Source organism: Spermophilus citellus, assembly GCF_964194105.1.
Source record: "Spermophilus citellus genome assembly, chromosome: 13".
NCBI classification, from domain to species: domain Eukaryota; kingdom Metazoa; phylum Chordata; class Mammalia; order Rodentia; family Sciuridae; genus Spermophilus; species Spermophilus citellus.
In genome coordinates, this window is record NC_138193.1 from 9560835 (window position 1) to 9792943 (window position 232109).

General features: G+C 48.5%; 5 protein-coding genes across 22 annotated transcripts; 2 read left to right on the plus strand and 3 right to left on the minus strand.

The window, feature by feature from the left end:
* Nucleotides 1-27937: 27937 nt before the first annotated feature.
* NEURL3 (neuralized E3 ubiquitin protein ligase 3) lies at nt 27938-34939 on the minus strand. Its single transcript, XM_081265372.1, has 4 exons — nt 34845-34939; nt 29871-30356; nt 29665-29736; nt 27938-28443 (listed from the first exon to the last, which is right to left on the minus strand). Exons 1-4 carry the CDS (start codon nt 34870-34872, stop codon nt 28250-28252), a joined length of 780 nt encoding a protein of 259 aa, XP_081121498.1. The 5' UTR covers nt 34873-34939; the 3' UTR covers nt 27938-28249.
* A 25692-nt stretch (nt 34940-60631) lies between these two features.
* On the plus strand, nt 60632-74828 carry ARID5A (AT-rich interaction domain 5A). Of its 4 annotated transcripts, none has more exons than XM_081265340.1 (7): nt 60632-60762; nt 68183-68298; nt 69003-69123; nt 69378-69430; nt 69864-69961; nt 70258-70417; nt 70790-74828. In XM_081265340.1, the coding sequence occupies exons 1-7, from the start codon at nt 60759-60761 to the stop codon at nt 71990-71992; spliced, it is 1755 nt and encodes a 584-aa protein (XP_081121466.1). In that variant the 5' UTR covers nt 60632-60758; the 3' UTR covers nt 71993-74828. The 4 variants fall into 4 exon arrangements, with proteins under 4 accessions (XP_081121466.1, XP_081121468.1, XP_081121465.1 ...); XM_081265339.1 differs by having other exon boundaries at nt 60657-60762; nt 68180-68298; XM_081265342.1 differs by lacking the exons at nt 69003-69123; nt 69378-69430.
* Nucleotides 74829-93857: 19029 nt separating this feature from the next.
* KANSL3 (KAT8 regulatory NSL complex subunit 3) lies at nt 93858-133355 on the minus strand. 8 transcript variants are annotated; one of them, XM_081264148.1, is made up of 23 exons: nt 132546-133239; nt 132025-132289; nt 127934-128104; nt 115977-116067; nt 115665-115850; nt 110343-110474; nt 110015-110131; nt 109680-109781; nt 109509-109580; nt 108120-108194; nt 107838-107995; nt 105130-105193; nt 104562-104762; nt 104239-104395; nt 102748-102825; nt 101298-101489; nt 100859-100928; nt 100361-100488; nt 100124-100242; nt 99527-99749; nt 99118-99251; nt 98000-98109; nt 93858-95743 (listed from the first exon to the last, which is right to left on the minus strand). In XM_081264148.1, exons 2-23 carry the CDS (start codon nt 132237-132239, stop codon nt 95632-95634), a joined length of 2907 nt encoding a protein of 968 aa, XP_081120274.1. In that variant the 5' UTR covers nt 132240-132289; nt 132546-133239; the 3' UTR covers nt 93858-95631. The 8 variants fall into 8 exon arrangements, with proteins under 8 accessions (XP_081120274.1, XP_081120267.1, XP_081120272.1 ...); XM_081264141.1 differs by lacking the exons at nt 98000-98109; nt 132546-133239 and adding an exon at nt 133254-133355; XM_081264146.1 differs by lacking the exons at nt 98000-98109; nt 132546-133239 and adding an exon at nt 133254-133268 and having other exon boundaries at nt 132025-132167.
* A 4464-nt stretch (nt 133356-137819) lies between these two features.
* Nucleotides 137820-190369, plus strand: FER1L5 (fer-1 like family member 5; the record flags this gene model as incomplete). Its single annotated transcript, XM_081264562.1, has 51 exons — nt 137820-137904; nt 141169-141221; nt 141785-141876; nt 142393-142501; nt 144003-144057; nt 144529-144638; nt 145853-145981; nt 146676-146738; nt 147424-147474; nt 151161-151191; nt 152786-152901; nt 153052-153169; nt 153538-153590; nt 155793-155861; nt 158858-158901; nt 158998-159080; nt 159158-159249; nt 160180-160308; nt 162022-162199; nt 173944-174068; nt 174820-174920; nt 175459-175636; nt 175715-175870; nt 176878-177009; nt 178379-178542; nt 178780-178894; nt 179525-179627; nt 180093-180256; nt 180356-180540; nt 180619-180803; nt 180928-181005; nt 181814-181995; nt 182201-182362; nt 182611-182715; nt 183700-183846; nt 183926-184088; nt 184206-184237; nt 184792-184842; nt 184941-185045; nt 185260-185379; nt 185906-186067; nt 186335-186426; nt 186807-186977; nt 187178-187326; nt 187554-187693; nt 188795-188883; nt 189140-189235; nt 189378-189519; nt 189730-189829; nt 189905-190083; nt 190253-190369. 51 exons carry the CDS (start codon nt 137820-137822, stop codon nt 190364-190366), a joined length of 5847 nt encoding a protein of 1948 aa, XP_081120688.1. The 3' UTR covers nt 190367-190369.
* A 1830-nt stretch (nt 190370-192199) lies between these two features.
* Nucleotides 192200-217831, minus strand: LMAN2L (lectin, mannose binding 2 like). Of its 8 annotated transcripts, none has more exons than XM_081265179.1 (9): nt 217636-217831; nt 216719-216768; nt 213182-213299; nt 212292-212374; nt 199135-199167; nt 197873-198034; nt 197666-197780; nt 193969-194088; nt 192200-193646 (listed from the first exon to the last, which is right to left on the minus strand). In XM_081265179.1, exons 1-9 carry the CDS (start codon nt 217820-217822, stop codon nt 193504-193506), a joined length of 1011 nt encoding a protein of 336 aa, XP_081121305.1. In that variant the 5' UTR covers nt 217823-217831; the 3' UTR covers nt 192200-193503. The 8 variants fall into 8 exon arrangements, with proteins under 8 accessions (XP_081121305.1, XP_081121308.1, XP_081121307.1 ...); XM_081265177.1 differs by having other exon boundaries at nt 192218-193646; nt 216650-216768; XM_081265182.1 differs by lacking the exon at nt 212292-212374 and having other exon boundaries at nt 192212-193646; nt 217636-217706.
* Nucleotides 217832-232109: the final 14278 nt, after the last annotated feature.

Below are 232109 nucleotides of genomic sequence, written 5' to 3' on the forward strand. Positions count from 1 at the left end.
AGTTCATGCTTATGTTTCTCTTTGCAGGTTTAGTCATTTTTGTTTGAAACTTGGATATTATAGATAAAATGCAGTGTGTGAGTACCGTCAAGTTCTTCTGAAGGTGCTCGCATTTTCAGAAGAAGTAACTGAAAAGCAGTTACTTTGCCCAGGTTCAGCCCTCAAGCTTCGCATCCTTCACGCTAGGAGGATGCTGACCTCTGCTGACAGCCACCAACTGTGCTGTTACTCTAACACTCAACCCTGCAGATCTTCCCTCTGCCTGCCAAATTTGGAGGTTAGCCATGCCTGTGGTCAGAGATGGGGCTCATCTTCTAGGGATTCTCCCATCTCCAGCTGCTCTGCCTTGTGTGGACCCAGTGCTCCCAGCCCATCCAGCTTCAGCTTTTACAACAGGAGATGGATGTTTGGCAAAAGAACTCGGAGAGGAGCATCAGGCTCAGCTCCTGTGTGCATCGCTCTTCTCTGGGGAGTCTTCTCTCGCCAGGCCCCAGGGGTTTCCCTGGGTGCAGAGATGACCGGGCAGCTGGGGAAAGCAGCTTGTGCTCAGGGTTGTTTAGTAAAAAACAAAGGGAGAGGTTGAGAGGCTTGTGGGAAGCCGGTGGTGGCAGTTGGGCTCTGAAGGTTTTCCTGAGGAGCTGTTTTGTTTGGCGTGTGTGGTTCTAAAAATAAAGTTTGTTTCTTTTGACAAGTGGCTCCTGAATTGTGCCCAGCCAGACTGGCAGTCTTGTGCCTTCAGAGGGTCTCATACTGCCAGGCTCCCCCTCTACCCTCCTACTTCCTTCTCCTTCCCTCCCCTCTGATCTCTGGCGTCTTTAGCCACTAAGGCTGGTCTCTCCCACACCCGTTGCCATGGGTGCTGGGCAGTCCCTGGAGCCCGTGGGTGGAGAGCAGGTTACTCATCTCTTTAACTCTGATCTTCAGATCAAAAGAATTACAAGCCACTAATACTTAAGCAACCAGACCTGAGGCACCGTACCCACAGCTGGACCTGCTTGGGTTGATGACACTTTGGGCTCCATTTGATAATTGATGGGATGTGACTTTGGGGAGCCTTGAGGAAGAGGAAATGCATTTTACATTGAGAGTGCTGCGATCACAGAGCCAGCCTCCAAGATCACTGCCAGCTATTGCAGAGCCTCCAGCGTGTGCATTTTTTGTGGTCTGCCCCTATGCCGGGTTATGCTCCTGTGTCTCCAACAGTATTGAAGAGATGGTGGTGTGCAGCTTGCCAGCTGGGTGATAAAAGACACTGCAACTTCACACTGTAGCTCTTAGATTAGAGGAAGCCATTGCCACCCAACAATGGTTTGGAGAGGCCTGTGGGGGACAGAAAGAGGCTTCCCGCCAACAACCTGCCCCAACTTGCCATCCACATGAGGCAAGTGATGTAGGTCCTCCAGCCCATCCAGCCTCAGATGACGCAGGCCCAGTGGACATCGTACCTAGAGCCTCACGAGACACCTGAGCCAGAGCTGCCCAGCCGAGCCCCTGCAGAAGGCTGAAGCCAAGCCCTGCAGTGGGTTAGCCACAGCTGCCCTGCTGCCCTCTGGGATATAAAGTAGTGCTGTGCTATGGCTTTGTCTGGTATTTATCCAACCACCAGTATGGCCAGGCATTTTTTTTTTCCCCATATGTTAAATGGCCATTCGAATTGCTTTTCTGTGAATTTTGTGTTCATATTATTCATTTTAAAAATTGGGATGTCTTTTTTGCAAATTTGTGCATTCCTGATATAAGATAGACTGTATTTTAGAGAATGATCCTGCCATGGCTTGGTTACGTGTCCTTCAAAGGCCCATGGGTTAAAGGGCTTGGTTGCCAGCCTATGAAACTGTTGGAAGGTGGGGAACTCTTAAAAGGCAGTGCCTAGTAGGAAGAGGTGAGGTCACTGGGTTGTACTCTGGAAGGGCATATGGAGTCACCTGCGCCTTCTGGCTCCGCTTCTAGGAGGTAAGCAGCTTCCTCTGCCACACACTCCTGCCCTGATGGGCTGCCCACCACAGGCAATGGGGCCAACCAACCCTGAAACCTTCAAAATGGAGCCAACATTAGGTTGCTTATCACAGAGATTTTCTCACCATAATGCAAAGCTGGCTAACACAGGTCCTTTGTCCTTTATATAGCAGGTAGCATTTTCCCAGTGTTTCTTTATTAACTTTGCTTATTGGGGTTTTTTTTTTTTTGTTTGTTTGTTTGTTTGTTTGTTTTTTGTACCAGGTATTGAACCCAGGGTGTTTAACCACTAAGCCACATCCCCAGCCTATTTTTTTTTTCCTTTTTAAATTTGGAGACAGGGTCCCACTGAGTTGCCTTACGGCCTTGCTCGGTTGCTGAGGCTGGCTTTGAAAAACTAGCAATCCTCTTGCTGCAGCTTCCAGAGCCTCTGGAGTTACAGGTGTGCACCAGCCTGCCCAACTGAAGAGTATGATCTTATAACAAGGAGTCTCCACCAATCAGCAGTTGAGCTTCCAGCCAGTTACCAGCTGCAAACTTCCAAGACATGTTGGAATAAGTTATGTGTGACTCTGTCGCCAATCAGGCCATTTCTGCAGGTCACTTGCCTTTTCTTGGCTAGAAATATTCCCCCCTATGTTGTGAACTGAACTCTCTGAACTGCTCGTGGTCTTCAGCTCCCTGATTCATGAATCTTTTTTCTGCCCAATTAAACAATGTCTAAGGTTTTTCCTTTTTAACATTGGAACACCCCCTTTCTTAACAGATTCTCATATGATGGGATCTGTTTCTGAATTATTAGTGCCAGCCATCTGGTTATGTCTTTCTTCACAGATATTATATTGTATGGTTTAAAAATGTTCTTGAGGGAATCGGATTCCCCACTCCAGGTCTTTTCTATGCCTATCTCTTGATCATTTATTCACCATGTAAATATAGTCCTATGCAAGAATGCCACGTGCCTTCCATCTGCTCAAATTTTATGTGCTAAGGCTGGTTTTATAGTTGTCTCCTATGATCCCTTCCTTTTAAACAAATGTCCCCGTGTGCCACTTTTGTCCTTAAATCAGTTCAACGAATGTTTATTGGATACAAATAGAAAGATGGAGCCCAAAGCTCATCTCCACCAAGTCAGGAGCCTGAAGACCTTGTGGAAGGGACAGAAGCAGGCCCCGGGCTCTGGATGCGACAGGGTAGGGGAACAGGACTGTGGCTGGGGGACCTGCGCTGCGGGCTGCCGTCCCGCGTCCAGCCGGCAGGTGGCAGTGCGATGCAGGCTCGGGCGCAGGGAGCAGGTGGACCTGCTCCTACGGCGAGCGCAGGCGGGCAGTGGAGCCCGCACCGAGATGCTTGGCTCCGGCTGCGGAGCAGGGGCCACCGGGATCGCAGAGTAAGGGCGCCCAGGAGCCCGAGAGTGCCGCCTGGGCCCCACAGGCCCGCGCCCCTTACTCCCGCCGACAACTAGCGTCAGACCTTGGGGAGCGCAGGGAGAGGCAAACCGTGCACACAGAAAGTAACTAAAAAGGGGGTGCCAGGAAAAAGTGGGGCCCTTCCCTCCACCCCGCCCAGGCCAGCACCTCCTGTCGGCACAGGAGTAAACGACCTCTGTGACCTTTGCAGTCGTGCAGATGAAGGTTTGAATTCTTGCTTCTCTTGAGGGAGGTGGAGCATCAATTATTTCATACATAAAGCTGTGCAGGTCTCAAGGATCCATCCAGAGGGACAGGGATTTGAACAGGCAGTGACACTCTTGTCCTCGGCAGTGCTATTCACGATAGTCCAAATGTGGAAACAGCTCAAACGTCTAGACAGATGACAGGGGAAAGCCACCCTGCTATCTAGACAACGAAATTCCCACACGTGCTACAACCAGGGTGAACCCGAACAAGATGCAAAACGAAATCAGCCCGGACAAAGGGCGTGGGGGAAAAGGAGAGTAGGCAAGTGTATAGGGACAGAGTTTAATGATTAGAGCTTCAGTTTGGGATGATTAAAAAAAAAAAAAAAAAAAAGGGCTGGGGATATGGTTCAAGTGGTAGCGCGCTTGCCTGGCATGCGTGCAGCCCGGGTTCGATCCTCAGCACCACATACCAACAAAGATGTTGTGTCCGCCCAAAACTAAAAAATAAATATTAAAAAAAAATCTAAAAAAAAAAGTCCCAGAATTGCATAGTGGTGATGATTGTAGGACAATGACAGTATACCTAATGCCACTGAATTACACACCTGGAAATGGTCAAAATGGTAACTTTTATGTTGTATGTATTTTACCACAAAGAAAAGGTATTGCACCTCTGTGGTGGAGTGCTAGCCTAGCACATGTGAGGCACTGGCTTCGACCCTAGGCACCACAGAAAAATAAATTAATAAAAACAAAGGTGTTCTGTCCTTCTACAACTAAAAAAAAAAAAGAAACAAAACAAAAGGTAATGACCATTAAATAAAAATATTAACAATGAAAGTCATTCATATTTCCTTTTTCCATGCTGTAATGTCATTTAACAGCTTTTGCTCAGTGGGTCTCATCATTTCTTTCAAAATTGGGCATAAAAACCTTCAAGGAAGAAATGATTTGCCTGCTCCTGGAGAGTCTCAATAGATTTTATATTGGTTTGGCTAAATACATCAAAGTCAGTGATGTCATAGTCAATGGGTTAAACATTATCAACATAACAATCTTAGTTTAGATTGTAAAACACAAACACAATTTTCTTTCACACATTAACCAGCACCATTTCCTGTAATAAAACTACATTGAAAACATTCATATTACTGTCTTAGGTTAAGAGTTACATTTGATATGAGATTAATAAATATTTTCAGTGATTGACTTATCATTGTTATTCTACACAAGATAAGATCCTTCTCCTAGTGTATTTATACATTCATTCCCATTTCCCCAGCTCCCTTTTCCATCCCCTCCTCCCCACGAGCAACCACACCGGTGTGTTTAATGCATGTCTCCAGCCAATGTATTTTGGGAGCATGTATTTTTAATTTATGTAAATAATTAGCATTATATATTTGGCTCTTCTTTTTTTCTTTAGCTTTTTGTTTGTTTGTTTTGTATTGGGGATTGAACCCAGGGGTGCTTTATTACTGAGCCACATCTCCAGCCGCCCCCCCCTTTTTTTTTTTTTGAGACAGGGTCTTGCTAAGTTGCTCAGGGCCTCACTAAGTTGCTGAGGCTGGCCTTGAACTTGTGATCCTCCTGCCTTGGACTCCCAAGCCTCTGGATTACAGGCATGCTCCACCAAACCGGGAAGTAATCTGTTTTTAAGACCCATTCCTGTTGCTAGCATGCAGCAAGAAAGCAGAGAGAGAGGGGGCGGGGGGGGGGTCAGGGGAGAAGATAAATCCTTCTAAGGTGTGTCCCCAGGGACCTACTTCCTCCAGTTAGGTCCCATGTCTCAGTGGTCCGTCTATATCAAATCTATCAAATGGATTAATCCACTGATGAGGTCAGATCCCCCCTGACCCAGTCATTGCCTAAAAGCCCCACCTCTGAACCTTGCTGCATTGGGGAGCATACTTCCAACACATGAGCTTTCTGGGGTACAATCCAGATCAAAACCATAATAGGGTCCTGGATTAAACAGAAATCTTTAAATTTTATGAAACCAAGATTATTTTTCCTTGTAATTTCTGCTTCTGAAGTTTTGTGTAGGTCCCTCTCTATTAGTCAGTTTTGCATTATTACAACGAAATACCCGAGGCAGATGACTTAGGAAGAGGTTTTATTTAGCACACAGTTCTGGAGGTTCAAGGGCATGGCACCTGCAGTGGCTCCGTTCTTTTGAGGGTCCTGGATAGCAAGGGTGGGACACTGGTGGGTGCAGAGTCACACATCTCAACATAGGAAGTCAGAAAGCTGGGTGGGGACGAGTGCAGGCTTTGTAAGGACCTTCTTAGGGGACTGCCCTGGGGCCAAAGGAAAGCTCCAAGGGGCTCTGATTAGACCCCACTTCTCAAAGATTCTGTCAGTTCCCAGGTTGCCACCATACTGGGGACCAAGCTCCCAAAGCATGGCCTCTTGGGAGACAAGCCCATCCGAGCCACAGCACCCTTCATGTGCTCAAGCGAGTCCCCCACAAATTCCCTTGTCCTTGTTAGCTTTATAACTTTAAAAGGTCCTTACTCCACCTGGAATGCAGCTTCTATATGTGGTGTGAGAGAGGAATTCCGTCTTTTTTCCTACGGAGCCAACGTCTCATCACCAAATGCCACAGTCAGTTCTAAGAGCTCCTAGGAGCACTGTCTCTATATCTTGACGGGTGTTCTGTTTGACTTCTTGCTCCAACACCAACCTCTTGGTGGGTGTGCATCTCACAGGGTGTTTAGCTGTCAGTGGACCTGTGGTCTCTCGGATGAACTTCAGAGTTGCTGTTTTAGTTTCCTAGGCTGCTGTGAAAAGTACCACAAAGGTACCGGCTGAAGTCCACAGGAACGTGTTCGGTGTCGGCCGGGCTGTACTCCCTCCCAGGCTCTAAGGAAAGACTTCTTACCTCCTCCTAGCTCTCGTGGCTGGTGACAATTCCTAGTCTTCCTTGGTTTGTAACTGTGTCTCTCCCATCTCTGCCCCCATGTCCCCACTGACTCCTTCTCTGGGTGGCCTCATAGGGCCTCTTACAAGGACACCAGTTATGGGATCTTGTGCCTCCCAAACCCAACATGACCTCAACTGCTTACATCTGCAAAGACCCTATTTCCTAAAAAGGTCATTCTCTGAGGTTCTAGATGGACTTTTTTTTTTTTTTTTTTTTTTTTTTTTTTTGCATCAGGATGGGGGAAACTACACATTTAGTTTTATCAAGCTCTTAAAGGATCCAGCTGTATCTGGATCTGATGGCACACGCCTGTAATCCCAGCTATTTGGGAGGCTGAGGCAGAAGGATTGCAAGTTTGAGACCAGCCTCAGCAACTTAGTAAAATCCTGTCTAAAATAAAAAATAAAAGGGGGCTGGGGATGTGGCTCAAGCGGTAGCGCACTCGCCTGGCATGCGTGCGGCCTGGGTTCGATCCTCAGCACCACATACAAAGAGGTTGTGTCCGCCGAAAACTAAAAAATAAATATTAAAAAACTCTCTCTCTCTCTCTCTCTCTCTCTCTCTCTCTCTCTCTCTCTTAAAAAAAAAAGAATATGTCTTTCAATTTCTAGTTTAAAAAAAATAAAAAATAAAAGGATCAGGATGTAGCCCAGTGGTAGAGCACCCCTGGGTTCAATTCCCAGTACAAAAAAAAAAAAAGGCTGGGGATGTGGCTCAGTGGTAGAGCACCTGCTTAGCATGCACAAGGCCTGGGTTCCAGCCCCAGTATCAGGGAGAAAACATCAGCTGAAATTTGCATTGAATTTTATAGATTAATTTGTGAGAATTTTTGTTTCATGATTCTGGGGATGGAAAATGGGACCATGTACATACTAGACACCATACTACGAATGAGTTACAGCCCCAGCCAATTTTTGAAGGCTGATGTTTTATAATATTAAACTATCCCATTCAAGAGGGGCGTATGTTTCTTCTGATCATCCTTACTATATGTCTTAGTACTGGGATTAACCCAAGGTCCCTACCACTGAGATACATCTCCAGCACTTTTTATGTTTTTATTTTGAGACAAGGTCTGGCCTTGAACTTGCCATCCTCCTGCTCCATATGCCTTGTATTAAAGCTCTAAAGTGTTTTCCATACACTTCCCCTCCCCCTTCTCATGATTCTGGGATCCTGCCCGGGACCTTGTACACACTCTACCCCTGAGCTACACCCATACCCCAAATTTTGTATGTTATTGGTTAATTCTTTGATTCTTTATGGCTTTGTGACTATTAGTTATATTTGTAAAAATGACATCTTTTAGTTGACTATTGCCAACACAGGTTGACCTTGAATTCACCAGGTTTCATAATAGTTGCTAAAAAAAAATTTTGTGAATCATTCTAGACTTGGACTTGAACTTCTAGCCTCAGCTGTACCAACCTATGCAGCTATCATTGTGCCAATGCACAGCCTTGATGACTGTAGTTTTGTAATAAGTTTTGAAATCAGAAAGTGGGAGTTCCCCAGTTTAGTTCTTCCTTTTTTTTTTTTTTTTTTTTTTTTTAGTTGTTGTTGTTAAGTACTGGGGATTGAACTCAGGGGCACTTGACCACTGAGCCACATCCCCAGCCCTATTTTGTATTTTATTTAGAGACAGCGTCTCACTGAGCTGCTTAGTGCCTCACTTTTATTGAGGCTGGCTTTGAACTTGCAATCCTTCTTTCTCAGCCTCCGGAGCTGCTGGGATTACAGGCGTGTGCCACCACACCTGGCTTTTGTTCTCCCTTTAAAGACAGTTAGTGATGCCCTGTGTCCCCGGGATTTCTGTATGGATTTTAGAAATTAATTTTTATTTCTGCAAGGATAGCCAGCTGGGACGTTGATAGAAATCTGCTGAATCTGTAGATCATTTGAGAAGTATTGCCTTTGTAGCAATATAAAGTCTTCCAGTCCAAGAACACGGCATCTCTCTCCATTTATTGAGGTCTTTTTTTATTAAGTCTTTCAGTGATGTTTTGTGATTTTGAAGTGTATAATTTTTGCATTCTTGCTACATTTATTCCTATATATTTTATTTATTTTTATTGATTCTTTTTAGTTATATATAACATTAGGATAGATTTTGACAAATCACAAATGCATGGTTTATGCTCTAATTCAATCCCTAGTATTTCCCCCAATTCCCCCTGCTCCCCTAGGATGTATTTGTTTTTTTTTAAAAAATTAGTGTCTAGTGGATATACTTGATGTCGAGGTTTGCTGTGGTTTATTCCTGTATGCACATATGAAAATTCTATCAGATTCATTCCACTGGTCCTCCCTTATCCATTCCTCCTTCCTCTCCTTCAATCCTCTTCTTCTACGCTACTAATCTCTCCTCTATTTTTATAGAATTCCCTCCCCCAGCCATGCATGGTGGCGCACGCCTGTAATCCTAGCGGCTCCCGAGGCTGAGGCAGGAGAATCACCAGCCTCAGCAAAAGCAAGGCACTAAGCAACTCAGTGAGACCCTGTCTCTAAATAAAGTACAAAATAGGGCTGGGGATATGTGGTCATGTGCCCCTGAATTTAATCCCCTGTACCCACCCCCAAAAAAGGGAATTTCCCTCCCTTTTTCCCCCCCAGCCTGTTCCAAAAAAGTCAAAGGTCTTTATTTTATTTTTAAGTGGTGCTGAGGATCGGACACAGTGCCCCACATATGCTAGGTGAGCGCTCTATCACTGAGCCACAACCCCAGCCCCCCCAGAGGCTTTTTAATTCGATGCCATTCTGTTATTGATTCTTGGTTTTACTTCTTGCACTCTGAGAGTCTCTTCAGGGAAGTCACTTCCTGAGGTGACATGTTGGCCTATTGGGCATATATTTTCTTGTAGCAGTTGCAGGGTCTCTGGTCTAATTCCTAGGTCTTTGATCCACTTTGTGTTGACTTTTTGCACAGAGTGAGAGAAGTCAAATTTCATTTTGCTCTCTATGGACTTCCAGTCTTCCCAGCACCGTTTGTTGAAGAGTCTCTTTTCTCCAATGTGTGTCTTTGGCGCCTTTCGTCTAGTATCAGATCACTGTGTGTATGTGAGTTTGTCTCCATGTCATCTATTGTTTTCTTAATTTCATTTTCAGATAGTTCATTACTAATGTCTGTAAATAAATTTGATTTTTTGTATTTTTTTTTTTTTTGGTTGTTTTATTTTTGGGCAGTGCTGGAGGTTGAACCTGGAGGGCCTCACACGTGCTAGGCAAGTGCTCCACCACTGAGCCACAACTTCAGCCCTAAATTTGCAAAACCACGTTGTTTAATTAACACATTTGTTTTAAGAGATTTTTAAAAATATTTTTTTAGTTGTTGATAGAACTTTATTTTATTTATTTATATGTGGTGCTGAGAATTGAACCCAGTGCCTCACACGTGCCAGGCAAATGCGCTACTGCTGAACCACAACCCCAGCCCTTAAGAGATTTTTAAAAAATAAACTTCTTAGGATTTTCTGAGGAAAAAGACAGTTTTATTATTTCTTTCCAATAACATTGCCTCTTGTTTTTCTTTCTTTCTCTTTTTCCTTTCTTGCTTGTTTGGGTTCTTGCATGGGTTAGGACTCCCCCTAATGCAGACAATGTTGAATAGAAATGATCTCTCGGGCTATCATCATTAATTCTGAAGTTAGCTATAATTTTTTTTCGCAAAGATATCTCCTCTCAGATGGAAGTTTCTTTCTATTTCCAATTTTCTGGCAGTTTCTTTTTCATGAATACATATGGAAGTTTGTTAATTATATTTCTTTTTTTTTTTTAAAGAGAGAGTGAGAGAGAGAGAGAGAGAGAATTTTTAATATTTATTTTTTAGTTCTCGGCAGACACAACATCTTTGTTGGTATGTGGTGCTGAGGATCGAACCCGGGCCGCACGCATGCCAGGCGAGCGCGCTACCGCTTGAGCCACATCCCCAGCCCAATTATATTTCTTTCTATCTTTTATTTTATTTTATTTTTTGGTTTTAGATGAACACTTTATTTTATTTTTTTATGTGGTGCCAAGAATTGAACCTAGTGCCTCACACATGCTAGGCAAGTGCTCTACCACTGAGACACAACCCCAGCCCCACGTTAATTATATTTTTGTGCATTGCTTGAGTTGACCAGTACTGCTTTTTTGTGTGGGGGGGGGACTGGGAATTGAATCCAGAGTCAATCTACCTTTGACCTACTTCCCCAATCCATCATTTTTGGGGGGTGGGGGTGTGGGGGAGTTATCGGGAATTGAACTCAGAGGCAGTCAACAACTGAGCCACATCCCCAGCCCTATTTTGTATTTTATTTGGAGACAGGGTCTCACTGAGTTGCTTGGGGCCTCACTGTTGCTGAGGCTGGCTTTGAACTCTGGATCCTCCTGTCTCAGCCTCCAGAGCCTCTGGGATTACAGGCATGTGCTACCTTTTTTTTTTTTTTTTTTTTTGGTAGTGGGTATTGAACCCAGGGACACTTCACCACTGAGTCAACTCCCCAGCCCTTTTCACTCTTTTATTTTGAGACAGTCTTGCTGAGTTGCCCAGGCTGGCCTGGAACTTGTGATCCTTTTGCCTCAGCCTCCTGAGTCTCTGGGATTACAGGTGTGTGCCACCATGCCTGATACCATTACTGCTTATTAATGTGCTGATCTAGGTGGGCTCTGGAATCCTGTTTGATACGTAGGGAGATGGAAGTGGTGACCCAGGTTTGTTAACATAACTACTTAAACAGGGAGGGACGTCGAGGTCACATGGATAGAAAAGCAGATGTGGACACCTGGAGCCCAAGGTGTTAGAAGTACAGGAAGGAAACAGGTCCCCTAGGTGGCTGCACAGCTGAGCAGAGGGGATTTGATTGCCGTGAGGCTGGGATGAAGAGGTACAGGACACTCTGGGACAGGCTCTGGCATCTTACATGGGATGTGCATCTCTCACCCAAGCTTTAGGGATGGGCTCTTTCTAGAGCAATCTGGAAAAGCAACAAGTCCTACTGAAAAACCAGCATAGAATAAAAAGACAGGTTTCCTGAGGGAATTACACAGAAACTGCACGCCATACAGATGTGCGTTTTGTCATTTAGGATAGTGACATTCCCCACGGTGCTTCCTCCTAGTCTTTGTTAATCAGAACCTGGTTAAGCTCAGATATGGAAATTTCTAGAAATAAGGCCATCCAGCAAATAATGTTTTATTCAAAAAGAGCCCCTTAAATATCTGCAGTTCCAGAGTGAGCGAGCAGACCCAGGGGGCCTTAGGGAATGGCCGCTCTTCTTCTGGTCCTGACTTCCAATGCAGAGTGGGGTTAGATCAAGAAGGACCCAGTGAATGTGCCCAGGGAGCGCCCTGGGCCAGGTGACCAGCTTCTAGTCACTGGGCAGGAACCGGAGTCTCACTGGGAGCCAGCTGAGCTGGAGTCCAACCATGGCTCCTCCACTTCCTGGTGGCCTTAGGATGACACCAGAGTGCTGGAGAAAGGGGCTGGCATGCAGGAGGGACTGGGCTGCCATTTCTTCCCACCTGCTGTCTCCAAGCTCAAGAACAGGCACATGTGATCCCCAGCCACGGGCAGCTGCACCCCCTGCCCTCCTCACGCAGAGATTCCCAAAAGCAAACTCTCAGCCCGAGAGGACCAGGTCTCTGACATCGATCTAATGGTGGGATTCACCACTTGGTTCCACTCCCACCCAGAAACCCTGTGCCTTCCTTGGCCTGTACCAGCTGCTGTCACAGAACACAGAGCGTCCCTCTGTATGTAAAGCTGGGTCTCAAGAGTCGTGGTTTTGGGAGCTTCAGGAGATAGGGCCTTAGGTCACCTGGACATGCCAGGATGAAGGGGATGACGTGATCCTGCTTCTCAGTCTCTCTCTGCTTCCTGGCTCATGGGGTGAGCAGTTTGCTCTGTCACGTCCTCCCGCCATGATGTGACATCCTCACCAGAGGCCCAAAGCTATAGGCTGCCTGATCTTGAACTAGAAACCCTCCAGCACCATGAGACCAAATCAGCATCTCTCTGTCGCTGTCTCTGACTCTCTCTGGGCTGAGGATTAAACACAGGCCCTGTGCATGCCAGGCAGGCCTTCTACCACTGAGCTACACCCCCAGTGCAACCTTTCCTCTTTATAAGTTAATAACCTCAGGTATCTCTTTACAGTATCACAAAGCTGACCAATACAACAGCTTGTGTTGACATGAAGGAACTCAGAGGCAGAGAAAACCACGAGAAATACAGACACCAAGACAATAACAATTAAATATCAAGGGGGAAATGTGGCCTTCTACGCAGGAAAACAGAATCAATCAGTAAATGCAAAGAAGGGTGACTGAAAAAAGCTAACGATGTGGTAGGCAAAATACTCACTGTTCTATACACATTTGGCTCATAGTATCCACTGGGGGAGGCATTGCTATCATCCCATCTTCCAGATGATTTTAGTCAACTTTTTCACTGCTGTGACCAAAAGACCTGATGAGAATAATTTTAGAGGAGGAAAATTTATCTGGGGGTCATGGTTTCAGAGGTCTCAGTCCACAGATGGCCAGCACCATTGCTCTGGTCTGGAGGGGAGGTAGAACACCATGGCGGACCGTGTGGAGGAGGGGAGCAGCAGGGAGCACGGCGCCAGGAAGCAGAGCGCTCCCCTTACCATGGACAAAATATCTACCCCAAAGGCACGCCCCCAGTGCCCCACCTCCAGCCATGCCCCACCTGCCTGAAGGCTCTCCTAATCCAATCAATTCACCTCTAAAGTGTCCTCATCGTCTCACACGTGAGCTCTTGCAGGAACACCTCATATCCAAACTAGAACACAGATGAAATCCAGGCAAGGCAAAGTGATTGACCTCCATTTTCCTACCTGCAAAACGGGCACCGACACTCTATTGGAGCATTGGTGTGAGCATCAGTGCACAGAAACCCTCAGGGCAGCTGGGGGGGTTATTTAAAAGCCAAACATCTTTTGAAATGCACTTTTCCCAGTCACCTCGAGGCTTGTGAGATCTATGTGACACTCATTCACTGTGGACCACTCTGCTGTCATCCATTCTCCTGCTGAGGGTCTGGGGGAGGCGGGTCCGCCCAGGTGCAGATACCAAGACACCATTAGACATCATGCTTGACACTGACGGGAGGCGGGGGGCACCGCCAGGAAGGGTAAGGGGGAGAAATGAAGAAGGTGGGGGAGCCGTCGGATGTTGGGGAAGGGAGAGAGGAAGGGAGGAGGGTCTGATGAGAAGAGGCCAGGATCCCAGGACAGTTCTAAGGAACGTCTGGTCAGGTTGATGAGGGGTCCTCCAACCAAAGTCACCTTTCCAGCAGTCCCTCATCCCCAGGGAAAGGCCTGCCCGGGAACCCCCACATGAAAGGCTGGGAGCAGCCGTGAGAGCTGGCCCTGCCAAGAGCAAGATGGTGGGTGTGAAGGGGAGGCCGGGCTGTGGGCCAGCTGCACTCTCCACAGCAGAAGCCGGAGCAGGGTTAGGCCTGGGGGATGCTCCATGATCATCTCTGTTGCCTTTACCCTGAGGTGTGGTGGTGACTTGGGCACCCTGCTGGGGTGGCAGCACCCAATGCCCATGACGGAACTGGATTTCTGTGCTACATAAATTCACTGAGGAGAAAAATTCAGCCTCGGGCCTCCCAGGGCTCAGCCCCCATCTGTCCCCCTAAGGGGACACATGCTTCCCTCCCGCATGGGTGTGGGAAATCCTTCTCACACACGTCAGAAGGCTCATGCCTCCAGGTAACCAAGACCTGCTTTCCCCGGTTTAGCTGAGGTCCTGAGTCTTCAGTCTCCATCTGGGGAACCTCCAAGATAATTCTTGGTTCCCCCCTTTTAGGGAGCTCGGGGGTCTCCAGATAATCAATCTCTTGTCATCCCAGGACCACACCACTGTGAGGGGACAGGTGAGAAGCCATCATTTCTCCCACCTGCAGAATCCAGGAGGGCCACGGAGGTCAGGAGGGGTCCTGGAGAGGAAGATGGTCAGCCATGCAGGGAGACCGGGAGGGCCCTCCACTTGGGGTCGCCCTTCCATCTGAATTGGTTTTGTCTCCACGTTGTCCCCTTTTAGTTGGAAATTCTATGAGGGCTGGGGACCATCCATGTCCGTGTCAAACCATGGCTCAACCGGAGACAAAAGAGTCTCTTGGCTGGGATTCAGGGATTCCAGATTTAGTAGCAGCAGACCATGGACGGCTGTGGGTCCTTGGGCATGTCAGACACAGCTCGGGGCCTCAGTTTTCCAGGCTGTCAAATGGGAATGTGACAACCCCCCCCTTCTGTCCCCTTGCTTCATGCAGAGCTGAAAGGGACAGGCTGGTTGTATCAGAGGACCCCAGAGGCACCACCTTTGGCTCATGAGGGGATCCCCACTGCTCCCCTTCAAAAGGAGAGAGGTTGGGGAGCAGGGCAGCTGGAAGTGCGCACTGATCTGGCATCCAGGTCTGGGAGGTTGGCAGGGCCCAGCTCCCTCCCCTCTGCCACCAGGTTTAGGAATCATCCAGTTCTCTGTGGACTTCCTCCAAGTGGAATTGTCTAGACAGTTTCTGGGCACAGTCAGGGTCTCTCATGAAGTGCTGGTGGAGGGGGTAATCTCCCAGGCCCCACTGGACACAGTTTGGCCCTCTGTGTGAACCCACATGTGTGCATGGGTGTGTGTGATGAGGGGCAGGTAACATGGGGGGGCTGCTATTCCTCACACTGAGGTCTGGCCCCAGGTGGTCGCCAGGAAGGTCTCCAAGTCACCTGAGCAGGGAATTTCCCCGCCCCCCAGCCTCGCGGAAAGCCCCGGAGCAGGTCCCTGGACCCTGCCCAGCTGGCTTCCTGAGGCCTTCTTGGCGACAGTTTTCCTTTCCTTTTACCCTGCACGTGGTGACCTCGTGATAATGACGAGTCGCCAGTTCGCCCCGTTTCCACCTTACGTCACAGCGACCTAGAAACTAGGGATTCCAGGAAAGGGGCATTTGGCAGCCTGCCTGTCCCCTGTGTCTTCCAGGCGCAGCGCCGCGGCCGGGCTGGGGGACACCCCACAGAACCCGGTCCCAGGCCCTGAGTAGCTCTGGGCAGCCAGAGGCCAGATGGCGCAGCCAGCCCCTCCCGGTGACCAGCAGCCACCTCCCCCGCCCAGTCGGTCGCTCCCTGATGCTCACTGTCCCCCCAGCTGCCCTGCGCTCTGCGTCTTCACAGGTGCCCTGCCCCCCCACTGCCCTCCCCATCCAGCTGCCTTCCAAATAGGCCTGTGTCCTGTGAGGCCAGTCCCAATGTCACCTGCCCTCCTCGAGCTTTTCCAACTCCCAGGGTTAATATCACTTTCCTTTCCCCCAAGCCCACTAGCACGTCTTTATTCAGTGTTGTGAGGTTATTTTGATTTTGCTTTCTGTTTTGTTTTGATGATCTGATGCTGTTGACATATAATTCACATTCCTCCTCCTCCTCCTCCTCCTCCTCCTCCTCCTCCTCCTCCTCCTCCTCCTCCATTGAACCCAGCCCTTTTTATTTTTTGTTTATAGATAGGGTCTTGCCGAGTTGCTTACGGCCTCCTTAAGTGACTGAGGCTGGCTTTGAATTTGAGATCCTCTAGGGCATTATGTAAAATTGTGGATGTGTAACCGACAACGGTGATTCTGCAATCTGCATTTGGGGTAAAATTGGGAGTTCATAACCCACTTCAATCTAATGTATGAAATATGATATGTCAAGAGCTTTGTAATGTTGTGAACAACCAATAAAAAAAAAAAATGAATTTGAGATCCTCCTGCCTCAGTCTCCTGAGCCTCTGGGATTACAGGCATGTGCCTGGCTAATGTTCATCTTTTTGAAATGTGCTAATTTAGTGGGTTGGGTTTTTTTGTTTTGTTTTGTTTTTGGTACTGGGGATTGAAGTCAGGGGCACTGGACCCTGAGCCACATCCCCAGCCCTATTTTGTATTTTATTTGAAGACAGGGTCACACTGAGTTGCTTAACGCCTTGCTTTTGCTGAGGCTGGCTTTGAACTCGGGATCCTCCAGTCTCAGCCTCCCAGAGCCGCTGGGGATACAAGTGTGCGCCACCACACCCGGCTAGTTCAGTGGGTGTTAGTATTTCACAAAGTTGCATAACCTTCAGCACAGTCAAGGTTAGAATATTTTCCTCCTCCTAATATGAAACTCACACTCCTGGGGCTGGGGTTGTGGCTCAGAGGTATTGTGTCCATCTACACTAAAAAATATTATAAAAAAGAAAGAAAAAAGAAACCCATACTCCTTAGCTGTACTCTCCATTCCCCCCTCTTTCTAGCCCTGGCACCCACTAATCTACTTGCTGTCTCTGAATTTTCCTATTCTGGACATCTTATGTCAATGGAACCCTGCTGTGTGGCCTGTGTCACAGGCTTAGTCCTCTGGGCTCCCCCTGCTTGTGTGTATACTGCCCTTCATGCTTTTTAATGGCCCATAGTTTTCCACTTCTGTTGCCTGTTCACCAGCTCACAGACACTGGGGTTGTTTCTACTTTGGAGCTGTCACAGATAAGTCTCCCATGAACATTTGTGTACAGAATTTGTGTGGGTACATGGTTTCCTCTCTTGGGTATAATACAGATAAGAGTGGAATGGCTGGGTCATATGGTAACTCTAAGTTTTTGATGAATCAGCAGACCGTTTTCCAAAGCAAAAATTTTTTCCTTAACCAATATATAAATCCATTTTGATTACCAAAAAAAAAAAAAAATTAAACATTGTAGCACAATGCACATGTCCACTCCCCACTCCCTTTACCATTCCAGATGCCCAGCTATGCACTTCCCAATGTGCATGTGCACACACGCCGTTTTATGTATTGTGTGTACATGACATTTGGTACATATTACATCCTGTATGTTAGGAGCATAGTGACAACTCATTCCTAATAACTGTGGCACATTTGATGATTACCACTTACCTACTGAGGAGTATGGAGGGTTTGTTCCCAGACATTTTCCTGTCCCAAGGACAGCGGCTAGAACATTCTTAGGATACTCAGACTTTCCACCCTTCCTCTGTATTCCAGCAACCTCCCATAACCCAGGAGGGACTTCCTAGCCATAATGAGTTGGGCACAGTGCTATTCACTTATATCCCAGCTACTTGGGAAGCTGAGGCAGGAGGATTGCAAGTTGGAAGACAGCAGGGAAATTTACCAGGACCCTGTTGCAAAATAAAATAAAAAGGGCTGGGGAATGTGGCTCAGTGGTAGAGCACTTGTCTAGCATGCACAAGCCCTGGGTTCAGTCCTACAAACAAAACCACAATGAGATTATCACCTCAAACCTGTAAGGATGGCTATTATCAAAAAGTATTTGTGAGGATGTGGAAAAAAAGAGAAGACTTACACTCTGTGGGTGGATGGAATCTGATACAGCCATTATGAAAAGAGTACGGTGGTCTCTCAGAACATTAAAGAGGGCTGGGGATGTGGCTCAAGCGGTAGCGCGCTCGCCTGGCATGCATGTGGCCCGGGTTCGATCCTCAGCACCACATACAAAGATGTTGTGTCCTCCAAAAACTAAAAAATAAATATTAAAAATAATTCTCTCTCTCTTAAAAAAAAAAAAAAAAGAACATTAAAGCTATTAGATGATCCTGCAGTTCTGCACCTGGATGTATCTCCAAAGTAAAACCAGGTCTTGAAGAGACATCTGTACTCCTGTATTCATTGTAGCATTGTCACAATAGCCAAGACATGGAAACAACTCAAGTATTCATTGACAGATGAATGAGTAAAGAAAATGTAGTGGTGTTTGTGCACACAATGGAATATTATCGGACCTTTAAAAGAGGGGATTCCTGCCATTATCAGCCACAGGGATGAACCCGGAGGACATTATGCTAAGTGAAATAAACCAGATGCAAAAAGAAAAATATTGCAGGGTCTCACTTATACAGGGAATCTAAAAAAGTTGACATCATAGAAGTCCCTGAGTGACCAGTGGGGGGTGTCAGGGAGATGTTGGTCAAAGGGTACCAACTTTCAGTTACAAAATGAACAAGTTCTTAATTAATGCACAGCCTGGGGACTGTAGTTAGTTATGCAATGAGATGGATGTTAATTAGATTGATTGTGACTATCATTTCACAATATACTCATAGATTAAAGCATCACATTCTCCACCTTAAACATGTACGATTTTATATGTCAATTATAGTTAAAGCTGAAAACAAAATACACACATGTATTGTTTCCAAAAATCAGGAGAATAGGGCTGGGGATGTGGCTCAAGTGGTAGCGCATTCGCCTTGGGATGCGTGCGGCCCGGGTTTGATCCTCAGTACCACATACAAACAAAGATGTTGTGTCCGCCGAAAACTAAAAAATAAATATTAAAAAAATTCTCTCTCTCTTTAAAAAAAAAAAAGTCAGGAGAATAAATTTGATGATATGCTAGTAAAAAAAAACTTTCTGTATGACAAAAGAGAAAACAAAGAAGACTAAAACAGCAAGTTAACAGACAAGAAGTAGAGACTTTGAACATAGATAACAGGCAACGGAGTGGCACTGAATGTATACAGCACTGACACTTACAACCAACTCGAAATGCACAGATGGCTCCCAAGGAAAGTGGCCAAGGTCCAGGGCCCAGTAGACAGGTGACTAGGTGGTTGTGTTCACCAGAGCTGGGAAGATGCAGATTAAAGCAGCAGTGAGCTATCAAAGGAATGGAAACAGATCCAAGAGCAAGCTATGGTGACAGGGACCAGCCTTAGGTGCACTGAGGAATGAGCTTGGGGCTTTACTGCTGTTGGGCAGGACAGTTAATTATAATATACCAGGCTGGGGATGTGGCTCAAGCGGTAGCACGCTCGCCTGGCATGCGTGCGGCCTGGGTTCGATCCTCAGCACCACATACCAACAAAGATGTTGTGTCTGCCGAGAACTAAAAAATAAATATTAAAAAAAATTCTCTCTCTCTCTCTCTCTCTCTCTCTCTCTCTCTCTCTCTCACACTCTCTCCTCTCTCACTCTCTCTTTAAAAAAAAAAATTATAATATACCATGAACTTGAAAATCGCTGAAAGTAGATTTTGAATGTTCTCACCACACACACAACATGCAAGATAAATGTGGTATATGTCCATTAGCTTGGTTAAATCTCTTTTAATTCACCTGATACATATGTAATATAAATGGTGTACTCCATAAATATATTCAATAAATTTAAATTTAAAAAATTGTTTTAGTTATAGATGGACGCAATCCCTTTATTTTATTTGTTTATTTATATGTGGTGTCAGGGATCGAACCCAGTGCCTCATACATGCTAGGCAAGTGCTCTATCTCTGAGCCACAACCCCAACCCCTAAATTTAAAATTTTTAAAAACAAAAATAAAACCCTTAGGCAGCAATATCATATTAGATATATATATACACACTGGGACATTTTCATCTGCATTTCCATGTTTCCCAAGTTCTTATTTTCTGTTTTTTCTTTTTCTTTCACAATAAAGACATTTTTTTAAATATCTATTTAGTTAGTTAGTTAGTTAGTTAGTTAGTTTTTGGCGGACACAACATCTTTGTTGGTATGTGGTGCTGAGGATCGAACCCGGGCCGCACGCATGCCAGGCGAGCGCGCTACCGCTTGAGCCACATCCCCAGCCCTAAAGGACATTTCTTGAAACAAAGAAATTGATTGAGGGGCTGGGGTTGCAGTTCAGGGGTAGAGCACTTGTCTAGCGTGTGTGAGGCATGGGGCTCAATTCTCAGCACCGCATGTAAATACACTTTAAAAAATAAAGGTCCATTGACAACTAAAAAAATACTTAAAAAAAGAAATGGATTGAGCAAAAAATCGGAAGCATTATCTACTCAAACACAAGCTATTCATACCTTTTCTCCGTTGCCGTTCTCCAGAGGGGTGAAGCAATTTTGATTTTTGATTCTTTGCATATGACTTTTTCAATGTCTTTGGAATGAATGGTACAGGGTCTTTTCCTTGACCTCACTTTTCTGGATTTCCGCACAGTCCCCAACTTATGATGGTTCAACTTATGATTTCTTGACTTTACGATGGCATAGAAGTGATACTCTTTCCGCAGAAACCCCGCGCTGAATGGATCCTTCCTGAGCTAGTGGCACTCTGTGTGGTCCTCTCGAGCTGGGCAGCAGCAGTGAGCGGTTCAGCCCTGGACCACAGGAAGCAAGGATCTGCTCCGGTGTGCTGCAGGGCTGAGCAGGGATGTGTGGGAGGTTGGGTGTGCTCAATGCACCTGGAACTCACTGTGTTTCCTATTGTTGATGGGTTACCAGGAGGTGCCCATGTCCCAAGTTCAGGAGCATCTGTGCGCACCGGTGGGCCCTTTCACACTAGAATCACAAGACCTTTGGTTTGGGTAAGAACTTCCTCTTCTGGTCTCTCTCTCTCTCGTTCTCTCTCTCTCTCTCTCTCTCTCTCTCTCTCTCTCCCTCTCTCTTTTATTTTTGGGCATCAGGGAACCTCTGAGTCATGCCCCAGCCCTTTTTTATTTTTTATTTAGAGAAAGGGTCTTGCTGAGTGTCTTAGGACCTTACTAAGTTGCTGAGGCTGGCTTTGAACTTGCAATCCTCCTGCCTCAGCCTCCCAAGTCTCTAGGATTACAGGCGTGCCCCTCCATGCTCAGCCCTGTTTTATTTTTTTTCCCAAACAGTATCTCCTTGAATTTGGTGAGAATATTAAGAGCAATATTTTTCTTTTTTTTTTCCTTTCAATTTTCTATTCCTTTTTTTCTCAAAGTTACTCTTTCTTGTTTTTTGTTTGGGAAGTTTTCCTGAGATGACTGAAAATTCTTAGATGTATGTTCAAAGTTAAGGCTAGGATGCAAATAAGTCTTTCTGCTCCAAGCCCCAGGGGGCGCATGACAAGTGACCTCTGGGAAGACAGAGACGGTCAACTCATTGAAGAATGCCTGGATGTCAGTATTTTGAGAACTTTTCTCTACTGAGAAGTTCTAGAGAATTCTTTTTCAAATTTCTGCTTGGAAATTGCAATTGTGGCCAGACTTCTGAGTCCTGAAGAGGGTGAGGGAGAGATGACTGTGTCTCAGCATTCAGTTGATAAATGTTCACTTGACTCCTGGTTTCTGTAGGTGTCCACTGCCCTGAACTGTGCCTGGAATCTTCCAGACCAAAGACCTGGCTTAGCGTCCTGGAGAATACACTTCTCTAATCTTTCTTCATGTTCTCTTTCCTCCATTCTCCCTATTTTCTTCTGCAGTCCCTATTGGATGTCATCTATCCTTCTTATCCATATATTGGAATTCTTGGTAATTTTGCAGTGCATTCTGGTCAATTCAGGTCATTGATCCTTTTTTTGGGAGGCGCGGGGAGGTACAGGGGATTGAACTCAGGGGCACTCAACCACTGAGCCACATCCCCAGCCCTCTTTTGAACTTTATTTGGAGACAGGGTCTCACTGAGTTGCTTAGTGCTTCACTTTTGCTGAGGCTGGCTTTGAACTTGAGATCCTCCTGCCTCAGCCTCCCGAGCTGCGTGAGATTACAAGCCCAGCTCATTGATTTTTTTTTCAATTACATCTTTTCTACTATTTACTCCATTTGATGAGTTTCTTATTTCAATGATCACGTTTATAATTCCCAAGGTATCTAGAGTTTTCAGTTTGATACGCTTCTGCTTCTAACAGTACTTAAATCTGAAAGCCTTTGTCTGTCTTCCCTATTTAACACTCTCTCTCTCTCTTTCTTTCTTTCTTTTTTTTTCCCTGGTCATGAACATTGGGTCCCTTTTCTCCCATCACATCTGCTTTGCTCACACATTTGGCTCTTGGCTGTGAACTTAACCTTTGAATCTAAGATTCCTTGCTAGGCTCCAGGCATTCTTGCAAGATGGGATGGGATGTGCAGCCATGACTTGGCCTAAATAGAATGAGGAAGGGCTGGGATGTGCTGCTGGGCGTAGCTGAGCCAATAGTTAGCCTTCCAGACAAAGAGGCTTCCTGTTCTGAAAGGCAATCGATACTCTCTGGGCTTTGCCTTGCCTCACCGCTACAGATATCCACCCTCAGAGCTTCTGCCTAACAGCTCCCAGGTTTACTGTCTGGCCTGAGGTTAGAATTTCCGGCCGTCCATTCTGTGATACTTCAGCCTCCAGCTCCCAGCTCCCCAGTTCTGGTCTGAATCATCCCTAGAGCTGCTCCCGCCTTTTGCCGAAGTTCTCTTCTCTGATTTTGGCCGGTGGTTTCTACCTGCAATCTGATCCCATACATTTTCCATCTTTTATTATAGTGTTTGGTTCACCAGGTATTTTCTTTTACCTTGATTTTGTTTTTGGTATTTCTTCTCCTTCCCCCACCCCGCCCTCCCCCCCAGGGCTGAGGACTAAACTCAGGGCCTTGCCTGTGCTAGGCAAGTACTCTGTCACTTGTCACTGAGCTAAATCCCCAACCCCTATTCACCAGGTATTTTCTATAATTTACTTAAGTCATTCTGAGTGATTTATAGACTTTGAATAAAGAAAAATAAAGAGAGAACAAAGAGAAATAACTTGGTCTGCCATCTTGAACTACAACTCGAAAAGCTCTTTGTGGAGACTATTTTAACACTTGCTGTATTGTACTATGATTATTTATTACCCATCTCTACTCCCAAAGACACAAATAAAGTTGTGCTTGTACTAAGATGCCTTCTAGTGCCTGGTACTTCATTGTTTTTGGAATTAATTTGATGAGTGAATGAAGAAATGATTGCATCAGTGTGGTTATAATAAGGATTCTAATTCATGTCTCATTATTAATAAGGGCCTTGTTGGCTCTCTATTTTTCTATCTATAAAATTGGAAGAAAGATTAAAGATTGTTCCTCTCATTGTAGTCTGAAGATACCCCTGTAGCTATTTCATATACAGCAAGAGTACTAGCAGTGAATTCTCTGATTCTTTATCATAAATTTCTGAATTTCGGGCTGGGGATGTGGCTCAAGTGGTAGCGCGCTCACCTGGCATGCGTGCGGCCTGGGTTCAATCCTCAGCACCACATACAAACAAAGATGTTGTGTCTGCCAAAAACTAAAAAATAAATATTAAAAAAATTTTCTCTCTCTCTTTAAAAAATAAAAAATAAATAAATTTCTGAATTTCTTCTTCACTTTTGAAGGACAGTTTTTCTGGTTATAGGATTTTTTATTCTTTTCCTTCAATACTTCCAGTGTATCATCTGAAAAGCCAGCTTCTATTGAGGTTCCCTTGTATGTAATAAATTCTTGTTCTGTCTCTAGATCCTCTTTGTCTTTGATTTCCGACAATTGGACTGTAGTGTATCCCAGCATGGAACTCATCTGTCCTCTTAAGGTGAAGGTGGAGTGGGGCATGAGAATGAGGATAACTTGCAAGTTTATCCTACTTGCAGTTTGTTGAGGTTCTTGGATGTGTAGACTAATATCTTTCATTGAAATAAGAATCTTTGGACCTCTATAATTTTTTTTTCTTTTCCTTTGTAATAATTTGGATATTAGATGTCCCACCAAAAGTTCATATGTTGAAGGCTTGGTCTCCAATGCAGCAGTGTTCAGAGGTGGGACTTGTTTTGCGGTGGGGGGAGCGATTGAATCATAAGAGCATTAACCTCATGAATAGATTAACTCATGGATGGATTAATAGCTTAATGGACTATTGGGAGGCTGTGGGAATTTAGGGGGTAGAAACTTTTTGGAGAAATGTTATTGGGGATGTGTTCTTGAAGAAGATATTTTGTCCCTGGTGCCCTCCTCTCTATGCTAGCTGGCCACCACAAGATAAGCAGCCTCCTCTGCCACATGCTCCTGCTACCTTGATGTTCTGTCTCATGACAGACCCCAGAATGATGAAATCAAGTGACTGTGACTGAAACCTTTGAAACTTGTAAGCCAAAATGAACCTTTCATCCTTTAGAGTTGTTTATGAGTATTTTATCACAGCAGCTGAATGATGATTAACACACCTTTTATCTCCTTCTTCTCCTTCTGGGATTTTCCATGACTTGTATGCAGTGGACAATGGTATCTCACAAGTCTCTGAGGCTTTGTTCCTTTTCCTTTCTATTCTTCAGACCAGATAATCTCTATCACCATATCTTCTAGTTCATTAATCCTTTCTTCTGCCAGCTCAAATGTGCTGCTGAGTCCCTTTAGTGGATTTTTTTATTTCACATAATGTACTTTTCAACTTCAGAATTTCTATTTTTAAAAATATTTTCTATCTCTCTACTGATATTCTCTACTGATATTCTTACATCACTGACATACTTTTTAAAATTAAAAAAAAAAATTGAGTTTAGGTGAACATAATGCCTCTATTTTATTTGTTGATTTTTATGTGGTGCTGAGTATCAAACTCAGTGCCTCACACATGTTAGGCAAGCGCTCTACCACTGAGCCCCAACTCAGCCCCAGTTTTTAAAATTCTTTACACATGGGCTGGGGATGTGGCTCAAATAGCCTGGCATGCTCGGGGTGCTGGGTTTGATCCTCAGCACCACATAAAAATAGAATGAGGATGTCGTGTCCACTGAAAACTGAAAAATAAATATTGAAAAAATTCTCTCTCTCTCTCTCTCTCTCTCTCTCTCTTTAAAAAAAAAAAAATCTTTACACATGATTTCCTTTCATTTGTTAGTCTTGGGCATTGAACCCAGGAACTTTTACATGCTAAGCACAAACCCTACTTCTGAGCTACCAGCCTCCTTTAGTTTTTTGAGCCTATTTACAGTAGCTGAATTAAAGTCATTGTCTAGAAAATCCATCATCTTAGTTCAGTTTCTAGTGACTAATTGTGTGTGCAACTTTTCTGTTTCTTTATAGGTTTCATGCTTAAAAAAAAAAAAAACTGTCCTTATTTTTTTTTATTTTTTAGTTTTCGGTGGACACAACTTCTTTGTATGTGGTGCTGAGGATCGAACCCGGGCCGCACGCGTGCCAGCCTGGGGATGTGGCTCAAGCGGTAGCACGCTCGTCTGGCATGCGTGCAGCCCGGGTTTGATCCTCAGCACCACATACAAACAAAGATGTTGTGTCTGCCGATAACTAAAAACATAAATAAATATTAAAAAAAAATTTTTTAGTTGTATATGGACTCAATGCCTTTATTTGTTTTTATGTGGTGCTAGGATCGAACCCAGTGCCTCACACTTGGGAGGCAAGTGCTCTACCACTGAGCTACAACTCCAGCCCCACACGGTCCTTTTTTAATAATATAATTTAGCAGCCCCGAAAAATAAAAAATTCTCCCCTCCGAGGTTTGTTGTTGTTGTTGCTGCTGTTTGCTGAGTGACATTCCTGGGCTAATTCTGTAAAGTCTATATTTCCTGTAACATGCAGCCAATTGAAGTCTTTCTTCAGTTAGTTCAGTGGTTCACTTTAATGCTTGGACCAAGAATTCCTTGACCGCCTTGACCTAGCAAACTTCCACTGATTGTCAGGAGCTCTGTCTGTGGGTTGAGATGAACCCTCAGTCCCTTGGCGGTTTCCAACTCTGTCTTGGTTTCCACTTCCTGCCTATGCAAAGCCTCAAGATCAGCCAAAGACTGGGAACCTCCTAGGTCTTTCTGGAGAATATGCATAGCTTTTCAGAGCCCTAGGAATCTATTAGAGCTTCTCAAAGTTCTCCTTGGACATCTCATTTCCCTAATCTTCCTTTTAAATTTATGGCAACTCTGTTTGCCTCCACAGGCATCACCGTATTAGGCAGCGGTGACGTTAAGCAATTAAAGCTTATTAAAACTGACAAATGTCCCAGACATAGGAATTTTCCCATGCGGAGAGCCCCAACGGGGATTAGTAATGTCCTGGGGGTGGGGGCTTTTCCATGGAGAGAGCTCCGTGTTGGGTTTAATGATAACATACTGTAAATGACGTTTTACCAAGGAACTGTAAACAGGCCAGATGATGACAATATTGGTTTTTTTTTTTTTTCTTTTGGTACTGGGGATGGAACCCAAGGGCATTTTACCACTGAGCTAATCCCTGGCCATTTTTACTTTTTATTTTGAGATAAGATCTCACTAAGTTGCTTAGGGCTTTGATAGGTTGCTGAGGCTTGTCTTGAGCTTGTAATCCTCCTGCTTCAGCCCCCCAAATTGTGATTACAGGTGTGTGTCATGGAGCTCAACTAGGGACAATATTTAGGGGGATGGAGTTGTCCAAGGAATTCACACCCCAATATGTTCTTCCCAACCCTGGTGTGTGTGTGTGTGTGGGGGGGGGTTTCTTTCTTTTCTTTTTTCTTTGGATAATGGGGTTTGAATCCAGGATACTACCAGTGATCTAAATACTCAGGCCTTCACACACACACACACACACACACACACACACACACACACACGAGTCCTTAGGAATCCTCCCAGTTGGGGAGGTTTGGGGGGCCTTGGAAAAAGACAGTGGGAAGCCAGGATCCACCCCTGGACCCTGATGCCTGGCTTATTGTTCCCTAGGCCCTTCCCCTGGGGAGATGTCATATTTTGAGCACTTTGTAGCTAGAGGTTATATATTCATGATTCTCGCAACTTACCAGAACGAAAATTAACTTATTTCCACTCGACAGATAAACAGAAGCTCACAGAGGTCAAGTCACATGCTGAAAGTTAGAGCACTATGGGTGGCAGAGAGGGATCCTACTTCAGAATGTTGGGTATCACCCAACCCAACATCCTGGCCCTCGGGATGGTGAGGGGGCTGCAGAGACGTCTCTGATGGAGGTGTCCATCATGAAAACTTTTGAGCATCAGTGATAGAGCGCTTGCCTAGCACATGTGAGGCACTGGGTTCAATCCTCAGCACCATGTAAAAATAAATAAAATAAAGGTATGGTGTCCATCTGAAAAAAAAATAGCATAATAGGTTTGAACCCCCTATTTTATACACCCAGGAAATGTCCCTTTAAAGGCAGTCACAGAGCAGAGAACAATAGTAAAGTAATAGATGTGGCTTCCCCTGCCACTCCCACCTGCTGAGGCAGCTCCCAGGTTAACTCCTGCCTTGTCAGGGCCAGAGCTTCCGGGCCATGCACCAAAACCCAGCGTGGCTAGGTTAAGGTCTGGCTGGGACTTGAGGGCTCTGGGAGAATTGGACCATCTGCTGCACATGCTCAGCTTCATAGAGCCCCTGGGCCTGGGTACCCGGAGCCCAACCAGACCACTGCAAGTCTAGAGTGGTCTAGGGAGGGCAGGATGGCAGGATGGCAGGTTACCGAATGTCCTGCATCGTGACTAGAGCTTCACCCCCTCCCGCTGAGCACACACAAAAAAGGGGGACACAGTTATTATCAAAAAAATTCATACAAAACAAACTTTATTGTGGTATTTCAGAAATGTTGAGGAAATCATAACTACGGTGCACTTTCAAGTGCTGGGTTGTCTTTAGTCACACAATCTCATCACAACCTCACAAGCACCCTGAGAGACAACTACAGATCACTTTGTGGGGGACTTGAGGGAGAGGACCCAGTAAGTTCCACTGACATGACTCCCTGCTCCAGGTCTTCAACACGCTGGGGCCGCAGGACAGATAACAGCAGCCTTGGCTACAGAAAGGAGGAATCAACTACCCCCTCTGCACACAGCACCCCAAAAAGGAACATCCTGGTGTGGGCAGAGAGGTTTCTCTTTGCTACACTGGCCCGAGCCCAACTTTCCCTTGGGGAAAGAGTAGTACAGTGACCACCAGCTCCCTGCCTCCCTCTCTGTCCTGCCTGCTGCTGGCCAGGCCCCCTGACCCCAGGCCAGGATGAGGGCAGGGCTGCGCCTGCTCCCTCTGCAGAGATAGGTCCAACCTGCTACACCTGGGAGCCTGTCTCATGAGCCTTCCCCAGTCCTAGGTGACCACACTGTGGCTATTGCGTTGATCTGCCAGCGACACACAGGACACGTGGCGGTATCCCTGAAGATCCGCTGGGCACAGGAGCTGCAGAAGTGTGAGTGGCCACAGGGGTCAAGACAGGTGTCGGCAGCATGGTGGAAGCAGATGATGCACTCATTGTCCGGTGTGACTGGAAAGAAGAGAACACAGGCTGGGGGCACGTGGGGCAAGGGGTGGGCCACTTCTCATGATCTGATCCCAGGACAGAGAAGGGTGCTATCTTCTGAATATGACCTCACGTGACAACGCTCCTGATGTGATCAAGGGAAGAAGACGGACACACAGTCGTCCGCCCTTGGTCTAGGTTCTGTATCTCATGGTTACCTATGGTCTGAAAATATTAAATTTTTTTTCTGGAAAATTCCAGAAATAAAATTCATGAATTTTAAATGATTGCTATTACACTACCGAATCATCCTGTTTTATCACTCATTATTGTTAGGAATGTCTTACTATACTTAATTCACAAATTCAACTTCTTCATAGGCATGTATAGGAAAAGCCAAGTATATAGGGCTACCCACGGTTTCAGGATTCAGAGGACCATCATGCAACATGCCTCCTGGGGATAAATTGGGGACGTGGATTATGAAATTCCAATTTTGAAAAAAAAAGAAAACAAAGTCCAACACTTGTCCATCTGCGCCTGCATGCACACCTATGATAAAAATACTGGAAGAAATCCACCCAAGAAGTCCGGGTGGTTTTAAAAACTTTCTTCTTGGCCTGGTACTATGACTGTAATCCCAGTGGCTCAGGAGGCTGAGGCAGGAGGATTGCAAGTTCAAAGCCAGCCTCAGCAACTTAGAGAGGCCCTAAGCAACCTAGCGAAACCCTGTCACAAAATAAAAAGGAAAAAAGGTCTGGAGATGTGGCTTAGTGGTTAACTGCCCCTGGGGGATCAATCCCTGGTACCATTTAAAAAAAAAAAAAAATCTTGAGGCTGGGATTGTGGCTCAGCGGTAGAGCGCTAGCCTAGCATGGGAGGGACCCGGGTTCGATCCTCAGCACCACATAAAAATAAAGGCATTGTGTTGTGTCCATCTACACCTAATAAAATAAATATTTAAAAAAAAATCTTTATCCCTTAATCTTATTTCTATTTGGCAAAATCTTACAATGAATGTGGATTACTTTTCTACAGCAAAGGCATAGATAGCATTATGTGCTGGTGATGATGCTCTAACAAGAGCACTGTCACTTGTAAAGCCAGCCGTTGCTCTAGAACACAGAACTTTAAAGTCTCCATCCCCGGCTCTGGGGATGGAGAGACTTGACGCTGTCTGCGCCCCACATCTTCGGGCTTCCTCCCACTCCGCAGGGGCTGCTGGAGGTTGGGGAGTCTACTCACCTTCCTGCTCAGGCACAGCCTCCTCCCTGCGGACGGCCGGCATGGCGGTGGGACCCAGGCTGGCTGTGGGGTCTGAGACAGAGAGGGAGTCAGGACCAGGGGAACAGCGGGCGCTCCAGCCCACCTGTCCCTGCGGCAAAGCCTGCTGTCCCTCTCCCCTGCCCCACCCCTCCGCAGCCTGCACTCGGGTCCCCCCATTGTCTCACCCAGCAGCTGGATGGCTTTGGTGGTGCCGTACACGTCCATCACCGCCCAGAGCGGCGCGCCCAGGAGCAGGTCTTTCCGCAGAAGGAGCCGGCGGCCCGCGTTGACCTTGGCAAAGAGCCGGCCCCGGCGGTCCACCCAGAAGCAGACCACATTCCCGGGGAGCACGCTGCCTTCAGGCAGCACGGCGGCCCACGTCGGGCTCAGCTCCTCCAGGTCCGGGCACACAAAGGGCGGCAGGCTAGGCGCGGACACGTGCGCAGGGTCCAGTCGCGTGAAGCCCACCCGGAGGCCACCGCACCAGCCGCCCTCATGCTGCAGCACGCGCAGTGCCACCCGCTCTCCGGGGGGCACCGGCCGCTGGCTGAACACGATGCCATCGTAGAAGGTGGCGCGCCTGCACGCGGTGCTCGCCAGCGCGTCCAGATGCACCTGCGCGCCCTTGGTGTCCTCGTGGAAGCGCAGCGCCTCTCGGGGAGCCTCGGTGGCTGTGGGGCAGGGTGGGGACATGGAGCAAGTCAATGTGAACCGGCCCGGACCCACTGGCTCTTTGAGGGAACTCCCAGCACCCCAGGATCCCCAGCACTCTGGGCCACCTTCACATCCCCTGGAGGGTCTTGTCCACCTTGCCCAGCTGCCTTGACAGCAGCATCTTCCCTGAATAGACTGTTACCCCTCACCCCAGGGATCCACGGAGATCTGCTCAGAGCCTGGTGGGAGCCCACTCTGACTTCTGGATCTGATTTCCTCAGCAAACCTACTAAATGCTCCTTCTCCCCAAGGAGGACAAGAAAATGAAAGGCACCAATGCCGGTGCCAGCCTCTAAACCCCATCTGCCCAAAGGTACTGCCGTGTTCAGTGGGCACAGCAGGCCCACATATTTATGTTTATTATGTCCATTTATTCTCACTCCGGGGCCCAGCCCAGGAGTAGCTGGGCCCACATGCCAACGGGGGAATTCTCTGGCAGATGGCGGGTTCTTTTCTGTCTGCTTCTTTGACCTTGACATTTCCCCACAGGGAACCTGCTTTGCTGGTGGAGGCCCTGCCCCACCCTGGAAGGTGACTCCTCATCCTGGGAGTCAGGGGACTCTGCAGCTCCTGACCAGGTAGGGGTGCAGGCTGGAGAAGGAGGCCAGGATCATCTCTTGGGAATCCAGAGGCTGTCTTAACAAAGCCCATACTGGGCTTTGCAACCAGGGGACTTCCCAGAGGACGCCACTTGGCAGCCAGGAAGGGAAAGTTCCCTGTTGGCTGGTCCTTGTGGATCTGAAGCCTGGAGGAAGCTGGTGGAGCTTCCTGCCCCAGGACTGCACCTCCCACCCCTGGGCCCCTCCTCCTTCAGGGCTGCAAGGCTGTGGCCCTGCTGTTCCAGGGCTGGGCCTGGAAGCTGGCTACTGCTTTGCAGTTAAAAATAAAAAGAGCCAGGCTGGGGTTGTAGCTCAGCGGTAGAGCGCTTCCTAGCATATATAAGGCACTGGGTTTGATTCTCAGCACCACATGTAAACAAATAAAGTAAAAATTCATTGACAGCTAATAAAATATTAAAAAAAAAAAAAAAAAAAAGAGCCAGGCATGGTGGCGCACACCTGTAATCCCAGCAGCTCAGGAGGCTGAGGCAGGAGGATTGCAAGTTCAAAGCCAGCCTCAGCAATGGCGAGGTACTAAGCAACTCAGTGAGACCCCGTCTCTAAATAATACAAAATAGGGCTGGGGATGTGGCTCAGGGGTCGAGTTCCCCTGAGTTCAATCCCCAGTACCTACTAAAAATAAAAAGAGGTAAACTTATTCAGAACTTGAACCAGAACCCAGCCAAGGTCACGTCCCCCAATTGGGTCGCTTTCCCCTGGTCTGCCCTGACCCTGCACAAGCCAGCCTCATCCCAGCAGGGGCCAGGGAGGGGAGACTCCATCTGGTCAGGCACAAGGGACACCTTTGAGACCACAGTGATCCACTCTTGACCTACTGAAATATCCTTCCCCAAGGCATAGGGACAAGTGCCTTGTGACCTATGAACAGGCCTCCGCAGAGCCCTGGGTGTCCACACTTGCCCACCTCACGCGTGCCTCTGTCCCCAATGTCACCCTTTCCCATGATGACCTCATTCTCCCTTTCACCTGATAGGTGTGCCAGATCCCTTCTCCTCAAGCTTGTACCTAAGCAAGGGGGAGCCTCTGGGTCAGCACATCTGGACTAGAACCAGAACACAAGGCCCTGACATCAGCGAACCTGCCCTGCACCCACCCCTGAGATGCCAGCGCAGGCGGGGGCGTCATGTTTGCCCCCCGGATTCTGGTCCTGCCCTGTTGCTGAGCGAGGCTGCTCCCTGCTGCCTGGGGTTCAGTCTCCTTAGCTACAGACGGGAACCCTCACCGACAAGGCCTGGAGTCTCTGGTCACCTGCCCAGAGACCCTGAACATGAAGCATTCATTGCCTGGCTGGGCCGGGGGTCGGGGCAGGTAGGAGCTCCTGGTACCAGCTCAGACCAGAGAGGGCAGGCCACCCCCCACACACACTCAACTGGATCAGCACCTGCCCCTGGAGAGACCAGTCCTGTCACCATTGAGAGGCAGGAAAAACTGTTCCTGAGAGTCCCCACAGCCTCTGGGAACAAAACTGAAGGGCAAATAGGAGCTGCCCCAGCCTTGCCCAGTATCCACCCTGCAGGAAAGTGGTCCCCATCCCTGTTGGAACAGAAACTAGAGACTGGCTACACTCAGCTCCTGGGGCCTAAAGGGTGACCTACAGAGAAGAGCTCTTCCTGGCTTTAATTGGAGTTTCCATCCACTTTGTCCCCACCCCCAGTCCCATGCCCTAGACAGTTGGGACAGAGACTCAGGCCAGCCTGACCTCTGGCAGGACCTACTCTAGGGGCAGGGATGGGACAGAGGGAAGGTTTATTGCCCATCCACATCCTGGAGAGGAGCCAGGGCACTGACTGGCTGGGTCCAGGCCAGGGAGCAGGGGAAACTCCCTGGGAAGGTCCTCAGTGAGTACAGGAGTCCCTTGGCAGGACAGGGAGGCCTTGGGGACGCCAGGAGAAGCAGGCCTTGACCTGAATAGGAACTTGACAGTCTGCGGAGCTCCGCCCAGCTCAGGAGCCTTCCCAGCGAGTGACTGGGAGCTCGGTGTTCACCTAAGTTAGAGGGACTGAGGGGACACACTGGAGGTGTCCTCCCTAGGCGGACAGGACGTGTGAGCACCCTTCTCTCAGTGGCCCACTTGGGCTACTGTCCCTACTTCAGACAGGCAGCACCTTATCAACAGCCTCCTGAGCATGACACTGCAAGGTGCCACCACAACAGGACAACACAGAGCTCTTTGGGGCTTAGTCTCTCTGCACTTACTCTCCTGTACGGTTGTTTTGGTTGTTCACTGCACAAGGCCCAGGCTGAGTGTGGCTGAAGCCACCCTGGTCCATGCAGCCCAGCAAGGGCCTATAAGACACCATCCACAGGGTCCCCTTCCCTTCCTTTGCACAGGGCTCTGCCACCTGAACTTGGAGCTGGGTCACAGGGGCATGAAAAGGGTGGAAACCTACTTCCATTCTGCCTGGTTCCTCCCTCAGAGCCTTGCAAGAGTCACCCTGGTGACACAGGCAACCCAGTCATCCCATCCCCAGTGTGGGGAATGGAAGAGGTGGGCAGGGGCCAAAAGTGGCTCTCCAGGCAGGTCTGTCCTACTGGCTGGGCTGACACCGGTTCAGAGAACCCAGGTGCCCCAGCACCCTCACACCCAGAAGTGGCTGTTATTTGGGGCCCCATTTTCAGGCAGGATCCCGAGGCTTGGTGGAGCCGTGGGACTCACCCATGGCTGCCGTGGAGGGACAAGGGCTGCACGCTGGGCTGGACAGGGACCCACCCTGGCAGCAGGAAGTTCAGGAAGCACTAATCACATGCTTTGGAATGTCTCCACCCCTGGACAGGTAGAGTCAAATTGCAGAATCCCCGCAGCTAGGGTCTCAGAATTTAAGTGTCACAGGGTCAGTGCCTGCTCCACTAGGGCCTCCGGATCATCATCGTCTTCATTGCCAACCCTCAGCCATCAAGACTTTGAGGGTAGCAGGCGCCCACTCAGCTATCTGCAGCCTCTGCCTCTCCTCTCCCCACCCTGCAGGGGACACACTCAGAGATTGGGGAAGCTCAGTGACACCACATTCTGCCAGCCAGAAGCAGGGGATCCCAGGCCCAAGGCCCAGGTCCCAGCCACACTCAATAGGAGGCCGCCTCCTCTATAGCGCTGTCATTGTCCTGCCTGGAATGCAAACCAGATTGTCACAGCAGTGGTGGGTCTGGGAGCTGGTATGTGAGCCTTCTGTGCCCACCAGGGAGCCCTGAGCAGTGGCTTTAGCTCTTTGCCTAGGAGGGCACGTCCAGAGACACACAGTCCTGATTGTCTTTGAGGTTGAAGGACCTGGTTCTCCTTCTTCTACCCGCCAGAGGCCCTTCTACTAAGGAACACCTGTGGCCTCAGGTGAGGCTCCCAGAGGGACTTCCTGCCTGATCACTCTGTAGATTTGTGCCTTCTAGTAGTCCTGTGAAGCCAGTAGGATGGGTCGCATTGTCCCCTGCCTACAGATGAGGAAACCGAAGTTTAGGTTCCCCCAGACCTGCTGGAGCTGAAATTCTACCTGCTCAAGAGCCCTGGTTTTTGAGAATTCCCGGTTCTCTACAGGACCCCTAAACTCCCTCCTGTGGCCCACACGGGTCGCTATTCCCTCTGCCCACCAGGAACCGAGAAGCATCACTGTGGCCATCCTGGACCCAGATCACCCAGGTTCTGTTGGACTTCTGCAGAGACAGGAAACTCACCGTGGCACGGGGAGCCAAGTGGTGTCAGACGCCTCTCCTGAGCCACGAAGACACTGCCTGCACCTCCACCCCACAGACTCCCACTGCAGCAACGACACAGCCCTCTCCACTTCTCGCACCCCTGGCCCAGGAACCCAGCTCAGGGGATGCAGGAGGTATACTCACAGGCATTGGAGCAGAGGTGGGCTCCCATCAGCCTGGGGTCCTTGGGCACAGGTCCCTGGGTCTGGAGAGAGTTGTCTCGTGAAGACCAGTGGTCAGGTTTCCAAAGACTCAACAGGTTCCCTTTTTTATGAGCCAGAGATCATGTTACAGAGTTGATGATTAATTGGATTGGCTGTCAAGCATTACAATATCCTGGGGATTTCCTGGTAAGTTCTCCTGGCTTGCAGCAAACTTGCTGCAGCTAACCAACCTGAGAAAAGGAAACAGGAACTGGGGACGTGGTCTGGGTAGGGCTAGGGTAGCCTTCTGTCTGACTTCTGACCGATCTCAACCCGGCTGTGCATTAGAATTGCCCAAGTCATGTTAATAAGCACCTGAGTCCAGACTTGCCCACAGAGACGCTGGTTCCATTGATCAGGGTGGGACCTGGACAGAGGAATTTTAAAAAGGACCCCTGGTGCTGGGTGCGGTGGTGCAAGCCTGTAATCCCAGCGACTTGGGAGGCTGAGGCAGGAGGATCGCAAGTTCAAAGCCAGCCTCAGCAACTTAGTAAGGGCTAAGCAACTCAGCAAGACCCTGTCTCAAAATAAAAGATAAAAAGGGTTGGGGATGTGGCTCAGTGGTTAAGTGCCCCTAGGCCACTGCTTCAGGCCCTGACATACAGAAAGTGCTTAATGTTGCTGAAGTGGAATTCAATTGAATGAGTGGCATCTCAGAATGTGTGCAGTGGTGTCTGCCCTGGGTCTCCAGCACAGAGGAAGGGGCTCGGCAGACAGAAGGGGAGATGGGGAGGTGGTTCCCCCAGACCTGCTGGAGCTGAAATTCTACTCTGCAGAATTTGCCACCCAACGCAAATGGCCCGGCAGAGGTCACACCAAAGGCCTGCTGGCTCCTGACTTGTTAGCTCTGGCAAAGAAGTCAGAGCGATCTTCTGTCCCTTTGATGGCTCACAAGGAAACTGAGGCTCGTGGAGGAAGGAGCTTTCTCTTGCCCAGTGTTTTTTATGGGGCTAAGAATCTTCTGTGCATGTTGTTAAAAACAGATCACCTCAGGTCTGGGGCCTGTGGGGATTCTGTGTTCCTAACTTCAGGTGCCAAGGCCTGACTGTGGTGCAGGCCTGAAGTACCCTGGCCCTTCACTCCCAGACTGAGCCAGCCCCAAGACCCCAGATCAATGTCATCTTCAGTCCTTGTTCAGAACGCTTCATAGGATGAATAGCCCCTGGGCATGTCCCTGGGGGAACAGAGGATGCAGTAGGCTGGGGAAGTGACAGGGCAGGAGAGAGTGGAGAATTTGGAGACAGGTTCTGCTCCTGGTATTTTTTTTTTTAAAGAGTGAGTGAGAGAGAGAGAGAATTTTAATATTTATTTTATAGTTCTCGGCGGACACAGCATCTTTGTTGGTATGTGGTGCTGAGGATCGAACCCGGGCCGCACGCATGCCAGGCGAGCGCGCTACGGCTTGAGCCACATCCCCAGCCCCCTGCTCCTGGTATTACCTTGAGTGGCTCCCTTGCTCTCCCTGGGCCCTGGGGTTTCCAGGTATAAAACAGGAAGTCACAATAAGCTGGCCTGGGGGTCCCTTCCAGCCTAACAGGCAACAGGCTGTGGCTGTGGATTTGGAGAGAGGAAGTTGACGGCAGCCTGGCCCTGGTTACCTTGAAAGACACTGCCGCAAGCCTGGACCGCCTTTCTTAGGCCACACCCGCCAGGCTCCTGGTTTTTTGCCTGAGAAGCAGTTTTGCAGAGGCCAAGGGCAACTGGGAAGGAGTCAATGCCAATCACAGCGAGCCCGAGGTTGATAGTTCTTGGTGGTAACAGCTGGCCCCGTCCCCTGGTTTATAGTCCTGGCTGGCCCAGCTGAGGGAGCCAGGCTAGGGTAACCCCTAGTGCCCTCTGGCAACCTTGCCAGTCTCTGGGCGGGGCTGCTCCCTCCTCCCCCTCCCAGGCTCCACCTGTAGGCCCACTGCCTGGAGCACCCTGCCAATAAACCACATTCCCACAGAGAGATGTGTGCACCATCTTATCAGGGAAACCAGGACTGGGGATTCAGCCTGTCTGGAAAAATACTGGGGCCAGTTGTGGCCTGCAGGCTACCTGCAGCCCGCAGGGGGACTGGCTGGGTTTGCAGGACCTCGGTGCGGGTGGACATTCCAAGATAGTGAAGCCTCCTCAGGCCCAATGTCCAGGGGACAGGAGTGCCAGGTGAGCACTTGACTCACTCCCACGTGAACTTATTTAACAAACTGACAGGTTCAGTCCATGCCCCTCTAAAATATGGTGCCTCCGCCTTTGGGAAGACAGCAGAAGGGGGAAGGCAGGAGCGGCCTTGCCTTTCTGCCCTGAAGCAGATGGTCACAGACCCTCAGTGGCTTCCTTACCTTTGAAGACAGCAACAAGGAAAAGAATCTGGACAAACCGGCCTGGCTGAGCTCCCCCTGGCTTCTAACCACCAGTTCCTGTCCCTCCATCCAGCCACACTTCATCACGCTGGGCGTAAAAACACACAGATTTCCCTGTTTCTTCAGGCCTTCACTTCTGAGGGCCCTGGGTCCCATATTAAATAAGCCCTCTCTCTTATTAATCTGTCTTTTCTGAAATCTTGTCTGAATCTGTAATTGGGGTCTTAACCACCAGCCTACCAGCAGGTAAGCAAAGATCGAACTTCTCCCTTTAACATACTGTTGTCCTGAATCCATACTAGATCAACCTGGTACTCCTCTCGGAAACGCCTCAGGCCCTAATTATTGCAACCATTCCCATTTTACACACAGGGAAACTGAGGCACAAAGTGGTCAAGCAACTTGTTCCATGATCGGGAGGCAGGATTCGGTCCTTGCACTGTGGCTGAAGAGCTGGTGCCTTAACCGCCCATTAGTCCCTCTGGGGTTCCTCACTCAGGGAACTTGGCACCTGGTGAGTATTTTGTTGTTATTAGTTAACATTCTGGTGCTGGACTGTGCTGACGCATAGTAGAAGCCTTATAAGGTAGTTGCTGATTGGTTGCCTCAGTGTGTGTGTGTAAACCGCCCCGCGATGGAGACTGGACCCTTCCCTTTCCTTTAGTGCCACTGGCAAGGCAGAGCTGGCGTCTGGCAAGTCCTTGTAGCTGCTCTGAAGAGTGACCGGCCCTGGAAACAGGGGAGCCTTTGACGGAGATTGGAGCGACCCCTGCTGGCTGTATTCGGTACTGCCGGATGCCCGGAGGCCCCGTGAACCCTCAAAGCTGGGGTCGGGAGATGAGAGGGTCTGAGGCTTCTGAGGACTCAGCACCCCCTCCCTGCACCCTGCAGCTCCCCCCACCCTTTCTCTCCCCGGGGAAGTTTTGTCACCTCATTGGGACCTCAGTGATATCCAGCCCTCAATTTGCCCAGGGTCCTATCATTAAAAGTACTTTTGTGCTGGGTACCCTGGTGCACGCCTGTAATCTCAGCGACTCAAGAGGCTGAGGCAGGAGGATCGAGAATTCAAAGCCAGCCTCAGCAACTTAGCAAGACCTTGTCTCAAAATTTCAAAAAAATTTTTTAAAGGGCTGGAGATGTGGCTCAGTGGTTAAGCACCCCTGAGTGCAATTCCCCACTTCAATATACACACACATATAATGCATAGATATGAAAATTATATCTGTATCAAACACGCACAGGTCTTTTTTCCCTGTCATTGTTCCCGAAGCAATTCAGCCAAACAACCGTGTGCATTGCACTAGATAGCACAAGTAATCTAGAGGTGATTTCCAACTTACACAAATCGAAGATCCTTATGTAGAAGGGACTTTAGAGAAGTGGATTTTGGCATCCTGCAGGTTCTGGAACCAGTCCCCATGGACGCTGGGGCAAGACTCCACTGTTACCCAAGTCATCGGTGAACCTCAGGGCTGCGATGTTGATAAGATTCAAAGAGCCCCCCCCTGTGTGGGCGCATCCTACCCGGCTCAGGCAGAAGCCAGGAGGGGCTTCCCTTTGGGAGTTGGTGATGGGGAGGAGCACCAGGCCCTTGGGATGCCGGTCCCTCAGGTGGTCTTTACCTGATCACACAGGTGTGCATACACACAGAAAACCCACCCGACGGACCCTCAGGTGCCATGGCATCTACCTTGGCTAAATTCCCTCCCTGCCCTAGAATTCTCATTCTGAAGGTGGAGTCTCCCTGGGCTTGGCCAGCACTGCCACCTGGTGGAGAGAAAGGCACTGACTGTCCCCATACCTGAAGGGACACAGTGGGCCACAAAGGCGGCCGGACAGCCCACTCTGTGCCAGTTGAAAAACCAACCTCTAGGGGCTGGGGATGTGGCTCAAGCGGTAGCGCGCTCGCCTGGCATGCGTGCGGCTCGGGTTCGATCCTCAGCACCACATACAAACAAAGATGTTGTGTCTGCCGAAAACTAAAAAAAAAATAAATATTAAAATATTAAAAAAAAAGAAATTATAAAAAAAAAAAAAAAAAAAGAAAGAAAAACCAACCTCTACCTCAGAGCAAAGCCTGTCCAAGGAAGGGACATGACCTTTGTCCTGGAAAGACCCACAGAGCACTCCTAGGCACATTCCCACCCTGCTAAGTTGTTTATCTACAAATAACAGGAGAGATCTGCTGCGCCAGGTGTCCCCGACTCAGTCAGGCTAGGTGGGGACCCATAGCAACCCCCTAGCAGCCACCAATCAGCATGAGACAGGGAAATACCTGGGATGCCAGGTGACCTCCCAGTAGTTTATGGAGGTTGATACCATGTTGGGAAACCATGTAGTTCAGCACGTACACCCCTCTTGGCTTAAACCAATCAGTTCAAACGAATCCCCCTTTTGTACTGACCAATCACCCCTACCCAACTTGTTCCCGCCAATGAATGTGCTCATCATGTTTTAGAGTTGTTATTTGATTTTCCCGTGGTGTGTGATGATTTGCTAAGAGAGGCTATGATGTATGTGGGGGTCCCTGCCTTCTCCAAAGAGTGTATAAAACTGCTGCAAACCCTGGGCTCGGGGCCTCTCAGCGTCACCAGTTGCTGTGTGTGTGCGCGAAGGACTGAGCTAGCTCGCAATAAACACCTCTTTGCTGCTTACATCGATCTTGGGTCTCTGGTGGTCTTTTGGGGGTCCTGAATTCGAGCATAACACAGTGTCCCCGGACACTCAGTCTTGGTCACCCAGTCTTTTTTTTTTTTTTTTGTCTTTTAGCCACTCCATGCAGGCCATGTTGTACTTGCTACCAGAGAGGCAAACAGGCCTGGGACACTAGGGGAACTATGGCAGGTTATGTCCAGGGAATAGGCAAAGGTTTATGAAGGAACAGATATTTAAAATCAAGCCCTTACAGGAGGATCACAAAAATAAGTTGGAGGTAGGCAGTCCTCCAGGGTGGCAGTGACAGCTCTGTGGTCCAGCGTCCCAGACTCTCCTCTTATCTGTCCCACCATTCTACCACTGGCTTCCATACTCTGGTCACTTTGTGGCCCAGAAGGGCTGCTGGAGCTCTGGCTGGCACATCAGAGTTCCATGAAACAAAGCAGCAGCAAGGCCTCAAAGGGCATTCCTTCCACTAAGCAGCTGTCTGTCAAGCTGACTGACTGCAGGGCTGGGCACACTTTCCTTCACAGGTCACTGGCCTGAACTCTGTCACAGCCACAACTAGCTGCAAGCGGATCTGAAAACTAGTATTTATCCAGCTGAGGGACTTGCTGCTCCTCCCAGGCCCTCCAATCTATTCCTCCATCTCTAACACCCTCTCCTTTGGTATTCTAAGTTCTAAGGAGAGCCCTCTGATAGCTTATCTAAAAGGAAGATGCAGATGCTGGTCCCACAGGTCATGGCTCCTTCTGATGTGATACTGGGGCTCCAGGGACTTACCTGTGAAACTCCCGTCTTTTGTCCTAATGCACCCTGTCCTCTCCTAAAAGCTTTTGGGAGAAAGAACTTTTGAAACAATCAAGTTCATTATTTGTTCCTTTGAGTAAAACCATTTTCCTACCAACTTGAGTATTTTGCTTGAGCAGCAAGCATATGGCCTCACCTCTCCCTCCCGGGTGTTAGAGGTACCTGGCAACAAGACCAGCTAAAACAGGGGTCCTGTTACTAAGGAGGAAATGGTAAATGGATGCTGGATAGGCAGATGGCACTGACGAGTCCAGTGACAGAGTGAAGCACCGGTCCTTCCATTTGTGGGAGAGGAGACAGCAAGGCCCTAGATTGCAAAGGCCATGCTGAGGAAAGTCTAGGCTCTATTTTGTAGAAAACAGGAACTTGCTGAAGGTTTCTGAGCAGAAGCTGAGGACCAAGGGACCTGAAAGCCATCTGGTTTTAGGAAAGAGCCATTGGACATGTATTAGTGAGTTTTCTGTTACTGTAACAAATACCTGAGATAAATCAACTTAAGAAGAGGAAAGGCTTATTTTGATTCACCCTTTGGGAGCTTTCAGTACATGGCTGATTGGACCCGTTGCTTCGGGCCTGTGACTGTAGAGTACGTCATGACAGGAGCATGTGGGAGAAGAGGCCCAATCACCTCACAGTGCCCAGGTGCCAAAGAAGAGAGACCGGTGTTCCAAGGTCCCCTTCAAGGGCCTACTAACTCCAGTGACCTAAAATCTCCCCCCAGACCCCTCCCCCAACACACACACCTCTTAAAGCTTCTGCCACTTTTCAACAGTGGTGAGCTGGGGACCAGGCCTTTCCCACAGGGGTCTGTGGGGGACATTCAGGTATAAACTACAGCAAAACAGAGAGGTAATGTTAGGAGGTGATGAGGGAATGGGAGGGAAACAGTGAGAGGGTGAAGACTAAGCCCTGGGGACATGGGCCGTGACTCTGGTACCAGGGGAGGGACACAGGCCCGATATTACAATGCGCTCTGGGTGTTTGTGTTGGGACAGCTACAGGTCGTCAGATGGCTTGAAGTCACCTGGGAACCCAGATGGACGCTTAGCCCGGAGGACAGGGCTGGGGAGGCAGATGCTCAAGTGACCAGTCATATGGGGGTGGATGAGATCAGCCAGGCGGGGCCAGAGGACCCAGATGGACCCAGCAGAGCTACCAGGGAAGGGAGATAAAGGAGTATTATGGCCGGGTGGCTCGCTGTTGTCCTTTCTAAGCCTCGACTTACTCACCTGCGACTCGGGAGTAACGAAGCTGACCTTGAGGGCCGGCAAGAGGACTGAGATGCCCAGCACATTTCCTCTGGGACACTGAAAACTGGGCAGTCCAGCTCTTACCAGTGGGCGAGCAGCCGTCCCCTTACCAAAGGGGACATCGGTGTGTCCCACAGTCCTCCTGCTGAGGGGTGGGGCCCTGCAGCCCTGTGTGGGCTCATTCAGGAGTGAATCCTGAGCGCTATGCATGTCCAGGGTCCAGAGCAGCCAGGGCAGCCCCGGCTCCTCCAAACACTGGGACAGGGACATCAGCACCCCCAGCCGGGGGTCACGTAGGATGTGGCAGCCCTTCCCTGAAAGGCACAGCCAAGAAGGTCACAGGGTACCCAAAGTTCAGCTCGCATCCCACTGGACAATGCTTAGGCACGTGACCACAACCGGCCGCAGTGGCCTGGGAAAGGTGGGCCGTCCTGTAGCTTGCTGGAAACCCGGGTGTCCCAGTGTTAGGAGAGAAGGGATAGTGGAGGGACGCTCAGCCCAGGCGTGCAGGGAGGACATGGCTGCGAAGGGCGCGGGGACCAAGGAAGGCTGGCCCCCAAGGCCATGTGCGCATGGGGTTCAGGGCGAGGAGTGACCATTGCGTAGATCTCCTGAGGCCCTCCATCATGGCAGAATTAGGACTCCAAATGTCCCCTGCTGGAGCGGGTTTCAGCCCATTCTCTCCCCCTGGGAGCCTCTTCTGTGTCCACTGAGCTTTAAGAAGCTGGAGAAGGGCCTGGGGTTATGGCTCAGGGGTACAGCGCTTGCCTAGCACGCGTGAGGCACTGGGTTCGTTTCCCAGCACCACATAAAAACAAACAGACAAAATGAAGGTATCGTGTCCATCTGCAACTAGAACAAACAAACAAAAATTAAAAATGGAAAACTAGGAATGGAACCACCATTTGACCCAGCTATCCCACTCCTCAGTCTATATCCAAAGGAGTTAAAATCAGCATACTACAGGGACACAGCCACATCAATGTTTACAGCAGCACAATTCACAATAGCTAAACTGTGGAGCCAACCTAGATGCCCTTCAGTAGAAAGTGGACAAAGAAACTGTGGCATATAGACACAATGGAACATTACTCAGCAATAAAAGAGAATAAAATCATGGCATTTGCAGGTAAATGGATGGTGCTGGAGAAGATAATGCCAAGTGAAGTTAGCCAATCCCCAAAAAACAAATGCCAAGTGCTTTCTCTGATACAAGGAGGCTGACTCATAGTGGGGTAGGGAGGGGGAGCATGGGCGGAACAGACGAACTCTAGATAGGGCAGAGGGGTGGGAGGGGAGGGAGGGGGGCAGGGGGTTAGCAATGATGGTGGAATGTGGTGGACATCACTACCCCAAGTACATGCATGAAGACGCGAATGGTGTGACTATACTTTGTGTACAACCAGAGATATGAGAAATGGTGCTCTGTACGTGTGATGTGAGCTGTAATGCATTCTGCTGTATACAGAACAAATTGGAATAAAAAGTAAATTAATTAATTTAAAAAAGCAGCTGGAGAAGGGGGTTGGGGCATGACTCGGTGGTAGAGCACGCACGCGCCAGGCCCTGGCCTGGGTTCAGTCACCAGCGCTGCAAACAGAGGAGGAGCAGGAGAAGTGGAGAGCTGGGGTCTGAATCTCCCTTGGGGCTGGACGTAACTAGACTTTGCACATTTCATTCCTGCCACTCCCAAGTGGACAGAGTGGACACGTCTTTTCTCTGGGGAATTGAACCCAGGGTCGCTAACCACTGAGCATCACTTCCATTATTTGGAGATAGGGTTTCGCTAAGTTGCTTTGGGGCTCGCTAAATAGCTGAGGCTGACTTGGAACTCCTGATCCTCCTGCCTCAGCCTCCCGAGCCTCTGGGATTACAGGAGTATGTCCGTCTGTGTAACTGCCCGTCCCCTTGTTGATTCGTTCAGTCATTGAGCCCACAGGTGTGGACCGGTGGCTCACGGTGTCTCCCTCCTGTACTAGGAATCACAGCTTAGACTAGTGCCCTTGGCCGCTCGCTGCCCCCTCTGCTACCGCTGACTCCGGGACTTGAGAACTCTACAGATGGGGAAACTGAGGCTCTGGAAGACTGAGTGACTAGGACTGATTCCAGTGGGAGGTGGTTAGGTCACTAGAGGTGCTGCCAATGAAGGTATTAATTGTAGTTCTTGTGGGATCCTGATCAGTTCCTGAGGGAGTAGCTTATTGTAAAAAAATCAAGCCTGGTCCCTGAATCTCTCTAGCTTCCTGTCTCACCATGTAATCTCTCCCTCTTGCATGTACTCCCACCATGATGCTGTCTGCCATATTGTGGTGTAGCCAGAAGGCCCAGAGCAGGTGCTGGTGCTGTGCTCTGAAATCTCCAGAGCTGTGAACTAAATGAGCCTCTTTTCTTTATAAAGTATCCAGCCTTGGGTGTCTTGTTATAGCAACAGAAAACAGACTAAGACAGTGACTTTTACTGAAGGTTTAGGGCCATGCAGTGTGTGAGCATGGAGGGAGGGTTTACAGTGCAGCTTAACCCAGAGGACAGAGTTCAGTTGCATCTCAGCCAATCACTCTTTTCCAGGGTCTTACGATGTTCATGACACCAGAATTTCTCACTGTTCATGCGTTATGAGCCACGAACCTTCCTCCCTCCTCCCAGGTCCTTTATTCTTCCTCTTTGTCAGTGTCTGATCCAATCTCCTCACCCCCTCAGCCCTGCTTATGTCTCATGCAGAGCAGTCCAGCTCCCCAATATTATCTCCAGGCCTGACTTTGCATGCCCCCCAATCTCCCTGGGTGCCCTGCCACACATCAAGACCATACTTTCAGATTCAGGCAGCATCACGAGCTACACTGATCCAGATGCCACTTCCCCTGCAGATACTGAGAAGTTCAGAATGAAATAGAACTGAAAGGTGTGAAAACCACACTAGAATTTGGGAGAGGGAGGAGGAACACCAAGGCGTCTGGTGCACTGAGAAACCACAGAGCCCAGCCGGGTTTCAACCAGGTGAGCCAGTGAGGAATGGGAACTCGAAATGGGGGACAGGATTTAACACCTACCTACAAACAAGAGGCATGGCCTTCAGGAGAAGTGAAGCTGAGTCCCAGTATAAAGCTAGGACCCTGGAGGGCTCCTCCCTCCAGGAAGAATCTATTTACAAAACCAGGGAAGTGACTGTGAATCTTGCATCTTATCTGAGTTTAGGGCTTTGGGTGGGAGAAAAGTTTCTGGGAAAAAAAAATCAAACCTTAAAACCAAAACTATTTGGAGAGGATAGCATTCAAATTTATGATATCCATATGGCAACAAATCCCCAAACAGAAAATCTAACATAATAATATTGCCCCAGACACAAGGAGTCCTACAGAACAAAACAGCCCTCTAGAGGTGAGCTCAGAGGCAGTAGCTATGAAAATCACACGAAGAAACCATCTATCAGCCAGGCACAGTAGTGCACGCCTATAACCCCAGCAGCTTCGGGGGCAGAGACAGGAGGATCACAAATTCAAAGCCAGCCTCAGCAATTGAGCAAGTCCCTAAGCCGCTCAGTGAGACCCTGTCCAAAAATGAAAAAAAATATAAAATAAAATAAAAAGAGCTGGAGATGTGACTCAGTGGTTAAGCACCCCTGGTTCAATCTCCAGTGAAAAGGGACAGGTTTTTAAAGGAACCAAGGAAGTAAAACGTATTGTCATTGCATTTGTGATCATGACAGGCAAGCCAGCAGATTAGATATAGCTGAATTGAAAATATTTAGACTGGAGGGCAGATCTGCAGAAATTCATCAGGTTACAACAATCTGTCAAAGAGAATACTGAAAAAAAGAGTTAAGAGATAGATAATGTAATAAGATCCAACATATTATTACTGGTAGTTCCAAAAGAAAAACTCAAAATGAATGGGCAACATAGTAGTAAGAAACAATGGATGAAATATTTTTAAATTGTTTTTGGATGTTGATGGACCTTTCTTTTATTCATTTATTTATATGTGGTGCTGAGAATTGAACCCAGTGCCTCACACATGCTAAGCAAGCGCTCTATCACTGAGCCACAACCCCAGACCCGAAATTTTTTTTAGAATGAGAAATTGGCATGAATTTTCAGATTAAAGAGGCATATGGAGTCCTGGACAAGCTAAATAAAAATAACTCCATAAATGGACATTGAAGAACACCAAAAATAAATTTAAAAGCAACCAGTCTGTAATCCCAGTGTCTTGACAGACTAAAGCAGGAGGATTGCAAGTTCAAAGCCAGTCAGTCTCAGCCACTTAGCAAGGCCCTAAGCAACTTAGCGAGAACCTGTCTCTTTAAAAAGTATAAAAAAAAAAAAAAGGGGCTGGGGATGTGGTTCAGTGGTTAAGCACCCTGGATTCAACCTCCAGTATCACACCCCCCAAAATAAGAGAGAAAATACAGCTTATTTAAAAAGGAGTTTGTTAGGGACTGGGGCTGGGGCTCGGTGACAGAGCACTTGCCTAGCATGTTGAGGTACTGGGTTTGATCCTCAGCACTGCATAAAAAAATAATAATAATAATAAAATAAAACAAAGACATACTGTTCATCTACAACTACAAAAAAGATTTCAAAAAAAAAAAAAAAAAGAGGAGTTTGTCAGACAGTTTTCCATCACTGTAACAAATCCCTGAGATAATCAGTTTATTTTTATTTATTTTATTTTTTTTTTAGATAATCAGTTTACAAAGAGTAAGGTGTCTTTTGGCTCACCCTCTCCTAGGTTTCTGTCCAGGGTAATTGGCCCCGACCGAGGCTTCGGGGAAAGCTACACATCATGGTAGAGGATGTGGTGAGCAGACTCACTCACCATAGGGGTGGGAAGTGAAAAAGACGTCCACACTATGGCAGGACAATTATAAATTTCATTAACTATTATGTTTTATTAACTATAATGTTCCACAATAATAGAGGCCATAAAACAATAAACACAAATATCTCCAATATGCTAAAGGAAAGTAACCATCAAATTTGAATTCTAGATCCATGAACATTGTTATTCAAGAGTAAAGGGGGCCGTGCAGGGTGAGGTGGCCCACGCCTGTGATCCTAGCGGCTCAGGAGGCTGAGGCAGGAGGGTGGCAAGTTCAAAGCCAGCCTCAGCAACAGCGAGGCCCCAAGCAACTCAGTGAGATCCTGTCTCTAAATAAAACAGAGGGCTGGGGATGTGGCTCAGTGGTTTTGCTTGTCTTTGTTCCCTAAGCAATACAGCATTCCCTCAGCACTGCCATTGTATTGGGTATTGCAAGTCATTTAGAGATTATTTAAAGCAGATGGGAGAGGATATGCACAGGTTCTATGCAAATACGATGCCATTTTACATAAGGGATTTATGAGGGGTTTGGTACGTGGAACGAGTCCCCCATGGATATCAAGAGAGAACTCTGTTTCCACTTTACTGATAAGTAGGCCCAGAGAGGTATGTCATATGTTGTAGGCCCAGGGCCACACAGGAAGGGACAATGTTGGCAATTGCTCTGGCTGGGAACCAGGTGCCCTTTCACTGAGGAGGAGATGTTACCTCTGACTCATGGCCCAGCAGGCACCTGGCCTCGTCCCTGCAGGGCTAGTGCTGGCACGACCCAACCCGGGGCTCGAGCCAGGAGGCTGCAGGCCGCCCTCCTCTCTCCTCCCTCCACAGCCCGCGAAGTTTCACTGAAACTCAGTGAAAGGTCTCATGGGCTCCCCACCTCAGGGAAAGCCTCTCGATTCCTCATCCTGGGCAGTCCAGGGGCAACCAGAAAAGGCTTCCTGAGCAGGAGTGAGCACCTGTAGTCCAGCTACTCGGGAGACTCAGGCAGGAGGACCACTTGCATCCAGAAATTCAAGACCAGCAACACAGCAAGGCCCTCCATCAAGGGAAGGCAAGGGAAGGATCTGAAACGTACCAGGCCAAGACCCAGATTCCTCCCCAGCCCTCCCAAGCCCCGTGGCTGGGGACCCAGAGCCTTACAGCTTTCTCCCTGGACCAATGCTCTACCAGCCTTTCCTCTACCTGGGTGTCCCCTTCCCCTTTCATGGGAAGAGTGGATCCTGGGCTGTACAGAGGGCATGCAAGGGTGGGATGGGATGGGATGAAATATTAGGAAAGCAGAACCCAAGCCCTGCCCTTCTTTGGTGGACCCTGACCCCAAGGAGGCATGACAAACTCATATTTTTTTAAAAAAAAACAGTGCCTGGCTGGGTGAGGTGGCACACGCCTGTACTCTCAGAAGTTCAGGAGGCTGAGGCAGGAGGATTACAAATTCAAATCCAGCCTCAGCAACTTAGTGAGGCCCTAGGCAATTGAGCAAGACCCTTTCTCAAAATAAAAAATAAAAAGGGCTGGGGATGTGGCTCAATGATTAAGAGCCTGGGATCTATCCCTGGTACCAAAAAAGAAAAAAAAGAAAGAAAGAAAGAAAGAAAGAAAGAAAGAAAGAAAGAAAGAAAGAAAGAAAGAAAGAAAGAAAGAAAGAAAGAAAGAAAGAAAGAAAGAAAAGAATACCTGGACTCTACACCCAGGATCCTTGGTTCATCATGTGCAAGTGCACCAGCTTTTATAAGAAGCAACAAATCAAAAATATATATATATATATACAATCTTCTTTCAAGGACTTAATTGGGGCAGAAACTACAGGCTGATGCATATTCTGCCCAGTCTGCAGGTGGACTGAATGAGCATTGGTGTCCAAACTATAATCCCGAAACCCTGCAAAGAAACTCAGTGGAACCGGTTCTCCACTTCTAGGACTCGCTGGCGACAGAGATGACAGGTGAAAACAGCTCTGCTTTTGAAACTGGCACTGCCCACTGAGCTCAGCTCTCTTCCAGTTCCTCTCACAGCCTAGAGAGTTATCACTGTGCACATTTTACAGATAAGGAAACTGAGGTTATTGAGGTTAGGTAACCTGACCAAGGTCACATATTTAGAAAGTGGTGGAACTTTTCAAAATACTAAGTTGGAGAAATGCTCATCATTTGTAGAAAGGTTTTCAATAAGGAATAAGAACATAGGTTTCCAGTTAACCCTCAGTTACCCAGAAAAAGTGAATTCCCCAGAACATTCTGCATGACACACAGGCCTGCGTGTGTGCATGCACTTGATATTCTGATTAACCAGAGCTCTTGGTAAACAGGCCAGACCACAGGAAGAAAAAAATGTACAGAAATCAGTAATAGCATTCTCTGAATTCACTGTGTGCTTGGAGATCCCCAAGCAAAAGGTAGCAAACAAATATACTTTCGAAGCAACTGGCCAGGGACAGGGCATGCATTCACCAACACCAGGGGCACAAGCATCCACTGGGTTCCTTCCCCAACCTCTAGCTTTCATGGGGAGCTGACCCATGGCTCTCTCTGCTGCTGGCCATGCTGAAAAAAAAAAGCCAGCCCAAGACCATGCTCAGCCCTGGGCTGGCCTTCCTCCTCCTCTTAAACTTAGTGTCCCCCTGTGAAATCCGGGGACATCAGGCTGCAAAAGGGCTCTGAGGGAAATCTCAGAGGTTTAGTGGGTGATCCTAGGACTGCTGCCTCCGCCCACCACCACCCCGGGAGGTGGAGGGAGGAGTCTTGAACCTTGGGATCATTCCTGGGAAGCAGGGAGCAGCCCCTGAAGACCCTGGGGAGCCAGGAGCCTTTGGGCTCCCTCCACCAGGAGGCTGAAGGCTGAGGGTGGAGCTCACCACCAGGTATTTTCAGCCTCCCTGTTTCCCTTGGTTCCCTCCTTTTGCTGCGAAGCAAAGAGGAAGGGTGCTCTCCTGCGCAGAGTGAGCCCAGTTCATGGGGCATTGTGTGTACACACACACACACACACACACACACATGACAGCACGTGCCCTTCTGCCTGGGGCTCTAAGGGGAGCTGAGGGACCCTTGGGCACCAACCTTTGGGGCTAGGTCTAAGGCAGCCCTTGTCACCCTTCAGGCAGATCTGTGCCTGTGCACCAGGCTTTCCAGAAGGTACCATGACAAATTAGAACCACTTCTGCCCATGCCCTGCCTTGGAGCCCTCTTCAGTGTCTTAAAAGAGATGCTCCCTGTTGTCTCCTGAGAGCCCAAGGAGGTGTCCCTGGGGATGAACGGGTGCCTCCCCGCATGCACCTCCAGACCACGCATCATAATATTGAACATACTTTGGTAGCAGTATTAGGGCCGCTCCAAGCCCTCAAAGTTGCCCCCCACAGGCCGCCTCCTTGCACACCCCCTTTGATACTTCCCAACACTATAACAAGAACAGGTGGCTCTGGCCAAGTCTTCTGATAGGTCAGTGGCCATGTCCACCCAGCCCTGCCCACTCTACCCAGTCATCCCTTCATGTTGCCCTGGCACCCAGAATTGGGGATGTGGATGAGGTTGCAGACAGGGGTACTCCTTACATGCTCAGCTGACTCTACCTGGCCCTGACCTTGGCCATTTCCGGCGCTTGTCCTTGTGTGTGCCGTGCATCATCCTGGACTTGCGTCCAGCCCTAGGAGTCTGTGGGAGGGCAGCTGCGTGCTACTCGCCTGGGATCTCAGGACGGTCTGGCGACAGGGCCACAGTTTTGTGCTGAGGCAGCAGCTGGGCCCTGGCGGCAGTGCAGCAGGCCTGGGCCAGGTGCTCTGGGCGGCCAGGGAGCTGAGCCAGCAGCAACCTCCTGCCCACACCTGTCCTGAGGTGAAGATGAACGGAGGCCAGCATGTCCCCACGCCAGAGAGCTTCTGAGTCTGCAGAGCCCAGGCTACCTCCTCAAGACGGAAGGCAGCATGCAGCTGAGCCAGGGTCCAGAGGGACCAGGATCCACATAGGTGACCTTGAGATAGGATAAGCTGGTGACAGGACCCCCTGGCACTGCCTGACCTACTCCATTCTGGCAGTTCAGCCCTAAAAGATGATTTGTTGAAATAAATAAATAAAAGATAGATCCGTGTTTCTGTGCAGGTGAACATCGGCTCAGTAAACGCTGTTAATTGGGGCCTTGCCATGGCCACTAGGATGCTAGCCAGAGGGCAAGAGCCGCCAGCCAGCAGGCCTGGACATGCAGTTGGGGGGGTAGGGGGATGGGCAGGTGTCCTGAGCTGAACCTTGGGCGGCCCTTTTCAAGGTGGCTTCCAGCTGGTTTCTAAAAAGGGTGCCTGAAGTTGTAAGGATGGGTACAACCTCCAGCAGGGCCAGCCTGGACTTCTAGAAAGCTTCTGCCCAGAGCGTGTGTGGGCCTTCGCAAGGTGCTGAGAGGCTAGAAGCCTGTAGGATGGTCTGAGATAGGCCATGGTGCAGCAGGGCCCCCGGGACAGGTAGAGGGTGACCTCTGTGGAAGGGGTGTGAGGACCCTGGGCGCCTAGGGGAGGGCAGGAGTCCACCTCCCCTCCAGGTCTCTTCCGCCCTTGGCCCTTCCTGGCCCCTTTTCCGAATGGAAAGAGGAACTGTGTAGGAGACTGGGGCTTTCAGCGAGGCCCGAGGGGCCAGCAAGGCTCTGGCTCTGGAGCTCCCTGCCTGGCACTCGTCTGGGCCCCAGAGAAATATCGGTGGCCGTGGCTAACCGAATTGTTCTTTCGGTTTGAGCCAGCACCTCTTTTTGACTCAGATCCGGGTGAGCAAGGAAAGCTCTTTCTGGAACCCCTGACCTGGTCTTCTTGGGACAGGAGGAGCTGCAAGATCGAGGATCGGTGGGGACCAAGCACATGCTTGGCACCAAAATAGGAAAAGAAAAATGCTTGGAAAGAATTTGCTGTTTCCCAGCGACTGTGGACTCTTGCACTGTCCAAGTCAAAGCCTTGGGGGACCTCCTTGTTGTGTCTCCACTCACATCAGGGGTGGGCATGGGCATGGGGACCTTTTGGGGGTTTAGTGCCCTCCTCACCCCCAACAATCTCTGGGGCCCACCACCTCTGAGCCTCCCCAGGACTGTTTCAAATCCCTGGGGTCACGGGGCTGCACAGCTGTTTGCAGACTTTTTCTTGCAGCGGATCTGCAGTTCTGCTTATTGCTCCTCCAAGTGACTCACAAGGGGACGTGGGGATTTCTGAGCTGTTTCAAAACTTACCCAGAATATTAGGGTTTTCATACAGTCCTGGTTTAATTTTAAAAAAAAGAAAAAGAAAAGAGAGAAAGAAAGAGAAAAAGCCCCAAAGCCAACAACATGTGACACATAGGTGCAGAAGTGGGAGGGGGCCTTTCAGGACCCAATGGCCTCTGTGCTATGCTGGAGCTGGATTGGGGACCTAGGTTTCCCGCCCCCTCCCCCAGGCCTGGTAGACCTCTGCCTTGTCTGTGGCCCTGGGGCCCTGGTCTTGCATGAGTACTGGGAGAGTTTATGAGGGGCTCCTTCTGGGGGCAACAGGGCTAAGGCCGATAGAGGAAATAACTCACCTAGTGCATGACACTGGTCTAGGAGGTGTGAGGGCAGCTATTATGCTATCCCCATTTTATAGATGAGGACACTGAGCACGGGTAGCCAAACAGACTTGGGGCACTTGGTTCTCATTAGGAGAAGGATGCTTGTCATTTCCCTGCTCTGCCAAGGCAGATCCTACCCAGCCACAGGCAGGACTCAGACTCTCCAGAGGAAGGTTCCCTTTTGCAGAGCAAGCAGAACAAGGGTACCCTGAGCTCTTCAGGGAGCTGAGGTCCTAAGCAGAGCTCAAGGTCAAGATTCAGTTCACCCTCTTCTATCAGGGGTCAGCAGCAGCAGAGAGGGCTGCAAAGGGGCTCTGTCCTCAGCTGGCAGCCTAAGGCTAAAGGGATGGAGTGACCCGCCAGGCCTGCAGGTCACCAGCCTTGGGACTCCAGTGAAACTGGAGCATGTGGGAAGTCAAGACCCCGGTATCATAAATACCTTGTCCTTAGCAATCTGGAGGTACTGGCCATCAGGGAGGGCTGCATGGTCCCAGGTGGTGGAGTGGAGGCAGGGGGTGGGTGGCAGGAGCCTCTTCCTCCACCCCCCTTCTAGGAATCATCATGGAGCACCTCCTCTTCCTTCTGAATTCCTTATTTACCAACCCTGAGATCATCTGAAGCCCCTATGAGCTCTCAGACAGGTCCCCCTCAGAACCTCAGTCTCTTCTTCTGGAAGAATGTAGCCTGCATGCTGTGGCCCTAACTGATAGGAAGGGCTGTTGCTAGCTGGGGAGACGGCCTCAAGAGCTGCTGGCCTTTCACAATGTCATGGGACTGTCCACAGGAGCCTGGTGTTGTTACCGCTGTTTACTGGTGACGAGTCCTTGCTTCCCTGAATGCTGAAGTATAACACCAGCTAAGCAGGCCCAGGCGAGCGTAGAGTGGACAGTGGAAGGTTTTATTAAAGGACAGAAGAGAAGACTTCTCCCCAGAGGAAGAAGGGGACCCAAAAGGTAGAATCCGTGGATGGGAGAGATCTTCCCTCTTTTAGTCTTCCCACATTCCTATCCTTTGTTTTTCTCTCTCCTGCAGAGACAGAATGCAGGTGGGAAGGCCAAAAGGTGGGAGATGGGGGGGGGGGCTGGAGGAGTAATCTGGGCAGGAAGGGCCTGGAGAGATTTGATTTGCACCTCCCTGTTTGCTGGGAGCTGCTTCATTAGCAGTTCTTTAGGATGGGTTCCCCCGCCTTGGGGACATTAACATTTCAGTTCCCCCAGGTGCTGTTCTGGTTTCCTGGACTCCATTCTCAATAAGGTCTCCATTTTCTTTATTTTCTGGATATTAGACCGGATTCATACAACTACATTAACTACCTACCTTTGTCAGGGAGAGGTGTGCACCCAGCCACCCCCAGGCCCAGTGTTGTCCTCAGCCCAGGCCCAAAAACCCAGAGAAGCCCCTTCCTTGTAGCCCTCCACCTTCAGCTGTGACCAGTGCTACTCAGGACTGAAGCCAAGGTGAGGCGAGAAAGTAGTTCTAACAAAGCAGAGGCCCCTGGGCCAGCCCTGTGGGTGAAGATCCCAGAGCACAGGTGGGCACCTGGAGAGGAAGGAGTGGTGCCCGGACCTGGGGACAAAATCCTCAGAGGCTTGCAGGCTTGCCAGTGCGTTACAGTGAGGACGGAAGTGTTTGCTGTGAGGCTCTGTGCGAGCTGTGGGCTCCTCCGAGTGCAAGATGCATGCGCTCCCGCACATGCGTGTGAACGCAGGTTAATGCCCGTACTGCTGGGTGTGCAGCCTGTACCAGAGATTGTGCACTCCTGGTCGGCAGAGTGGGAAAGGAGGAGTGTCTGCAGTGCAGACAGGAGCACTTAGACCTCGGTTCACTAGGGGTTCCCCCAAAACACCCCATATCTGCAAGGCAGGCAGGTCCCACCTGTGGCAGTCGCCAGGTGTGTAGCTCCAAGGCAGTGAATGAAAGCAGAGGCCTGTAGCCAAAGGCTCAGGAGTTCTTGGGGCCGGTGGACCCCAGACCACCCTGAGCTTGGACGCTTCAGCTTCATATTCGCAAAGTCTCATTGAAGCCAGATTTGCAGGTAGGTAGTTAGTGTAGTTAGGTAAATCGGGTCTAACATCGAATAAAATAAAGAAAATGGAGGCCATTACAGACAATGGAGTCCAGGAGAGCAGAGCAGCACCTGGGGGAATTGAAATGTTAATGTCCCCAAGGCCCAGAACCCATCCTAAGGAACTGCTAATGAAGCAGCTCCCAGCAAACAGGGAGGTGCTAATCCAAAAGCTGCCCCAGGTCCTTCCTGCCCAGATTACTCCTCCAGCCCACCTGTCCCCCACCTTTTGGGCCTTCCCACCTGCATTCCATCACTGCAGGATAGAGGGAAACAAAGGACAGGAGTGGGGAAAGCTGAAAGAAGACCTTAGCTATAAAAAAGGGAAGACCTGCCCCTTCCATGGATTACGCCTTTTGGGTCCCCTTCTTCCTAGGGGAGAAGTCTTTTCTGCTGTCCTTTAATAAAGCTTCCCCTGTCCACTCTAAGCTTGCTTAGACTGCTTCTCTAATGTTGTACTTCAGCATTCAGGGAAGCAAGGACTCGTCACCGGTAAACATCAGTAATACCGTGAGTTTATTTGGTGAGCAGGAGTTTGATCAGCCTCTGTCCCCAAAACCTGGGCTTCTAGGACTGAAGGGTTCGTGGGGACTACTCAGGCTGGAGATGAGTCACTTACCTTCATCTCAATTCTTCCCTGCATTTAGGCATCTTGGCCAGACCCTGGAACCCCACCAGGACACTTAGGACCTTGAAGCTACTACCTGAAACCTCATTAGGTTTAGAACTTCAGAGCCCAGCCCCAGGTGGCCAAGGCCAGGACTTGGGGGCTACTCAGGCTGGGACTTCCCTTGGGTAGACCGATGATAGTGCTGAGCAGAGGGACCAGTATGTGGCCAGGGATAGGCCCTCTTGGGTGTAGGGAATAGGGCTGTTGAGTTGAGGGGGTTATGTATTATTTCTTTCACAAGCTCAGAAGCACACTGCTGTGGTTTGAATATAGTGTGTGTCCCCAAGGGTGCATATGTGGACACTGAATCTCACTGTGAGGAATCAAAAGAATGGAACTATAATCTCTGGTGTCTAGAGGTGGGCCTTGGGGATGTGATTAGGATTAGATAAAGTCACCAGAGTGGGACCTCATGATTGAATTTTGGTGGTTTTATAAGAAGAGGTAAGAAAACAGTCTCTCTCTCTCTCTCTCTCACACACACACACACACACACACACACACACACACACACACACGACGTTCTCTCTCTCTTGCTATGTGATGCCCTGCATGGCCTGGGGACTCTGTCAGCAAAAAGGCTATCACCAGATGTAGCTCCTCAACCTTGGACCTCCAGAATCATGGGCCAAAAATCAACCTCCATTTTCCTTCTTCTCTTTCTTTTTTGTAACTCACCCAGAGCCTGGGAGGATTCTGTTCTGTTCTGGTGACAGGCCGAAAGGACAGCCTCTTTGGTAAAGAGATTTTTTAAAGAGCCTAACTCACTTCAAGGATCTTGGACCCTGCTGTGTCTGCCTCAAAGCATTTGGTGGTCTGCTTGAAACTGGCTAGGAGGCCGCGAAAGGCTTGGGGCCTCTGCCTCTGCGGCCTGAACTACCCAGGACCCAGGTGAGGGCCACCAAGGGCAGCTTCTTGATCAGCCACCCTCCCAGGTTCATCCTAGTCCTGCCCCTCAGGATGTCAAAAGCAGCGCTAGCAGCCTGCCTCCCCCACCCCCCAGCCTGGGTGTGCCCTAGTCCAGGTCCTCCTAATACAGGACAACCAAAGAGAAAAAGCGACAAATGGAAACTACGGAACACCCCGCCTCCCCATCCCCCCCCCCCCCCCGCACAATGACTTTCCTGGAAGTCAGAGGCAAACTGGAACCTCCGCAGAGAGCGGGGATCCTCATTTCCCATCCCCATGTCCCCAGTCCTTCTTTTGGGGGGCTGGCGTGAAGCTACGCAGATGTCAACTGCAACTGGGGGCGGGCAGGAGGATCGTTGAAGAAAAGGGAACCCCAGATCTGTCGGGTCCAATCCCTTTCCTCATTCCTCTCGCAGGGCCGCCACCACGAGGGCCACCAACCGCTTGGAGAGGAGACAGCCCCAGACTGAGCAGAGGGACCAGTCTATGGCTAGGGATAAGTCCTAGGTGGCAGGGTAAACTGAGCCCCAGCCCCCGCTGGCGGCCCGCAGCGCCCGGCACCCCGCAGCCGAGCCCGGGAGGGGCAGCGCCGCGCAGCCGCGCCCGCTCTGGCCGCGCTGGCCGGGCCCTGCAGCCCGCCTCCCGCCTCTGATGTAAGCTGATATTTTAATTCTCTTACAAGGAATGGTGTTTAGAGAAATGACTTAACCCGATTACTCATCGTCTATAATGACTTGGCCCGACTCCGAGGCTATTCCTAGACGTGACGCTCGAGGCTTTGATTCTTTCTTTCTTTACTTTTGCTCCCCGCTACCCCCCCCCCTCGTGTTTTTTTTTTTTTTAATCCAAGAAATTACATTCTGACTACGCGGCGGCTCCGCCCCCTGCTCGTCCCCCTTGCACGGCATCCTGGGAGGTGTAGTTCCCTCCGGGGCCCCAGGTGCGCTCCAGTTGCTTGGCCCTCCACCAACAGCCCCAGAGGAGCGTAGGGGTGCGGGGGCCGGCGGGACAGGGGTCACATCACCGCTGCATACCTCCGTTTACCTATCTGTCAAATGAAAGGTTGATCTCCTTCTATGCAAAAGTGCTACACAGACCCCTTTATTAAGAATTCCTAGTCCTGTGCATTTTGTGCTGATCTCCAGCCTAGATAACCACTTGGTGACATAAAGTGACTCTAGTTATCCTGATCCTGAGACCTGGCACCTGCACCTGGCACACAGTCAGCCTTCTTCTTCCAGTTTGTGGTGGAGCCTGTGAACTTGTACAGTAGTGTCTGTCCCTCAGTGTCCTCAAGGGCACTCTGGGGACAAATATATTGGTCACTTCTAGGGACTAGGGTGATATGCAGGCGAGATGCAGGTGCAGCGTTGGCTGGAGTAAACCTGGTCACCCCTCCCAGCACCAGGCCTCAGCTCAGTGACTGAAGGAGCGACCAATTCTCCAGGGTCCATGTTGCAGGAAGTTAGGGACTTTGTTCTGATTGTAGCTATGTCCAGGCGTCTAGGTCAGTGTGGCAAAGAGTAGGACCACAAAACACATGTTGGCTGAATGATTAGATGAAGGTTGATTCCCTGCTTCCTGATGAAGCACCTGAGCTCAGAGAGAGGGGAGAGGGGAAGAAACCCCCAAATTCCTCTCCTGGCCCTGCTTTCCCCTGCCCCCCAGGGGGGTACTGTTCACTGGGCTCAAGGAAGTGCAGGCAGGCTCCCAGGTTTCTCCCTGCTGGGGCTTGTGGGGTGAAGTGATTGGGTCAGGGAGGGGCCCTCAGCCCAGCCCTAACCCAACTAGGGAAGCTGCTCCGGATTCTGGGGGAGGCAGGAGGGAGCTTGGGGCAGGTACAGACTCGGCTCCCTGTGGAGGGCTGCGGGAAGCCAGCATTCACAAACCCTGTGTTCCTTCAGTCAGGAAGCTGGCCCTGTTGATTGGGGACTCAGCCCTATCCCAGCAACACCCCCTCCCTTATCCCCAAAGGCCAAAAGCTATTCTTGTCTTTTTCTAAAAGAGGCATTTGAAACCATGAGCCAATTTTTTCCATTCCTGAGCTTGGGTATCGTCTATTTCGGGCGTTTGTTGTTTTCCATGAGTTGCAAATGCCACCGTGAAGCCGGCCTTTCCTGGACAGCTAGCCTGGGAGGGCGGCAAGGCAGCGCCAGCATTAAAAATACTTCCCGCTTCATTTCTCCTTTGAAAACAAAGCCCTAGGGGCCTTTTGCAACTGCTGAGCCTGGGAACAGAGCTTCTCAGGGCAGAGAACTGGCGGCGTTTCTGTTCTCTCAGTGCAGTGAATGGCTTTGCAGGTTTCAGAAGAAGCAACAGCACTGACTTTGCTCTGTGACCTTGGGCTATTTGCTTAACCTCTCTGGGCCTGGTGACCAGATGATCTTGAATCATCTGAGAGTTTCAGGGTGAGAACACCCCCAGGGTCAGTTTCTTTTCTTAGAAATGGCCAAAGGGGGTGTTAGAAGTCAGCTTCAGCTCTAAGTGTCTGGGAACACTTTGGGAGTGCCTGGGCTAAGTGTTGTAAGGGGGTCTAAAATGTTCTCAGCAAGATTCTTGTACTTGACAAAAAGATTAAGTGTCATTAAGAGGAGAGTAAATACACTATGGTAAAGCCCTGTGAAGGCACATCAGTTACTAGAGAGATGCTAATCTGTGTTGTAACTAGAAAGCTCCCCAAGATCTGGAGTTTATTAAAAAATCAAGTGTGGGATGGAACAATCAGAATTGTATCATTTACTTAAAACACACACACACAAAAGCAAAGATACATATTTTACTATACACCATGGATATGTGTATTCATGAAAATACATAGGGAACATTCTAGAAGACTTTATCCAATCTGATAATGGGGAAGGAAGGGAACTAGATTTGGAATAGTGCCAAAGAAGACTGACTTATTTGTAATGTTTTTTACAGGAAGAATGTGTTTATTTGTGATGGTTTGTTTTTCTTCTGGAGACATTGAGGGCAGAAAAAAAAAAAGACATTGAGGGGCTAGGTAACCCCCTCAGGCTGTCCTGGGCTGAAATCCTGTGGTTGCAGGAGGAGGTGGCTGCAGGCTAGAGGTGGAGGTGTGTGAGATAGAAGCTTGAGAAATGGAAATGTTTATGCTTTTAGGGAGGCAAATAGAGATATGGTTCCTCTGCAGGATTTATTGGTGTTGTAAATTACTTTCTATTGCAAATAATTGCCTCAGGATACAATTACACTTAGATCATATTGTTCTCAGGTTGGTCAGGCAGGTGTTGACTTGCTGGGCCTCTGCTCAACAGGCCCTGACTGTGAGAGTGTGCCCCTCTGCCTGAATAGCAGAATAACCTGCCTGTGGTGTGATGTGCTGCTGCTCTGTAAAGGTAGTGAGTTCCGCATCCATGAGGGCATCCAATCCAGGAGAGAGGGGCTGGCCTAGACTGTGGTACTGCCTGCTTCAATGGTGGGGCTAGAAGCCTGTTAAGCTTCCCCATGGCATCCCATGGTAGTGTATGTCACAGCCTTAGTTCTCTTGGAGGGAACAGTGACTTGTAATCTTGGAATTAGGAGGCACTGTTAGAATCACCATTCTAGTGATTATTCTGGGCCATTAATAAATATTGACAATTATGTGTCTGTTACCAAATCTGCAGATGGTATCTTTTACAGACCATCCTATGAGGAGGTGGACAAGGGGTTTATCCTGCAGAGTCCACAGGGCTGTCTGCTCTGGGCTGAGTTCTGTCATCCCAGGGCTAAAGGGTAACAGCCAAGGTATTGGGGTCACCAAACTGTGGCCTGGTCCATTAATTTAGAGGAGCACTAGTGTGCTCGTGGGCAGCGAGGAGTTCAGACAGGTTGGAGTGCAGATAGGGCTGGGGACCTCTGTTCTGCTCTGGGCCCCAATGACTGGGTTTAGCTCAAGCTCCACCACCTTCACTGTGGAACTTGAGCTAATTAATCTCCCAGAACTTCCCTCCGCTTTACCCTATAAAATGAGGATGATGATTGTGTGAACTGCAAAGAGCTATTATGAGTGTTAATCAATGAAACTTCTGTGTACCTACTATGTGCTGGAACAGATTTCAAGTCCAACACGGTATTTGGTATTTGCTGATACTTGACGCTCCTACAATCCAAGCAGGTCCAAGTGACTGCTATGCTGGCTCCACATCTCTCCTTGCCTCAGCTCACCCTAAGCCTCACCACTATCTCCTTCAGCAGGGGCGCTCCCCACTCTGCACTGCTCAGCCTGTAGCTGCCACACTGCATGACATATGTGGACACTGGCTATTAAGGTCGGGGGCTGGAGACATCGGGCATTATGGAATCCCACAGAGGCTAGGTCAAGGGCTCATTAGTCTGGCCCCTATTAGGCTAACACTAACCACTTGGCCCAGGACCACTTTAAGTCAAAAAGTCAAAAGCACTTTGCTTACCCCACTCAGTCCTCAGTATATTGCTGACAGCGAGGAGGACTTTTCCAAAACTCTAGTTTTGCCCTTAGGGGGACAGGTACAAGGCCGCCACGGTCTGGATTCCCGGCGATCCTCCTCCCTTTCTAGGTTGCGAGGCGGGGAGCGGGGCGCACACTACAACTCCCAGACTTCCCCGGGCTCATGGGGCGGACCCTGACCCCTTCCAAAAGAACTAGGCTGCCAATGGGAGCCCAGAAGGGGCGGGGCTGCGCCCGGGCGGGGCGGGGCTGCGGGAGGCGGCTGCGAGCCGTGCCGCGAGTCAGTCGCGCCCGGAGCGCGGGTCCGGTCAGCGTCTCCTGTGCAGTGTCTCCGGGCGGCGCCGCGGGACCTCGAAGGGCCATGGGTAAGCGTCTCGGCGGCCCGGGACGGGGCTCGGGGGCCCGCGGGGAGGGCGAGAGGTGCGGCGCGGGACTCCTCGTGCCCTCGCGGCGGTCAGTGTGGCTGTGCGGGGCGGACGGGGCGGGAGCGGGTTCGGGGGCTCGGGCGAGCGGAGCGAGCCGGGACCCGGGCGTCCGCACCCCGGCCCAGCGCCGGAGGGCGAGGCTGGGCGTCCGCGCGCGCTCTTCGAAAAAAGGAAAGACAAAAAGTTTTTGGCGGCCAGGGGCTTCCCGGGCGTTTATTTCGAAACTCTTTTCGCCGTGTGTTGCCTGAAATTTACCAAGCCCTGTAGGGTTCTGTCATCCCACTTCCTGCTGCGGTTTCAATCTCGAGCTGGTCTCAGCTAATTTGTTGTGACAGCTGTCAGCAGCAGTTTCTCGGCCCCCGTCCCCTCCCGCCCCGTGACAGCCCCGCGGTTCTCAGAACCCGCCGCGCCGCCGAGAAGAGGCGCCGGGTCCGCGGCGCGCGGCGCTTCCCACTGCGGCCGCGTTTCCTGAAAGTGACTGCGCGGGTTTTGAAGAACTTGCTCAATGCGCTTTGAAGAATCCACTGTTCCGCTTTCGGCGGAGGGGTGTGTAGATCGTCTGCGGTTGCCGGCCGCCGGCCCTGTGTCCCTGCTCTTTCCCTTTTCCCTTCTGTCCCTTCGCCTCCCCCTTTCCTGTCTCTTGCCCATCCTCTCAACCCGGGGCAGAGAAGAAGTAGCTTCCCTTTGCTCTCCTCTTGTTCTTCTGCCCTTACCCTTCTCTTCCCTCGGCACTCCAGCAGGGACAGGGTGCTGGCCAGGACAGTGAATGGGGAGAAAGGGCAAAATGCAGGTAGCGAGCGTGCAGGGAAAGTTTCGCTTCGCTCTCAGCAGGAGCTGGGGGCGCAACCTGGGCGCCACATCTCCAGCGCTTCGCAGTATCCAGGGGTAACTGCCTGGCTGGGGTCACACAGCCTTCAGCCCGCTCCCTCCAGCGCAGTGGGTCAAGCCGCACCTAGGGACCCCGAGGCTTAGTGAGGTTCTTCGTTGATGTGCTTTCTGGGCCCAGGGGCCCAAGGAGAGTAACAAGTGCTTTACGCCTCCGCTCTTACGAACTGATGCATCCAGAAGAGTCTCTGCTCCTACTGGTGGTGCTAAGGCACAGGCGAGTGGGAGATGGTGACTGGGAGGTACCACCTCCAGAGCAGAGTTACAGAGTGTAGTCTGGACTCACCTGGGGCCTCCAACTGGACATGGCAAAGGTAGAAAGGGCTTTAGAATAAGCTCCTCACCTTTGATTTATAGTAAGAGAAGCAGAGGCATAGATCAGCTCAGCTTTGGCACTGGGAGGGACAGGCCTCCAAGACTCTTTGCTCTTTCTGCATTCCCTAGGGTCTCATTTTTTGGGGGTTGGAAACTAAGCTGGAATGGCCCACCTTCCCTTGAAGGCCTGTGCCCCAGGAGGGGATCTGCCTCACAGCTTGGACAAGTCACTTGCCCCCACATCCTGTTTCTCCATAGGTGGGGTGAGAAACAGGAAGCCATCCTCAGAAGGAGCTCTTCAGGTTTCCATCCAGCATCTCCCAGACTGGGCTGGGAGAGGCAGTGCAGATTCAGCCTCACCCTGGAGTGGGTTCTTTTAGGACATTTCAGAACTGAGTAAAGAGGGGCAGGGTGCTCCAGGGAGGCTCAGGAGTTGGCAGTGGCCCATCTGGTGCCCCCATGCCCTCCTGCCTTTCTGTACCTCGCAATGCTCTTGGCTTGACCCCAGCTGCTCCCAGACCCTGTTCCTCTCCCCTTAGCCCAGCTTAGGTAGTGAGCTGGGCTGTGGTGAGTGCTGCACCCTGAGTGAGTCCTCAGGTCCCCTGCCAAGCCCCTTTGTCCTCAGTGCTGGCTGTTGGCAGGTCTCCCCGCCCCACAGGTCTCACTGCCCACTGGAGCAAGCCCCATGCCGAAACTCTGCCAGCAGCTTGCTCCTGGGCCCCGAGTGGACTGGCCGCTTCAAAGGCTGTCTTTGTTTGGGCTTCAGCTTTCCCTAAGAGAAATGGAAGCCAACAACCCCAGGCGAGGGGGTGGGGCGGTGTCTGCTGGTTGCTATTCAGGCTGCTGTTGCCATTATTTTCGTAATTGACACAGTGTTCCCAGTCATGACTTTTTATGAAAGGAAGTGTCACTTCCTTCCCATCACACCAATAGTGAGTGGGGCATAATACTCAGTTAGCAGGCCCCCACCTCCAGGCTGTGTGGCCTCTAACTAGTCACAGCCCCTCTCTGGGCATCAGGGCTATTTGAGATCAAGGTTCTCGTCCCACAGGCACAAGCTGATATTCCTGTAGAGCAGTGAGATGCGATGGGGATGGGGAGGACAGGTATGGCTCTCATTCAGAGGTGTGCACACACAAGCCTTGTGGTTTGTGGGGGGAACCTCATTTCTCATTTTCTTTTTCTTTTAAAATATATTTTTAGTTGTAGTTGGACACAGTCCTTTTTATTTATTTTTATGTGGTGCTTAGGATCGAATCCAGGGCCCCGCATGAGCTAGGCGAGCGTACTCTACCACTGAGCCACAACCCCAGCCCCTCATTTCTCATTTTCTTCCACTTAAAACCTTGGCCCATCGAGTGTAGCACACTCATCTTATAGATGGAGAAACTGGGGCACGGAATCAGTGACTGAATTGGTAAAAGATGCAGCTGTGTGGGGCCCCAGCCCCCTGCCCAGCTCTGCTTTGCCCTGCTCTCTTCTGATGCCATTGTTTGGCAGGGGAGGGGTGGGCTCACAGGGCCACCAACTTCCCCCTCACCCACCCACCTACTTTCCCTAAGTCCGAGTGAGACTATTTGAGCCTCTATGCCTTTACCTTCTGTCCTTTGCAGGGACCCCTGCCTCCCACTCCAGTAGACAGCCCTAGCCAGGAGCCCATCCCCTACTCTCTGTGGCAATAGGTGGCAGTCTCTTAAAGTAATATCAATGGATGACAACAGTTTTTCCTTCCTTCCTCAAGATGTGAACACAACAGTCCTTATTCAAAGATGGCGGGGCCTCTGGGGGCCTCTGAAGCCAGGGGATTGACACACACAGTAGATGTTCTTTCTGCCCAGGCCTGCAGCCTATTGATCTGCCCCTCTTGTCCACACAGACCAGCTGTTAGGGGAGCATCAGGGTCATGTGATGCAGAGTTGGTGGGGAGAGTGGGCAAATTTGCATCCTCTGAGCAGAGATGAGGAAACGGGGGTCTCCCCATCCCATTAAGACAACATAAAATACTCTGCGCTTGGGGCTGAGTGACTTGGAGCAGTCAGACTGCTCTGGTTCTGAATCCCAGCTCTGTCACTGGAAAGCTGTGTGACCTGAGGCACCAGGTATGACAGCTGTTAAAGGGGGAACAGTGATGTCCCCAGTGAGGCTGGGAGGAGTCAGTAAGGCAGGTGCAGGGCACCAAGCCCAAGCTGGCCGGAGCTCTGATTTGAGTTGGTAGAGCATCAGGTGCAGAAAGGGAGTTAGGGGCTGGATGTGGTGGTGCGCACGGTGATCCCAGGAGGCTGAGGCAAATTAAAAGGACTAAGGAACCACCCCTGGGTTCAATCCCTAATAACAAAAATTAAAAAAAAAAAAAAAAAAACCCAAAAAACTTTAAGGGCGTGAGAACACACACTCAGGGAGCGAGTGACCCAGCTAAGCTCCTCTCCACCACAGTTCAGGATCTGGTAGTTGAGCTTGACTCTCACTTGAGCCTTGAAATGGAACAGAAATCAGATTCCTAACCCACGAGGATCCGTGGGCAGAGCTCCTGCCTCACATCTGTCATACCTTGCTGCTAGTGAGGGCCTAGGGCACAGGGACCCTGGCTCATCTCCTGGCCCCACCACCCACCCTCCTGGGGACCTCTGCCAGCAAGAAGTGAGCAAATCAAAGGGGACTTGTAAAGTCCCGCCCTCAATGATCAGGACTTCCCTAGCCCCATGGCCGAACTGCACAGAACTCAAGGAAACCAGGAATAAACTCACTGTCAAGGGCACAAGGGCTTTAACCAGGAGCCTCTGAGCTGCAGGGGGAACCTGGCAGGGGAGGCACCTGGTCCCAGAAAGACAGATAGACATCAGATGGGTGATTTCTCCTCTGAGTAGTTTCTAAATGGGTATGCAGTTCAGAGTACCATTGGTATTTGGTTTTTTATCTTTTTATTTTTGTGTGTGTTTGTTTAGAGAATGTGACCACATTTTTCTCACATTTAGATGGAGTCTTTATTTCCCCCAATGGACCTTTATTTTATCTATTTATATGCAGTGCTGAGACTCGAACCCAGTGCCTCACGCATGCCAGGCAAGCGCTCTGCCACTGAGCCATCACTCCAGCTCTCAGACGGAATCTTTTTAAAAGAGGAGTACCGAGGTCTTGCCCTGTGGATAGCACAGTCTCACCAAGCTACAAAAATTAAAAGTGCACCTCGGCCAGTGTTCCACCATGAACAGAGCAGAGTAGAAAGACAGTGAATGGAACAGAATAGAAAGCCCCCAAATAGCCCCAGATGTGTTCCTTAAAAGCATTGAGATTATGGAGAGGGTGGCATTTCAGCCACGGGCGGCGGGGGGCGGGGGAGGGTCACCCAGTCAGTACTGGCAGCACTAACCCCCAGGAGGCAGGGTTGGGGAAGAGCATGGTGATCCCTGTGTCCCACCTCAGGCCACAGCCTCCAGATGTGTCATGAGTGAACAGCGATGTCGTCACCCTCACTGTTGTTTCCTAGACGGAGAAGGTCATGTCTGAGTGACATTTGTGTAGAGAGCAAGGGTTTCTTTTTGAAGCTTGATCCACCTCCCCCCTCACCGATCGACTCAGGGCAGTGGCAGTCATGAAGGGGTGGGTGGGTCTCTTCTGCCCCTGTAGGTGAGGTGAAGCTAGGAGACCAGGGTCCCCACTCCAAGAACTCCTTCCCTCCCGTGCAGAACCAGGCAGGCAGGCAGGCAGGGCCCGCCCCACCCAACTTATTTTTCATAGCAGACAGAACCCTTTTTCCCATTGAAGATTTGCCTGGAATCCCAGTCTATAAATCATCAGAGATGTGAGGGATCAGGGTGGCCAGGGACAGGACAGGGGGCACCTGGTGCCCCCTGGATCAGGAGAGAGGGGCTCTTCTGGCTCTCTCACTAAAACTACCGCAATTGGGCGCCCAGAAGGCGCCAGGGCAGATGGAAAGCGCTTGAAGCGCTTGGGAGAGAATGGAGACCAAGTTCATTTGGGGACTCAGCAGGACACAGAGATAGAGAGTGCCTCCGTTTGTGGCTCCAGGCAGGAGCTCTGGTCCTGTCCCATCTGGGCTTCAGCTCTGACTGGTGACCTCCTTTCCAGGTAACCCTAGTGCCCAGCTCCAGGAGGTTTTCCCTGAGCAGGGCCCAGGCAGAGCTACAGGTTCCAGAACCAGGATCCATAAGAGGGGACTAGAGGTCCTCCGGTCCACCTGGCCACCTGCTGGGGTGCCCCACATAGGATCAGACTTAAAAATGCTCCCCCAGGTGATTCTAATGGTCCAACCACCTTATTTGGTTGTGGTGGTGGTTGTTCTGTTCTGTTCTGTTCCTGAGATGGGTCTCACTGTGTTGCCTAGGCTGGCCTCAAACTCCTGGGCTTAAGCAATTCTTCCCCAGCCCCCCACCGGGTAGCTGGGACTACAGGCATGTGACCCTGTGCCTGGCTTAGCCAACTCATTTTTCTGAAATCCAGGGGTGGTAACATGACCCCTGAGAAACCAGGTCACACTCAGAAATGGAGAGAGTCCTTTGGTGCCCATGCCCAGGATCTGAGGCAGCAGGCAGGCAAGGAGAGGAGGGGCTCTTACGGCCCAGAAGCTTCTGGAATTCAGAGAGTTAGCAAAGGATTTGAGCCTTTCTCCCATTTCACAGAAGGAATGACCAAGCCACATAGTCACCAAGAACTTGGTTGTAAGGGTATTGCTCTGATGGGTCAATTGTTAGCCTCCTGGATTACTGGCTGGGTCTTGAATTTCGGGCGGCCTGAGTCTCTCTCTCTCTCTCTGACCAGCCTTAGGTTGTTCCCTCCAGATTTGTTGACTCTTTATCAGGGCTTTGCACAGGTGGAGGATGACCCTGGTGGCCACTCCTCCAGGGTCAGACGGGCTTTGTTGTGCGCCCTGGTCCATTAGGGAGACAAGCAACAGGACCTCTTTGGCTTCAGTTTCCCCTGCTTTAAAATGGGATCCTTCCTGCACTACGAAAAGGTGCCGGAAAGAAGGGGGGGCACAGCAAGCACGTGCTTGACCACCAAGGCCACCCCCAAGGCCACGCTGTGCAGCAGCAGAGATCTCAGCACAGGCCTCTGGTTCCTTCTGGTTCCTGCAGCCCTGGGTCCTGGTGGTACCAGCCCCCTGTTCCAGGGGAGTCTTCCTGTCTGGGATGAGGGATCCCCACAGGTTTCTGACAGTACAAATATCTGGAGCAGGAACAAACTGGGAATATGAGCCCTTTCATTCCAAAATAACAAAAAGAAAGGGCTGTCATCCGATGTGGGTTCCTGGTCTAGGGACGCTGCCAGCCTGCCTCCTGGCTCAGGTGGTCTCCAGTGGTTATGTTTTTGTAGCTGAAGGCACATGGCTGGCTGCCCTTGGCAGGATGGACCCTGTGTCCATGAATGGTTGTCGTGAGCCTTGCTGGTTCCCGTTGACCTGGCACCTCTGTGTGTGGGGGCTGGAGGCCTCCCTGAGGTATCAGGGTTACATTGGTGACAAGCAGTTTTGCTAGGATGACTGTGAGCAGCTACGACAATGAGAGGGACGTGCTGGGGCTGGCTGGGGCCAGGGAAGGCCACCCAGGGAAGGGACTTGCAGAGACCTGTAGGGCCCTCAGGACCCTTGCTAGTAAGGGCAGTTTGAGGCCTAAGGAGGGGCAGTTAGAAGGCTGCATGTGCTTGGGGACAGGCCAGATAGGTCACAAATGGGCACTCATCTCTTCTGCATGATCCCTGGAAGAGCACCTGTCCAGGCTCCCGGGGTGGCTTTGGGGACCACACACATGGGAGCCTTGGTAGCATCCCTGATTTGACCAAGTTGCTGTGAAACTTCCTTCTGGATGTGGGCAGGTTTGGGGGTCTTACCTGCCTCCTGACTTCCCCCTGAGAAGGCTTCCGGCTTCTTCAGAGATGGGGAGATGGCTGGAAGTGAAGGGAGAAAGGGGGCGGGTGCAGAGGGGAGGGCCAGAGAGGGTGGGGCTGCCTGTCCAGGGTGAGTCCTGGGAGTGTGTGTGTGCGGTTTAGAGGGACAGCCGAGGGCAGCCAGGACGGGTGGGCAGGGGACGCTGTGGGAAGAAGGCAAGGACACCTCTGGGAGTGGGGGGATGGCCCGTGGCCCCTGTCTCTGCATCTCACAGGTTCTCCTTCCTTTCCCTCTCCTTTCCTCCCTCTCTCCCAGCAGCACCCCCTGTCAAAGGGAAAAGAAAACAGTCAGAGGAGGGCGAGGCCTTGGAGCCCCCTGCGTCCCCTAAGCCCGATGGTGCGCAGAGCAGGAGCCAGAGCCCCATCCAGATGGAGGTGAGTTCCACAACTCCCCAGGGCCACTTTCCTGCCACCCTCAGCCTCGGGGGACTTGGAGCCTCCTCAGCTCTCAGGAGGGATCCTGGGCCCTTTGCCAGCAGTGAGTTCTGGGCAGGCCGGGGCTCACCTTCAAAGGAGGATGGTCTGGATGCTGACCCTGAACCAGGCAAATGCACTATTCTCTCTTGTAAACCTGCATTTCCACCCACCCACCATTTAAGTTGGCATCGCGTTGGCGCACAGGGGTAAGGGATGCTGTCGGCCATCACAGCAGAGGCCTAGTGGACATCACCTGCGGAACAGCCCACGGTGCCTAGAAGCCCTGGGCACCCCAGGGGCCTGGAGTCTCCTTCCAGGGACTCAGTCTGATGCAGGCGCTAAGAGGAAGATTAGCAAATCAAGGGCACGATGAGGAAGTGACCCTGTCCAGGAGAAGGCAGGGGCTGCCCCTGTGGCTGCCTCCAGAGCCTCTGAAGCTCCTGGACCCTGGGCACTAAGAGCTGGCTCTATGCCAGCATGACCCAGAAACTCTAGTCCTTGAGCCTATCCTGCCTGGAGCCCTGTCCTCTCCTGGTGCCTTTGCAGCCCAAGGCAGGGGCTGGGGGGCCAGCGCCTTGTTCCTCCCCACAGCCAGAGGTCTCTGGTGTGCCTAGCTACCCACCAGCTGGGACCTGTGCCCACGCCACCCGTTCTTTCCCCAGGACGCCCCAGAGGCAGGCAGGGAGCGGGAGGAGGAGCAGGCCTTCCTGGTCAGCCTCTACAAGTTCATGAAGGAGCGGCACACGCCCATCGAGAGGGTGCCCCATCTCGGCTTCAAGCAGAGTGCGTCCTGGGGGAGCAAGCAGGGAGGGGGGCCCAGCAGGGGATCCCACCCAGGCAGAATGTCAGGGCAGGCCCCTTGCTCTGGTGACCCCAGACACTGCCAGCCCACAGGGGTTCCGAATAGAAAGGATGCCTCCCGGCAGGTTCAGGGTCAGCAGAGGTGGACTCCATCCACTGACCACTGAGCTGTGTGCAGGGTTCAGGCTCTCCTCTCCTGCAGAGCCTGACAGCGGCCCTGCCCCTCTTCCCTCCAGTTAACCTCTGGAAGATCCACAAGGCGGTGGAGAAGCTGGGGGCCTACGAGCTGGTAAGCTGAAGGCCCCCGAGTCCTCGCCATGCTGCATGACCCTACACATCCCTGCTGCACCCCCAGGAGGGCCGGGGCAGGGGCCAGCCAGCAGGGCTGTCCTTGCTGCGGATGGATAGGAAGAGCCAGGATCCTCAGCACAGCCCGGCTTGCTGCAGGGCAGAGGAGGGCTGTGCCTGGGGTACTTTGCTGTTCTAAGCAGGTTTCCCTCTCTCCCCGTCTGTTCTGCCTCCTGTGCTCCAGAACCTGCTTGGGCCAGCAGTCAGGGGCCCTGGGAGGAGAGCTGGCCAGCTGCACAGCCCCCTCCAGCCTCCCGCCCCTGCCCGTGGCTGGAGGAGTCTCTTGCCCCCATCCCTGCGAGGGTACCTGGTGTTGCTGGGACCCCGATGCCAGGGGGCACCCGTGACCCTGCCCTGACACAGTGTCCTTGCAGGTGACAGGCCGCCGCCTGTGGAAGAATGTGTATGATGAGCTGGGGGGGAGCCCGGGCAGCACGAGTGCAGCCACGTGCACGCGCCGCCACTATGAGAGGTACGCGGGACGGCCACCTCGTGGCCCTGGGCCCAGGACACCAGAGGCATCCCTCCTAGGGCCCCGGCAGAGCATGGCTGGGAGCGGGAGCGTGTAGGCCAACGGATGCTCCATGCACATACATGCCTTCTGACCTCATGGGGCCCGGAGTCACCAGGTGGCAGGACAGATCTGGCAGCTTTGGGGTCAGAATGGAGGGAAGTCCTGGTGGGGGAGGTGGAGTGGAAAGGTGGCCAGGCGGAGGCCAGCAGTGTGGTGGCCTCTGGCCTCCTACTGACACACCCGCTCCTCCCCAGGCTGGTCCTCCCGTATGTCCGGCACCTGAAGGGAGAGGATGACAAGCCGTTGCCCCCCTCCAAGCCCAGGAAACAGTACAAGGTGGCCAAGGAGCCCCGGGGGGATGACGGGGCCACTGAGAGGCCAAAGAAGGCCAAGGAGGAGAGGCAGGTGGACCAGGTGAGCGCCAGGTGGCGGAGCCTCCCCATCCCCTGTCCCTTGCACCTCCCTCTGGGGCCCTCCTGCCCGTCCTGACTGCTGCAGACCCTCCGCTGTGGAGGACCCAGAACTGACTGAGGGCAGGACCGGGGGCTGCAGGTCCTCTGTGATGGTCATGCCTGGGCTCTGAAGTCCACCTCACCCCTTCACCCAGCCCTGTGTCCTGCTGAGACACTATGTCCACTCAGAGGACCGGACACCTTGAGAAAATATTCCCCAAAGTGCTGCAGAGGCCCACTGTGGCCCTTGGACACCCCTGAGCCCTGCTGCTGCAGTTCCCCGGGTCGGAGGCATAGCCTGCACCAGCCCTGAAGCGGCCTTTTCTCCTTCTAGATGGTGCCAGGAAAGACCGAGACGGGCACAGACCTGGCACAGCTGCCCAGCCAGGAGCCCCCTAAGGACAGCACAGAACAGCAGGGCCTAGTGCCCGGGCCCTCTCTGCCCCTTGTGGGTGCCGGCGGCTGCCCTGAGGCTTACAAGCGGCTCCTGTCCAGCTTCTGCAAAGGGACACATGGCATCATGTCACCACTGGCCAAAAAGAAGCTCCTGGCCCACGTCAGCAAGGCAGAGGCCTTGCAGTGCCAAGAGGAGGGCTGTCTCCACGGAGCGGGTGGCCCCAGCAGGGAGCCCCTGGAGCGCCCCCGGAGCCCCGGGAGGCTGGCTGAGAGTTCCAGGCCCCAGCTGCCCCCTCAGGGACCGCAGGCCCTCGGTGGTACCCCCAGGGTGGAGGCCCAGGTGGGCCCCAGCCCACCAGCCCCCACTTTCACAGGCTGTTTCCGTGCCTGCCGCACTGAGGTGCTGAAGCCCATCAGCCGGCACCCCCGGGACTTCTTCTCCAGCCTGAAGGACAGGGTGCTGTCGGAGCCTCCTGGCAAAGAAGAGGGGCCTTCAGCCAAAGAGCCCCCACTGATGTGGGGCGGGGACGCCAGCCGTCCCTCTGCATTCCATAGAGGTGGCTCCAGAAAAAGCAGCTTCTACCCCAAGCCCAAAGCCTGCTGGGTGTCCCCCATGGCCAAAGTCCCTGCTGAGAGCCCAGGGGCCCCATCCCTGCTCCCCAGCAGCCCAGGCCTGGGCAACAAGCGCACCTGGGAAGAAGAGGGCTTTGCCCACAGCAGCAAAAAACTGCGGGCAGTGTCTCCCTTCCTTAAGGAGACGGATGCCAAGGAGGGCAGGACCAAGCCTACAGCACCTGGCCTGGCTGTCTCGTGCCTGCTGGGCCCAGGGCTGGGGCCTGCCCCGCTGGACGCCCACAGGGGTCCCATGCTACAGTGCCCACTCAACTTCGCTAGCACCTCAGACCCTTTAAAGGGCCAGGCTGCTCTCCCCTTCAGTCCCCTGGTCGTCCCTGCCTTCCCGGCCCACTTCTTGGCCACTGCAGGCCCTGCACCCATGGCCGCTGGCCTGATGCACTTCCCCCCCACCTCCTTTGACAGCACCCTCCGCCACAGACTTGGCCCGGCTTCATCAGTCTGGCACGTGCCACCCATCACAGCCTACGCAGCACCCCACTTCCTGCACCTCAACACCAAGCTGTAGGTCAGCCTGCAGTGAAGGCCGGTGGCTCTGCTGGGGCCTGCACTGGAGACCCGGCGGCCTGGCCCAGGCAAAGGGGGAGACAGTGGGAACTGGATTGTCTCAGGGAAGCAGCCCAAGGCTTTAGAAGGTTGGGGCAGGGTGGGTAGCTCCCTCTTGGCCCCCCAGAACAGAGCCCAGGAGCAGGGGAGGGGCTGAGGAGCTGGATGGCAGACAGAGGCGTCCAGGTCTCCCACAGTCTAATAAAAACCCCAGTGTGATCGCTGCCAGCCCTAAGGTGTGTACAGTGGGACCTTTGCAAGGGTAGACAAGGTGGACACAGGCCTGTGGGTGGGACCACCAGTGCAGGAGCCACCCTGGGATCTGGAGGCCACCAGTCCACTGAAGAGCAGGCCCACAGCAAAACATGGCCTCCTGAGCTCATCCCAGCAAGCCCCGGGCCTTCCACCCACTTCCCTGACTCAGCCTCGGGGCTACTGGGAATCACAACAGGCAGGGGACGGGCTCTGGCAGGCCAGGACTGGGCCACACAGTGCAGCCAGCCCTGGTGACTCCAGCAGGGGAGGACTTTTGTTTCTTGCTGCCCCAGACTGGTCTCTAACTCCTGGGCTCAGTGGGACTCCAAGGCTGCCTTCTGGTGCCTGCGGGGCAGTGTTGAGCCAGTAAGCCTGAGCCCCAGGCTGGGCTGCCCTCATGGCAGATGCTTCACAAGGGCTCCTGGGGAGGCAGTGCTGCTGTGGGGCCAGGCCAGCAGGTGGCCTTGGGTCTGCACCACCAGAGCCCGTCCTGCCTGCTGGAGCCATGGCTGTAGCGAGCTCCGGCTGCAGACTGGAGGGCACAGGTGGGGCAGCTGATGACAGAGCCAGGACATGCCTGGCACTGGGAACTGGGTGGCTAGGGAAGGAGGCGGGTGCCTCCCAAGCAGGGTGGTGGTCACCACTGTTGTGGGTACTCAGACTCTGCAGGGGCATCTCCTGGATCCTTACCTCTTTCCTAAGAGGCACCAAGATGTCAGCTTAATCATGTGTGACCTGCCCATATTGTGTCCACATGCTGCCATCTTTCCAAGCCTGTGGACACCCAGTGGGTGACAAGGCAGAGGAACTGAGTCCTGCCTGGGATGGGAAGGATCTGCAGGGTCCCCTTCACCTGCAGAACAACACTGGCTTCACCTGGTACAGTGGTGGCCTTGTGGCAGATCTCATCACCGGGGTCATGGCGCCCTCTGGAGGCAGGTGTGGGGGATGCGCTCCTAAGTGTCCAGATGGATACAGGAGCCCCTGTGGCAGGAGCTGGCAGGCTGCAGGGAGGTGGAAGACCAGCAAATAAACACAGGTCTGGAAAAGATGCTTCCGAGGAAAAGGGCTGATAGTGCTTGTGCAGTTTTGTTTGCTTTGAAACTTAAAATATGTTTGCCACTTAAGCCTTTCCTAAGGGTACCATTCTCTGGCATTGAATGTGTATTCACAGTGCTGGGCAGCTACCACCGCCACCCATTTCTGCATGCACACGCTCAAATAGAGGTACCAGGGAGGGTCCTGCTAGAATATGGCATTGAGCAGTGGTTGAGAGGGGACAGAGGGAGCTGTGTGGGTGGAGCTGGAGGAGAAGCAGAGAACAGGGAGCATCCGGTTCCCAAGGTGGCAGCAGGTAAGTGGATCCCAAGAGCTAAAAGGCCTGGGAATTTGGAGCAGAGGGAGCAGGGTGTGACCCAGGCTAGGGAAAGAGTCAGGCCACTGGGGCAACCAGGCCTCTACCTGGAATGATTTTGTTTTGTAGCCCTGGGGTCCAGCCCAGGGCCTTGTGCTGCAGGCGATCCTCACCCAGGCTACACCAGCCCTGGTCTCCTGCTTTACCAAAGCCCATGGCTTCTGGGTCTTCTGGGTGGAGCTTGGTGCCCTGGGGACAAGGGCAGAGGGGGAGCCCATTCTCAAAGACAAGGGAAGGGGTCTGGGTCCAGGTCCCGGGTACCTGGGGCTGTGGACCCGTCTGGCCAGTGCTTCTGCTGGTCAGTGGACAACTTGGCTTGGAAGGGGGTTTGGAGGAGAACCGTGATCTCAGGAGCAGACAATAGCTTGGAAGGACCCAGGCTGCATCTGAGACGGGTGACATGAGTTTCAGTGGGACCAGGCCACCGGCTGGGTGCAAGCTTGGTGGGGGAGAGGGCATCCCGGAGGTTGGGTGCTTGCGGGGAGCTGTGGTATTGGAGGTCCAGGGCTGAAGCTGCCGAGGTGGAGCAGAGGGTGGGTAGTGGCACCGCAGACTGCAGACTTAAACCCCAATAACTGGGCACGCAAGGAGGGGGCTGGGGCGATACAGGGCCACGGAAATGGCAGTCAGGAGTGTCCTCAGGGGTGCATACAGAGGCAGCGGAGCCTGGATGTGGGGATCCTTGAAACTACCAGAAAGTGGTACTGTGCAAGCACAGTGGACCAAACTTAGGTCCACAGGGGACTAGGGTCCACGCAAGGGCACCAGGAGGGGCACAGTTGTCTGGCAGCAAGGGACTCCCCTCCTTGGGACAGGATATAGAAATGACCCACACTAGTGGCGGGTGGTGGGAAGAGATCTCCAGGGGAACACAGCCTCAGGCTACGTAGAAGGGCAGCCAGAGGCCTGCAGGTGAGTCGAGATTTCCGTGGAGTTGCTCTCAGACTGCAGGCTGCTCATAGTGGCCTGAAGATGTGTTTAAATGTGTATATGGGAGGGCTGGGGCTCAGCGGGAGAGCGCACACCTAGTAGGTGTGAGGCCCTGGGTTGGATCCTCAGCACCACATGAAAATAAGTAAAATAAAGATACTGTGTCCAACTACAACTAAAGAATAAATATTAAAACAAATGTGTGTATGGGAGGTGAGGATTTACCTTGGGACAGTTTACACATTGAGCCAAATCCCTGTTTTTATTTTAATTTTGAGCCAGGATCTCACTAAGGCCGACTTGCAATCCTCCTACCTTGGCCTCCCACATCTTTGGGATTATGTTGTGTGCCTCTGCGCCTGGCTAAACATTTTTTTAAAATACAGTTGACCACACTTAAAAATCAAATTTCATGGCTCAGGGGACTGAGGCAGGAGGATTGAAAGTTCAAAGCCAGTTTCAGCAACATGGCAAGGCCCTAAGCAATTTGGTGAGACCCTGTCTCAAAATTAAAAAAAAATATATGGAAAGGGTTGCCTCACATGCACAAAGCCCTGGACTCAATCTTCAGCACTACCAAAATAAAAAAGAGAGAGAAAAGGACTGGGGATGTGACAGGTGGAACCACCTCCTGGAGCCGAGCAATGCTCCCTGCTGTCCTCTCCCATGGCCCCAGCCAGCCCTGCCACCTGCTGGCCATTCAAGCCGAGCTCTGCCGCTGCTCAGCCACTAGGGTGCAGCTTCGGTTCTTTGCTTTTGGAAGATCAGCTTCCTAATTAAAGGACTCCTGCCATCATGCTCAACACTCCCAGGGGTTCCAGGCAGGAGTGCAGGACAGTCACTGCGCTCCAGCAGGGGTGGGGCAGGGGCAGTGAGGTGGCCTGGACTGGGCCCTGGCTCCCATCCTCCTTGATCTTGAGGTTTGAGTGACCCCCCCCCCCCCGCCACCCTGGCCCTCATTTGCACATCCATACAGTGACCACTGTCATTTGTGTGTTCCCTGATCCAGAATGAGGCACAACCGGGTCTAGAGGCTGGCAAAGGGCGTGTGGGCCCTGAACACGCTCCTGGCCCGCCAAGGGCAGCTCTGTCTTCTCAGGTCCCCTGCATCCTTGCCAGTCCTGGACACTGCATCACCTGCCCACAAGAAGGGTCTCTCCAGCCACTGTCCCTGGGTGTGGGGCCCCACAGAGAGACAAGGAGCTGGGGTGCTGGAGGGAGAGTCTTAGAAGAGGGCTGACCTCCTCACCTCTGGGCCTTCCTGGAGGCTCTCCCTCACTCATCTCTGGGGTTTTGGCTTTGTGCCTGGTCAGCGGGGTGGAGACGCGAGGTCAGAGAACTGAGAGCCAGCCAACCAGGCTCAGTGGCACATGCCTACAAATCCCCGCATGTTGGGAGGCTGAGGCAGGAGGATCTCAAGGTTGGGGCCAGCCTCAACAACATAGTGAGACCCTGTCTCAAAACAAAATTAAAAGGATTGAGATGCAGCTCAGTGGTAGAGTGCTTATCTACACGTGCAAGGCCTTGGAATCAACCTGGGGGAAAACAATAGAAAAGAGCTAGAAGCCAAACACAGGTCCCAGACCTGACTTCTCACAGATCAGGCTGTTCTCAGGCCCTGCACCAGCAGCAGTAGGAAAAAAAAGCCTAGCATAGGCAGGAGGGGGCCTGAGCGGCCACTGAGTGTAGAGAGCCCAGCACCAGGCCATGGCGGATGGGGGCATCTGGCAGAGTCTCAGCTCCAGGGTGAACGTCAGGAGAGGAGCTGATCCCGGGGTCCTGTTCCTGAGCTCAGGGGCTGATCCTGCAGAAGCGTGTGTCCAGGTGCAGCAAAATCCTGGTGACACCCACCTGCTCTGGGCCTTGCGCTTCCCAGCCTGTGGGATGGAAGTGAGTCACACCGACCTCAAGAGCGAGGCTGCCTAGTGAGAGTGCCCTGGGGACTCAAGTTCTGAGGACCTGAGTCATCCCCTCCTTCTGCAGGGAGGTTCTGCTAAGGCACCCTGACCCCCGCCCGCCCTTGACCTCACGGCTTTTGCGACTCCTGTGTGTTCTGACCACGACCCTCCTCCCTGGCTTCTGACTCAGCCACCCTGACCTGGGGATCCTGTCTGTGTCTGGGTCAAGAATGGCAAGCCAGTTCCCCCCAGTCCCCATGCCCACTAACTAATCATGGCTGTCTGCAGCTTTAGGTTGACTCAGTGGGGAAGTGATGCAATTGATTGGTCATGTCTGCCCAGGCCCAGGGAAGGGGAGCTGGGCTCGGCTGCTCTCAGGGCCGTCTCCGTCTGTTGGCCTGATGATGGGCTGTCTGCTGGAGATCTGACCTCACTGCCACCTCTCAGCCACGGCTGCCTGGTTCCCTCCCACTCAGGCCAGGGCTGTGTGGGGAAGTGGCTGGCCCTGGGAGCCAACCCTAGAAGCCTGGCTCGGACACGGCTTGCCCTTGAACTAGTGAGTTGATGCCTGAGGCGGTCGTTCAAAAAGAAGAAGAAAGAAGGGAGAGGCTCTTTACCAGTGGCTGCGGGGGTGGGATGACCTGAGGTCCACACCGACAGGTGCAGGGAAAACAGCTTGGGGTGTCATTTGTAGGGCAGCTGCAGTGCTTTTGAGGTGATATCATGGGAGAAGACCCTTCCCAGAGAGAAGGGGGCCTTGGCTCAGGGCCAGCGAGGCTCTTGACATGCATGACAGAAAAGAAGAGCAGCGTGTGCCCGTCAAAGACACAGACAGGGTCCCATTCCAGGGAGGACGTGAGTGACCTGAGAGAGGCCTTTGGGGTAAGGCAAGGATCAGGCGCTCAAGCGAGGACACAGGCCACCTGCGAGGGAGGGACAGCGCCGCTGGCTGGGGGCTCCTGTCCTGGCTGACAGTTCTGGGCTGGCATGGGGAGGAGCCAGGGCCCAGCTACTCAGTCTCTCTCCATTTCCCTGTGCTGGGCGCTGTCCTGACTTACAGGCTGGACCAGGGCGTGTCGTGCAGGGGCTTCCGATATTCCTGAGCCTTTCTGCACCTCGGTGGCTCATGAGCAGATCCTCTAAGACTTGGTCTCTATCTTTGTCCTAAATCCCTATTTCACCTGCCCCCCCAACTTTGCTCCCTTGATCTTAAAGAGTTGGTGGGGTGAGGGTCCCCCTTCCACGGAGGCTTCAGGCTGACCAGGGGCAGTGACCCTGCCTTGGGAGGGACCAAGGGTCACATCCTGTCTGGCTGTTCATGAAATGGGAGCCGGGTGGGCGTCAACTGCGGTCACCCCGTGCGAGGGGACACTAGAACTCACCGTGGTTGGTGCCGGACTTCCCTCCATCTCCCTGCCCGCCTTCCCAGCATCCAGTAACCACAGTTCTCCATTTACACCGACTTCTCCTGGAGCATCCATGACGGAGGATTCGCATCCTGGCAGAGCGCTACAGATAGAAGCTTGCTCAGCTCATGGCAGCCAGCCCAGGAGCAGAGACAGACAGAGGAAGGGCCAGAGGCCACGTCCTCAGGGCATGCCCAGCATGACCCACCGCCTCCCCTCTGGCCCACGGAGGGTCGGAAAGCTTCCACCTTCCTGTGCCCACCAGGCTGCGAACCCGTCAACGGACCAATCTCCTGGTGAGGCTGGAGCCCTCCTCATCCAGGGACCTTCCAAAGCCCCACCTCTGAACGCTGCTGCTCTGGGGACCAAGCCTTCAGCACATGAACTTCTGGGGACACTGAAGATCCAAACCACAACAACCCGGGAGACCCATTTGGGATTTTGATTTCCAGAAATGTAATATAATAAATTTGTGTTATTTTAAGCCTCTGCATCAAGGGGCTGGGGATGTGGCTCAAGCGGTAGCGCGCTCGCCTGGCATGCGTGCGGCCCGGGTTCGATCCTCAGCACCACATACCAACAAAGATGTTGTGTCCGCCGAGAACTAAAAAATAAATATTAAAAATTCTCTCTCTCTCTCTCTCTCTCTCTCTCTCACTCTCTCTCTCTCTCTCTCTCTCCCCTCTCTCACTCTCTCTTTAAAAAAAGACACATGAAATGTTCTCTAGGATAGACCACATTCTAGACAATAAAACCAATAATATATTTAAAAAAAAATTCTCTCTCTCTCTCTCTCTCCTCTCTCACTCTCTCTTAAAAAAAAAAAAGCCTCTGCATCTGTGGTAATTTGTGATTGCTGCAATAGAACATGAACTCAGAGAGGAACTGGTGGCCTGAGGGAATACTGTGGTCGTTTAAAATATGTTCATAAAGCCAAGCATGACGATGTATGCCTGTAGTCCCAGCAACTCAGGAGGCTGAGGCAGGAGGATCGTGAGGCCAGCCTCAGCAACTTAGTGAAGACACAAACAACTTAGAGAGATCTTGAAAAATCTAAATTTGTTCAACAAATTGAATCGTTATTCTGACAAACTTTACTTCAACAGTAAATATATTTTGCAATTTGTCAACTGAAGATATTCCCAAGACTGTAGGTAACAAAACATTCACCCAGGTGGGTGCAGCTTGGTGGCAAAGCACATGCGTGCTAAGTCTCTGGGTTCAACCCCCAGCACTGAACAACGCATATGCCACCAACTAATGCCAATGGCCATTCATCCACCCAATTCCCAGAGCAATGCTAAGTGACACAGAAACATTAATTACAAGTATAACTGAGTTTTTTATTTTGCCTTTTTTTCTTCCTTTTTTTTTTTTTTTAAGTTCCAGGGATTGAACCCACAGGTGCTTAACCACTGAGCCACATCTCCAGCCTCTCCCCCCTTTTTATTTTGACAGCGTCTCACTACGTTGATGAGGCTGGTCTGGCACTTGCAATCCTCCTACCTCAGCCTGTTACAGGCATGTGCTGCTGTGTCTGGCTTACATATGAAACTAAGTTGCGATCCCATAGGTAAGAACTCAGTCCCTGGAGGTATCCTCTGGTTAAATTCAGTTTGATGTAAACACATATGGGTCCCTTAATGAGGATACTGATTTGGGGCACCTTGAAAAGTTACACTATTAGGGTATGGATGTATCTACAGAAATCTGTAAGTTTAGGGAAGGAATTCTGTATGCTCAAAGTTGGCTAAGGTTTAATAACTTTATTTATAAGACTTTCAAAAAGAACTTTAGTATTACGAACTGTACAGAAACAAAACTAGAATTTGGCCTTTTATCTGTTAAAATGGCAATATTTTCTTGGATTATGGAAGATGTAAGGTTATTTTTTGGTAGGGGGCTACTGGGGATTTAACCCAGGGTCAACTGCTGAGCCCCAACCCCATCCTTTTTTTTTTTTTTAATCAGGGGGAAGTGTGAATGCAGTCCCACAGCATCCCCCCACACACACACAAACTTTTTTTACATTTTATTGAGAGCTAGGGTCTCACTAAGGTGCTTAGGGTCTCACTAAGTTGCTGAGGCTGGCATTGAACTTGCGATCCTCCTACCTTAGCCTCCCGAGTGGCTAGGATTGCAGGAGGCTGTGGTTTTTACAGTTGCACTGGCTCCGGTGTTTTTCAGAGTGTCCTATCATAGTCACCAGGGGTAAGGACTGGGTAGGCAGCATTTGTCTCAGTAACCCATGATCCTGTCTTCAGTGAAACGGGGTGGCTTTTGGTAGTCTGCCCTCCCTCCCCCAGTCAAATGCAGAATGGATTTTTCATTCCTGAAACAGCCCTGGAGATTTCCCACAGGCTCTGGAGACCCACACAGCACAGTCCTTCCACCTTGTAGAAGGAGCGGTGCTGGGATCCACTGGGTCCCTCAGTTATACTTCCATGCTGAGGGGAATGTGGAGATGCTTTTGCCTGACATCAGCCTCCGGGGCCCATGCTGCAGGAAGGGGGGGGGGTATGGCCAGGGTCCTGGTGGCGGTGACACAGTGACACGGTCCTGCTGCTCTGCCTGATACTAAACAAAAGCAGCACAGTGACAATAGCCGTGCTTTGTTAGTTTTTAAAATGTGAAGTTGGTTTCAACTTTACTAATTTAATATGAATCTACCGTCTTTTAGGGCCGTGTTTTTCAATTGAGGATTCACACCATGTACCTATGGACTTTTCTAATCTGTATTTGCTGAATTACTTTTCCAACATTCTTTTGTTTTGTTTTACTTTTTTTGGTGGTGCTGGGGATTGAACCCAGGGCTTTGGGCATGCTAGGCAAGCACTCTACCAACTGAGCCTTATCCCCAGCCCCTGACATTCTTGATATATTCTGGTTGTTAAAAAAGGAACAACAGGCCAGGCCCAGTGGCTCATGCCTGTAATCCCAGAGGCTCAAGAGGCTGAGGCAGGAGGATGGTAAGTTCAAAGCCAGCCTCATCAAAAGTGAGGCCCTAAGCAACTCAGTGAGATCCTGTCTCTAAATAAAATATAAAACAGGGCTGGGGTTGTGGCTCAGTGGTCGAGTGGCCCTGAGTTCAATCCCTAGTACTCCCCCCCCAAAAAAAATAATAGATTCTGGAGTGAGGGGTGCAGCTCAGCAGTACAGCATGGCTCAGTGGGTAAGCACCCCTGAGTCTGGTTTTTTGTTTTGTTTTGTTTTGTACTGGTAATTGAACCAAGGGAATCTGACCACTGAGACATACGTTCAGCTCCCACCTTTTAAAATTTTTTTATTTTTTATTTTAAGACAGGGTCTCACTAAGTTGAGTAGGGGCTCACCTAGTCGCTGAGGCTAGCCTCAAATTTACAATCCTCCTGCTTCAGCCTCCCAAATTGCTGGGATTACAGGAGTGCATCACCACGCCTGGCTAAGGCCCTGGTGTGATCCTGGCATTGCAAAAAAAAAAAAAAAAAAGAAAAAAAAAGAAAAGAAAAAAGAAAGAGATTTTAGTGGGAGGAGTGTGGTGAGGAGGATGGTGAGGAGACTGGTAGTACTGGCTCTAATTGTGCCTGTAGGAGGTGAGGCTATCACACTCACTGCTCCAGAAATATTTGGAGTCAAACTGATAAGAAAATAGGTCTTACTCAAAGCCAGTTTTGAAGGAAGACAGAAGAAACTTAATTGTTTCAAACAATCCATCTCTGAAATCCCTGAAAATTAGCAGAATTTTTAAAGGAGAAGAGACCAGAAGTGACCAAACGTATACATGCGCTCTGGCCAGCCGGCGCTAGACAGGCCTCTCCGGTCAGGGTGGGAGGTCACAGCCTCTGCCTCCACTCTCAGCATGAGGAAATCACTCCCAGTTTCAGATGGGGACCCAGTTCAGTCAGTTCAAATGCCTGTTGAGTTCACCCCTCATCTTGGGGCAAATGGGGCGTCCAGGTCACCTGGCTGGCAGTCCGTTGCTGGACTGCTGTGTACAGCTCAGACACAAGCCGTCAGCTGCTTACTCCTGAAGGAGGCAAATTCTGAAATATTTAATAGCTCTGCCTACGAGAAAGGCTTCATGTTCGTCTACAGAGGTGCTCCTTCCACAGCCTCCCAGCTCTTGGGAGGGTTTGACAAGTGACTCTCCTCCATCGGAACGATCCTCCCTGAACTCTGTTGACTCTGCCAAGCACCTGGGCTTCCACGCAGCAGGGGCTCTTCCCATTCTTTGATCTACATGGTCCCATGTCAGAGGGGATGTGACTGGCAGTTTGAGTTAGCATCCAAAGGCCCCCCCACTATTTTAGCCAATTTGAAGCAACAGATGGTTTTGGAAAGATTAGCTCTTAGGTCAGAAAAATGCAAGCCATGAATATAAGCAAAGTACTTGGTTTGTATGATTGATTTGAATTAATCCAAAGAAAAGCAATTTGTCTATAAGAAGCAGTCTTGCCAGATCTGCACTGATTGGCGAGCAGCCAATCAGAATGCTTCCCACGCAAACCAGGGGGAAACACAGAGGAGGGAAAGTATCTTTAGAATTGAGGTACATTTTACAGTGGACACAGTGGTGAACGCCAGTAATCCCAGCAGCTCAGGAGGCTGAGGCAGGAGGATTCCGAGTTGAAAGCCAGCTTCAGCAAAAGCAAGGCACTAAATTACTGAGACCCTGTCTCTAAATAAAATACAAAATAGGGCTGGGGATGTGGCTCAGTGTTTGAGTGCCCCTGAGTTCAATCCCTGGTACCACCACTACCACCCCAAAATATTTTACAGAACTGTAGAAATTTTGAACACAGATGATAAGAATTACTGTAATCCCACCAATTAAGAACAGTGTACTTTGTAGAACAAGTCACAATGTAAACAGTTCAATTGAGAAAACCCCTTGTGAAACAGCCTGTCTCACATGTATCCTGTGTTGAAATCTAAGTCTGTCTTGAGGTGGAGGATGAGTCAAGCAAGGCCACCTTTATTAACCATAGGGACGTGGCTCACGTGATGTAAAAATGACCACAAACAATACAGATGGTATTATTTCTTACAAAACTTAGCAATGAAACAATTTAGTTACCTCCACAGTATGTTAAGATAACAATCATGATTTACAGCATTATATTCAGAGCATCAAAATTTTTAAGCTTTAGAGCATTTGAGTTTTATTTTTTTTTAGAGAGGAGAGAGAGAGAGAGAGAGAGAGAGAGAGAGAATTTTTTTTATTGGTTGTTCACAACATTACAAAGCTCTTGACATATCATATTTCATACATTAGATTGAAGTGGGTTATGAACCCCCAATTTTACCCCAAATGCAGATTGCAGAATCACGTCGGTTACACATCCACAATTTTACATAATGCCCTATTAGTAACTGTTGTATTCTGCTACCTTTCCTATCCCCTACTATCCCCCTCCCCTCCCCTCCCATCTTCTCTCTCTACCCCATCTACTGTAATTCATTTCTCTCCTTCTTTATTTTCCCATTCCCCTCACAACCTCTTATATGTAATTTTGTATAGCAATGAGGGTCTCCCTTCATTTCCATGCAATTTCCCTTTTCTCTCCCTTTCCCTCCCATCTCATGTCTCTGTTTAATGTTAATCTTTTCTTCCTGCTCTTCCTCCCTGCTCTGTTCATAGTTGCTCTCATTATATCAAAGAAGACATTTGGTATTTGTTTTTTAGGGATTGGCTAGCTTCACTAAGCATAATCTGCTCTAGTGCCATCCATTTCCCTGCAAATTCTATGATTTTGTCATTTTTTATTGCCGCATAGTACTCCATTGTGTATAGATGCCACATTTTTTTTTATCCATTCATCTATTGAAGGGCATCTGGGTTGGTTCCACAGTCTAGCTATTGTGAATTGTGCTGCTATGAACATCGATGTGGCAGTATCCCTGTAGCATGCTCTTTCAAGGTCTTCAGGGAATAGTCCGAGAAGGGCAATAGCAGGGTCAAATGGTGGTTCCATTCCCATCTTTCCCAGGAATCTCCAAACTGCTTTCCAAATTGGCCGCACCAATTTGCAGTCCCACCAGCAATGTACAAGTGTACCCTTTTCTCCACATCCTCACCAGCACTTGTTGTTGTTTGACTTCATAGTGGCTGCCAATCTTACTGGAGCGAGATGGTATCTTAGGGTGGTTTTGATTTGCATTTCGAGAGAGAGAATTTTTAATATTTATTTTTTAGTTCTCGGCGGACACAACATCTTTGTTGGTATGTGGTGCTGAGGATCGAACCCGGGCCGCACGCATGCCAGGCGAGCGCGCTACCGCCTGAGCCACATCCCCAGCTCGCTTTAGAGCATTTGTATCAATAGAACATGATATCATTGTAAAGATAGTAATCTATTAAGCAGTTACAAATCACAAGACTGTAGAACAAATGGAGATTGGAATAAATCTTAATTCTTATAGAACTTATTTTATTTTAAGCAATACTATAAAAACTAAAATCATCAGAAAACATAGAAAATTATCTAAATAAAACATAAAAATCTTTGGTTTTAAGCCTTTTTTTGTAAACTTTACTAAGAGCAGTTCAGTCATTACCAAACTCTTGGATCCTATCAATTTTAAAAATTATTTTTAGTTCCTCTAGAACTTAAGCATTACTAGATTTTGGACATGAGACACAGCGTAAAATCCATTTAACATTTTAAGAAGGCAACAATGCACCTTGCTGACTGATAGTTAATTTATGAATAATTAACGACCATGATGAAAATAATACAATGTCACAATTTCTAGCACATTATAAAATGAAGTTATTACAGAAACAGAAGCTATACGAAGGTCATAGGCATTAAAAATCATTTGCAATTTGACTTATCTTGGGCCTAGATACAAGCTCATATGTGATTTTCCAAATCTACTGAACAATTAATAATTCAGACAAACCATCAATGTTATAGATATAAGCATTACACACTTATTAAAAGAAAACACATTTCTGAGGTATGAAAAACTCTGAATTAATATTTTCTTACAAAAACAAATTACTGAAAAGCTACATTTCTAAAGATACAAAAATGCCTGTCCTGTGTATTTAATTTACTTATTTTAATAGTTAGCTTTAGATTATTAATGAATGCAGCCATAGTTAACATTTTAAGTTATTTCTTTGCCAAAAAGGTCACAAGAGGTTGTTGTACATAGAAAATATTGAACACCATATCTCAAATATCTAGAGATAAATAGCCCACTGGTTAGCAGGCTAAGGAAATGAGTTAGTAGATTTTAAATAGATTTAAAGACATTCTTATTACAAACAAGTTTAAATTACTTATTACAATTTAGTATCATGCAAACAGATAATATATAAGCATATAAACATATATCGACATAGAAAAAAATATTAAAGCTTAGATTTACATTTCTTAGTTTTAAAAGCCAGGCACAAAATTTACATCTTAAAGACTAAGGTTAGCAAAACTTGAAGAGTAAGTTTCTTTTTTTTTTTTAATTTAATTAATTGTAGATGGACAGAATGCTTTTATTTTATTTGTTTATCTTTACGTGGTGCTGAGGATGGAACCCAGGGCCTCACGCATGCTAGGCAAGCGCTCTGCCACTGAGCCACAACCCCAGCCCCAGCCCAAGAGTGAATTTCTTTTTCAGAGACAGAAAAACGCATCAGATAGTGAAAATTTAAAACCTTCCTTCACAGGGGCGGCGGAACCAAGGGTGTAAAATAGTGTGAGTGCAGCTCAATTTAGTCCATTTCTTTCTATCAAGGCTCTGATGACTGAAGCAAAGACCATGTTCTGGAAATGATCTGGGTCAGTAAAACAGGATGCTGTTTAGAATTCCTTCCTGCTGGTTCACCAGTGGGCCGAGGAATCTGTCTATGTGTCCTGGAAAGAGCCAAAAGGCTAGCTCAAGGTGCAGGATGACTGCACCCTTATCATGCACCCTCTGGACAAGTTTCCCAAAGCTTCTTCCAACCCAGGAAAAGGGTACATTCTTCTGAAATGGAATTCCCTATGTTGGTAGGAAAACCTGTAGCTGCAGCTGTTAGAATACAGCCTGTTGAAGCCAACTGTTGAGTTAATAAACATGAAACAGCTGCACCGTCGGATATGAAGGCCATGATGTGATCTTCCAATGAACAAAAAGTACACTCACCAAATCAATATAATTGTTGGAAATTTATTACAACCTCTGAAGTTTATCTCATTGACCAAGACCCAAAGGGCATAAATGGTCACTCAAATCCCAAACAGCTTAAGCTCCAAATGGCTCACTTGAGCCCCAAACAGCTTAGGTTCCACAGCAAACAGCCTAGATGACAGACAGCCAATACCACAAGATGACCCACTCAATGTCCAAAACCTCAATCAGCAGCAATAAAATCCTCAGTGTGCTCCCTTATGGGGCTACTACAATACGGCTCATTGACACTTCCAATCATCTATTTTCTTCACTAATTAATTTTTAGAAGTTGAGGTTACAGTAGGACAGAAATGGATAAATCCTATATGATTTAAGTATCTCCAGGCAGATGCTAGAAATTCCCCCTGAGATCCACCTGTAGGCTGGGTTAGTTGTCAATGTCTCATCCTTTGGCCCTCTTTGCAGAGATCGCTGCTGGTCTGAGCTCTGTTCAAGAACAGGATAAGGCACTGCTCCTGGCTGGCTTGGCTCTAATACTGCTTAGGGAGAAAGACGGTAGGCTATCACTCTCACTGCTCCAAAAATATTTGAATATTTGGAGTCAAATTGGTAGCCAAGTAGATTTTATTCAAAGGCAGTTTTTTTTTTGTTTTTTTTTTTTTTTTAGTTTTCGGTGGACACAACATCTTTATTTTATTTTAATATGGTGCTGAGGATCGAACCCAGCACCCCGCGCATGCCAGGCGAGCGTGCTACCACCTGAGCCACAACCCCAGCCCCCAGTTTTTTTTTAAGATAAACTTTTACTTTTATTTTTTATTTTTAGGTGGACATAATATCTTCATTTTAATTTTATGTGGTGCTGAGCAGTGCTTCACACATGCTTGGCGAGTGCTCTGCCACTGAGCCCTAGCCCCAGTCCTCAAAGCCAGTTTTGAAGGAAGATAGAAGAAACTTAATTGTTCCTCATGTTCTAGCTCCAAAATTTCTGACAATTAGCAGAACTTTGAAAGGAGAAGAGGCAGGGAGTGACAAACGCTGGGAGATTGGCACAGTCAGCCTGCATTAGACGACCCCAATGGGCAATCTTCGCTCTCAGCATAAGAAAACCATTACTGATTTCAGGTGGGGGCCTCAAGTTCACTCTCTTTCTTTTTTTTAATATATTTTTTGTAGTTTTAAACAATAACTTTATTTTATTTATTTTTATGTGGTGCTGAGGATCGAACCCAGGGCCTTGCACGTGTGAGGAGAGTGCCCTATCACTGAGCCACGACCCCAGCGCCACAAGTTCACTTTCTTTCAATACCACAGGCAGATTGCTCTGACCCTGAAATCCGCAAGGCTCTCGGGGATTAGGCCAAACAGGCTTTCCTCATTTCTCTCTGTTTGTTGGTAGTACTGGGGGTGAACCCAGGGCCTTGCATATGCTGGGCAAGTGCTCTATCACTGACAGCAGCACCCTCACCCTTGGCAAATTTCCTTTAACAGAGAGGCGTCACTAGCCTAGGGGACCAGGTGTGGGGAGGGCATGAGAGGACGGCGCCATGGGTAGCGGATCCGAAGAGTCTGACCCTGACGCCAGGCTGTGTGCTGGCAGAGGCCGAGGAGGGCCAAAGCTCAGGGACCCTGCAGGAAGGAGAGAAGCTAAAGCAGAAATTAATTTTGTTCCCAAAGATCCAGGAAAAAACAGTTCAGCTAACCATTTATGAGGCAAAGAATAGTAACTGGGAGGGTCTAAGTATGACAAGGTCATATTAAGGGACACCCCAAAGTCTGTTCGAAGTCATACGGGGAAGTGTGGCCTTTCCTGTAAGCTTTTTGGAACACAAAATGTGTGGGGGCTGGGGATGTGGCTCAAGTGGTAGCGCGCTCGCCTGGCATGCGCGGGGTGCTGGGTTCGATCCTCAGCACCACGTACAAACAAAGATGTTGTGTCTGCCGAAAACTAAAAAAAAATATTAAAAAATTCTCTCTCTCTAAAAAAAAAAGAGGTACTGTACATAAACGCCTTAAAAAAATGTGGGTGTGTGTCTGTGTGTCTTAGTCTTCACTGTTTCCAGGATCACAGGGCTCACATAAAATTCAATATTATTATTGGTGGATTCTAACTATATACTTGGTATATTCATGATATATTATGTCTCAAGGATTATATTTCATAATTGTTTTTCCTGAAATAATTACTTTTACCCATTTTTTGCAAATTAGACATATTACCCACTTGTCTTTGAAGATAAAGTTAGTCCCAGTCACTGGGGATGCCGAGGTAGGAGGATGGAAAATTTGAGACCAGCCTCAGTAACTTAACAATGCCCTCAGCAACTCAGTGAGACCCTGTCTCAAAACAAAAATAAATAAATAAATAAAAAGGATTGGGGATGTAGCTCAGTGGTCAAATGCTTGCCTAGCATGTGTGAGGCCCTGGGTCCAATTCCCAACACTGCAAAAAAAAGGAGAAAAAGGGGTTAGTCATCATACTGCCTAGTGACAAGCTGAATTTCTTCCACCCAAGCCTTGCTTATCCTTGAGGACAGGATGCCTGAGGCCATGAGTCCCTCCACAGGTGGGCTAGCCAAAATTGGTTGGATCTAAGATGGCTGCTAGAAAACCTCTGACTTCATTATAATCCCATCTGCAGGCAAAGTGAGGTCACCCCCAGCACCATGACAGCTGACATTTGCTATGATGACTGGAAAGACTCAAACAGAAAAAGAGCCAGGCACAGTGCTGCACTCCTGTAATCCTAGTGACTTGGGAGGCTGAGGCAGGAGGACTGCAAGCTCAAAGCCAGCCTCACCACCTTAGCAAGGTCCTAAGCAACTCAGCAGGACCATTAAATATAAAAAAATTATTAAATATAAAAAAAGGGCTTGGGCTGTGGCTTGGTGGCTGAGTGTCCCTGGATTCCACCCCCAGTACCCCAACACTGTGTAATTCAGCTGGGAAGGAAGGCAACAAAGGAACTGGAAAGAAAAACAGAGGCTGGTACTCAAGAATTTCCATGTGGTGAGCAGTGTGCAAGGAGGTGTGTGGAATCAGAGTCGAGGGACACACGGAGAGTTAGTATAGGTTGGTGGGAAACAGGATGGGCACAGGGGCTCAACCCCCTGACACAAGGCCATGCCCAGACTTAATCATGGAATCACTGTTTTGGAGGTGTGTGACGTGGCTTGTGGCAGAGCACTGGCCTGGAATGCACGAGGCCCTGGGCTCAATCACCAGCATCACAAAACAGGAAGAAGAAAAAAAAAGGAGGGGGGAGAAAAAAAAATCGAGGGGAGGTGGTAAATTCCATCATTAAAGTCACACAACAGGACCTCTACACTGACTGCAGGGAAGAGGACGAATTAAAGGTCAGAATGCCCTGCAGACAGAATCTGTGGTAAAGATTGAACAGCGGGCTGGGCACAAAAGTGCACGCCTGCAATCCCAGCAGCTAGAGAGACTGATGCAGGAGGATTGCAAGTTCAAAGCCAGCCTCAGCAATTAAGCAAGACCCTAAGCGACTTAGCCAGATTCTTCTCAAAATAAAAAATAAAAAGGGCTGAGGATGTGACTCAGTGATTAAGTGTCCCTGGGCTCAATCTCCAGTCCAAAAAAAAAAATGAACAGAGGCCCGTGAGCCCGAATCACTTGCTGCTGTAATGATGTGGTTGGTTTGTTTGATTTGTGCAGTGCTAGCGATAACACCCAGGGCCCGGGCATGCTGGGCAGACACTCCACTACGGAGCGACACCAGCGCCGGTGTTATGGTTCTGTCTTTATGAACACTGAGTCGAGTGAAAGCTGAGAAAGAGAAGGCGAGGACCACCTGGCTATGGCAAGTGATGATGTCCAGGAGGAAGGTGGGAGGACACGTTAGGTGGAGGTGGGCCTGGGGAGTCAGCCTACCCCAACCACAAGGCTCTTCAAGAAGCAGTGCAAGTAGCTGGCATGGCACCAACATATGCTGAGCATGAAGCCCCCTGGCAGTGCCACAGGGGAGACGGAGGGCTGGGAAGAGGAACGCAGGAGAGCAGCCACATGCCCTTGATGAAGGAGCCCATGAGGCCAGAGATGGCAGGAAGAGGAAGGGGCATGCGTAGAGGGCAGGGTGCACCAGCCCTGGTCGCCAAGGAGGACTCAACCTGGAGTGGATGCACTCAGTGGGGACCCCCACAGGTTCAGGGAACAGCACTGTGCAGAGCCAGGCCCTCTCCCGAAGGCCTGCCATGCCACTCACTCTCTGGATCATGAAGAATGTGCCTGGATCTTAGGGAGGACTGTGGGGGTTGTCACAGAATTAAAGAGGTGACGACTCCAACTGCAACTGCTATTCAAGATGCAGCGTCCTTACAGGAACAAGTCAACACAGCCATCAATACCTGGCATTCGTTGACTGACCTGGAAAGTGGCTTTTCGCATCCCACCTGGAATGGCCAACAGGAGACATGCACAGTTCTGCTTCAGGGCTATGTCACCTCTCTGTCATAACAGAGTGTGCGGGGATCCCAACCACAAGATCTGCTTGCTAAACCGTCATCAGGGTATTGAACAGATCTGAGGAACAAATGGCTTGGACAGCCCAGAGCCTCTGAGCGGACAGAGGCAGACAGACCCCACGGGACACAAAGGCTCATCACTCAGGAAGCTGTAGAGACCAGGTTGGGAGTGTGGGAAGACAGCACCTCCAAGGTGAAGACACTACTGTGCTCTGCATCATTTGCCACAGAAGAACGATTCTTGGTGGAACTGGTTTGTCATTTGGAGGCAACAGGGGCCCAATCTGAGTGCAATTTCAACCCACTTACTTCATAACTGATTTTGAGGAAAGACTAAAGCAAGACAAAGTCTGCGTCAAGTGCAGGCTGAGGACCCTCAGGTCTTAGGTCCATGGCTAGCCAGACTCTCTGCAAAAGAAGATTGTCCTATGGATCCTTCAGCATGCTCTAGAAGGAGGACCACAGTACAGAACGCTAGGGTCTGGGGCAAATCTCTGTTACTTAATTTAAAAACAGATGCTGGTTTTTTAGAGGCCTGTGGTAAAGAATGGATTTTTAAGTCAACCACAGTGGTCCACACCTGTAATCCCCGCTCACAAGAGGCTGAGGCAGGAGGATCACAAGCACTAGACCAGCTTGGACAACTGAGTGAGATCCCAGATCAAAATAAAATAGAAAGGCCTGGGGTGTAGCCAGCAGTAAAGGGCTTGCCCAGCACCTGTGTGGTCCTGGGGTTCAACACCAGGGCCACAGAAAAGAAAAAGAACGAATGAATGTTTAACTAGAAGACATCAAGTGGCCAGGTGGCCCAAGCTTCCCATCACGAATGTAAAATCATCAGACCCGCTGAGGCAAGTCCAGCAGACACACTCAGACCCTCACCCCTGACCCTCTGCACTGTCTCCTCTCACTCTAGAGACATCTGGGCCCCACTGGGAACTCCTCGTGACCAGGTGACCGAGAAGGAAATAACCCGGGCCTGGTCTGTGACGCCTATAGAAGGTGAACAGCGGCCACAAACAGGCAGAACTTGGGCCGTCTGTCCATCCACTCTGAGCTGAGGGAGATGTCAGGGAAAGAACTGTTGGAATATTGGTGATGAGGTTCAGGGGAAACACACACCCCGTGGACAGAGGTCTGGGTCCCCTGTGGAGGTTCACTAGCAGAGGAGAGCAGTGACAGGCTTGTGGCCCATGGAACTCATGGGCTTCAACACAGATCCAGCACGAAGTGGCCCTAGTGGGACAGTGGGATGGCCTCCTACATGCTCAGCTATGCCACCCTACAAAGAGAAGTGACAACTGCCTTGGGCGACTGATCTCAATTAGCCAGGGGAAGCCGAGGTCCTCCTTGGGTGGCATTGCCTGGAAGGCAGGGTCCAGAACCAGGGCGTTCCTGGGGTTCCTCTTGACGCCTCTAGCAAAAGTCAAGGCTGGCTACCTGGCCCTCCTGACCCCACAACTCCTTTCTTGCTATTGCCCATTTAATAGAATCTGGACTAAATTGCTCCGAGGAAGGAAGAGGAAAGACCCTGTGTGGAAATTCTTTTCCTGCTGTTCTTCTCCGGGTTTTGCCATCACCCTTTCCTGCTCTGCTCCAGGGCTCAGCACTTCTCCATCTGGCCCAGAATGGCTGCTGTGATCCTAACTCTCCCCTGGTGCTGGGCTTCACTGGCCCAAGAGCGCCACTCCCCTGCCTGCTTGGCTTCTCCATGCCCTCTGGGGCTCGCAGTGAACAGGCCTGGCCAGGATTTCTCAGGTTCTCTCTGGCACATGAACACAAGGATGAGACCCTTGCAGGCCACTTCAAGGCCACCAGGGCACGAGAAGAACTGGGCGCCCAGCCTTCCCAGAGCTACCAGAGCCATGGGGAGCCTTCCGCCCAGCCCCTTAGCCAGATTGCCAAAGCCACGGACACCCAATCCTGCCCCAAGCCAGGTTTTGTACTGTCTCTACCTTGCCTGTTTGTCCCCATTATGTCACCTCCCACGTGGCTTTGTCATGGTGAAGGGTGTGCTTTTACAGGCTCAGGGGTGACAATGATGAATTTGTAACCAATCACTATCAGAGACAAGGCCACAAGTCATGCTTGGCTTCCTGGCAGTGCCAGCCTGGGTGCCGAGTTGGGGGTCAGGCCATTATTCCTCAAGAGTGTGGGAGTGATAGGTGATGGTGCGGGTGGAGCAGCTCTCATCTCGACGGTGGCTGCAGAGTACAGCAATGGAGCGGAGTTCACTGTGTGCATGCCAGAGTCCTGGTCTTGATGTGGCATCATCTTTCCATGACATGTGAGCACTGGGGACGTGGCCAGAGTACATGGGTATCTCTATATTCTGGTACAAGTTAAAAACACACCCGCAGCCCAACAGCAGCCTGTGAGTTTTGCCTGTCTCATCCCTCCACCTCCTCCTGGAAAGGTGATGGTGCAAACCTGCACTTTATGCTCTGGTCACTACCCAGGACAGGACGTGGGAAGAGATAGGAGCCTCTCAGTGGGGAGCCAGCAGGAGGAAGAGAGGGACCGCCAGTCACCGGGAGGACTGGGCTGCAGAGTCCCAGGGTGAAGGAGAGTTCAAGTCAGGAGAGGTCGGGACAATGAGGCTCCCTGCCCAGACTGCTCTGGGGACAGGGGCCTCTCCTGCCACCCTCAGTCCTGACTGAAACAGCTCAGGAATGGAGGCGAGTGGAGGGAGGGCCCACTGCACTGGTTCTCTGAAGCCCTGGCCTCCACTCTCCAGGCCTGACGGCCTGCTGCTCTGGCTCCCCTGTGGGCAAGGCTAGGGAACTGGGGTCAGAAGGAGCACAGCAGGGCTCTACTATGGGTCAGAGTTGTGCCCAGTGTGCCAGCAGCCAGCAGCACCACGGCCTCCACCAGAGGGGCCAATGCCAAGTACAGATGCGGAACTGGAGGGTCCTCTGGGCCCAAGTTCACAAACAGCCTGGGGTTGGGATCCATGCACCCATCTGGGGCTCAGCAGGTTGATTGTGCAGAGGGATGCTCATCTCTAAGGCCCAGCCAGAGGCCCACTTGATCTGGGGGAGGTACACTGAAAAGGAGCACCCTGTGGGCCAAGCCAAGCCTCACCTCCTGGCTGACCTCCCTCCGGCTCCAGGTCAGACCCCAACACAGTGCACAGAACAGACACGAGGCTGCCTGGGTTCTGTTCTGTTTCTGCCTCTGCCTGCTGTGTGGCTTCTCTGTGCCTTGGTGTCCTCGCAGGTCAGAAAGGAACCACAGCACCCAACACTGGTGGGGTGATCATGGGCTCCACTGTATGGGTGTTATCTCTGGCACCCATTTACCAGGTAGAGAAAAACATGAAGTCAAATGAAAACAGGCCGAAGTGAGCCACGGTGGTTTGGGTTTTTTAATTGTTTCTGCCAGTGCTCGGCTCTAACCCACCCAGCCCAAGGCTGTTCTGCAGTGGGACCAAGGGTGACAGAGGGTCTTCGCCCCTCAGTGACCTCTCCTGAAAGTCCAAGGATATCTTCCACAGGACATCCACACACACCCGTCACCCAAGAACATAAAGGCTTCTTGATCCTTCTGTTTTCCACCAAGAGTATTGCCTCTGAAGTCATGGCCCCGGGGCTGCCCCCAGATAGGTAGGACAACATATGAGTAAGTCTTTGGTCCCGGCATCTGTCAGAAGCAGCCCCTCCAGCATCGTCCAGGCTGCTCACCTGTCACAAGGGTCATCCACGGCCTTCTGTGTGTCCTAAATGAGTCCCCAAAGAGTCGCGGAGGTTTGCAGTGTTAACACTCTGCTCTTCTGGCATGCTGTGACCCACCACACAGCCACCAAGACCCTGAGCCTTGGTGCCTCTCTCAGGTCTCACACCTTCCTTAATTTACTAGATTGCCTGCTGTACTCCAGAAAGCAGCTGCCTACAGCTAATGCCAAAATGCCACCCGCCCCTTGATGCCCCGCTGAGACAGGGAGGGAGAGCTGGGCTGCAGGAACACTGTGCTCTCCTTCAAGGCTGCTGCTCAGGCTGCTCTGAGGCCCTGGGACTGAACATAGGTGGTGTGGCGGGGGTCGGGGCCCAGGGCGAAACACAGTCACCCTGGCTGGCAACCTTTTCAGGTGTGGAAGGGAAGGGAGTCATCTCTGGAGCCCAGGTTCAAAGTCAAACACTAATAAACTACCTTTGCTCCGTGTCGTGAAGAGGCAGGTGGGGCTCAGGGCTCCATTTTCAGCCACCAGTTCCCCAGGGAGCACGATCAGCAGGGCTCAGGCTGGCACTCGAAACCCTGCCTAGTAGAGTCACTGCCACTATCGTTCCACTTACAAGCAGGAGACAAAACATCGTGTGAAACAGAAACAGAAATCCTGGAGCACAGCCTTTGCCACCCTGCTGCCCAAGCGTCCTCCAGGGCAGTGGCACGACCATAGCTACCGTGGCTGGTGGTCCCTGCCTCACCTCCAGGCGCTGCAGACAGGCCTCAGGGTCCCCCTGACCTGGGGCTGCTGCTTCTCAATTCTGGCCAGATGCCGAACCCAGGCCCATGCCTTCTGTACTCAGGGCTCTCTGGTGCCCTCGCCAGCTGCTTCCTGGACCTGCAGGCTCTCTGGACGCAGAAACTGCCCAGCACATGGGGAAAAAGACAAAGGGCCAGCTGTCACCCCTTGGCAACTTCTGCTCCCACAGTGGCCAAAGGGGCTGGAAGACAACACGGCCCAGTTCTCTTCGCCTTCATCATGAAACCTCTGAAAGCCGGGGGCTCCGGCAGGCTGCTCGGTCCCTGAGGTGGTTTCTCAATTCCAAGGGCTGCTCAGCAAAGCAGGTGACATCCAAGACAAGCCCCGCTGGTCCTTTACTGGCTGCGGGCTCCTGCTCTTAACCCCACAGCCCAGAGTGGTTCCCGTGTCCTCCTCTGTGACGTGCAGTGAGTGGCGAACACGGATCCAGGTCCAGCTGTGCCGAGCTGGGGAGAAAGTGCCCTGGACCAGACCCGACCAGATCTGCTGAGAAGGGGGCGTCCCAGGAGCCAGGCTCGCAGGTCCCAGAAGATGCTGCTCCCCTGGATGGCCTAAGGGTTTCTCGACATTCAGAGGCCCAACCCTGATGACAGTTGGCAGAGCAACAGAATGACCATCTTCAAGGGGGTCTTCAGACACTCAGCTCAGCGGGACCGTGCACCAGCCCAGGCCTACCGCGGGCAGCCATCACCAGCCTAGTAAGGATGCGTGGCTTGGCGTCTTCAGGGGGCTGGAGGCAGGCGCTGTGGCAGGAGAGCAGTGAACAGGGTCAACGTTTAGCCACCTCCGACCCTTCACCCATCACCCCACTCTTCTGACATCCCAAGTAGCCCTCAGCAGGGAAGAGGCTGAACACGGGACATGAGCAGAAGCACCACACTCCTCCGGCGACGGCCCAGGCTCTGCAGCCCTCCCCCTCACCTGCAAGACACAGGTGACAGCGCCTGCTTGCAGGGTGGCGCGAGGATCAGTGAGAGAGCTCACAGAGCACCCACAGTACCATGGGTGCTCACCCCAAGGTTGGTCGGCTCTTCCTCACTGAACTAGATGAGAAAAGCAAAGCCCAGAAAGGTCAGGTAATTTGCTCAGGATCACACTGCTAGCTGAAAACAGATAGCCTGTTTGGTGATCTTTCCTTAATACCGTACTGTCTAGCAGTGTGAAAACAGAGATTTTGGAGTGAGGAGTCAGCAAGCCCTGATCTCACACCCACCTTCTGTTGGAAAAGGACCACCCTGGACCACGCCCAACACCACACACCCATCTTTCTCAGGCAAAAGCCAATCTGGCATCCACACCATTGGGTCCAAGAACAGAACTCTAACTACCCCAGAGACTCCCAGTGACCAGACTCTCTTCCCAGCACTAACCAGCTCCCTCCAGGCCACAGCAGGCCGGGGAGCAGCACCTGCTCTAGAGGGAAGGCATCTGAGGTCCAGCTCTGCACCAACATGGCACCTGCAACGGCAGTCAGCCCGAGACAGGGTCCAAGGGCTTTGTGGGTCACTTCTATCAACCCACCAAGGACCAGAGCCTTTTTTACTAGTTAAATTGTTTTAGAGCATGAGAGGGGAAAAAAAACACACACTTCCTGTTTCATTCTTTAAGGACCAGCTAGACAAGGACAGTGTGTGTGCACGTGCACACATCCCACACACACGCAGGAGGGGAGAAGACAACTACCAACTAATCTGACTGATAAACAGGCCAAAATCCCAAGTAAAAGATAATCAAAAGAAGAAAACATGCTTTTCCTTGGAAATACTGGTTTCTTTTCTCATTTTGTTCTCAATTTTTGATAGGGTCTTGTTTCCTTTGTCTGCACAATAAAAATAATTAGGGGATGTGTAAAAACAGAAGAATAGGAAGCCAGGCATGGTGGTGCATGCCTGTAATCCCTGCTACACGGGAGACTGAGGCAAGAAGATCCATCTCGAAAAGAAAAGAACAGGACGTAATGAATGAGCCACTGAATCTACAATTCAGATAGTTCAGAATAAGAAAATCTATTAAAATAACTCATATTTTTAACTGATTAAAAAAAAGGAAATGTTCATACTCATTTATCTTACTGGATTATAAAAGACCAATAGACACAATTAAAGACCCATTATTTATCAAGAGAAAGGCTAAGAATAAAGATGATCTCAGCAAACTTCCTTGAGGATCTACATTTTCTTCCTTTTCTTTTTCTTTTGTGTGTGTGTGGGGGGGGCACTGGGGACTGAACCCAGGGCCTTGTGCATGCCAATGCCCTCTATGCCCAGCACCCCCAGGAGCTGCACTTTCAAACTACAGGAAGAGACAGATCCAGGCTACAGAACAGACTGGAATGTAAGAGCAGCACAGTTCAATTGAGGACAGAAGATGGACTCATCCTTGCCTCTGTGAACACACAAAATAAAACTCCAAGTGGACTATGGAACAAAGCAACTCATAAAAGCAGTGCAAGAAAATACAGAAACAGAGCTTCATGATGGAATGACAGGAAAGCCTGGAGGGGGCTGTCAGTGCTGGCTGAGTGGCAGCATGAGTTTGCATAAGGCCACCAACTGTGCTCAAATGTGGCTAGTGTGGTAAACGGGATGCTGATGTATTTTGCCACAACTAAAAATTTAGAAAACAAAAAGATTATTTTTATATTCTTATGATAGGACTAGCTTCCTTCAGACACAAAACTTTGGATGCATATAGGGAAATATGTAAGGATTTTACTATATATGTTAAATGTCCATATAATAAATAATCTTAAAATCAAAGCTAAGCACTCAATGCTTCAGTTTAAAAAAAAAAAAAAAAAAAAAAAAAAAGACCAGCCACTAGCTAGAATAAACAGGTACTTTTACCCTTGTGGCTGGAACTGGAGATTGGCTAAATGAGTTGAAGGTAATTAGTCAGCAGCTGGCCAGATGTTAGCTGCACATACCCTCCACTTACTGGTCTCAAGCTCACAGAGACGCTCCTAGAGGGACACAAGCATCAGAAGCAAAGGCGCTCACCATGTGACAAAATGAAACCCAACCCTGCCCTTGGAGGTGGTGAGATGTGCTGTCAACATCCACACAGTAAGAACTTGCCAACCTCGGAAGAGACTGACAGGTCTCTGCAACTGACAGGAAAACACGTCACAACACTATCCATAGACAAAGGCTCGTTACGATATAATCTATGCTCTGTGACCTCTTCTTTCCTAAAATAAGTAATAAACTCCATATGAAAAAAAATCTAGGAGACCCCACATCAAGCTGTCATAGTGAGATATCACCTCTGGGAGGAGCGTCATGGGAAATTTTCACCTTCAAAATTTCTGTGATATTTGAATTAAAATTTAAAGTTAACATAACTGCTTTTATAGCTGAAAAAATAAGGAGTCAAATGAAAACAGTTCTGCCCTCTGCAAAAAGAGGCAGCTATGACCCTAAGCAACGAATGCCAGGCACTGATCTCTCTGCCGTTTTCCCTGAAGAGGAAGAGGTGGAAGGCTTGTGGACAACAGCTCAGGAATCGTCACCTGCCAGCAGTGCAGCTTCACAGCACCTGCCCTGGCTCAAGAGCACACACTGGGGAAAAGCATGCTCAATCCTGAACTGGACCATTTTGGGGTTTAACCTATAATCTTTGGGTGGCTCCTCAAATCGCCATTTTAAGATTAGAAACATTTCATTTGAAAAGGTCACGATGGAAACCAGATTGGCCAAGAGGAACTGATGGGTAAGAGCTGTAAACCTGGCTGCACCCTGAAGACAGCAGTGAACACCGAGACCTCTAGAGGCCGGGAGAGGCCTGGAAAGCTGCAAGAGGCTGTGACCCCTTGAGTGCCACCCCTGCACAAGGAAGCCAAGAACAGGAGGCTCCAGGGAACGCCGCACACAGGCTCTGCTCACGTGCCAGAAATGTGGCAGAAACGAGGCTCCGCACGACAGAGCTGTGAACTCCACATAGGAAGAAAACTTTGCGAGACCCACGTCAAGCTGTCATAGTGAGGTGTCACCTCTGGGACACCTGGCCTGTCCACAGGCGCAATACAGCGGCAACCCCTCTGGCTGGCCGTCCAGCCCACCAGCCCCATTCTGCCCAGACTACAACCTGTGTCCTTGGTCCTTTCAGGCAGACTCACCTGGGAGCTGGAGGGCAGCACCTGGGAGGTGGCCTCCTCAGACGGAGCTGCTCCTGAGCCCATGGGACTCAGCGTGGTGATCCTGCTAGGCTGGCCACGGAGAGTGAGAGTGATGGTGGTGGGGACCTTCAGGCCTGAGGGCGACAGCAGGCAGGGTTTCTGGCCACAGTGCCCACTTTCTGCTAAGGCTTCCCGTCTCCCCAGCCGGACATTTGTACCCCACCAGTGAATCAGAAGCGGCAGGTAACCGCTGGTGTCCTCTCACCCTCTAGAGGATGGGTCCATACAGCTGAGCCCAAAGGTAAGGCCAGGACCCTGGGGGGTGGGGTTCAGACCTGGCCTGCGTAAGATGGAAAGGTCCCTGGGGAGAGCTCAGATCTGGAAGTCCCCACAGTTTCATGAGACTCACCTGATGCCTGGTTAGAGATCTGAGCCAGGCCAGGGAGGCTACTTGCTAACTTAGCAAGGCCCCCATTGGTCAGCAGCTGGTGGATGGCTGTGGGCTTCCCACCAGGAGTGGCACCCAAGGAGGAGAGGGTGGTGGCCACAGGGATGGTACGGACAATGGTGCTGGTGCCCGTGGTGATGGCACCCAGACTCTGCATGGGGGTGGGCAACTTCACACTGGCGGCCTGTGGGACACACAAGCCCAGATGATCAGAAGCTGCGGCCCACCCGTAACGTGCGAGCTTGGAGGGCCCCCAGACTAACATGTACTGAGTGCCTGCCATATGCAGGGTCCCCTTCCAGGGTCTGCACTTACCACCTTACCCCTCACAACACTGTAAGGGAGCTACCACCACGATCTCATTTTACAGAAAGGTAAAGAATTTTGCCTAGGCCATAAGGTGAATAATGGATCTTAACCTCTGGCAGCCCCCGGCTGTGTGGCAGGATGGCTGTTTGTCCTTGGCCCACAATTCGTGGCCCAGTCACCCTGCCCAAACCAAACAAGGCAAGGAAGCCTCCTCCCGCAGCCGCCCAGCAGGGGAAGGCAGAGGCACACCTGCGGGGCTGGCCCAGGGCCAGGGAGGCCAGGGTTCGCGGAGGGGCCAGAGCTCTTGCTGCTGATGTCCTGCAAGCTGAAGCTGAGGCCCTGCAGGAGGCTGCTGGCTGATGTGGCACCTAGGGGAGGACAGGATGGCACCAGTCCAGGTCAGTCACGTTCTTTTTGAGGACCACTTTCTAGCAACAGACCAAAAAGACAGCTGGGAGCAAGGAGGCTGGGCAACCAGATAGATACCTGGGAGGGAGCCACCAGGAGAGGTGGCCACCAAGCGGCTCTGGAGTGTGTGCAGGGTGCTGGGTGTGGTGCTTCCAGAGACCACTGAGGGGGCTGGGCTGGCCGCGACACCTTCAGAAGCACTTGACCTGGAAACACAGAGAACAGAAGCTTCAGACCCCAGAAAGGTCAGAAGGCAACAGACCCCAGTGCCACATGAGGGACAAGCGGGCCCCAAGCTCTTCACCTGGACACCTCTGAACCACCCAGCTCTGGTCCTCCTAAATCAGGCCTAAAGTAAAGAACTCAGGCCTCAGAGCAAGACCCAGGGCATGTTCCGCAATCTCCAAGTAAAAGTGAGCCCTGGGCTGACCCAAATCAAAGACAGACTTCCCCATGAGAAAGAAGCCACAGTCCCATGACCAACAGAACGCAGACGCCACCATCTTTCCAAGCAACAAATGAGCCAGATAAGGGGTGACAGGAAGAAGGGACCAGGACCAAACAAGCAAGACTCACCTGGCTGTGGGGAGCAGTCCACCTGCTGACGCCTGCCCCAGCGTCACAGCAATGGCCTTCCCGCCCGCCGCTGAGAGACGGAAACCACCAAAGTCACTGTCAGTCCTCCCTTCCCGAGACCCACAGCCCAGGCTAACAAGACACTAGGGGAAGACTGCAGGACGAAAGAGCACAGTTGTCAGAGGGGGGCTGGGGCTTTCCTCCCTCTATTTGAAGCTTTCTGGAGTCTCCCATCATCTTTCACTGAAACCAAAGCATGCAGCGGCCCTGCGGCGCTTCCCATCTCCCTTCCTGTCATTAGCACTCCACCAGGTATGCCAGCTCCATCTCCCTCACTCTCACACCTGCTGCAGCAGGGGGAAGGTGAGTCACCCACCCGCGGGAGCCAGGCCAAGGCCCAGATGGCCGGCCATCTTACTAAGGAGGCCAAGAGACTCACCATCTGGAGCTCCTCCTTGGGAAGCAACACAAGGCCCTCCAGCCGTATCCCCCTGAGAAATAAGGGACACCTTGATCTTGGGTCGCTTGGAGGTCTTACTGCCGGGAAGGGGGCTGGAGGGGTGATGCCGCTTCAGCTGAACCCTGAGCTCCTCCTTCTCTGCCTCTTCTGCTGGTTCTGATGAAATGGGAACTAAGAGACGGAGCTGAGGTGAGATCACCATGAGCCAAAACAGCACGTCCTCACTGCCAGTCACCGCCAGCATGGGCCACCTTGGGAACCCACGTGGGGCCCACATTCCACAAGCCCACCTCAGAGGAGGGCTCCACCCCACCCCCAGCTGCCCTGCAGTGGGAAGGCGAGGCCGTCAGCAGGCAGGATCTAGGGGTACACACGTTGCCACTGCCTGGGAAAGGCCACACCACAAACGGACTCACCATAGTGCAGTTGACAGTGCTGGCCAGAGCGAAGGAAGGTGACCGCTTCCTGCTGCACGGCCTCCCCCCACCGTCCCTCAGCAGGGGGATGGTAAGCACTCTATGGAGAACCCATGGAGGAGCAGGCCACCTGCTCCCCTGTGAAAGGGAGCCCCTCAGCATGCTCTCGGGGGCTCCACCCTGCCTAAGGGCAGGAGGCTAAGGGCCTCCCTGCCAAATAGAGGCTGTGAGAAGCACTGTCACCAGGACTTGAGGCTGGCTCTGAGCAGCCAGAAGGTGAGGGAGACCTCAGCCCAGGAAGCCTCACGCTCCTGCCCAGAGACAACAGGGCAGTGGGGGCCTATGCCGCGTCACCCACGCTAGTACAGAGAAGGCCATCTGCTAACACACTGACTCGAACAGACTCGTCATGCGCATGGCCATGCTTTTACACCTACACTGTCCTTAGGTATCCTCACAGGTCCCCTCCCCCTGACGCCCAAAACTCCCTCCAGGCCCTCTCAACACAGGCGAGCAGGGCTAGAGGTGGGAAGGAGGGCAGCAGTCACATGAGGATGGGGGACTCCTGGCACGGGGCCACCAGAGGGCACCACCAGCTTGGGGGCAGTGCTTAGGGACAAATGCACTGGTTGAACTCAAAGGTGGCGGGGAGGGGGGGGCCCGGGAGCAGTGATGGGCTTCATGCTGGTGAAGGGCCAGTGTGCCTGCAGCTGCCAGGAATGAAACGAGGGGACAGAGGTGGGGGGCACACAGACAAGAAAACACGCCACAGGCTACAGGCCTAGGCACACAACGGAGAAGCAGAGCAAGAGCCAGAGTGAAACAACCAGTCAGAGAGAAAGGAAAACCCCAGGAGAAGCAAACACAAGGACAGAGAGCAAAGACCAAGGTGGGAAGGAAGGTGGGAAGAAGGGAGTCGGCCCAAGAGAACCAGGAGCCAGGAGGAGGCAGAGGACAGGAGGAGACCACGGAGGTGAGGGAGGAGGAGGACAGCAGAGAAGAGCAATACTCACCAAAGAGACAGGAGGAGGCGCCAGGAGGAAGAGCTTTCCTCACCAGCATGTTTTGTTTCAGAAAAGCAGCAAACTGTGCTAGAAGGAATCAGAGAGAATTACAGAATCACAGCCAGCCAGAGGAACAGGAAAGAAGGAACAGGAAGAGATGAAAACGGTCCACGGGGCTCTCTGAGGTCACTGCTAGGGTTTCCTGAGCTGCCAGGCAGGAGCTCCACAGAATCATCTACACACTGGACAGGACACATACCGCCTCACAGGGCCATGGTCAAGACTTACGAGATGAGCAAGGCCAGGGCAAGAGGAAGGCGTGAACAGTGAGGGCTTCCTTTCTGTTGGCTACTACTCCATGCTCACCCACCAGCTCTGCTAAAGCCAGGCTTCCACAGCTGCTCCTATCTCCTAGGGCACTCTGGGTGCTGTTTCAAGCCCAGCCCACCAGAACTAAGTAGATTCTCAACTAATCATGCCACCCATGAGCACCACAGACCACAGCTCGTCTTCATCAACCACCTAAAGGTACACCGCCCACTGAAGACTTGGCTCTGGCCAACACTCAGGAAAAGGACTGTCACAGGGCATCCAGGCAGATCGTAGGGGCCCAGCCCCCTTTTTGCCTTTGCCCACACAATCACCCTCTGCTTCGGGTTAGCAGCATTCTTATGAGCAATCTCCCAAGAGGCCTGGGGATAAGTTCTGACTTTGTGACTCTACCAAAAGCAACACAGGGGTGTCAAGCTAATCCGCCTCCTCTCGTTACCTGACAGCAACTCCAGCCACTGTCCCTTCCGAGCACTCTCACTTCCAATTGAGAACCTTGATGATCTGTGCACTTGGATATGTCATCAAGTATCTTGGCCTTAGCTCAGGGTCGCCCACCAGGATGACTATGGCTCAGGGAAGGGACTGTTGCTGCTGCTTCCTTGACCCAACAACCTCCTCTACAGCTCCTCACATGGCCTTGCGGCCTCCACACTGAGCTCAACCACACAAGCATTTCCCTCTACGCTTATCTGTAGAGTTCTGATCAACTCTGTGGAAGGTCCCAGAGTGAGAACCCTAACCTTGAAGAAAGGCAAAGCAAAGGAAGGGCCTACACCAGGTGACATGCCCTAGAACCTGATGACTAAAATCGGTCACTCCATACACACACTGTCAGCAGGAGTGGCTGACGAGGCTCAGAGCAAGGGAAGACAACAGCTTCCCCAATTAGAGGTTAGGAAAAAAGGTTAGGCCAACGTGCACGAGTCAGCTCATAAACCTGACGTCTCCAGCACACCAAGGCAAAGCTGTAACTAGTGACCACAAAGCCCCAGTAACGCACAGCCCTTGGGATTCACTGTAACCTAATTCTGCCTGGACAGGAAGGTGGGAAAGGAGCCGCTCATACTCTCCTGGGAAAAGCTGCAGACCCAGTGCTTCCCAACCACCACCTGAAACCACCTGCCGAACACAGAACCCACAAGAGGCCACTGGGCCCGGAGCCTGTACCCTGGGCTTGTTTGTGGGTCAGCATGGCTTCTGCCCGCTGCACGTGTCTCTTCAGCAGCTGGGAGCTCCCGATCTGGCTGGACTTCTGAGCAGACGTCACTGTGGTCACTTTGGTCTTGGGACTGGAGGTGGGGCTGCTGGACACACTGGAGAAATCCTAAGGAGAAGGCCAAGAGATGAGCCAATGTTCCTTGGAATTGGACTATAATCAGCAGGTCCCCCTGGAGCCTCCTCAGAGGGACTCACAGGCACCCCCAGGAGGCTGGAGAGCCCACAGCGAGGTCCTCACACTCAGCAAGAGGGCTCCCTTCCGCCCACCCTACCTCTGAGCCTGAGGGTGAGGCGGGCAGCTTGGCAGCCGGGGAAGCAGGTCGACTGCCCCGCTCAGGGACTTCAAAGGCCAGGTCTCTTCGAGCCACGTCACGGGGCTTCTTCTTCTTCTCAGCATCCTGATCCCGAGGCTCAGAGCCCACATGGCCCTCAGAGCGAGTGAGCACTCCCGTCAGAAAGTCCACAATCTCATCCTGGTGCAAAAAGGAGCCAGGCAAATGAGTCCTCCACCAGAGGACAGAAACTCCCAGAGAGCATCAAGCCAATGTGACCCTACTGTGGCTTTGGCCTGAGTGTGCTGGTGCTTCCCCACTCACAGAGCCTGCGCAAAGCCCAGGCTTCCACACAGCTGCAGGTGCCTCTGTGTCCTCCATCCCGCTCCTGCAGACCCTCTCTCCTGCGCTTGGCCTCCGCCCAGGTCATCACTCTCCTTCACTTATGATTTAGGCCTACCAGAGACCCCAGGGATACCCTGCACCCTTCAGCGAGCTGCTGCCAAGACAGAACCTAAAAGGCAACAGAGGAGGGCCTCACCAAGAGAAGCACGAGACAAGGGCTCACCTGAATACATCTGTCCACCATGCTTTGAGTCAACCCTTCTGATTTCTTCTTTGCTTTGCTTATTCTAAGAGATAAAAAGAAGAAAATGCTTCCTTTTTAAATATTCCATAGCATCCTAAGGAAATAAGAATTTATTTCTCTTCTATCACTTCCTGGACCCAGGAAGTAGCGCTTTATTAGCCCTCGGGCAGGTGACACAACCTCTCTGAGCTTGTGTTTACATCACAAAATGGGGAATCATAATACTCATTCAGGGAGTTGTGGGACTGAACTAAACAACCCACCTGGAAAAGCAGGCACAGTGCCTGGGACTATCCCCTCCACAACTACCACACCTCTGTCTCAACAGGTAAAGTCCACCTGGACTTCGAGGCCCTGAGAGGCCCCCAGACTCAGCCTCCTACCCTGACGTTAGTGGTTTAGCAGAAGAAAGGGGGTTCCAGGCTAGTTCTGAAAGGGTAAGAGAAAATGACCGTAGTTGGCTGGATTCCCCACTTTGAGAGCTAGCCTTGAATACCCTGGCTTCTGACCAGAGATCCTGGCAAAGGGACAACGAAGTCCCCATACTACAGGACGGAGAACAGTATTACTGAAACTCCAAATCCTGAAATCCCAATCGACTGCTGTTGCCTCTGAACCTGTGCAACACCCTCGTTTCTCAGATGAGGACAGTGAGTGCCCAAATTTCTAAGCAAAGGGGTCAATATCAATGGAGGCTCCCAGTTCTCTGTCCAATACTTGACACACGCAGCCAGGCACGCAGTGATTCCTGTGATCCCAAACACTGAGGAGGCAGAGCAGGAGGAGCCAAAGTCTGAGGCCCGTTTTAGCAGCTTAGTGAGAGCCTGCCTCAAAATTTAAAAAAAAAAAAAAAAAAAAAAAAAAAAAGCAAAACAAACAAACAAAAAAAAAACAACAACAAAAAACAAAAACAAAAAACCCAAAATCACCACGTGAATGTCATAAGCAGCCCACAAGGAAAGTGAGGAGCAGCAGCAGTCACCTCTCCGCACTCCCTACAGAAACTCAGCACACACAACTTTCTCCCGTAGACGAGAAGATCTGAATTTCTAAGAAAACCAATGTAAATAAAAGATGCACCCTCTTTTTTAGTACACTTCACGACAATACTACTAAAGTTCTCTGTCCCAGCATCGAAAGGCAAAAGCAGTTATCTCGTTCCAAACTTCAGCTGTATTTGTACTCCAAGATATATCAAAAGAGGCTCAATGCAAATAACATCTACCTTCACTCATCCTCAATAGGAAACACAATTTTTAAAAATGCCTACTCCAGTGAAAGTACATTGACAAGGGGCTGGGGTTGTGGCTCAGGGGCAGAGGACACTCACCTGGCATGCGTGAGGCACTGGGCTCGATCCTCAGCACCACATTAAAAAAAATAAAGATATTGTGTCCACCCATAACCAATAAACAAATAAATAAATAAAAGAAGAAGTACATTGACAAAAGAGTATTTCTGCAGTGTCTCAAGGAGGCTTCCCCCTACAAGATAACTACTAACTACAAAGGGAAAAACAGTAATTTCGTTGTGGAGAACCTGGAAGAAGCCACCTAAACCACTGTAGCACAGGGACTATCAGTGGTGATAATCTGTGACAGGAAGAACAGGAATTCTGTTATGGGAGTAAATGATAAGGGCCAAGAACATAACCTTCTGTGGCATTCCTGCCAAAAATGCATGTCTTCAATGTAACCAAGAAGAAAAGTGAAAATCCCAAAGCGAGGGGCCAATAATTTTCAAGTGTCAAGGTCATAAAGACAAAGGAAGCCTCGTATGGCGGTGCACACCTGTAAACCCAGCAACTCAGGAGGTTGAGGCAGGCACTACAAGTTTGAATTCAGTCTGGGCAGCCTAGTCTCTGTCTCAAAACAAAGCTGGTGGCGGTTCGGGAGGCTGAGGCAGGGGGATCTCAAGTTCAAGGCCGGCCTCAGCAACTTAGCAAAGCCCTCAGCAACTCAGTGAGACCCTGTCACAAAATAAAAAATAAAAAGGGTTGGAGATGTGGCTCAGTGATGACGTATCCCTGGATTAAATCCCCAGTACCAAAAATTAAATAAACTAAAATAAGTAAAAACCAAAAAGGGCGAGAGTGTAGCTTGTGGCAGAGCACCCTTGGACTCAGTGCCCAGTGCCATGGGGGTAGGGATGGGGAGACAAAGGAAGGAGACTGAAGATGCATGGCCACCACAGAGTTATGTGGGATCCTGGATTATGTGGAACTAGGAAAAGGGCCTTAGGGAGACAAATGATGAGACCTGAGTCTACAGATTAATGCCATTACAGCAATATTCACTTCCTTACTTTGAGAATTATCCTTCAGTTATGCAACATGCCAACATTTGGGAAATCCAGGGGAAGGGCATATGATTTTTCTTGTCCTCAGTTTTATAATTCTTTAAAAAATATATTTTTATAGTAGATGAACACAATACCTTTATTTTATTTTTATATGGTGCTGAGGATCAAACCCAGTACCTCAGGCAAGTACCTAGGCAAGTACCTAGGCAAGTGCTCTACCAACTGAGCTACAACCCCAGCCCTGTAACTTTTTTTTATAGATCTAAAATTAATAAAAAAAAAATTTCAATGCCTACTGTTAACTACTAAGCAGGTTATCCGCCAGTTACGGCGCCACCTTACAACATTCCTCCAACACTGTGACAACCCCAGGAGAACCTACCCACCTGAGATTGTCATCAGCTCCCCCAACAACCACCAAGCTGTTTTCAGCACGGATCTTCTCCCGGAAGTCCTCCATGGCTTCAGGGTGACACTGCAGGGAATTCTGACCAATGACAAAGAGGACTGGAGTCTTCATATCCAAGAGGGGATCATCCACATCCTAAAAGAGGTACAGGGTTAGATCTGGCCAGTTCACACTCAGCACTGACCCCAGCACAAACAAGGACGTGCTCCTTTTGTCTCCTGCCCCCACTGTCAGTGACCCTGCTTCATCTCGCTCTTACCCCTCGGGGGCCGTCCACGGTGAGCAGAGGAAACCCAAGGCAGACAACTGCAGTGACATACTCCATGACTGACACCTGTGGATAATGGCACAGTCTGTCTGAAGGGAAGTGACTTCACTGTACCTCAGCCTGCCCAGTGTCGAGGTGATGTGCAGACCCAATGGCCAGCCCCACCTCCTCTTCCCCTGTCCTAACACAAGATGTACTGTCCCACGGCAGCTACCACGGAGAGAAGTGGAGTCCTCTCAGATGGGGAACCACAGAAAGGGAGGTTTCTTACTTCAACCTTGTCAACCTGCCAGGCCGAGACTTCTTGTCTCTTTTCTCCACCAAGAGTACATACACAGCAACAAGCGTTGCCTTTCTCCCTTAAGTAGAGAAAGATCTCTCTGCTCCAGACGTCTCAGACTGTGGAAGAGTCTGATTCCCCCTCCCTAGGAGCAGGAGTGAGGGTGGCCGCCATCTCCCTCTCTGGGCTCTCGATATCTACTCCACCAGACTTGACTGACTGGGGCTCTGGACACATCAGGGGTACTTACACAAACTGTGGACACGTAGTACAAAGGAAGGGACAGAACATGAACACAACATCAAATTCCAGAGCTATTAATTTGTGCCTATGAGATTAATTTTTTTAGTTGGGAGAATCCTATGGTACTTATACATGGGAAAAAAGGAATCCAGGAGTTCTTGTGTTTTTTTTTTTTTTTTTTAAGAAATGCTGAAATGTGTAAAATGAAAGATATGATATTTTCTTTAAAATAACCTGAGTGGTAGAGAAAGCAGAGGCAGGGGAAAGATGGAGCCAGCCTGCCATGAGCTGGTCACTGGTAAAACTGGGCAAGAGGTCTGTGGTGTACTCACCAGCTTTTCTCTGCTTTGGTTCCTGCTTTTCTACAATAGTTAAAATTTCTACAATAAAGTTAAAAACTAAAGTCTGGGCTGGGGCTGTAGCTCAATTCCAAAGCGCTTGCCTTGCACATGAAGCACTGGGTTCAATCCTCAGCACCACATAAAAAAGTAAAGTTATGGGCTGGGGATGTGGCTCAAGCGGTAGCGCGCTCGCCTGGCATGCGTGCAGCCCGGGTTCGATCCTCAGCACCACATACCAACAAAGATGTTGTGTCCGCCGAAAACTAAACAATAAATATTAAAATTCTCTCTCTCTCTCTCTCTCTCTCTTTCTTTCAAAAAAAAAAAAAAGTAAAGTTATTTTTAAAAAACTTTAAAAAATAAAACAACTACAGTTTTGTCTTTTACAGTTAAAATGCAATCATACAGTAATCATCTGGCACTGGGACCAAAACGCCATGAGGCCTCAACGGTGGCCCTCAGAAACAAGTAGTACTGTACCCCAAGATGCCTCCAAATGTGAGGGACACCACTTACCTGACAGGCCACCAAAGCTCCTGTGTTCCAGCCGATCAAGATGATGGGCTTGTGTGGGAAATGGCTGTGAATCTTCGTGGGAAGAGAAAGACGACAGTGAGGAGGAGGCTGCGCTGGGGCAGACCCCCCAGCACACCGGCATCCAGGCCACCCGAGGCGGGGCATTCTCACCTCCAATACTTTGCTTCTCACGGCCCCGATCATATGCTCAAGGCACTGCAGAAGGCCCACCCCACTGCCGTTGTTCAGCAGATGGGTGGCGACAGGAATGACCTAGAGGAAAGAAGGGCACCATGCCACAGCGGTGGTAAGTCCGATCTCTCATTCTGCCTACCCTGCTCTGAATCCCTCAACCTCACAGCAAGCGCTGTTTGAACACCAGACAAGAGCCCTGCACGGGATGCTCCTCGTCTCAAGTGCATCCATTTTGACCACCCAATGCGCTGCTTCTCTTCCAGCCTCCAGACCCTATTCCCACCGGGAGCCGTGCTCTTGCCCCCACAAACCTTGCCTAAGCAGGACAGCTGAGACTGCCAGAAGCGGTGGCGGCGTGAGGTGGGGAACGCAGAGCTGGAGGGGCCCGAGGAGGCGATGAGGATCAGAGGAGAGCCAGGGAGTTTGCTCTGAGAAGAGAGAGTCCCACCTGGTGAGTGAGAGACTCATCCCAACCCCCAGGACTGCCTCTCTAGGCTGAGCACCCAACCCACGACCTTTGTTTATGGAACTATGTTAGGCACTGATAGGCGAGTGATTAAGGGAAAGGTTACATCCTCCCCAGGCAGGGCTTGAGTCAGAACATCTCAATGCCAGTTATGGCTGAGCCCCTCGACTCACTGGCTTGTTATGAGAAAGCACCCCCACAGCAGGGTCCCAGGGCCTCTTTAGCAGCAGTGACAAGGCCTCAGCTCCTGCGGCCCCAGTCTTCGTGTTGGACGACACAAGCATGCGGTCAATCAAGGTCGGGATCTAGAAGGAAGAAGTTGGAGATGCTTCAGTGTGAAGCACAGGTACAAATAAGTGGCTGCATGAAGCTGCGTGAAAAGCACACCCCCAGTGTGTAAGGACAGTGGGTGCGCTCCTTTTGAAAGCAAACTGGTGAAATGCATCTGGGACCTTAGTTTATTCTCATCACTGTTCCAAACGATTTTACTTCTGAGAACCTTCCCTAAGGAATTGTATCAAGCCAGGCATAATGGTGCATGCCTGTAATCCCCAGCAACTTGAGAGGTTGAGGTAGGAGGATCACAGGTTCAAAGCCAGCCTCAGCAAGTTAGTGAAGCCCTAAGTGACAGAGCGAGACTCTGTCTCACAATAAAAAAATTAAAAGGCTGAGATGTGGCTCGGTGGTTAAGGGCGCAGAGAAGCAGGGCTGCCCCGGGTTCAATCCCTGGTACCAAAAAAAAAAAAAAAAAAAAAAAGAAATTATATAAAAAATACACACACATACACACACACACACACACGAGCAAGGAGAGCTTTGCACAGAGACAAATTCTCTGTCAACAACAATCAAAACACAGAAACAACCTAAATGAGTAGCTAAGTAAATTATCAACCTAACTAGATATTATGGATTATTTTCTTTTTGGGTACCATGAAGTAAACCCAGGGACACTTAACCACTGAGTCACATCTCCAGCCCTTTTTATTCTTTATATTGAGACAGCGTCTTGCTAAAGTTGCTTGAGGCCTCACTAGTTGCTTGAGGCTGGCTTTGAACTCACGGTGCTCCTGGCTCAGCCTCCGGAGCTACGGGGATTACACAAGTACACCACCATACCCAGCATGGATCATTTTCAAATACTTACTAAATCAAGTATAACCTATAGAAATAATTGGCATCAGGCATGGTAGCCATGCTGTAATCTCAGTGACTTGAAGGATTCTAAGTTTGAGGTCAGCCTGAGCTATAAGACCCTGTCTCAAAATTCAAATAAATAAAAGGCTTGGGGATACAGGTCAGTGGTACAGCACCCCTGGGTTCAATCCCTAATATTGAGAGACAGAGAGAAACAGACAGAAAGAGACAAAGAAGGAAGAAATATTTCTGCTAAAATGCTATAGGTAAGACTTTCTAATCAGAAAAAAAAGGCTTATGTAAAACATGCCAAATGTCAGTATAATAATGATCACTGTGGAATTATGGGTGACTTTTCTTTGTATATTTTTGTATATTCTAAATTTCCTCAGTGAACATTTGCTGATTTTATAATTCTTTTTAAAAATTGCATTTTCTTCTAGAGTATAGCCTTCAAGTTGTGGCTTGTTAATGAAACCTATTATTGTGTTCAAAAAACACATCCAACTATATTGTGTATATCATGATTTATACCATATCCTGTTTTTTACTAGCCACCAAAGATGTGACCTCGGAGATGTATAAATATAGGTTTAAAACATGCTGATGCTTACACTGCAAAGAACTATCTGTGTGAATTCCACACTGCCCACAAGAGGCCAAAGTGATCTCATGGAAGGAAAAGGTTTTTACACATTGGAGATCCTTTTCAGAAAGAAAAAAAAAGTTTTTGAGAGATTGGAGAATGAAAAGTATCATGGTTTGATGCAGGTTGTTAGACTTCAGAGATACCAGGAAAAGATAGGCCACTCTCAATTTGGAGAGAGAGAAACCAGGGGCAGAGCACTTGCCTAGCATTTACAAGGCCCTAAGGTTCGATCCCCACCCAGCACTGCCAACACAAAAAGAGATTAAAAAGACTTTTGCATGAGAAATTAGGGGATATAATTATGAGAGCATTTTAGTTCACTTAGAAAATAAATATGCAGCCAGGCGTGGTGGCATATCCCTATAATCCCAGCAGCTTGGGAGGCTGAGGCAGGAGGATCGTAAATTCAAAGCCAGCCTTAGCAACTTAGTGAGGCCCCATTTAAAAATGAAAAAAATTTTTAAAAAAGGGCTGGGGATGGGCTGGGGATGTGGCTCAAGCGGTAGCGTGGCTCGCCTGGCATGCATGCGGCCTGGGTTCAATCCTCAGCAGCACATACAAACAAAGATGTTGCGTGTGCCAAAAACTAAAAAATAAATATTAAAATTCTCTCTCTCTTTAAAAAAAAAAAAGGGCTGGGGATGTTGCTCAGTGGTTAAGCACCTCTGGGTTCAATTCCCAGCACCAAAATAAATAAGTAAATAATATGCAACAGCTGCTCTTACAAAGCATCAGGCTAGGGGCTGGGGATATGGCTCAAGCGGTGGTGAGCTCGCCTGGCATGCGTGTGGCCCGGGTTCGATCCTCAGCACCATGTACAAATAAAGATGTTGTGTCTGCTGAAAACTAAAAAATAAATATTAAAATTCTCTCTTTATCTCTAAAAAAAAAAAAAAATTAAAAAACAAAAACAAAAAAACAAAGCACCACGCTAGTCCTGCAGAGGAATTTAACCTGTGAGGGGTGAGGAAGACAGACACACAACTAACGTGGGCGCAGGGAAGCAGGGTGCTAGCTGTCATGGAGCAGTGGAAACCCCACACTGCTGATTCCCACCATCCTGTGGAGACGGGGCAGCTCACAGGCAATTCTCATCTGAAGATGGCAGCTCATGAAGTGAGACAGGCGCAAGGAACAGGCAGGATTCCAAAAGATGAAACAGCACCAGAGGCAAGAACAGGTGGGGCTTATTCAAGGCACAGGTGGACTCAAGTGGAGGATCCGCTTATGGAAGTAGGGGAGTGTAAAACTAGTGACAAAGGCTAACCCAAACTACCAAAGAACTCCACCCCAAGCTGGCTAGGCCTGCAACTCCCTCTCTGCTCAACACTTGGAGGCAGTGGATTCGACCCAGGCTGACTTCAAGAGCGTTGCCTGGCAGCAGAGTACATCTGGAAACTCCAAAGCCTCGAAGCTCCCCTTCTGTCAACAGTAAGTAACCAACAACTGACTCTTCCACTTGGTGCTATAGGAAAACCAAGCTCCCTGCCTTTCCAGTGGTGCACTCCCTCTTGGCACACAAGCAGGAGGCTGCGCCCAGACCTTCCCTGCCCTCTTTATAATGGAGCCAGTGGAGACGGCAGGTGGGCCAAGAGCAAGATCCCCATCAGCTGCATCTTAACACCAGCAGGTACTTTAAAAGCAAAAGAACTGGGCTGACATTGTGGCTCAGTGGTAGCGCATTTGCCTAGTATGTGTGAGGCACTGGTTTGATCCTCAGCACCACATAAAAATATATAACTAAAATGGAGATATTGTGTCCATCTACAATTTAAAAAAAAAAAAAAAGCAACAGAGTCCCATAATCATTTATACCCTTTGAGAAACAACCAGAGTGTGAGTGAGTGACATAGTCTGGCAGTAGAGGAAGCACCATGGAGAGCATACCCAGTGGACAGCGCAAGTATTGGGAACCCTGCTGACTAGTATACCAGTGAAACTTGTGCCATTCCAGCAAACCAGCAGCATAGCTACACAGTGCCCACCGGTGGAGCCCCTCATGCTCACCTAAATGCACCTCATTCACACAGGCCACACCCAGCTGGGGACTTACATGGGTAAGAAACACAAACTTGCTTCTAAACCAAGGAGAATCAGCAGGGCGTGGAGGGGCATGCCTGTGACCCCAGCAACATGGGAGGCTAAGGCAAAGGATCAAAGTTCAAAGCCAGCCTCAGCAACTTAGTGAGACCCTCTCTCAAAATAAAAAAATAAAAAGAGTTTAGTGGTTAAGCACCCCTGGGTTCAATCCCATTACCAATAAATAAATAAAATAAAGCCAGGGGGGTCAGACTGTAATCATGCTGGCTATGGCGAGCAAGGCAGAGCCATCAATGCCCTGGGCACTAGAGGCCCTCATCCCCTGGAGCATACATACCACGGCTGCACCTCTACCACAGGAAGAATGTATTTATGAATAGGCCACTCTCTGCCAAGGGCTACCTTGGTCCCGTCCCACCTGTGCCCAAGTCCAGGTCCATTTACCCCTAGGGAAGTCTGGGGTCTATTTTCATTCATCTCGTTCTCCACTAGAAAATAAAGTGCAGCAGAGCAGGGAGTAGTTCTGCTTTATGCACACCACTAAGTGAAAAATTTAGGGTCAAACTTCCTACCATAAAAACAGGAACATCTCTAGTCCCGAGTTTTATACAAAGCCTGTCTTCTGTAGCTTTCTAACAAACTCAGCATCTTGAAACTTAAAGTCAGGTCAAGAGACAAAGTTTTTGGAGTATGGCTGAAGGGCGCTACTGGCCAAGCAACTTTGCACCTGCCTGAAAAGGAAAAAGAAAATCTACTTAAAAAAAAAAAAAAAAAAAAAAAAAGCTGATGTAGCTCAGAGGTAGGGCACTTGCCTAGCACACGTGAGGCCCTGGGCTCCATTCCCAGCTCTACGAACTGAACTGATACAGGTTGTCTGAGGCTATTTTGATTTGGGGCAAAGTACCTCACACATTTCCAGAACCTACAAGGGTACTCCTTAACAGTTCCTGTGAGCTAACTACGTGCTAAAATTTTGCACCACTCTTTCTTGATGAACTAATTTAATTCTCACAGAAATCGCATATAGATATTGTTATCAAGAACATTTTGGAGGAAACTGAAGTACAGGTCTCAGCTTCCCCTGTGGGTCAGTGGCAGGGCTGAGACAGTTAGATGACTGGCCTTTAGAACCTGCTGTCCACCACACTGAGGCCCAATGCAGCCATTAACATCACAATAAGGGAAATAGGTGAACATTGTGCAATGCTAGATAGGTAAGACCACAGGGGCAGGAAATGCTGCGCTTGTAATCATTTCAGCTCAGGTGTTGTAACTGAAGGCTCATCCCTTGATGAGGAGAGACTGAGGGCAGAGTACCCCTCCCTCTGTAATCCCCCGGCCCCCTGAGCCCACAGGCCTGCCTCTTGCCCCTTATCAACACTGCCCCCGGTACACTTTCATCTCTTCCACTACGTTCAATGACACAGGCCAGGAGCTGCAAGGCTATGAGTACTCTGGTTTTCAGGTCCCACACTCATCCTGGAGATGGCATGAAGATGTTTACACCAGACCAAATGTAAATTGATACCTTATCTCCTACTTTTAATAGCATACCGGCTAGCCACGCCCTCCAAACTGACCAGGTAATGACCTCACCAAACCCCATGTCTGAACCCACATCAGGGACTGGCTGACCCCAACACAGGGCAGACGCCAACCACAGCCTTACCTTCCCTTTCAGTGTCTGCAAAGCATCCAGGTAGGCGGCCAGCATGGGCAGACTCAAGGTCTCCACCAGGGTCGTGTGTAGCCACTGGATCAGCTTGGTGTCCCAGCTCACACTGGCCAGGGCCTGCCGCACACGCCTTGCACACTTGTCCACGGCTACACGGCGTAGCACTGGCTCATTACAAGCCTGAAAGATGCAAAAAGAAGGAACAAGAGTTCCACTTGGTTAGCAAATGGGAGGTGGGTACAAATCAGTCAGCCAGAGAGGCCTGAACTAGGAAGAGCCCACCTGGGCGGATTTCTGATGTCTTACCCCTTCATTGGCCAAGCGGGCAAGTCGGTCAGACTGCAGGGCTTTGAGGATCTTGTTGAATAGCTTGTTCTGGGCCATTGTCCAGCCAGTCCTATAATGGAAACTCTGAGGAGTTAAGGTCAAACCCTAGGGACAAGACTCTGTCATCTTTTTTGATCCCATTATGAGAGAGTATAACTTGAGGTAATTTAGTCAAAGACTACTGAGGTAAAACACGAGATTCTGGTCCCAATCTTGGCAATGAATCACCTCAGCACACATTTGAATTAATCTTACCTACTACAAGTCAAGACCAGTCACAGATGAAGTCTTTTAGTGCTACCAAAGCTAATTATTTATCTAATGGCTAAGATACTCACCCTAACAAATGAAGACAGGTCTACACCAGTGTGTAGACCTATTTGAATTTCACAGGTTGTACATTCCACACAAAACCAGAAGGATCAGCAAGCATTTCAGTGTACCAAAACCTTAGACTATGGTAAGAAGTCTACTTAAACTAGCTTTAAAAACAAAAACAGCAGAAATGTGACCAACGAACAGACTATTCTCCCAGTCCCAATTTTACCCTACACTAATCTCTCCTCTTTTCCCATATTTTTAAAAACTTTTTCCTCTATGCCACAAAATTAGTGAACTTATGTTCCGTGTAAGTTAACACTGTTATCCCAGCGTAGGACACCAGCATACACAGGCCAGCTGCTTACTAACAACTTTCTGTCCTCCTCCAACACAGCAGTACACCCTGCAGTCAGGAATCTACCCCGCTGTTCTCATCCCCACATTACTGCACCTAGACAGAAGTGTGGATCCTGTTACCTTTCCCGTCACCCCACACCAGGCAATCACAGTAGACATTCTAATTCAGACCAGCAAGCCTCCTAAAGATAAAGGCAACAGAAGACACCCAATCAGAGCCGGGCACGGCAGGGCACACCTGTAATCCCAGCAGCTCGGGAGGTTGAGGCAGAAGCCTCAGCAATAATGAGGCACTAAGCAACTCATGAGACCCTGTCTCTAAATAAAATACAAAATAGGGCTGGGACGTGGCTCAGTGGTCTAGTTCAATCCCCAGTACCAAAAAAATGATACCCAACCAGTAATATTTTTTTAGTGACCCTCCCTGCCATTAGAAAAACTGCTCAATACATTATTTCTTAAAATATCAGTGGTTGCTAGACCCAAACAAGATAAATCAAAGTAGTATTTCTTGTCAGTAGGAGGATAAAGTCACAAAGTAGGGCTGAGATAACCACTAGCCAAGTAGAAAATAGTGATCAGTCTCCCTGGATTGATAGCTATCTACCAATCTCAGAATCAGGCCTTTTCAAGAATGAAAGAAGACAAAGCCTAAGAAACCTAGAAGACAAAAAAGAGAGATAAATGTAACTTAGTGAGACAGACCCTGTCTCAAAATAAAAAATAATGGCACTGCTTAAGCAGTTCAATCTCCAGTGCCAAAAAAAAAAAAAAAAAAAAGAGGCTCCAAAAAATTAATACAATAAAGTATTTGGGTTGGGGCGATAGCTTGGTGGCAAAGCGCTTGCCTAGCATGTGTGAGGCACTGGGTTCAATTCTTAGCACCACATAAAACTTAACAAACATAAAGGCATTCTGTCCATCTGCAACTGCAATAAATAAATAAACAAACAAACAAATAAAAGAATAAGGTAGTCAACAGGTAAAGGACATGAAAAAGCAAAGGCAGGTCACAAAACAGTACAGTTAACCCTACCTCAAAATTAAACAAATGCAGATTAAAATAAGCTTTTTTTTTTAGCCTACTGAATAGATAAAAATAAAGTTTAATACTGGGTTATAAGGTGTAAGTAGATCCCTCTATATTTTGTTGTTGGAAATAAATAATAAAAAGTAGTACCTCTGGAATGTCAGTGGGAAAATGAATTTTGGAAGGTCAATCAAAACCCTGAGTCAGGGCTGGGGGGTGGCGCTCCGTGGCAGGGCACTTGCCGAGTGACCCTGCAGCCTTGTGCGATCTGATCCCAGCACCACACACTCAAAATTCTAAGTCAGATCATATCATTCCTCTGCCCCGTCCTTCAGGGGCCTCATTTCAATCAGCTAAAATCTCGAGTCCTTGCAATGGTTGTGGAGCTCCCACTGCCTCTGACCGCATCATGACTTTCCTCGCTCACTTCGCTGCATTCAGGGTCTCCCCACTCCCCACTCAGAACCCCCCACTCCCTGGTTTCATACACACCAGGTGCAATCCTCTAGCAGACTGGGCCCTTCTGGTTCACTCCCTGAACTGAAACAATGTCTACCTCAGGTCACATTCATATGTTCACGTTACCTTGCAGGGAGGCTTCCTCTAAGCTCTCCTATTTAAAACTGCAACACATGGGGCTGGGGATGTGGCTCAAGCGGTAGCGCGCTCGCCTGGCATGCGTGCCCGGGTTCGATCCTCAGCACCACATACCAACAAAGATGTTGTGTACGCCGAGAACTAAAAAATAAATATTAAAAAATTCTCTCTCTCTCTCTCTCTCACTCTCTCTTTAAAAACAAACAAACAAAAAAAAAACCTGCAACACCCTGATCCCAGCCTGGAATTCTCTAACCCTGTTTCAAGCGTAAGCTGTATCACCATTTCCCATTCTAGCCACTGTACTGGAGTTCAGTTTGTCTCCCTTTGCTACAATGTAAAAGCCAAGCTGGCTGGGACTTTGGTCATTTTAAGTCCTGCCTCCCCAGCACATAAAACAGCCTAACAGGCTGGAGTTGTGGCTCAGCAGTAGAGCGCTTCCCTTGTACGTGTGAGGAACTGCGTTTGATTCCCAGCACCACATATAAAGAAGCAAATAAAATAAAGGTCCATCAACAACTAAAAAAATTTAAAAACAGCCTAATATCCCAGGAGTTAACATCTGCTGAATAATAATGGCTGAACTGTGTCACGCTGCACTCTAAGCTCTGCAGTGAGGTCCAGACTTAACCTTCACCCCCTGTATCCCACCTGACAAATGGGTACCAAGCAGCAGAGAGGAATGGAGAAATAAAACTTGTACTCCATCTTCACCAGACCAAGGTGGTCAAACTACCAGAAAAGGTGCATTCCAATAGCCTCAATTTCTCTTACTTTATCATATAGCATGCTAGCATCCTTTCCATAACACCACCGTGCCCTATGAGACAACCTAATTTCTACTGGCCATTGCTCTAGGAACATCAGAGGACAAACTACCCTTTGTAATTTAATCTGTACAACTATTTGTGTTCTGTGAGCAAGCAAATACTCACTAGAAAGGAGGAAAACAATTCAACACCTTTCCTTCAGCAAAATAAAATCTCCACCTACTACATCTCCAGTTTACAACATGATCCAGGAGAATGCTAGCTCTACCCAGTTCTCCAATAAAGAGCTGGCCACGTGACCTGGATATGGACTAGATGATTCCTAAATCCTCCAAATTTCAGGTTCACTCTGATCACTGATAATGAGAACAGCTGAAACCCATGATCACAGAGACAAAACCAGGCAACTCTTTTTCAGAAGCAACTTCTATCTATATTTTAATCTTTCCTCACTACAGCTAAATCTTTTTTTGGGGGGGTGACACTGGGGATCAAACCCAGGGATGCTCTATCACTGAGCCGTATCCCAAGCCCTTTTTACCTTTTATTTTTGAGACAAGGTCTCACTAAGCTGCCAAGGGTGGGCTTGAATTTGTAATCTTCCTGACTCAGCCTCTGAGCAGCTGGGATTATAGGCATGTGCCACTGTGCTCCAGTGCTAAATCTGTTAAACATCCAAAGCCATTCGCTCTTTTGTGATCCTTCCCCCTGCCCCCAGTGGCATATTAGAAGCAGTCTTAGGTTTCTGGGGATTGTCCTCTTTTTCCTTTTTACCTAGTTATTTTGACTTTATTTCTATTGCTTCATCAGGATCCACCCATTTTTATTGTGGTTTGATGCTCAGAAATGATGGACTTGGCCTGCCAGATACTATGACACATGCCTGTAATCCCAGCAGCTCAGGTGGCTGAGGCAGGAGGATCTCCAGCTCTAAGCCAGCCTCAGCAACTCAGTGAGGCCCTGAGCAACTCACCAAGACCCTTTCTCTAAACAAAATATTTTTCAAAAAGGCTGGGGATGTGGCCCTGTGGTTAAGTACCCCTGGTACCAAAAATCCCTGCTACCAAAAAAAAAAAAAAAAAAAAAATCTGGAGTTAGGAGAGGGGGAGTGAATGCTTCAATTCCATGTTAGGACTCCGGGAAGGTGTGCTGGGACCAGGAACTTCAGACCACCAGTTCATAATCCTGTTTTCCTTAACGTTTCTACAACACAGAAATTCCATGAGTAGCAGCTCTCTTATGTCCAGTGATCCTCAGGTGGTCTTGTGGATTGGGTGGAGGCTGGGGGAGACAGAAGGTGCTCACAAATAGTGTGAAAAAGCTCCCTGGAGAAACATGGCTCTATCCCCAAGTAACATACCTCTTTGTTTTTAATGCGATTAAGTCCTACCCTATTTGTAGGCATTTGGGGTGCGTCTCTTTTACTATGATTTATTTATGTCAGTTGCAATGGCCATCCCCTCTGTCCCCCCAATTCACACACACACCTATCTATCTATATCTATATGTTACTGTAAACATCTCTGGAAAATAAATTTCTTGAACTGGAAATAAAAGACAAAGGTTACCTGCATTAAAAGTGAGCTTCCAGTTCTGTGAAAGTACAAAGAACCTGCAACATCACAAAAGTGGGATTGTATTCACAGCCTTACCTCCAGTAATAATGCTCATTTATAACCAACCAGAATAAGCAATAAATATGATTTTTCCACGTTCAACAATGTCTGGAACTTTCTCAAAGTCTTTAATCACACTGCAAAATTTAGCTTCAAGAACAGAAAATGAGATAGAACTGATTTATGAAATACCAACAGCATTTCCAAAATTATCCTGTTCTTTGTCATGTAACAGGAGATTTTTCCCTATTTGTTTTTCTTACTCTACATCTATTCTAAAACCCAAAAAGGTGAGAGCAAGGAAAATGATGTGAATAAAAATCTAGAAAGCTACTTGAAAATCACCACCGTACACCAGTGACAGCTGAAATTAAATTTAAAACCACAATGTTGAGAGTCTAAAATCCCAGGAAAAGGTCTTAGGATTGCTGCTGTATATATAACAAAGCAATCTCAAGAACTGAACATGTTCTCTATATTTTGTTGGCTTCGTGGGAGGCTGGAAAATTAAGTGGGCAGAAAAAAATGATCTACCCCAAGATTAAGATAAAGAGCATGCAAAAGATATAATTAAGGAAAAATTTAAAAACAGGAGACAGAATGTTAAATACAAGTCTAAACAGTCAAATAGCTGATGGGAACTGTGGTGAGTCAACTGCTTCCCCCTGCGCCCTGCCTTGACCTGGACCTATTCAATTTTCATGAGTGCAAAAATGCCTTTTCTTCATTTCTTAGAAGAGATCAGATCATCTTTTGTTTTCCATGCTCTGACTGATTCTGAATAACATGCTGACCTCTGGCCCAGTCAAAGCAGCCAAAATAGCACACTGGTCCTAGAAAAATTTGACATTTTCAAAGGTAATTATTTCTCTCATACTATTTTCAGGGAGTCTAATTTAACATTAAAATGTTCAAAGGTTTTTTTTTTTTTTTTTTTTTTTAAACCCAAAGTCAAACAAGAATAGACAAAGAATATCAGAGAAACTCAACAGGCCCCATTCACACTGAGGAAGTGGGGAGAGAGCAGAAAGCAGGTGGGGGCAGGGAGGGAGGGAAAGAAACAACTTGGACAGAACAAAATTCTGTGCCAACATCTCAGGCACAGAATTTCAACCTTCCAGCCTCAAACTTCTACATAGACACATAGGAGACTGAGATGTAAATTTAGAGAAAGTTCAGAAAAGGAGAAGTGGGAGTGTGAGCTGGAATTCAGAAGTTCGGATTTCTAAGACAAGACAGCCTGCTTTCAAACACTAGATTCTTTCAGCAAAATGTTGGATATGTCTCAAAATCCCTCTGAACAGATGCTGAGAAGTATCATGTGTAAGAGTATTTTGTTAAATATCTTCTAAAAATTGTAACCAATAAAACTTGCCATTGGGGCTAGGATTGTGGCTCAGTGGTACAGTGCTCACCTAGCCATGTGCAAGGCCCTGGGTTCGATCCTCAGCAACACGTAATAGTAAATAAATAAAATAAAGGAATTGTGTCCAACTACAACTAAAAAAAATTAAAAAAAAAAAAAAAAAAAGAGGGGCTGGGGATGTGGCTCAAGCGGTAGCGCGCTCGCCTGGCATGCGTGCGGCCCGGGTTCGATCCTCAGCACCCACATACAAACAAAGATGTTGTGTCCGCTGAAAACTAAAAAAATAAATAAATATTAAAAAACATTCTCTCTTAAAAAAAAAAGAGGGGCTGGGATTGTGGCTCAGTGATAGAGTGCTTGCCTTGCATGTTGAGGCACTGGGTTCGATCCTCAGCACCACATAAAAAGTAAATAAATAAAGGTATTGTGTCCATCTACAACTAAAAAAAATATTAAAAAAAAAAAAAAAAAGAAAAAAAGAAACTTGCCATCTGACATTCGTGGAGAGGGAGGCAAGCTGAGCCAGCGTCCTCAGGATGGCCCCGCTATGCCAGTAAACAGAAATCATTTCCAAAGGTCCTCCAAGGCACACATCTGGGGCACACAGGCTCATGGCCCAGACCCTCTTTATATTCCTCTTTAAGAGAATATAAAGTACTTATGTTAGGGCTTCTGGGCCATACAGTCTCTGCCACAACTATTTAACCCTATGATTGTGTACAAAAGCAGCCATGGGCAATACTTAATGAATGGCATGACAATATTCCAATAAAAGTTACTTTATGGGCAATGAATTTCATGTGTCATAAAATACTATTCTTCTGATTTTTTTTTTTTTTTTTTTGCAACCACTTAAAAATGCCATACAAGGCCGAGTGCGGTGGCACATATCTGTAATCCCAGCGGCTTGGGAGGCTGAGATAGAAGGATTGTGAGTTCAAAGCCAGCCTCAGCAATGGCGAGGTGCTTAGCAACTCAGTGAGACCCTGTCTCTAAATCAAATACAAAATAGGGCTGGGGATGTGACTCAGTGGTTGGGTACCCCTGAGGTCAATCCCTGCTACAAAAAAAAGGACCAGACCTGGCCTACGGCTGATTTTGCCAACTCCTGATCTAAGACAAATCAAGCAAAGAGAAAGATTTAAACCATTTCACAAAATATCCACCATTCCTAGAGAAAGTCAGGGTCAGGTAGCAGTGGCAGTGAAATCTCACTTTTTATACAGTAAAGGTTATCTGAAGGCAATTTCTACTGAAATAATTCAAGAAGGGAGACAAAAGCCCTAACAAAGAAATTAAGTTTCTGACTCCACAGATAAAAAGTGATCAGTATGCTCTCTGGGGACAGAAATCGAGAGTTGCAGGGAGCTGTCCATGGAATTCTCAATGTGGGAAACTGTAATTTTACATGACTTTATGCAGAAAGAAAGGAAGCAGCAATTTAACAATCAAGTCAAAGGAAAGCTCATCAACAAGATGATTATACTCAGAGCAGAGGAGCAACAAACTCCAGATAGGCGACGAATTCAGGGACAGGATGAAAAAAAAAATGGTGATCAGTGAAGCTGAAGCTAATAAGGACCATCAGATAATAACACCAGCCAAGTGCAAAACAGACCTGTCTGAAGAGATGGTTTACAAGCCTGTTGCTAATGGGTGGATACTTCCAAAATCTCTTCAAATACTAAAAAACAATCTGAAGTAAGGACTTCATATTGGAGGCCTCCATGGAGACTAGAGGAAGGCAAGCACATGATGAGAATCTGTCAGTGTTTCTCTGCAGGATGGGCCAATGAGGGGGCCCTGGGCCCTTGGTGTGCCCACCTTGGTTAGGGCAAGATGCACTGGCACCCAGTCCTCCTGCCCCTGTTCATGCACTCCACCCACCTACCACTCCAGAAACAGAATGGCTTCCTATACTTTCCTCTGGGGACAAACACTCTGGCCAGGCCACCCCCAGTGTCTCTTCTACTTGGAAGTTTTCTCTCTCCTTATAAATTATAAACCGGTATTCCCATGTATTAAGTCTCTAATGACTTTGATAAGCATGAATAGTCTCCAAAAAAGTCTTTTATTTGGGGGGCTGGGGATGTGGCTCAAGTGGTAGCACGCTTGCCTGACATGCTTGAGGCCCAGGTTCAATCCTCAGCACCACATACAAAAAAGATGTTGTGTCCGCCAAAAACTAAAAAATAAATATTAAAAAATTCTCTCTTTAAAAAAAAAACAAAAACTCTTTTATTTGATATCGGGGACTGAACCCAGGGGCACTAAATCACTGAGCACATCTCCAGCCCTTTTTTTTTTAATGTTTATTTTTTAGTTTTAGGTGGACGAAGTATCTTCACTTTATTTTTACGTGGTGCTGAGAATCGAACCCAGTGCTTCACGCATGCTAGGCGAGCATGCCACCACTTGAGCCACATCCCCAGCCCCTATCTCCAGCCCTTTTAAAAAATATTTTGTTTAGAGAAAAAGTCTTGCGAAGTTGCTTAGTGTCTCGCTAAATTGCTGAGGCTGGCTTTAAACTTGCAATCCTCCTGCCTCAGCCTCTTAAGCCACTGGGATAACAGGCATGCGCCACCACACCTGGCTCCAAAAACCTCTTAATCATAACCAAGGTGAAATGATAAAGACACCTGGTAGAGCCAGGTGTGCACGCCTGTAATCCTGGTGGCTTGGGAGACTGAGGCAGGAGGAAAAAAAAAAAAACAACAAACCCTCACCTGGCAGTTTTCCCTTGTATTTTCTTTCTTTCTTTTTTTTTTTTTTTTAGAGAGAGAGAGAGAGAGAGAGAGAGAGAGAGAGAGAGAATTTTATTTATTTTTTAGTTTTTTTCGGTGGACACAACATCTTTGTTTGTATGTGGTGCTGAGGATCGAATCCGGGCCGCAGGCATGCCAGGCGAGCGCGCTACCGCTTGAGCCACAACTCCAGCCCCCTCCCTTGTATTTTCTAGAATGCACACCAAGGACAAGGCAGTGGAGATGCACACATAATCATAAGCAGAGGCTGTGGCCGTTGGGAATACCGCCTCTGGGGTCAGACTGCTTGGTTTGAACAACCCCAGTTCTACCACTTCCTACAGGACAGAGATCTGCATCTCTAAGAATCACCGGGAGGATTAAAAGAAATGCAAATGAAATACTGGGTACAACTTCTGGCACCTGGAAAGTGCTCAATTCAAGGTAGCTCTGTTTTGCTACCACTACTGTTGTCTTTATTATGATTACTGACTGTAACAATGGTGTTAAATCCTTTTGCTGAATTCACTGACTGGCAATCTTCTAGAAGTTGACCTCCACTCACAGCAGTTTTCCTCTTCATCTGACACTCTGAGAGCATTTTCTCTCCTATTTTTTTTTTAATATTTTTAGTTGTAGACACAATATCTTTATTTATTTTCATGTGGTGCTGAGGATAGAACCCAGTGCTTCACAAGCACTCTACCCTGAATCACAACCCTGGCCCCAAGCATTTCCTCTTCTTAGGGCAATATGTAAATTCCAATCCCAGATCCCATCCAACTTCTTCACCAGTTTTTTTTTTTTTTGTACCAGGGATTGAACTCAAGGACAGTCAACCACAAGAGCTACATCCCCAGCCCTATTTTGTATTTTATTTAGAGATAGGGTCTCACTGAGTTGCTTTTTGCTGAGGCTAGCTTTGAACTCATGATCCTCCTGTCTCAGCCTCCCGAGCCAGTGCCACCTTGCTCAGCTCTTCACTAGCTTTTAAAGCAACCTACAGAGCTGCTCCTCTCCTCAACACTACTGCCCACTTCTAACCAGCCTCATAGATCACATCAGTCCCCTCAAACTTCCCTACCTCTCTTTCATTACTATAAAATAAAAGTTCTCCAACATTACTGCAGGTTTACCATCTACCAGGCTCCTGAGGCAAAAAGTAACATTTCCTTATGTATAAAAGATATGAATGCAGATAGCCAATGGGAAAATGCAAATTAAAATCCTTGAGTTGCTACTTTACGTCCATTAGAATGATAATAATAATGCCGAAGATAAAAGGCAAATAATAAGTGTTGGCAAGGATATGGGAAAATTATAATTTTCATTCACTGCTGGTATGAATGCAAAATGATGCAGCCACTTGGGAAAACAGTCTGGCAGTCCCTGAGAAGTTACCTACAGAGTGACTATACACATGATCCAGCAATTTCACTTCTAGGTACTGAAAATATACATCCACACAAAACTTGTACAGTAGAGTGCTTGGCTAGCATGCATAAGGCCCTGGGTTCAATCCCCAGAATCACCCACACAGAAAGAAAATTGTATTCGAATGTTCACAGCATCATTTTCATAACAGCCAAAGTGAAAACGACCTAAATGTCCATCAACAATCAGTGGACAAATAAAATGTGGGCTATCTAACCAATGGAATATCACTGGACAAAAAGGAATGACCTACATGCTCCTGCAAGCATGAGCCTTGGAAACGTTACACTGAGCACAAGCCAAAGACGCCATCCCGGAGAACACTGCAGTACACAATCCCACACACATCAAGTCCAGAATAGGCAAAATCTACATCAGAGAGAACACTGGTGCCTCCCAGGGACCAGAGCGGTTGGGAGGAATGAGGAGCGACAACTAATGAGAATAGAGTTCTTCTTGAGGTGATGAAATAGCTCATCAAACTGTATAGGGTGTTGGGGGGACAACTCTGAATTTACCCTAAAAAGCACTGGCTGTACACATTAAACAGGTGAATTACAGGGTGTGCAAATAAACCTCCAAAAAGTTGCTAGGTAAAAGATAAACATTTGCAAAATGAACACAGAAAAAGGGAAGAATGCCGAGTCTGCTGGAAGCAGAAAGAGGCAGGGAAACAAAACTAGCCAGCACACCCAGGAAAGTATGCCTGCAAAAACAGAGATTGCAAATCTTTTTTTGTTTGTTTGTTTGAGAATAGTGGAGATTATACCCAAGGGCTCAGACATGCTAGGCAAGTACTCTAGTATTGAGCTGTAATCTCAACCCTTCCTTTCTTTTTAAATTTTGGGATGGGTCTAAATAGCCCTAGCTAGCCTCAAACTTGCAATCCTCCTGACTCAGCCTCCCTGGCAGCTGGTATTACAGGCATGTACCACCACAGCCAGCTGCAAATCCATTTTTAAAGCCACTCAGACATCTGTTGGCTTTTCATGTGATTCCAAAACATTTTCACTATCCTAGCTATAGACCATAAAGATGTAATATCTTACAAATGTACGTTTATAGGAGTCTGGGTGACCCCTACATTATAACATAAGCTACAGAGATAGTTATACTTTATTCCACAAACTTTTTTTTTTTTTTTTTTTTTTTAAGAGAGGCACAGTAGTGCACACCTGTAATCCCAGCAATTCAGGAGGCTGAGGCAGGAGGATCACAAATTTGAGGCCAATCTCAGCAACTCAGTGAGACCCTGATTCCAACTTTTTTAAAGGGCTGGGCGTGTAGCTCAGTGGTAAAGTGCCCCTGGGTTCAATCCCCAGTATTGGGGGGAAAAATTAAAGGAGAGAGAGAGAAGGTCTTGCCCAGGGTGGATTCAAACTCCTGGGCTCAAACAATTCTGCTTCAGCCTCCTGAGTGGCTGGGATTATGCTGAGCTCTCAGTAGACATTCTGCCTACTGTATGCCAGGAAATGCCCTAGTCTCAGGAATGCTGAGATGCAGGCCCTGCTCTCAAGGAGCTCACAGCAGAGTAAACTGACAGTTATGAGGCAAGAATCAGAAGAATATTCCCATTTATGTTGCTACAATAAATGTTTCCATGAAATTTATGTGGTTTCCAATAAATGTTTCCATGAAGAGGATGACACAAAATAATTACAGGGTGGTGACATTAACCCACACTTCTGAGGAGTGGCCTACCTGTTGACATGCTCCTCCCAGTCCTCTGGTGGAGGAGGGGCATCGGCATCAGTCCTGGCAAAGATGACATGCCTTTCGCACTCATTCATCACGCTGCGCGCCTTCTGGTTGTCATAGAGTGGCACGGGAGTCGATGTGACCGTCTCCACATCTATTGGGACGTCTGATTCACTGTAAACAGGCGAGAAAATGGGACCAGGCCACAAATACTCCACATAATACCCGTGTTTAACAATCATCTGGTTACAGAAAAATGTCTGTACACTTTATATACTATACATGAGCACATTTATCTACAAGAAATTTTTGATCCAAAGTCATCTTTCCCACATTCCTCTAGATCTCTGCACTCTCTGTGATAGGTGCTGAAGGCACATAAAATCATTTTTAAGTGATTTTAAAAAGTAACCAACAGCTTTTTTAAGAAAGACAAATAGTTAATTACATAGATACATGTAATTACAAATACAGAAGTTATAAGCCACATATGACTACCTAAATAAATTTAAATAAAATCAATTTAAAAACCTAGTTCCTACATGTATAAAGACATGAATTGATGTGAACATAGTTTGTATACAGATATGAAAAACTGTGCTCCATGAACTGTAATGCATTCCGCTATCATATATAAATTTTAAAAAATTAATAAAAAAAGAAATCCACTTCCTAATCACACCAGATACATTTCTCGTGCTCAGCACACTGGCCACCGTATTAGACAACACAGGATTATAGCATTTCTATCATGCAGAGTTCTGCTGGACAGCACTGATCTGGAGTTTTAAATGATTCATATAAACTTTCCTTTTCATTAGTTGACTGGTAGTTAACTATATCTTTTACAAGTCTGTGATTCTCTAAGATCACCTGGTATGCAGACAGCTTAGCTATCTAACTCACTTTGTGTAGCACCTACCACAAAAATGAATATAAATGGATCTTTGAAGCATCTTTCACATTTTAGAATGATGCTAATGAAATTCTAGTGCCATGAGGGTCCGTCCTTCCCCAACTCATTAGGTACACTGCACAAACTGTGTCGCCAGAAATACCATGCCAATCAATCTGATCTACTAGCTGTTTCCTCAATATCATATTAACTTTTTGACCTCTTTGATCGTATTGCATCCATTCCCAATGACTGGAATAGTCATGTCATTATGGAATGAAGTGAATAATTGTGCTGCTAGATTTGGTAGTGGGCAAAGAGTGGATTATCTTCTCAGATCAGACACTGAGCTAACACTTGTGGACCTGTGTGCCTCCAAGACTATTCTTGATTTCAGCATCCAAACCTATCCTCCCTCAGTCTTCACAATTCACGGCACCATCCAGCTACTCAAGCCAAAGATCTAGGAGGCATCCTAATTGAACCTTTTTCCTTTGTACTGTTCCCCTCCCTTTCCAGGCTATCATGATGTCTAGCTCATCTCAGGCTACTGCAGTGGCCTTCTAGCTGGTCTTCTAAATCCCACTCTTACACTATAATCTACTTTTTAAAAATCCAAAGTGATCCTCTCAAAATATAAATTGGATCTCAAGCTTAAAATTCTTCAATGACTTCTTACCACTTAGAATTAATTGACACTGCCTCTGCCAACTTCTCTTTAACTCCCACTGAAAACCCACTTGCCACCATATTCTAGCCACAAAGGCCTAAAAAATAGTTCTTGCAATATGCCAAATTCCCATTTTCAGGGTCTGTGTATGAAAACAGGATTTATATGAGGAAATAATTTTCCAACTACCAAAACAACTAATTCTACAGAACCTTATTTTAAACATACACTTATAATCTCAACTGCTAGTGAGGATGAGGCAGGAGGATCACAATTTCAAGCCCAACCTGGGCAACTCAGGAAGACCCTGACTTAAAATTTTAAAAAGGGTTGGAGTTGTAACTCAGTGCTTGCCTATCATGTGCAAGGCTCTGGGTTCAATCCCCAGTACCTCAAAAAAAAAAAAAATTAATATAATGAGCTATGGACCCAGGAGTTAGTTTCAATGTTAGAAAGAAGCTTTACATAACAGAAAGGAAAAGATTTCAAATGCTATTTAAAGGAGCTTCTCTGTATGCCTTAGGACAGAGGAATCAGGATTACACTTCTGGTTCAGGGGTCCATGTCTGTAGACCCAGGCTGAGGAGTATCACTTGATCCCAGGATTTAGAGGTTAACTGGACAATGTAGAGATTCCCCTTTCATCAAAACAAACCCAAAAATAAACCAAAAAAAAACCCAAAACAATCTGAATAAAATGTCAAGGAGGCCAGATGCAGTGGCACACGCCTATAATCCCAGCAGCTCCTGAGGCTGAGGCAGAAGGATAGCAAGTTCAAAGCTAGCCTCAGCAAGGCCTTAAGCAACTTAGCAAGACACTGTCTCTAAATAAAATATAAAAAATGGGCTGAGGGGGCTGGGGATGTGGCTCAAGCGATAGCGCGCTTGCCTGGCATGCACGGGGCGCTGGATTCGATCCTCAGCACCATATAAAAATAAAAAAAAAAAAAAAAAGATGTTGTGTCCACCAAAAACTAAAAAATAAATATTAAAAAAAAAATTCTCTCTCTCTCTTTAAAAAAAAAAAAAAAATGGGCTGGGGATGTGGCTCAGTGATTAACTGCCCCTGGGTTCAATCTATAATACTAAAAAAATTTAAAAATAAAAAAGATTGTGTTATATTATTTCCTAATATCACAGATCCTATGTCCTATACAACAAAAAGTGCTAATATCATTGGGAAACAAATTAAAAACCACTGTTCTATGTGTATTTAAAACACATCAGCGGGTGTGTGGGTTGCAGCTCAAGGGTAGAATGCTTGCCTAGCATAAACAATACCCTAGGTTCAATCCCCAGCACTGCAAAATAAAAATAAGAAAATTTAAAAAACACATCATGGTCCCCTAAGATTCAATGGTGGGGGTGAGATGGAATCTAAAGAAGCTCTCCCAACAAAACTAAAGTCTGTGCTTAAGGAAAGATTAAAATTAGGTTAAATTAAAACAAATCTCCAAAAAGATTATAATTAAGGGCATAGTCTGATCATCAGAATTGAACATATCAATAAGTCTTAAAATGTAAGAAATGAGACTCCCTTAAAGATCAAAAGAATTGCCAAACAGGTTTATATAAGCCAAATGTAACTGTAGCTCCTATCAGGTAATAAATTTATGAAACTTCCTTATCCTATAACATAGGCTGGCTGAAAATACTAGACTAAGAAGGGTTTAGATTAAATCATGGAGTTCAGTAACAACCCAAATTGAGAAGGCAATGTCTTTGGAATTTGCTCCTAACCTGTGTGTGTGAGGCCAAGAAATGCAAAACAGCTACTGTTGCCACTATCAAGCAAACCAGAGCACTGCATCAAAGTGACACAGGTCTTACCCTGTATGACAATTATTTATTTATTTTTGGTACTGGGGCATTTAGTATTATTTTTGGTTTTTATTTCTTTTGGTATTGAACTCAGGGGTGCTTTACCACTGAGTACTTCCCAGCTCTTTTTATTTTGAGGCAGGGTCTGGCTAAATTTTGGAAGCTGGCCTGGAACTTGCTATCCTCCCAAGCTGCTGCAATTATAGGGATGTACCATCATACATGACCTGTGTGGCAATTTTTTTTAATTTTTTTTTTGGTACCAGGCATTGAACCCAGGAGTGCTTAATCACTGAGCCATATCCCCCCCACCCCAGCCCTTTTTGTTTGTTTTGTTTTATTTAGAGACAGGGTCTTTCTAAGGCATGGGCCACCATGCCCAGATGTGTGTGGTAATCTTTTAAAATCAACTTCTTAGCATTCCTTTTCATCAATTTAATTATCTTCAATTTCCTTTTCCCATACAAGGCTTATCTAAGTGCAAAAGGGAGTCTGCTTTCCTTTACACATCTTGCTTTTCTAACTCTTCTTAGGAGATGTCTCCTGTGAAAATGTCCAGATTTAGGCCTGATATTTTTATGCTGCTCAACAGAGATGCCCGAATTAAACATCCAACCTTCCCACACAACACCCCCCAATCATCCCCAAGAAAATTCTTACTGCCCAGTTCCGGCAGTACCAGCCTTTGGGAAAGAAGCCCAAACTCACATGGTATTCTCGTGCTGCCTCCGGGGAGTAACAAAGAGCATGCGGGTAGGGCGGGCACTACTGGCATCTGGGTGGGCACTCCATGGCTTGGCATAGCTATGGTCCAGAAAAACCAAGTCCAGTTCCCGTTCGTGCACTGAAAGCTGGAAGAGCAGTGAGGTGCCCATGCGACGAGCTGAAGTCTGGAAGTCCCTCTCCCCACCCCGGTGGGCCATGTCAGTAGAGGGGCAGCAAGTCAGAGCATGGGTATCTGCATGCTAGTCACCTGTGGCGAAAAGTTTCAGTTTAAGTCAATTCGAATATTCTAATTTTTTCCCATCTAGACTATCTAACGTGCTTCTGTGACCGCTATCAGTCCCACTGAATAGTATTCAGCACATCTTTGCCCACGCTGGGAGGGCTCCTGAAATTTCAGAGCCACCACCAAAAGGGTGATGGTGCCATGAGTCCCCCCCATACTCAATTTCTACAAAATTCCCGAACTGGGGCGCTGACTGTCTCCGTGGTCCACAAAGACCTACCCTGGGACAGACCCTGGAGTTACTCGGCCAGCACCACACTTTCCTACATGGGACGGAAGGATTCCGGAAAACTACAGGTATCACAAACACGAATTCCAAAAAGCTGAGGGTTTCTTGTTTCCATTCTCTAAAGTAAACGTGGGAGGAGCGGGCGGCTCGTGCAGCGCAACGTGGGCGGCCGGGCTCCCTCTCCTCCTCCCGGGGTACGCTCAGGAAAAGTTTTGCAGCGACTTCACGGTACTACAACGAGGCGCGCTCCCCGTAGCAGCCTGGGCCAGGGCGATGCCCCGGGAGCCCTTTCTCCCGGCCCGGGTGGAGCCCCCCGCAAAAAGCCCGGGGCTCCGGCGCCCTCCGAGGTTCCCGCCACTGAAGCGCGAGACGGCTCCTCCCGGAGGCAGAGCATGTGATCCCAGCGGACGGCCGCGAATGAGGCTTTGGGGCCCAAGTGACTTGGCCAAGGTCGCCGCGGGTTCGCGACGAGGAGGAGCCGCCCGGCCCCCGCCTCCCGCTCCCCCGGCGGCCGGGCGCCGGCGTCACCGCGGCCCCGGCCCCGCACGCCCGGCCCGGCCCGGCCCGGACTCCGGCCCCCGACTCCCGCAGGCCGGGGTACCCCAGCGGCCCTCGCCAAGGCCCCTGCCGCCCCGCCCGCGGCCGCATTGGCGGCCCCCTCGGCCCGCCGCCCCCGCCGGGAACGAGCCTGCGTCTCACCCGCAGTCGTCGGGCCGCGCGCTCGCCCGGGCCGGGCCCCAGCGCGCGTGCGCGCTACCGCCTCCGTGTCCGGGCGCTGCAGCACCGCGCAAAACGCGGAAACGGATTGTGGCCCGGCAAGGGAGGGACGGTGAGCGGCAAAGTCCGGAGTGGATTCAGCTCCAGCGACTCAGTGCGCAATAGCGGAGCCGTGAAGGCGCGCGCATCTCCGAGGTAGAAATTTCCACCGCCTGCCTGTTCAACAGGGAAGGCCAGCACAAAGGATGAGTTCAACTCTCACAGACTCCAGTAACTGCCACCCCCTCCGCAATTGCTCCCTTTCTCTGAGCCCACAGACCCAGAGGCAGGGCTGGCAGGGCGTGCACCAGACTCACCTCCACCAGAGCAGCCCCCTAGGATTGACTCTTTAGGAATGTGCTTGTTAACTCTTTATGCCTATATAGGATTGACTACTGTTTGGACCTAATGGGATTTATTAATGAGCTGGGGGTGAAGTTCAGTGGTATGAGCAAGGCTCTGGGCTCTATCCCCAGCGGGGCCAAAAAATGTTAAAAATGTTTTATTCATTAAGAATTTTTTCATAACAGAAGAAACAGCCACAGTAAAAATAATAAATTAATTTTAAAATGAATTAATTAATTTAAAAATAAGTCGTGAACCAAAAATTGTTGCAAAAAATAAAGTCTATTAAATATAATTAACAAGGGGTTGGGTGTAGCTCATTGGTAGAGCACTTGCCTGGCATGATTAAGGTCCTGGGTTAAATCCCTCACATTGCACAATAAATAAATAGCAAAACAAAACGTTTATGCAGAGTTTTTCTGGATGTTGTTGGTCCTTCCACATAATATAGAGGGGAGTCAGGACCAGGGTTTTCCCTGAAGAGTTTAAGAATAAAGAGAAGGTAGTTGGAGGAGCTTGAGAATGTGGGTGGAATCTCAGCTCCAATATCCAACTCCCAAACTCTAAGTAGGATCCCAGGAGACAAGACTTCAGCTTTCCCTCAACTCTAAATGAGCAAATGCTGAGAGGATAAGCCGGGTGGTGCAGTCACCTGTCAAGAACACAAATAGATTTCAAGATGGTAATTATCATGCAGGAACACCCAGCCCCCAAGAGTGTTCTAGAAGAAAGATTTCCCATTGAGGTGTTTGAGAGGTGTCTAGAAGGGGAAGTCATTGAAGCTGAGTGCTGAAGTACCAGGCCTTGCAAAGAGGGACTGGAAAGCCTGGAGAGGGCCCAGGCAGAGGGGACAAAGGAGCCCACACATCATTACTTTCTTTCTTTCCTTTTTTTTTTTTTTTTTTTTTTTTTTTTGTGTGTGTGTGTGGTGCTGGGGATTGAACCCAGGGCCTGTGCACATGGGGCAAGCACAAGCTATATCCCAATTGTATTCAATTGCAAACTTTTTTTTTTTTTTTTTGTACTGTGGGTTTAGCCCAGGGACCCTCTACCACTGAGCTACATCAAGACAGGGTCTCACTAAGCTGCCTAGGCTGGCCATGAACTTACAGTCCTTCTTCAGCCTCCCGAATCACTGTAATTACACACACGTGCCACTGCACCTTGCTCAGTTGCAAACATTTAACACTTGGAATATTTTGTATAAAAGCCCAGATTTCCAATTTTCTTGAAAAATCAGAGGCTGTGACAGCACTAGACAGGCCTGGGGTCTGAACATGCCCTCACTCTGGCCATGGCACTCCACCTCCTTGACCTCTGTGGCATTTGACTCATCATCCACCCCCACACACCAGCCTTAGCCAGGACTTAAATGCAAGATCCCCAGCATCATGCCCCATTCTCCAGGCGGCTTAGCATGTCTTGAAATGGGTAATGGCCATGAGTGTTGGGGACAGGATTGGGAAACTATGGGAGTGCTGATGGCACACCTGTTCCTGTCTCTGGGCAGGTTACAGCATCAAGTGTGAGCATATAAGGAGGGCGTCCTCAAAGAGGAGCTGCTCCTAGCCTGCAAGGGTGGCATGGGTGCCTGTGTGCTGGTGACAGTACAGGCACGTGTCATGGGTGAGTGTGAGGCACAGATCTGGCTGGAAGGGAGTAGATGCAAGATTGGCCTTGGGATCCTTGTCCAGTCTGGGGTCCCAACTTCTAGGCTCAGGTCCTCCCAGCACCCCACACCTGATCCCTGGGTGACAGAGGACTCTTTGGAGTGGGGCCAGGGCACAGTGGACACACCAACTTGCATGCCTGCTTTGCAAACCAAGACCATGGTACACCCATGCTACTGGATGGTGTCAGGTGCGTGGGTGCAGAGCTGGAGTGATGTGGCTTCCTCAGCCCTTCCCCAGGTGGGCGAAGGGGTGGTGTTGGGGCCTCACCCACCCCTGTCACCTCTGCCTTCATTCTGCCACTACCCTGCCTCTCCTGTGTTCTCCTCTCCCACTTCCTCCTCTCCGTGTGCCTCAGTCTCCTGCCAGAAGAAATGGGTTGAGCCCCCAAGGAAGCTATCTAAGGAGGGAAGGGGAGATCCTGGGGTAGGTTCTACCCACTTTCTACCCCAAACCAGGTGGGCTCCAGTCAGGGTCTGGGAGAGGACTGAGTGGCTCTGTGACACCAAGGCCCATTACTACTGCTGCTGCTGCTGCTGCCTGGGTGCCTCAACCACCTCTCCCACCCCTCCCTCTTCCCCTCAGCTACCCCTGTGAGTAGGAGGGAGGTGCAGTTCCCAGACCCTACCCCTCAGGGCTGTGTTACTTGGTTTTTAAATGACTGGTTGGGATAGAACCCATAAGAAATAAAAACTTCAGTGGATAAAAAAATAATGATAATAAAAAATAAAAGTTAAACAAACTAGAACAATAATCTCAAAGACCATCAATTAATGAATGGATAACAAAATGTGACACATTCATATAATGGATTTACCCAACCAAAAAAAGGGATGACGTTCTGACTCATCCTACAACACGGATAAATGTTGAAAACACTATGTCTGAAGTGAACTTTACCCATGCTTTCCTCTGGGGAAAGCAGTTTATTGAATTTTAGGAGCTCATTCTCTAAAACCAAATAACCTTTTGGATATTAAATGTGTTGTAAATGTTTTCCCTACTTTGGTATTTGTCTTTCAGCTTTAAAGCATATTTTCCGCATAGGACTTTTTAGTTTTAGCCAAATAATGTCAGCCTTTTCTTCTGCAGGGATCTTTGGTGTTATGCTTAGTTTGGAAAATCATTAACAAAGAAAAAAAAAAAGCATTGCATTGTGTTTCGAGTTCAAGAAAAACTACCAGGGCATACTTTTTCCTTTTACATCTGCTGCACTAGAAAATAATTGAGCACCGTGATCAAACATTCAGCTTTCAGTCTTTGAATGCCACATCTCTTTCAGAATGCATAATAATAGTATGCTTATTATGCTATTAGTCCTTGATTTTCCTAAACCTTTTCTCTTTTAAAATATTCATTAGTTATAAGGTACACTTTTAAAATATTCATTGATTCCTTATCCTGACCATTGATTGGATCAGAAGTAACTTATACAATGTTTGAAGCCAACCCAGAAAAGGCCTTACCTAATCGGGACAACAGGAGCAAATGACCCAGCTCCATCCTCACACAAAGACCTAAAGAGCAGCAATGACAGCCACCAGTTCTGTGGTGGCTTAGCAGGATGTGGTGGTGCACACCTGTAATCCCAATGGCTCAGGAGGCTGAGGCAGGAGAATCATGAGTTCAAGGCTAGTCTCACGAATTTAGTGAGGTCCTATGCAACTTAGCGAGACCTTGTCTCTAAATATAATATTAAAAAAAAAAAGACAGGGTGCTGGGGATGTGGCTCAGTGATTAAGTGCCTCTGGGTTCAATCCCTGGTTCAAAAAAAAAAAAAAAAGCTGATTTCCCTCTATTGAAGAACTCATGTCCAAACTTAGGTTTCCTTTAAAAAAAAAGGTCTAAATGTTTTGCTTCTCCATGAGACCTCGAAGAGACAGTCCTTGATTTTTCAAGCCTTTTCTCTGATGGCCTCACTAGCCCCAGGCCCAGTCCAAGGGATGGAACCCAGGACTTCACACACGCTAGGCATTCACAGCCTTTTGTTTTTTTGAGACAGAGTTTTGACTCAATTGCCCAAGGTGGCCTTGAACTTGCAGTCCTCCTGCCTCAGCCTCCTAGGCAACTGGGATTACAGGTGTGCGCCACTATTTTAGCCCTGATGGCCTCATTTCTTTTAGCTTCTCATCTAAATTATTCACTGATTCACCCTAGACTACTTGTTTATACAGAGAAAACATTTCTCATATGCCTAATCTTCAAGTCAAAAGTACAGCAAGAATAGGAAGAAAGGGAAAGGAAAGAGGGAATGTCAAAGCAGACAGATTACTTTGTTGTTTGGAGGCTCAGTCCCTTAAGCCACTCACTTGATAGGTACTCTGTTACTCTGCCCTCTCCTATTTCCAGAGATTCTTCCCCAGAACCAAGAACTCTCCACCTCTGTGACATCCCCTTTGTTGCTAAGTTCCACTTGCCCCAGAGGGACCAAGGCACCCCAAGAAGGAAGCTGTAGTGCTAAAGAAGAAAGGAGAGGAAGACAGAGGTATCCAAGATGCTGCGGCTTTTTGTGGGGTCTGCCAAGATTGAACCACCCCTAACTCCACCGCCCAAACCCTGCCTGACCGTTTACTTCAGAGGTGAGAGCCAGCGTCCAGAGGGAAAGAGGAGCCCCAAGAGGCCACATGCATTAGTGAAAAAAATACATTTATTGGTATCTTACTATGTAAAAGGTACGCTAGGTGACCCATGATGAGATGGACCCTATCCAGCACCTTCAAAAGCTACCATGTAAAGGCTGGGGATGTAGTTCAGTGGTAGAACTCTTGCCTAGTAAATAGAGCTCTGGGTTTGATCCCCAGCACTGCAAAAAAAAAAAAAAAAAAAAACAACAACAACAAAAACCTGGTGTGTTGGCACACACCTATAATCCCAGCAGCTTGGGAGGCTGAGGAAGGAGGGTCACAAGTTCAAAACCAGCCTCAGCAATTTAGCAAGGCTCTGTCTCAAAATTTAAAAATAATAAAATAAATAGGGCTGAGGATATAGCTCAGTGGTTATGCACCCCTGGGTTCAATCCTAAGTACGAAAAAAAAAAATCAACCAAACCAAAAAACCCTGTCACCTTTCTTGCCATTATTTCTTTCATTAGGACTTCTCTGCCTAGTTTTTCCAGGGAATGGTTATGGGAAAGGAAGAAGAGTAATACTTTTCAACTTTCTTCCAAGAACTAGGGCTGTGGCACTGGGGTTGTAGCTCAGAGGTAGAGTGCTTGACTCACACATGCAAGGCCCTGGGTTTGATCCTTAGCACTACATAAAAATAAATAAAGTTATTGTGTACAACTACAAGAAAATAAATATTTTAAATGAAAAAAAAAAAAAAAGAACTAGGGCTGTGCCATAAACTGAGGTTCAAAGAAAGAAAGATAAGCTGGGCATTGTGATGGATGCCTATAATCCCAGCTACTCAGAAGTCTGAGGCAGGAGGATCACAAGTTCAAAACCAGCCTCAGCAATTTAGCAAGGCTCTAAGCAATTTAGAGACCCTGTCTTAAATAAACAGGGCTGGGGATGTGGCTTATGGTTAAGCACCCCTGGGTTCAATCCCTGGATCAAAAAAAAGGACTGGGGATATAGCTTGGTGGCAGAGCACTTGCCCAGAATGCACCAAGCCCTAGGTTTGACTCTAGCCCCACACACACACACACACAAAAAAAAAAAAAAAGAAAGAAAAAATATATACAGGAAGATGTGTGTAGGTTATAGGAAAATACTACACCATTGTATATAGGGACTTGAGAATCCACTGACCTGGATATCCATAGGAGGTCCCAGAACCAATTTCCCAGGATACTTAGGGATAACAGTAGTTCCTAGAAAAGCAAAGAATGAAATTCCTTTAATTTTTTTTTCTTTTGGTTTGTAAAACCATGCTTGTTGAACATGACAATATTCAGAGACTGATACTTGGTACCATGGACTCACAAAGGATGCTATATCCAGTGTGCAGGATCATAGAGGTGTTCAGGGGGTTCAATACTATTTGCCCTGATTGGTTAATTTTAGAATTAGCCAGGCAGAGACTTGCAGCTCCCCTCCCTGACTAAAGCCCTCTCCCCCATCATATCACAAAGGCACCATTCTCCTCCTTCTAGAAATATATCTAACAAATGCTGAAAACCACTGGGCATGGTGTTGCATGCCTGTAATCTCAGCGACTCAGGAGGCTGAGACAGGAGGATCGAAAGTTCAAAGCCAGCCTCAGCAAAAAGCAAGGTGCTAAGCAATGTAGTGAGACCCTGTCTCTACATAAGGCTGGGGATGTGGCTCAGTGGTTGAGTGCTTCTGAGTTCAATCTCTGACACACACAAAAATGCCTAAAACCCAGAACCCTGGGTTCACTCATAGATATACCCACAAACTTTACAAGTTCCTATTTGTTCTTTTTTTGGTACCAGGAATTGAAACCAGGGGCACTTAACCACTGAGCCACATCCCAACTCCTTTTTTATTTATATATTTTATTTTGAGACAGGGTCTCCCTAAGTTGCTTACAGCTCTCTAAGTTAATGAGACTGGCTTTGAACTCGTGATCCTCCTGCTTCAGCCTCCCAAGCAGCTCAGATTATAGGTGTGCACCACTATGCCCAGTCCTATTCATATTCAATGTTTGGTTTGGTACTGGGAATTGAATCCAGGGGTGCTTAACCACTGAATCACATCCTCAGCCCTTTTTATATTGTATTTAGAGACAGGACTCACTGAGTTACTAAGGGCCTTGCTAAGTTGCTGAGGCTGGCCTTGATCTCACAATCCTCCTGCCTCAGCCTTCCAAGCTGCTGGGATTACAGGCCTGCGCCACCACACCTGGCTATGTTTACTATTTTATTCCTTTCATCCTGTCCTTCTCAGCATCTTCCCTGCATACCACCCAGTTCCCTGCACCCCTGGCTCATAGAAACACACACACACACACACACACACACACACACACACACATGCATTCACATTCTTTCCTGGAGAAGATGCTCAAAGTAATTTATCATTTTAAAAATTATTTTGCAGGATTATTGACTGTCTTCAATTAAGAAATTTATGGGGGAGAGGGATTTTAGTGGGTAAAGAGCATTCAGCCCATTTACAGATGTCTCAGGATGTCTTAGGGTGCTCTACCTTTGCCCTGATTATAAATAAACCATGAGGGGCTGGGGTGGTGGCTCAATGGTAGGGCACTTGCCTTACATTAGGGCACTTGCCTCACACATGTGGTGTGCGGGGTTCAATCCTCAGCACCACATAAAAATAAATAAAGGTATTGTTTCCATCTACAACTAAAAATAAATAAAATAAACCTTGAGTCTCAGTGCATAACAACAAAAGTTTACTTCTTACTCACACCAAGTCCTGTGTGGATGGTGCTGGTCAGGGGGGTCTCTTGCATGACAGGACCCAGTGGGGGATCAGCTGCTTGTCCCTTGTGGATGTGAAGTCACCACTCTGCAGGTGGCCATAGGGTGAGGGGGAGAGGAGAATGGAGACTCACAGGCAGATTTTGGGAACCCAGCCTGGCAGTTGTGAATATGGCTCTTGTACCCAATTGACCAGAATGAGCCACACTGGCCCACTTGACTGGAAGACGCTGGGAATGAAGGATTTAGGAAGAAAACAAAAGGGACAAAGCATTATCTGTCATACAGGGTGATAAAGTGAGAAATTTCTAAACATCCTCCCCTGCCTCCTGCAAAAAAAAAAAAAAAAACAAAACCACGCAGTCAATGCCGTCTCACACTTGCAGAAGTAGATGGGAAAAGTCCTTACAATGTGCTATGTCCCTTGACCCCATCAAGCCCAGACACTGAAATATTTCCTAGGACCAATGCCGGCCCCTTGGTGTCTCTGCAGATATGAAGAAAAGAACTCACGTGGCAGAAGGGAATGACCCCATATGGAATGAGGTAGACACCCAGGGCAAGCCCAGAAGAGGAATCACTCACTGACCCCCATGGCAAGGGGGGACAATGGTGGGGTCCAGGCAGGTGCTTAGAGGCCTGGGGAGCAGACAGGGAGCTTCACCGGCTTTCCCGAGGTCGAGGCATCTCCAATCTGACAAGGTTATATTCCCACAGCTTTCTTAGTGCTTCTTCCCAGCTCTGGGATTGACCATGGTATGGCCCATCCACTGATCCAACCAATCCACAGATGTGTGTCTAGAAGTCTGACGCAGAGACAAGGATCCCTGTGTAGGACCCCCATGTCCTCTTTCATCCATTCTTGCTGCCCCTCCCCCAAGCTCCCGAACTCCTAACACAGCTTTCCAGTTCAAGCCGAGGAACCCAGATGGGACACCCTATCCTTTGGGCAAGACAGCAAATGCCATCTCAGGAAATTCGACATGAGGGAAGCTCCAAGTTTGGGGGAAATATGGTACCAGCCCCTGTCCCCAGCCTTCCCGCACTTCTTAGGAGGATGTGATGGGGAGGGCAAAGGAAGGACACGAACCTCTCCATGCCCTCCACAGTCCCTGGTATGGTACCTCTGGAATCGCCCCCTGGAAAAAGACTCCTTCCTGCAAATCATCCTTCGGGACATGACCCCATCAAAGAAAGAAAGGTGAGGCAGAGAGAGAGAGAGAGCGAGAGAGAGAGAGAGAGAGGTGTGTGGAGCCTGGCTCCCTGACCAGAGCAGCAGCAGCAGATCCATCTCACCTCGCGGAGCTCACTTCAGCCAGTCAGGGAGGAAAGGGGGTGGGGCCTGGAACAAGTTGGTGAGGATGGGAACTTGGGCTTCCAGCAACAGCTCTGGCCTTCTGAAGCTATGGGCCTCCCCTTCCTTCTTCTCTCTGGCTAAATAAAGCCTGGCTTCCTAACAAGGTCCCTTCTCATGCCCAACCCAGAGGGACAACCCCTTGGGAGTGAAGTTATGGCAGTTCAGAGAATCTGATTGGCCCAATCAGCAGTTCCTTGCATGGGGAGCCCCAGAGCCAGGAGAGCCCTGCGCCTTCTGGTGGATCCCCTGTTTCCCTGGGTGGTTCTTCAGCCCCTGAGAGAAAACCATCCCAGCTAAGGCCTTTCCTACAGGAGACCCTGTCCCCGGGTTTGGATCTCACCCTGCTCCTTCCTTCCCCAGGTTCATTGGTTTGGCCACGGTGCTGCTCAAGTCATTGGAGAAAAAATCCCGTGAGGTCCTTTTTGTGAAGGACCTGGTCCTGCTCAACCATTCCATGGAGCCCACAGATGTGAGTCAGGCCCAGAAAGGCCACGACAGGGCAGCTCGGGGAACTGGAGCAACTAGTAGAGCTGAGCTTCTGCACTCCAGCAGGGAGCCCACTGCCATGGTCTGCCGATTCCCCCACCCTGCCGTCCACCTGGCAGCTCCCCTTCCATCCATCCATTGAGAAAGATCAATAGATTGTCCTGAGAGTTAGCACTGGGATGAAAAATTGAGTTGATTTTTTTTAATTAGGGAAAGGGTTACCAGGGATTGACCTCACGGGCACTCGACCACTGAGCCACATCCCCGGCCCTATTTTGTATTTTATTTAGAGACAGGGAGGGTCTCATTGAGTTGCTTAGCACCTTGCCATTGCTGGGGCTGGCTTTGAACTCGCTATCCTCCTGCCTCAGCCTCCTGAGCCACTGGAATTACAGGGGTGCACCATGGTGCCTGGCCAAAATTGAGTTTTAGCAGACACTTGAAGGTAGCAGGGGAGTGGGAAAGCTTTTTAGTCGGGAAATGGTAGGCTCCGAGTGTACCTGAGTGGAGATGTTACATGGAAACCAGAGACTGGCTAACTAGAATCCCAGCATCCTCTCTGATTGGTTTGGGGAGCCTATTTCTCTACTTGGTCCTAAGTTGTGAATAGGGACAAAAATTAGGGCCGCTGTCAGGTTATTATTCATCCAGTCCTGGCCATTGGAGGCTGGTGGTCATTGCCTGGCTTCCTGGATTGTTGTTAGAGATAGGGGTCTGACTTCCTACAAGTCAGACTTCATGAAGGCTGCCTTCCTGGGCTGGTTGCTGTAGATAATGGATTAGTTGCCTGCGTAGGTTGCTGCAGATTGTGGTCAGAGTTTTATTTTTATTTGTGGTGTGGCCTCATCTATTTGTATATTATGTCTCTCAGAAGAGCATTCCTTTTCCCAGTGGGCAGGAAAAGAAGGAAAACCAGGCAAGGGCTCAGTGTGTGGGGAGGAGGCAGGTTCATGGACAGGGGCTGCCTATACTTTCAGCATGTAGTTGGGGGAGAAGGTGAGGTGGCAGAGCTGAAGCAGGGGGTGGCCAAGTTAAAGGGCCCTGTGGTCTGCACTGCTGAGTGGCGGCTTTCCTCTGATGGCTCAGGGCCCTTGGGGAGGTGAGCAAGCCATCTTGGTGATGAGGTGAAGCCGGTTGGGTGGCGAGGTCCTCTGGAAGTAGGAGGTCAGTTAAGAGGTCTTTGTAGGAGGCCAGAGATGCTAAGCAAGGGGGAGAGATGGTTCCTGATGGATGCCCCATCATCTCTCCCTCTCCTCACTACCTTCTTGCTGCCATTGCCACCACTGTGTGGCTCCTTGATTCTCCCAGTGTCCTCCACTGCTCTCTCCTCTCTAGTTTATGTCTTCCCTGCACCCCGGCTGCGCCAGGTGTGGCCCCATATCAGGGGCATCATCGTCACTCCCCTCCAGAGGATTGGCTGTGAGGCCGGCCAGCCTGGGAGGGTTCCAGGGTCTGGATGACCAGCCCCTGCCTTTGCTTTGCAGTGCACTATCAACCTACAGGTGTTCCATATGACCCAAGAGGACTTTGAGAGGACAGGTTTGTCCTTCCCCGGGGCTTCTCCCAGCATAGCTAGATGAGCTTTTTGGAAACTTTGACACCCAACCCTTGAGGCTTTCAGAAGGATTGTGATCAGGTTAGGGTCCCTGGAAACCATATAGATCTAGTGGTTGCATCCCCAGACATCTGGCGAAGGCCATCTGACTCCTCGTGTGTCCATTTGTCATCTTCAAACAAAGGCCCAGCCTTCAGTGGGCATAGGGGGTACAAGGATGACCATTTCCAAGAGCCCCCCATTGTGAAGAGTTGGGTCCAGGGATCACAGTTACTGAGGGTGGGAGGGGTCCCTGGAAATGTTCTGGGGAGCACATGTGCCCCTATTAAGGAGTCTTGGCCATGTTTTTAGTTAGTGGCTGGTCATGGTGAGGGGGCAGAGTGATGAAAGGGGGAAATGGCTCTGCCCCCCTCCTGAGCTCCAGCCTCTGTGCCCTCCCTGGACTGCTTCTCTAGAAAAGGAAGACGTCTTGGGCATAACTATGAAAGAGGCGGCCCGTCAGAAGCTGATGGTTCCTGGTGCCACCACACCAGTGGTCCTGTCCTCAAAGCCTCAGCACTTTCAGGTGAGGACTCTCCAGGTTGAAAGTCCATGTGACCCACTGACATCTTCACCATGCTCCCCAGCCATCCCCTCCCCTTCACAAGGTCATGGTCAGACCCAGCTTCAGGTCCTGAGAACCTCATTACATCCCCTGCTCCTCCAGGGGCCTTTCTAGGAATGTCTGCCTGTGGCTGGGACTGGAGCCGATCTGGTGAGGCAGCAGGAGGGGCCCAGTGTGCGCCCCGCAGGCCCCCATAGATGCTGGGAGGCAGAGGGCATGGACCTGCCCTTCCAAGTCCTTGGATTGTTGGCTAAACCAGTGAGAATCCTACAAGGTCAAATCAAACTATGTGGGAAAAGGCTGAGCAGGGTGTGAGGGGGGGCGCAGGGGAAGGTCTGCAGAGCCATGTGAATTCCAGAAGCCCATCCATGCCTCACTAACCCCACTCTGATCCATAGCCTGCGGCCCAACATTGCTGCCAGGGTTCTGCCTGTTTCCAACATGCCACCTGCCCAGGAGGTCCGAACTTGACTTTTCCCCTCTTCCCACATTCAGGTCATGGCCAAATCCTAGCTCTTTCTATCACCCATTGCCCCATTTCTCCCTTCCCATGCCCATTCCCTGCATGGCGCATGACTATCACTTCCCTGAACCGCACCGTCAGATAGCCTCCTCCTACCTGTTCTTTTTTTTTTTTAACAGTTTTTTTTTTTTTTTGAGAGAGAGAGAGAGAGAGAGAATTTTTTAATATTTATTTTTCAGTTTTCGGCAGACACAACATCTTTGTTGGTATGTGGTGCTGAGGATCAAACCCAGGCCGCACGCCTGCCAGGCGAGCACGCTACCGCCGGAGACACATCCCCAGCCCCTCCTACCTGTTCTTTATTTGTTTTCTGAACCCAGCACCTTGTATATGCTAGGAAACTACACAACCGCTGAGCTGAACTCCTAACCCTCCCTGTGTATTTTAGTTATCATGGTCTTTCAAAGATGTCTGATCATCATGTCATACACTTGCTTAAAAAAAATCCCAGTGTCCTGGGACAAAACCTAAGTGACCTGGGACCTTGCTAACCCAAGGCTGCTTTGAGTCCAGCTGCTCCTAGCCTTTCCCCTTGGAGTCTCTCTCTATCTACCTAAAATGCTGCTTATCACAGCAACTGAAAGAAGAGTCCCTGTAGGGGAAGGGGAGCCTGGGCCCCCAGCATCTCTCTCCTGTGTGCTTTCCTCTATAGGTGCGGGTGAAGGTGTTTGAAGGGCGACAGCTCATGGGCAACAACATCAAGGCCACAACAAAGGTGACCATTGCGGGCCGCCAGCATAACACACGGGTGAAGATGGGAAACAACCCTTTCTTCAATGAGGTAGGCTGAGCGGGGCAGGTCAGGCAATTGGGCCAGGCAGGAGGTGGGTGTTTCCTGCAGGAAACGCTTGCTTCTTATCTAGGGTGTCTTCAAGTAGGTCTCCTACAAGCATTTACTGAGCACGTACTGAGGGCCAGGCACTGTGCTTGGCATTGGGAGTATAGAGCACGATCATTTGGAGCCTTGCCTTTGAGGAGCTGATGGTCTGGTGGGGGTGGGCACAGCACTTGAACCCAAAAGCAATTGCAATCCTTCTGGGCACACACCCCCACCCATGACCCACCTCCTCCAGGCGCACCCTACCAGCCTACAAAGACCATTCAAACTCGGATGGACTGATTAGGTTACAACTGTCACAACCCAATCACTTCATCACCGAACATCCCTGCATTAACACAGGAGTTTCTGGGGGACACCTCATATCCAAACCACAATATCAGGGCAGCTGGCTGGCTAGGTTCTCCAGAGACCCCCTCCTCTTCCCCTTTACCTGGATAGAAAGCCTTCTGGGAGTCCAGGAGTCCTGTGTTACTGGAGGAACGTGAGGTGATCTTAAACTGAAAGTCATTGAAATGCTCAAAGTTGGGGAAAAGAAGCACAGTATTCCAGAGTTTCGGGTTTATTGGGTCCTTGAGGGAGTGGAGGGAGAAACATGGTTGCACCCTACCCCCTACCAATTCTCTCTGCCTCCCAGATTTTCTTCCAGAATTTCCATGAGATTCCAGCAAAGTTCTTCGATGAGGTCATCCTAATCCAGGTGAGGAGCCAAACTGGTCCCCAGCAAAATGGCTCCATTTTCTTGTCCCACCTCAATCCTGAGAAGCACTTCAACCCTAGCCCATGCCCTTAGAGCCAGGGTCACCTGAAATTGTCTTTCTGACCCCAAAGAAGCCTCTCCACCATCTTCTTTGCCCCCGTGGTAGCCCAAATTTCCCATTCATTTATTCATTCAACAAATGTCATGGATGGCTAACAGGCAGGTTTGGGGGGGGGTGGGCTGTGGCGAACAGGTGACCGCTTCCATGTGTCGGGATTCTCAGGTCACCAGAGGCCTAATCCATTCTCCAACCAGAGGAAGCTGCTCCCAATGGAGAGAGTTTATCACACACCTGAGGAAAGCAAGGAGGCTTGTCCCCTGGAAACGGTTACATGTTCTTGGGAACTAGACACAGAAACAATCGTGATGAGATGTAGTGCAGAAAGTCTACACAACCCCTTGCTTTGAGTTGGCCTTTCTGATCCATGAAATAGAACAGGGTTCCTTTGTAAAGTAAATGAGGAAAAAACAAAAACAAAAACAAAAAAATGTGTAAGCATTGTCCGTTAGGAATCATTCCTTAAATCCTGGGGACCCTGAATATGTCCTTCCTATTGCTTCCACAGGGGATGGGGGAAATCGAAGCTGTGAATAATTAAGATCTTTCTGGAAACTCTCCTTGCAGGTGGTGAACTCAGCATTGCCACGATCCAAAGCAGAGATCGGGAGATTCCAAGTGAGTCCAGCATATCAAATTGCAGGCTTGGTCAAACCATTGCTTAGACCCTCTCTGGGCTCCACACCCAAGCCTGGGGAAAGGAAAGATCCAGGCTTAGATCCACCTACCAACTGGGTGGCTTAGACCAATTACTCTGAGCTTCTACTTCCTTGTCTGTAAAATGGGAATAATAATAGACCCAAACTGCAAGGTCATTGTGAGGATTAAAGTAGATAACAGGGAAGTACTGGGCACCATCTTGAATTACCCAAACCCATGATACTGTAGACACATGTCTGCGTCCAGGTAACGTGCGCTGGAGAAACAGAAAGGCCAACGTTAAGTGTTGGAGAAACCCAAAGAAAGATTGCTGCCTGTGAGGACAGAGGACAACAATGTAATTGAAAAGACACAAACTGAGAGAGGAGTTCACACAGGGAGGGTTAAAATAAGAGTCTCAGAATCCAGGAATATCAGGAAAGGGTTGGTGCTAGGTTAAATACAGGATGCCTGGTTATATTTGAATCTTAGATAAACAACAGATACTTCTTAGATCTGTCAAAGAGGCTTTATTTTAAGATTCTAGAATGGAGCAATGCTTGATTGTATAAAACAGAATAACAGGCCAAGCAGAAGAAGTTGGTTTTATGGACAGAGAATGACTGGGGGAAAAAAAAGACCCAGAAACAAGCCAGGGGCGGGAGTGCACGCCTGTAATCCCAGAGACTCATGAGGCTAGGCCAGTTCACGGCCAGCATGGGCAATTTAGCAAGACCCTACCTCAAAATAAAGTATATAGCTCAGTGGAAGAGTATCTGCCTGGTAAGCATGAGGCTCTGGGTTCAGTTCCTACCACCCCCTCTCCAAAATAACAAAATAGAAAGGCAGATTGGTCATCACAAAGTTCCTTGGCTTATAAGGCAAGGACAGGGGGACAGAACAATAGGAAAATAACTGACTGCTTAACAACAAGTTCCTTTTCGTAAGGAATAAAGCAGAGGAAGTTCGTTATTGTACAGATGTACCTGGTTCAGGAATCTGGCTCTCATTCTCCTGATTGTCTGAAGGTCACATAACAATTGAAGTGATGGAACTTTAGCATGGGTGACTCATTTTGATATTTAGTCTAGTCTCTTTGGACCCAGTGCAGTAGTTTTGTCTAAAACAACAGGCCCCCATAATTTTTATAAACAGTTATAATTCAGTAATGTCCAAATATTGTTTCATTGCACACCAAATATTGCATATGGATGCTGAAGTTCAATTTTTTTTTTTTTTTTTTTGGTACCAGGGATTAAACCCAGGGGTGCTTAACCACGGAGCCACGTCCCCAGCCCTTTTTGTATTTTATTTAGAGACAGGGTCTCACTGAGTTGCCTAGGTCCTCATTGCTCTCATTGCTGAGACTGGCTTTGAACTTTGTTTCTCCTGCCTCAGGCTCCTGAGCTACTGGGATTACAGGCATGCACCACCATGCCCGGCCAGAATTCTTCAAAGTTTGTTCAAATCAGGATCCAAACCAGATCCATTCATTGCAGTTAGCAAATGTGCAGCTTAGGTTTCTTATTCCATTGGTTCCCTTAAATTTTTTTTTCTTTAGCTTGCAATTTATCTGTTAAGGAAACAGTAGTTGTACCTGGTATCCTCCAGTCTAGATTGCATTTCCAGGGGGGTCATATCTCACCCTACTTCCCCATTTCCCTATCCAGAGGCTTGACCAGACTGGGAGCAATTATTTAGCAAGGTGACTTCAGCAGGAGGCACAGAGTGCCTGTGGGGCTCTCTTCCTGCCAGGCCATTGCTGGTCACTGACTACATCTACTACTGTCTGAGGAGTGACTGAACCTGAATTCTGCTTTGTCTTGGTATAGCTTTATTGGGATACAGTTGCTGTACAATGAATTGCACATATTAAAATGTGTCATCTGATATATTTTTAAATATGTACATACCCATAAAACCATCATCATGATCAAGATAATAAATGTATCTGTCACATCTATCATTCCCCAAAAGTTCCCTCAGGCCCTTCCTCTTCCTCTCATCCTACCTCCTCCCATCCTCAGCCAATCAATGATCTATCTTTCCTCCCTCCCTCCCTGTTTTTTCTTCTTTCTCCCTGCCCAGCTTCTTTCGCCCCCCCTTCTTTCTTTGCTGGGGACTGAATCCAGAGGTGCTTTACCACTGAGCTATACACCCCCATCTCCTTCCTTCCTTCCTTCCTTCCTTCCTTCCTTCCTTCCTTCCTTCCTTTCTTTCTTTCTTTCTTATCACTAAATTGCTGAGGTTGGCCTCAAACTTATTTATTTTTATTTATTTATGTTTTAATATTTTTTAATCGTTGATGGACCTTTTTATTTTTATTTCTTTATATGCGGTGCTGAGAATTGAACCAGTGCCTTACACACGCTAGGCAAGGGCTCTACTACTAGGCTACTACCCTAGCTCTTGGCCTCAAATTTATAATCCTCCTGCGTCAGCCTTCCAAGTTGATGTGGTTACAGGCATGTGCCATCACACCTGGAACTGATCTATTTCCACTGTTCTAGATTGTTTACATTTTCTAGCATGTTACATAAATGGAATCACAAGGTATATACCCTTTTTCATCTTGTTTCTTCCACTAAGTGCAATTAGTTTGAGCTTCATTCCTTGTTGCATATAGCAACAGTTTGTTCCTTTTTATTGCTGAGTAATAGTCCATTGTATGGACATAATAGTTTGTTTATCCGTTCATCTGTTGGCTGACATTTCCACTGCTTCCACCCTGGGGCTATTACAATGAAGCTATTGTAAAACATTTATATGTAAGTCTTATTCTGGACACATGCCTTCCTCTCTCTTGGGTAAAACCTGTTCCAGCGCAGGCTTCTTCACTGTTTATAAGACTTTGGCCATTTCTCTCAAACTCAGGATCCTCCTGTGCAGAATGGAGTGACCACAGGCTTACCTTTCCAGTCACTGAATATTAGAGGAGTGTAGAGTGCGGTGGCACACGCCTATTGTACCAGTGGCTTGAGAGGCTGAGGCAGGAGCATCACAAGTTCAAAGCCAGCCTCAGCAATGGTGAGGCACAAAGCAACTCAGTGAGACCCTGTCTCTAAATAAAATACAAAATAGGGCTGGGGATGTGGCTCGTGGTCGAGTGCCCCCAAGTTCAATACCCAGTAGCAAAAAAAAAAAAAAAAAAGAAAAAGAAAAGAAAAAGAAAAAATCGGAGTTAAGGCAAAGATTGTCTCAAACACCAGTAGCAAATACTGTCATTGGGTCAGCCAGTGTGACGCACCTTGACTGGAGCCCTGGGTGAGTCAGGTTTCCCTTACTATCACAAATCCCTGAGAGACTCTGCGTGTGAGTGTGCATGTGTGTGTGTGTGTGTGTGTGTGTGTGTGTGTGTGTCCTGTCCCGGGGGAACAGGATGATCAAGGAGAAACAAAGAGGCTCTGGGTCTCCTTTTCCCCTGGCAGAAGGCCTGAGGAATGGTACGATGCAGGCCAGGACGAGAAAGGGGCCAGGGCCCCACAGTCACCCTTTGGGTCAGGCCCCCAGTGACCTGGCCTCCTTCTAGGTCCCACACAAAGTTCCACCCCTTCCCAAGAGTACCTAGCCGGGGACTGGCCTCCAACACCTGAGCCTTGGCGGGGAACACTGGAGTGTCAAAGCACAGCCAGACTAACCCTCCTCCCCCACTCTTGTCTTTTCAGACAGATATTGGGTTTATCTACCATTGTCCAGGTAGGTGACGGAGGTTACCCATACACGTGCATTCTACTGAGAAAAATCAGGCCAGGGTCATGTCACCTTGAAATGCCACCACATGAACCAGGCATGGTGGCACACACCTGTAACCCCAGCAGCTAGGGAGGCTGAGACAGGAGGATCACAAGTTCAAAGCCAGCCTCAGAAAAAGTGAGCTGCTAAGCAACTCAGTGAGACCCTGTCTCTAAATTAAATACAGAATAGGGCTGGGATGTGGCTCAGTGGTTGAGTGCCCCTGAGTTTAATCCCCAGTACCAAAAAAAAAAAAAAAAAAAAAAAAATCCCACCACATGGGGAGAAAGTATTAGAAGGCTCTACTTGATAATATTTTACTGTACTCTATGGTATTTTATCTTACTTTATTTTATTTACTTGTTTGTTCGTTTGTTGTTTGTTTATTTAATGGTACCAGGGTTGGAACCCAGGGACATGTTACCACCGAGCCACATCCCCAGCTCCGTTTTTATATTTTATTTAGAGACAGGGTCTTGCTGAGTTGCTTAGGGCCTCTCTAAGTTGCTGAGGCTGCCTTTGAACTCACAGTCCTCCTGCCTCAGCTTCCAGAGTTGCTGGGATCACAGGCCTGTACCAGCACACCCTGCCCTTACTTTATTATAACAGCATATTTTTCTGAAAAACTTTGTGTCAAATGCTAACTTTTGACTGCATCCCTGAGTTTGATTTCTATTTATTGAGGCCAGCATTGCTTGATTGAAGTTGGTTTAAAAAACCAACTCTCACTGAGTTGCTTAGTGCCTTGCTTTTGCTAAGGCTGCCTTTGATCAGATCGGGGTGAGTGGCATGTTCGTTACCTCAAACATTTATCATTTGTGTGTGTTTTAACATTCAGAATTCTCCTGCTGGCTATTTTGAAATGGACAATTAATATATATTAATATTAATTAATTAACTAATATAATTATATATTAATATATATTTTGTTGTGGATGGACACAATACCTTTATTTTATTTATTTATTTCCATGTGGTGCTGAGGATCAAACCCAATGCCTCATACTTGCTAGGCACTGAGCCACAACCCCAGCCCCTGAAATGGACAGTTATGGCCAACCATAGTGACCTCACTGTGCTCTGGAACATTAGAAGCCTTATTCCCTCCTCTTCAACAGCACCCCTGTACCCAGTGAACAACTCTTCTCTATCCCTCCTCCTTCCCACCCACCCACCCTCTACTAACCACTCTTCTGTGGGACCCTGGTGATTGAGTGGTGGTTTCCACCAGGACCTGGCCATGACATACTGCCAGGTTGAGATTTGGATCTGAGGGTGGGGCAGATGGATGCCTCTACCATGTCTGACTCCAGACCAGGCAGTCACAACAGCAGGTTCCCAGGTGGACAGGGGACCCTCTTTCATGGAGGCAATAGCTGGCAACCCTAGGAGGATCCCCTAATGGCTGAAGTGGCTCTTGATCTCCTCTACCATAGGGTGGGAACCAAAAGGTTAAGAGACACCTCTCCTGCCCCCTCTCCCCCAGCCACAGTGCTGGGTTTCAGGGAGAGCCGTGGAGACTAGAGACTGGTCTCCCGTGGCCCCTCTGCTTCTCCAGATCACGCCATCATAAGGAAGTGGCTGGGCCTCTGCCATCCAAATAAATCCACCAGCGGCGTGAGAGGCTACCTGAAAGTCACCATCTGTGTCCTGGGTGCTGGCGACCGGGCCCCGGTGAGGTGCCCCGCCCAGCCCCAGGAGCATTTTCTACCCTGGCCTCTAACCTGCACAACCATCCTTCATCCAGCCTGTCCCTGTAGGGTGGTCCCACTCTGCCCACCCTGGCTGTGACCTCCCCACAACCCTGACCCTGTCTGCTCTCAGGTGGATCAGAAGCTGGCCTACTCGACCGATGATGTGCAGGTCTTCAAGTCCACGGCAGTCCCCATCAAGATGGCTTACCTACAGTTCTTCATCTACTGCGCAGAGGACCTCCATTCCGGTAGGAGGGGAGGGACCCCCCTGAGCTTGCCTGCAGGGGAGCAGCCCAGACCCTTGTGGGGCCTTCTCATTCCTTTTGACACTGACCTAAGAGGGGGGTGGGGGACAGAGTGAGATGAAGTCCTCCAGGACTGTTGGACCAAGGTCACCCTGGTGTCCCTTTGTGCTTTGACCGGCCTTTGAGGCCCAGATGCAGACTCACGGTACTTTCTGATCATCCCACCCCACTTCCCCCCTTCTGTGTGGAGTGGACGTCACACAGAAGGGGCAGAGCGGGGGTTCAGTAGTGGTGTCATCTTTCCATTTCTACCTCCTTAAAAAAAAAAAAAAGTGCTGCCATCTCAGAGTCTTTCAATTTCTTGTTCGTAGAGAAAAGCCCGATTGTAAATCCTGTGTTGGAGGTGGAACTCATTGGGGAGAAGGTAAATAGAAAAAGAGAACATGGCACCTGAGAAAAGGAGTGGGCTGGGACCCCAGAAATGGAATCCTAGCTCATCCACCAACGAGCAGGGTGAGCCTCTGGAGGTGGGGCAGTGGACAGGTGGAGGCCAGTTCTCAACCACCTCCGCTGCCAGAGAATGCCCAGAGCCCTGCAAGGAGAAGATGCCCACGGGAACCAAACACCTGGCCCATGAATGAGTGGGTAAAATAACTGCCCACAAACTAACTGCAGGGCCACTGCCCTCCCGGCCTCAGTTTCCTCATCTGTAAATGAAAAGACCTGGGCTAGAGAACTGCCAACCTTCCAGAAACCTCAAAGTAGCACTTCCCAAAAGTACTGACAGGTGTCAGGTCCCATGTTGCAGATGCTAAGTCCTATGTTGCCGGGCGTGGTGATGCACGTCTAGAATCCCAGCGACTCAGGAGGCTGAGGCAGGAGGATCACAAGTTCGAGGTCAGCCTCAGTAACTTAGTGAGGCCTTAAGCAACTTAATGAGAAAGGACAAAATGAAAAGGACTGGGAATGTGGCTCAGTGGTAAAGTACCCCCTGGGTTCAATCCCCAATACAACAACAACAACAAAAAATCCTATGTTCAGATTTGGGGAAGGCTAGGTTAAAGTTAAATAGGTTTGTCTTAGAAGTCACAAAACATCATTTTACTCTATTGCATCTGTTAAAACTAGCCCACATGTCAGGAGAAAAGAATTAAGGTCCTCCTTCTGAAGGGAGAAGTACCAAAGAGTATGGGTGCATATTTAAAACTATCACACTGAGTATTTATTTTCCTATGGTCTGGGTATTCCAGAACTAGTGGAGAAATTCTTGGGTGACAAGTGACACACTTTTTTAAAATTATCTTTTAGTTATAGTTAGACACAATACCTTTATTTTATTTATTTATATGTGGTGCTGAGGATTGAACCCAGGGCTTCACATGCGCCAGGCAAATGCTTTACCGCTGAGCCACAACCACAGCCCCGTGACACACATTTTTTTTTAAATACTTGACAAGTTTGTGTTTATTTTAGTGTACCTAGAAAGCTTAACAATGCCAACTAACACTTGATTTCATAGATATTATTACCTAGAGTAAGGCTAAGTTTATGTTTTATGTCAGTTGATGGTTTTAAGGGTATTCTGCTATCATCAGCCATTGTCTGGGCCATTTTTTAAATTGGAATTTTGTAATTTATCCACCATAATTTCTGTGTATGCACTCGTGGAGTAAAAGTTATAACCCTATCTGTACCTATTTAAAGATGAAAGGGCTATAAATGTAACTCAGGGGTAGGGTGATTACTTAGCATGTTATCAGGTCCTATGTTCCTAGCATTGCTAAAAAAGAAAAGAAAGGAAGAAAGAAAAAGATAAAGGAGGGCTCGAGGTGTGGTTCAGAGGTGGAGGTCTTGCCTGGCTTGTATGAGGCCCTGGGTTTGATCCTCAGCACCATATAAAAATAAGTAAATAAATAAAATAAAATAAAAGTATTGTGTCCATCTACAACTAAAAATACAAAATAAATAAAAAAGAATAAAGGAAAAAAATGTTCATAGGAAAGTGATTTAAGAAGAAATACTGAGGAGTGTGGGTCTGGCAAATGCTTTGAGATAAGTAACCAAGGGATTGAAGTGGCAGCTGATGAGAAGTTGTCCAAGGACAACTTTCAAGGACAAGCCCGATCACTTGGTGCCACAGAGTCCACCTGTGACCTGGACAGGGAGAGCTGGAAAGTGAGGCCAGTAGTGGGAGGAGGGGACAGGCTAGCACTGACCACGCTGTGTTGGTCAACTTTCCATCACAGTGACAAAGTACCTGAGAGAAACAATGTAAAGGAGCAAAGGTTTGTTTTGGCTCATGGTTTCAGAGGTCTCAGTCCATGGTCAGTGGCTCTCCTGCTTTGGGGTCTGTGGTGAGACACAACACCATGGAGACAGCCTGTGGTGGAGCAAAGATGCTCTCCTCTTTGTGGCCCAGAAGCAAAGAGAGGAGGAGGTACTGAGGTCCCAGTCCCCCCTTCAAGGACACGCCCCCAGTGACCTCACTTCCTACCACCAGGCTCCACCTCTTAAAGGTCCCACCAGCTCCCAGTAGCTCCATCAGCTGGGGACCAGCCTTGAATATATGAGTCTTTGGGGGACGCTGAAGATCCAAACCATAACACCTGCTTTTGGATGTTCCCAGCTCAAGACGATTGTGCAGACTCAAACCGACAACCCAATATGGAACCAGATCCTGACCTTCCAGATTCAGGTATGGCTGTTCCATCATGCTCGCCCTTGCCCCCCCCCCCCCCCCAGTGGAAGGGAATCTTGAGTGTTCATGTGTGAATATGGATGGAAGGTGAAGACAGGGAGCCCAGTGAGGGGAGCCGGGGCTCTACCTTAAGAGAGCACAAGGAAGCTCAGATAGGGAAAACCTTGATTTATTTATACAGTATGAAGCAATAAGTGAACCATGCAAATGAACTTTCCAGAGAATTTATATGTGCCCCTCACCCATATTTTAAAAAGATAATAAACAGGCAGCCATGGTCTAGCTACTCGGGAGGCTGAGGCAGGAGGATCACTTAAGCTAATCACTTAAGGTTTGAAACCAGCCAGGGCAACAGAGTGAGACCTCATCTCCTAAACAAAACAAACAAAAAAGCAAATCACTTTAAAGGCTCATCCTAGATTGTAGTGTACATTTTCTACCTTCAAGGCAAAGTACTCTGAAGATAATGACAGCTCTGTGTAGATGGCCCCAAGGCACCCTGGAAGCCTAGTTATTACTCTGGGCTGTATGTGGACAGGGCTATGTCATCGCATACAGAACGGCTCCAAGATGCTCTTCGCTGTGGAGTACTGTCATCTGATCTCTTAGCCTTTCAGTTCTTCTAGGTCATTTATGAACTGTCATGGATGACAGCTCTCTTGAAGCCCTGGTGGAGCCTTAATGACCTTTTGACTCGATGCCAACTCCTAAGAGCTGTGTGTAAAATCAGAATACGCTCTCTCCTAAGTGCAAGTGCAGAGAAATCTGTGTCATATCAGTTTGCCTACCCAGAGGGTGTCTAGCTTTCTTATAGCTTCCATTGTGCAATACAAAATTAGCTCTCTTCCTCTCTCCTCTGAACTACCTCCCTGATGTTTCTAGAAGCTTCCCCCAGTTGGCCTCCTGGTGAGTCATCATTTTCAATAATTCCTCATAATCCCTACCTCCTTAGATGATTTTATAGACTCTTAGTGGAGGAGGGGAATTTAGAAGAGGCCTAGCACATAGTCTTGCTCGGAGCTCTTTCACCTTTCTGTGGCTGTGAGGAGTGGGTGGCCCAGGTCCTCCACGGATGTTCATATGTTGGCCTTCCAAAATGTGATAGTGGCTAAAGACCCCGAGACTTCACTCATGCCAGGCCTCCATGGTGGGGATCATTTGGAGTGATCATCACTAGCCCTTTGGAAAGGTATCAGGCAGATATGAGCCTCACTATAAAGAGGCAGGATGACTAACTGCACACAGGTGCCAGCACCTGAGGCCACCTGGTCAAGGGGACACTGCTGAAAATGGGCCTGTGGCGATGGCCAACTTGAGGGCCCAGAGATGGAGGGGAGACAGTATGCTTGAATCTAGACAAGAAACCGAGATGGGGGGAAATTCTTAATGGAATGGATGAAAAGATGGTTTGACCATGAACTTGAAGAACTTGGAGGATTCATAACTTTGGACGACCAGGATGGCCATGGCATCCATCTCTCCCCTTCCAGTGTTCTTTCTTAACCTGGGCAGTTTTCTCTTTTCTTATTATGTGCTCAACTAGAAAGCCTTTTCCTTACTCCTCACTTGGTCCCCAGCTACCAAGGCAGGGGTAGAAAGGATGGAGAAGGTGGGGCTGGGGTTGTGGCTCAGCACATAGGAGGTGCTGGGTTCAATCCTCAGCACCACATATAAATAAATAAATAAAATAAAGGTATTCATTGTGTCCAACTACAACTAAAAAATAAATATTAAAAAAAAGAAAGGATGGAAAGGGTGGAGAACCAGGAGGTTCCTAGCCACATCTCAAGAACTGCTATAAGGAGGATAAGAAACCCCAAATAAGGAGATTTGGGATCCCACTCAGGGTTTCAAATCCTGAACTTCTGTTTTACATGAGTTTTTTCCTTATTATTTTCTATTTTTTAAATTGTAGTTGGACACAATATCTTTATTTCTTTTATTTATTTTTATGTGGTGCTGAGGCTTGAAACCAGTGCCTCACACATGCTAGGTAAGTGCTCTACTGTTGAGCCATAGCCACAGTCCCTATTTTCTTTTAATAATTGAAGAAAAATACAATCGAGGAGGAAAACATATGCAAAGCAGAGATAAGACTCAGAAGCTGGAATTCAAATCCTGATGCCACTCTTTATTATATGACCTTGAGAGGGTCCCTCTGTGCCTCTGGGCCTCATTACCCATCTGTATATAGGAACAAATCACAGCCCTCACTGGGTTATGGCAGAGTAGTTAAGAGATTTGAGGCTTTAGCCTCTGCATGAAGCAGGAGAACTTGAGGAAACCAACCCCTCTATGCTTCAGTTTCCCCATTTGAAAATGAGGTGTTGTTTTGTACCAGGGATTGAACCCAGGGGCACTTAACCACTGAGCCACACCCCCAGCCCTATTTTGTATTTTATTTAGAGACAGGGTCTTACTGAGTTGCTTAGGGCCTCACTAAGTTGATGAGGCTGGCTTTGAACTGGTGATCCTCCTACCTCCCCCTCTGGAGCCCCTGGGATTACAGGAGTGAGCCACCCACACACGGCTGAAAATGAGAATATAAATAGCACCTGGTTTGTGGGGTTGTTGGGAGTATCACTCAGCTGATCTGTGGAAATTGTTCAGCTCAAGCTGGTGGACGACAGAAACCCTCCCAGGGTGGTAGTTACCATTATTTATTTACTCTAGGAGGAGACTGTTTGATGAGTACTCATTTAAACTTCGAAGTTTAAATGTCAGGGAGGGCCCAGGTCTCTTGGTCCTCAAGTTTAAACTTAAGAGATCATTTTAAGATAAAAGATGGTGGTGTGGCAGTCCCAGGACCTATAAGTTGGGTGCAGCTAAGCCTAGGGCCAAACCTCCATAAGCTCCTTGGTAAATTCAGCTTGTCTGTGATTGACTGGTATCTGAGCTGGGCCTTGCCCCCAGAACCTCCCAATCACTCTCAATATCTCTGCCAAGCCCAGGCCATCCCAGTGACTCACTGCTGTCTTGCCTTCATCTTGCAGATGCCCTGCCTCTCCAGATACATCAAGTTCAGAGTCTTGAACTGGTGAACAGAGGGGCTAGAAGTTCAAGCACATGCAGGGGGAGGAGAACATAGGTGCCCAACCAGGGGCTCAGCCCACCGGAATGTGTTTCTCCCTAGCCCCAAGCAGAACTGCTGGGATGAGATCGGGACTGTCACCTTGTGCCTCAACCAGATCTCGTCCTCTGGAGAACTGATCGAAGGCAAGCAAAGCCCCGGACCCAGCCTCCCACACCTCTCCCACTTGGGCCCCACCTGCTCTCACCCCCTCTCCTTCCAGGGATGTACTCTGGCTTCCTGCCTTGCTTTGGCCCCTGCTTCCTGACTCTCCATGGGGGTAAAAAGCCCCCTTTCAGGATCTACGCAGACCCTGTAAGCTTCTCGTGTCGGCTCTAGGAGGTAAAGGTTATCAGTGTGAAGCAGGAGACCCGGGAAAAGCCTGGGAAGGACTCAGTCCTGATTTCTGACCACCACACTCCAGCAGAGGACAGGAAGCCTGTTACATAGATAGCCATGTGTCTGGGGGACATAAGCGGTGGCCCCAGAAAGGAACACATGCGGTTCTCTAGACAGTTCCAGAGGAAGGGGCACTGAGACGAGACCTCAGGTAAGATTTTCCACGGGTTGAAAGGACATGGCGCAGACAAGCATGGAAAAGCAGGGGTAATTCAAGAGTGGTGCGAAGTGCCAGAAACCCAGCTCGAATTGGCTTAAATGGAAAAGGAAGGAGGCTGGGAAGGATTCCGAGTGAAGAGGGGCCTCAGGCGCCACAGGCAGAAGCGGCTGGTTGGAGGCGCCCTCTCTCTTCGGCTCCCCACACCTTTCTCCTGGGCCACATTCGGGTAACGGGCTGGGAACCAGGGAAGCACTCTAATTGGCCTCTCTAGGTCATGTGTGCTCTCTTTGGACCAATCACTGTGGTCAAGGAGGCGCAGAGTGTGCCTTGATGGGCCAGACTTGGAGCGCATGCTCAGTGGTGATCAGTCCTGGCCTAGTTGCATCCTTCAAGGTGCTGGCGTGTGGTCTCCATGAACACTTCAAGGTGGCTGGCACATGGCCTCGGTGAACCAGAGTCGTGGGTGCTAGGGTGCAGAAGAGGGATGAGGCCTAGAGACTTCCAGCCACATCGGTGTCTGTCATATTTGGAATTCTTTCCAGAGTTTGTGGCTGGAGGTACCCCAGGCAGGCGGCAGGCAGGGAGTCCCTGGACAATCTTGGATTTGCTGTGGGGGTTTCTGGCGACATGTGCCAGCCCTTTCCCTCTCACCCATTTTCTCCCCATTTTCTTCTCTCTTGCCATAGTGTATTCACGACTCTATAAGGGATGGTTTATCTTACCGAGGTCGAGTCTACCTGGAGTTGATCACCCAACTCAAGTCCCAACAAGAAACTTGGATAAAGGATCTCTCTCGTGATGTGATCAGGGTAGAGGTAACTGTGGGAAACAGGCTGGGGAAGAGAGCCCCTCAACCAAATCTACTGTGGACCCCAGTTTCTGGCCCTGTACCAGCCCCTGACTGTGAGCGAGCTGTTGGATGTGTAAAGATGCTGCTCCATCTGCCTTAGTATTTACTAAGCCCCTGTCTGGCACCTTCATACTTGCCAAATCTCCAGTGGTGATGCTGGTGGAAGAGTGAGTGGGTAGGGGGAACCCAGTAAAAAAACAAAGTTTCATTTTAAGAAATGCATAATAAGCCAGTGGAGGAGGAATGTTCATTCATACCTTAGTTTCTCAGGGCTTTGAAAAATAGTGTAAGGGATTTAGATTTCTTCCCCAAACCAGTGAAGGACCATTGAATTGGCAAAGGGCATAAGGAGCAGTATTAACAATAGATTGGAGGGGAGTAAGTTGGTGTTACACAATAAGGAGAAATGGGGAGAGTCCTGGTGGAGAGAGTTTGAGGAGAGGAGAACAGGTTTCAAAGACCTTTGGAAACAGAATAGTCAGAGTCAGTAACCAACAAGACTTAGGAAGTGAGGCTGACTCCCTAAGCTCATGTCCATTCTCTTCTTTGATGGACCAAGGTAGTCAGGGGTGTCAGGCACCAAGATGGGCCCTCTGAAGGAGGAGCAGGTCTGGGGAAGATAATGAATCCCATCTCTGACATATGCTTGTGAAATGTGGATACATTGCCCAGCCTTTGGAGGCTGCTAGCCACCAGGGTGTGTCACCAGGGTTTGTACCTGTGGTCCTGGAATTAATGGCCCAGGGAGAGAGGTGAAGTGAAAGGGGCTGAGCATGGAGCCTCAAGATGTTAGAGGCTAAGAGGCAGGTGGAGGAGGAGGAGCATGCAGAAGTCCTCTCAGAAGGGGAGAAAAAGGGTGATTGTGGATCTCAAATGTGCTTGAGAGATGGTGAGAAGTGAAAGGTGTCTGCAGGTGTTTCAGGAAGCCCTGGTAGCCATTGCTCAGGGGAGATGCTGGGCCACCATAGAAGGAAGGGAGAAGTTGGAGACAGGGTGAGGAAAGAAGACACTAAGAAACTCGTATGAGAAGTAGAAGGAGACATGGTTGGATAGCTGTTAGCCAGGGACTCAGGTGGGAGAAAGACAGTTATTTTTTTAAGAGGAGGAGAGCAGATGGGGAATATAGAAATAGAACAGAAGTTGGCAACAGAAATGAAAGAGACTGATGTGGACAGAGGGCCTGGGCAGGTAAGAGGCATGGTGGGAATGGACCTAATTGGGGGACAGTGAGCAGCTGAGGCAGGAAGTGGAAAGGTGCAGATTTTCGGGTGTGAGTGTGCACAACCTCAGCCCCACACCTTGCCCACCCTGACCCACTCTTTTGAGTTAGGGATTTAGACCCAAAGGAAGGGGCTTCTCTACTCAGAATGGGGAAGGGCTAAACTAACACAGAGCCTCGGCTGACCAGAGAAGAGGCCCTTCTGCCCAACTTCAGGAGGGGGAGGGAACCAGGGTTGGCCAGGTAGAGTGGGCCAAGTGACAGAGGTCCTGAAAGGACCTGCTCTTGATCAACTAGGTGCAAGAAGGGTCTCAATGAAGGTCTAGATCACTGTAAAGAGAAGCCAAGGTGGATTTTGAAAGAAACAGGGCATTTCTTCCTCACCTTCCTGCCTGTCAGTACAGCTTTGTTCTCCTTTTTATTTATGTACTGAGGATGGGGGGGGGGTTATCATTTTAGAAACAGCAGAACCGCCAAAAGTATGGCCTGTGTGTCATCTTCATCTCCTGTACAATGATGCCCAGCTTTAAGGACCTGATCCAGTTTGAGGTCAGCATCGGCTACTATGGAAACAAGATGGACCTGAATTACAAGCCTCTAGTGTCAACCACACAGTACAGCCCAGTGATATATGACGGTAATCATCAGATTCTATAAAGAGGAGAAGCTGGGCATGGGAGTTCATGGCTGTCATCCCAGCTACTTAAAGGCTGGGGTAGGAGGATGGCAAGTTCAAAGCTACCAAGGGCAACTTTGCGAGACCCTGTTTTAAAATAAAAAATAAAAAAGGTTGAGGATGTAGCTTAACTGTAAAGTACCTCTTGGTTCAATCCCTAGTACCAAAAAAAAAAAAAAAAGTGGAAAGCAAACCATTGTCTGCCAGGCCCTGTGCCATTTCTTCCAAGGATATTAGCTCATGGAACATTCGTAGGCATCATCTACCCATATTTTACACATGAGGAGACTAACATTTGGGGAGATGAAGTCACTTGCCAATCATTGCACAGCTAGTAGGCAGTGAACCAAGAGTTGATGCTAGGTCTCGACTTCATGCTCTTCTTTACACTACTTTCCATGTTACAACTTCTAAGCTCATTTCCTCTACAACTCTGGACCATCTCCCACCCAGCCACCCAGTTACCATCCTCTCCCAGTCCACCCGTCCTTTACCACTCCATCCAACCTTTACCCATCCACTCTCTCAAACACCCAATCAGCAATCATCCCTTCGCTCATTCATTCATCCAATATCGATCTATTGGACACCTATGCCAGGCACTGTAGAGTGGCACAGTCCCTGGGCGGCAGCAGCATCACCTGGGTACTTGTTAGAAATATAGATTCTTGACCCTGCCCAAGACTTGCAAATCAGAAAATCTGGGCATGGGGCCCTACAAGCCACATTTTAACAAACCCTCCAGGTGATCTGGGCATGTGCTAGAATTTTGAGAACAACTGGCACCACAAAATTGTCTTCCTCTCGCCTTCATCAGTCACCATCTTGTGTCCCACTGACAGCCTTTCTGTAGGTCCCAATAGTCCACCTGGTTGTTTTGTTTTGTTTGGATACTGGGGATTGAACTCAAGGGCTTTTAACCACTAAGCCACATCCCCAGCTCTTTTTATTTTTTACTTTGAGACAAGGTCTCCCTGAGTTGCTCAGGGCTTCAATAAGGTGCTGAGGCTGGCTTTGAACTTGTGATCCTCCTGCCTCAGCCTCCCTCATTGCTGGGTTTAGAGGTGTGCACCATTGCACCCAGCCTCTACCTCTGTGTTGTTGTTTTTTTTTTGTTTGTTTGTTTGTTTGTTTTTTAAATAAAAGCTTTACTGAGGTCTGGGGTTGTAGTTCAGTGGTAGAGCGCTTGCCTAGCATGTGTGAGGCCCTGGGTTTGATCCTCAGCACCACATAAAAATAAATAAGTAAAATAAAGGTATTGTGTCCAACTACAACATATATATATATATATATATATATATATATATATATATATATATATATATATTACTGAGACAAAAGGTAGCACTCACTCCCTGTATTTCTCCCACCTCTCTAGCCCTAGACAACCAGTCTAATTTCTGTCTTGATAGGTTTTCCTATAAAGATTTTCCTGGACATTTCATACACATGGAATCATACAACATGTGTTTCTTTGTGACTGGTCTCTTGCATTTAACATCATGTTCTACTTGTTTTTTATATTATGAAACGTACATATGAAAAAGAATATAAAAGGTTTATGTGCAGTTTAATGAGTTCCCATGAACTCACCACCCATCTTAAAATACAGAAAATTGTTAGTGTCTTAGAAGACACTGAACCATTCACCCTAGAAATAACCCTGATCCTCTGATGCTAATCATCCTTATCTTCCTGATTCCTACCCCCATGTATGAAATCTTAGACAGCATACTGTTTTTCTAATTAATGTGATGTACTCTTTCAGTCTGTACTCATCTGTCTTCAATCTTTTTTCAACAGTATGTATTTATATAGGTCTGTGTAGCTGCAATCCATTTTAATTCCTGTATATACTTCACTGCATGATTATACCATAAATTATGTGGTATATGTAGATATTTAAGTTGTACCTCTTTTTGCTAGTATAATAATTTTGTTATGAACATTCTTGTACGTGTCTCCTGGTCACAAACTCAAGGCTTCCTCTAAATTATATACCTAGGAGTGGAAAAGAATCTCAAAGCAAAAGCGATTATGCCAAATTACACTCTCAGTATGGTATGAGAATTCCTGTTAGGCTACGTTCTCACCAGTACTTGATGTTGCCCAGCCTTTTAATTTTTACCAATGTAATGAATGAGAACTAGAATCTCACGTGAACTTAATTTGCTTTTTCCTGATTCTAAATGAGCGTTGAGAATTTTCTCATATGTATACAGACACTTGTTTCTTCCTTGTGTGTAAATGTGCTCATATCTTTCATCAATTCATTTGGCTGTATTTTTCTTATGATGTGTACCTTGACTTTCTTGCCAGATCTGCTCCATGAACTCACCACCCAGTTGAAAATATAGAAAATTGGTCATTCACGATTTTTTGTTTATTTGTTTGTTTGTTACCAGGGATTGCACCCAGGGTTGCTTAACCCATTGAGCCACATCCCTAACCCTTTTTATTTTTTCTTTGGAGACAGGGTCTCACCAAGTTGCTTAGGGCCTCTCGAAGTTGCTGAGGCTGACCTCAAACTCATGATCCTCCTGCCTCAGCCTCCTGAGCCAAAGGACTCACAGGCATCTCATTCACATATTTCTTTAGCAAAGGGACTGTACAAGTCTTTTGATGCCTATCTTTCACCAAGTTGCCTCTTTGTATGGAACTGCAGCATCTTCTGTATTTTGGATTCAACTCCTTCATCAGATATATTCTGCTAATATTTTTCAGTCTGTGACTTGGCTCTTCAATTTCCAATGCCCTTTTAATTTTAAGATCAGAAGTTTCTATTTTTTTTTTTTTTGAGAGAGAGATAGGGAGAGAGAGAGAGAGAGAGAGAGAGAGAGAGAGAGAGAGAGTGAGAGAGAGTTTTTTATGTTTATTTATTTATTTTAGTTTTCGGTGGACACAACATCTTTATTTGTATGTGGTGCTGAGGATCAAACCCAGCACCCCGCGCATGCCAGGCAAGCAAGCACGCTACCGTTTGAGCCACATCCCCAGCCCAGAAGTTTCTAATTTGGATTTCAATTTGTGGATTATCTTTTCTTTCACATTTCATACATTATAAAGCCTAAGGAATATTTGCCTTAGACCATCACCCAGGATTAGGAAGATAGTCTCCTGTGTTTCATTCTATAAGTTTTACAGTTGTAGCTCCTATGTTAGGTGGATGATCTAATTTGACTTAATTTTTGCATTTGGTGTGAGGGGAGGGGTTGATGTGTGTATCTCCTATTAAGCACTCTTTGCTGAAAAAAAAACCTGTTCATTCTCATATTGGAACTTTTGTTGAAGATCAGTTAACTATGGACTGTGGTCTCTCTAGAATTTCATCTTTTCCACTGATTTATTTGTTGATCCTTGTGCCAGTTTTTTTTTTTTTTTTTTTTTTTTTTTGTGTGTGTGTGTGTGTGTCTTTTTTCCCCTGTGGCTTTATTGAGGTAAAATTGAAGTACAATAAAACCCACATTTTTGAAGTATTCAATTGGATAAAATTTGACATATATGTAACCAATACACTTAATATAAAAAGCATTTCTATTTACTTTTTTTAAATAGTTATTTTTTAGTTTAAGGTGGACACAATATCTTTATTTTACATTTATGTGGTGCTGGGGATTGAACCCAGTACCTCATGCATGATAGGTGAGCACTCTACCACTAAGCCGCAATCCCAGCACCTCTATTACTTTTTTTAAAAATTGAAATCATGCTTACTGTTTTGTTTGTTTGTTTGTTTGTTTGTTTGTTTGTTTTGGTACCAGGGATTGAACTCAGGGCACTTGGCACTGAGCCACATCCCCAGCCCTATTTTGTATGTTATTTAGAGGCAGGGTCTCACTGAGTTGCTTAGCACCTCACTATTGCTGAGGCTGGCTTTGAACTCTAGATCCTCCTGCCTCAGCCTCCGGAGCTGCTGGTATTATAGGCGACTATGCCGGGCTCAGACACTGTTTCTTGCATGATTTGTCACATTAGAAAGCAATCCCACCTTAGGATCTATAGACCCCCACCCCAACATGTCAATTATTTCAAAATTAAATGGTACACTTATAAATATATCAGAGGTCAGGGAAGAAAGTACAAGAAAAGTAAATAAAAAGCACTTTGAGCAAGTAATAATAAAAGCTTAAAATATCAGGATCTCTTGGGCTGGGGATGTGGCTCAAGCGGTAGCGCGCTCACCTGGCATGCGTGCGGCCCAGGTTCGATCCTCAGCACCACATACAAAGATGTTGTGTCTGCCAAAAACTAAAAAATAAATATTAGAAAAATTCTCTCTCTCTCTCTCTCTAAAAAAAAAAAAAAAAAAAAAAATCAGGATCTCTGGGATGAAATCATACTCAGATGAAAATTTATTTATTTTATTTATTTTTTTTAAAGAGAGAGTGAGAGAGGAGAGAGAGAGAGAGAGAGAGAGAATTTTTAATATTTATTTTTTTTTTTAGTTCTCGGCGGACACAACATCTTTGTTGGTATGTGGTGCTGAGGATCGAACCTGAGCCGCACGCATGCCAGGCAAGCGCGCTACCGCTTGAGCCACATCCCCAGCCCTCAGATGAAAATTTATAACTTAAAGTACTTGTATCAGAAAGAAGCTAGAATAACAAATTATTTTCAAATTATGTAGGAGGAAGGAAAAAGTAGGAAGTAGGAGCAGAAATATATGGAATAGAGGAGAAATAATACAACTAAAAGTTGATAAAAAAAAAACAAGTCTAATCAAGAAAAAAGCAAGAACATAAAAATTTATATAAATGGAAAGGGAGCTATCAAAATAGCCTATAAATGCTAAAAATATGTTAAGGTAATATTACTATTGCATGTCAACATATGTGATAGCTTAGGTAACATGGCCTGTGTTAGAGAGGGATCCGTGTGCTGCTGAGAAGAAAGAGTATTCAGTCATTGATGGATGAAATAGTCCACATATGTCTGTTAAGTCTAAATTATCAATGTATTTTTTACTTATATAGCTTCTTCCTCTAGCTTTTGTTTGGAGAATCTCTGTCCAGTGGTGACAGAGACATGTTAAAGTCACCCAGTATTATTGTGTTGTGGTCCATTTGATTCTTGAGATTGAGAAAGATTTGTATAATGTACGTAGATGCTCCATTGTTTGGGGCATAAATATTTACGATTGTTATGTCTTGTTGATGCATAATTCCCTTAAGTAGTGTGAAATGGCCTTCTTTGTCCCTTCTGATTAACTTTGGCTTCAAGTCCACTTTTTCTGATATGAGGATAGAAACTTCTGCTTTTTACAAGATGCATGTGAGTGATATGTTTTTTCCCATCTTTTCACCTTCAGTCTGTGGATGTCTATGCCTATGAGGTGAGTCTCTTGGAGACAGCATATTACCCCAGCCCCTAACACTGACTTGATCCCTGTAGCTCTAAAACAAGACTTGAAATCAGATAGTTCAGCGACTCCAACTTTGTTTTTCTTTTATAACATATTTTTTTAAGAGAGAGAGAGAGAGAGAGAGAGAGAGAGAGAGAGAGAGAGAGAGAGAGAGAGAGAATTGTTTAATGTTTATTTTTTAGTTTTCAGCACACACAACATCTTTGTTTGTATGTGGTGCTGAGAATCGAACCCGGGCCACATGCATGCCAGGCGAGCGCACTATCGCTTGAGCCACATCCCCAGCCCTTATAACATATTTTGCTAATTTTTTTCTTTTCCATTTTCATATAAAATTTAACTCATATGATGACAATTTCTATTTAAAAAAAAACACTGGAATTTTCTTGTTATTCTTTTTGTCTTGATTAAGTGGTTTTGTTTGTTTGGCTTGGTTTGTTTTGATTTTAGTCTTAACATTAAAAAAAAAATTTTGTTGTAATGGACAGAATGCCTTCATTTTTATGTGGTGCTAAGGATCGAACCCAGTACCTCTCACATGCTAGGCAAGCACTCTACCACTAAGCTACAGCCCAAATCCCTAGTCTTACATTTTGTCTTCTTTGTTGACTTATTGGCTACATATCTTTGGATTATTTTTAGTGGTTTCTCAAAGGATGATAGTATTGAGCCTTAACTTGTCCTCTTCTACTCTGAGTTAATACTATACCACCTTATTTTAATAATATAATTATTCAATTTATGTTATATATAATATGCAATGCAGTTATAACAAAAATTGTATTTATACCTTGTATTTGTTACACATTTAATTTTTATTTATTTATTTATTTTTGTGGTATTAGGGATTGATTCTAGGGCGCTTAACTACTGAGCCACATCCTCAGCCCTTTTTATTTACTTTTGAGACAGGGTCTTCTTAAGTTGCTTAGGGCCTCACTAAATTGCTGAGGCTGGCTTTGAACTCACAATCCTCTTGCCTCAGCCTCCTGAGTGGCTGGGATTACAGGCATGTGCCACTGCGCCTGACCATTATACATTTTACAATTGATTTGCCAATATTTTGTTTAGAATTTTTTCATCTATGAGTAAACTCTTTTAAACAAAAAAAATTTTTTTAGTTGTAGATGGACACAATACCTTTATTTTATTTATTTATTTTTATGTGGTGCTGAGGATCAAATCCACTACCTCATACGTGCTAGGCAAGCGCTCTGCCACTGAGCCACAATTCTAGCCCTGAGTAAGCGCTTTTGACTAATTAATTTTTTTTTTTTTTTTTGCAGTACTGGGGATTGAACCCAAGGCCTGATACATGGTAGGCAAACTCTCTGCCTCTGAGCTGCATCTTCAGCCCTTTTTACTTTATTTGGAGAAAAGGTCTCCTTACTGTTAGGTCGGTGGCAGCGACTTGGTGGCAATGGCAGCATTGACATCTTTGGGGACCACATCACCACGGTACAAGAGGCAGCAAGCCATGTATTTACCATGGCGAGGGTCATGCTGCCTGCCCAGCCTGATCTGACACTTACATTGCTTAAGGTCTTGCTGAGTTGCTGAGGCTGGCTTTGAACTCATGAACCTCCTGCCTCAGCCTCCTGAGCTGCTAGGATTATAGGCGTGTGCCACCACACCAGGTCTTTTCATTCTCTTAATGGTGTCTTTTGAAGTGCAAATATTCTAAATTTGAATCAAATCCATTTTTTTTTTTTAGGGAGGGGAGTGTCTAAGAACTCTTTGCCTAACCCACAATCATGAAGATTTCTATTTTTCTTTTTTATAAGTTTTAGTTCTTACATTCAGCTCTGTGATTCATTTTGTTTTATTTTTTTTTCTATGATTCATTTAAAATTAATCAGTGTGTGGATACTGGATTGTTCCAGCCCCATTTGTTAAAAAGACAACCCTTTCCCCATGTGAGTTTTCTTAAATTGTATCTTAAAATACTTACTCTGTTCCATTGTTTGTTTTTCTGCGCCAAGGGCCCCACTTACGGGTTGGACATTCCCCTCGGTTTTCTTCTATGTCTGTCATTTTCTCCCTGATCTTTTTTTGACTCTTTCCTCCATTTTATTTTGGTCACTTTTCTGACTCTGCCCTCATTTCTGGGCCCCTCGATGAGCTGTCTGCAGGGTCTAGTCTCCTTGGGCTTCTCCTTCTGTTGTCTTCTCTGCTGGTCTTGTTTTCCTTCTACTTGTTTTCTGCCTTCTGAGGCTCACATCTCCTCTGCCTCCTGAGGGTATTTTTGCAGGCACTTTCTGTGATGTGCTCCCTCTGAGCCGTGGGCCCCTCTCCACTGCCCCCCAGGTGCCTTCCACTGCCCTTCACCCCTGGTGTTCCGGAGCAGCCACAGTTGCTTTTGGCAGTCCTTGTGTGTATCTCAAGAGTCTGCAGATCCTATCTGTCTCCCGGTTTGCTGCAGATGAAGTTATTTTCCTTCTCTGTGTAGCTTTTGTAAGCTCTCCAAGAACAGAAGAGAAGAGAAAAACTGCCATCGCGCCTCCCTGCGCCCCCCCCCTTGCTTATCTATGGTACCAGAGGCTGGAACCAGTGTCTTCCAATAAGTCTGGAAAAATCCCAAGATTGTTTCTCTTTGTGAATTTCTTCTTCTCGTTCTCTCTCATGTTTCTTTCAGGAAGTCATTCTATGGACCTTTCTGTCCTCCATGTTTTGTTTTGTTTTGTTTTGGTGTCAGGGATGCTTAGCCACTGAGTCACATCCCCAGCCCTTTTTTAAAATATATTTTATTTAGAGACAGGGTCTCACTGAGTTGCTAAGTGTCTCACTAAGCTGCTGAGGCTGGCTTAGAACTCAAGATCCTCCTGCCTCAGCCTCCCAAATTGCTGGGCTTATAGGCACGCACCACAGCTCCTGGCTTGTCCTCCATGTTTTTCAATGTCTCTTCCACATTGTCCATCTTTTGGGCTCTCTGGGCTGCATTCTGGATAGGTTTTATCAGAAAGGTCTTAGGTAACTGTTCTGTTTAACACAGCCCAGCAGCTTCCCCAACATACACTTTATTCTTCTCCACGGCATTTACCACAGTTCCACACACCATGTTAGACATTTTGATTTTATTCTTTAACACTTTTTTTCCTCCAAGGGTGCTTTACCACTGAGCTACAATGACAGCCCTTTTTATTTTTTATTTGGAATTGGAGTCTCCCTAAGTTGCTGAGGCTGGCCTCCAACTTGGGATCCTTTGCCTCAGCCTCAGCCACCATGACCGGCTGCTTATCAGATTTTTGGTGCAATGTGTTCACAGATCGAGGTGACACTGGCTGTGCTTGTAGCTCCCTTTCTCTCCTTGATGTGTAGCCCATGATCCTGTGAATCCAGTTGGTCCTGTGAATCCACCCTCATCTGTGGATTCAACTAACCAGGGATCGGAAATACTCACAAAAGAAAAAACTACATCTGTCTGACACCTGAAGATTTTTTTTCTTTTTCTTTTTCTTTTTGCAGATTTTTTTTCTTGTCTTAATTCCCTGAACTACACAGGATCACCCTGTTTCCATAGCTTTCCACCCTGTGAGGTAATCATAAACAATCAGGAGATGATTTCGAGTATTCAGGAGAGGTATGAATGCACATGCTCTGTTACTTATAGAAGGACGTGCACACCCCTGGGTTTTGGTCCCTGCAAGGGTCCTGGAAACAATTCCCTGACGATACTGAAGGATAACTGTATGCCATAATTTGTTTATCCTTCCTATTATTGAGAGGTAGCTAGCTGTCTCCAACTTTTGGCTGTAATGAATTGAGCTGCTACTTTTTCTACAGGCCCCTTGGTGATGGTGTAAGGCCTTTCTGCTGGGTGTCACCTAGGAGTGGAGTTGCTGGGTTGTGGAGCATGTGTTGGGGTGCCAAACTGCTCATTTTCCTGGAATTTTATGGGAAATCTTTGAGGTCTGTCTAAAGTGTCCTTCTCTGGAGAAGATTCTCCCTTGCATCCTCTAGTTACCTGGGCCACTGTAAACTAGGGGCTACAGTGATTTCTTTACCTGCCATTCATCCACCTTCTCAGGTAGCAGGATCTCAGAGCACTCAGCTGTGCTAATGACCTTGGGGCAATGTTCTCCTCCACCCAGGGCCCCAAGGGAGACAAGGAACAGTCTCACTGTCCCCTTCTGTGTGCTCTCTGCCACTCATGAGGTTTGGGAGCACTTGCTTTGTTCACTAGGCCTGCTTACAAAGTGCCACCACCTGGATGGCTTAAAACCATAGAAATGACCTGAGCGCGATGGCGCACACCTGTAATCCCCGCAGCTCAGGAGGCTGAAACAGGAAGACTGCCGGATGGAGGCCAGCCTCCACAACATACATAGTGAGGTCTTAAGCAATTTATTGAGAACCCTGTCTCAAAACACAAGGGCTGGGGATGGGGCAGTGGTTAAGCACCCCTGGATTCAATCCCTTATACCCCCCAAAAAAACCCTATAAAAATATATTCTCCCACAGGCCTGGAGGATGTGAGGGTGAAATCAGGGCCAGGTCTGACACCTCCAGAGGCTCTGAGGGGACTCTGTCACATGCCTGTCCTCTCTTCTCACTTCTGGTGCTTGCCAGTGACCCTGGTGCTCCTTATCCGATAGACACACCTCTCCGTTCACTGCCTACGTCGTCACGTGGTGTCCTCTGTGTCAACACGTCTTCCCATGACTGTCCTCTGTCTGTAAGGGAGCCTGTCTCCCTCCTTAGAAGAACACCAGTCGTGTAGGATGAAGGCCACCCTCCTCCAGCACGACCTCACCTGCATCTTCAGTGATCCTGTTTCCACATAAGGCCACATTCTGAGGTGCTGGGCTCAGGACTTCAACAGGCCTCTGGACATGGACACAGCCGACCCATAATGCATAATGCATGGGGTCTCCTGCCCCACCGTCCACCTGTAGCAGCCCCTGGTTTTCTCTCCTGCCCCCAGTACTGCTCAGATGCCACACACACACACACACACACACACACACACACACAGCCCCCAAGACTCGCCAGAAATTCACAGGGAAAAAGTCAGCTTTGACTTCTGCTTGCCTCACAGGCTTTTTTCTTTTATTTTTTAATATTTATGGATTTTTTAATTTGTTCTTTTTAGCTATACATGATGGTAGAGTGTATGTTGATATATCATACACACACGGAGTGTAACTTCCCATGCTGTGGCTGTCCATGTGTGGAGACTCACTAGTCGTGTGTCCATCATAGGAAAGTCCCGTTCATTCTCCTGTCTTTCCTGTTCCCAGTCCCATTCCCTTCCCTTCATTCCCCTTTGTCTAAGCGAATGAATTTCTATTCTTCCCCCTTCCCTACCTTATTGGGAGTTAGCATCCACATATTAGAGAGGACATTGGCCTTTGGTTTGGGTTTTTTTGTGTGTGTGGGGGGGGGACTGGCTTATTTCACTTAGCATGATAGTCTCCAGTTCCATCCATATATGGGCAGATGCCATAATTTCATTCTTCTAAGGCTGAGTGGTATTCCATTATGTATATGTACCATATTTTCTTTATTCATTCATTTGTTGAAGGGCACCTTGTTTGGTTCCATAGTTTAGCTATTGGCCTCACAGGCTTTTTAAAAATCTTTGCTTCTGGGTATAGTGGCACACACCTGTAATCCTGGCAACTTGGGAGGCTGAGGCAGGAGGATCTCAAGTTTGAGGCCAGCCTGAGCAATTTAGCCAGACCATGTCTCAAAATAAAAAAATTAAAAGGACTGAGGATGTGTAGCTCAGTGGTAGAGCACCCCTGGGTTCGATCCCTAGTGTCACAAACAACAACAACAAAAAGAAACCCAATCTGTTGGCTTCTGTGGATTCTTCCTCAAGATCAAGGCTATGGTGCCTTTCACAAAAGGAATTCTTTGCATTTCTTCTCTTCCCCTCTATGTCCCCACAGGACCATGCCAGGGAACACGGCTGGCCCTACATACCAAAGTTTTCATCCAGACCACTTTCCCCCACAATCCTCTGCGCTGGCCAATCCCCTGGGCCTGCTCTGCCGGACAGACCACCCAGCAGGAAGCCCCTACTTTGAGGCGTGCCCCTTGCCTTGGCACCTCCTGAGGTTCACGGGCCTCTGGATCCAGAAGCCTGTGTTTGGACAGCTCAGCTGTGCCGCTGTGGACAAACTGCTTCCGGTGGCTCACCTGGGTTTCCCCACCTGTGAGCCAGGGACATGTGTCCCACAGCGTGATGAAGGCTTGGTGGGGGCCATGTCCCTCACGGTGCACAGCTCCCCAGAGGGGTCCACTTGGCACTGCGAGCCCAGGGCGGTCCTCAGAGGGGACGGTGACAGGGACTTCCCCGGGTCCCTCAGACACCTCTCCCCCACTGTCTCTGTTTCAGGGAACATCTACTATTATGTGCCCTGGTATAACACCAAGCCCGTGGTGGCGGTGACCTCCAACTGGGAGGACATCAGCTTCCGCATAAACTGCCTGAACGTCCTCCAGGTCACCCGGGACCACCTGGTGAGTGATGCCGGGAGCCCAGGCAGGGAGGGATCCGTGACAGGAGACAGGGAACCTGCACCGTGGTCCTAGGACGCCCAGGAGCCCGTCATACGCTCACTGGGGCCCTCCCACCGTGGAGATGGAGGTGCCAGGTGTATTGCCTGGCATCAGAGAGACAAACATGAATTAACAGCCCTTGTCCCCACTGTCTGGGGAAGTGGGATGTGCACAGGGTGACTGTATGGTGCCACCAGGGCTGCCATGGAGACCCAGGTGCCAAAGATTTAAGATCAAAGAGATGTGAAGATGGACAAGTCAGAAGAGGTATTCACAAAGGAGGTGACAACTCAGAGGATTTTGAGGACTGTGTAGGAGTTTGTGAGGTGATGTGGCAGGTTTTAAAGTTTCAGAGAGATGGGGCATGGAAGTGACATGGAAGTCAGAGGAGCTGGGAAGGGTCAGATCATAGAGGATCTTATGCACCTGTCAAGGAGTATAGATCTCAGGATACCCACACCTGCTGCCTCCACCTTGGACATGACTCTTTCGAACCTACAGATGAGGCTCAGGGTCCACGACTCCAGTCCAGGTGGGTCCTCCCCGCCACCCACTTCTGTCGGGTAGAGGAGGATCTCCTGGCCTTGAGAGGGCATGGGATGGCCTTGGAGGGACATCACCAGGTTACACTTCAGAGGCTCGTCTGCCCTGTAGCCTGTCCCAGGTAGGCTCCACGCTGAGGCCGGCCTCCCCTTTCCCTCCTGCTGGGCAGAAAGCCAATCTGGACACCCTCAAGTCCATCCGGAACCCGAGGGACCCAGATGTGCTGTCTCAGTGGGAAAAGCTGCGGCAGGAGCTGATGGAGGACTGCAAGTAGGGACGGGGGCCGGGTCCTCTGCAGGTGTGTGGGCTCCACTCGGATTACTTCCGGGCTTGAACCCCGATCTCCCCCACCCCATGCTCCTCCAGAGAATGGCCCTGGCCTCCTGCCCTGCACGGTCCCCGCTGTCCCACACCTGAGCCTGATGCTCCTACCCAACCAGTGTCTTCCCTGGGTCCAGACAAGCCCACACGTCCCACCGCCACGTCTTTCCCCAGCTGCTCCCTCCCTGGCCCTGCCTCTTCTGGAGGCTGGTGGGAGAGCCTCTCCCAGCTGCTGTCCCAGGGTCTGGTTGGCCCCTGTCTCGCAGCCCACTTCCCTCCCCAAAAGAGGCCCTGGGCAGAGGCCTGTCATGTTGAAGGAACTGGGGGGTGGGCCAGGCTGCAGGGAGCAGGGGGGGCTCCCTCCAGGCCAGCAGTGGACACCAGACCTCAGGTTGGGAGGGGCTCGCTGGCCCACAGCAGGACCAGAGACAGTAGCTTCAGGAGGTGGGAGAGAGGTCCAGCCCCCTGCTTCCCTGTCCTGCCACAGGACCCCCCTGCCCGACGTGAAGGACCATCCCAAAGCCACCAACCTGGACAAGCAGAAATGGGAGCTCCGCAGCCTGCTCCTCCAGGAGCTGGCACAAAAGGCCCAGAAAGCCGAGCCCAAGGACATGGTGGCCACTGTGGAGGACTGGCTGCAAAGCCTGGACGTGGTGCTCACCGAGGTGGGTTTGGACATGCGGACCTTCCTGGGGCAGGACTGGGCGCTGGCCGCGGGGGCCTGACGTCCCCTGCCCTGGCAGCCCCAGGTGAGCCTCCCAGACGTGATGATCTGGCTGATGGCCAAGGACCAGCGCGTGGCCTACGCTCGCGTGCCTGCCCACCGAGTCCTGTTCTCCCAGGCGGGGCCCCTGCACTCAGGCAGTTTCTGTGGGAAGATCCAGACCCTGGTGCTACAGGTGGGCAGCAGGTCCTCGAGGGAGGACAGGGGTCAGGGGATCCCCGAGGGCATGGCCCACTCCCTCTCTCCCTGGCCCTTCACCTGGGAGGCGGGGAGGTACTGTGCCCAGACATGGGCCAGCGCCCCGTCCATGTTCCCATAAATGTCCCCTCACTCTCATGGCCACCATGGTCTAGTTCCTTGTCATCTCCCTGGACCATGATTGAGTGACCTCCAAAATAGCCTTAGGCATCAGCCCCTCGGATGAGAGGGAAAGTGTAAACGAGACTGCGACCCCCTGAGCCTCTCCCCGCCCTGGTGACAGCCTTCTCCTCCCCTGTGGGAGGCCGGTGGTGTCTCAGAGATACCTGGCTCTCTATTCCTCCCCGGGAGGGGACAACCCCCCTGGCCTGCCCCAGCCACCTCTGGCCATATCAGCCCTCTCAACAGAGGGCCCCCCCTGGGCTTTCTCTGGCCCGACATGCCCTTTGCCCTCTGGTTGTCCCGCAAGGCCCCTCCTCAGGAAGTCCTCCTCATCCTGCAAGAACCCCCAGACTTGAATCTGGCTCTGCGGCTCACCGGCTTGGGTGACCTGGGCCCACTCCTGACTGTCCACACCTCGGTCTGCCTCTCTGTAGGGTGGGCCCGGCGGGACCTTGCCTGCCTTGGCACTTAGCACAGTGGCAAGCGTGCCCCAAATAACAGATCGTGTCACTAGTATCCTCATGACCATGGCTTCAGTGGAAGCTTCCTGGGTCCCTAGGCAGCATCTCCCGTCTCCCTGGTCGTGCTCCATGCTAGGTGTGAGGTCACAGGTGTGGCCGTCGGCGTGTGGTCTCCCAGCCCAGAAGGCAGAACACAGCCACATCTGTTTCCCTTTTGTCCTCACTGGAGATGGAACCCGGGACCCTGGTCCTGGGGGGCAGAGGGAAGGGACAGGTGTGACCTGTGCTGAGTGTGTGTGTCCCCACCACATCCCTGGGCTGTGGGCTGGCACCTGGTGGGATTGACCTGCCTCTGGTTCAGTACCCAGAGGGCGAAGGACCCAAGAACACGGTCCCGGGCCACCTCCGGGTGTGCATGTGGCTCGGCAACGTCACAGACAGCAAGAATCTGCAGCTGCTGCATGACGGAGACATGGTGGTGTACGCAGAGACGGTGAGCAGCGGCCAGGCTGGGCAGAAACGCTGGCGGGGTGGGGTGCAGGGACCAGGCCTGGGGTGTGCTGGGGTGAGCCGAGGGGAACGCTGGGCTCCTGACAGGGCACAGGACAGGGAAGGAGTGTGGGGCTGTGGTGGGCCAGCCCTGGACATGGAGAAAAACCCTACTGACAGACTCTGAGGATGGAGAGGGGACTGAGAGAGGAGGCAGAGACCAGCAAGCTCATAACACTGCCCGCTCGGGGTCACCGTGGACAATCCCTGGTGATAAGGGGCCACTGAGCAGCCCTCTGGGACCTGCTCATGCCCTCCCTGGGGGAGGCTGACTTGGGAGCTTCCTTCCACTGGCCCCCCACTTGTATGGGGCCTCCTCTGGCTCAGCTGGGTCCTAGATTGGTGGTTCTCAGTGGGGAAGGCCTGAGCCAAAGAGGAGGAGGAGGAGGACATGAGGCCTCTGCCCACAGAACCATGAGTCTGAGCAGTGGGGGAGGGGCGAGCAGCCAGCCAGAGGCTGCTCTGGCATCAGAGGCTGAGAGGTGACCTTTGATCCCCAGGGTAGGACATAGCTCAGGAGCCTTGTCTGACACCAGAGGAAAAGTAAGATTTGAATGTCAGCCTTTCAATTTACTGAGTAAAAACATTCGAATGATTTTGAGTTGCAGGTGTAGTTAATTGCATTGTAATATAATTGGCCCTCGGTATCTGAGGGTCCTGCATCCGCAGATTCCACCAACTGTGTGTGTAAAACATACTTAGGCTTATGATGGCTGCATCTGTTATGAACGTGTACATTAATCCCCAAAAAAGGCAGTGTAACTCACCCAGAGAGGGTCTACAGTATCCCGGAGGTTTTGCATAGGTAATAGGCAAATACCAAGCCATTTAATTTAAGGGACTGGAAAACCCATGGATCTTGGTGTTTGAGGTGGGAGGAGGCCTTGGGACCAATTTCCTGAGGATGTTGAGGGACAACAGTGTATCTGTCTAGCCAGATCTGGGTGGGGTTTGGAGAGGCCGGGATGGGGAGGAGATTCGGGGGAAGTGCAGGGAACGTGGAGGAAAGGGCCCAGAGGGAGCACAGCGGGGTGAGTGTGCTGGGTCACCCTAGGTTTGCAGTGACCAGGGGGTGGGCAGGTCCCGTCCAAGGCGCCCACTGAAACACAGGCATCACCCTACTCCACGGGTTGGTGCAACCCGGAGTGCTGGCTCCAGAGCCTCAGTCTCCTCACCGTGTGATGGGGATGAGGCTTCCTTCTTGCCTGGCCACCACATTTCTAGGGTGTGGGGGCCCGAGGGGGGGCTTGACACCCCCAAGACTGAGTGCTGGCGTTGGCAAGAAGGTCCTGACTGGGTTTCCGCTCCCCCAGTATGAGAATGAGGCCAAGTACAAAGACCAGTGGGGGCAACAGGGGCTGAAGCGCTGCCCCAACTTCTCCGATGTCATGGGGCGCAAGGCCCTACCCAAGACGGATTTCAGGGAGCCCCCAGGATGGCATTGGCAGGACGACTGGAAAGTGGAACCTCAGAAGAGGTAAGGAAAAGGTGCAGGCCCAGGCCAGGGCGCAGACCCTTCCTGTCAGTGGCAGCCCAGAGAGGTGAGCACAGCGCTGTGAGCTGGTCCCTATGGGCAGGTGACCTTTACCTGCCACTCAGCCCTTCCTTGCCGAGTGGTTGGGGAGGCACCAAGGGCAGCCCTTGGCCCGAAGAGAATGACACCAGGACCTGTCAGTTCAGAGAGCCGTGAGAACCTGGGTCTTGCCGTCCCCAGACTCCTCCTGGACATAGACATCAACAAGAGCCAGGTGCTGGAGGAGGTGTATGAGAACGAGGAGCGTGACGCCAGAGGCACCTGGGTGCCCGCCGCCATCCCCAACACCGACGTGGTGAGAGGGGATGCCACCTTGGGGTGTGGGGGCCGATGGCAGCTGGGATGTCCCAGCTGAAAGAGCCATGTCTGTCCCCTGCTCCCTACACCCTGTGGGACCCCGAGTAAGCCCTTCAGCCCCTTCTCCTGGCGCTGGTGGGGGCTGTTGTACCCCAAGATGGCGGGCCAGAGACTCAGAAGCAACTCAGGCAGGGAACAGTTCATCTTGAGGCCTCTGAGGAGCGGTGCTTCCCAGCCAGGGAGGACCTGAGGCTGTTGGGACTGGGCACTGGTCCAGAGCGCCGGTTCTGCCATGAGGGGAGTGTGCTATGGTGGGACTCTGAGCCCTGGAGGTGTGGGACTGAGGGACTGGACAGGGATCTGAGCTGAAGTAGCCCCAGGTGCCTGCTGGCCACTGCAGGGCACAGTGCAGGCCTAACTCACATGCTGGTCTCAGCACGGAGAGAGCAGCCTGTGGTCGTGTGAGGTAAGTCACTAACGCACATCAAGTGGCAGCTCAAGTGGCAGCAGATGTGGTGAGCGCCACTCGTCCAGGGGCGGGCGGACACCGTGGTAGTCTGTGTGAGGAGTGAGCGCAGGCGAGCTCCTTCTAGCTCATGTGCCCTTCCCTCACCCGATGTCCCTTCAGAATGGTCACCCCGTGGAGGCCCGGGAGAATGTGAGGTGCCCTGAAGGTTGGCACTTTACAAAGGACTGGATCCCAGAGCTCAACCGTGCAGTTGACAGCGAGGGTCAGTTCTCTGGTCAGGGCTGAGGGCAGAAGAGTCTGGGGACCCCGAATCACCAGAGCCATCCTGGGCAGCCTCTGAGTGGCCAAACTCTTGGGTGGGCTAGGCCTGAACTCCTGGGGTCCCCCAACCTCTAGGGTCCCTCAACCCTAGTGTTCAGATGCTGCCAGTTGTGAGTGTCTCCTAAGGGTGGCCCAGAACAAGGTGTGGCCTGAATGTGAAGCCTGAATTCACCCGCTGCGGGAGGTCTCTGGCTGGGGCTCCAGGTGCAAGTTCTGTTGCTTCCAGCTGTGCAGCCTTCTGGAAGACACCTTTCTCATTTGTCGGATGGGCAGCTGTGCCCAAGTGTCCTGGTGACACAGTGTGATCACACTCCCTGGACGTGAGGGACACCCCACCTCTCTAGCCTGCCCAAGCCTCCCAGCCTGCAGGCCCCCGGGACATGGAGGCCCCGGTGCTGTCCTGCAGGCTGGGAGTACGGAGTGGGGATACCACCCTCGGGCCTGCCCCAGGTCTGGAGCTCCGTGGAGAAGACCTACCACTCACACCGGCGGCGACACTGGCTGCGTGTGCGCTTCCGGGACCATGGGGAGCTGGACCTTGAGGAAGAGACCCTCTCCTTCCTGCAACTGGTGAGAGGCCACTGGGCAGGACCCTGGTGGGACTGCAGGCAGGGGCCACCTTGGGCAGTGGTGGGAGCAAGCACGCCCTGCCTCTCCTCCTGGAAACAGGACCAGGCCAAGGAGAAAGAGGGCTGGGAGTATGGTACCTTTGGCTCCAAGTTCCACCTGAACCCACACCCCCAGAGCCGCTTCCGCCGCCGCCGCTGGCACCGCAGGCTGGCCCCCGACCACAACAACGACATTGCCCCCATATTCCTCCTGGAGGGATCGCTGGTAAAGCCTTCAGGGACAGGGTGACGCCTGCCTGCTCCCGGAGAAGCAGGGTCCCACCTGGCCCAGGCTTGGGAGGGTGGCACCTGTCAGGGGAGAAGACAGGGAAGCACCTTAGAGCCTCAGGGGTGGCCATCCTGGGCACAGATACTGGACCTGCAAGATCGCCCAAAGAAGGAAGAGGAAAACAAGGGGTGGCCATGGGCACAGCTGAAGGAGACCTGGAAGCCCAAGCCAGGGGACATGAGGCAACCCGACCTGCCCTTCATCTACTGTGTCCCCAACAGTGAGCATGGGACCAGGAGTCTGCTTGAGCGGCCCAGAGGCCAGCGCCTGGGGGCAGGGGTGGGAAAGGTAGAGGGCAACTGTGGGCACCCCAGACAGTGACAGAAGCGCTCTTCTTTACCCAGAACCCCACTATTACCAACTCTTCTGCTACATCTACCAGGTCCGGAATTCAGTGCCCAACCAGATCCTGACATTCCAGGGTAGGAAAGTCCCTCGTCATTCAGCCTTTGTCCCCAGCCTGGGAGGGGGTGGCAACGTGGCCACCCAACAGCATAAAGAACACGACCAAGAAGAACATGACAAAAATGCAGACTCCTCTCCCAAGAACCTATTTGCCCTGGTTTTGGGGAAAAGAGCCAAAGACGAGACTCCAAGGGGGGCTGTGGTGGAGCTGTGACCCCAGTGCTGTGGGACTGGCAGGCGGGTTGAGGGGGCTTCACCCCCATGGTGACCGCTTGGCTGGGCCTGGAAAAAAGAGGGGTTTGCCTGGCAGAGGGCCACCAGATGTGAAGGGGAGAGAGGAACTTGGGAACCTCAGGTCACTTGCGGTTGGACAGAAGAGGCGGGGTGGGGAGGTGGCCCTCCATGGGAAGAGCCATCCTCAGTCCAGTGAGGGAGACTCCTGAGGGGGAGCTGAGTGCTCCCGTCTGGCCTATCAGTGGCACTGCCCACGAGCCTCGGGGCAGCAGATAGCAGGGCTCCAGGGAGGACCGTGGGCCTCACCGCCCACGTCCCAGGGCCACTCACAGCTGCTGTGCAGGGCGGGTGTGTGGCGCCCCCCCCAGCACCGCTCCAGAGGGGCCTCTGCCCTCATCTCTGGGTAGCCCCGGCTTCCCCATGGTGGGCGTGAAGTACACATGGGGGGACCCACATCTCTCTGGCCTCTGGGTGTTGGCCTCGTCACTCTGCCGCGTACACTAAGGCACTCTTCTGGGCAGCTGGCAGTGGCCACCTGGCCTGGTCCAGCAGAGGAGAGATGGACAACTCCCGCCCTGCCTCACCCCTCAGGGGCCTTCATCCGGGTGGTCTTCCTGCACCACAGCCAGTGCACCCAGGCCCTGGTGAGCTCCGCAGTCCCGACCTGGGCCCAGACCCTCATCTTCCAGCACCTCCTACTGTACGAGGACCCCCAGGACACCAAGGAGGGCCCCCCACTTGTGGTGATGGAACTGTGGCAACGCGACTCCTTGGTACGGGCCAGGGCCAGGCGGAGGAGAGGACCCGAGAGGCTCGTCGAGGGGGTTATTTTAGAGGAGAGGTTTCAGGAAGCTCCAGGGAGGCTGGGTGTGGTGAGCACCGCGTAAGCACATGTTAGTGGTTCTCCATCCTCACCGGAAGCCCAGTTCAGAAGCTGGGTCTGGCCTCCACACTTAATGGACTTTCCCTCCCCTCCAGGGAAAGGAAGTCTTGTGGGGACGAAGCATGTGGCCCCCCGTGGTCTCCCTGAACCTTCAAAACTGGATCCTGCCACCCCTGAGGTGGCACCCCTTGGTAAAAGAGTTGGGGGGAGAAGAGGGCCAGATCTTGGCATCCTGTGAGATGATCCTGGAAACCGAGGTACTGGGAAACAAAGGCTGGCTGTCCCGCCCCAGTCCCCCCCAGTCACAAATTTCCACAGCCAGTGGAGCCCACCTCTACCCCTCACCAAAGGCTGGGACCTGGGAAACAGAACTGGCCAGGTGACGTCAGCCTGTCCCCCAGTTCTGACTCAGTAGGGTTTGGGCTTCTCAGTTGAGTTGCCCAGGCCAGGTGTAGGGACAGCAGGACCAGCCTCACCTCTCTGTCCTCCGGCATCTGCTCTCCAGAACCTGAAAGAGAAGCATCAACCAATCTTAAATGTTCCCTGGAAGAATGGGATCTACACACTGCCCAAGAGCATCCAGCCCACACTAAGGAAGATGGCCATTGAGGTGTGTGTGGAAGGGACAGGGAGGGGACGAGCACGACTCTGAGCAGGTGCAGCACCCTGGAGCTCTCCGCTCGACCCTCCTGACCACCCATTTCAAAACTTGGACCCCAGATGACACTCCCTAGGGGATGGAGGGAGACAGAAATGAGCAAAAGCTGTGATACAACATTAGATGGTTTTACTGCAGGTCTCTGGTGGGTGGTAGACCAGGGCAGTAACGTTCCCATCTGAGCCTCCAGAAGAGGAAATCAAGATTCTGAGGGAACACAGTCCATGCACAGTGATAGGAACTAAGTGACAGAGCCACAGTTTAAGCCCAGCCCTGCCCATCTCCAAATGCCAGGATGTCTCTTTGCAGTAGCATGATGGTCCCCACATTGTAACTTGTTTGCCCTGCCATAAATTTGGCAAAGAGCAAAGGGTGGCCAGTTTCCCCAGGGATTGGAGACTTCTCCAAGATCAGGCAACCTGTTTGGCCCCTGCCCTGGACCCAAGGAGGCTCTGACCAAGAAGGGTATGAAGATTTCTTGGGTGCCCAGTCAGCTGAGCGAGAATCACAGGGTGCCATGGAGTCCTCTGGGACACAGGTCAGCGGTGAGCTAGGTGGCATAAGGAGATCCTGAGTCATTGGGCACCTGTTTCTGTGAGCCCTAGAGGTACTGGGCCTTGAGAACTCCCGCTTGAGAACTGACTAGAAATGTGGGAGGGCAATGTCTAGGGCCCTGAGGTCAGTGGAAGACAGTCAGTGGCTGGGGGCAACTACCTTGTGGCTAGGAGGACAGTGACCAGGCCTTGAGAACAAGCCCAGTCCCTCACAGGACATGGAGACTTTGGGAGCCTGCAGACTGGTTTCTCCACACAGCCCCATTCCCTAGCCCTGCACTCACCCTGCCACCCTGTCCTTTCCAGGGCAGCCCCTCCCTCTGACCAAGACCCCCTTACAGAGGCACTTTCCACCCTGCCCTGCTCTCCTTGGTTCTAGCAGATTCTGGCCTGGGGCCTTCGGAACATGACGAAGGTGCACTACCCCCAGCTGGTGGTGGAATTTGGGGAGCAGTCCCTGAGCACAAAGCCCATCAGTGACTACCAGAAGAACCCCAACTTCCCTGAGTCCGTCCTCTTCTTCACAGTGGTAAGAGGCCCTGGGGCGGGCGGGGACATTCCTCCTCTTGGGGGGAGGCCTCACCCTCCCACCCCTCCTTGGTTCACAGTTGATGCCTACAGAGGCTGTCTACGCGCTGCCCCTCGTGATGAAGGTGGTGGACACGCAGGACTTTGGCCAGAAGAAGGTGGTGGGTCGAGCCAATGTCGACATCCTCCAGCCCTATTTCTGTGACCCTTGGGTTCAGAGCTACATACCCCGACAGGTTCCAAGTATGCCCCCTTCCGGGAGCCCCCTCTGGGAGTGGGGAAGGAGCCTGCTCCTGGGGTCTGGTGTCCCTCCCCAGCCTTTCCTCTCCTGAGGTCCGTCACCACCCTCTCTCCACACAGCGCTCTCTGAGAAGAAGCAACAGCGCGGCGACGTAAGTGGAGGCCTGAGGCTCCCTTCTCCGCTGCCCTTTAGGGGACTAACCCTGACCCTGGGGAGGCAGTTGAGTAAATCATCCTGGCATCTGTGCCCCCATGTGGGCAGGCCTAGTGAAATGCTAAGGCAGTGGTCCTCAGCCTGGACAGCACGAGAATCACCTGAGGTTTAGACACCCAAGACCCTGGCACCTGAGGAGCTCCACCAGAGTTGTTGGGATTTTGTTCCAAGCCCCTTCCCCACACGTGATTCCAATGTGTGCAGCCCTGTCACACTCAGATGCACAGGAGTCCGGGACAGCCCATCACTAGCAGATCCCGATGCCACAGTGTGGGGTGGGGTGAGCCCAGTCAGTTGCACTGGGTGATGACGCCTCAGAACCAGGCCTCCCTCCGAATGGCCCCCGTCCTACGTCTCAACTCTGTCGGGTGCTGGGGGAGGTGGGGAGCCAGGGAGCTGAGTCCCAGCCTCGACCCCTCGGCTCTCCAAAGTCAGAGCCAATGAGCATGCTCCGAGCGCTGGCCTCCCCTTGCTCACCCTCTTGCTTTTCAGTTCCTGTGGTTCTTCTGCGAAAAGTTTTGGTTCAAGTCCAGCAAAGCTGAGGTGAAGTAGGCCCAGCTGCAGGGAGTAAGAATCGTCCCCAGTCACTCTAGGAGCTGGGGGGCTCCCCTGCTGAGGCCACACAACCCTCTCCCCGCCAGGACGAGTATGAGCATGAGGTGGACTGGTGGAGCAAGTTCTTCTGGGCCACCGGTGACTATGAAAAGACCCCGAAGTACAAATACAAAGACTACCACACCATAAAGGTTTGGAGAATCCTAGAAAGAGGTGCAATAAAATCTCCCCCAGGGAAGGGCAGCAGACCTAGCTTGTTTCCCAGGGGACCCACCAGTGGGGAAGTTTCTCCTGGGGGCACCTCCACCTGCCACCCTGGGTCATCTGAGCAGATCCTTTGGGAAAGTCCTGGGAGCTGGTGGTCTTTCCATCTCCTGATGCCAGGAATGGTCCCCAACTATGCAGGTGTTTGATTGTGAGCTGGAGGCCGTGCCAGACTTCCAAGGCCTGCAGGACTTCTGCCAGACCTTCCGGCTCTACCAGGAGAAGCCCAAAGCAGACAGCCCTGTGGTAGGAGAGTTCAAGGTGGGCATCTTCCTTTCCCAACTTGTCTTTCCTGTTTTCTTGTGTTCTTTCTGTCCCTAGAAGAATAAGGAAAGCCCTGGCTCTGTGTGCTTATTGAGAGGACAAGGCAGGTGGGCCCTGGGAGTGGAAGATCAGAAGATTAGCCTCCACAGAGACTCAGAGAGGCCTGACCTAAAAGGGGAGAGCAAGGGTCTTCTTATACCCAGCTCTGGCCTATGCTGCTCTCCCAAGGCCACAGAGCCTCAGAGAACAATTCAAAGCTGAAGGGACAGAGGGTGTGGAATGAATGTTGACATCACCAGGAGCTGGGAATGCACCTAAGGATTGTGGTTCCTTTGCCCAGCACCCCCCAAACACAGTGGCCCCTGCTGAAGACCTTAGCTACCCCTGCCTCTGTGTTCCCACAGCCTCCGTCCCTGCCACCCCCAGCTCAGCCCTCTCTCTGCTAAACTTGGACTGAAATCACTCCTTGGGGGACTGGGCCAGCACTGCCAGGCTAGGCCCCCAATACCTTCCCTTCCCCCAGGGCCTTTTCCGCATCTACCCCTTTCCTGAGAACCCAGAAGCCCCAGAGCCTCCCCGTCAGTTCCCGGTTTTGCCTGAGAGAGACGACTTCCCGCAGCAGTGTTTGGTGCGGGTGTACGTGGTGCGCGCCATTAACCTACAGCCCCAGGACTTCAATGGACTGGTAAGGCACAGCCCCCACCCAGCACAGCCCTCCTGTTACTGCCAAACCAGCTCCAAAACCAGACAAGAGTCAGTTTTCTAAGTCAATGACCATGGTTCCATGGGGCTGCCAGGCCCTAGCCCCTAGAGCTCTGGAGCTCCTTGGGCTGCTGATACTGTCTGCCAGCTTCCTACTGGGGGCTCATTGCTGCCCCACACCCACTCTCTCTAACCAACCTGAACTGACTCCCCATTTGCTATCCTTCCCCTGCTTATATCTGACCCCCAGTGTGACCCTTATGTGATCCTGAAACTGGGGAAGACAAAGCTTGGCAACCGGGACTTGTATCAGCCCAACACTGTGGATCCCATCTTTGGCACGTGAGCTGCCCCATCCACCAACCCCTCCTCTCCACCCGCTCTCTGCCATGCTGGGCTTGATGCCAGCAGACACTCTTGCCTTCCTTCCCAGCCACCAAGTTCCCTCTGAGGGCCTTACACGCTTTAGGTGCTTAACAGGTAGAGAAGGTAGATGCGGGCCAGGCAGCTTTGCCCTCTCTCACACTCTGCCTGGGAAGGGAGCTCAGGCCTCACAGAATTTATTTCCAGCTATGTCCAGGGTATGGCTATTAGCAGACTATCCCGGCTCTGCTCTCCGTCATGGTGAACCATGAATGAGTAAAGGGATGGAGAAGGGGCCCATGGGGTATATTGAGTGCACAGACCACAGCCTCTGCAGTCTCTGATGTCCCCGCCTCCAGGGTGTTTGAGCTGACCTGTAACATCCCTCTGGAGAAGGACCTGCACATTCAGCTGTTTGACTTTGACATGTTCTCAGCTGATGATGAGATCGGAACCACGATCATCGACTTAGAAAACCGACTCCTGTCTGGTTTTGGAGCTTGTTGTGGGCTTGCCAAATCCTACTTTGTGTGAGAATGGGCCTGACCAGGGGATGGGGACAGGGGACTGAGACCACAGCTCCCTAGAGAGGGGCTGGGAACCAGGGCTAGACCTGCCCTGTCTCCATCCATATTTCTATCCCTGGGCTTCCTGCAGCTCAAAGCAACAGGCTGGGGAAGAGGGAGGACCCAGGACCACCTCCCCACTCATTGCTCACATAACCACTCAGGTCAGGGCCCTTTATTTGGCGAGACCAGATCCGCCCAAGCTACCTCCTAGAGCGCTACACCAAGGGGAAAGGGCAGCCTCCGCCTGTGTTCAACCCAGAGGAAGACTCTGTTTTATACAATGGGGAAGAAATCAACCTGAAAACCTTTGGTGAGAAGTTCAGCACACCACCAGAAAGCACAGACACAGGCCCCTCAAAGCAGAGAGGCTCCAGAATTCAAGGGCTGAAGATGGAAGGGAGACAGGGGAGGACAAGGAGCCATCAGGGAGGGCAGCCCACCCTCTCCACATGCAATCCTGGCCCCCACCAGGCTGGTATGAGGGTGCCTAGGAGATAGGAGGATGAATGACCCCATGATCCCCTCCCTCCACTCCAGAGCCCGAACCCCTTACTGTTCCTGGTTTGGGACCCAACAAGGAACGCCTTGCACTGCACATCCTGAATACCCTGGGCCTGGTACCTGAGCATGTGGAGACACGCACGCTATACAGTAAGAGCCAGCCAAGCATCGACCAGGTATGAGCCTGGAGGGGCCACTCCCACTTCCTGAGGGCGAGTTGGACCAGGAGATAGGGGTGCCCACCCACCCAGGACAGAGCCCACCGAGGAGAAGAACATGACATTTGGATATGTACATGCACAGGAGACAAGCATGTTTTGCACATCACAGTGGAGAAGTTTGAGTGATGACACTTAGAGAATTTCAGAGCTGGAAAGTTATCTACAAGAAATGGAGGCCACACAGCAGTGAAAAGTGCTAGGGAGCCCTACCAGCCACCGCCCCCGTGGCCTAGTCTCTCCAGAGGGGTGGGGAGGAGACACCTCACATCAGACAGTGTAGACATTACAACCCTGATTCTGATTAATTGTAGGCTGCTTACTCCATGGCAAGGAACCCCAAACAGAGGGACACAGATCCCCAAGGGCATCTTAATTATCCTTACCTTCCAGCTACCAAAATGGCTCAGCTAATTCTCCAAATCTCTCAAACTGAGGCTACATTCTACATAAAGTCCTTGCTGATCATTTTTTATAACCATTCTCATTAAACCTGTTTTGTCAACTGGGTCAACTTCCAAAGAACAAAATCAGGTCAGGTGGTTTGGAGGACAGATCATAATTACTCCTTTTCCAAGGCTGGCTTGCTGCCCTTTGACTTTCTTACCATTTTCATCCCTTACCATTTTCCTGAAACCTCTGGGCTTTGTGGGCATTTGTGGGCTCTGGGCATTAATGTCTTAGGCTGTGGTCTTGAAACAAAATGACTGGATCGAGCACCCAGTTTACTCTTACTGTGCTGCTTAAAAAAGTGAAGGCTCAACTCCCTTATGGAGCCTGTCCTCAGGTCACCCAGCACGCTCTGTTGAGTGGTTTTAAACCTCAGGATCTGTCCTAAGTGGAATCCTGGGCCACGTCATCAGTCTCAGAGACACCATACCCCACCACACTGCAGACTTCCCCAGCCAAAACAAAGGAAAAAAATAAAAACTGGAGGATGGCCACCTGCCACCCCATAGGAACTTCTATGCCCCAACCCCCTGTGGTGGGAACAGTGCCTCATCAGACCTGAGAGCAGAGGCCAGCAGTCCCAAACCAGAGAATCCACCCTGGCTCTAGGGAAAGTTGCAAATATGGGTGGACATCTTCCCCAAGAAGCTGGGGGCTCCTGGGCCTCAAGTGGACATCAGTCCCAGGAAGCCTAAACGGTGAGTGACAGCCCCGTCCCTACTGCACTGCGGTTTAGCCCCAAGGGTCCCCAAGGGTGCAGGGCACCACTGTCCTCCAATGCTGAGGGGGAGGAGCTCTTCTCTGTTGGGAACAGAGGAAGCTCTACTGGAGCTTTCTACCTCAGTTCCTCCAATTCAGCCAGAACATGGAGGGCGGTCTCCAGGCCTTTCCTTCCTCCAGGGCTGGGGCTGGGGAGCTATTTCTCAGCAAAGCTTCAGAGCACGGTGGCTGCAGGTATGAGCTGCGCTGCATTATCTGGAAAACTGCTCAAGTGGACCTGGTGCATGAGACCTTCAGTAGAGAAAGGATGAGTGACATCTACATCAAAGGGTGAGGGGAAGAAAGAGGCTTCCAGTCTCCAGTACTGAACCTGCCTGGGCTTCCTAATCTTGAGGGGGACACTTCACTACCTCACCTGGAGGGAATGGGGAACCATACATATGAACCCCAAGTGAAAGGGCTCTGACCCCAGGTGGCTATTCGGGCTAGAGAAGGACATGCAGAAGACAGACATCCATTACCACTCCTTGACTGGGGAGGGCAACTTCAACTGGAGGTTCATCTTTCCCATGGACTACCTGGCAGCTGAGGGTGTGTGCATCCAGAGCCAGAAGGTAACAGGCCTGGGAGTGGGAGAAGCGGGGGCAGCCCCAGGGTCCAGGAGCTCCTCGTCCCCTCCCCAGACACTAAGTTATGACAGGGGTACATCCTCAAATGGAGGCTCTTCCTTGATAGTCCATCATTGCAGGGTATGGGCTAGTAAGGTTTCTAAGGGAAATGCCAAGGAGGCAGGCTGGGGGACATACTCTTCTGCCATCTTCTAGGATTACATATGGAGCCTGGACCCCACATTGATGAAGTACCCAGCCCGGCTAATCATTCAGGTCTGGGACAATGACATCTTCTCTGCTGATGACTTCCTAGGTGAGGTCCTGGCATAGGGTATGTGACCACAGGTCAGGGAGCTCCTCCTTGCTGATGGCATTTCTCTGGTCTCAGGGGTCCTGGAGCTGGATTTGTCTGACATGCCCTTCCCAGCTCAGCATGCCCACTATTGTACACTCAAGATGATGGACAATACAAGCCCCCAATACAAGCACTTCTCCCTCTTTAAGAAGAAGGTTGTAACAGGATGGTGGCCTTGCCAGGTCTACAACGAGGACAAGTGGCGCATGTCGGTAGGAGTGGGGGAAGGTGTCAATTAAATAGGACTGCTCTGCCCCGTGACTCGGCTCTAACAGACTCTGGGGGACCTTAGCTAAATCCCTTTTCCTCTCTGGATGCTGGGATGTGGTGCTAAAGCCACTTGCTCCAGATGACTTGAGGCTCCTGCCTGTGGTGTTCCAGGGCAAGGTGAAGATGACTCTGGAGATCCTGACAGAGAAGGAAGCCCTCATCAGGCCAGCCGGCCGCGGCCAGTCGGAGCCCAACCAGTACCCCACACTCCACCCTCCCCCGTAAGGGCCCTGGGGCACAGGCACCTGGTCTGTTTTCTTGGTTCTAGGAGGTAGTGAACAGGAGCCTCCACCTGGGGAGGGGTGGCTTCTTCCTTACCACAGCTCAGTTAAAATGAGGAGAAGGGATTTGGGCGTGGGGGACACCCCCTCTTGGTTCTGCATCCTTGCCCTCTGTTCTTGGGCTTCTCCCTATCCTGGACAGACGTGCTGGTGGTCCTTTAATGTGGATGAGATCACCTATTAAAAACTTCTGCCTCGCTTGCTGGAAACGCTACCGATTCAGAATTGTAGGCCTCGTGTTCCTATCAATAGCAGTATTCATGCTGTTCAAATTCATCTATGCAGCTCCGGTGAGTGGCTACCACAGGGACAGGGACAAAGGCACTAGTTGCTCTTGGGAAGACTCTGCAAAAGATGCCCTTGGGTTGCCACTTCAGGCTAACTCCACTGTCTCTTCTCTCTAGAGCTATCTGGCCATGAACTTGATCAAACCTGAATTTCGGATGGGACCTCCCCCCATTAAAGTAGTTAATGTCATAAATTCACAAGACCAAAACAAGCCTCCCAGCTCTGCTGCCTAGGATCCCTTTCTACAGCCTTCAACAGATAATGAGCTGAAACCCCACCCTGGACCCAAGAATCACCCGAGTATTATCCTTCCAGAACTTCCAGCTCCATAAGACTAATTTGCCCTCACAGGCCTGGCTTTTCTCCTCCTGCCACGAGCCTTTCCCTCGGGCTTCCTACCAGGTCCTTGTTTCTGTCTTCTACGACACACACAAGGGCTAGGTATATTCTGGCTACTGTGCTCAGAAACCACTTAACAAGAGGAGCAGAGTTGTAATTTTCCACTGAAATAAACAAGTTTTATAACAGAGAGCCACCTTGTAATTTGGGCGGGGGGTAGTTGAAGACAACACGAAAGGCTGAAATCGTCAGCTCTTCAGACAAGACTCACTCTGATGTCACCTCTACGCGTGCCCTCTAGTCCTCGGGGTCTCTTTTGCACTGAGAGGCTTTGTCATCAGAGGAAATGAAGGGAAGGATGACTAGGAGACAGAAGAAACTGTCCTGGATCAACAGCACGCCAAGTCCACTGCTGTCACCCCAAGTGTGCGTGTCCAAGAGTTACCCCAGAGCAGACGCCACCCTCCTACAGCACACACCTGGGGTGACAGTGCCCAGAACAACATTCACCCCCACTCACCAGGGAGAACATTTGTTTCTAGAACAAAACGCAAGAGCCCCAGCAGGACACACAAGAGCAGGCAGTGTGAGGTTCTGGCCTGTTTCCTCTAAGGCAGAAGCCCAGCCCGAGGCCGGTGGGGACTGCACTCCTGGCTTCCCTACCTTCTTCAGAAAGCCTCAAGGTACTCCCCCCATGGGGTATGCTTCCTCACCCCTCCCCTATGCTGAACCCCTTCCACTGCACCCACCTTGGCCATCTCAAGGGCCCACCTAGTTTCTCTACTCACAGACCCTCCTGCCCTCCCCTGACCTCCAATAGACAAAACATTTTTTTCCCCCAGTTCTCCCTGGTCCTAAGGCCAAGTTCTAGGTCCCCATCTGTCCTCCACTGCCCTGGAGCAACCCCGTTCTTGTGAGGAGGAAGTCAGGAGTACAGTGTGGCCTCCACTCCACCTGCATCCTGCCGCCACAGGGCAACACAGCCTGTGCTGCCTGAGGGAGCAACGGGAAGGACCCAAGTGCAGCAAGATGACTCCCTTTCCTTCTGGGCTGAGCCGAGGGCTTTGCCACCCCAGGACAAAGGAAACAGCCTGGACCTCCCCCTTAATCCATCCCCAGAAGCAAGGACACCAAGAAGCTCATGATTGGTTCTAGGAGCCACTTTTAAGAACTCCCCTCGGGCTTCAGAGGTACATAGGAGAGGAGTTCCAGGCCTTCCAAGGAGACTGGCCTGTCACCACCAACTGAATCACAGGGCAGACAGGTGAGCAGCCTGGGACCCCTTGTCAGGTAAGGCAGTGGAACAGAGCTGACACCCAGAGGACAGCACCCGGGCTGAGCTGCTCAATGACCAGGGACTCTTGCAGGCACAGATGAGGAGGATCTTTTGCTCTCAGATTTGCAACATGAGAACAGCAGCTATTTCTTCTCCATTAAGGAAAGTCAAATTCCCTTTAGGGAGAAGATCTAAGCCCAGGTAATAAGGTAGCTTCCTGACACTTCTGACACTCAAAATGGAATTCTAAACATCATGATAAACACAAAACATGCAGCTAAACAGGTTCCAGAAAGTCTGTACAAACATCTCCAAGTGGTCAGACCACATGATAAATGCTGCTGTCTCTCTCCTGGACCCAGTCAGGTTCACAGTCCATCTCGCGGTGTCCATGAAGTCTTCAAAGCTCCCCTTGACTTGCACACTAACTTTCTGCCAAATTTGACCAATGGCCTCAAGGGAGCTGATTAGGATGGGCACCCACACACAAACCAAACCAAGACCCACACTAGAAAACAAAGGCTAAATTGAGCCAAAGCAGAGAGCCCTGGGGTCACCTAATGAGGGTCAGAAAGCTAAGTGTGCTCTGCAGCCCCAACACAGAGGAATCCAAACATCTCTTCCAGCTTAGGTGGCACAAACAGAGGACAACGAATGGAGGGGAGGCACATAGGAAGGATGCAGCAGGAAAGTTTCCACCCAGGTTTCCAAGGAAAGCTCCTTGGGTGGATAGAAGCTTGGGCAAAAAGCAAAACCCAATAAACACATGTCCAGAAGGTGAGCTACCAGTTTTCTATTCTCTGTGGATTCAAAAACGAAGGAGAAAGGCCTGCTGAGTCCAGTCCAAGCCTGGGCTGTCCAATCCTGTTCTGTGATCGTGGCATCACGACAGCTGTGTTCTTTTCATGCCTCTTCACTCCCAAGTGGAAGGACCGCAGGGAAAGGCACATCACAGCAGCATTTTCCTGGGGTGAGTGGCTTCTTGGACCAGGTTAGATGTCCCCATGGATGACCACGGGAATACAGGGTTCTTGCATTCAAAGCTCCAGTGACAATACACAGTCCCTGACCAGATGCTGGAGACTGGAACAGATTCGCCAGACTGCGAGCTCAGGCCAGCATCTGCTCTGCTCTCACCTCATGGGTGTCAGTCACAGAGGTGGTGGCAGCAGGAGGGTTCAGTAGAAGCGCTTTCGACTCTGTTCTTGCCATTTGTTGTAGAGTATGATACCAATGACAATGGCAAATACAGAAAACACCAGAGAGAAAAAGACGATGAGGAAGAGGGCCAGGCCACTCAAAGGCGGCAGTGGGGCCGTCACTGAAGAAGCAAGAGGGAAGCTCATCAGAAACATGCCACCCACTCAGTGGCGAGGGGCAACTAACAGGTGGCCTAGCCCCCAGGTTCCCATACCCACTTCTGAGGAGCTAGAGCTCACACTCCTCCCTTCCAGATGGCTCAACATTAAAATGAAGCACTACGCCTGCTGTTCATTGGTACATGGAAAGGCAGGGTAAGTGCTCTGAATTCTTCAGACCAATTACGGAGAAAGGACACCGCCCTGCATGCTGGGGGTGCAAGGCACCTTGACCTCAGGCAGCCTCCGCCCCCATGGGACCACTCCCCAGGTCTCCGCACTCACTGTCAGGCAACTTCATATTGTCTACCGAGGGCAAGAACACGTCTCGATGCAGCTTCTCCTCTTCTGGGGTCCTTTCCACTGTCAGCTCAAACAACTTCAGAGAAATGACATCATGATTATCTATAAGACAAAGTAAGAAAGCTTATTCTAGCCACCAGAAAATGGGGCATCTCAGAATTAATATCTTGGTTCAAGTTTCTGATCCATGGTTAACTAGCAGTGACCTTAAAATAATAATTGAGCTGGGGTAATCCCAATGACTTTGGAGTCTGAGGCAAGAGGATTCCAAGTTCAAAGCCAGCCTCAGCGACTTAGCAAGGCCCTACGCGACTCAGCAAGATGGTCTCAAAATTTAAAAAAATAAAAATGGCTGGGGAATGTGGCTCAGTGGTTAAGCACCCCTGGGTTTAATCCCCAGTTATTTAAAAAAAAAAAAAAAATTGAAACCTCTTCATCTTCTCATCTAAGAATAAGGATGGGGAGGACAGGGCATATTTTATATTCTTCTGTATTTTTACCAACAAACATTCATTACTTGTATAATTAATTTAGAGATAATCTTATGAGAATTAAATGCCATACCATAACTAAAACCTTCTACCAGAGTGAGGGGGGAGAGAGAGCACTGTAGCTCTCCCTTGTTAAAGATCATACACATGATGCAAACACAGACGGAGCAGGAAAAGGTCTCTTGGCAGCTGTTTATGGGAGATAGGCAGAACATAGATTTGGCATGGAAGACACTGTCCCTCCGGATGCTACCTATTTCTCCATGGCTCCGGGGAATTATTACTAGTACCTAACATATCAGATCCTAATTGCCAGTACCTAATATACCAGATCAAGGAATTAGAAACTGGATTTCTCTTTCCTTCTCAAGCATCATTATAAACTCACAGATTTAAGAATTGGTATGAAGAGAGCACAAATGTAAGTGTGAGGGGTACTTATTGCTTTAAGGTTGGTTATGGACTGGGGTTTGAATTTCTGGTCATTTCTATTATTATTATACAATCCATAGCTGATAGGTGCTTGGACTACTAAAATCTTTTTTTTTTTTTTTTTTTGTACTAGGGCTTGAACTCAGGATGGTTTACCACTGAGCTACATGCCTTTCCTTTTTCTTTATTTTTGAGACAGATTTTAAGTTGTTGAGGCTGACCTCAAACTTGTGATTCTCCTGGATCAGCCTCCCAAGTCTCTAGGATTACAAGCATGTACCACTGTACCTGGATAAACTGCTAAAATCTTTAGCAGATTCTTAGCTAGTATAAAACTGGCTTTATTTGGAAAAATGTTTTAGCTATCAGAGCTGAGCTTAAACTGTGGGACAGGATAAAAAGCCAGGGCAATGCTATTCACAATGCAAGGGCATGAGAGAGATGGGCAATGTCTCAACAATGTCTCTGCACTTTTCAGAAAGCCACTGTATAACAAATGAGATGATGCCAACAAGAAAGGCCTTAGAATAAACACAATTTGCATTTAGGAGTTTTATATAGGCAGAAAATACAGACTTACTAAGCTAGGAATTATCACTGAAAACCTAAGGCAAATACCTCCTTAGGATAAACAAAAAATTCCCTCTCTTGCCTTTTCTGGCAGCTGGGGACAACTTCCTGTTAAGAAGGACATAAGAGGGAGGGGGCGGGCTATGGCTCAGTGGTAGAGCTCTTGCCTAGCATGCGTGAGGCACTGGGTTTGATCCTCAGCACCACATAAAAAAGTAAACAAAGGCATTCTGTGCATCTACAACTACAAAAAAAAAAAAAAAAAAAAAGTACATCAGGGCTGAAGTTGTAGTTCAGTGGCAGAGCACTTGCCTAGCACATGTGAGGCACTGAGTTCGATTCTCAGCGCCACATAAAAATAAATACATAAAATAAAGGTATTGTGTCCATCTACAACTATAAAAAAGTCTATCAGTAAAAAGAACCCCCCCCCAAAAAAAAAAAGTATATCAGGGAGTCAACCTAGAAACCCATGAGCTCAAAGGAAAACACAAGGCAGTGATTTCAAGCCAGGCCTCCCGTCCCTGTGCTGAGGTTAATCCTGTCCCACAGCTTTGGCCTGCACAGTATTCAGATCCCTACTGACCAATGAATCTCCGTGGCAGGAAGCACATCAACGGCTGCCTGGAGCCAGGGCGGGAGGAATACTGCCAAGGGTCACAGAGAACTGCAACTCCCAACAGGTGATAGCAAGTTCCACATCTTTACTGGGAGGTGGTTATGCAGGTGCAAGTATCTGTAAAACTCTTCAGTTTGGTCTCTGGAGAGCATATCTCAATACAGTTGATTTCTTTTCAACAACAAAAAAATTGTTTCCGGGGATTTTAAAATCCAAATATTTCATTTTAAAAATCCACATTTATAGCTTCTCTTGAAAAACTGGAAGATCTCGGAGATTTGGCCTCATGAGCCCACATTTCCTTTTCTTTTTTTTTGGATACTAGGGATTGAACTCAGGGACACTCAACCACTGAGTCACATCCCTAGCCCTTTTTATATCTTATTAGGGTCTCACTGAGTTGCTTAGGGCCTCAATTTGCTGAGACTGGCTTTGAACTCGCGATCCTCCTGCCTCAGCCTCCTAAGCCACTGGGATTACAGGCTACTGCCTGTTCCAAGGTGGGCACTTGTCTTTCCATTTTTCCTCAAGAAAGTTCTATTTAAAAATCAAGCTTTATCCATAATAAAGTAATTAAAAGAACCCAAAGTTCGGTTCCTTATCTCTTCCCAAAAGATGTTATGACTGGGGCTAAAGACAAGGGAAAGAACGAGCACAAAGGGAAGCTATGACTGGGCACAGAGAGGAAGAAAAACCAGAGAAGACAGAAATGTGGGACCAGGCACTGCTGATGCCACAGAAGCCAAGGAAGGCAAGTTCCCGAGCGTGTAAGTACGTGGGCTGACCGAGGCCGGGAACAGAGCACTGCAAGTAGCAAGGAGATTATAAGTAACTTCCGTGAGAGCAGTGTGACAGTAAGGTAGAGACACAGGTCTGCGAACAGCCTGGGAAGGAGACTGAGGACTAGGAATGAAAAGCATCTATACACACAACACATCCAAAAGTCTGAGCAAAAAGGAGACTGGGGGTCAGTCAGAGGGGGATAGCAGAGTTAAGGAGCAGCTTTGGGGTTTTGTTTTATTTGTCTTTTGGTTTTTTCAGTCCCCTTGGAGACTGAACTAGGGGTGCTTTACCACTGAACTATCCCCCCCCCCAGCCCTTTTATTTTTTTTAGTTCAAGATAGGGTCTCACTAAGTTGCTCAGGTTCACCTGGTACTTGTGATCCTCCGGCCCCCATCTCCCGAGTTGCTGGAATTAAAGGTATGCAACACTGCACCCAGCAAGGAGCAGCTGTTAGGAGAAGGGGAGCTGGGCACACTAGCAGGTGCTGGGAGAGGGCCTAACAGCAGAAGCAGGTAGAAGAGACAGGGAAGCACGGTGTGCAACACCCAGGCCAAAAGAGCCAGCTGGCTACAGAGGCAAACATTCTGGGTGTTAGCACCCACCATCTCCTGGAGGCCACTATACCAGAACAGCCTGGCTTGGGTTCTGAAGGGATCTGGATGTGAGAATGTAGCATTCAGAGCTCCGCCTTCCGGTCAGGCTCTCCCCTCTGAGAGGGCCTCATAAAGGTCTGGGTACTTATAAACCTTAATCAGGACCAATAAAGCGTGCACACAGCAGTACCTGAGAGATCCCCAGTGATGGAGGAGGTGCCAAAGTAGTAGCCACGGGGCAGACGAACCCCAGGCACCTCAATGCAGTCCCTCCACTCATGCTTGCCATCGATATCCATCATTATCTAGAATAAAAAGAAGAAATCAATCAAGGACAGGCCACAGGAACAGGATTAAGACAGCCCATATCACCAACTGGTCCACGATAGGGACTCACCGTCAGATGCCTTTTGACATAGCGAATCACAAGGAAGGTATCATAATGGAGATTGCGGACAATAGCTGTACATCCCCCCAGTTCTGTGGGCCGCCCATCTCGCTCATGATCATAGCTGAGGGAGCCGTTGTTCACCATGGCTGAGATGTAGGGGAACACCCGCTGGGACACAGAGGGAAAAGCAGACACAGTGAGGGAGGAAGAGCTCCTGGAAATGCCCACATTGCTACAGGAATTTTGCACTTTACAAGCGGAGCCTCTTCAGCAGACCAGATGACCACTGTTCCTCATTAGCAGCCCCAGAGCACCCACAGTCAAACATTCACTCATGGGACATGGACCTAGGAAGCCATGAACTCCTTACTTACCTTCAGTAATTCTCTTTGTTCCTGATCTGGGGTGGGCCTGGGAAGGCCCCTGTGAGATTCTGGAGTTAGTTCAATTCCTCCCAGAGATAGCCATTTGGCACTTACATACTATTCAATATCCGGGGTTCCTATTTTATGTATATATTCCTATCTCTCCACTACCTCTTGGAGCAATATAACCATTTATTATGGTTCTTCCCAGATCCTCACTTCAGTCCATTCATCCCCCACTCTACTCCCCAGCTAAGTGTTTTGCACACAGCAGGTATTTTGAAAATACCTACTTGACTTGGCAGGGAAATCCTTCTATTCAGGATAGTTCCTTTCAAATTCTAAAATCCTACAAGCAGCATATGATGCTAAGTGGATTAAGACTCAGAAAAGCACACTGCCAGAACCCAGCTGCTGGACAGGCTTAACCAGCCACGATGACTGTTCTTAGTCAAAAGCCTTTGCAGCCCAGTTAAGCCTCGTCCACACGTAACTTCCTCCAATAATGCTAGTCATGAGAGGGCAAGAGTCCCCTCCCCCCACCCACAGGGGAAAAACTAAAAGCTTCCCCATAACCCAGTTTCCCATCTACACCAGTGACCTCTAACAGAGTTGCAGGAACCAATTCTTCCTTAAAATTGTTAAACTAACCCTTCTAGAACAAGCCCCATGCCAAGGCAACGCAGAGAGACAGGGTGATGAATGGGAGGTAACATGAGGCATGCCATTCTGTGGGTGAGTTCCCTGCGGTCTCAGTCAACATGCAAGGTGGAGATGCAGTCGGGACCAGAGACTGGGGACCCCGGAGACAACAGCCACATGGACTCTAAGCAGCAACGAATGTTGGATGGACACAAGGGAATAAGGGATGGCCACGGGGGTGGGGGGTCAAGAACTGAGTACCTGGACTCCTGGAGAGTATCGCCTCTTCTGGGCCTGAGAGGGTCCAGCAGGTTATTAGACAAGAGAGGGCACAGAAGACAGAAGACCAAGTCAGAAAGCAGCAGCCATGGGGGAGCTGACCCAGCTGCAGTGGATGAACAAACAAACTGAAATCCCCAAGCAGAATTTTAGGTTCCATGAAGGGCATTCAGCAAGTCCTGGCACCCCCTCAAACTATATGCAAAGTTATATGCACAAGTGTTTGGGCATCTTTTTGAGAAGGTCTGATCCTGTCATCAGATTGTAAAAGGAGTCCACTAGGAAGACCTCTCTAATTCTAAGGGTCCTGAAGCTTTCAGAAGGAACTGTATAAAACACAGTGTCCCACTGGCCAGACAGGCCCTACCTATGTGCGTCTCTGGGAGTCAAATAGTCACAAACTTGTCTGCTTCTAGACTACTTTATTTCCACAGCAAGAGGGAGACAGGAAAGGCAAACAGGGATAAATTCTAAATTCAAGATGTCTTTTGCTACTCAGGGTCTTGATACAACTCTTGCCCAGAAGACAAAAACCCCACTGTTGGAGGGACTATCAATCAGCTTTAATCCAAAGGAATCATTGAAATCAGCTTTAATCCAAAGGAATCACCCTCTAATTGAGCCAATGGATGTTTATTTTCAAACAACTGTTGTCATTCTCACCTACAACACATGGGCAAGGAAGAAGCCCTGTGGGAGCACCACAGCAGGAAAGACCTAGCAGATCCTCAGGCTGGAGGGTATCTCAAGCTTTGTTCCAGACAGCCTCCACGCTCTGAAGAACAGCATCAAGAGAAAGCTACACAGACTCAACTGAGTCCTGCCCTGTGGGAAAGGTAGGCAAAGGTGCGGACCACAAAGCATTCCTTCTTCTAGTACTCAGTGAGCATCCAGCACCAGCCAGGCACTGTTCCAGATACCGGGGTCCAAAGGAAAACAAGACAGATGGGGATCTGCTCTCATGGAGCTGACATTTAAGTGAAAGAAACAAACAAGAAGCAGATAAATAAATGTTTGCAGATGGTGATAAATGCTATGATGAAAATAACGTAGGAACATGACAGAGACTGACGTGGGAACCTCTCTGAGGAAGCAACACCTGAACTGAGACCAAGTACTTAGAGGGAGGCCACCACCAGATATGGGGCACAAGAAGCATGAGGTTGGCAAACATGAGGAACTCAAAGATGACAAGTGTGTCTGAGCTAATGAGGAAGTGGCCGAGGTGAGGAGGGGCAGGAGCCACAGCAAGGAGTCAGGGGGAGGCCCCAGAGCAGCTCCCCAGCTGTTTTTACGCCAGTGCCAGTACAGGATACAGAAAGGCATGCAGCCAATCACCAGATGATTAAATTGCCATAAAATTACTCTTCTACACTATCATTTGTGACAAGAGAACTGCAAGCATATCATGCAGTTTATATAGAAAAGGACTTCTGAGAAAAAACTCGCAAAGTCAGTGAACAATTAAAGAAAAGAAGGGATTAAAAATATCTTGGAGAGCTCTGATGTCCCCACAGCTTGCTTCCTGTATCACCTCTAGTGCCACCCCCACCCCCATCACAAATTTAAGCTGAGCCAGGTGCCATGGTGTCTGCCTATAATCTCAGCTACTGGGGAGGCTGAGAAGGGAGGATTTCAAGTTCCAGGCCAGCCTCGCCAACTTGGCAAGACCCTCTCAAAATAAAAAGGGCTGGGGATCTAGCTCAATGATAGAATGCTTACCTAGCATGGCCTAGATCTTGGGTTTGATCCCTCGTACAAAAAAAAGTTAAGCTTCAACCTTACAGAGTACCTAGGACAGCAACCTTCAGCCTGAGAGTACCTTACTCTTTCCAAGAATGGTGTGACATCCAATTGTGTGATCACCACCAGGTGTAACCAGCACTTCAGGATCACCTGGGGGAGCTTTCCATCTTCACGCCTATGTGAGTGCCCTAGTCAGTGTCTCATTCATTAGGTCTAGAATGGGGCACAGGAGTAGATATTTTGTAAAAAGCACCACAGCACAAGGATGTGCAGCCAAAGAAGTGCTGCACAGTCACAGCCCCATGGCTCCACAGATGTCATTTTTCTGCTTCAGCAATTCACGACTTGCCTTCAACTTTTAACCCCACATTAGTAGCTAGTTGTTAAATGCCGGCCTATTTTCCATCCCTAGGCAGAAGTTCCCGAATGTTTCTCGGGTAGCCACTAATTTCACACAGTAGTAGATTTTCTTCCCCCTGGAAAGTAGTCTGTAGCTAGAACCAAAGGTTGAAAAAATCACACCAATTCAGGCAAAGTGGTAGTTTCATTCCTAATTTAAGAGTCACCAGAAGTCAGGAACTCCCACCTATTGTCCAAATGATGATTTGCAGGGTAGAGAAATGTTTTTGACTTTTTGTACTACAAGGTCACTACAGGATCATTTTAGAGGATAATTTTGCCTCTAACGCATGTTGTTTGAACAATGAGCTTGTGGATTCAGTGCTAAAAACTCCATGGATCCCAAGTACACAGGATGTAAACCCTTAGATACAAAAAAGATGGACTGCCAGGCATGGTGGCACACGCCTGCAATCCCAGCAGCTCTGGAAACTGAGACAGGAGGATCGTGAGTTCAAAGCCAGCCTCAGCCAAAGCAAGGCACTAAGCAGTGAGACCCTGCTGGGGATGTGGCTCAGTGGTCGAGTGCCCCGAGTTCAATCCCCAGTACTCTCCTCCACCCCCAGGAAAAAAAAAAAAAGATAGACTAAACCAGGTACAGGGATGCACACCCAAATCAGAGCAACTCAGGAGCCTGAGGCAGGAGGATTGCAAGTTCAAGACAAGTCTCAGCAACATAGCTGGGCTGTCTCAAAAAATATAAAAGGGGTGCTGGGACTGTAGCTCAGTGGTAGAGTGCTTGTCTAGCACGTGTGAGACACTGGGTTCGGTCCTCAGCACCACACAAAAATAAGTAAAAGTAAAGGTATTGTGTCCATCTACAAAAAATATATATATATATATATATATATATATATATATATATATATATATATATATATATAAAAGGGTTGGGGATGTGGCTTAGTGGTAAAGCACCCCTGGGTTAAATCCTCAGACCAGAAAAGAAAAAAGATGGGCTGGTGGTGTAGCTCATGGCATAGCACCTATCTCACATGTGGACCCTGGGTTTGATTCCCACCGTGACAAAAAAAAAGAAAGAAAAACAGCACACAAAGCCTCTGTGATCAGGGCATGCTGTTCTGATGGCTACATAACCTGTGTGGACCCCATCACCTCTTTGAGATTCTACTGGAAACAAAGAGAATCCTGTACAGCTCACTGGTTTAACCACAGGATGAATTGTGTTCAGCATTTAGTACAGCGTCTGGCATTCAGGAAGAAGTCAATAAATAATCAATTGACAGCTGAACTAATAAATTTCTAGATACAAAGTTCAATGTCCAACATTCATTAAGGGCAGTAATTCTCAAACCCTTGGCTGTCATGAATCAGTAAAATTTCCAAAAGCATTTTGAAGAGTAATCAGCTCAGTGTTTTTTTTTATAGTATATTAAATATATTGATATATAATAATAACAAAACAATCATCGATAATACACACCATTTTACAAAAGGTCATTTTAAACCAAAAATGAAAAGGAACTATGTAGCTTCATAACACAGCAACTGAATACTCTTAGTTCTTATGCAAAATTACTGCACTGTTCTGATTCTTGGGCCAGTGAAAAGCTGTTGCCAACAGCACGAGTTTATGAACCAGCATCTGAGAGCCTCTCTCTTTCAGACCAGCCATACTTCAGTCTGCTAAGCTGCCCATTTACTCTCTGAAATGCCAATGTGAAGAAAAGAAGGATGGGAAAGGAGGAGAGAATGGTGCCACAGTACTACTGCCAAGATGTCTGCAAAATGTTCCTGAGGAATCCCCTTAACAGTATGAACAGCAGCCAGCGTTGACTGACAGCCTGCACTGTGCCAGGCACCGGCCTCAGTACCCAACACACCTGTATCCCCTAAATTCCCACAACCTAGTGGGCAGCAATAGTATCCCCAGTTCACAGGTTAGAAAACTTGTCCAAGAGGACACAGGTATTCAGTAGTGAAATCAGGATCTGAAACCTAGTAGTCTGGCTCCAGAGCCCTGACTCAATCACCATGCTTCATTTTCCTATCAATATTAAAAAAAAAAAAAAAAAAAAATCTCACATGTACTATTAAAAAAAAAAAATCTCACATGTACTATTAAAAAAAAAAAGGACAAGGGTCTAAAAAATACCCTAAAATGCAAAGAAAACTGCCAGGCACAACGGCACATTCCTGCAATCCAGTGACTGGAGAAGTAGGAGGACAACAAGTTTGAGGTCAGTCTCAACAACTTACATGAGGTGCTGTCTCAAAATAAAAAATAAAAAAGGACTGGGCATATAGCTCAGTGGAAAAGCACCTCTGGATTCAGTCCCCAGTACAAAAAGAAAAAGAAAAAGGAAAAAATGCACACAAAAAAACTGATGCAGAATGGCTCCAGATTAAAGAACAGGAGAAACAACACAACCAAATGCAAGGTATGACCTGCGTTCCTTTTGCTGTAAAGAACATAATGGGACAACTGGTAAAATCTGAATAGGGCATAAAAATTAGATAAATTAGGGTCATAGCTTAGTGGTAGAGAGCTTGCCTCGCATGTGAGGCACTGGGTTTGATCCTCAGCACACATAAACAAATAAATAAATGAAATAAAGGTATTGTGTCCATCTACAACTAAAAATTTTTTTAAAAAAATATTAGATAACAGTACTGTTATTATTATTAAATTTCTGACTTTCATCATCTCGCAATATAAGAGAATTCATTTTTAGGAAAAACACATGTAATTAAGATTAAGAAGGCACCACGAAGGCAAGGTACTCTTAGCTAGTTAAGAAGAAAATAGGGCTGGGGATGTGGCTCAAGTGGTAGCGCGTTGGCCTGGCATGCGTGCAGCCCGGGTTCGATCCTCAGCACCACATACCAATGAAGATGTTGTGTCCGCCAAGAACTAAAAAATAAATATTAAAATTCTCTCTCTCTCTCTCCTCTCTCACTCTCTCTTTAAAAAAAAAAAAAAAAAGAAGAAAAATAGACACACATGCATGAATACACACACACACACATAAAAGAAAAAAGCAAAGCAAAAGCAGTAAAACACTTAACATCTGAAGGAATCTAAATGAAGAACATTCCAGAATTGTCATATTGTTATAATTTATCTGTAAGTCTGAAACTTATTATCAAAATTAAAAAAGATAAATCTGAATCTAGTTTTCACCATACTCCAACATTTCTGTCTGAAAAATTTCAAAATTACCAAAAGGCTGTTTTTTATTTTTTATTTTTGTTGTTATTGTTTTGCGGTGCTGGGGACTAAATCCAGGACCTTGTGCACGTGAGGCCAGCACTCTACCAACTGAGCTATAGCCCCAGCCCCAAAAGGTTTTTAAAAAAACAATAGGTAGGGGGCTGGGGATGTGGCTCAAGCGGTAGCGCGCTCGCCTGGCATGCGTGCGGCCCGGGTTCGATCCTCAGCACCACATACCAACAAAGATGTTGTGTTCACCGAGAACTAAAAAATAAATATTAAAAAAAAAAAATTCTCTCTCTCTCTCCTCTCTCATTCTCTCTTTAAAAAAAAAAAAAACAATAGGTAGAATGGGATGGAACATTTTTCTTTAAAAAAACAACAACACAGCACAGTTTTCTTTTTCAACCTATTCTAGTTTCCCTCACCTCTTCCCTCCGCCTTCCCTTGGATCACTGCCCTTCTATCACAACTGGAAGACATGGAAAAGTGGTACTCCCAGGCCCACTAACTGCCATAAGATCATCACATTTCTTGAACATCATCACTTTTCAGACTTCTACTATAAGCTGCAGGTCCTACAGTACTCTTACCTAGGCCTTTATGCAGGAATTTGGATAGAGACAGATTAACTGAGCAATGCCTGTCCTAGTTAGAGTGTGTATCGCTATCAGTGAGATTCTCCCTCCATTACAGGGCAGCATGAGAAGGCTCCGTAGTCCCCAACTCCCATGGACTTACACTGGTGACTCTGACCCAGGTCTCACAGCTCCTCAACTGGAAGACATGGAAAAGTGGTACTCCTAGGCCCACTAACTGCCATAAGATCATCACATTTCTTGAACATTGTCATAATTTAAGGGAATCATTTTAATCTCATTTATCATAGTTGTAGCCCCACTAGAACAATCCCAAATCAAGGAACTTGAGGACTAACAGAGTACTCCAAAACCAGGAAACTTTAAATTTAGGTTCAAGTTCATAACCCAACCACCCATATTACTACCAGCGCCAAATTCTATCAGAACACAGCCTCATATATATGGCCTAATTTCGCTGCTGCCATCATTTCAATACACATGAATCCTTTTTGTTAATGAAGAGTTACCAACTGTACAGAACAAAAGATCCTCTTTGTAGTTGTACTCTGGGTAATGTAAACCTCCTAAAATTAAATGTCATCCCCTATGTATGTGTGCATCTTTCTATGCAACCAAACCCCAAAGGGTCAAAACCCAAAGGTGAGGACTGACCCAGAGCAAAATACCATCCAGAGCACCAGCTCTTGCTTTCTTCCTCCTCTTCCTGCCTTCTCTCAGACAAGGAACATCTCCTTCCTGCCTTCTAACAGAAGAAAGCCATTGCACTTCCCTACTTCCCTCCAAAGCCAGTTCTCACCAGCCAAGTCCAGCCTCAGTGCCTCCTCCACTCTAGTCTTGCCCACATGTACTCTACAGGCCTGACTTCCAAGAGTTCTTGCAGGAAAGTGTTACTCTACCTACACTGATAAAAATTCTAAATCACATGCAATGGGGTGAAACAAGTCAATGTAAGAAGTCATGGAGTTCTTTTAATGATGTAAAGACTCTTTCTGCCAACAGTAAAAAGACCAAAGTGGGACACGAGTCTTCACCAACATAAATACTTGATGTGGGTGCTGGGGATCGAAACCAGGGCCTCAAGAATGCTAAACATGGGCTCTCCTACTGAGCTACATCCCACCCACACTGATTTTTTTACTTATTTTTTGTTGCTATTTTGGTTTTGGTTTTCTTGGTACCAGGAATTGAACCCAGGGGCACTCAACCACTGAGTACTTTTTTAATTTTCAATTTTGAGACAGGGTCTTGCTAATTTGCTTAGGACCTCGCTAAGTTGTTGAGGCTAGCTTTGAACTTCTGATCCTCCTGCCTCAGCCTCCAGAGCTGCTGGGATTATAGGCGTATGCCACCACACTCGACCACAATGTGTTTTTGTCTTTTATGTTTTTTGTAGTTGTAGATGGACAGAATGGCTTTATTGATTTTATGTGGTGCTAAGGATGAAACCTAGTGTCTCCCACATGCTAGGCAAGTGCTCTGCCACTGAGCTATAGCCCCAGGCCTGCACAATGTGTTTTTAAACTGGACAACAAAGTAATATTAACTTTCCCCCAATTCAGAGTAAAAACATTCATTCCATCAAAAATATACATATGGGGAGTGCCTCAAGCAATACTTGACCTAGGAAGATCAGAGGCCTCTTCACCCCAACTATTTCTGCATTCACTGGGTGAGGCCCAAAGGTTTCACAGAGAATGAGGGCCAAGCCTGCCAAGGGCTGCATTTCTGTGGTCTCATCAACAGAAGTCTCTCACAATTACTTTGACAACTGAAAGAATGCAAATGAGTTCCCTGCAATTCTCACTAACACCCGGGTTCAAACAAGCCACTTATGATCATCAGCTGATGAATTCATAAAGCCAAGAAAAGACGATCAGAAAAGATGGTCGGGTCTTTTTTTAATCAACAGTTTTCATAACAGGAATACTGATATATGATTCACATACCACTTGATTCACCTAAAATACATAATCCAATGGCTTTTAGTACATGCAGAGTTAAGAGTGATTATTATCATAACCAGTTTTATCACCCTAAAACGAAACCTGTGCCCACTAGAGTCATCTTCCCACCCACCCAAGTGCCCCAACCCTTGACCACTAATCCACTTTTTTTGTCTAGAAATCTGCCTATTCTGGACATTTTATATACATGGGATCAAACAATAAGTAGGGCTTTGGTGATTGGCTTCTTTCACTTAGCAAAATGTTTTGATTCAAGAGTTATCCATATTGAAGCACTTATCAATACTTCCTTTCTTTTTATTGCTGAATATTCCATTGTATAAATATATTTCGTCCACTCATCAATTGATGGACAAGTGAGATGTATCCACCTTGTGGCTGCTATGCACATTCATTTTTAACTTTCTTTGTAGATGTGTTTTCATTTCTTTGGGGTATAGACCTATGAGTGGAATTGCTGCATCATCTAAATTATATTTATCTTTGAACCATTTTAAGAAATACCTGCTGGGCTGGGGATGTGGCTCAAGCGGTAGCGCGCTCGCCTGGCATGCGTGCGGCCCGGGTTCGAGCCTCAGCACCACATACCAACAAAGATGTTGTGTCCGCCGAGAACTAAAAAATAAATATTAAAAAAAAAAAAAAAGATGTTGTGTCCACCGAAAACTGAAAAATAAATATTTAAAAATTCTCTCTTTCTCTTTAAAAGAAAGAAAGAAAGACCTGCTTTCCAAAGCAACTGCACCCTTTTCTATCTCTACTAGCAGTGTTCGCGAGTTCCACATCATTCCACACCCTTGTCACCACAGGTCATTAATCTTTCTTACCTTAGCCATCCTGAGTAGATGTGGAAAAACACCTCATTGTGGTGGATTTGCTTTTCCCTGATGATTAATGATCTTGAGTATCTTCTAATGTATTTGTTGGCCATTTGCTTATCTTTGGAAAAACATCTAATCCGATACTTTGCCCATTTTTTTAACTGGGTTCTTTTTGAGTTGTAATAGTGCTATATGTTCCAGGAAAAAAGTCCCTAACAAGATATGTGTATATATTTTCTCCCATTCCATGTGTTGTTGACTTTTCACTTTCTTGATGTACACAAGTTTTGTTTTTTTCTTTTTCAATACTTTCATTTATTTTTATGTGGTGCTGAGGATCAAACTCAGGGCCTTGAATGCTCTACTGCAGAGCCACAACCCCAGCCCCGTGAGTTTTTTAATTTTGATAAATGTATTTTTTCTTTTTTCTTTTTTTTTTTTTTTGTTATATCTAAGAAACCATCACCTAATCAAGGTCATGAAAAATGAGTTTTAAACTTTTTTGGAGGGCTTGGGTTTACAGGGGATTGGACTCTAGGGTGCTTAACCACTGAGCCACATCCCCGGCCCCTTTCAACTTAAGACAGGCCCTCATTAAATTGCTAAGTAGCTAAGGCTGGGCTTGAACTTGCAACCCTCCTGCCTTAGTCTCCTGAGTTGCTGGGATTTCAAGCATGTACCACCATACCTGGTTATAGTTTTAATTTTTAAATTAGGTCCATGATAATTTTTTTTTTTTTTTTTTTTTGGTACCAGGGATTGAACCCAGGGACACTTAATCACCCACCACATCCCCAGCCCCCTTTTTTATATTTTATTAGAGACAGGGTCTCACCAAGTTGCTTAAAGCCTCACTAAGTTGTTGAGGCTGGGTTTGAACTCATGATCCTCCTTCCTCAGCCTCCCAAGTCACTGGGATTACAGGCATGTACCACCGCACCCGGCCCATTGATACATTTCTATTTTCATTTTTTTTTACAATACTGGAGCTTGAACACAAGGGCTCAGGTATGCTAGGTAAGTGTTCTACCACTGAGCTACATGCCCAACCTTTCTTTTATTTGGTACTGGGGACTGAACCCAGAGGCATGTTGTCACTGAGCTACAGCCCCAGATCTTTTTTTTTTTTAATTAAACATTTTCTTAGTTATGTTATTTATTTATATTTTATTTATTTGTATGTTTATATGTGTTTTTGAGAATCCAACCCAATGCCTCATACAATGCAAGACAAGTACTCTCTTTTAACTTTGAGACACAGTCTCACTAAATTGCTTAGAGCCTCGACAAATTGCTGAGGCTGACTTGAACTTGCAATCCTTCTGTCTCAAGTTCCCAAATTGCTGTGACTGCAGGTATACTCCACCATGCCTGGGCCTTTCTGTTTTATCTTGAGACAGAGTTAATAAATTGCACACACTAGCCATGAACTTCTGATCCTCCTGCCTTAGCCCCCAAGTAGCAGGGATTACAGGCATGTGTCACCATGACTGGCCTCCAACTTCATTCTTATTCAAGATTATTTCAGTTATTCTGGGTCCCTTGAACTTCCTTATGGATTATAGGATCAGCTTGTTAATTTCTACAAAGGAGCCAGCTAAATTTTTGATCAACAGGAATTAAAAATACCAATCAGGGCTGGATTGTGGCTCAGTGGTGGAATACTTGCCTAGCACCACAATTAAAAAAAAAAAAAAAAAAAGAAATGAAGATAGTGTGTGTCTACCTACAACTAAGAAATAATATTTAAAAAACAAAACAAAACAAACCCTACCAATCTATGTGAGTAGCATTGCCATTTTAACAATTCCAAATCTTCCAATCCATGCCATGGCATGTCTTTCTGGTTACTCAGGTCTTCCTTAATTTTTCTTTCTTTTCTTCTTCTTCTTTTCCTTTTTGTTTTTGGCCAGGGATTTAACCCAGGGTGCTCTACCTCTGAGCTATAGCCTCAGCCATGTTTTTCTTTTTCTTTCTTTTCTTGCTAAGGGTCTTACTAAGCTGCCAAGACTGGCCTCATAGCCTCCTGAGCTACTGGGTTTACTGGAATGCACCACCATGCCCAGCAGATCCTCTGTAATTTTTTTTGAAAAGTGTTCTGTAATTGTCAAAAATTTTCTGTTAAAACACTTCTTTTTGATAATAGTGTAGGCAGAATTGTTTTACTTTCATTATTGGATTGTCCATTCCAAGCATACAGATGTATAGAAATAAAACTACTTTTTTTGTGTGTGTCGGGGGAGGCTACTGGGGATTGAACTCAGGGGCACTTGACCACTGAGCCACACCCCCAGCCCAATTTTGTATTTTATGTAGAGACAGGGTCTCACTAAGTTGCTTAGTGCCTCACTAAGGCTGGCTTTGAACTCATGATACTCCTGCCTCATCCTCCTAAGCCACTGGGATTACAGGAGTGCGCCACCGAGCCCAGCCTAAAATTGCTTTTTGAATTTTTTTTTTTCTAGTACTGGGGATTGAACCTGGGATGCTCTACCACTAAACTACATCCCTAGCCCTTTTAATTTTTTTATGGGAGGCTGAGGCAGAAGCAGCACAAATTCAAGGGCAGCCTAGGCCATTTAACAAGACCCTGTCTCCAAATAAAATAAAAAGGGCTGGAGATGTAGCTCACTGGTAGACCACCAAGACTTCAATCCTCAGTACTACAAAGACAACAGAGACAGGAAGAACCAGGTTTAAAACTCCCATCAAGCCCTGAAGCGCCTACTATGGGCTTCTAACTACCGCTAAGATTCTGCTGTCAGCAAGATTACGAATCTAGTCCTAACTCTCCCCTCATCAGAGTCCCTTAGTGGACGTGTCCCTTTACAATCATGTCCAGACCTCCACTCAGAAGCAGGCCTCCTGCAGTACATGATGAAGCTGCTGTAACATAAACAGCCAGTGTATGAACACTAAAGGAAGTAACATGGACAGCTGCCCTGGAATCGTGCAACTCGGCAAGACTGCTGACCCTGCTGTTCTTTCTAGCCTCATCCCTATCAGATGCTCCTTTACCTCCTCACACTCCTCTTCCCCTCTGCAACCTTAGCCCCTTAAGGAACACTTTTCCCTCCTTATCCTGCAGACTCCAATGTAAACATTACTTCCTGGAGGAAGCCCTCCATGGCCGCCACCACTCCACTCAAGGTTAGAGCTCCTCCTGGGTCCCATGGTGCCCAAGATTCCCCATACCACCGGCCATGCTAAAGTGCAGGGACCATGTTGGTCTTACTCACTAATTCCCAGGGTCTGCCACCTAGAAAGTGATGTATGTGGAACGAAGAGAAGCCCAGAAGGAGCATGAAGAAGGAACTCTCAACTGACCCACAACAAAAGGTTCTTCTCCCTAACTGAGGTCTCACTTCATTCCATCCCCTCTAAGACAAGCACTGTGGGAAATGTAATTACTGAATCTGAGTATTGCATATAATGATGATCATTCTACACGTTTAATATTTTTCATAATAAACCTTTGCCACAAAAAAAAAGTCACCTCTTCTTCCATTCCTAATCCTTTTTCTTTTTTTTTTACATTTATTTAGGAAACATTTCATCGGGGCAGAATGGGTTTAAACAAGTGTCTCTTCTTTTTTAAATTTTTTTAGTTGTGATAGACACAACACCTTCATTTTTATTTATTTATTTCTATGTGGTGTTGAGGATCAAACCCAGTGCCTCATGCACACTAGGGGAGCGCTCTACCGCTGAGCCAACAACTCCAGCCCCCATAATCCTTTCTTGTTAAGCATTATTTACCTACAGGATATCCAGTGACAACTTGCCATAATAATTTGTCCACCATCTGATAGCAGCATCACATGACAGAGAAAGTACAAGCCTGCTGTCAGTATATGGAAGTATCAAAGAATGCTTAGGGTCAACTCATAAAAAGCAAGCAGTTCTGCCAATGGCCAGGTACTGGGTTCCATCAAAATGCCAGGATTATATCAATTTCCTTTTACTTATAATCTCTCTGGTAGGTAAGAACTGCTGCTCAAGTCTGAAAAGAGGAAGAAGGAAAAAAAAAAAGAGGAAGAAGAAAATGATGCTGGAAAGGGTGAGCAAGCTGCAGAAGAGAGCATAGCAGTGATGGGAGTAAAAGTTAGGGGAGCAGAGTTACACAAATTCAGCTGCTCTGGTGCTGGACTAGAAGCCAAAATGTGCTCAATTTCAGTGGCTATCTAATGTGCATAAGACAGAACGTTGTTAACACCACAGAAAAAGTGCCCATTCATGACAGCTATTCCCAGAGGACTGTGCAATCATAGTTCTCTCTAGAAAAAATACTGACAAGGACATTAACTTTTGAAGTTCAACAGATGAAGAACCCCTCACTGTCTCTTCCCTCAGTTCCCTCCTGCACAACACTCATGAGGGAAAGAACTGTAATGTCAGTGCAGCTGCCCTAGGCTCTGACACTTGCCATTACCTCTTGCTGCTTCTCCTCATTGGGGTAGGTGTCTACAAATACTCCCAGCCCCACAAATTTGTCCATGTTTCCAAACACAGGCCCTAGAGAGAGAGAACAGATGATGAACAATGAAATAAAGCCAAGAGTTGATAAAGGAATAATATCTCACAATGATGAAGGAAAAGTGAAATTCAAATGACTCCCAGGCCTCTCAAGATGAGAAAACACACGTGCAAGCACCAAGCAAAGTGCATGGCCTGTACCAAGGGCCCAGTAAATATCTATTTGTTTGCTGTTGAAGGAAGGGAAAGAGAAAAGGCCACTACAACCCTTGTTTAGCACTATGGCAGCTCCCTGATCCAAACTGGTTGTTCAGGTGCCCCTACAGAATTCTGCTTCACAAACACTTGGTGAAGATTATGCTCTCAAGAGAGAAATGAATTCCCAAGTTCTACTTCTTATTACAAAAGAGAACAGGTCAAATCAGGTTGAGCCTGCCATCTACTTAGAGCAATGGCTCCACACTGCAAGGAAAAACAGAAAACTCTTCTCTGGACTTAGAAGTGCTGAGAGCACTCACTGAATGTGCCAGAAGAAATCAGCTCACCAGTCATCAATGCTTAGGAGAGCCAGTGCTTCCATTCAGCTGATGGGCCAGGCTTCCCAGGGAAACTCAGAAGGAACTAGCAAGCAAGAAATCACCCCCAGGATGAGTCAAGGTCAGCTGCTATTAAGCAGCTAATAAGGGCTAATAAAGAACCACCCAATTCTGGAGACTACACAGGCCAGTGTGCATCCACAGACATAGGGGAGAGGGAAAACTGTAGGGTGGAGCCTTCTCAAAAAGAGGGCACATGAAAAAGCAGGCCTGTCACACCCACACAAGAGCAACTCAGGGTCCCCAATACCTGGCTGCATTCGATCCTTTGTGTACCAGATTGCCAAGCCATCCCCATGCAGATTCTTCTTGCCTTGTCCATGAATCTTAAAGTGCACCTGCAATTCCCAGTCTCTCAGGAAACATGGCTAAAGTGGGGGGGGAAAAAAAGATGCTGGAATCAATAAGAAGTACGAAATACGAAAACCCTCAAGTCCTCAGCAGCAGTCTACAGACTTGGAAAACATAAATGTAGGTAATAAGGCTAAGTGTTAAAATTGAAATCTAAGGCTTTTGATGTGTGTGCATCATAAAATTAAAGCATCAAGTTATGCGACTGTTTAAGATATTTAATATGAAGAGTGAACAAACCACCTAATCATATTCAGCATCTCCCAACAGAAACTAGATAGGACTCCACAGTTGGAAAAGACAAGTTAGACTACCATGATCCTACATCTACCCAGCAGTCTCTCAGCCTCTTGAGCAGATGACTAAATTAATATTCATTTGCATTTGAGATCATTCCTCTGAAGAAAGACTCTAAAAAACTGAGATTAAAAGAATGGTCAAAGCCTTATTCACTATAAAGGAATAAGAAAAGCTAAGTCATTTTGCAAAGGTTTCCAGGAATAATTAGCAGATGCTACAAACAACTCTAATTAGCTAGATTTGGCCCTCTGCCAAGCAGAGGGGCAAGCCTGAGCTCCCACAAGAAGGGTGAGCTATAGTCCCCAAACCTTCATGGTGTGACCAGGAAGCATAAAGGTACCAGAGGGGAATACCTCTCCCACCACTGGGACAGCCTCTCTAGTGATGACACGTTAAGGACATAGGTGCTAATCAGACTTCTGTTCTCTTTTTGCATAGTGTCTCAAAACCTTTAAAAGTAGAAGAGGCAAGCAGATGGTTAAGTGCTCTGAAGAGTTGAACAGTTTCAAGGAAAAACCAGAGTGGGTACAATATGTGGGCTTAGAGAAGCTCCTGGTTGGAGTCCACTGTGAAGGAAGAAGGGGAGAAAAAAGCAGACCAGCTGGGTTCAGCCAAAGGCTTTCCAAACAGACTGTTCTGGCTCTTGAGCAACACATTGCTTGACCATTTTCAGTTTCTGTTTTTAATTTTTGGGATATTTTCCAAAAGCATTAGTGTTAGGGGAACAAAGACAAAATGAAAGGAGACTGAATACTTTTGCTTTCAGCAAAGATTCCTGAAATCCCTAATAGCTTACCCTGTTCTGAAGAGCCCAGTCCATGTCTTGTCACTTTGAACTCTTATCTCTCTGCTGTTTTATTTAGATTTTAGGGCAAGGGTGAAATTCAGTGACAGATATCTATCCACAGATTTATTAGTAGGTAGATATTATGTCCCTAAGAAGAGGGCCAGAGAAATTCATAATGAGCCAAAAGATACCTGTCACTGATTCTTGGCCTCTTATGGCACAGTGCCATACTGTTCTGGGTTATGTCCAACAGTGGTTCTGAAACTCTGCTGCTTGGTGGATTCTCCCAGGGGAGCTATTTAAAATCTCCATGGCCAAGCTGCACCCTTTTCCAATTACATCTCGGGGTGGAACCAAGGTACTGAATCCAAAAGACAGTCACTTTTGAGATCCATTATTCAAATAACTCAGAAATAACTCCACTGCTCATTCTGATGGACAAGTAGTAAAAAACAGGTATCAAACAATCTGAAAAGGGGGGCTGGGGTTGTGTCTCAAAGGAAGAGCACTTGCCTCGCTTGTGTGAGGCACTAGGTTTGATCCTCAACACAACATAAAACTAAAATAAAGGTACTGTGTCCACCTACAACTAAAAAATAAATATATTTTTTTTTTAAATCTAAAAAAGGGTAGGAGAACTAGATCCTAGAATACAATTGCTGTTAAATGAATTATGTAGAAAGACAAGAAGACTGCAGCAAAGTACAAGCCTTGAACATAATTCAATTATTTACCTGTAAGAGCCCCAAAAATGAAAATTTTAACAGATGTAATAACAACACATATTTCTGTAACCATTCTAGCTTTCAAAAAAGGCTTTTCCCATCTTTTGTCTTATATTATTCTCACAACAACTCTGGTGGGCAAGTATAATAGATTATTATTAAGTTCATTTGACAGATGAAGAAACTAAAAACGGAGAGGTTAAATAACCTGTGGAGGGCTCACGATGGGTCAGTGACATAGCTGGATTCATAATTCAAGTACTTCAATTTCCCTTTAAATCTTTTACCATGCTCTAGACTCTATTCAAAAATGAGCTCAACACTAAAATCTGGGTTATGGGGCCAACTAGCACAGATAACTCACTGAGAAACTTCTTACCCCCTCTGCTCCTTTAGAATTCTCTGCTTCAGAAAATGAATAGGGAAAAGAAAAAGTTCTCTTTTCTGAGGTTCACTCATCTATAACTAATGAGAAAAGCCATGCAGAAGTAAGATTTTTTTTCTTCATTTATGGGAGCCCAAGAGAACATATCAAAGGATGCCAAAGTCATCCCCAAAAGTCATATAGTTTAAAAGGATTTAGAGAGAGGCCTGGAAACCAAAAAGAAAGCATCATCTTACACTTGTACAAAATCACAGTGCAGCCACACCAGGAATACTGCATTCACTTCTTGCCACCATACCTCAAGGAAGACAATGTAGCTAGAAAAAGTCCAGAGAGGGACAGATAAAATGACCAACAGCTCTCAGTGACTTTCATATGAAAATAAAATTTTAAATTAGACTCTTCAAACTGAAATAACAAGGGAAAGCTACTGGGGTAAAGTTTGGATTTATTTATTTATGCATGCATGCACGCAAGGGGTGGAACCTTGCACATGCTAGGCAAGCATTCTACCACTGAGCTATATCCCCAGCTCGAGGGTTCCTCCTGCCTCATTCTCCAAAGTAGCTATAACTACAAGTGAGCTCCACCAAGCCCAGCTCTGGGATAAATTTTTAAAAGGCACTCCCTTCACTGGGGCCCAGTGGCACATGCCTGAAATCCCAGTGACTCAGGAGGCTGAGGCAGGGGAATCACAAGTTCAAAGCCAGCCTCAACAACTTAGCGAGGCCCTAAGCAATTTAACGAGACCTTGTCTCAAAAAATAAAGAGTTAGGAATGTAGCTCAGTGGTTAAGTGCCAAGTTTCCCTGGATTTAATCCCTGGTATGGGAAGGGGGGGTAAAAGAAAGCATTCTTCTACTTTACAAATTTAATAGGATATAAGAGTCATTAAACTCCAAGAAGTGGTACTATTGAGTCAATCAGGAATAAAAGATATTCCTAAAAACAGATTCAAAATGACTTATTTGCTATAATAAGGACAAAAGAGAGCATGTCCCTAAGCAGCTGATTTCTTTATTATGAAGGTCACCATAATCTCTGAAAAAATGATCCTTGACATCTACTGATGACAGAATACTGGGAATAGACAGTAAAATTAAGTCAATATGCCATTGTTGAACTTTTCAAAACATTCTGGGTCACCAAAACAAGAGGGAGAGATTCTTACCACCCGGTTCCACAAGGCACCCTGTTTACTTTGCATATCAGGAGTAAGGCGGATATACTGGGTCATTACCATGGCATTGCCCATCAGATTCCACAGTGAGGAGCTGCCTGTGCCCACACCTAGGGAAAGGAAGTAGATCAGCTCACACTCCTCAACAATACAAAAAGTCACACAAAAACTGGAGCTTATTTCTTTTTCCTATTTCATCTGATTCGATCTTCCACCTTCTGTCACTAATGCACGAATAATTTTTTTGCTGTTGCTGTTTTTCTTTCTTTCCTTCTTTTTCTTTTTTATTTGGGGTCTCACTATGTTGCTCATCCAGGCTGGTCTGGAATTCATGTCAAAGGATCCTTCTGCCTGTCTTTGGAGTAGCTGTGCCTAGAGGCACATGCCACTGATTTGTCCTCTTTATTGTTAACAGTACCAATCTTCTGGTGGATAAGCTATGCTTAGGGGACTATGAACCCTAAACTGAGCAAAGCTAACCAGCCTCTTTCAACACTAGGGCTCCTGCCCTTGAAAAAAGCAGGTGTTTTAACCAGCAACAAAAATTAATCTTCTTTCTCACTCTGGCCAAGCTCTGCCCCAGTTCTTTCTCATGCTTTATTTCTAACACATCCACAGCTCCGTCCTGACACTGGCTCACTGCTAATGGTGCTCAATCACTCCTCACTATTCTCTGTCCTTTTTCCATCCCACTCCTTTTGTCCAACTCCGAGCTCCCCTTCGTCCAGGCCTCGGGCTGGTGGCATCCGAGAGCCCTACCCAGACCTACTAGAAACTTCCAGCGCTCGGGAAAGGCGCGGGGGACCCCTGTCCTTCGGACCTGTGGCTCTCAAACGTGGCGGGAGTCCTTTTGGGCTCCCAAGCGCCGCCGGCAGTTTCCTGCGGACCACGAAGCCCTTTTCCGGCCCCCTCACCACGGACGAGCTCAGGTCCCGAAGCCCTCCCCCTGCAAGACCACCTCGCCCGGGGCGCCTCACCCTGGTAAGGCTTCGACAGCGAGTGCTCCCGTTTCAAGTACTCGAACGTTTGACCCGCCCAGACTTGCCGTGGCCCCTGCCCAGACCCCAATAAGAGGAGAAGAAGCAACATCCTGGACCCATCCCAAGCCGACAAGCGCCGCCGCCACCGCCGCCACCACTCAGAGGGTCTCAGGGCCGCCGCCATCTTTCTCACCGCCGTGCCTTCATCAAAAGCCCGCCCCGTCGCCCAACCCATTGGTCCATAGAACCATCTGGCCCGCGTCCCATTGGCTCTTGTTGCGTCCCCGCCCCCACAGGTGAGCCTCTCACCGATTGGCTGGCTTGGGTATCAGTTGCCTTGCCAACCCAGGAAAGGGGCGTAGCCGAATGTCCCGATTCCCTTCTTTGCATTTGTCCTGAGCTTCTCTAGGCCTGTGGGGTTACGTAGGGATTTCCGTTTTGTTTCGGCATTCTATAGTAAATTTAAAGAGAGAAAAACGTTTCTTCCGACCCCAAGCAAACGTTCTACCATCTGTGTCACAATATTTTACTGCGCTGTCAGGAGGATGTAGAACCGAAAGAAGAAATAGAAAAATCCACAATGAAGTAGCTGGAAAATTGTCAAATTTACCAAAGAACAGCACTGCGAACCAACTTAACCTGATGACATTTATAGAAACTCCGCCCAACAACATCGGAAGAGGCATTCTCTACTAGTGCAAATAAAACGTTTGCCAAGATATCCGGGGCCGTAACACAAACCACAAGTGTAAAATAATTAAAAACACACGAATTAATTCATTCGCTATACCATCACTTGCTTTTCATCCCTCCTTTCTTCTTTTTCCTGAGCCATAATAACCTGTATCCAGACTGATCTTCTAAGCCACCATCCCTCAGATGGCCACCAACATGATTTAAGCCTCTAACACGGCTATAGTCAGTATTAATGAGTCAATATTAGTAGAGCTCGTAGAATAGTCCCTGATACGTCGTAGTAAGGACTCTCTCATCATCATCATTGACTGGTGATTGACGGTTAGTCATCATCCTCAGAGGGGAGATTCAGCCTGGCACACAAAGCTGTCTGCCCTGGCCTTACTGCCCACTTCCACCTACGGTTTTCTAGCTTCCTCGCTCACTTCCCTCTTCTTTTCAGCAGCCCACTTCCTCCTGGAGGCCTTCAAGCTAGGGCTTGTACTACCCCCTGAGCTGTGAATGTGCTCCATGCACATCTTCTACACAGCCCTTGTCAGATCTGTGTCTGTGGCTTCCCAGGGGACTTCATCACAGTTAACTCTTTCTTTCCTGAGCATAAGTATATTTAAAAGAGAAATATGCTATGAGACTGATTTATAGGGGTTCAACTTTTTAAAGCTGTCAAAGCCATTTATCTCTTACTCCATACAAAGCTGATGATGTGTGGTGACAAACATTAGGAATTGCAGTGACTCTATTTATGTGGTACCCTGGCTTTAAAACCATCCATGGCCATCAATTAACACAGGATAAAATCCAATCTACTTAGCATAGCATTCAAGGCCCTTCACAACCTGACTCAAATAAGGCTGTACACATATCTATTAAATGTGTGTCACTGGAATTATGTACCTCAATTAGCAGAGTATGCATTTGTCTCCCCAGCAAGGCGGGGAGTTCCTGGACCAGAGGAAGCAGGTCTTACTCATGTCCTAGCCAGGTCCCACCCACTTCTCCACCCCTAACCCACCATCATCAGTACAAAGTAATTGTTTGAAAAATTAATTTCATTGTGTTTCTTTATCAGCTGGAGTTTTCTTTTTCTTTTTTTCTCGAGTGCCAGGGATCGAATCCAGAGTTCGATGTCCATACTAAGCAAGCACTTTACCACTGAGTTACATCACCAGTTGGATTTCTTCTTTTGGGGGAGCAGGGTCTCATAATTTGCTCAGGCTGGCCTCCAACTGGTGATTCTCCTTTCCCAGCCTCCTGAGTTCCTGGGACTACAGGCAAGAATTTTTTTTTTTAATTGTGGTAAAATACACATAAAATTTAAAAATTTCATTTTAAAGTAACTCATACAGCATTCAGCATCACACAACTTGTCAGCTGGATTTCTGAGAGATTATCATCTGTAAATTTCTCGGTGTAAAATTCTTTTTTTTTTTCTCTTTTTTCTTTTTTGTATGTATGTGTTTTGGGGGATGGAGTTCAGAGCCTGGTGCATGCTGGCAAGTTCTAGTACTGAGCTACATTCCTCACTGCGTAAAATTCTTTAAGGAAAAGGGGAATAAAGGAGAAGAGAGTGAAAAAGATACAAATAACAAAAAACGAAGGGAGTGGAAGGTGAACATCCGGACAATAAACCAGATGATTTCCCACCTATTGCAAAAGGGTGAATAGAGCATCATCAATGAGGAAGGAATAGGGTCAGGGGCTTTAGAGAGGCAGGTAGCCAAGGGTGTCATCAGGAGGAAGGATGGAGGGAGAAGGTCTTGTCTGAATTCCTGAGGAAGGGTAGAAGTGGGCGTCATCCTGGAATATTCTAGAACAAGTTAGTCCTTTAAGAGTAGCAATTTCTTGGAATATAAACTTAGGAGGGAGCACAGAAGGATGGCTTCACTGCAGCTACTTTTCAGAGCACAGGATTCAGACAAGTTCAACACTGTCAAGGGGTTGAGGGGCTATAGATGGAAAGAGAAAAAGGAATCATAGCCCCTCATACACAGAGAGGCTGGGTCGGGTCTCCACCTACCATCCCTTCTGCTGCCTCATAGGTTCGCCTTTTCTCCGTGGTGGCATCACCACCCATGATCTAGGGCTGCACAGCTCAGGGCAAGGAGCGTTCCTGCATGATGCCAGCTGTGCATTCCAGCGGTTCTGGGTGACTCCTCCATGTGTCATCTTCAAGCAGAACAGGCACCTCCACTCGGATGCTCCTTGAAACCTGATGCTCCCCCCCCCACCCAGCACAGAGACTCCAAGGCAGCCTCCTGGTCCATCCTTTCTTTCCCTCCCATCCTTCACTTCTAAACCTCGCCATTTATTCAGATCTATCCCCACCCCAACCCCAGCACCCAAAGCAGATCCTCTCAAACAAGGTGCAACCATTCTTCCTCCTCAAGGGGCTGGTGGGGCCTGAGGGTCTGCTCCATTTTCAGCCCCATAGTAATGATGGATCAGAACCCAGCCCTTGTACTTCCAGAATGCCAAGCAGACCCTGAGACCTAGGAGAGAATACCTCTAACTCTACCTAGCCAGCCACTTCCCAGCAGTGACATTTCAATATTGGCCTCTGGACAAACCACCATCAAATATGCTGGAGTCATTTTGAAATACAAGGATGCCTGTCCCACCCGCTGACATTTGAGTCAATAGGTCTCGAATAGGCATCAGGAATTTGGTTTTGAAAATCTAATTTAATACAGAGCTCAATTTTACAGGCCATTCACATCCAGTATCTTATTTCAACCCTACCCCAAATTGCTTGGTGTATGGGCTTTGAATGCCATCTGTAGCTGGGTATGGTGGTGCTTGCCTATAATCCCAGGCATTTAGGGGGCTGAGACAAGAGGATTGTAAGTTCAAAGCCAGCCTCAGCACCTTAGCCAGGCCTTGTCTCAAAATAAAAAAAAAAAAAAAAAAAAAAAAACTAAAAGGGCTAAGAGTATAGCTCAGTGGTAAAGTGCCCCTGGGTTCAATTCCCAAGTACAAATAATAATAATGATAATGACATTTGTACTCAATTCATAGAGTACATTCCAAACAGGGAATGACACTTGAATTTAGATTTAGAGATAATATCAGAAACTCCACTTAAAATTCTCTGGGGGAGGGCTGGGGATGTGGCTCAAGTGGTAGCGTGCTCGCCTGGCATGCGTGCGGCCCGGGTTCGATCCTCAGCACCACATACCAACAAAGATGTTGTGTCCGCCGAAAACTAAAAAATAAATAATAAAAAATTCTCTCTCTCTCTCTCTCTCTCTCTCTCTCTCACTAAAAAAAAAAAAAAATTATCTGGGGGAAAACTTGGGCAGGGGGGTTAGGGGGAAGTAATGATAGATGCAAAAAAAAAAAAAAACCCAGCAGGATGTTGATAACTGTAGAAGCTGGGTTATGCACAGGGGGATTTCCTTCTAGCTTTATGTATGTATAGAAATCATCATTCGAAAGAGGTTTTATTTTGTTTTGGTACTGGAGATTAAGCTCAGTGGTGCTTAAATCCTCCATCTTTTTATTTTTTTATTTTGAGACTGTGTCTCACTAAGTCCTTAGGGTCTCACTAAGTTGCTGAGGCTGGCCTCAAACTTTCTATCCTCCTGCCTCAGCCTCCTGAGTTGCTAGGATTACAGGCCTATACCACCATGCCCAATTATAAAGAGCTTTTTAAGCTTCTCTTTGGTGATGATTAGAAAGTGTGCTAGGTATGCCTTTGTGATGTTTTCTAAATTTCATCCAGGGAATGAAAACGGTAATTTACTATGATCTAGGAAAATTCATTGTGATCCATCCAATGCAATGTTGTTGTAACTAAAGAGAGAGGAGTCTGCCATTTAGAAAAAGAACAGTTGAGCATGGAGAATATGTCAGAGTTGCGTCTGTCCAGGGTAGAGAGCATTTCTAAGTATCTTGTGTTGGGCTCCGTAAAACTTGATCTGTATCCAGCCTATTCTTCCAACATATTCATAAAGACTTCTAATGTACTAGTTATCTGAGCAGTTTAATTTCTCATTATAAATTAAGAAATTAGTATTTGACTTCATCACTTAGCTATGTGGTGGCTTAGTCAGGGTGACTCATCCTCTCCAATCTATTTATCTATTGGTGAGGATAAAGATCTATATCCTGAGGACCAGATCTCAGATCTTCAGTGGTTCCACAAAGAAGCAGAGCTCCTTTGAATGAGGATCGGTCTCCAGGAAACCCCAGATGCCTGCTTGCCCGAGTTAGGGCATAAGATTCACCAAGAATTGCAGAATGGGACATGGGGGAGAGGGGAGAACTCTGGTATCTTCAACTTGAAATAAGACGTCTGCTTTAGGGCAGAAGTCCTCAGCACCACATAAAAATAAAATAAAAAGATATGTGTCCAACTACAAATAAAAAAAAATGCTAAAAAAAAGACTTCTGCCTTTTTGATACTCAGCTATACTGTCTGACCCCGGGGGCAAATCACTTAATCTCTCTGAATGTCAAATTCTCTACCTGTAAAACAAGGGTGATGGAACCTATCACAAGGGATTTGCTAAAAATATGAAACAAAAGGATGAAGGACTGCCTATACACACGGTGACCCTGGAGTTCCAGAAGAACATATGTTGCTGTTGTTTATATAAGCCACTGCTATGGCTTATCTACTCGTGTACTGAAATTGTTCTGGGAAAGTAGCTTTGGCCCTTTTATTTATTTTTAATTTTTCATAGTTGCAGATGGACAGAATGCCTTTATTTTATATGTTTATTTATTTATTTTTAATGTGGTGCTGAAGATCGAACCCAGTGTCTCATGCATTCTAAGCAAGCGCTCTGCCACTGAGCTACATACAGCCCCAGCCTGGAACCTCTTATTTTTATTTTTGGTACTGGGAATTGAACTCAGGGCCACTCAGCCACTGAGCCACATCCCCAGCCCTATTTTGTATTTTATTTAGAGACAGGGTCTCCCTGAGTTGCTTAGCGCCTTGCTTTTGCTGAGGCTGGCTTTGAACTTGTGATCCTCCTGTCTCAGCCTCCCAAGCTGCTGGGATGACAGGTGCCAGGCATGGCCCTTTTAAAAGAACGAACATGTGTCAGAAGTAGGCTTACCAATGGAGGAGAAGTCACTGGTCCATTTGAGGATATTGCTCAGAGCGCTGGGGTGCCTGGTGGAAGTGAGTAATGTACATTTCCTATCACTTAGAAATATCATGAGCTGTAGCTTTGAAGGTCAAACAGCTAAGAAACGGCTTTGGTGGATAGAATTTTTCTCGTTTGCCTTCTTCCTGTGGAAGACTAACAAATGGGGTTATCCTAAATTCCCCAGGACCTGGCTGATGGGGAAGTATGTGCATGAAGCTAAGTCAGAGCTATGACGAAAGTCCAGGGAGGGTAGAGGAAGCTGGGGACACCCATTCTGAACCTCCACAGAGCACCTGGATACAAGGGGTGGCAGGCTTTTGAGGATATGGCTCTAGGGGGGAGTCAGAAAGTCAAAGTTAAATTGAAAATTGATGGATTAAAAACTAAAGATTAGGCTGGGCTGTGGCTCAGTGGTAGCGCACTTGCCTGGCATGTGTGAGGCACTGGGTTCAATCCTCAGCACCAGATATAAATAAATGAATAAAATAAAGGTCCATCAACAATTAAAAACAACAACAACAACTAAAGACTAAGGTAAAAGGAAACCAATTTCAAAAGCATGGTTGAATTTCCTTAAATTTACTTTTTTTTTTTTTTTTGGCGAGGGGGTGGGGGACTGGGGATTGAACCCAGAGGCACTCAACCACTGAGCCACATCCCCAGTCCTTATTATATTATATTTAGAGACAGGGTCTTGCAGAGTTGCTTAGGGGCTTGCTGAATTGCTGAGACTGGGCTTAACTCACCATCCTCCTGCTTTAGCCTCCTGAGCTGCTGGGATTATAGATGTGAGCCACTGGTAACTGGCTAAATCATATTTTACTTGGTATTTTTTTCCATTCTTTTTACTGGTACATTATGGTTGTACATAATGGAAGGATCCATTGTTAAATATTCGTTCATAAACAATAAAGCAATAAAATTTGACCAAAATCATTCCTCAGCATTTCCCTTTTCCCTTTGTACTTTTGTTTTTCTTTAAACTAGGAACTGAACCCAGGGTGACTAACATGCCCCAGTCCTTTTTATTTTGAGACAGGGTCTTGCTAAGTTACCTAGGGCCTCCATAAATTGCTGTGGCTGGCCTTGAACTTCCGATCCTTCTGCCTTACTGGGATTACAGGCCTGCACCACTGCACCTGGCTGTACTTGGTATTTTTAAACAACTAGACTCACATGGGGGTGGGTGGGCTTGGCTTGTTTTTGTTTTGTTTTGTTTTGTTTTGGTTGTTGTTGTTGCTTGTGCTGGGGTGCTGAGAACCCAAGCCAGGGCTTTGCACATGCTATGCACACACTGTACCACTGAGCCATGCCCCAGCCCAAGGCTTTTTTAAAAAGAAAACATTTTTATCTTTGGCCAGGTGTGGTGGCACACACCTGTAATCCCAGCGGCTTGGGAGGATTGATTTATTTGTTTGTTTATGTATGTATTATGTGTGTGTGTGTGTGTGTGTGTGTGTGTGTGTGTTGCTGAGAATTGAATCCAGTGCCTCACACACCTGTAATCCCAGTGCCTCACACAAGTTCAAAGCCAGGCTCAGCAATTTATCAAGGCCCTAAGCAACTTAATGAGGCCCTGTCTCTAAATTAAAAAATAAGAGCTGGGGATACAGCTCAGTTAGTAGAGTGCTTGCCTTGCATGCACAAGGCCCTGGCTTCAATGCCCATCACTACAAATAATAATAATAATAATAAGCTGGGTGGTGGCACAGTCTTGTAATTCCAGCAGCTCAGGAGGCTAAGGCAGGAGAATTGCAAGTTCAAAGTCAGCCTCAGCAACAGCGAGGTGTTAAGCAACTCAGTGAGGTCCTGTCTCTAAAGAAAATACAAAATAGGGCTAGGGATGTGGCTCAGTGGTTAAGTGTTCCTGGGTTCAATCCCTGGTAACAACAACAACAACAAATCTATCTTCTATTATGAAGACTTTTACAATATCCCTTAGCTTCAACATTTCTCATTGAAAATGACTATCTGGAAAGAATTGGAAGTAGACGAGTTTGGGCTTCAGTACCTGGCTCTGTTGGTCTTGCCAAACAGCATGATCTTGAGCAATTTAATTTAATCTGTTTGGGACCAGTTTTTCTCTCTGTAAAATGGGAATAATACTAATACCTACCTCACAGAATTGCTATAAAGATGGAAGTAAGGTAAGGAATGGGAAGAGCACAGCCGACACAGGTAGTTGGCACTCCATAAGTGGGAGCTTCATATCCTTGTTGTTAAATGTTCTCAGTCCCCTGAATTACAATGGTGGCTCCTTAGCTGGATTTCTCCCTTCCCCATTCATCTGGTGGATGACCCACAACGAACCTTCCACACCTTTAGCTTCCACCCCCTCACTCAGAGAGGGTTCTGTCCCGCCCTAATTGGATTAAGGGCAGACCTGTTTGTAGGTCAATGTCAGGACTCTGGCTCTGACTTTTTAAAATTATTTATTTATTTATATGTGGTGCTGAGAATCGAACCCAGTGCCTCGCACATGCTAGGCAAGTGCTCTACCCCTGAGCTATAGCCCCAGACCCCTGGCTATTCCTTCAAAAGAAATGAAAAGTCTCTGGAAGCTTTTGATCTGAAGAAGCGTGAAATCAAACTTGGGTTTTTAAAAGCTCACTTGGTCTGCTGACTTGAAAATAGACTGTAGGGGAACAGCATAGCAGCAAGGACTCCAGGTAGGAAGCAAGGTGGGCCCTCCAAACACGCAAGGACGGTGGCTGGGGCCTGAGTGGTGGCAGTAGAAGTGAGGAGAGCTACCTGGGTTTGCCTTTATTGATTGATTGATTGATTGATTGATTGTGGTAATGGGATTGAACCCAGGGCCCAGTGCATGTTAGACAAGGTTCCACCACTAAGCTACACCCCAGGCCCAACTGGCTGGATGTTAGATATATAGTCAGCCCTTTGTATACACAAAGTTTCACATCTGTGGATTTAACCAACTGTATATAAAAAAATATTTATTCAAACTGGTGGTGCATGCCTGTAATCCCAGGGATTTGGGAGGTTGAGGCAGGAGGATAGCAAGTTTGAGGCCAGCCTCAGCAACTCAGGGAGGCCCCGAGCAACTTAACAGTCTGTGTCAAAATAAAAAATAAAAAGGACGGGGCATGGGACTGTACCGCACTTTGGCTGGGCACAAAATAACGGAGCCGCCACAAGGCACTTGTAGGTTCAAACAGGAACTCCTTTATTGCCCAAACTCCACCGGCACTCCACGGCACTCCCCGGAACTCACCCAGCCCTCAACGGGGCTCCGTGAGAACTCCAAGGGAACTCTTGAGAACTCAAGGGCAACTCCGCAAGAACTCAAAAGTAGCGGGCACCGGAGGCAGCAGGAGCCGCCCTATTGACGGACAGCAGGGGTCTATATACAACTGAATAAACAGCCTGTTTCAATCCAGCATCATCCAGTCACAGCAATTATACATAGCTTAACTTAATATCATCATCTTAATGGTTCGCTGGTGTCACCTCTCAACCATTCCTTCTGGCAAAATGCCAGGCGCCATCCCAACTCGGCTGTGGCTCTCAACAGGACTGGGGTTGTGGCTCAGTGTAGAGCACTTGCCTAGCATGTGTGAGGCACTGGGTTCAATTCTGAGCACCACATATAAATAAATAAAATAAAGATTCATTGACATGGGGGGGGCAAAAAAAAAAAGGAAAGGAAAGAAAAAGGGGCTGGGCATGTGGCTCCGTGATTAAGTGCTCCTGGTTCAATCCCCAGTACCCCCCCAAAAAAATTATTAGAACATTTCGTCTGCACTGATAACAGAGATTTTTATCTTGTCACTATCCCTAAGCAACACATTATGACAATTATTTACATAGGATCTACATCGCATGTACCGCATGTAATCTAGAGATGATTTGAAGTCTATGGAATGGGGGTTGGGAATTTGGCTCAGTGGTAGAGTGCTTCCCTAGCATGCATGAGGAGGCCCTGCCTTGATCCTGGCACTGCAAAAATAAAAAGGGGAAAAAAAAAATCTCTGGGCAGATGTGTATGTGTTATACGCAAATACTGTGCCATTTTACATGAGGGACTTGAGCATCAGATTTGGGCATTCTTGGGTGGTCCTTGAACCTATCCCCTGAGCATACTTAGGGAGGACTGTGTTTCCAGTGAGTGTATAGCCAACAGGATTTTTGACAGGACACACGTAGAGGTCGAGTCAAAGGGAGGAACACAGGATGACTCCAAGGGTTTTGGCCACAGCAACTGGAAAGATTGATAAATACGGATGGAAGGGAAATAATGGGAGGTACATGTTTTGGAGAAAAGACAAGCAGTTTCTTTTTGGCGACTCTTGGTTAATATGGGGACATCTAAGCCGAGAACAGAGCTCTTGGGTCCCAACTATTACTCTACTAAGACCAATTTACAGTCTTTGAAAGATGTTAGGGGCCATAGTGGGGGAAAATCCATCGGTTTAGCTGGGTGGTTCTGGCTGAGCCTGTCTTGGGTTGCAGTCACTGTCATCTGGGACTACAACCTTTGGAAGGCCTGACTGGGGCTGGAAGATCCACTTCCCAGTGCACACCCATGGCTGCAGGAAGCTTCAGTTTCGCTGTCAGTGTTCAGCAAAGAGGATGTTCCCTCTGGCTTCCCGATTCAGGCCCCCTGCTCTTCATGTCCTTGTGCGGTTCTTCTCCATACGTCTGGCTCGGTCCACAGGACCAAGAGAATATGGAAGAAGTGGTATGTCGGCAGGCACAGTGGCGCATGCCTGTAATCCCAGTGTCTCGGGAGGCCGAGACAGGAGGATCGCAGGTTCAAAGCCAGCCTCAGCAATGGCGAGGTGCTAATCAACTCTGTGAGACCCTGTCTCTAAATGAAATACAAAATAGGGCTGGGGGTGTGGCTCAGTGGTGAGTGCCCCTGAGTTCAATCCCTGGTACCAAAAAAAAAAAAAAAAAAAAAAACGGGGGCAGGTGCTGGGGATGTGGCTCAGTGGTGAAATGGTACCTCCCTTATTGGGTTCAATCACTGGTCACCCCTACTCCCAGGAAAAAAAGTGGTAAGTTATTTCAGAGGCTAGGTCACAAAAGATACTTGGATTCTACCTTAGGTTTTTGTTTTTTATTTTTTTTTCTTTCTTAGATCCCTTACTCCAGGAAGTCAGCTGTCATGCTGTGAGCAGCCCAATATACAGATTGTCATGGTGAAAAACTGAGGCTTCCTGCCAACAGCCATGGGTGTGCACTGGGAAGTGGTTCTTCCAACCCCAATCAAGCCTTCCGATGGTTGTAGCCCCAGATGACAGTGACTGCAACTCAAGATACACTCAGCCAGAACCACCCAGCTAAACTGCTTCCTAATTCCTGGCCCACAGAAACTATGACATATCACAGGCTTACTGTCTTGAGCTACCAAGTTTGGTGATTAACTTGTTATGCAGCAATAAATATGTAACATATCTCTCAAAAGTCAAGTGAAGGGGGTGACCCAGGAAAATTTAGAGGCTTCTGCAAGAAGAGAGGCTGGCACCTCAAGCCACCATAGATCTCTGCTTAGGTAACAGACTCGCTTCTTAGAGCAGAAATAGAACTAGAGAGACCTGAGTCAGGGAAGTGGTCTATATTATAATTCCTGGGTGCATCCATTCAAGACGGGTGTCTTCCAGGCCAGGGGACCCCAAAAGCAAGAAGTCAGGGCAAATCCCAGCAGCTGGGGAGGCTGAGACAGAGGATTGCAAGTTTAAAGCCAACCTCAGCAGCTTAGCAAGGCCCTAAGCAACTTAGTGAGACCCTGACTCTAAATAAAATATTAAAAAAAAAAAAGGACTGGGGATGTAGTTCAGTGGTTAAGCACCTTGATTCAATCCCCAGTACCCCCTCCAAAAAAAAAAAAAAAAAAAAAATCTAGGGCAAGTCTCCTAACAGAGACTGAGCCAAACCTACCACAACGAAGCAGTATCTGGACACAAGTCACAAGTCACACTCAGTTAGGCAGCAACAACTACTAAGGGGAGAGGGTTTAACAAGCAGGAGATGAAGAGAAACTTCTTTTCCCTCTCACCCCTACCAGGACCCCCAAGCTGGAGAAATTATTTAGATCCTGAAAAGAAATAGGGAGTATCACAGAACCAACCCATGAGCCCTGTAACACTAGATGCATGCTCACATGCACACAGTCACCAACTAACTGCAGGGAGGAAGGAGAGGCCAAGCCGTTCCCATCTGCAGGTCCCTGCAGCAAAAACTGGTCCCCAGAGGTGGGGGTGTCTCTCAATAGTGGAGCATGCACTAGGCTCTGGGTTCAACCCCCACCTCTGAAAGAAGAGAAGGAGAAAGGAAGGGAGGGGTGGCGGAAAGGTATTGGTCCCTAGACACAGGTGACAGGGAGGGGACACGGGTTGTATAATTCAGAAATGAGATGGCAGTTTTTTATTTTCTTTTTTCTTAAGTTATTTATTTATTTATTTATTTATTTATCTTTTTAGAGAGGGCAGCTTTTAATGGACCAGACTGGACTTTCAATACTAAAATCCATATTAAAGCTATGGGATCCTTCCAAGACCTCAAGAAGGGAATAGAGAGGGGGAACTTGGATAGAAACTGCTGAAAAGTCTTATATGGAAAAGAAACAGAACCAGGACATGTCAAGGCCCTGCTGAGTGGAGATTCTTCAGAAAAGTGGTAACCATTCTCTCCCTTTCACCTGAGTGCTGTGTAGGGGCTTTGAAGGGTTGGAGTCAAGACAGGTTTGAACAAGACTGAACTTCATTTCTGAGTGATCCTGAGCAGATTTTTTTAAAGCTTTCTAAACCTCCATTTGAAAATGCAACTAATAATGGTACCTATTTTAGTCAGTTTCCCATTGCTATAACAACACACCTGAAGTTGGGTGATGTATAAAAAAAAAAAGGTTTTTTTTTTAGCTCACTGTTTTGGAAGCTCAGAGTCCAAGATCAGACTGGCCCCATTCATTCACCTCTGGTGAGGCTCTTATGGTGGATGAGGACCTGTGAATCATATTGCAAGACAGGAAACCAGAGAGAAGGGAGAGTCCAGTAAAGACCTCTTACTAGGCTCCACTTCTTAAAGGTGCCAGCACCTCTCAATATTGCTACGCTGAGGACCAAGTTCCCCACACACGAACCCTTGGAGGACAAACCCAAACCGTTGCCCAAACCACAGCAGTATCCTTCCCACAACCCTTACAGGGCTGAAGCGAACGCACACAGATGTATTGCATTCAGATGGGAGAGGAGACCCAGCAGCAGACAGCTTGAGGCTCCTATAATCCCCGTTTAAGGATCTCCCTCCATATATAAAAGCCCAGATGGACCTTTCTTGGTCCCCTGCTCATCTTAGGTCAATTGCTATACACTGGGTCAGGTCTTACTAGAGTTCATGGAAAATGGAGGAGGGACAGGATCCCAGAAGAAGCAGAGGTACCATCTCAGGAAGAAAGGGGACAGGAAGCTGGGTAGATCAAAACAATGCAAACCTACTCCATCTGATCTTGCCTGCACCTCATAGGAGCCAGGTGCAATTCTTTCTTTGGTTGACCAATATCTTAGTCTGTTTTTGTGACTATAACAAGATGCCCCAAACCAGGAAATGTATAAATAATAAAAGTTCATTTGGTTTATGGTCCTGTAGGCTGGGAAGTCATGAGTACCAGCATCTGTTCTGCATCTGGTGAGGGCCTCTGTGCTATATCACAACATGGTGGAGGGCATCACCTGGTGAGATGGAGTGAGTGAGCCAGCTTGGGTCTCTCTCTCTCCCTCCCTCTCTCTCTCTCTCTCTCTCTCTCTCTCTCTCTCTCTCTTTAGTATTGGGGATTGAAACCAGGAGCACTTAACCACTGAGCCACATCCCCTTTCTTTTTTATTTTTTATTTTGAGATAGGGTCCTACCAAGTTGTTTAGGGCCTTGGTGAGGCAGACCTCAGACTTGTGATCCTCTTGCCTCAGCCTCCCAAATTGTTGGGATTACAGGGTGCACACCATGCCAGCAGGTCTCCCTCCTCCTCCTCCTCCTCCTCCTCCTCCTCCTCCTCCTCCTCCTCTTCTTCTTTTTTTTTCTTCTTATAAAATTACTAATGTCATCATTCTGATGACCAGATTTATCTCATCCCAATTACCTCCCCCAAGCCCCACTTTTAAACACTGTCAATATAGGACTTTAGGGATTAAAATTCCAGGGGACACTACCAAACTATAGCTTCCAGGGAGAAGCAAACATTTGAAAATTAAGTTAGGAAGGAACCTGTGTATCTGATGGGGTCCTCTTGTGTTAAAGATAAAGGCTCCAGTTAAAGATAAAGGCCCTCTTGTGTTAAAGATAAAGGCACCAGTCTGATCTTGGACTCTGAGCCTCCAAAACAGTAAGCTAAATAAACTTTTTTCTTTTACACATCACCCAACTTCGGGCGAGTTGTTGTAGCAATGGGAAACTGACGAAAACAGGTACCATTATTAGTTTCATTTTCAAATGGAGGTTTGGAAAGCTTTAAAAAAATCTGCTCAGGATCACCCAGAAATTAAGTTCAGTCCTGTTCAAACCTGTCTTGACTCCAACCTTGAAACCCCTGGCCGGGCAAATTGAGCTAGCTGCTAAAGGTACCCCAAGGCTTTAGTGTGTTGATAACCATCTGGGACAATCCAGAGGAGATCTGGAATGAAGGTGTCAAAGGCTGTTCTCAATTTCTGGGTGGGGAAGGCC

What these genes read in the sequence shown, in the direction of transcription:
- NEURL3 (XM_081265372.1), bottom strand. Translation starts at nt 34,872, where the DNA reads ATGGGAGCCCACCTCTGCTCCAATGCCT. An exon ending in CAAAGCCATCCAGCTGCTGG is followed by an intron (nt 29,737 to 29,870) that starts GTGAGACAATGG and finishes TCTCTGTCTCAG; the next exon opens with ACCCCACAGCCAGCCTGGGT. An exon ending in GGCTGTGCCTGAGCAGGAAG is followed by an intron (nt 28,444 to 29,664) that starts GTGAGTAGACTC and finishes TCTTCTTTCCAG; the next exon opens with TCACACCGGACAATGAGTGC.
- KANSL3 (XM_081264148.1), bottom strand. Translation starts at nt 132,239, where the DNA reads ATGGCCCACCGGGGTGGGGAGAGGGACTTCCAGACTTCAGCTCGTCGC. An exon ending in TGGGAGGAGCATGTCAACAG is followed by an intron (nt 116,068 to 127,933) that starts GTAGGCCACTCC and finishes TTTCCATTATAG; the next exon opens with GACTGGCTGGACAATGGCCC. An exon ending in GGACTGCTCCCCACAGCCAG is followed by an intron (nt 100,489 to 100,858) that starts GTGAGTCTTGCT and finishes CTGTGTTTCCAG; the next exon opens with GTCAAGTGCTTCTGAAGGTG.
- LMAN2L (XM_081265177.1), bottom strand. Translation starts at nt 217,822, where the DNA reads ATGGCGGCGGCCCTGAGACCCTCTGAGTGGTGGCGGCGGTGGCGGCGG. An exon ending in GCTGTCGAAGCCTTACCAGG is followed by an intron (nt 216,769 to 217,635) that starts GTGAGGCGCCCC and finishes TCCTTTCCCTAG; the next exon opens with GTGTGGGCACAGGCAGCTCC. An exon ending in ATGTCAAAAGGCATCTGACG is followed by an intron (nt 197,781 to 197,872) that starts GTGAGTCCCTAT and finishes TTTTTATTCTAG; the next exon opens with ATAATGATGGATATCGATGG.
- ARID5A (XM_081265339.1), top strand. An exon ending in CCATCTCGGCTTCAAGCAGA is followed by an intron (nt 69,124 to 69,377) that starts GTGCGTCCTGGG and finishes TCTTCCCTCCAG; the next exon opens with TTAACCTCTGGAAGATCCAC. An exon ending in AGGAGAGGCAGGTGGACCAG is followed by an intron (nt 70,418 to 70,789) that starts GTGAGCGCCAGG and finishes TTCTCCTTCTAG; the next exon opens with ATGGTGCCAGGAAAGACCGA.